This window comes from Silurus aristotelis, assembly GCF_946808225.1.
Source record: "Silurus aristotelis genome assembly, chromosome: 28".
Lineage (NCBI taxonomy): Eukaryota > Metazoa > Chordata > Actinopteri > Siluriformes > Siluridae > Silurus > Silurus aristotelis.
The window spans coordinates 11,801,180-12,089,537 of NC_139601.1; the positions used below are offsets into that span (position 1 = coordinate 11,801,180).

The 288,358-nt window shown below is 37.8% G+C and overlaps 5 protein-coding genes across 8 annotated transcripts in view; 3 read left to right on the forward strand and 2 right to left on the reverse strand.

Moving 5' to 3' along the window:
• Positions 1-1,407: 1,407 nt before the first annotated feature.
• Positions 1,408-32,864, forward strand: hrh1 (histamine receptor H1). Its single transcript, XM_083534257.1, has 2 exons — positions 1,408-1,607; positions 30,809-32,864. Exon 2 carries the CDS (start codon positions 30,900-30,902, stop codon positions 32,493-32,495), a length of 1,596 nt encoding a protein of 531 aa, XP_083390383.1. The 5' UTR covers positions 1,408-1,607; positions 30,809-30,899; the 3' UTR covers positions 32,496-32,864.
• Positions 32,865-41,784: 8,920 nt separating this feature from the next.
• Positions 41,785-168,483, forward strand: atg7 (ATG7 autophagy related 7 homolog). The gene is made up of 20 exons (XM_083534123.1): positions 41,785-42,619; positions 43,031-43,231; positions 44,282-44,336; positions 51,658-51,775; positions 58,752-58,829; positions 58,916-59,032; positions 62,406-62,552; positions 65,712-65,800; positions 66,153-66,274; positions 68,247-68,337; positions 69,005-69,149; positions 70,222-70,380; positions 85,883-86,077; positions 86,244-86,385; positions 91,562-91,638; positions 94,586-94,701; positions 104,523-104,598; positions 117,415-117,495; positions 129,788-129,910; positions 166,144-168,483. The coding sequence occupies exons 1-20, from the start codon at positions 42,613-42,615 to the stop codon at positions 166,174-166,176; spliced, it is 2,172 nt and encodes a 723-aa protein (XP_083390249.1). The 5' UTR covers positions 41,785-42,612; the 3' UTR covers positions 166,177-168,483.
• vgll4b (vestigial-like family member 4b) lies at positions 167,601-202,844 on the reverse strand. 3 transcript variants are annotated; one of them, XM_083534284.1, is made up of 6 exons: positions 202,635-202,844; positions 201,879-201,957; positions 179,344-179,527; positions 172,665-172,854; positions 172,193-172,307; positions 167,601-170,725 (listed from the first exon to the last, which is right to left on the reverse strand). In XM_083534284.1, exons 2-6 carry the CDS (start codon positions 201,940-201,942, stop codon positions 170,481-170,483), a joined length of 798 nt encoding a protein of 265 aa, XP_083390410.1. In that variant the 5' UTR covers positions 201,943-201,957; positions 202,635-202,844; the 3' UTR covers positions 167,601-170,480. The 3 variants fall into 3 exon arrangements, with proteins under 3 accessions (XP_083390410.1, XP_083390409.1, XP_083390408.1); XM_083534283.1 differs by having other exon boundaries at positions 201,879-201,960; positions 202,635-202,833; XM_083534282.1 differs by lacking the exons at positions 201,879-201,957; positions 202,635-202,844 and adding an exon at positions 185,965-186,411.
• Positions 202,845-207,406: 4,562 nt separating this feature from the next.
• tamm41 (TAM41 mitochondrial translocator assembly and maintenance homolog) lies at positions 207,407-219,459 on the reverse strand. Of its 2 annotated transcripts, XM_083534262.1 has the most exons (8): positions 218,830-219,459; positions 218,507-218,689; positions 217,515-217,607; positions 217,032-217,182; positions 214,614-214,759; positions 213,269-213,434; positions 207,724-207,786; positions 207,407-207,624 (listed from the first exon to the last, which is right to left on the reverse strand). In XM_083534262.1, the coding sequence occupies exons 1-8, from the start codon at positions 218,965-218,967 to the stop codon at positions 207,548-207,550; spliced, it is 1,017 nt and encodes a 338-aa protein (XP_083390388.1). In that variant the 5' UTR covers positions 218,968-219,459; the 3' UTR covers positions 207,407-207,547. The 2 variants fall into 2 exon arrangements, with proteins under 2 accessions (XP_083390388.1, XP_083390389.1); XM_083534263.1 differs by lacking the exon at positions 217,515-217,607 and having other exon boundaries at positions 218,830-219,449.
• Positions 219,460-250,123: 30,664 nt separating this feature from the next.
• syn2b (synapsin IIb) overlaps positions 250,124-288,358 on the forward strand; it is a 76,241-nt gene continuing 38,006 nt past the window's right edge. The window contains exon 1 of the mRNA XM_083534135.1: positions 250,124-250,779. Coding sequence (XP_083390261.1) covers positions 250,397-250,779 — 383 coding nt within the window. The 5' untranslated portion in view covers positions 250,124-250,396. The remainder of the gene's footprint in view (positions 250,780-288,358) is intronic.

The following is a 288,358-nucleotide window of genomic DNA, read 5'->3' on the forward strand; positions in this document are numbered from 1 at the left end:
CAGACTTCCCTCTCCCTAGACACTTCTTCCAGCTCTTCCGGGGGGACACCAAGGTGTTCCCAGGCCAGCCGGGAGACATAGTCTCTCCAGCGTGTCCTAGGTCTTCCCCGGGGTCTCCTCCCAGTGGGACGCGCCCGGAACACCTTCCCAGGAAGGCGTCCAGGAGGCATCTGGAACAGATGCCCGAGCCACCTCAGCTGACCCCTCTCGATGTGGAGGAGCAGCGGATCAATTATGAAAATAATTGTTTTTATTATTATTATTATTATTATTACAAAAATAATAATTATTATTACATATTTGGAAATGAGCTGTTTGGAAAGAACAGAAGAAGCCCTTCCACAAAATGCTGCTCAGGAACAAGCATCATTAGAGCTGTGTATTGTGGTACAGAGTAAAACAGACTATTTTGGAAATGCACAGCACTGGTATGTTCTGCATGAAAAAAAAAAACATTTGAGCACTCAAACTTACTGTAAAAGAACATTTATACATTTTCCAATGAAAATATATACGTATCATCCACTTTATTAAGAAAACCTGCACATTCTTGCAGTTATCCAAAAAGGCAATTACAGAAGCACAATATATAAATTCATGCAGATACACTCCAAGAGCTTTAAGTAATATTCAGAATGAGGAACAATGTGAGTTCTGTAACTAACTTTGGCATGGTTAGTGGAGTCCAATGAGCTGGTGTGAGTATTTCAGAAACTGATCTCCTGGGATTTTCACACACAACATTCTCGAGAGTTTACACAGAATGGTGTGAAGAAAGAAACATTCTGTGTGAGGATGGCCTGCAAGCTGAAACACCTTGCTGATGACAGAGACCGGCGAAGAATGACCAGATTGGTTTTAGATGCCATGAAGGATATACTAGATTAACTCATGCAATCATTCTTTTCAACCATGGTAAGCAAGAACACATCTCAGCACTCACAAAAAAAAAAGGTCAGTGGATGTTTTACAATAGCAGAACAAATCAGTTTTCTCTGGCCTCTCTTCTTAACAAGGCTTTTCCTCCACAGAACTATCTCTCACTTACTGTTTTTTATTTTCTGCACCTGTATAAATTATGGTGTGTAAAAATTCAGGGGTCTATAAATGATCTAAATCAGCGCTTTACATTTAAAGTAACAAAGATTACACTTGTTCTTGATCTGTATTGGCATGATTTTATGATGCCTTACTGCCCATTCTCATTGTGTGTGTGTGTGTGTGTGTGTGTGTGTGTGTGTGTGTGTGTGTGTGTGTGTGTGTGTGTGTGTGTGTTTGAGAATTCACAATACAAGGGGTGATTATTGTTAATTTCCTGGGTGTGTAAAACATTAGTTAAGTAAGCAGGTCCTGGTGTGTGTGTGTGTGTGTGTGTGTGTGTGTGTGTGTGTGTGTGTGTGTGTGTGTGTGTGTGTGTGTGTGTTTAAGGTTTAAGGTACCCAGTAGCAGCGGCGTTTACTTCAACACACACACAGTCAGAGAAGAGACAGAAACACACAGAGAGAGAGAGAGAGAGAGAGAGAGAGAGAGAGAGAGAGAGCGCTTAGCGCGAGACGTGCGCGAGCGCTCGTTTCCTCCCTACTCCACTGCTGTCCTTCATCTACACGGTAAGGGGGATTATTTGATTTATAAGTAAGGTTATGAATAAACTGATAGTCGTATTAATGACTGGAGGAGAGAGTCAGTTCATTGAGGAGGTGAAATACTGTCAAAAAGCTCAGGTTTGCTTGTGCACGCGCTCTACAGGTGGCGGCTGGAGTTTGGAGGTGACTCTCCGGTACGTTGCGTCTGCAGTTGTTTAATATGCAAGATAACAAATAGATACTACCGTTTTAATATCTGTATATTATTTATGAATAGCATTGCATAATCCATAATATTTGCATGCACAGGTGTTGGGTGAAGTCAGATTTTGAAGTGCATGCCTTCCCTGAATAAAAGGTACTTCATTTGTACCTTCAGTATGTCTACTGCTGTGCATTGGACATGCACAGTGTGTACATAAAAAAAAGATTTGAAACACATAAATGGACATTTAGGGGTAAGGTGCAATCTTTAAATTTACACTATATATGTAACCTAATTGAGAAAACCACCCTTGTGACATGGAAAGGGTTTTATTTATTAATTTGTTTATTGAGAATATGAGAAGTATTGAAAAACGTACAGTACAGAATTAACACACTTTCAGGGCTGAATTCTGTGTTAAGTGTGAAAACCAGCAGTGCTCAGTCGATACGTTAGAAACTTACACTCATACAGAACATCTTATTCATTTTTATCACCACATTATCTGTGTAAAGCTACTTTGAGACAATGTTCATTGTTAAAAGCGCTATACAAATAAAAATAAATTGAAAAAAAAATGAATTGAAGTAAAAATTAAAAAATTTTATTTTTATTTGTTGTGCTTTTGGAACCATGATCTGTATTTTCTACCTGGAAAGATAGATATAGTATTTTGATTATTTAGTGGTTCTTAAAGTCTGGTTATATTTTATTTGGAATGATCTGTAAATTTTTGCTGGTTATCAGGTGCAAAATAGACACAAAACATACAACAAGTGCAGCCTTGATAGCACAATTCTAGCAACGAAGACAAATACAGTTGCTTCTGACAGTGGGTTGAAATAGCTTTTACAATATTTACTTTGAGAGAGCTTTATTTTGCAGCTTGTCTAATCAGGGCCCCGGTGGTTTTGGCACCGTTGTCTATTATCTCTGTAGAGTCTATGGACTAACATGCAGAAAAATAGCGTTATAAGTTTTATTACTTTGCATTTTATATTTCAAAGCAATAAAGTATCTGAAAAGATGTGTAAACTCTGGACCTGTTTATGGGACCTTTATCGGAACTTCTGAACAGTCAAATAACTTAGACAATCATTAATCAAATAATGCTACCAGCACTTGATCATCATAAGGGCATCAACGATGTACAGTTGAGCTGCAGTACTTTAGTTCGGGGACAGTAAGACTACATACATCCAAGCTTTTGCAAATGCATCTTTTTCTCTAAGTTTTGCCCTTCTGTCCCCCTAAATGTATAATTATTAAAAAAAACAACCTTGTGTTGTAGTGGGAACTGATGCTCTATATGTAGACCCATTCAGCTCAAAACAAACAAGATGTAGGATGATGATGATACTATAGTTATTGTGCCTGCAATCCAGTTTGATAGCATTGTCAGATTGCTTTTTTTCAAAGATGATGGAGTGTTCACTTGCAATAGCATTCATTCAAAGAGATGTAAAATAACCAAACGCCTGACAGGAATGTCACAGATAGGTGTCACATGCAAGCACAGTATTGGGATTTTAAAACGTTTTAGCATGTCAATAAGCAGCTTTTGTATGAAAAAGTATGAAAAAGTCAGTGTAGACAGAAAGCATATCGAACTGAAGTTAGCATGTACAGCACAGACTTTGTGGACTTACTTTATTCCTTTTAAAGGCATAGACAATAATATGCAATACCATAGATGAGTAAATAAATACTCATCTTAATACAATGCATACTTATTAGGCATATGGGGATAGAGAATATTATTCTACCCTTAATGTTAATTCAACATTATGAACTTATTCACCTTGATAAATAATTTTAGACTCATTCGTTTCAGTACCAGAAGAAGATGAACAATTATGCTCATTATCATTTGTTCACTTGCAACTCTAATGTGAGCTAAATGTTTAGTGGTTGATGTCCAAATTAATCAAGACAGCGTTTGATCCGTGCCCAGTTCAATTAATGAATGCAGCGAGAGACAATGAAAATAGTGAACTGTATCATGGAGAAAAGGCTATCGCATTAGTCTGGCAGGTGTAGAATGTCCTTAATCATTTCATTTAACATAATTATTATAGCGCAAAAGATGTCTGAGATAAGGCTTCACCAAGATGCAGGATGTTATTTTTTTTTGCTCACATTCACCTCCTGAGGAGACTTGGTCCCATGCTTGTATTACTTTGAAGAAAAACAACACAGATATGCTCAATCTCAAGTAATTCATCACCACAACAAAACAGCAGGTGCTCTTTGGTAGTCCTTTGAAGCTAGCATCACTTGCACAAGCAACTTGCACAAGCAACAAAGAAGAAAAATGTTTGGATCCGAATTGCATTCAGAGCCCCATTGAAATGCATACAATGCATACTGGAGATTCAAAGCAAACATAGCCAAGAACTATTGAACGCTTAGGGCTAATAATTGAAAGTTTATAGAGTAATATATATGCTATACTTATACAGAAACCAATTTTCATATTTATAAAATCTGGATTTTTTCATAACTGCAAAGGTCAAGCATTTGACATATATTCACGTCGGAACATACAGTGGTCTTTGCAAATGCATCTTGGGTAGCATGTAATACATTTTTCATGGAAAAATAAAATCATATTTGTATCTTATCGTAAGATTCTGCTCTCACATCTCATGCATTGGCCCATTACATACCCACAAACATCTCTATCATGTTTCCCGAAAATCCTTATTATATGGCCACAGCTTCCTGTCTTTGTGGTTATTTTTTGGTTCCACCTTGGACCCAAATAACTTGTTTTTATAGCTTCAGTGTTGCACTGTGTAGGGGTGAGGTCTCATTTCTAAAAGATGGTCTTCTTTGGCTCACTTTTATTAAATGTGTCAAGTGCCAACAGCATATGTGCCCTGAACCCCCACTCTCACTTTATAGTGATTCAGTGCTTATAGGGTTTTAGTGCTTATAATAGGCACTTTTTGGTATCATATTGTTGAAACAGTTCAACCCACAACAGTCTCACACCCAAAATAAACTGAAACCTATACATGCATGTATTTATAAGTTGATTATTATACTTCAACATGCACATCGGCATGTGCCGTATGTATTGCTTGCGTCTGAACACCTCTGCGGTGTCTGTCAAGCGCCGACAGCATGCTGATGAACTGCATACTCTAATAAGTAATAAGTACTTTGGAGAGTTCACGGTTTCAGCTGTCAGAAGAAGTCAGTTTCTAATAAATAAGGATAGTCTGACATGTCAGGTCTGATTAGAAACTCTTATAGCAGATGTTGGTGCCTTCTGTGCACATTTAAAAAAAAATTTTTTTTAATTAGTTATTCTTTTTATTTATTACTTTGTATATTAATGTAAACAGTGCAACCGTTTCAAACGTTCCATTCGCATAGACTTATTCAAACCATTTCCTCTGAGGCCCAATTTCCACTTTTTTGAGAACTTAATAAAGCGCTATAAGCACCAGCAAAAAAATAAATAATGACTAGTGTAAGATGAGGGAGGTTGGCAGGGCTTCAAATTGGACAGTGCAAAACATCTGCACAAATGTCAAAAGACTCATGCTCACATTCTATTCAGACAAAAAAACACACTACTTATGGTGTATTCTGGAGTGCACTGGAACTTATTTTCAATATTTGTAATATTTCTTTTTAGTATTTTTTATTGTAGCTGTCACCTATGTCCCCATGCAAGTCCATCACACACCACTAGAGAGGCTTATCCCAGATATGAAATACCTCTGCATGACTACATAATCATAGATCTAATGCTCACCCTCATTACAGGGTTCAAATAGCTATTACATTAGCTTTTAACCAGTGATTATGGGTTAATTAAGACTAGTGTTGGCTGGTGGGGGGTATCAGGGCTACATTCTCCCAATGTTTCAAATAATAACTAGACAAAATAAAGCTTGTCTTTACTTTTAGGCATCTTCTTATTTGCTTGGAATAACCGAATTATTTATTTATTTATTTTTTATTTTTGTGGAACCAAGATGTACATATGTATAGCACTACTACTGGACTGACATAACATAGTATGAAGATGTCAGATTCTGGCTGATTTCTTTTTAACAGAGATTGTAGATTTAGGCATTCTTACAGTAGAGGTCATGATAAGTGATTGCACAAAGTGAATGCCCACTAGATTTGTTGTCCATTAGATCTAATTTAATTAATTTATTTATTGCTGTCACATTCATACCATGTCCAAATCTATTATTGAGAATATGCATGTACAATTTAATAGCTGTAATAACTAGAATAGCAATAAACATGAATAGTATGACTGACTTTCTTGATCACTGATTATTTTTAAATGCCTCTGAAAGAGAAACTAAAATTAACTGGGCTTTGCAAACATTGTGCCTTCAAACCACTAATTGTTTTTTAGTTACTTAAACAAAATAGCTGGCTAATGGCAAACACATCTTTGCTGTTTTTCATGCTTGGAAAACTTTTTTCACCAACTAGTTAGATTAGTACTCAGTAGATATTTTAGCCAAATTGAGCAAACTGAGCTGGTGAAAGACGCTAATTGCAAAGGCAATGATGCTAACAAAGGGACCTGAGTTGATAAAATGTACAATGCAAAGATGCTTAATTTAACGCATTCTAATAATGTGAAAGTTTACGTTCCTTCTTCATGATGTGTGAAGTGCGTGGAGATCTGAGTCATGGTGTGAAATCTCTTTATGAAGCATGGATTTGTCCAAACAGCATTAAATTAATGTCCTCATGAACACAAAGTCAACAGTTTGAGCAGAGCAGCTTAGTGGAATGATTTGGGCAACAAAGGTCAGGAAAGAATGAGTGATTTTATTTTGATTTCTGACTCATAATGTAGATGGAATAAAGCATAATGCAGCTTAGCAGGACTCAGAATTAAGGAAGCACATCTATACTGTATGCATATTCCTATGCACATTACTACTAGAGCCATTTTGATTAGTTTCTGTGTTCTACGCACTTACAATGAAAAAATGTTTATGTTAATAAAAGCTTTAAATATTTAAAATTAAAGACTGTATAATGTACATTTAAACAAACTTAACCTTTACATTTAGGGTTGCCATCTTAGCAAGCTTGTCAACATTTTAGACCCATTTAATGACTCATTTTGAATTAACTTAGCAACAAGATTTTAGAGAAAATATTAGGGACTGTTAATCTATTTTTGTAGCATTGTCCTGTTCCACACGCTACACAGCATTTCAGCTCACATCTCAGCAGCTGGTTAAAAGATTTCAGAGAGCAAGATCTGTTCACTCACCACTAGCCAATACTGCAAAAAAAATCTTAGCAAGAGATTATAAGATTAGAAATTAGAAATTATGTTATTAAGCCTATTTATAGACATTTACTCCTTTTAAACGTATTGACTAAAAGACAGGAGGTGGAGCTGGAGGTAGCAGAGCTGAAGATGAATTTTTATTGGGAGTGATTACAGTTTATAAGGGGGACTGCGCATGTAGGACGTTTTGGAGACAAAGTGAAAGAGGATAGATTGAGATGTTTTGGACATGTGCAGAGGAGAGACATGGGGTATATTGGTAGAAGAATGATGAGCCGCCAGGAAGGAGGAAAAGTGAAAGGCCAAGGAGGAGGTTTATGGATGTGGTGAGGGAAAACATGCAGGTAGCTGGTTTAAAAAAGGGCAGATGTAGAGGACAGAGTAGTATGGAGACCAGTGGTGGGTGGTCAGGGCCAGCAAATCCTTCTCTCCTGGCCTAAACATTATCAGAAGCACTGACTATTCACAACAGACTATTTGCTTTATTTCGTAGCGTTTCTCTTGGCTGCACTGCTTCCAATGTGTATGTGGATGTTTAGATTTTGTGTCCAATCAGATTTCAGCCTCTATGTGCTGCCATGTCAATCTAATTTGCCCAGGGCCTGCAAAGTTAATACTGCTGCCTCTTTGACTATAGAGAATATTAGCAACGGGTCTGTTTCTTTAGCCAATCAGATTTCATATTCGCCTCACAGAATAGCAAAAGCATTTTTCTGTCCTCTGATTGGTTTGGTCAGAGAGAAACTGTTAACCCTTCCTACAGAGGAAGAGAAATTAATTTGGTTTCGGACATACTTAAAAATAAATTTTCAAGAAAAGCTAGACATCGTGAGGAGAGATCGGCTAACCCTGAAGCTAGCTAGCTTGTCTCAGCCCGGGAAAGGGTTTGTTTGCCACTTCCAGACCAGTGAATACGGCCGGTATCACTGGATTACAGATTTTAAGGAGCGATGCAAATTATGAGTCTGCATCTCTGGTGAGAAGGTTGTATTTTATTTACATTTTTATGTTTTTGTCATGTTATTAGACAAATATTGATTCTGAACTTCTCCAGATGATGTAGATGGCGCAGGTGAGGTTGTAATGTAGAGGTTTGGAGTCTTAACTGGGTTTCGTGCTTATGGGAAATGCCTCTCTCTCTGTAATGCCACACATTGTTATATTGCGTTTTTGTATAGTATTGATGGTTTCTGTAATCGCGTCCAGATAGTGGTTGTATTAAGAGGTGGATTAAGTCGGGTAAGTCCTCACTGAAGGCCCAGGTACCAAATGCACGGCCCGCCACTGATGAAGACAGATGATCCGCTGTGGCGACCCCTAACGGGAGAAGCCTAAAGAAGAAGCAGAAGACTTCCTTCATATGTACTATTTCTCTGTTCTATTAACAGATATATTATTTTGTTCTATTCAATTCCATTGTCTTTATAGAAATAAATGCATAAAATGATCTATTTAGGCTATTTCAAGCTAGGAAATAGTAAAAATGTTTAAAATATGTTTAAATAATCTTATACTTGGTTTGTTGCAATCTTGTTATATAAATCTGACTGAATTTCAGATATTTGTACTTGCTAAGATGCCATTTTTTGCAATGATGGGCCCTCAAATGAGCAGTCACTAATCACCATTGTTTTCATCTACCAATCACCGATCGTTATTGGTTGTCCACCCACACACTTCTTTGGTCTTTGTTTTAAACTCTTTTCTTGGTGACAAGTAATACAAGTGAGCTATTCCATCTGTAATCATTCCCTTTCAGGCAATTTCCCAACTTCTCACTGACACTGCTTCATTTTGCCTGTGTTCCTTATAGCACAATTTTGTTGTAAATATTTTGAAAAAATAATGGAGTTCATTATAGAATTTAGAAGACATAAATAGGTTATGATGCCATTATTAGTGGCATGGATACTTTCTGAGGAATAAGCTTTAACACATTGTCCACACAACACACAAGTTTTTTCGTTGGTAAATCACTTAAAAGAGTTAATTCTATTCTATTCTATTCTATTCTCAAATTCATGTGCCTCAATTTGCAATGCCTATATGTTAACAATGTTGTCAAAGCAAAGAATATAGGGAAAATATGTAGCCAATATAACAACAAAGAAATCAACACATTAAAATAACCTGAACATTAACTGAAATGAACAGATGTATTACAAAAGGTTTAGCATGCATACTTATATGTGTATATTGGAAATAGCATTTCCTGTTTTAATTTTTTTTATCTATTTGGGTTAAAATTCAGTAGATGAATATGAAATGTGAGAATCAGAATTTCATATTTCATTCCTGGTAAAATTTGGTGGCCCAATTTCTTGGTGAGCAAAAGTATAGGAACAGATAGACAAAGTAAATTCAAGTGAATAACAATTATTATCTGCTTGCAAAAACTGAACCCAGCCATTGGGGTTGCACAAGCCAGTGCACTCTTAGTGCCGGGTCCCAAGCCCGGATAAATGGGGAGGGTTGCGTTAGGAAGGGTATCCAGTGTAAAACATGTGCCAAATCAAATATGTGGATCACGAATCAGAACTACATACCGATCGGTCGAGGCCCAGATTACCAACGACCGCCACAGATATCGTTAGCCAACAGGGTACCAGTGGAAATTGGGCTACTTGTGGCCGAAGTAGGAGAAGGGGAGAAGGAAAACAGGCAGGTAGGTAGTTTGAAAGAGGCAGATGTAGAGGACAGGTGTATGGAGACGGATGATCCGCTGTGGCGACCCCTAATGGAAGAAGCTGAAAGAAGAAGAAAAAGATCTGCTTGCAAAAACTGCGTGAAGCCGGTGGACGTAATCCACTGACATCACCAGATTGTTTTCGTCTGCTCTTGTGACACTTTTCCAGCTTACACTGTAATAATAAAGTGAGAAAGCCATAACTGTAGATTTGCAATAAAAAGGAAAACATCTAACATTAAATTTCCCAAAGGTTTTATGGCAAGAGTGTGAAAACATATCCGAAATGGAAACACTGCTTTTGATTACATCGATAACACTTTGCAGCTTTTCCCCTCTGAGAAATACAAGTTTCACTTATTTTCAGCTTTCAGAATTTTTAACTGTCTTATGCTTTCTCAGAACATGAAAATTTGAAAAAATGTGCTAGAGAGACCTTAGATACTCATTGATATTTACTAATTAAAAGGACAAAATAGGCTTATGATCAGTGTTGGCTCACCAATTAAGATTCTGCACTTCTGATCAGTAGGTTTAGTTCATATCCCATGATCCTATAAAAACATTGTTGGGCTATACGAGCATGAGCTGTAATGTCAACACTTTACCTAATTTATTTTTATTGTAGATTATTAAATATAAATGTCATGACATTTAAATGAACATTGAATATGTCTATAAGGTTCTGGAGTTGATTGGACTTTTATTAGGAACCGAAAGCAGCTAAATGTATTCACAAATATGAGGGGATAAAAGAACATTTCCAAACACAAATGCAACAAGCTACAGGTATCTGTACCTGGAGAAACTTTATGCTATGAGAAATCGATCAGTATTTGATTGGATTTGGTATGCTATATGATATAATTTGTTTGATAAAGCCTGAAAAAACTTCTGATTCAGTAGTTTATTGTCCTATGTACACGAAACGCTCTGTTACAATACAATATAGTTTATATTCTGAGAATCCTCCCAACTGACATAATTTAGAATTTTATTATTCCAATTATAATTATCATAACTCATTAAACTTTTTTTTACAATCCATTTATAACAGGTGTTTTACTCAATAGTTTTATTTTGCAGAGCACAGACATCTGATTTTAAGATTCGGGAGTTTGGGTATTGCCCTATGTACAGGAAACACATTGTTATAATGCAAAGTCTTATTCTGAGAAACCTTCCAGCAACATCTGACATTATTTATTCAGAACATTCAGGGGTCGCCACAGTGGATCATCCGTCTCCATACCCCCCCCCCTGTCTCGAAAACCATACAACATCGCAGGTCTCACCACAGTCCTATAAACTTTCCCTTTCACTCTTACAGATACCCTTCTATCACAAATCACTTCTGCCACTCTTCTCCACCCACTCCACCCTGCCTGTACTCTTTTCTTCCCTTCTCTAACACACTCTCCATTACTTTGCACTGTTGACCCCAGGTACCTGAACTCCTCCACCTTCTCTACCTCTTCTCCCTGCAACTGCACCACTCCACTGCCCTCCCTCTCATTTACACACATGTAATTGGTCTTACTCCTACTGACTTTCATTCCCCTTCTCTCCAGTGCATACCTCCACCTCTCCAGGCTCTTCTCAACCTGCTCACTACTCTCACCACAAATCACAATATTATCCGCAAACATCATAGTCCATGGAGGATCCTGTCTGACCTTGTTAGTAAACCTGTCCATCACCACTGCAAACAGGAAAGGGCTCAGAGCCGATCCTTGATGCAGTCCAACCTCCACCTTGAACCAGTCTGCCGTTTCTACTGCACACTTCACTGCTGTCACACTGTCCTCATACATGTCCTGCACATCCTTACATACTTCTCTGACACACCATACATACCACTGCTCCTCTCTCGGCACCCTGTCGTACGCTTTTTTAAATCCTTCTGACCTTCTCTATACTTTTCCATCAACATTCTCAAAGCAAATAATGCATGTGTGGTGCTCTTCCTCAGCATGAAACTATACTGTTGTTCACAGATGGTCACCTCTTCTCTCAGCCTGGCTTCCACTACTTTTTTCTATAACTTCATGTTTTGACTGATAAACTTAATTCCCCTGTAGTTACTGCAGGTCTGCACATCTCCCTTATTCTTAAAAATCGGTACCAGCACACTCCTTCTCCATTCCTCAGGCATCATCTAACCTTCCAGAATCTTGTTAAACAATCTGGTTAAAAACTCCACTGCCATCTCTCCTAAACATCTCCATGCTTCTACTGGTACAGTGAGGAAAATAAGTATTTGAACACCCTGCTATTTTGCAGGTTCTCCCACTTAGAAATCATGGAGGGGTCTGAAATTGTCATTGTAGGTGCATGTCCACTGTGAGAGACATAATCTAAAAAAAAAATCCAGAAATCACACTGTATGATTTTTTAACTATTTATTTGTATGATACAGCTGCAAATAAGTATTTGAACACCTGAGAAAGTCAGTATTAATGATTGGTACAGTAGCCTTTGTTTGAAATTACAGAGGTCAAACGTTTCCTGTAGTTTTTCACCAGGTTTGCACACACTGCAAGAGGGATTTTGGCCCACTCCTCCACACAGATCTTCTCTGAATCAGTCAGGTTTCTGGCCTGTCACTGAGAAACACAGAGTTTGAGCTCCCTCCAAAGATTCTCTATTGGGTTTAGGTCTGGAGACTGGCTAGGCCACGCCAGAACCTTGATATGCTTCTTACAGAGCCACTCCTTGGTTATCCTGGGTGTGTGCTTCGGGTCATTGTCATGTTGGAAGACCCAGCCTCGACCCATCTTCAATGCTCTAACTGAGGAAAGAAGGTTGTTTCCCAAAATCTCGCAATACATGGCACTGGTCATCCTCTCCTTAATACAGTGCAGTCGCCCTGTCCCATGTGCAGAAAAACACCCCCAAAGCATGATGCTACCACCCCCATGCTTCACAGTAGGGATGGTGTTCTTGGGATGGTACTCATCATTCTTCTTCCTCCAAACACGTTTAGTGGAATTATGACCCAAAAGTTCTATTTTGGTCTCATCTGACCACATGACTTTCTCCCATGACTTCTCTGGATCATCCAAATGGTCATTGGCAAACTTAAGACGTGCCTGGACATGTGCTGGTTTAAGCAGGGGAACCTTCCGTGCCATGCATGATTTCAAACCATGACGTCTTAGTGTATTACCAACAGTAACCTTGGAAACGGTGTTCCTAGCTCTTTTCAGGTCATTGACCAGCTCCTCCCGTGTAGTTCTGGGCTGATTTCTCACCTTCCATAGGATCATTGAGACCCTACGAGGTGAGATCTTGCATGGAGCCCCAGTCCGAGGGAGATTGACAGTCATGTTTAGCTTCTTCAATTTTCTAATGATTGCTCCAACAGTGGACCTTTTTTCACCAAGCTGCTTGGCAATTTCCCCGTAGCCCTTTCCAGCCTTGTGGAGGTGTACAATTATGTCTCTAGTGTCTTTGGACAGCTCTTTGGTCTTGGCCATGTTAGTAGTTGGATTCTTACTGATTGTATGGGGTGGACAGGTGTCTTTATGCAGCTAACGACCTCAAACAGGTGCATCTAATTTAGGATAATAAATGTAGTGGAGGTGGACATTTTAAAGGCAGACTAACAGGTCTTTGAGGGTCAGAATTCTAGCTGATAGACAGGTGTTCAAATACTTATTTGCAGCTGTATCATACAAATAAATAGTTAAAAAATCATATATTGTGATTTCTGGATTTTTTTTTTTTTTAGATTATGTCTCTCACAGTGGGCATGCACCTACGATGACAATTTCAGACCCCTCCATGATTTCTAAGTGGGAGAACTTGCAAAATAGCAGGGTGTTCAAATACTTATTTTCCTCACTGTATGTTATCTGATCCAACCGACTTTCCACTCTTCATCCTCTTAATCACTGCTCTCACTTCCTCCTTACTAATTCACCATCTCCATATCATTGAACCTTCTCTCTCTTTCATTTTCCTCGTTCATCAGCTGCTCAAAATACTCCCTCCATCTTCTCAACACACTCTTCTCACTAGTCAACACATTTCCATCTCCATTCTTTATTGCTCTAACTTGCAGCACATCCTTCCCAGCTCGGTCCCTCTGCCTCACCAATCGGTACAAATCCCTTTCTCCTTCCTTAGTGTCCAACTTCTCATACAGCTCCTCATACAGCTCATACAGCTCCTCATACAGCTTCTTATACAGCGCCTTTTTCAGAACATAAAGAAATATAAATGTAATTATTCACAAATGTACCTGAAAAGAAATATCAAATAAGTATCATACATATTTGTAAGGTATACATATGCAATGTACTGTATGGTATAAAAAGGCTGCCTTTAGCTTGTGCCACACTGATGGTGATATAGCTGATTTATAATGTTGCATAAGCAAACCACCACATGATTAGAAATTAGCAGAAACAATACAAAATTATTCAGAATGAACAAATAATATGTTTCAAATAAGTTGCCCTATTCCAGAAAATTCTAGAAAGTTTAGACATGTCTGGTTGAGAGTAGGTTTAATAAATGGGACAGGAATCCTGTAGGACAAAATAAAAAATGACAACAGTAAGAGATATAAAGCCTAACCCATAACCCTTTTTTGTTTTTAAAGACTAAATTTGAGGTGCACTAAATAATTAGTTGCTCACACTGGTTTATGCAAAGCATTTCACTGCATGTCGTACTCTGTATGTATGTATGTGTATGTGACAAATACAATTTTAATTTTAATTTAAATTTGATTTTGAAAGAAAACATGTATATGGATATCACAATGGGTTTTGTTGTCAAGTGTGACACAAGCATAAGGGATTTGTCTTGGTATAAATACTGTCTAGATACAACAAGAATATTAATAATAAGAAAGATTTATACACAAGGTACTGTCAGAATTTCATATGCAGGATTTGCAGGTTTTATATACAGATTTGTGCAAGTGGGTAGTGTAGTCAATGTAGTAAATAAAAGAAAATTGAAGAAATAAAACTTTTTCATTTTTCAGGTATATTGCACATGAATATGTTTACAGTGTTGCCATTCACATGAATCGATTTAAGTATTCATGAGATGGATGACCTGGGGGAAACAACTGTTCTTCTGCCTTGATGTTCTGAAGCTTGGTGCTCAGTAGTTGTGGCCAGATGGCAACAGTTCAAAGAGGTGGTGGGTCGTGTGTGTGATGTCAATGGTTATTTTAAATGCTTATTTCCCCTTTCTGGTGGTGTAGTGTTCAGAGAGAGTAGCCTGAGGAGCACCAGTAATCTTCTCAGTAGTCTGGACAGTCCTATGTGGTCTGTTAGTGTCTCATTTGGTAGCTGAAGCAAACCAGACAGTAATAGAAGTGCACAGCATAGACTCAATGAGAGCCAAATAGAACTGCATCAACTGTACCTGTGGCAGGTTGAACTTCCTTAGCTGGCGAAGGAGGAACAATCTTTTCTGATCCTTGTTTAGAATTGAGTTGATGTGTAATACGCACTTTAGGTCCTGAGAAATGGTATATTCCAAGTACCTGTATAATACAGCTACAGGACTGTTCAGGATGGTAAATGGTGGGGGTATATTAGGGTTTCCACTAAAATCCACAATCAACTCTACTGTTTTGAGCATGTTCAGCTAGGCTTGTTGTGCACCAGACAGCTAGCTGTTCAACATTCTGCCTGTATGTGGATGACCATAGTGTAGTCTGCTCATCTCTGCTTATGACGAGAGACCCATATGTGATCTTTTAAAGATTAAACAGCTTCAGATACTATAGTGGCATTGCATTATACCCCTAAGAAGAAGAAAGGCAAAAGTTCAATGTATTACATGGTATTTACTACAAGTCATTATGTGGCTTTATTGGAAGGTCTCACCTTGCACAGGTAGGATTTTAGTTACTCTAACTGTTCCTGCTGATTTGAAGGGGTCAAAAAGTTGTTTTAAACCTTTTGAAGACATTTGTGTGCAAAGATGAAGTGGTTGGTTTTTATATAAATGGACACCAAAACTGGAAGGGACACTAAAATTGGCTCATGCTTATAAATGTGGATCTTGGCTGTGTTATCGCATATGGGATTAGACCAACTGCCTTTCGCTGATACACGCTCAGATGACACTTTAGATTAGCTAATCTGGGGTCAAGCTTCAAGCTAACTAATCTAAAATAATCCATCCAATTAAGTAACTTATCTTTAGTATCCCAAAACTAATGCAGTTATTATGATTTTGGAATAGGATTAGATTAGATCAGTATTAGACATTGGTTTGTTCTTAGTTCTCTGATAGCAGTATAAAAAAAAAAAAAAAAAAAGTTTAAATAAGACCCGAATAAAAACTTATTTTACATATTTTATATGTAGACAGAGATTAGAGTGGGTAGCTGTCAGGTGGAAGAACGTGCCGGAAACTGAAGTGCAACAAACAAAGGTTTTAATGAAAAGCAAAAAGGCAAAGGGCAGAAAACGGCGAACCAAACATAAACTCCAGGTTTGACTAAACCTGGTGAATGCAAAGAGTAGAGAGTTGGTAGAATTTATAAAGTCCAGCAAACAACAGTAATCCAACACAGAACAGGATATCCGTAGCTTGGGTAGTCCGACGTAGTTCTTCAGCCTAAACTGTAGAACAGACAATGAGCTAGTGGGGGAACGGAGGTTATATAGGGTGTTGGTTGGTGAGTGCCAGGTGCAGGTGGTTAGTAGGATAGAGAAGTTCTTGGAGTGATAGGTGGGTTTGGTGAAGGTGTGGATATGTGGATCCCTGACAGTAGCATTATCTCACAGATGAGTTCAAGCCGCATTCTGTAATAATTTACTTAAGATTTGATGCACTCATTCAACCCTGCCATATTTAAAACTGGCATTCTTTGATTGTTGGGTAAGAATATACAAAAAAGTAATAAATTACTAATTGGATCATCAACCTGCATTTTAATTACTGACTAACTACTCTGAAAAATAAGTGCAGTAGTTAGTAGTCAATACAATAAAAATTTTAAAACATAAATTTTTGAGTGAAACCTTAGAATCGTTCAAACCAGTACTGTATAACTAAAGCAGTACTAGACCAACTTTAATAAAAATAAAAATATAAATTTTATATAGAACAGTTAACAATTAGAGCTACTTGTGCTTCAGAGGATATGTTTACATTTTTACCATAATGTCCTTGTCAATGGAATTATTTTCATTTAACAAAAAAGCCACACATTTCTACTCACATCCTCAAAAATTCACATCCACCAGGCACAAACTCGTATCATTAAACATAATCCAATCCTTTACTTTATTTTTTCCAAGTAATAAAAATTTCTTTGTGAGATGTGAAAGTGCCTGTACACATTTATTCCGTACAAACATAGTGTCTCATAGCATTCTTTTTGATTATTGTTATATTCCATGTGCTTATATTAGATATCTTAATAAATGACTATCATGTAATGAAATTAAATTTGTATTTAACACTAGAACTTGTAATTAACACTAAAGATGCTACAGCTACAGGGTCTGCAGTAGGTTTATTTCTTCCTGAGGTTCAATGCATGTTCTCACAATGTCCATGTAGGTTTTCTTAACACACTCTGGTTTCCTCCCTTTTCCCAAAACATGCCAGTAGATGGTTTATCTAAGCTAAATTACTTCAAACGTCTAAATTAATCAGCCTCACAAAGGACTGATGCCAAAACCTCATCCCTGTGTTTCTTAGATAGTCTCTGTATCCTTCAAAACCCTGACCATAATGAATTGGTTATTAAAGATAAACGAATGCATTACTCTGCACGTAATTCTTTGAATGGTTTGAAATTACATTCTATTATTTATATTTAAATATACTTTTGAAGATTTTAGTCAGGCAGTGAACGTAGTGGATGAATGGCATAGTGGTTTCAATATTTATTATTGAGTGATCAGAAACACACTGCAGGCTTTTATTGTACTTATTTTGAATCCCTTTACATTGATAAGGTGAAACATAATTTAGTGGAAAGAAGTATCAGCAGCAATACGCTTTTAAATGAGAAGGAGAAGAAAACCACAGCAGGCAAATGTCATTGCAATGACCTAACCTCTTCAGGAAGGGAAACTTCATCAATCACTGTCTCAGGCTCATTATGGTATAAATAACAGGACCACAGGGTATTGATGGTTAATGAAAAGAAACACAGAGGAACAGTTTGAGGATGGCACGGCACCTTCTTCGTTCATTTCCATCACGCTTAAAAAGTAGACAAAGGCTAATGGCAGCACTCTTTGAATCTCAGAGTAAAATCAATCAATCCATGTTCAGTACAAATTAGGTTGAAGAAACTAATTACACTGTTGCACAATCGATCATATTTTAAACCTTGATACAAGGTTCTGGCTTTTTTTTCATGATTTAAACATCATTAGATGTGATTGCTTGAAGCTTTTATGCTCTTTTCTCTACATGGTGTAGCACAGGGGGTCCCAAAAAAGGCTTTACAATATACATGGGGTCACTTGATTTACAAAGGGGGTATCGAGTTAAGCTACATAATATAATATTCAATGTGTAGTTTTATTATTGTAAGAAATTTTGTTTAAAAGACTTATTAAAGACTATATTTTGTGTGCTGCTGCTTTGAAATGTCACTCGGAGTCAAATTTTAATAAGCCACATTGAAATCACATTGAGGGCAGTTTTACTTATTATCATTTGGACGTGTTGCACTAATAATAAGAATTCTGAAATAAAACTGATACATTTCCCCGTACATCTACTTCACATAAACGCAATAGCATTGGATCATAAAAATCACAAATGCAAATGTATTAGTCTAGTCTGTTATTGTCATGTAATTAGGGGGTGGAGACAGATGCAAGGGCAGATGTTTATTTTAAAGGTGAAGCCATGCCAACAGCAGACACCAAATCACTGAAAACATGAACTGAAAAACCTGAGTCTGGCGTACAGTGTAATCTGAAAATCTGATGGACATGAATGTTTTGGCTATGTAGGGAATGTTGCATCCTGTAGATGTAAATAAGATCATTATTAGAATAAATCAGAACAATGCTGTTTCCTTTGCCACTGCCGTTAAAGTTACATGCCAAGCATAAACCAGGTCATTTTGCTTTGTGTTGGTCCATTTTACTTTTTTCTGGCAGAGTTTATTTTCCTTTATCCTTCTGTTCATGGTTTATTCATGATGTATTTCTTATGCTTTAAAACTTAGATGTGACAGCCGAAAGATAGTCACCTTTTCAAACACACTTCCTGGCCTTTTTTTTTAAAAAAGATGTCAAGAAATGCAAGTGCAAAGAACATCATTTGTTTTCTATTCCCATTCATATTTAACCACTTATGCTACTGTTGTAATAAAATAAACAGAGGTCCTGAAATATATCAATCTGAAATGTAAATAAACACACAGAAATTTGATAATGTCTATTTGTGGTCATTTGCAAAAAAAAAAAAAAAAAGTTAACTTTTACTACACACACACACACACACACACACACACACACACACACACACACACACACACACACACACATATATATATATATATATATATATATATATATATATATATATATATATATATATATATATTTTTTTTTTTTTTTTTTTTTTTTTTTAGTATATTATAGTGGTGTTTTTGACTAATTTACAATTATCTTGGTTATTATTTCTATTTTATTTATTATTGATGCAAATCGAGTTTATATTTGGCAACCCATGTACTCGGACCATGAAATAACCAGAAAGCAAACTCTACTATACCAGACCATCTCTATAGCTCATGTTGTGGTTCTTTTACATTTTGATTAATGGTTTTGGGTTGTGTAGCCCCAGTCAATAATGAAGTACGAAGTGTAGAGTAGCAATTTACATGCTGAGAGAGTGCTGTGGGACCTGGAATTATGCTCTTGAGTTTAAGTAGTTAGTGAATAAATAGTAATAATACAAATAATTTGAGTGTAATAAATAATACTTATATTTGCTATATACAGTGCATAATATATCCATGTATTTGTAACTACATACATACATGAAAGTGAAAGGAAGGCCTGGGATGAAGCATGAGTTGGCTTTGATTGTTGTACATTTTGTTACTGTTTTTTCCTTATGCTTTTGGTATTTCTGTATTTTAATACTGTTTACTGCACTCTATTTTCAAAGCTAAATCATAAAATGTATAAAATACCCATTTGATTGATATTATAGATAACGGTGGCATGAACAAGTGGTCTGAGAGCTCATCAACTGGTAAAATGTCAAGAGTCCACTTTAAAGTTCAATTGCGTTGTGTACACCAAAATCTCTTGGTTTCCCCTTTTACTTCCTGAGTGTTCTATGACAACCTTTTAGTCAGCTGTGTTCTGCTAAAATATTTTAGCAAAAAAAAAAATAAGTTGATGTATACAGTCTTTTCCTAACCCCAAATATGAACAAGGAGTAAATTGTTTGTTTCTTTAGTTTCTATTGGAGTCTAATAGTAATAACAAGCAAAGTATGTTTACAGCCACCATTTTAGCATTGTACAAACTGCATACTTATCACAGACAAATTGTTGAATTGCTCAGTATCTCAAAAAGTTATGTGGTTCTTGCACACTGTAGGATATTTGACAAGGCAGTTCAGAGCTGCTTAGATGATACAGAGGTAGTTGGTGTAAAAGTCCACATTATTAGGGAATAATTATCTCACATGCATAAGGAAGATTAAAACAATTCTTTTATCTGATCATTTTTTTATTTCATAGTAACACTGTCCGTTTCTGTCTATGCTTGGTCTGCATGGTCATTAGGTTCCCTCTGGGTTCTCTGGTTTTCTCTTATTTGAAACATCTCAAACATATTCTAGGTGAATTGGCTGTGTTAAATGTTCCCTATAGTTGCGCATGTGTGTGTATGTTTCCCATTCAGTGAATAACGAATGAATGAATGATAATGAAGGAACACCATCTGTGAAATCTAACATGCCAAATGTCTGTTAAATGAAAATGTGCATAAGGATTTACCTTTATTATTTTATTATTGAGGGTAGTTCCAATATAAGATGTATATTTATTTTCTTAATATTAAACTACTTTCGAACAGTACAAATGCGATAACAAGGGAATTTCTTGTGGCAGGAGTTTGATGATCAAACGTGCTAAATGTTCCATGATACTTTGCTTCTTATCTACAAGATAATAGCAAGGTAAAGAAACAAACTGAACATGGGCCATGTGTTTCTTTCAACACTAATCCATGGCTCTTCATTGGCTCATTCATTTATTAAATTATTTTTGGTAATAGGTAATAACTTGCAAAGTAAAAAAATAATTAGATTAGAATTAATATATGATTTAAAATCACATTTACTGCTTCAATTATTTTTACTAACAAAAAAAAAATATTCAATGCGTCAAACCAGGTATATGTTATATTTTTTACACAGCACTTTTACTGAACCCCCGTTCTGTTGTTGTGGACAGTACCTGCGATTTTATGGGAATGACTAACATGTTTTCCTCTGCTCAGACAGGAAGTGATATCGGTTACAAGCTCATGAGTAAGAGAAACTGTATTCTTAGCTTGTAGCCTAGATAGCAAGTATCTAGGCATGCAAATCATCATGATCACACGTTACCTGCTAGTTGAAACCTCGCCTCATCTTGATATCTATTATGCATGGTCTACAAGTATTTACCTACTACCAAGAACCAATTATAAACTAATATATTTATTCATATATTGTTGAATAAAATTTTTTTGGAATACCATGTGTATACATTTTGGTATACTATTTGTATATATAAAAAAAAAAAAGATTATACACTTACAAATGTTATCAATCATTTAATTTATTGTAATTGTTGCATTCTGTTTTGCAGAAGGTACTTTTTTCTTTGTTTTTAGGATAGGGTAGGGGTGGTATTATATGTAACTTCTTGGGGAAAAAATAAAAAATTCAGCATCTTGTTGGCTGAAATTTTTGCAAACAACCTATCAGGATGATGTTGCCAGTTTGCACGTACAACAAATCACCATTTAGCTCAGACTCAGCATTTTCTCTGTAGCAGGGCCACAGATAGGGATTAAACCGTGAGCCTCAGGCGAAAGATCTACTCCAAAATATTTACAAAAAATCCCAGACGAGTGCATTCCTGCAATATTTGGGGTGATACTTTGCAGTTGGAAGTGAGCGAACACTGATATGTTACACTAACAAAATTCAATCATTAGTTGCTCAGCTTATAACCTCTCTGTAATAAAGCAAAGTACTAAAACCCCCAGATGTTTCCCAACACCTGGGGTGCTAGACAGAACCGAAGGGTGCTAAATGTAATTTATTTTCGAGAAGTGTAAGCAAGGCATGTGTGAAACTTCATTGATCTACTTTAGGTCCGAAAATCCAAAGAAAGTTATAAGTAAAAGTAAGTTGCATGGTAAGACGGAGCGCAAAGGTCAAGATCATGTCCAACTCGGATCGGACAGGGTGCGAAACGTGTGAGGAGGCAGAAGGTAGATATTAAGGTGACTGTCAACATTTTAGTGGACAGTCAAGTACGTGTTGAGACCGTTCCTTAGCAACGAGGCAGGATCGCTTGCTGTCTCTTTTTATTTCTGCACTAGGGGCCTGTTATGGTAAAGGGTGATGGCAAGTAAACTCGATGTAATCACATTGCTTTCGAACATGACGCATTACATAGAATCTTTCATTATGACTCATGGCCAATTACGCCTGTAGTATTTCCATCTCAGCTTGTTTACACACACACATGACGGTTTTGTTAGAATTTGTGTATGAAAAAAGTACCAACTACATTTTTTCCTTTTTTTATCACTATATAGTTATCAAAAAAAAAAATTTCCCTACACAACTGATAATTACGACTAAAAATGAGCTTCTACATGAATTGCTAATATTTAAGAAATATTATATTCAGATGGCATTTACCCTATTTTTATAGCACATACTGCATTCCACTCACTGTGCACTCTGTTCTCTGGTTTTTATCACTCGTGGGTTGGTTTCACTGAGACCACTTTAAACTATTATCCCTTTTTCAACACTTTTGTATTTTTCAGGCTCAATATTTTTTATCGATTAGTGTATATGATTCCTTGTGCATGTCTTTGCACTTTGCACTTCCCAGACACAGGTTATGCCCATGTCTCCTTTTAGTTCAGTCGATAATCTTTCCTAGATACAGCCGATTGTAACTAAGAACTGCTGCTGTAAACATTAAACTATGATGCTCATATAGTATTTATTTTTTTTAGACAAGCAGTGGTGGACAGGGTATCAATGTAATTTATTACTGTACAGATTGTTACTTTTTTGCATTTCTGTACTTTACAGAAAGTATTTTTATTTGGGGAGACTTTTATTTTAACTTCACTACATTTCAGTCAGATATCTTACTTTTTACTCAACTGCATTTTGCTAAATCGGTTGTTCCTTTTTATTTATGAGCGGATAAAAACTTAACTGGTCAAGCACACAGCAAGCCACTAATCAGGGTAGAGAATGCACTCTGTTTTGAACTTGTTTTGATTGCCACTTGGTGGTAGGTGCTTAGCATGAATATTCAATTCAGCGTCAGTTCAACAGCAAGCAGAACATATTGAGAGTATATATGAGAGAATAAACGATGGAAGAAACTAATTTGCCACAACACTCGTGTCCTTATTTGTGTGATTTTTTTAAGTGGTTGAAAAAGAGGGGTTTTTTTCTGTTTGTATAAATGTGTAAATGGTACTGATAAGTGTACTGTGTAACTTTTTCAAAGAAGCATAGCATATGTCGTATATGTGTTTTTCAGCTAGAATGCTTTTCACTAAACAAGAATGTATTCAAATGAATCTCATGGCTGATTCGGGACTTTTAACAAGAAACATAGCAAGAACATCTCACACAACACACAACACTCGACACTGGGCGCCAGAGTTTACAAAAGAAATTACAAAATGTGTGTTTTCCAAAGAACTGGCAATCAAGTATGTTTTATAGAAAAAATTGATATTGTTAGAAAAGTTGGTAATTATATTTGGAGCTTTGTTTTGCCACCCTGTAGTGTTATAATCCCACTATCCGCTGTCATTCTAAAGCAATGGGTTTCTACTGAGTCTGGTTCCTCTCAAGGTTTCTTGCTCATGTCATCTCCTAGAGTTTTTCTTCACCACTGACACCTCTGGCTTACTCATTAGGGATTTAAACCTACATCCATATTTATAGAAATACTGAGTTCCGTCTTGCTTGTCATGTCCATGGGTTTCTCTAGTTTATAGTTTTCTTTTTCCTAGGCCTGGTTAAAAATGTATACTCTAGTATATTACGTAAAATAGCATGGCATGTCTTTACACATACGGATGTGGAAAATGTTTTTGGATTGCCTATAAAAGAAAAATAAATCACTGGCCTATATTGATGTTTCAACCCATATAGTTTTCTTAAACATTTGCTAAAATGCACATTGGCAAGCCACTATGCATCTGGAAAAATGTCCTTTGGACACATGAGAGAAAACTAGGGCTTTTTTGACAAGGCACATCAGCTGTATGTTCAGGGATGCAAAAATAAATCTTTCAAAATAAGAACATGTTACCTACCGTGAAACATAGAGTAGGCTGATTATGCTTTGGGGCTGCATCTGGCAGGGGGAGTTTTGAGTCTGTGAAGGGCAAAGTGAAATCTCAGGGGATTCTGGAGTGAAACAAACTGCACAGTGTCAGATAAGCTCCATCTTAGTCACAGCTCATGGATAATCCAACAAGATAATGACCTTAAACATAGAGCTAAAATCACCCCAAAATGGCTTAGACCAAAATACTTGAATATTCTGTAATAGATTTCTATAAACCCTGATTTGCTTCCTATTAAACATCTATGAAACGAGTTTAAACATGCAGTCTAGAGAAGGTAGCCTTCAAGGCTGACACAACTGGAGCGGTTTTTCATAAAGAGTGGCCCAACCTACCTGTTGGAAGGTTTAGGAGCCAACAGAAATTGCCTGTTTGCAGTGATTGCCTCTGAAGTTTGTGCAACAAAATAGTAACCATCATTTTTGTCCATGTCATGTTCATGTGTTTTATGATTAAAAAAATATTCTGTTGCATCAAAAATCAGTCAGATTCTTTTTTATTTAATATGGAATCAACATTGATGTGCAAGTTATTTCTGAGAAAATTGTTGGGATTTTTTGGTGGAGGGTACAACAAATTTGTTCACATCTTTAATATTTCTCACATAGTACACATGCAGATGTCATTTTATCTTCACATAGACTGTGAGGCTTTATGAATAGCTGTATGCAAGCAAAAAAAAAGGTGCCACTATTTCCATCTAACATACTGTGGCCACATTCTGATGGGCTGCCTGATAAGTGGAGGACTGTGAAAAATCAAAACATAATTGGTTCAGATTGCGTTTTCAGATCCATTTTGCTACAGACTCAGTCACATCACCACAACATGGAATCACACAAAGAGGAAACGCTGTTTCACTCTGTGTTGTAATTTTGTACACAGTTTTTTGTCCCATGTCTATAGTGCTGAAAAAGAAAAGCCATGTCAATATCAACAATAAAACAGCATACAATAATTCAAATCTAAACCTGAATCATTTAAGAATAAAGCACCCAGGACACAAAATAGTATGTTTACGTGCAACCATTTCTGCCAAGCAAAAAAATGCTGATTGCAGATTCCAAAACTAATGTTTATATGTACCCAAAGCAGTCCGATTCCAATATTTGCATTACACATATTGTGAATAAAACTTTTAGAGCGTCTATCAAAAAAGTAAGACCTAAGTAAACATATGCATCACTTAACTTGTTTCAAATCTTTACCAACCCATCAATCCTGAAGGATATATACAACCACAATTCCAATATAGTTGGGACACTGTGTAAAATTTAAATAAAAACAGAATGCAATGATTTGCAAATCTCATAAATTCATATTCTATTCACAATAAAACAAAAAACAAATCAAATGTATAAACTTAGCATATATACCATTTTAAGAAATAAAAAAAAGGTCATTTTGAATTTGATGGCTGCAACAGGTCTCAAAAAAGTTTCGACAGGGCCATGTTTACCACTGTGTAGCATCATGTCTTTTGTCTGTTTACATCTGGGAACTGAGGAGACCAGATGCTAAAATTTTGGGAGAGGACTGTTGTCCCATGTGTGTCATATACAGGATTCTAGCTACTCAACAGTTCTGGGTGTCCTTTGTTGTTCATTTAATGATGCATTTTCATATGGTGAAAGGTCCAGACTGCAGTCAGGATGTCTGTACCTACAATGCAATTATAATAGATGCAGTGTGCAGTTAGCACTGTCGTACTCAAATATGTAAGGTCTTCCGTAAAAAAGACGTTTGCTGGATGGAAGCATATGTTGCTCTAAAACCTGTATGTACAGTTTAGCACTGATGTAGCTTTTCCAAATGTTCCTGCTGTCCATTCCAAAGTCACTAATGCACTCCCATAACATCAGAGATTTTTAAATGGTGCGCTGATAACAAGTCAGATGGTCCCTCTCCTCTTTAGTCCCGAGGATGTTGTGTCCATGGTATCCAAAATCGATTAAAAATCCAAAATCGTTTTGGCCCAGAGAAGATGGCAGCGTTTTAAAATCATGTTAATGCATGCCTTCTTCTTTGCATGATAGAGATTTACAGTGAGGAAAATAAGTATTTGAACACCCTGCTATTTTGCAAGTTCTCCCACTTAGAAATCATGGAGGAGTCTAAAATTGTCATTGTAGGTGCATGTCCACTGTGAGAGACATAATCTAAAAAAAATAAATATCCAGAAATCACAATGTATGATTTTTTTACTATTTATTTGTATGATACAGCTGCAAATAAGTATTTGAACACCTGAGAAAGTCAATGTTAATATTTGGTACAGTAGCCTTTGATAGCAATTACAGAGGTCAAACGTTTCCTGTAGGTTTTCACCAGGTTTGCACACACTGCAGGAGGGATTTTGGCCCACTCCTCCACACAGATCTTCTTTAGATCAGTCAGGTTTCTGGCCTGTCGCTGAGAAACACGGAGTTTGAGCTCCCTTCAAAGATTCTCCATTGGGTTCAAGTCTGGAGACTGACTAGGCCATGCCAGAACCTTGATATGCTTCTTACAGAGCCACTCCTTGGTTATCCTAGCTGTGTGCTTCGGGTCATTGTCATGTTGGAAGACCCAGCCTCGACCCATCTTCAATGCTCTAACACAGGGAAGGAGGTTGTTCCCCAAAATCTCGCAATACATGGCCCCGGTCATCCTCTCCTTAATACAGTGCAGTCGCCCTGTCCCATGTGCAGAATAACACCCCCAAAGCATGATGCTACCACCCCCATGCTTCACAGTAGAAATGGTGTTCTTGGGATGGTACTCATCATTCTTCTTCCTCCAAACACGTTTAGTGGAATTATGACCCAAAAGTTCTATTTTAGTCTCATCTGACCACATGACTTTCTCCCATGACTCCTCTGGATCATCCAAATGGTCATTGGCAAACTTAAAACTTGGCTGGACATGTGCTGGTTTAAGCAGGGGAACCTTCCGTGCCATGGATGATTTCAAACCATGACGTTTTAGTGTATTACCAACAGTAACCTTGGAAACAGTGGTCCCAGCTCTTTTCAGGTCATTGACCAGCTCCTCCCGTGTAGTTCTGGGCTGATTTCTCACCTTCCTTAGGTTCATTGGGACCAAACGAGGTGAGATCTTGCATGGAGCCCCAGTCCGAGGGAGATTGACAGTCATGTTTAGCTTCTTCCTTTTTTTAATGATTGCTCCAACAGTGGACCTTTTTTCACCAAGCTGCTTGGCAATTTCCCCGTAGCCCTTTCCAGCCTTGTGGATTTGTACAATTTTGTCTCTAGTGTCTTTGGACAGCTCTTTGGTCTTGGCCATGTTAGAAGTTGGATTCTTACGGATTGTATGGTGTGGACAGGTGTCTTTATGCAGCTAACGACCTCAAACAGGTGCATCTAATTTAGGATAATAAATGTAGTGGAGGTGGACATTTTAAAGGCAGACTAACAGGTCTTTGAGGGTCAGAATTCTAGCTGATAGACAGGTGTTCAAATACTTATTTGCAGCTGTATCATACAAATAAATAGTTTAAAATCATATATTGTGATTTCTGAATTTAATTTTTTTTAGATTATGTCTCTCACAGTGGACATGCACCTACGATGACAATTTCAGGTCCCTCCATGATTTCTAAGTGGGAGAACTTGCAAAATAGCAGGGTGTTCAAATACTTATTTTTCTCACTGTAACCATAATTTATTAAATGAATGGCAAACTGTGTTCATGGACAATGATTTCTAGAGGTGTTAATGAGCCCATGCAGTAATTCCCATTACAGAATCATGACAGTTTTAAAAGTAGTGCTGCCTGAGGTCCCGAAGATCACTGATTTTCACCCTTGTCTCTTGTATACCGAGATTTATCCAGATTCTTCTTGTTTACTTTGATGATATTATGTACTGTAAATGATGAGATATTCAAGTGTTTTGGAATTTTATGTCGAGGAACATTATTCTAAAATAGTTTTCTTTCACAGATTGGAGAAACTTTGCTTTTTTCTAATTATCTTCCCAACAGTGGTTTCTTTCTCCCCAAGCTTCCCGCTGATGGTCTTGCAGCCCATTCCAGCACTGTGCATATCTACAATCCTGAAAGCTCTTTGGTTTTGCCCGTAGTAGTGGAGGTGTTTGATTGGAAAATGTTGATTCTGTGACAAATTCTCAGAAGTTGGTATGGGATGAAATATTTTAGGGCTTTTTTTTATATTGTGTCTCTTTCTGTTAAAATAAACCTGCCATAAAAATTCTAAACCGTTCCTTTCTTAGTAGGGGGTAAACTCACAAAATCAGCAGGGGATCAAATAATTATTTTTCCCACTGTATACAGATCAGGCATAAAATTATGACCTGTAAAATTTATTATCTCTTCATAATGGCACCTGTTAGTGGGTGGGATGTGATAGAAGCAGGAAAAGTGGACAAGCATAAAGATTGGAGCGAGTTTAAAAAGGGCCGAATTGTAACAGCTGGATGATGTCAGCGCATCTCAAAAACTGCAGCTCTTGTGCAGTGTTTCTGGTCTGCAGTGGTCAGTATCTATCATGGTTCAGGGTCATGGGTAGCCAAGACTGACCTGTTTTTGTCTGATCTGAACAGAGGAGTTACTATAGCTCAAACTGCTGAAGAGGTTAATGCTGGCTCTGATAGAAATGTGTCAGAAAACACCTTTGTCAGTGCATCACAGTTTGTTGTGTATGGTACTGCATAGCCACAGACCACTGAATATTAGGCAGATGGTAATAATGTCATGGCTGATCTGTGTGTATAAAATAAACAAGCCATAGCAGAGAGAGTTAAAGGTTATGCTTGTTTGCTCCAGGGCCCAACAGTGACAACTTGGCAGTTCTGAACCCATGACCTGGCCATAGAAATGTTGCAAAATCATAGCATCAGGGTCCAATGATGTGCACTTGGATTACTGTCTGTGCAGATTTTTGCATGTTCTCCCTGTGTCTTTGTGGGTTTAAACTGGGTTCTCTGATTTTCTCCCACCTCAGAAAAAATGTCAGCTAGATTGACTATGCTAAATTTCCATTACATGTCAATGAGAGTGCAATTATGTGCATGTCCATGGGTTCCTTTCATGGAGTGGCATCTCATCCACCTTAACCCTGACTAGGACTGGGCTAAATCAGCTCCGTGCTGAACCCCTTTGTTAAGTATAACTTTCTTTGTGATCATTTTAAAAGAGAATTCAGAAAACAAATCGTATTAAACAGTGTTTTCTGTCTGTGGTTTGTAAACATTGCTAATATTAAAAGTGTATTATAGTATTTTATAGGTTGGAGATCTATTTCGAAATACCTTATAACCTTTTGAATAGTGTTTTTTAGAGGTTGACTGCTATGGGTTTTTCTCTGGCCAATGCTGATGGCAATATTTAAAAGTCAGTGCAGACGACGACGGATATGAGGATTTTTTAGCCGATATGTTTGCCCGAGTTTCTTGCATTTTGCAGATTACAACATAATTCTAACTAATTAGAGGTTACTAACTAGAGGTTTTGTTTTTGTTTTTTGGCAGGCTGTTTCATCTATGCCTTTTGCTTTTGGTTCATTGTGCACTGCATCCCTAAAAAGTAAAACCAGTCACCAAAATACAACACTGTTATTACTTTTTAGCTGTGCAATAACATAACCTGTGTGCAATATTACCTGCAATACGTGCAATACCACCTGTGTGAGACACTAGCTGCAATGCGTACTTTTTTCTTCCCTTATTGTATTTATACATTGTACTGTGTATATACTGTATATTATAGTATGTGTATATTCTTTTTATATATTTATATACTTTGACTCAGTTAATGATGTCCTGTGTTTAGTCAATGAGTTATTATATTAGTGTTACATTAAACTTTTTAAAGGCAGAACTACTCTTGTTTAAATCTCGATTTATTTTTAATGATGAAATAAAATAAATGTTTTTCATTTCCAGATTTGAAAAATGTTTGGTAATGCATAAATATTTTAACCAGAAAAAAAACATACCATAAATTCCTTTAACCCGATGAAGCTAAAGTCTGTCCCAGACACACTGGGAGCAAGGTGCACATTGAATTGCACAGCAGTACCATACACCATCGCAAGATGCAATACTTTTCGATCTCTCTCACACACACACACACACACACACACACACACACACACACACACACACACACACGTCATGTCAGGTAGAAGGAAGGAAACTGGAGAATCCTCAGAAACCCCTACATACAGTAACCCAGGCAGAAGATCGAACCAGGGACTCTGGAGCATAGAGGCTGCATTGTATCACCAGCCTGATACAGTGAATCACCTCTAAAAAATATAATTAGCCAGAAAATATTGAGGGGGTCTGAATTTACTTGCATGGGTAAACAGGAAGAACCATGTGGTAGAGGATTGAGATTTTGAGCACTCATGTACATGTAATTATAAATCAATGTGTCAAATGTGGGTTTTATTATTCCCTAACATATTGTGCTTTTTTTTTTTTTTTTTTTTTTTTTTAGGTATTCACTTATGGACTTGCCAATGAATGACCAACGTGTGGATACCGTTATCCAGAACTTTGACATCAGGTGACAATACTAGAAAACTCCAATGGAGACTAAGTTGGACAATCAAGTTAATAAAATCCTGCAAGGTCATGCCAGCTTCAATTTCACAACATATTTAAATGGATCCCTTTCTCTCCACCATCATGTAAACAATGCAGTGCTGGGGATCATTCTGGGCATGTTGTGTCTCCTAACGATCATCATGAACATTCTGGTTCTTGTAGCTGTGAGAAAAGAACGTACTTTACACACCGTGGGGAACCTTTACATCGTCAGCCTCTCTTTAGCAGATCTAATAGTTGGGGCGACGGTGATGCCACTCAACCTTGTCTATCTACTGGAGGACGAATGGAAACTTGGTCGTGTGGTGTGTCAATTCTGGCTGGTAATGGATTATGTGGCTAGCACGGCCTCCATTTTTAGTTTGTTTATCCTTTGCTTGGACAGATACCAGTCTGTCAGGCACCCCTTAAGGTATCTGAAATACAGAACGCGAGGAAGAGCGACACTAATGATTTGTTTTGCTTGGCTTCTCTCCATGATGTGGATCATACCCATTTTGGGATGGAGGATGTTTGCTAATGTTGACCGGAAACCTGAACTAGAGAGCAAGTGTGACACAGACTTTCGCTTCGTCACATGGTTTAAAGTGCTGACTGCCATTCTCAACTTTTACATCCCTTCATTCTTGATGCTGTGGTTCTATTCACAGATTTTCATCGCTGTGCGTGAACATTACAGGCAATGGGAGAGCGTCACTATTGCTAAGGTTGTGGCAGATGAAGAGCTAAATGTGCAAAGCTTAAAAAATCAGAGAACTTTCTGTAAAATGGCAGAGGAAGAGAATCTAGCCTTGCAGACTTACTCTCAGAAAGACGGTATGTTGGATCAGTATACTCTGGAGCAGCCATACATCTCAAGGGACACCAACGAGGAAAATGGTGAATCTGTGGCTGACAAAAAGTCCAAAAACAGGAAAACATCATTTTTCAAAATGACAAAACCTAAGAAGAAAACTGTAAGGGAGCTCCATGAGGTTTCCTCAATAAACCAGGATGAAAATTCAGAAACACCTTCAAAGGATTCATCATTAGCTCTCGGCTTTTTGCAACATGACGACAATGCAGATCTCAAAATGTTTGTATCTGTTACCGATTGTAACGTATTAGTGCCGAATTCGGTTGCTAATATTTGTGAAATAACTCCCAAGACTGATGTTCACAAACACATTACCATACTCTGTAATGATGATGCTAATGCACAGTCGCCTGTATCGCAGGGGTCATGGATGCACGACGATGGTCCAGGTATAGACTGTAGCAACACCCTGACTTTAAAGCAAACATGGCAGAAATTCTGCGAGCAGTCCAAGCAGTGTGTCCAGAACATGCGCGTTCATAAGGAACGGAAAGCGGTGAGGCAGTTGGGCTTCATCATTGGCGCCTTTATGGTGTGCTGGATCCCATATTTTATCACCTTCATGGTCATGGCACTGTGCAACACATGCGTACATCACGACCTCCACATGTTCACTATATGGTTGGGCTACATCAACTCCACCCTCAACCCCTTTATTTATCCACTTTGCAATGAAAATTTCAAACGCGTATTTAAAAAGTTCTTTCGTATAAAGCAGTGATTTGTGTTGTTGAAGATTGTGTGTGTCCGGGGAAGCATTGTTATTTTGCCATTATGTATGTAATTGTGTATTTTTATGGGTTGTAGACTTTGTTTGGACTGTTATAGTATTTATACTTCCGTTTATTGGCTTTTTTGGTGCTAGCCAGTGTTGTTGTATGTTTGTAATCTGCATCAGATTAAGGCGTCAGTACAAATACTGACGGTAAACGTTAAATACATTCTCTGTGAGTTTCGGTGGTTTTAATGTTTGCTTGCTTTTTTTCCCTTGTGTTTTTTGCTTTTGTCACATTTTGCAGGTATATTGTGCTTGTCTGCACAGTTGACAAAATTATCTGAGGTTTTATGGAATAAAAATATATAAATAGCATGTTTGTGGAACTTTGTATGATTCTTAAAAAACAGTTACTTTTTTCCTGTTTTATAAAAAACAACTAGTCACAACCACAATTCCAGAATTAAGACTTATCTCTATTCAAGTCCTAGGTGTCCAATCCACTTTTCTCTTATTGTAGTATATCCCTTTCCAATTTGTTTCACTGTAGTTGAAAAAATAAATACTGTACAGTTAATACCAGTGTTATAAACTTGTGGCTTAGTACCAGAAATATAATAATATCATATTAAAATATGATATTAGCGTATAATATTTGCTGCTGAGTTTAAATAAACTGCAGTTGTTACACTGAACGATATACTTTACAATGACCAGTGGCATCAAATTGATGGTTTAAAGTTTAAGGTCATTCTTTTTGCAAAGTTGGTTGGCATTACCGATGTCCTCAACCCTATCCACCGTCGTCAACCCCGACCGATACTACAGCTGCACAGTATGACTTTGAGATAAAGAATTCTCATGCCCTGCCAACTAAGCTAGCCAGGTACTTTACTGTATACCAGGGATTTATCCTGGGCTCATTTGAGGTAAGTCACTATCGCTGAAAGCTAAGACTGCTGCCAAAATGTATCTTGCTGATATTGCTCTGGAGAAACCCATCTGTCAAATTAAATGTTATTTTCTATATTTATGCACTCTTAAAGCATTTTATTCTTGCATTGTACTTACACTGTATTTCCATGTATTTTCAATTCTCAAAAAGCTACAATTTATTTTTCTGGTGGTCTGAAAGATCCTGTAGAAGTAGTTATCAGGGCTTCAAGACATGCAGCTACAGTATAAAGCTCTGATCGATTCATGCTACACATTTGGCCGTTTGTTTTGCATTGTTTGTCTAACAATTTTTAGTCCAGAGGTCATCAGAGATGCTGCAGAGGCTTGATAGTTAACTAATATTGACTCTGATAGGGTAAATACCAAGATGTGTATTTTTTCTGGCACATTCAAGCAGATAAAGATTATATCCATTAATATTTAGACTTATCATTTGACAGCCTGGCAGTCTTTTAGAGTGCAGGTTTACACAGGACTGACAGAGGCAATGTAAAAATGGAGGCATGTTAATAAAAGGAGGTGTATAGAGCTGTTCTTTTATTAACCATGATGTTAATAAAATTTTTTCAAAAACATTTGTTGATCCCATGGTTGATAGCATGCTCCATTCAGAAGTAAAGGGAAAAATAATGAAAAATTAAACACAATATAGCGGAAAAAGGTTTTAAAAGATCATTTAAAGCTGATCTACTTATTGATAAAAAATTGTCCTTTGAAAAGAATAAAACAATAAATAATAATGTATTTAAAATATATATATATATATATATATATATATATATATATATATATATATATATATATATATATATATATATATATATATATATATATATATATTTTTTTTATTTTTTTTATTTTTTATTTTTTTTTTTTTATTTTTTTTTTTTCCCAGAGGTTTCAAGCTTATACTGCCCAATGTCCTCAGCAGCTTTATGAGACCCGGGACTACTTTTCCCATCAGCCACTGCACCTTTAAACTACATGTCTGTCTGCACCTGAATCACATTATCTATTAATCAGCACTTGTATTTACACTCACCTCACACCACAATCATTCTCCTACTGGATGTTGTTGGTTTTTCTTTGGCTTCCATGGTCTTTAGGCTCAGGTTGTACTGTAGGTTCTTTGTTATAAGGTCCTCTTCTTTATACTAGTACTAGAACTAGAAAACGGTCAGCATTGGCATTTTCATATTTTTAGTTAGACTTTGTGCATTGTCTTTTTATTTGTGTATTTGTGTATTTCAGATAGCATTCTCACAGACATACTCTATAGTTATGGCAAAATCTCTTGATCTCTTGTACAAATGTAGTCACTGTGAAATGATTTTACACAGCCAGCATTTTCACAGTGACTTTCATAAACTGTTTGAACGCGTCTGTTCTGAATGCTGCCAAAGAAACAAAAGAGACAAACAGTATTTTAAATAGTGTTCTTATCATCTAATTATCATTAAACTAAAGTGTTATTTTTCTTAATAGGTGGCTTCAAAGTCTCTGGCTTGATTGGTGTGTGGTTTTGCATGTTCTTTCTGCGTTTGACTGGGTTTCCTTCTGGTTTTTCATTATTTCCTCCCATTGTCCAATGTCATGCAGTTGCCTAAATTGGATATGCTTGATTGTCCAGGATACAGTTCCACTAAAGATAAATTAAGGAATATATTTCAAATGTTAATCCTTTACTTTGACTAATAAAATATTGTGCTACTCTAAAACCAATGGAGGAAATAAGTATAGTCAGACCCCCACCTACAACCACTCGAATTTCGGAAATACAAGGTCACCTTTGACGAAAAAATAATACTAAAACGATATATACGTTTATAGACGCCTCTTTTAGTCTGCGTCGGAGCACATCATAGTCACTTTTCTCAACTTACGACCTGCTGGACTTATGACCGTTTTTTTCGGTCCCTATCTACGTCGTAATTTGAGGTCTACCTTTATAGGTAAAATGTGTGTAGTTTTTCCTTTGAATCTAATTGACTGTAATGTATAAGCATAATATAAAATTTTTCAGACAATTGCAAGGTCTTCTGTCAGCATTCATTTGCTGATAAATACCCAGGGTTACTGGATATACATATAGAAAACTTTGCACTACAATGGGATTAAATGGCCTTAAAGGCTTTTATTTATATCTCATCTTAAACTTTAAAATCAGACTCTTTAACTAAATGCATATTCATTCATTGTTTAGTAGCTGTATTATCATGTTCAGTGTCATTTTGGATATGAAGCCTGTCCTGGTATGAATGGAATACAAGTGAAGCACAGGCAACAATTCTCTCTCACACACACACACACACACACACACACACACACACACACACACACACACACACACACACACACACACACACACACAGTGTATTAGGGCCACTATGGGATTAAAAACTGGAAGGGGAGGGGCAGGGAATTTCCAAGTTTAAACCTCAACATTTAAAAAAAAAAAGAAAACTCTAAACATTTTAAGAAAAAACACAAATTTACAAGAAAAAAAACTTTCTTTCGGCTTCTCCCATTAGGGGTCGCCACAGCGGACCATCCGAATGTTTGATTAGGCACGTTTTTACGCTGGATGCCCTTCCTAATGCAACCCTCCCCATTTATCCGGGCTTGGGACCGGCACTAAGGCTTGTGCAACCCTCATGGCTGGGGTTGGTTTCCTGAGAGCACCGCATCCTAACCACTAGACCACCAGGGAACAAATTTACAAGAAATAAACTTTTATAAACGTTTTGTGAGTAAAACTCAAACATTTATGGGGGGTTCTATCAAGGAAGAAAGCCGCATATACTGTACACTTTGCAAGTTTGATCACTTTTTTTTTTTTGCATTAAGCCTTGCTTAATGCAAAATGATTGTCTTGTCTTTTTTCATACCTCCCAAATGGGTTTTTAGATTGATGGTACTCTTGCTCTCTGGCCTAGTGAACCAGCAGGAGGATGTATTTTTGATAAAGACAAGACACTTCCCTAAGTGGTTTTAGATAAGCGTGTCTTTCAAATGGTGTGGATTTAATGCTTTAGAATAAATTCCTCATACACAATAACAGAAACCCAAGTTCAGTATCGGATCCTGCAGTTCTAAGGCAGCACTGCTGTCTAGTTCACTAGCACAGTGGTTTATTAAACATGCATCCAATAACTTTTAACAACTTCCCTATCTGGTGTCTCAAGGTTTCTTCTTCATGTCCTGTCTGGGAGTATTTCCTTGCCACTCACCTCTGGCTTGTGCATTGGAGATAAATCCAAACCTATATTTTGGAAGCTGCTTTTTGCCAAAGTTCACTGCTAGAAGTCCTGTTCAAATAATATTTTATTGAGTCTTATGGCTGCATGTCAGCTGTTTGCTTGAACATGTGTTGCAGAAAATGATTAAAAATAAATAAATAAATAAAAAATATTGTTGGGCATACATTTTTATTTACTCTTAAATTAATGAGAAACAAAATCTAGTTAATATTATGAAATCAAAAGAAAAGTGATGCAATAAGGTAAATGAAGGAATCTCCTACAACATGTACAGTAAGTCTACAGTTCTTGCTAAATATATCGGACGTTTACGTTCGATGTATTTTAATGTTCACACCGTTTAAATGTATAGAAACACTTATTTTAAGTTATTTGTGCATGGTCCTACAATCATATACTCGGTCCAAACATCTGCATTAATACTAAGAAGTGAAACTAGAGCTTTTGCAAAAAAGTACCATTCAAATGATTGTGTTATGAAAAAAACATAATCAATGTGGAACATTACCTTGCAAAAATAGATAATTGGCCAATTATTCATGCTACTGAATAGATGTTTCCAAAAAAAGTGCAAGCTTAAATTAAGTCTTAACAACATACTTGGAAATTCATGAAATTTCCATGCAATTATATTTATCAGCCAAGCCGCAATAGCTTTTTCTGTCTCTAAATTGTGTTGAAAAGGTCCTCGTTGTGAAAAGTAAAACATTTTTGACTATAGTAAAATATCACTATTATTTCCTATTATAAGGTTTTAGGAGAGATGGCAGTGGAGTTTTTAACCAAATTGTTTAACAGGATTCTGGAAGGTGAGAGGATGCCTGAGGAATGGAGAAGGAGTGTGCTGGTACCGATCTTTAAGTATAAGGGAGATGTGCAGACCTGCAGTAACTACAGGGGCAACTACTGTGGGCAACAGTATGGTTTCATGCCGAGGAAGAGCACCACAGATGCTTTATTTGCTTTGAGGATGTTGATGGAGAAGTATAGAGAAGGTCAGAAGGAATTGCATTGTGTGTTTGTGGATTTAGAGAAAGCGTACGACAGAGTGCCGAGAGAGGAGCTGTGGTACTGTATGAGGAATTCAGGTGTGTCAGAGAAGTATGTGAGGGTGGTGCAGGACATGTATAAAGACAGTGTGACGGCAGTGAAGTGTGCAGTAGGTACGACAGACTGGTTCGGGGTGAAGGTTGGACTGCATCAAGGATCGGCCCTGAGCCCTTTCCTGTTTGCAGTGGTGATAGACAGGTTGACGGACGAGGTCAGACAGGAGTCTCCCTGGACTATGATGTTTGTGGATGATATTGTGATTTGTGGTGAGAGTAGGGAGCAGGATGAGAAGAGCCTGGAGAGGTGGAGATATGCGCTGGAGAGAAGGGAATACAGAATACATGTGTGTGAATGAGAGGGAGGGCAGTGGAGTGATCTGGTTGCAGGGAGAAGAGGTAGAGAAGGTGGAGGAGTTCAGGTACCTGGGGTCAACAGTGCAAAGTAATGGAGAGTGTGTTAGAGAAGTAAAGAAAAGAGTGCAGGCAGGGTGGAGTGGGTGGAGAAGAGTAACAGGAGTGATTTGTGATAGTAGGGTATCTGCAAGAATGAAAGGGAAAGTTTATAGGTCTTTGGTGAGACCTGCGATGTTGTATGGATTAGAGACAGTGGCATTGAGTAAAAGGCAGGAGGCAGAGCTTGAGGTAGCAGAGCTGAAGATGTTAAGGTTTTCGTTGGGAGTGACGAGGATGGACAGGATTAGAAATGAGTTTATTAGAGGGACAGCGCATGTTGGATGTTTTGGTGACAAGGTGAGGGAGGCGAGATTGAGATGGTTTGGACATGTGCAGAGGAGGGACATGAATTATATTGGTAGAAGAATGCTGAGGATGGAGCCACCAGGTAGGATGAAAAGAGGAAGGCCAAGGAGGAGGTTCATGGATGTGGTGAGGGAAGACATGCAGGTAGTTGGTGTGAAAGAGGCAGATGTAGAGGACAGGGGGGTATGGAGACGGATGATCCGCTGTGGCGACCCCTAATGGGAGCAGCCGAAAGAAGAAGAAGAAGATTTCCTATTATAAGATTACAAAGATAAACCTAATAAGATAATTAGACCTATAAACAATTGTACTCATTTATAGGTTTTCATTATTTCGTCAGATCATTTTGCCAGTAAAAAATTGCCTAAACTGTTCAAAATTAATATTACACTATATTTTAGTGTATTAATACTAAAGGTGGTAGAGAGGTGGTTACGCCTCTTGGTTACTGATTGGAAGGTTCTGGGGGGTGTCAAACCCTGCTATTGCCAAGGTGCCACTCTTAGGGCTCTTAAGCAAGGCCTTTAAACTTTTGTGCTTCAGGGGTGCTGTAACATGTCTGACCCCAGCTTTGTTATTGGGATATGCGAAGAAAAAATGTCACTGTGCTGTAAAGTACATACTAGAAACATTGCACTATTAGAGACTATCCCCATTGTGCTGAGTGCCTGCAGCACTACAGTACACTTCTATGTTCAACTTGGTTTGATTGCCTGTCTATTAAATAAAATGTTCTTTATATTGCAATTGCATCCATCCATTATGACATTCACTATATTCTCGTTATTTCCAGTGTACAATTGTACAGTGTGCAATGTAATTTTGACTAGCGACTCATTCGTTCAAATCTTTCGCCTCACAGCAAAAAAGTATGTATTGAGTACTTTTCTGAAAGGAAAAATAAGGGAAAAAAATTCAGAAAAATCCTCATAATTAATTGCACCTAGGTAATGTAATGCCTTGCTGCCACAGGTATTGGCACTGAGGTTTGTTCAGGCAATTAACACACTTTGACAGCAGTTGTTTACATATATTTGGTAAAGATCACTCAGGTTAATTAACTCAAAATGATGGGTTCATTGAACTTTCTAATAGTTCAATGAACCCATCATTTTGAGTTAATGCTTTACTGATGAAGGTTCATATCAAGGTAAAAAAAAAAAAAAAGTAATTGAGAACTTTGCCAACCGTTCCAATATAGAAATGTAGTTCTGGACAGAAACATTAAATTATAATCATGTCTATAATAAATGGGTCTGGTTGTTAGGGAAATATCAGTATGTTTCTATCATGTATCTGGATGTCTATATAAAGAAGCACGTTCCATCCAGCCAAACAGCAGGTTATTATGAGATCTGCCTTTTTAAATCTTAATATACTCTGTATGGTTGAGGTTGGGGTCATTATACAGGCCTTTTACCACAAGTATAAAATTTGGTTATTTTAACCGATTGCTCTGCTTTGATCAAGGATGAATATAAGTGCAGTTAAAGTAAAAGCATGTTTTAACTTTATCTCTCTAAAATTCAATTAAAGGTCTGACTCCAATATTTGATTCTGTTAGATACCTGATTTTGATTATTACTTAGCTTTAAAACATTTTATTTTAGGTATGACAAGGCTAAAATCTAAGGGGTCAGTCTGAAACAGCATTATGCTAAGCCTTGACTTAGAAAGTGACATTTCTGATGTCAGAGAATTTTATATCGCTTATTTACTAAACAATTATTCGGTAAACTCTGAGGTTTCTACTGACACACAATCACTGGCTTTTCCTATTTGCTTGTTGGTGGTGGTTATTGAAAAGGGCAAGTATTAGATTTTATATTAGCTTGTCAGAGCTCGTTCCGGCTGTTCCTTGTTAAATAATTGCCTGTCCCTAAACTCGTGTTTTGTCGCCTGGTAGAAAATCCTGGCTCACCGCTAACATTTCCTTTCCAGATGCTTTCAGGCTTCTCAAGACCTTGCTGCCCTCAAACACCCACTTGAAATGAATTCAGCACATCTGCCCTTTATAACACAATTTTGCCTTCCGGGCTGTACTGACATCCAAATGGATTGACTTGCAATCACATGATTAGTGTGACTGCCAATGTGTTGGTTACCAGATACATTTTTGCATTCTGTCGTTTTTGTATGCATGTCATATACTCTCTTCTGTAAAATTGTGGTGCTTTTAGAAAATGTTGGCGCCATTATTTTCTCACAGGAACTTTGTCACAGGTCTCTTAGCTCCAGTGAAGGTAAGGGCCATCATACAGAGACAACTTTGTGCTTTGGGTGAAACAATTTGGCGAAGAGCCACCAATGTGTGATGGTCAAGTAAACGTTTGGCCATAAAGTGTGCATGCGTTAGTGGAAAAGGGATGATACTGATGATCTGATTCGCTTGACCTGAAACAGATAGGAACCGTCAATTGTATAGTGTTTCAGTTGACAGTCCAAATACCTTGATCTGATTCATGGTCCTGAACATGCATTTTATTCCACTTTAGCACATGCAAAGCATATCTTCATGGAGCTGGCTTTGTGCACTGGGGCATCATCGTGCTGAAACAGGTTTGGGTCGCCTGTTCAAGTAAAAGAAGAAATTTACCCTACACAAATTTATCCCTTCATTTATAACAGTTTGGGAAAGACCTACATTTGGCTGGGAAAGTCAGGTGTCCCAATTTTGTCCATATAGTGTATTTTCTCCAGTTTTCCAACACCTTCCAAATGCATACTAGGTAGACTGGCTACATTACACTAAACTGCTCCTAGGTGTGAATGAGTGTGTCCATGATTGTGCAAATACATTCTCCTGGAAAGAAAGTTCATTAGATGATGATGCATGGCTGAAGGGGATTTGTGCTCACTGAGCCAGAGCATTAGTGAGGTCTGGCCCAGATTCTCCCAAAGGTGTACAGTGGGGGTGATATCAGGGCTTTTTTGCAGGTCATTCTAGTTCCTTCACTCCGATCTTGGCAAATCGTGTTAATAGAGCGTGTTTATTTTTCACAGGAGCTTTGTCACAGGTCTCTTAGCTCCAATGAAGGTAAAAATCCATCATAAAGAGACAACTTTGTGCTTTGGGTGAAACAATTTGGTGAAGAGCAACGTGTGATGGTCAAGTAAACGTTCGGCCATATAGTGTGCATGCGTTAATGGAAAAGGAATGATACTGATGATCTGATTCGCTTGACATGAAACAGATAGGAACCGTCAATCGTATAGTTTTTTAGCTGACAGTTCAAATACCTTTAGAGCTAAAGGTGTCTGATGTAAACTATGCAGAGCTTCAGGAATGTGGTAAAGCAGGTGTGAAAGAAGGGTGAAGAGATCTTTCATGGATCAGCTACCAGAAGGACATTTTGCTTCTTGTAAATCCAGGAACTAAATTGTTGTTTTACATTTAAACGCTAAATCTCCTCTTTTCAACATTGTGTTCCCTGGATGGTTTTTGGCTCGGTGTTTTGCTTCTGCTGCTTCCGCTGCTACTTCATTGGAGCGAAACGTCGAAATGAAACGCTACGGCGCCTACAGGTTTCTCTCCGTGTTTTCTTGTCTCCTCGTGAGCGCGTTCTTGTTCGCGTTTTGGTTTTTCGTGTTTTACTCCATCATGAACTCGCCGTGAAAAACGCTGAACGCCAAGTTGGGCGCCTATGCAGGTTTTTTATTAGCTTTATTTCGGAGGGTCGGCCCAAATTTAGCGGTGTTTGAGCGGATATTTCTTCTAAAATGGATTTTTTTTTTTGGGGTGGGGTTGAGTGGTTCCTCCAAACAACAACAACAACAAAGAGATAATATTAATCAATATCGCGATGTCATGTTTCTTAGAGATTTCCCAGCACCTACACAGCGTCCCAGGAAACAAGCTGTTCAAGCCATACCCATGTACACCTGCAATGTGCGGCTCTATGAAAATTCAATATGCGACTGGACTCGTGGAAAAAATGTCATGCATTTAAATACTGATTATCCAAAACTCATCCACACACACAACACGCAGCTTTTCGTACAAATATTCGGATCATAAAAACCGTGAGCTAGTCCTCCTTTGCCCATCACACTGCGGCTGCGCAGGACGGCGGTCACGTGATTCAAACAAGGAAGTCCATGTCTGGTAAGTGTTTTTGCTTTCATTTTATGCGCTGAGCTCTTTTATGGGTTGTTTATTGTTGCTGTTGTTTTTTTTTAATAGCAACGCAAAAAGTACACATGTGTCATGATCTGTTTTTGTAATAGAAATGAGTTGTTAATAAACTTAAAAGCTGATGGGCTGTGTGCTGAAGGCAAAGCTGAACCTACTGAGTCACTTACATTGCAAAAACCACAGTATGTGGAACAGCAGGTTGATTTCCCATCATAACAAAATCAAACCGCACACAACAAAATAAAAAATCGATGAATGCAATTGAAAAGCACAGGGACTTGATCAAAATACGTGGTACACACGAAAAGCAGAGATTGCAAGTGATTGATTCAAGGATGACCATTTAATACAATTCTGTTTATTCTTGGCTCTTCAACACAGTATTTTCATCAGACAGAACTGTGCTTGATTCTCCAATGGCTGCTGAATCTGTGGAAAAGGCTGCATCCTGTCCCAAGTTGCAGTTTGCCCCTTTCTCTAGTGCCCTAGAGGCAGGATTCTGGCATCAGCTTACCCAGAAGAAACTCAATGACTACCGTCTGGATGAAAGTCCAAGAAGCATCAAGGGTTATTATTATAACGGTAAGGAAATGTGATCCACTTTCTCACAGATTACGGTTGAGTGGGGACAGTGGGGAGTTTTGACATCACACACCTCTGGGGTCCTTGCTTTAATTATGGGACCATGTTAATATGACCATGTGGGCATTTCTGTACATGTTCTCATTGTGCCTATGTGGGCTTTTCATTTCTGCGTAGAGCTCTAAAAAAACATGCCATCAGTGTAATGACTATGCTACTGTAAATCCACCCATAGATCCTGAATGTGTGTGCATAGTACCCTATGATCTAGTGTTCCTGATCTCGACCTTTACCCTGATCAGGATAAAGCCAGTGTTCTGACAAGTTGTCCTACCTATAAATCAGTCCTACCAACATTCCTTTTGCATGTTCACTTCACTTCTATATGATCATGAAATGAAGCTTTTTTTTAATTTGATTATAAACATATATAAAACCCTGTACTCACAGTTTACTACTGCATTCCATTGTCTGATTAGGTTGTAGTAAGAAAGTGGACACAATGGCATACAATTCTTGTATGTGGTATTGTTTCTCCCAATATCATAAAAAGCTTTGATAAGAGGACAATTTGTGAGGACACTGTTTTTGAATGAACGGATGTGCGAATGAATGACTCGAAATAGCTTTCGGTAACATTATAATAACTAATCATAACCTTGACTTGGACTAATAATTTTTTGTTTAGCGGACATTTATTGGGGATAATCCTCAATTTTTACGCTTGCATCGACATTTACTGACAAATAAGCGACTTTTATGCGATGGAATTGTGTTTCAATTACAAATCTTTGTTTATAGACACACTGATAATTGTTCAAATGATGTGCAAAACTGCATTCCTTTGTTCATGGTATCTGCTAAAAAAAGATTTGATAGATAATAAGATAATAAAACATTTTTATTATCTTGTATTTGATGGATATCATGTTTTTTCATATGTAAAAAGATAAGACGTTTTATTTATGGGTGATTCATTGTAATTGCATAGCATTGATTCATATGGAATGAACTGTCATGACTAAGTAGTGTGTTTTCTGTGGAAATAAGGAGACCCATCTGGCCTGCCGACCCGCTTGACGCTGGAGTTCAGTGCCTTCGATGCGTAAGTTATTTCTATTTGCTACATGCGTGTGATTTGCACGTGCATCATTTTACTGCCATAGCCTTATAGCTATTTACCGCTATAACCTTTTTATTTATTTGCTGTACATATACTTACATATTTATCTGCACTTGTCAATTTGCAATCTGGTAGATACAAAAAAAACAATGCCCTATAATAAGACGAGACGAAGGACGGAACAGCAGTATCAAATTCCGAAAGTATGAAGTGGTTTTCCCAGCTCCCGCAGTGTTGCTCTGGTTTCAGAAATGCTCAATTCTTTCAGACCTTGGTGTGTTTGCGTTCGTCTTACATCACCACAGACATGCTTGGAGAACACAACACATCGCTTTTTATTTTTGGTGTGAATTTAATATACCATATATACTGATATAACAATAATACAATTATAGCATAACATAAAAATCAATTATATTTTAGTATGACATACAACAGGTGCACACCGGAGTGCAAGGTTTGTTTACATTCATGGGAATTGCAGCATGTTTTCCATAGCAACCGTACTGCTAGCCTAGCAACAACCTCCTCCAAGTAATCGCAAGTTTGGCTTTTTGAGTCTGGGAAAACCTGGCCTGTGAAGGCTAAATTAGTGTTTGTGCTAACTAGAAAAAAAGGTGTAAACATACTGTGTAATTAGATTTGTTCTGATGCAGGATGGGAATCTTACACAGAAGGATGTCAGAAAAGTTGCTAATTAGAATATTAGGCCATGGCCAGATACGTCTTATGGGGAGGTGGGAGCTCAGTGGTTAAGGCATTGGACTTTGGATCAGAAGGTCACAGGTTCTTGTCTGCTGCCGCTGCTGGGCCCTTGAGCAAAGCCCTAAAACCCTTCCCTGCTCAGTTGTAAGTCGCTCTGGATAAGGGCGTCTGCCTAAATGCCGCAAATGAAATGAATTGATTGTCTTATCATTGATTTCGTTTTTTTTTTTTTTTTGTAAAACATGAGCATGATTTACCTTGTGACATTTTGTTCACTTTCTCGTTCACTTTTTTATGTGAATGTTAGATAGAACCTAGTAAAAAAAAAAAAATACATCAGTTGCAGAAGCATCAGCTGGAAGTATAACTGACTTCTGGGAATCTCTGGGAGTATGGGGCAAAAAGTGTGCACTAACAAATTTCTTTTTTTTTTTTTTTTTTTTTTTTTTTTTTATATATACACACCACAACTCAAGCAGATGGTTTTTCTGAGTAAAAGCTGAGACTATAATGTGCTGTGTTTGGGTGAAAGACCAGAAATCAAATATCAAATATCAAAAATAATTAAAAGTAATTAGTAATTATTAGCTACTTGGCTAATATTTTACTGCATTTGCATTTACAGTCTGTTGCTGTTAACTTAAAATGAAGTTAATGAACCAATGAACAATCTAAACAAAGCCACCAGAAAGGCATTTTGATGTTAGATTAATTATTTTGTATATTTTTAAAAGGAAAGAGTACACTGCTGAGCTCAGGAACACCAAAAGGTCCAGAAGATCTTGGAAAGCAGCAATGGTGGAAGACCTCAACGGGCCATATATGTGTCAAAATCAAGATGAAAGAGAATCCTACAGTAAATACCACATCATTCAACCACACCAAATCCTGTAAAAGTAAAAGCAAAAAAACTGAAAACTGTTCTTGAACAAAGTTCTCTGAAAAGATGAATCAATGTCTCTCAAAATGATTGGAAGAGAAGCATATGCAGAAAAGGAACAAACTGCTCACGTTCTGAAGCATACAGCGTCTGTGGAAAGTTTAGAAACATCTATTCTTTTATCGTTTCTGAGACATTTGTTCCTTTTGATTGAATGCAGCAAATTAGGTAAAAGCCAAACCAGTTGAACATTGAATGACTACAAAGACTCCTGTGGTCAGATGAGTTCAAATTTAACATTTATGGCACTCACATAAGAACTTATGCAAGACAGAGAACAGTAGAGAAGATGTTCGACTCCCACAAACCCACAGTCAAACATGGAGGTGAAAGTTTTATGGTTCGGAGTTGTTTTGGAGCAGGGAGAGTTGCAAACTTATTCCGGGTGAAAGGGATCCTGAACCAACATGGCTATTATTCCACACTAAAACACCATGCAATTCCGTCTGGACTGCAGCTAATTGATAGTTGGCTTCACTATACAACAAGACAATGACCCGCGTATGACCAAGCATTTTTTTTTAGCAAACAATCGAATGGAGTGTTATTTATCATGGAATGGCCTGCCCTGTCACTGCACCTCAATCTCATTGATCTGCTCTGAGATGAACTGGATCACAAGAAATATACAACAATAAAAGGACACATTTGACAAGTTTTGACAAGAGGCATGGCAAAGTATTTCAGATGAATGTTTGGAGAAACGAACTGTCCAGATGTCAAGGGTGTGTAAAGCTGTTGTTCTTGCTAAAGGAGGATTTTTTCAATAAAAATAAACAACTGTATTTTTAACATCTATATTTGTTTGGTCGAAGTAATTCTTCTTCTCGTCAAATAAACTAGTTGATTGCGAACAGAAAGAACATACATTTGTCTAAATACAATGTCTTTGATGATGTAACTGACAGAAGAATGATTTTCTAAAAGCTATTTGATCTACTTTCATTCAGCCAAATGCATCAAATGTATTGACAAAGTAGTGGAATGTTCTATAACGGTCAAGTCTATCACCTGACGTGAATGCAATATCATCAGCATTTTTCAAGCTGAAGGCAGAACTAAAAGCGCAACTTCTCAAAAACAAGCAGGAACTGAAAACAGCTGCAATAGTCCTGACAGATCCTCACCAGGGAGAGAAACCCAGATGTCTGTGAGATCTAGATTCAAGCTTGTTAATATATGATTGTTAGTTTGTGCATTTACATTTATTCCCTTAATATAAGGGTGGACCATTTATTAGATTAGATTAGATTTGACTTGATTGTCATTGTGCAAGGTACATATGCAGAGCCAATGAAATGCAGTTAGCATCTAACCAGAAGTGCATAAGTGGCCTATTTACAATAAATAGCAGAGTGATAAATAAGGGTATGGGGTCCATATGTACAGGGGTGAGGGTGAATAATGTACAGAAGGTGCAGTAGGAAATAATATATGTGTATATATAGTAATATGCAATATACTGTGCATAGATTGTGCATAGATGTCGAGAGTTAACATGCACAAATAAATTGATATAGTTATGTACAAGTACAAGAATGTTTGTATGATACAGTATATACAGAATATGGGTGGAATGTACAGTAGTGCAGTGATAAACAAGTTAAACAGTGCAAAAACAACACAGAAAGTGACAATGCAGTAGTGTATGGTGACATTGTATGGTGATCAGCTGTTCATTGCAGTAACAGCCACAGGTCTGTAGCAGTGCAGCTGCTGTACCACAATGAGATGCAGTTAGTGAGGATGCTCTCAATGGTACAGCGGTAAAAGTTCTCCAGTATCCTGTAGCACAGACATGACTTTTTAAGTCTCCTCAGGAAATACAGGCGCTGTCGTGCCTTTCTGATCAGGATAGAAGAGTTCAGAGACCAGGTGAGATCCTCAGAGATGTGAATTTCAAGAAACTAAAAGCTGGGTAATTGCCGGCTCTTGTAAAGTCCACGATGACCTCCTTTGTCTTCTTGGTGTTGAGTTCTAGGTTATTGTCCTCACACCATGCTACTAGGTGCTGGATCTCCTCCCTGTAAACAGTCTCATTATTACCTCTGATCAGGCCTACAATCATGGTGTCATCTGCAATCTTAACAATGCTGTTTGAGGCATAGACACAGTCGTAGGTGAAAAATGAGTATAGGAGAGGAGACAATACACATCCCTGAGGAACCCCAGTGCCAAAGGTGAGACTGGAGAAGGTGACAGTGTTTAGTCGGACAGACTCTGGTCTGTTCGCAAGGAAGTCTGGGGTCCAGTTGCTGAGATGTGTGCTGATGAAAAGCTGATTCAGCTTCACGATTAGCTCGGAAGGGCTAACTTGTGTTAAAAGCTGAGCTGAAATCAACAAAGAAAATCCTGGTATAAGTGTCAGGGTTGTCCAGGTGAGTCAGGGCTGAATGAAGCACTGTGGAACTGGCGTCCTCAGTTGACCTATTCGGGTGATAGGCAAATTGGTATGGTTTCAGAGTGGGTGGCAGACAGGCTTTAAAGTGGGTAAGGAAGGACCAGTCTTTCAAGGCACTTTGCAATGACAGGAGTGAGTGCGACTGGACGAAAGTCACCTAATTCTTTTGCAGTGAAGTGCTTTGGCACTGGCATAATAGTAGCAGACTTAAAGCAGGTGGAAACAGTTGCTTGGGCTAAGGACAGATTGAAGATGTCCGTGAAGTCCTTAGCCATCTGCTCCGTGCATACTCTGAGTACACGGCCAGGGATGCCGTCAGGGCCAGCTGCTTCCCTGCCCAAGGTAGCCCGCACTTCAGAGGTGGAGAGTGTGAGTGGCTGCTCACCCGGTAATAGCTCTGCCTTGAGCATGGGCTCTATGTTTCTTTATGTATTTGTACAGTGCATCCGGAAAGTATTCAAAGCACTTCATTTTTTCTACGTTTTGTTATGTTACAGCCTTATTCCAAAATGGATTAAATAAATTTTTTTCCTTAAAATTCTACAAACAATACCCCATAATGGCATCATGAAAGAAGTTTGTTTAAAATCTTGCAAATGTATTTAATAAATGCAAATTTATTACAATTAAAAAGCGAGAGAAAAAAAAAATCACATGTACGTTAAGTATTCACAGCCTTTGCTCAATACTTTGTTGAAGCACCTTTGGCACCAATTACAGCCTCAAGTCTTTTTGAGTTTGATGCTACAAGCTTGGCACACCAATTTTTTTGGCCAGTTTCTCCCATTCTTCTTTGAAGAACCTCTCAAATTTCATCGGGTTGGATGGGGGAGTACAGCCATTTTCAGATCTCTCCAGAGATGTTCAATCTGGTTTAAGTCTGGAGTCTGGCTGGGCCACTAAAGAACATTCACAGAGTCGTCCCGTAGCCACTTTGTTATCTTGGCTGTGTGCTTAGGGCTAAGGGTCGGTGTCCTGTTGGAAGATGAACCGTCTTCTCAGTCTGAGGTCCAGAGCGCTCTGGAGCAGGTTTTCATCAAGGATGTTTCTGTACATTGCTACATTCATCTTTCCCTCGATTCTGACTAGTCTTTCAGTACCTGCCACTGAAAAACATCCCCACAGCATGATGCTGCCACCACCATGCTTCACTGTAGGGATGCTATTTCCCAGATGATGAGCGGTGCCTGGTTTCCTCCAGACATGACACTTGGCATTCAGGCCAAAGAGTTCAATCTATGTTTCTAATGGTCGGAGAGTCCTTAAGGTGCCTTCTGGCAAACTCTAGGCAGGCTGTTATGTGCCTTCTGGCTGGCCACTTTACCATACAGGCCTGATTGTGGAGTGCTGCAGAGATGGTTGTTCTTCTGGAAGGTTCTCATCTCTCCACAGAGAAATGCTGGAGCTCTTTCAGTGTGACCATCGGGTTCTCGATCACCTCTCCGACTAAGGCCCTTCTCCCCCGATCGCTCAGTTTGGCAGGGCGACCCGCTCTAGTCGCACTGAGCTCATTGGGACCTTCAGTGCTGTAAAAATGTTTTTGTGTCCTTCCCCAGATCTGTGCCTCGACACAATCCTGTCTCAGAGGTCTACAGACAATTCCTTATACTTTATGGCTTGGTTTGTGCTCTGATATGCACTGTTTACTGTGGGACCTCCTATAGGCAGGTGTGTGCCTTTCCAAATTATGTCCAAACAACCGAATTTTCCACAGGAGGACTCCAATCTAGTTGTAGAAACATCAAGGATGATCAGTGGAAACAGGATGCACCTGAGCTCAATTTTGAGTGTCATGACAAAGGCTGTGAATACTTATCTACATGTGATTTTTATTTGTAATATATTTGCCAAGGTTTTAACTTCTTTTATGTTGTCATTATAGGGTATTGTTTGTAGAATTTTGAAAAAAATAATGATTTTAATCTATTTTGGATTAAGACTGTAACATAAAATGTGAAAAAAGTGAAGCACTGTGAATACTTTCCAGATGCATTGTAAGTACTATACGCTGTTACCTGATTTAAATGTAAATACCTTTCAGAATGAAGCTAAGTGATGTTTCCTATGAGCAACTGCACACTCATGTCCTGTTATGCCAGGTCATGTGATCACTCAACTCATTTACATTCACACTTCATTAGTACTTGTATACATCCTCTTTGTATCTTGTCTCTCCATGATTTTCGCCATTGTTTATCACTTTCTCAAGTTCCAGGTTATTGTGGTTATTGTTGTATGGTTATGGTTAATTTGTTTTGTTTGTTTCTGTATTTCTACATTTGCACTGCAAATAACCTGATCTGCACTTGCTTCTGTCCTTATATTACATGACAATTCCTTGAAATTAAAGATGAAAATCTGCTTTAATCTCATATTTATCATACACTTCTACTCTATACTGTGGTAGACAGCAACAGTACCTTTGACGCCAGTGTCTAAATGTTTATGGAACTGATCCAAAAAATGCCTTTTATCCCAAATCCTCAAAATTATCCTTATCCAGAGCCACAATTATTTCATTAATACAATTGAACAGGTAAGATTTAAGGCCCCAGCAATAGCAGCTTGCTGGTGCTGGGATTTGAACTCATGGCCTTTTGATCCTGGGTCAAAAACCTCCACCACTGAGCTTCCACATTCCCAACAGAAATTGCCAGACTTGTTGTAGAGTAAATCGCTTTGCGTGTCTTCGAATTCAACGTAAAAGTTTTCAGCAAATTTTTCTGTTGTGTAATAATTGCTATGAATGTTTTTACTCCTGTTGCTAAAAGTCCAGCTGTAGTTTTATGGAATTTGTACGTAAGTGTATTGTATTTGCAAATGATTTTCACTCTCGACAAAATGAATGTGTTTGTGTAAAACCATGCCAAAACACAAGAATGCAGTATTGTCTTTAATGGGACTTCATGATAATTGCCTAACCTTTATATAACAATATCACAGATTATGCTATAATCATAATATTGTATTATTTGTGTGATGTTAATTGTCATGTTCATGTTTAAATTTATCTGGTAAAAAAAAAGTATGGATTGTGCCCATCTTTAAATCAATTGCAGTTAAATTAATACTTTATTTAGATTTTTATTTGTGGGGGGGGGGAAGAGCAAATGTGATTTCATTTGATCATTTTCTTATTAATAGTGAATGACTGTAACTCTAATGACAGATTGATGAGGAATTATGATAATATTCTGTATGTATAAACAGCATCCTGTGTCAGGCTGATTATCTGAAATGAGTTTGTTCATGTGCAGGGATGGGCCCACTCCAGCTTACTGCTGTGCTGCTATGGGAACTCTGTACAACACCAACACACTGGAAGCCTTTAAATCTACCGACAAGAAAGCACTTCTAGATGAAGCAGCTAATGAGGTGGGCCATTATTTAATTTTCATCATATAAAGTGTCAGTTTGGCTAAAAAGAAAAAAAACGTGAGGTTACCTTTTATCATCGCACTCATTTCAAAGGATATTTTTGACTCAATAATTTTCGATTTCATTTTAATTACATTTTATTTGTTTGGTATTTCTTAACAGTAGACATTGTCACAAGGCTGGTTTGCAGAAATATGGATGTAGGTTCAGATGCTTTATGATCAAAAGAAGAGAATGACAAAAAGAAAAAAAAAATCCCTGAAATGAGGGATTTGAGAGGAACAAAAAGGGAATTCTCTTTTTACACTGGACAAAAGTGCTGGAATGAGAAGAGGATAATCTTTTTGATTACAGCAGCAGCGCCTTAGTTCAAATTTGCATACTTCACTGAAACAATTGTCAGAACTTGAGCTGTTTTTTGGAAGTGTAGTCGTTAAGGCTAGGCATGTGGAACCATCAATAAAACATGATACTATAGCAATGTAAAATAGCAATGTAATGAAAATCGTTTTGAAATTGTTCTACTATTAGAATGTCAAACCTCAAAGTGCCTTAATCTGCATTGCAAAAATAAAAGCAATTGAAAGTGTTATATTTTAGCAAGATTAAGATTACAATAAACCAAATGTAACATATTTGAAGCTATTTCTTTGCATTACATCTATAATAATAATTTAATATGATATAATTATAGCAATAATGTAATAATTATGCTTCATTTTAGAAATTATTATAATTAAATGCCTAAATGAGTGAGAGTGTCAATAGAACAAAAAGAATATTTCAAGCTTGAAATAACTGAAAATGGTTCAGAAAAAGGATCTTATATTTGGTTTAATGCATCGTATATTAGAACATACCACATACACCATATTCAAGACATTAACTGCAAACTCTGCTGAGGAAGAAGATTTTATCAGTTCTATTTATTACCTCTGCAAAGTGCATGAGTTTTATCTCCAGTGCAATATTGAAGAATCAATCTTCAGTGACTATACGTTTTGGCTGAATAGCTACAGTGGTGTGAAAACAGATTTGCCACCTTACAGATTTTTTTTTTTTATTTGCATATTTGTCACACTTAAGTGATTCAGATCATCAGTCAAATTTTATTATTACACAAAGATAATCTGAGTAAATAACAAATGCAATTTTAAATGATGATTTTATTTATTAAGGGAAAAAATCTGCCCAAACCAGCCTGGCCCTCTTTGAAAAAGTAATTGCCCCTAAAACTGATCGTGCCACTGTTGGCGGCAACATCTGCAATCAAGCATTTGTGATAACTGGCAACAAGTCTTTCACAAAATCAAGAAGTTTTTTGGCTACTGTGAGACATGCCTTTGTGTACTTTTTGGTTAGCAGTGGCCTTCAATTCAGTTTAATTTATTTTTATTTGTATGGACATTGTCTCAAAGCAGCTTTACAGAGATAAAGAATGAATATGATTGTTCTTTATAAGAGTAAGTTTCTCCCTAATGAGCCGGTGGTGATTGTGACAAGGAAAGACCCCCTGAGATGGCGAGAGGAAGGAACCTTGAGAGAAACCAGACTTAAGATGAAAACCATCCTCATCTGGGTGGTAACAAATGTCTGTTCATTAAAGTAAAACATTGTTGAGGTAATGATCAAATGCAAACTGTAGTCTTGACAGTCAGTGTCCGTCCTCAAAAGCTCCTGTGTTACTCTGTAATTTCATGGATCCCCAGGCTGTAGATGTGAAACCATCCCCAGCTGCACAGAGTGGCCTCCAATCAAAGAGAACACCACCCAGAGGCAGGCCGGGACCAAGTGGGCAGGTCTGAGGAGAGGAGAGGGGCAGGAACAGTAGTCGCTGTTACCCTAGGAGCATGTTTAACTTGACACAGAGAGACAGAGAGACAGAGAGAGAGGAGTTGGGGACTCCGTCAACAAACCTGAGTGACCGTGTGAGAGTGGGGGGACAACAGCATCCAAATATCCCAGTTCACCTAACACTCTACTGTATATCCATGATCTTTCCGGATCTGTTGCTTTACCTAAGAAAAACCTACAGATAAAAGGTCTGACTAAATAAATGTTTTCACCCTCGACTTGAATCCCGAACACTAATTGGAAGGCTGTTCTATAACTGTGGCACTTTGTAAGAGAAATATCTGCCCCCTGCTGTAGTCCTCATTATTTGAGGTACCAACAAATAGCCTGCACCTTGTGGGGGATCATAATGGTACAGAAGTTCACTCAGATACTGCTGCGTGCTTTATACACCAGTATACGAGATTTGATGGGGAGCCAGTGTAGACTCATTATAACAGGGGTGATTTGGTCATATTTTCTAGATCTGGTAAGGACTCTTGCTGCTGCATTCTGGACTAACTGAAGCTTATTTATGGACTTACTCAAACACCCAGACACCCCCATGGAGTGGAACTCTCCAACTAAGGAAAGTGAGACCTGCAGTTCTTCAGATGTTGTTCTTGATTCTTTTATGAGCTCCTGGATGAGTCATTGTTTCATTATTGGAGTAGATTTGGTAGGACAGCCACTCCTGGGAAGGTTTACCACTGTTTCAAGTTTTTTTCATTTGTGATTAATGGCTCTCACTGTGGTTTGCAGGAGTCCCAAATACTTAGAAATGCCTTTGTAACCTTTTCCAGACTGATACAGTATATTCTTTTTGTTTCTTATCTGTTATTAAATTTCTTTAGATTACGGCATGATGTATTTCTTTTTTAGATTTGGCACGCCTCACTTTGTCCAACAGGTTCTTTTTAAGTGATTTCTTATTTCAACAGGTCTGGCAGTAATCAGGCCTCGGTGTGGCAAGTGAAATTTAAATAGGCTTTCCAAAAAAATATGGTAAATCACAGATTTAGCGAGGGAAGATGGGCAGGCGGGTTTGGACAGCTTTTCCCCTTAATTAATGAAATTAGCATTTAAAAACTGCATTTTTTATTTACTTGGGTCATCTTTGTGGAATATTAAAATTATTCTGATATGCAAAAAAACCTACTTTTTTATACTTTTTCACAGCACTGTACATTTGGTGTAATGGTGATTTTTCAGTTTCTAAATATTAACTGGCTGATTAATAAGAAAATTAGACCTCAATGATCCTTATGACCCTATCCAAGTTTTTTTTTTTTTTTAGATGGCTTGAGCTCCAACTACACTATTTTTGTTTATTTTTTCCACTTTTTTTCTCTCACAATGGCTAAAATTTTCACAATGGCTCTATATTTTATTCTACAGTTTAAGGACAAATGTTTGTGGACACCAGACCATAAGATTTATAAATGCTTTTTAGAAAATCCCATTTCAGTTTTACTCACTAGTTACTGTTATATTGACCTCAACTCTTCTGGAAAGATGTTCCACTAAATTTTGGAGATTCGTGGAGGTTTGTGCTAATTCAGCTACAAGGACGTTAGCATTGTCAGGTACTGGTGTGAGGTGAGGAGGCATGGGGTGCAGTTAGCATTCCAATTCATCCCAATTGTGTTCAATAGGGTTGATGTCAGAGCTTTAGATTTACAGCATTTAGCAGATGCCCTTATCCAGAGTGACGTGCAAAAGTGCTTTGAGTCTCTATCAATAGCCACGTTTAAATGTACAGTGAGGAAAATAAGTATTTGAACACCCTGCTATTTTTCAAGTTCTCCCACTTAGAAATCATGGAGGGGTCTGAAATTGTCATCGTAGGTGCATGTCCACTGTGAGAGACATAATCTAAAAAAAAAATCCAGAAATCACAATGTATGATTTTGTAACTATTTATTTGTATGATACAGCTGCAAATAAGTATTTGAACACCTGTCTATCAGCTAGAATTCTGACCCTCAAAGACCTGTTATTCTGCCTTTAAAATGTCCACCTCCACTACATTTATTATCCTAAATTAGATGCACCTGTTTGAGGTCGTTAGCTGCATAAAGACACCTGTCCACCCCATACAATCAGTAAGAATCCAACTACTAACATGACTGTTAACTACTAACTAATATTTGGCCAAGACCAAAGAGCTGTCAAAAGACACTAGAGACAAAATTGTACACCTCCACAAGGCTGGAAAGGGCTACGGGGAAATTGCCAAGCAGCTTGGTAAAAAAAGATCCACTGTTGGAGCAATCATTAGAAAATGGAAGAAGCTAAACATGACTGTCAATCTCCCTCGGACTGGGGCTCCATGCAAGATCTCACCTCGTTGGGTCTTAATGATCCTAAGGAAGGTGAGAAATCAGCCCAGAACTACACAGGAGGAGCTGGTCAATGACCTGAAAAGAGCTGGCACTACCGTTTCCAAGGTTACTGTTGGTAATACACTAAGACGTCATGGTTTGAAATCATGCATGGCACGGAAGGTTCCCCTTCTTAAACCAGCACATGTCCAGGCTTTTTTGTTTGCCAATGACCATTTGGATGATCCAGAGGAGTCATGGGAGAAAGTCATGTGGTCAGATGAGACCAAAATAGAACTTTTGGGTCATAATTCCACTAAACGTGTTTGGAGGAAGAAGAATGATGAGTACTATCCCAAGAACACCATCCCTACTGTGAAGCATGGGGGTGGTAGCATCATGCTTTGGGGGTGTTTTTCTGCACATGGGACAGGGCGACTGCACTGTATTAAGGAGAGGATGACCGGGGCCATGTATTGCGAGATTTTGAGGGAACAACCTCCTTTCCTCAGTTAGAGCATTGAAGATGGGTCGAGGCTGGGTCCTCCAACATGACAGTTACCCGAAGCACACAGCCAGGATAAGCAAGGAGTGGCTATGTAAGAAGCATATCAAGGTTCTGGCGTGGCCTAGCCAGTCTCCAGACCTAAACCCAATAGAGAATCTTTGGAGGGAGCTCAAACTCTGTGTTTCTCAGCGACAGACCAGAAACCTGACTGATCTAGAGAAGATCTGTGTGGAGGAGTGGGCCAAAATCCCTCCTGCAGTGTGTGCAAACCTGGTGAAAAACTACAGGAAACGTTTGACCTCTGTAATTGCAAACAAAGGCTACTGTACCAAATATTAACATTGACTTTCTTAGGTGTTCAAATACTTATTTGCAACTGTATCATACAAATAAATAGTTAAAAAATCATATATTGTGATTTCTTGATTTTTTCTTTTTAGATTATGTCTCTCACAGTGGACATGCACCTACGATGACAATTTCAGACCCCTCCATGATTTCTAAGTGGGAGAACTTGCAGAATAGCAGGGTGTTCAAATACTTATTTTCCTCACTGTATATCATTTAGATTGAAAGATTCGGTGGACTGGTGTTTTTACATGTGCCTGTGCCTTTAGTCGGAATGACTTTGTGACATACGCACATAAGCCCATGTCTTTTTTGCTGCATTTTTATTCCAATTAGCATGGAGTTCTGTTATTTCGAATGCACATTATTTTTATGTAACGTTGCTCTTAATCAAGCAACATCGTGAATTTGTAGGCGTATCACTGCTGAAAGGTATGAGGAAAAGACGGGTGCAGGAAGCTGAGCTTTTTGGTTGCTGTTTATCTCTATGCAGCATCTTAATACTACCCTTCTATCTCTCCAAAAAGCAGAAGCATGTGGATGAAGGTCCGTAGTAAGGACTGGTGGGAGCGAGGAGTTTAGTGACCCTGAATGGAAAATAAACTTTCGCATGAGTTCCCGGTCATTCACACATTTGAGTGGACTGGTAGAGGGAGAAATCGATTTAACGCATTTACATGCCAGATTTTTTTATTTGTTTCTGTTTATAGTATGGTTTATCCCACCCCTTCTGAAACGATTACAATATGATTGGGTTTGGGCATTTTTATTATGATTAAGGTGTTTATATGAAGCATTTTTATTCGGATTGAACTTTTAAACCAAATAGAATGCTCCATTTAAACACACCTAATGAATAAATCAACACTGGTTCACTAGATTGAGGAAGAGAAGAGAGAGAACTGTTTGCTAGTTGCCCTGTTTGTTAGATGTCCTGTTTGCTAGTTGCCCTGTTATACTAGCTCAGCTGGTTTGAGGACAGGTTAGAATTTGTGCACACCTACATTCCACCACATAGGATTTCACCATTGTTTATTTCACCCTAGGTTAGAGGGCAGGTGCCACCCCTTTAAATTTTCTGATAGCGTAGCCTAGTGTAGTCAGCTAGTCTGTTGCTGTTTGTTAGTCAGGTTACGCTTCCTTACGTAATCCTTTTTGTTCATTTCTTTGGCACTGTCCATGTTTACTTGACACTTTTGAGCTTGAAATCTGCTTGTTACATCACTACACTTGACTATTAAAGCAATAACCAAACAAACCGCAACAACTAAATGGTTATTGTTCCTACACTTCCCTAAGCCTAGCCAAGGTGGGAACGTAACAAGTGGGTTACTCTCCTGAGAGAAATTATAGCACACTTTTGTAAACAAAGACACAAAACAAACAGGAAAAAAAGTGCTAATTTAAGATTTCAGGAAGAGGTAGGTCTTCACCCATCGTCTGAAGATAGGCAGAGTCTATAGGCCCTAGAGTCTATGGGAAGCTCAGTCTAGGGGAAGTCTAGGGGAAGGCTCTTGATGTATCTGATGTACCTCTTATCGTGAAAGCAGGTGGGACCAGCAGTGCCAGAAGACGCTCAATAGCTGCCCACTCGAGCACTTCAGCCCATGCAAACCATATCTTCATGGAGCTGACTTTGAGGCATTGTCATGTTGGGACAGGGTTGGGTCTCCTAGTGAAAGGAAAATTTATTTCTTCAGAATTCAGAAACATTTTATACAATTTTGTGCCTCCAATTTGGTGTTAACAGTTTGGAGAAGAACCACATATGGCTGTGAAATGTAGGTGTCCCAATAATGTAGCGCATCTTTTTATTTTATTTCATTGTTCATTCATTTTTTCATACTAATTGAATTGTAAAATAGATTAAATCTTCTTTTACCTCATTTATGTTCTATTAAATTACATACTCTATACTATTTTTATTCTTTCATTGACTTGTCATGACTTGACTTTTCAGATTTGGACAGCCATACAGTCTGGTGCTGCTGTGGAAGACCCTTCAATCCTGAGCAAGTTCATCATTTTGACATTTGCGGTATGACTTTTTATACGAAATTTTTAGGTTACATGGTAAATGCAGAGTATCCCACTAGTTTGTCATCACTTGTCTGCCTTATGTAGGATCTGAAGAAATACCACTTTTACTACTGGTTCTGTTTCCCTGCGCTCTGCTTCGTGGAAGGAATTAAGCTTGTGAAGGATCCTGTGTTACTACAGCAGAAATTCTCTCCTCAGCAGGTGAGCCGCCCAATCCGATTACTGTTCAAAAATTTTTGTTTGCTGTGGCTGAAAATATCCATTACACAAGACACCAGGCGCAATCTTGTTTTTTCTAGAGGAAGGTTTAAAGATTGCTTGTGTAAAACAGGATGAAAATTAGCGAGGGGAGGTCAGTGTAGTACACACACACACACACACACACACACACACACACACACACACACACACACACACAATATCAGTTAATTTCCAGGGACACGTCAGTAAATTTTGCTTTTCATACTCCAAATGTCTACAAATGTATTGGAGTCACATGTTTTCCAGACCATGTTTGCAATGGTGTGAAGTATCTAAGTGATCTTCTCTAAATCTGCACTTGACCCCATTTACACCTCTCCAGGATGTCTTTTACTCCCACCTGAGATAGACACCAAGTCTAGGGGATGCATGAGAGAGTGATGAATGTGTAGGTGATGTAACACGGTCAAGTACAAATATAAAGCAGATAAAAAATATACACATTCTTGTTAATGAAGCCAAGATTACTCATGATAAATTTTTTACTCCTTCAATGTGCTATAGCAACCAAATTGAAATGAAAAACAAATAGAAATGTTTTAGTGTGGAGGGGATTGTAACCATAACCCGTTAGCTAAAGTGTACACACACCTTTAGCTTATACTTTATTAAAGCACATTTTGCTAGTAACACAGCTCTTATAATGCAGTTTCTAACAAATATGATCCAAATCTCTCAAATAGATAGATAGATTTCTTTTTGTAGTGAAAGTCATTCCACAGGTTTTCGAAGGTTTCTGTTTTCAAAAATGAACATGCTCAAAGGTGAAATCAAGTGAAAATTTAATCTGGTTTTTAAACATATTGGTATTTGTTGTGAATAGAGCACCAGTCACAGTCAAACATACAGTATCTTTAAGAATTATACCCATCAAACTATAACGCATTTCACCACATGTTTTGGGGTAAGTCTGTTTGTGGTTTGATCAAATTTAGGTGGACGCAATCCCATACTGTGAACTCTTGCAGTATGCAACTGCACTTTGGATATTTAATCAACCAATCTAAGATAAAAGTAATTTATCCATGAATAATCTGACAAAAGTTTGTGGACACTTGACCATAGGATTATATGTGCTTTTTAAACATCCCATTCTACATTTAGTCCAAAGCGACCGTGTGCCTCCAACTTTGTGGTAAAAGTTTGGAAATCTGCTTTAAGCAGATTTGGTGTGAAGTGGTCAGAAGAGATAAATTGAATCACAATACCAGGTATGAATGACTATAGTGAGTCTCTGAAAGTGATCTCAAGCCTCCTGTCTCAATGACGATGCAAAAGTCTATTAGCATTTTAATTATATTTACATAATAATTAATGGAATAGCATAAGATTACAGCTACATTATTCCAGCTTCAATAAAAATCTATTAAACCTGCAGTGTCCCATACAGTCCCTGGACAGTAGACCTCCAGTTATAAATCTGGTAGAAATTGATATGCATCTCATCTCATTCCTTTTACTGTAATAAAGTTAATCTTGCACAATGACTGCAAATCAGAGACAGGTCTGTCTTGTCAGTGTCAGACAGAAGGATTTGTTTATAATTAACCATTTTATTTAAAAGGCAGGCACACAAATCTTAAATGCCTAGCAAAAACATTGTTAAAAAAAACAACAACAACAGAAAACCATGCAGAACAGGGCAGAATCCTTCACAAAACCAGGAAACAAGAACAAGATTAGAAACCAGGAAAGCATACACAATAAACAAAGGCTTTGGAATTCTGGCAAGTAAGTGTGAGCTGTAAAAACACCTAAATATTGCACTTCGGTGTGCATGATCTGCAGTCGAATGATTGTGATTATGAAAACGAGTGTGAGTAAAGGGATTTAGTAATGTAATCACAACTCAATTGACCAAATGCAGGTCAGTTATTACTAATGCAACTAAAAGAACATTTGAAAGTCCTCTACTTATAACATGAAGTATCAAATTGTAAATTTATTAGAGAATTTGTAAGTTATACACAAGTACATGCGATATTTACGGCCTACATCCAGAATTAAAGTTAATAAACTTAATAAATAAACAAGTTAATAAACAAGTTAATGCACTATACGGATAAAAAATTTATTGGGACACCTGACTTTTCCAGCCATATGTGTTTCTACTCTGTTACTTACCGTATTTTCCGGACTATAAGCTGCTACTTTTTTCCCCACGCTTTGAACCCCGCGACATAACATTAGACCAATGAAATTTCCGAACGAAAACGAAAAACCGCACTTCACCTGTGTTCTGAGCTACACGGCATCGGAAGAAAAACTTCCACCGATGGTGATTTTTAAACGCACGACGATTCCGAAAGAAAAACTCCAGAGAAAATAGCTGTGAAAGGAAGGAGGAAGACAGTGAACAATGACTTTCTTGGTAGGCTGCTGTTTAGATACAAGCCGTTGTAGCGCGTTGAGTCTGGGTCATGGGAGAGCTCGCTAACTCCAGTTACAACAGAAATCATATAAGCACAGACAGGTTTCCAAAACTCGTGCTTTTTTATTTTATTCTTGGCAACAGTGTTACGGTTTAGTCAAAGAAACTTAGAAATGAGCATCAGAAAATAATAAGGACATATTCCTCGGTCTTGCACACATGCAGTAATACCGGAAAAAAGCGGCGGCAGGCTATTCCCAAAATGCCGCTCTGCTCTTAAAGGAGCCACAACATATTTCACCCGTTACACCGTGTAACAGACACTTTCTTTCGTTAAAGCCTGTGTAAAGTTTATTAGTTTCAGTGTAGACACCTTATTTATGTTCAAAATAAAAATCTTTGTAAAATTCAGTGGGTGCGGCTTAAATATGGGTGCGCTTAATATATTTCTTTTACTTGAACTAGGAGACCAAAAATCTCTTCCTATGCACAATCCTCAAACTCCATGAGGTTATCCTTTATATTTTTTGGAGTGGAAGTTCTTGAGTGGTCTCCTGTAGTGTTCTATTCAACACCTTTGGGATGAATCGGAATGCTGACAGCACCCCAGGCCTCCTTATCCTACACGAGTCCCCAGTTTTACTCATTTCCAGCAACTCTCCATACACACACTCCAAAAGAATCTAGTGGAACATCTTTTCAGAAGAGTGGATGCTATTATAACAGCAAATAGGGACTAAATATGGAATGAAACATTCAAAAAGCACATGTGTATCTTATGGTCAGGTGTCCACAAACTTTTATCCATATAGTATATTAATCTGCACTAAAATAAAGATGATAATTTTTGTGTTTAAGATTAAAAAGGGTGTATGTTTCCAGTGCTTTTGACTGTTGTACATCTTCTATTTGAAACATTTATTCTGTTTTCTTCATTTTCAGGTGTCTGCTTTTCAAGCAGCCTATGACGGGCTATGTTCATCTAGTGGAACCACAGCTGTGCCATATTTTCTTGTGAAGTACTCTGAGGAGAACGTTGAAGTGGCTCTGCTGAAAGACTGGGACTTATTCTTCACAGATCTAAAGAAGGTACAATTGAAATCGAAGACGTGGCCTGTACAGGTGGCCGGTTAAAAAGCTCTGAATACCAACAATTACTTAAAGTGCACTCTGGGAACAGGCCGACTGAAATAGACTCACTTGAACAGTCCATGTTGAAAGCAATTTTTTTTTTTTACAAAAAAAAAGCTTGAATGAGAAAAGGTTTTAGATTAATTTAGCCTGTAATTAGACTCTCTTCTGAACACTTCGGTGCCATGAGGATGTGTACTGTGATCTTTCATATGTTAGTGTTGAATGTTATATAGAAGTACTCAATAGTCAAGTACATAGTGAGCGCAAAAGGCAAGTATTCTGTACTGCACATCTTAATGACAGCGTGTTATCGTTGTGCTTTTATTATTGATTTTTGTGATGGTTGCACTTTTAAAACCTTAAACCTTATCTCGTTCAATTAAAAACTAAAGGGCTCGATTTAGGAAATCCACATTATTTTATTAGCAAATATGATTTCAATAAGTATGAATAAGAATAAGTGATTTTTTTAAATCCCACATATAGTTGAATTTTGAATTTATTTGCTCTAGATAGATAGATAGATAGATAGATAGATAGATAGATAGATAGATAGATAGATAGATAGACAGACAGACAGACATACAGACAGACAGACAGACAGACAGACAGACAGACAGACAGACAGACAGACAGACAGACAGACAGCAAGGGATTACATGCCATGTAGACACAGTTTCTGTGGGACACATAAATCTATAATGATGGAGAATGTGGAAAATAAATACACTAGCAGGTGTAATAAACAGGATCTAGGTGGATGACTTTTCTCCATTACTGATTTTAAAAATGCTTTTGGAGGAGACACGAGATGTCTTTAGACAAAATAGTTGGGACGCTGTGTAATATATGAATAAAAGCAATGCAATGATTAGTGAATCTCATAAACTTATATTTTATTCACAGTACAACAAAATGTACACATTTCATATGTTTTCTGATGAAATATACTAAAGAAATGAGGTCATTTAGAATTTTGATGGCTGCAACATGTCTTGAAAAAGTTGGGACAGGTCAACAAAATGCTGGAAAAATAAGTGTTACTAAAAAGAAACAGATGGAGGAACATTTTTGCAACTAATTAGTGTAATCGACAACAGGTCAGTAAGATGATTGGGTATAAATAATGTATCTTAGAGAGGTAGAGACAGAGTAAGGATGGGCAGAGGTTCACCAATCTGTGAAAAATCTGTGTCTACAAATTGTGGGAGAAGTTCAGAATAATGTTCCTCAACATCAAATTGTAAAGATTTTAAGTATTTCATTATTTACAGTAAATAATTTTACAAGATTTGAAGAATCTAGATATATCTGTATGTAAGAGAGAGGGATGAAAAATAAATATTGTATCTCTGTAATCTTCAGGCCCTCAATCAGCACTTCATTAAAAGCAGGCATGATTCTGTAATGGAAATCACTGCATGGGCTCAGAAAAGCCACCATCTTCTCTGGGCCAAAGTTTAATTAAAATGGACTGATGCAAAGTGGAAAACTGTTCTGTGCTCAGAGAAATCAGATTTTGAAATTCTTTTAGGAAACCATGGATGCTGCATCTTCTAAGCAAAAGAGGAAATGGATCATCCGGATTGTTTTCAGGGCTCAATTCAAAGTCCGCCATTTCTGATGCAGTTATGGGGCCTTGGTTTCTTAAAAAAAATAGGCAGCTTGCACATCTGGAAAGGCACCATCAATTTTGAAAGCAACAGTATATAGAGGATTTACAGCAACATATTCTTTCATCTAGATGATATCTCTTTCATATTTTAGCAGTACAGTGCTACGCCATGTACTGCATCCATTACTCAGAATGGTTTTGTAGTAAAAGCAATGTCCCTGAAAGGCAGACCTTTCACCATTTTTAAAAGCATATCATGAAATGAAAAATATGACAAAGAAGACCCAGGCTTGTTAAGCAGCTATAATTCTGTGTCAGACATAGATGGAAAATATACCTCTCTTAAAACTAGTCTTCTCAGTTCTCAGAAGTAGTGGTAAACATGGATGCGTTATAGAGAGTATAAAAGATGCATTTTACACAGCATCCCAACATTGGATCAAAATTGCACAAACGAATAAAACAACAGAAAATGTAGGTTTTGTGTACTTTTCAAGAGAAAGCTGGGAAATGCTACGGTTAAGTTACCGTGCTTGTTTTTGGAAGGGTATGACTATGGACACTTTACTTAAAAAAAAAAAAAAAAAAAGTGCAGATGATGTTGCCTATTTGCCTATATTGTATTATACATACAGCCAGGTCCGTTCATAAACATTTGACAACTTTATCGCTATTATAACTGTCACCCTCATTATATTGGACTTGAATTGAAATAATATATAACTGTAAATGTAAGTTTTACTAAATTCACCAAGCACAAAGGAATGTTCTCTGCTTTTTCAGGGAAAAAAATTAGAATAATTAACCATCGAAAATTGTCATTTTTAATATTTACTCTTAGACATTTCTTTTCTCTGTATGATGTAACCTTTTTGTTTTTTAGATGTTTGGCAAACTCTGGCTCCCCTTTTTTATTTTTATTTTTTTTTTATTTATTATTATATAATTTTTTTTTGTTAAACCCTCTGTATTTGCTCTTGTGTAGAAGGTTTCTTTTCATTATTGACTTTGACCTAAATACACTCACACATTTTTGATTCACCAATGCATTCTTTCATTTAAAGAATGTTCCAAATAGTTGAATTGGAATTTTTGCAATCTCTCGGATGGGTTTGTTTAGAGTTTTCAGTCTAACGATAGCCTGCTAAATTGCCAATAATTGCGCTTGCTTTTTTTGGACCTTACATTAGAAGTAAACAGCAACACATTCCAAATATAAATGGCACCACTGAAATCTTTAATTCTCCAATTTGTAAGTGAAATAATGTCGCGTAGTAACGCAGAGCCGAGCACCCAGTTGTCCGATTACTTTTGATCTCTTAAGAACTCTTTTTTTTTTTTTTTTTATGTCAACTAATATACTCTTGTAGGCTGATAAAACTAACGATATTTTTCACTGTTAAAATATATTTTAGGTGCAACTGTCTTTCCTGCTTAAACATTGCACATAAGTTAGCAATTGTTTGTATTGTAAAATCTGCTTCTGACTTGTTTTGAAGGTAACCGTGGGTGTCTATGACCCATGCACTCTGCCTCAACATCCTGGCTGGCCTCTCCGCAATCTTCTGTTCCTCCTCGCCAGTAAATGGTGAATTCACGCCATAACACTTCACAGCATGTCATAACACATCCCACTGGTAGTATCGTTTATATCAACAAACTCGCACTACATTCCAGAACGCTGTTCGATATTTAGCTTAAGTCTTTTAGCTATTTTTGCTACGTTTCATGCATATATTTATAATGAACATTTCGATTCAGCTGTAAAACGAAGCTTTAGCGAACAGTCACTTTGCAATTGAAAATGAATTAATAAAGGATTATAAGTTGAGAACAAATAAGACAGCGAGTGACATAGATGTTTACACTAACATTGTTGTAATCCATTTCTCCTGCTCTGTTTAAGGATGCTGCTGTAAGTGTGTTTGTGTGTGTTTTAGGGGTTCACAGCTGGACGTGCTTGAAATTGTGTGCTTCAGAGACAGGACACTTCAGGGCTGTCGCTCAGTGCAGCAAAGCCTAGTTTTAGAGGTCAAACTGCCCAGTCTGTCTCAGTCTGCAGGTAATTTTCCCTCCCTGCTCTATCCAGAATACCCGCACACATGGTGCACACTTGAAATGCTAATACATGGTTCTGAACTACCTCAGCAGAAAGGTTAAGCCTTTGTTGTGTGCCATGAGCCTAGAAGGTGAGCCTCTGGAGAATTTCTCCAGTGTTGCAAAGTTTTTCAACAAACAAGTCAAAGAAGTCCTTTACCTTTAAGACTTTCCTAAAGCTAATCCTCAGTCCATTCTTTTTTATAAAGGGCTTAGGCACATCTGTGAAGAAATGTTTTCAGAATGATGAAATGCATTTTCCTGCTGTATTTTAAATGTACTTGTGATTTCTCATTTCTGATTGCTAAGAGATTGCTGATTCTTTTATTGTAACAGCACCTCTGATATTAGCGCTGTCTGTAATTCTTAACACGGGTTTATATACTAAATGTGCCTGTTCTAATGCATTGCTTGTATAATTAATTCACAATGTGGTTATTCCTCAAACTGTTACCACAACGTTAAAGGTACACGATTCTGGACGTTTTTTTGGATGTGGTAGCATTAAGTTTCCCCTTCAACTACAAGACCCAAAGGACCCCTGTTCCTGCTTCTCAATGCCTCAATGCACAAAACAAGCTCCATTAAGATATGTTTCACATAGGCTGACTGGGAAATCATGAGTGGCCTGCTATAGAGCTCTGACCTCAACCCTATTGAACACCTCTGGGATGAATTGGAACGTTGACTGCACCCCAGGCCTCCTCACCTCACCTACTGTACATCAGTAACCTGACTTATACCATTATATGACTTATACTCTTATACTAACTATTGTTGCTGAATGAGCAAAAATTCCCACGAGCACACTCCAAAGTCTAGTGGAACATCTTCCCAGAAGAGTGGACGTTCCTGTAACAGCAAATGTAGACTAAATATAGAATAGGATGTTTAAAAATCACATGCAGTTATTATGGTCAGGTGTCCACAAATGTTTGTCCATTTTGACATATGGACGGACGGAGCATGAATTTCTGTAACCATGTCCTGTGGTCTGAGGAGACTAGGAAAAGTCTCAGCATGTGTGGTGACGCCCTGGTGAGGAGAAAATTTAGTTTTGCCTACAGTCAGGCATAATGGTGGTAGTATCATGGTCTGGGGCTGCATGAGTGCTGCTGGTACTGGGGAGCTGCAATTTACTGAAGGGAAAACATGGATTCCAACATCTACTGTAACATTCTGAAGGAGAATATGATGCCCCCCCTTTAGAAACTGGTCCGAACAACAGTTTTCCAGCATAATACTGACCCCAAACACACCGTGATGATGACAATTGCAATGAAGTGGCCAAGTATGCGTCTAGACCTGAGCCCTATTAAGCACCTGTGGCTCTTCAAGTGGTAGGTGGAGAAGCACCATGCTTCTAACATCCAGAAGCACCGTGACATCATTATGGAGAAAGGGAAGAGGATCCATGCCCAGAAGGATTAAGACAGTGCTAAATAACAATGGTGCTCACACAAAATATGGACACTCTGGACACAGTTTGACATGTTCACTTAGGGTGTACTCACTTTTGTTGGCAGTTACTTAGACAATAATGACTGTATGTTGAGTTATTTTTAGAGAACTGTAAATCTGTGCTGTTATACAAGCTGCACATTGACTACTCTAAAATATATCCAAGTTTCAGTTCTTTATTATTGTCCCTTGAGAACATATAATGCACATATAACATATAATAAATATTGAAAGGTGAGGGCTGTACTAACTTTTGTGATATACTGTATATTAAAGTATATTGTGTAGATTTGGATTATCCACAGACCTGCTTTCCTTATCCGCCCTAAAACCATTTTATTTTTGTTTTGTTTGCTGTGGCTTTCTCTAAAAGTCATTTACAACTGACTTGATTTGATTTACAAACAAACTTTATTGAGTCAGTATTCAATTTCTAATATATTAAATAAAGTGTTGTTTTTTTTTCCCCCTCAAAGCTTGTCCAAAGGGTGTGGGCTGGGAGAAGAACCCCAAAGGAGCAATGGGACCTAGAAGTGTCAATCTCAGTGAATGCATGGACCCAAAAAGGTATAGAATAAATAACACATATTTGTATAGTTTATTAATATACTGTCGTTACTGGCTTTTACCTTATTTGGATTGGATTGGTTTTACATGGTGGACATGGAGTAATGTAATTAACACCAGATGTATATCTGGGGTTTTTAGTCCCTTTAAAATCTGTTATGTCAGTCATTTTTGTATAGTGTGCATGTGTATGCATCTGGAAAGAATAAGGTGTATTTTACTTTCTGTAAATAAGCAATATTAATAACCACAGGTTATATATATATATATAAAATATACTGCTGATATTTCAGGAATTCCACATCTAAAAGTATCTAGAGTTTACACAGAATGGTGTGAAAAACAAAAATAACTGAGTGAGTGACTGTCCTGTGGGTGGAAATGGAGGTCGGAGGAAAATGGCTCGATTGGTTTGAGCTGCCAGGAAGAATATATAATAACTCAGTGTCTCAGTTTTGTTTGAAATCTGGCCATTAGACTTGTCTCCCTTGTCAAAGTTGCTCAGATATTCATTCAGCATGACAGCTGTGAGAATTGACTGTTAGTCTATTGTGTATTAAAAACCTTTAGATCGGCCCTCATGATGTCATCATACTGTCAACATAATCAACATTCTGAGAGAGGTCATAATGGTTGTTCAGCAAAACATTGTGTGTGTGTACTCCAGACTTGCAGAATCATCAGTGGATCTTAATCTGAAGTTGATGCGCTGGCGGCTTGTCCCCTCTTTGGATTTGGATAAAGTTGTGTCCACTAAGTGTCTCTTGCTTGGAGCTGGTACACTAGGCTGCAATGTGGCAAGGACACTTATGGTGAGAGATGTGACATCAAATGTAGTTAATAATGTTCAATGTTGTCAATGAAATTTTTTATATATATAATGAATATATATATATATATATTACACCACATAGTCACTGTTTACACAGTTGGAAAATATTATTTTAAACTAATTAAATTACTGGCACTCCTGCATGTTGTATTTTTCACTGACAAATCTCTGCATTATCTATACACTACCTTAATTATTAAAATTAAGCAATAGAGATAGTAAGCACATGTTTTGATGCATATAAATATCTTTAAAACCTTCAACACAGAATGTTGTTCCATTTTTTTAATAATAGTATAAGTTTTTGGTTAAGCTCCAAGCACACAGGTTGTTTCGTTCAGTGCAACAGGTATACTGCAAACATTTCCTAATAACTTTACTTCGCTAAATGGGTGATTTTTGCACGTCATACAACTTACGTGGAAACTTTTACAATTTTAATAAGCATGATTTTCATAAACAGAAGAAGATAATGTTCAAATTTAGAAATATACAGTGGTAAAGAAGAAATGTTTGTGGACACTTAACCTTAAGATTCGTATGTACTTTATCAACATGCCTTTCCATATTCACTCCACAATTACTGTTATAATTAATCTCTACTCTTCTGAGAAATTGTTCCACTAGATTTTGGAGTGTACTTGTGGAAATGTGTGCTCACAATTCAGCCACAAGGGTATTAATAAAGGCAGGCACTGCGGTGAAGTGAGGAGTCCTGTGGTGCAATCAGCATTCACTATCGTCCAAAAGGTGTTTAGTAAGGTTGAGATCAGAACTCTCTGTAACAGGCCGCTCAAGATCTTTCACTCCATCCCATGTGAACGATATCTTCATGGAGCTCAGCACAGAGGCATTGTCATAATGAAACAGGTTTGGGTCTCCTAGTTCAATTAAAGGGAAAATTTTATGTGACTTTATTTGAAGACATTTAAACAATTGTGTGCCTACAACTTTGTGTAGAAAAGTCTTAATTGTGTCCCAATACTTTTTGACCTTATCTTGTATCTCTTACATGTTTCAACTATAGATTTTGTTTGTTCTCTTGTTTCTAGGGTTGGGGAGTGAGACACATTACATTTGTGGACAATGCAAAGATCTCCTACTCAAACCCAGTGCGTCAGGCTCTATATGAGTTTGAAGACTGCCTGAATGGAGGGAAAACTAAAGCCTTGGCTGCAGTGGACAGATTAAAGAAGATCTTCCCGGGTGTGGTGAGGCAATTTACATGCTGATTTTCTGTCTAGCATTTTATTTCTGCTAAAGCACATCTCAAATGTCCCCCTGATGCCTTGCTTGCCCAGGCTTTTTGCCTTTTTAACTGCCTTCAGCCTTTTTCTTATCCTCTCAGGTAATTGTATATGTCTCGATAACTCAGGCCCTTTAGAATTATTGATACACTAAAAAAAAAAATCTCTCTCTCTCTCTCTCTCTCTCTCTCTCTCTCTCTCTCTCTCTCTCTCTCTCTCTCTCTCTCTCTCTCTTTTCTTATTTTATTATTATTTGTATAAAGAAATATTATGACTTAAAAGACCTAATAAACAGTACAAGATCAACTGTGTTGATTTAAAACTAAATCTGGATGGATGGATGGATGGATGGATGGATGGATGGATAGATAGATAGAGAGACACTGAACAAAGTTATATTGGCATATCAAGATGCTGATTAGACAGCATGTTTATTGCACAGGCCACAATAAAAGGCCATTTTAAAATGTGCAGTTTTACTGTATTGGGGGGTCTGAACGTTAGTGTCTGGTGTGACCACCATTTGCCTAATGCAGTGCATCTCCTTCCCATATAGTTGATCAGGTTGTTGATTGTGGCCTGTGGAATGTTGGTCCACTCCTCTTCAATGGCTGTGCGAAGTTGCTGAATTTTGGCAGGAACTGGAACACACTGTTGTATACGCCGATGAGGACGATTAACATGCAGATGAGCTTCCCTAAAACGGTTACTGACAGTTTGAGCAGACATTCTTTGGTTATGCAAATCAATAGATGCAGCAGCTGTCTGGGTCGCTGGTCTCAGACAATCTTCGAGGTGTAGATGCTGAATGTTGATGGGATGGTTTGGTGTGGTTACACCTGGTCTGCGGTTCTGATGCTGGTTGAATGTACTGCCAAATTCTTTGAAACGCCTTTGGAGACGGCTTATGAGAGAAATGAAATTATGAGAGAAATCAACATTCAATTCACAGGCAACAGCTCTGGTGAACATTCCTACAGTCAGCATGCCAATCGCACGCTCCCTCAAAACTTGCGACATCTGTGGCTTTGTGCTGTATGATAAAACTGCACATTTTAGAGTGGCCTTTTATTGTGGCCAGCCTAAGGCCCACCTGTGCAATTATCATGCTGTCTAATCAGCATCTTGATCTGCCACACCTGTGAGGTTGATGGATTCTCTCAGCAAAGGAGAAGTGCTCACTAACACAGATTTAGACAGATTTGTGAACAATATTTAAGAGAAATAGGCCTTTTGTGAACATAGAAAAAGTCTTAGATCTTTCTTACATCTACTGTCAACCTGTTCAGGCAAACCTGTTGGTCCAGTGAGGTGGTTCAGAAACATATTCCCAAAACACTTCATAACAATAGGGGTGAGTACAACTGGGCAAAAATCATTCATACATTCTGTAGCTGAATGCTTAGGCAATGGTATGATGGTTGTAGTTCAGGCATGTAGGAACTGGGCTTGGGCCAGTGAGGGGTTAAAAATGTCAGTGAAGACCTGTGCTAGTTGTCCAGCACATGCTCTAAGAACACGTCCCAGTATGCCGTCCGGACCAGCTGCCTTACACGCATCTAAGGCCAAGGCATAGGATATTTCACCACCTCAATATATATATATATATATGTATGCACTGCTGGTTGGTGGTGATCGAAGTGTCGGTTTATAGTCTGCAATGGTCTGGATGTCTTTCGTTGCTGTAGAGAAGAAATGCCTCCCTCTGGCCATACCTTTACCATCCTCACAGCTGGTTTCACTCGTTTGATCAGTGCGAGGTGATTAGACTGAACCCAAATGGGGAAGGGAAATGGCTGTGTATGCCTGAGGTATGTTTGTGTATTCCTGATTCAGTGTGTTGTCTTCTCTGGTAGAGCAGAAGATATTATGGTGAAATTAGGATATTGTAAATATTGTAAAAAGCATTTACTACATCTATTTAACCATCAATAAATAACTCAATAATAAACATATAATATTCTATAAATTCTTCAAAAACATATTTCATTGAACAATCTCTGCAGCAGAACCAGAGCTCCAAAAATCAGCTAAAATGCCTGTCTTCCATTAGCTTTGGAAAATCAGAATCATAGGCCAGTTATCCCTTGCAGAACATTTAAAGCTTCTTTATATCCTCAGATTTGTGTATATGAATTTGCCTTGTATTTTCAGACCACAGGTTTGTAATTTATCCTAAATCCAGGGACCTAGATGATCTTTTGCCTGTATATCTTCTTGAAAGCCCTAAACCTTGGCCAAGTCTGATCACCCTGGCAGAGGCAACCAGGTTTTATGCAGAAACTCTCTTGGTGTTAAGCAGAATTAATAATGACATCAGTCAGTTACAAGAGCCCCTGAACCAAAAGCTGTAAAATCATCCCTAAAGCATCACTGATCCCACACTGATCCCACACTTTATTCTGATTTGGACACAACATTTGAGAGTTCTCTCTTGGAACACATTATTTAATATTGTTATGATGGTAGGGATTTTTCAGGCCTCATTCAGACCATAAATCTTCCAATCCTAATGCCACATTTTTACCATATTAATATAAACAAGTAATGTTGGAAAAACCTTAACCTTTTGAGTGTATTTTATTTATTTATTTTATTTTTTTCAAACCCATGCTGCAACACACTCAGTCATAACTGTGTTCTCAGTTGTACAGCATAAATTAGATCCTGTGTAATTTTGTTGCCAAGCAACAAGGCCATTTCCTGTGTGTCGGCAGCATACTTGCGTCCCTACGCATAATCGATGCGATGGCACAGAAACACTACTGGTGGGACTGCGACTTCGCACCAGGCTTTGTGTAGGAATGTTGTTTACGTTTAGAGTTTTTTTGGGGGGGGATTATTTTCTCTTCCAACAATTCATTCGAATAATTTGTCCGCCACTCCAGGTTTGACTCCATCCAACATTGACTGCATCAACCTCCTCCCGAAGTGTCAAGATTATTCATGCTCAACAGCCTTTTCAACATGTCAAACCGGAAGCCAAGAAATTTAGGAGTGAAAAAAGAAAGAAATGTGTGTGCAGAAAAAAGTGCTAAGACTAATGCTCACAAAAACGTTAAGTTGGCTTGAAAAAAAAAATCATTTCTACTGGCTATATGTGTGTTAAAAATACCTGCAAAACAGCACTTTAAAGACTCCCACTTCTGTGGTCTACTGTATTATTTGTCCTGTTAGTGTTACATGAGTTCTTTGGTGTATTGTTTTTTATGCTGGAATCTGGAATCAAGACTATAAACACATCCAAATGCGCAAATGTTTGCTCTACGAGTGCATTTTGCGCACCAGATCACAACCTCTCTAGCAGAATTAATTTCTGCCACACAACAAAAACCATCAATGCAATGTTGAGTCCAAAGATTGCTGTAAAACCAATCCAGATGAATTTTATATATAATTTCTGTTGCAGTTAGTTCCCTCTGTCTATGTTAGTCATGGGCTCCTAATTACATGAATACTTTTTTAATATATGATATCCAAATATAACCTATTCCAGCTATCCAAACTTACTAATTTACTCCAAACAGCTAATTTTGATTTATATAGCAACACTATTTTTAAACCTAATTAACCAATTAAACCAAAGGGTATGTCAAAAAAAGAAACAGAAATAAAAAACAAAACATCCTGATGAACATGTAACAAGGCGTAATATAACTATAATATAATATAATTTAATATAATATAATATATAATATATTATAAAGGTATAATATGTTTTATTTAAATCAATTAATGATTCTTACTAATAAAAATTTGGATTTCGAATAAAATTCAAGACAATGTGCATTTTTGTGTAAAACTAAAGAATATTTTGAACAGGTTTAATATTATAAATTATAATATACTATAGGTTAACCATATTTGGATAATAAATAAAGTTATCATTTCTTAAAAAAAAAAAAAAAAAAAGGAAAAGTTCTGTAGCAGTAACTGCAACAAAAGCAGAAACAGAGCTCCAATGTGGCTAAAATGCCCAACTTTTGGTGTTGTTTCAAAGCTACTGAGGAACATTTTAATCTTTGTAATGTCTAATTATATACTATATATTGCCTGTTGGTCTTTGCAATGTGAACCTATTGCTCCACCTGAATTTACAAATGCATGTGGCTCTCTATATATTGAACACTATGGATTATGCAGATTGGGACCTCTGGTGCTTAAATAGTGTTCAGTAAATGATAAACTGTTGATTTCATTTTCACAATGCACAGTATATTGCTTTTTTTTGTTTGTTTTTTTTATTAATGAAAAACTGTGTCATATGGAAGGATATTCCAGACAATATTTAAAAGGAATTGCAAATTGTATTTGCAATTGCGTTTGCCATATGTGGACGCATAAATGGTAACACAGTCCAAACGTAATTGTGAATCTTAGAATTGATATTACTATATAATATAATTTGTATTATATTAATATTATATCACTATAATTATCATCAATATAATATATTAATATTTTATTGCTATAATTATTATATTAATATTAATATTTTATAATTGAATACATCATCGTGTGTTGCAACGGACCTATGGTACTACCGTAAATGCCGGCTGACGATTTTAACTAGGATTTATTCTCGCTGTAGGGCTTATATTACGAGCACCTTGAAAAATCATGCTAGGGGTTATTTTTAGGGAAGCACGGTATTTAAATAGCAACATTAATTACCACTTTTGCTTTTCCGTTTTTTTCCGCACCGCGTGTGTAGCCTGCCAAAAAAAAAATCGCAATTCCTTTCGCATTTTAATTTCCAAAGACTTGCACGGCTTGCCTTACATTGAAAGCTGTCAATCAAGTGTCAGGGGTGGGACTATATTATTGGCCGTGTTTGTATTGGCAGGTGACATTGGCATTGTTTTGAACAATAGAGGTAGTCGGTGATATTGTGGAGGACATTATGATCCTCACACAGCAAGTTGATGACATTTCATTCTCGACATCTTCTTCTTCTCTTGACTGCTCCCATTAGGGGTCGCCACAGCGGATCATCCATCTCCATACTACTCTGTCCTCTACATCTGCCTTTTTCAACCCAACTACCTGCATGTTTTCCTTCACCACATTCATAAACCTTTTTTTCTCTCCTTCTCGGCTGCTTCATCCTCAGCATTCTTCTACCGAAATATGCCCCTTGTCCCTCCTCTGCACATGTCCAAACCATCTCAATCCCCCCCCTACCTTGTCTCCAGAACGTCCTGCATACGCTGTCCCTCTAATAAACTCCACCTCCTGTCTTTTACTCAATGCCACTGTCTCTAAACCATACAACATCGCAGGTCTCACCACAGTCCAATTAACTTTCATACTCTACATGGAATAAGGTAAATATGGGTAGCAAATATCTAGAAAAACTATATGTTTGGTGACCACGTTTGAAATACACTATATAGACACTTCCAGACATTTTTAATTCTTCCTCAAATTGTTTCCACAAAGTTGGATGTCTTCAAAGGCATTCATTTTCCCTTCACCTGAACTAGGAGACCCAAATGTGTGCCAGCATGACAATTTCTACAAAACACGTTTTTAAACATTCTTGCATTAAGGAGTTTGTGATGCTTTTTCCAACAAGGTCTAAGACATTAATAGAGAAACCTTGGTCGGCTCTTTTATGCAGAACACGTTAAGCTTCTTTATAGTTTTTTAAGTTTGTGCATGTAGACATAGCTGTTCAATTCTATTTTGTGTTTCTTAGTTGATCTGGAAGTGTTTTTGGACCTTTGAGTCTGAACCTTCTAGCAGTTGCAACCAGGATCTTTGCAAAAGCCCCCGAGCTACAAAAGAGCCCCCGAAAATCATGAGGATGTGCATTAGAATGTAAAGTAATTACTCATGGCTAATTAAACATAAGCTCTCTGCTTAAGCTTTCAGACAAAAAGGCGTGTCTGAAGCATGTTGCTTTTTATGAAAAATGGTCCACATTATTATGCAGATCACCATCCTCTTTAACAGGGTCACCTGTACACCTGCTCATTCATGCAGTTATCCAATCAGCCAATTATATATCCAAAGCACATTGCATAAAATCATGCAGATTCAGGTCAGGAGCTTTACTTAATGTTCAGAATGGGGAAAATGTATCTCTGTGCCTTAGATCATTGCAGGGATGTTGGTGCCAAATGGGATGATGGAAATATTTCAGAATCTGTTGATCTCCTGGGAATTTCACCCATACACCCTTCTCTAGAGTTTACACAGGATGGCATGAAAAATGAAAAAAACTTGAGTGGGTGACAGTTCTAGGGGTGAGAATGCCTTGTTTCTGATGGTCAGAGATAATGGTCAGATTGGTTTGAGCTGCCTGGAAGAATATAGTGATTTAAATAATCAAACTTTACAACCATAGTGACCAAGAAGGCATCTCAGTATGCAAAACAACAACCCATGACCTGGATGTCCTACAACAGCAGAAGGCTGCATTGTATTCCACTCCTGTCTGTCAAGAGCATAAGACATTTGCAAACTGAGGTCTTTGGCAAAGACAAAAAAAATCACCCAGTCTTCAAATGTCTAGTTTAAATGTGTATCCAACATTCGTGTTCTTGGCTGAAAGGAATGTAACCTGCTGTGTTCTATTGCTGCTGTTAATTTAGTTATGATAGACTGGTCATTTATTGATCTCTCATCAGCGAAGTGTTCCAGCTTGCAGACCCTGTGCACACAAGACACTAAAGCCGCATGATTTTATGTATTTTGCTGTTGCGTATACAATATCAGTTAAAAATCTGGACCCACCTTCTTCTTCAGTGGTCTTTCTTTATTTGTATTACTTTTAACATTGTACATTGATACTAAAGACACCTAAACTATGAAAGAACATGTATGGAATTATGTAGTAAACAAAAAAGTTTTAAACAACCCAGAATATGTTTTATATTTTAGATTGTCCAAAGTAGCTACATTTAGCTTTGATGCCAGTTGTGCACACTCTTGGCATTCTGTCAGTCAGCCAAGTCATGATGTAGTCCATACATTTTCTTTCATAGTTTGGATGTCTTCAGTATTAATGTACAATGCTGAAAATAATAAATCAAATAAAAACCACTGAAAGAGAAAGTGCGTCGAAACTTGCATCAACATAAAAGTTAGCAATGTGATGCATCGAATTTTAAAAAGTATGCATCAGATACAAGTTGGCATTTGTATCGTGATGCATTATTTTAACATATTTGCATTGTTAAAAAATGATTTATTTATATATAATTATTAGTAGATGCCCCGTACTTTATTATTTACAATATATTGTGACCAATATTTTATATGTAGATTGATTTCTTCTCGCTAAACTGTTTGTCAAGTGCGTTCCCTCTGCTCCACTGCTGCTACGTGAATATGATGTATCACAACACGGAGATAAGGGTTTATGCTGAGTCACCTTGAACAGTGGTCCCCAACCCCCGGGCCGTGGGCCGGCACCGGTCCGTAGGTCAATTGTTACTGGGCCGCACAGAAAGAATACATAACTTACATTATTTCCATTTTATTTATTATCCGATTCTGAACAATGTTTTATTTTGAAAAATTACCAGATTCCCACCGTCACATCTGCCTATGACTCACTCTTGATGCATGTCATGATGCCTCGGTCACATGTCTTACCTCCATCCGCTACCTTCTTAAAGGGGCTGCTCTGGCCGGTAACACACAATACATTACCGCTAAACTCAAACCCCCAAGCGTGCAAAATGAACCAAAAAAACACAGTGGACTCACCTTTATTATTATATTTAGAAAATATCAGTTTTTATGCCGGTTGTATCATTTTATTTTGTTGTATTTGTCTGCCACACCTTAAAAGCCGGTCCGTGAAAATACCATCTGACATTAAACCGGTCCGTGGCCCAAAAAAGGTTGGGGACCACTGACCTGGAATATAGATTATCATGGCAGAGGTAGAGCTGCATCTTTCTGGAGATAGAACAGGAAAATAACCTTTGGTTTTATTTAATCTGTTTTCTCTCTTTTTTTTCGCACTACAATGCAATGAAAGTGAGAAGTCAAAGAAATAAAAGTGTACTATCTACACCAGGGGTCACCAACCTTTTGAAACTGAGAGCTACTTCTTATTAATTAATCTTATACTAATTAATGTAAAGGGCTACCAGTTTGATACACACGAGTCGAAATAACAAAAACATTCTGAAATACCAAATTTGCTCAATTTACCATTAATTATATGTTGTTATTATTAATAATTAATGATATTAATCTACATCTAGTCATCTATATTTTAATATCGTCATTTTTAAATTCATACTAATGCAAGTGTGATTTAAAAAAGAATAGCAACAAAAAAAATAGATGCAGCTCACTGGTAATTGGCGCTATGGTAAGCTATTTTTAGAAAAGGCTCGCGGGCGGCTCATGTGGTCCTTGCAGGCGACCTAGTGCCATGTTGTTGACCCCTGATCTATACAATATTAAATTGCATAGCATCGGATCAGAAATCGAATCGCATGTTGCATATATATATATATATATATATATATATATATATATATATATATATATATATATATATATATATATATATATATATACAGTGAGGAAAATAAGTATTTGAACACCCTGCTAGTTTGCAAGTTCTCCCACTTAGAAATCATGGAGGGGTCTGAAATTGTTATCGTAGGTGCATGTCCACTGTGAGAGACAGTAATCTAAAAAAAAAAAAAAAACAATAATCACAATATATGATTTTTAAACTATTTATTTGTAAGATACAGCTGCAAATAAGTATTTGAACACCTGTCTATCAGCTAGAATTCTGACCCTCAAAGACCTGTTAGTCTGCCTTTAAAATGTCCACCTCCACTACATTTATTATCCTAAATTAGATGCACCTGTTTGAGGTCGTTAGCTGCATAAAGACACCTGTCCACCCCATACAATCAGTAAGAATCCAACTACTAACATGGCCAAGACCAAAGAGCTGTCCAAAGACACTAGAGACATAATTGTACACCTCCACAAGGCTGGAAAGGGCTACGGGGAAATTGCCAAGCAGCTTGGTGAAAAAAGGTCCACTGTTGGAGCAATCATTAGCAAATGGAAGAAGCTAAACATGACTGTCAATCTCCCTCGGACTGGGGCTCCATGCAAGATCTCACCTCGTGGGGTCTCAATGATCCTAAGGAAGGTGAGAAATCAGCCCAGAACTACACGGGAGGAGCTGGTCAATGACCTGAAAAGAGCTGGGACCACCATTTCCAAGGTAACTGTTGGTAATACACTAAGACGTCATGGTTTGAAATCATGCATGGCACGGAAGGTTCCCCTGCTTAAACCAGCACATGTCCAGGCACGTCTTAAGTTTGCCAATGACCATTTGGATGATCCAGAGGAGTCATGGGAGAAAGTCATGTGGTCAGATGAGACCAAAATAGAACTTTTGGGTCATAATTCCACTAAACGTGTTTGGAGGAAGAAGAATGATGAGTACCATCCCGAGAACACCATCCCTACTCTGAAGCATGGGGGTGGTAGCATCATGCTTTGGGGGTGTTTTTCTGCACATGGGACAGGGCGACTGCACTGTATTAAGGAGAGGATGACCGGGGCCATGTATTGCGAGATTTTGGGGAACAACCTCCTTCCCTCAGTTAGAGCATTGAAGATGGGTCGAGGCTGGGTCTTCCAACATGACAATGACCCGAAGCACACAGCCAGGATAAGCAAGGAGTGGCTCTGTAAGAAGCATATCAAGGTTCTGGTGTGGCCTAGCCAGTCTCCAGACCTAAACCCAATAGAGAATCTTTGGAGGGAGCTCAAACTCTGTGTTTCTCAGCGACAGGCCAGAAACCTGACTGATCTAGAGAAGATCTGTGTGGAGGAGTGGGCCAAAATCCCTCCTGCAGTGTGTGCAAACCTGGTGAAAAACTACAGGAAACGTTTGACTTCTGTAATTGCAAACAATGGCTACTGTACCAAATATTAACATTGACTTTCTCAGGTGTTCAAATACTTATTTGCAGCTGTATCATACAAATAAATAGTTTAAAAATCATACATTGTGATTTTTGGTTTTTTTTTTAGATTATGTCTCTCACAGTGGACATGCACCTACGATGACAATTTCAGACCCCTCCATGATTTCTAAGTGGGAGAACTTGCAAAATAGCAGGGTGTTCAAATACTTATTTTCCTCACTGTCTGTATATATATATATATATATATATATATATATATATATATATATATATATATATATATATATATATATATACATACAATTTGTGTGTGTTTGTGTGAGTGTAATTGTAGCCTCTTAAGTTAGTGATGGTGTGTTTAGAGGCAGGCACAAGAAGAATTTGGTCTTTTTTGTGTGCATGATACTAATGGTGCGTTATATGAATAGTGACAGACTGTCTTTTATTGCAGCTTGTTTTTTCATGCAAATTTTATAGTGTATCAGTCATCAAGAGAGAGCTATGAAAACTTCAAATGTAGACAAAAGGCTGGAAAACACAATTAGTGAAACCAGTCCTAAACTTAACCAAACACTAAGCTCATGCTAATTATCTACACTGTCTGTGCTGCAAGTCAACCTGTCTATGTAGACAGCCAAAGTAATATAATACCTCATATTCATGTTGGAGTTATTCCTTAATAAATTTACTTGCTCAATGTATTATTTTTTTGCTTAGAAAATTGGACAGGCCATTATGAGGAATTGTTATTTTTTTGTCCTTAAGTGAGCTGAATTATTAACACTAGAGAAGCCCAAACTCTGGCTTGCTGTCAGTTATTAGTTTCCGCTCTGTGACATTAATAATGAAGCCAAATCCTATTGCATTGGACAAAAAAGATAAATGTCTTGACATCTTTGCATTAAATTATCTCTGAACCGTTCATGTGAAATTTTGAGCTCAGACTGAGTCATCAGCGATGTGACTACATCTTATGTGATGCGTAGTCCCTATGCGCATGTTTGAGTGGAGATCTAAAGCTAACTGGCATTTCAGATTATTTCTGACAGTTGGCATTTGAGTCTCATTCATTCTACTTAAGCTCATTCCAGAATAATCAGGAACATCCTGTATTTTCTGTCCTAAAGATTTTAGGCCAACATGGAAAGGTGGTAAAAAAATAAGGCATTACTTTGATTGTTCTTTATAATGGTTGCCATTTTTAAGTAGATTTTTAACATCTGGTAGGATTAACAAGGTGCTCACTTTGTAATTCATGACTATTCTTGTGGTCTTCTGCTGTTGTAGCCCATCAGTCAATCAATTTTTGTGAATTCTGAAATGTTTTTCTGTTACCATTGTAACAAATGGGTGTTTCAATTATCGGAGCATTCTTGTCAGCTCAAACCCAGCTGTTTTCTGTGGGTGGAAAACCCTTGTTCATAAGAGAGAGAAAAATGGCTAGTTTGAGCTGCCGAATAGGATAACTCAAATATTCAGTCTTCATAACAATGCAAAGCATCTCCACATTTATAAAACATGAAACCTTGAGTAGAATTTGCTATAAAATTTAAATTTAGGTTCCACTTCTGTAAGCCATTAACAAGAAGCAAACTGAAATATACACAAACTGGATAGAAAAAAAAAGTAGTCGAGTATTCAAATGTCCAGTTTGAGTGAGTCTGTACCCACACAATCTGCATAATCTAGTTTTTGGCTTATAGCTCATCCTTCTTAAGGCTTGATATTTTATTGAGTTCTGCTGATTTTCTGCTCACTATTGACAGAGTGATTATTTGAGTTGCTATAGACCATGGGTCACCAAATTTCGTACTCCGATCCGAATCCGGACCGCAAGATGCCTCCAGCAAAGCCTTTTCACATCATGGAATAAATATATGCCAAACGCTATTTTCTAATTGAATCAAATGTATATCAGGCACATGAAGGTCAGCTCAGAAGAGCTGTTTGGGTCGTACAGCGTCACGGGTCGCTGCTACAGTTGCTATGCCCACTGTTGCTACGATCAGACGTGCAGTTTGCACGTGCAGTGAAGGCAGAAGAGACCGCTGTGCAAACGGATGAAACTTTCAGTGAGACAATGCGATTCGCAAAAACAAGGAAAGTTGATGCTGAAATCCGTTTTTCTGAGATGAATGGGTGGAAAGATACGCATTTATTCTTCCTGCGTCGAGATTTTTACGAGGCCTGTGTTACGAGTCTGTTGCGGTTGTCGGAAGTGGAAACATTAAACGCCATTACGAAACTAAACATAGACGCATGGGAGGAACTTTTTCTCAGCAGTCCAGATTAAGGGCACGGAAAATGAAGGAGCTCAAAGCCCAGTACGAGCGATCTACATGGCACCTCACTCGAGCATATGAGTGTTCACTGAGAATAAAGTGGATTTTAGGAAAACATAACAATCCCTTTACAGATGGGGGAAATAGTAAAGAAAAGCATGGAGGCTGCGTGTGAAACACGTTTAGATGGAAAGGAAAGATATCAACCAGGGAGACGATTAAACAAACAACTCTTTCAGCTGATGTTTCAGCTCCTCTTGTAGCTGAAACATCAGCACTCCCTGTGCTGATGTTTCAGCTACAAGAGGAGCTGAAACATCAGCACAGGGAGTGCAGTCACAACTTGATGCTGTAATTCAGACTGCACCTTGCATAGCTTTAGCAGTTGATGAATCAACTGATATTAATGACATGCTCAGCTTGTGGTGTACATCAGCTTTTACTATGCAGAGAAGAAAGATTTCATTAAGGACACCTTAGTTGTTACAACACTTACTGTACAACACACAACGATGATAGGAAAAGAAAAAGGAGCAGTGACTCCTGTGATGAAAGCGGACAATTCAGACCTCTGCTCATATCACTGTATTTTCCACCAGTCTGTTCTGTGCTCCAGAAGAGTATGCAGAAGTTATGGATACAGTGATGAAACGAACCCACTCTTTCGGGGCATCCTCATCACATCAGCATCGCCTTCTTCAAGAATTCCTAGCTTTACAGCACTATTAGATGGCTAAGCAAAGAAAGGGTGCTAGCTCACTTCTGGGCAATTAGAAATTAAACAATTTTTTTTTTAGGTATATAATTATTTGGACCTTAGCTGGAGGGTTTATTTATTAGACCTCAAGCTATTTTTAGTTGAAGACCCCTGATCTAGACATACTGTCAGCTCCAGCCAAGATGGAGCCATATTCATTTTAACTGATATTCAATATCAGAAACCAATAAGATCAGGATTTGTATAAGTATGATTTTGTGATCTTATGAATTTCACTTCTTCCTCATGATGTACAATTACATGCATAAGCAAGTATGAAAGTCTCCGTTGAATGTGAGAAAAATGGACATGTATATTTATTCCTTGTTTGTTTTGTTTGTTCTTGCATTCTTGTTATCTTGCCTTGTTTAGTTCAGAATGCAGGTGCAGAGGACATTGAAATTCCAGTGTTTCCTTTGTTCATTTTGCAACAAGATTTAAGATTATTTACTTGCTTTTAAGATGAGAACAAACGAAAAAGACCTTTAGCAAAAGAAGAAATTATGAGTGTGTGAAATGTGTTGTTGAGTACATTAAAGAGGCATGTATGGATATTTAATGATGTTTATTGTACTGTACAGTATGTGAAAATATTGTGCAGTTGCTACATTGTAAAGTAGCCTATTATATAGTCTTTGAAAGTATGCAGTTCGGGCTGCTGTAGGTAGGGTTAGAGGTTGAGGTGAGTTTACATTACAAAGAAGGAAATTCCTTCCCGTGTGTGTCTGCTTTTTTTTTTTAACCGTCCACACTCCAAAATCCTCATGACCTCCTCAGCATAATGCTTGCTTGTTCTGTGTGGTGAATTAGACTCGTGCTCTGTTTACACACTGCTCATAATTTATTGATGTTTCCTGCATTGATCAGCTCCTCCTGTTTGGCTAATGAACAGTTCGTACCTTACCTTTGCAAAACCCCTATGTGATGTAGAGCTAATTAGCTACTGCTCTGTTATCTCAGCCATAATTAATGCTCTTGCCATACTTATCTCACACACTCGCACATACGCAAAACACACATACACACTCATAGAAATCTTCTTAGCGGAATACTCATTTCAGGAGACACCAGAATGTGAGTGATGTATGATTCCCTTCAGTCTCCTCAGCATCATAGAATCGCATAGATCTTTTTTTCCCCCCACTTTACTGTTTAAATGAATAATCAAAGGAAGTCCACGGGTCACAGTGGCCCTATTATGCGCCTCTGTGAAATGTTCGGCATTAAAGCACAACAGACCCGAGCAGACATCATTAATTATACAGCGCCTGTGATTTAATAAGCTTTTCATTAACAGGGTGTATGAAAAGCCAGGCAATGATAAAGTGACCTACTTTAATGCAGTCAGTCTGCTATTAATAGCTTAAGCAGAATACAAGCTCTTGCCTTGTGTATCTTATCTTTATTCATTTTTTGTAGACTCAATGGTGTATTTTTGGCCTTTTATTTCATTCCTTTCTCTTCTTTTATCCTTTCCTGGTGAGAATCACAGTAACCAGCAACAGGTTAAATTAGTCAGCCATGATTTCTCTGTCCTTAGCCACAGATTTTAATAAAATGAGGTGTTCCCTGAGTATAATAAGGTGGAAACCAGTCACAGGATCAACATTTCTTTGTTTGTTTAATGAGCAAAAACACTTGGGGTGGTGTCTGTCATCCCAAATCTCAAACAAGTGCACTAAACAGTAGCCTTTTGCCAGTTGCCAATTGAGGTAGCATTTGATGTTGTTATGGGTGTTTCTTTAGATTCTGGGTTTCAGCTTCACAGTAGATGTGAGGCATGTGAGAGTGTGAAGGAAGACTCATGGAGACACCCAGCATGTTATCTGAGCAAGCACCGAATTTATTGTTAGTTTCAGTGATTTATGCAAAAGTTAATGCTCTTTCTCTGATTGGGGAGGTTGTAGCTCAGTGGTTAAGTCTTGGAGTTACTGATTGGAAGGCCGGAGGTTCAAGCGCTGGTATCACTCAGCTGCCACTCTTGGGGACCTTGAACAAGCCCTTAACCCTCTGTGCTCCAGGGGTGCTGTAACATAGCTGGGATATGTGAAGAAGGATTTTCACTGTGCTATAAAGTAAATATTCCTACATATATTCCTTCCTTCCTTCCTTCCTTCCTTCCTTCCGTCCGTCCGTCCGTCCGTCTGTAATAAGCTACAGTTGAAAATCATCAGTTACCCGTTGGTTCACCCACATCCTCTCCATCTACAGCTGATGCTCAACCATGCTTCCATCCACTGCTACAATTTTAATTACTTGTTTAATTTTGTGCTGGATCTGTTGCACCTTCTAGCAACAGTGAAACATATGGTTGATCATCTGGGGCACCTCTAACACTCATACATGCACTTGGAAACCTTAAAATGATCCAATCTACCTACTGTTTTGGGATTCACCAAAGCTTATGCTCAAACCCCTGCACCACATCAGTATTATATAAAAATAAATATATTTCTTGCATACTCAAAATCTTTTCTTTTCTCCGGCTGTTCCAGAATGCTAAGGGATTCAACATGAGCATCCCCATGCCCGGCCACCCCGTGAGTTTTTCTGAAGTGACAATTGCTCAGGCACAGAAAGACGTCGAACAGTTGGAGGAGCTGATCTCATCCCATGACGTTGTCTTCCTGCTTATGGACACTCGGGAGAGTCGATGGCTTCCCACCGTCATCGCAGCTAGCCAGAGAAAGGTATTAGAACTTCTACTGCTCTGAATAATACATCAGTGTATTCGTTTTTTTTTCTAGTCTGTAGTCTAGTCTGCAAATTAGTAGCAAAGTTAGAAACATGAGCTATTATGTGTTCAAAAAAAAAAAAAAAAAAAACCTCTTGCACTTAATGTATCTACTCTTCCAGCTTGTCGTGAACGCAGCTCTCGGGTTTGACACCTTTGTTGTAATGAGACACGGCCTTAAGAAACCCAAAGACTCAGACACAGGAGACTCCAGCCCTTCATCATCCTTCTCTGCATCAGATTCCTCTTCATCCTCGACTCCAGGTAGGATAGAGACTAACACTTTATTCGTTCATTTTACTTTCCTGTTGACAAAAAAAAGTGTGTGTATATATATATATAGTCCAGCCTTAATACTCACGGGGGTTACGTTTCATGACCCCTCGAGAGTAACAAAACATCGTGAGGTTATGACTCTCCCCTTTTGATGGTTCCTTTTTCAAGGGGAATTGTACTGTACTGTAAACTCAACAAAAATTGTGAATTACTTATTATAAATGTTTTATTTACTACATTAAATGAATAATACAATCATAAAATTGTTCATTATAAAATAATATAAATACTAAAATGGTTAATTTATTAGTGCAAACATTTTGAAATGTTTCTCCGAACTTTCGAGCGACTTGAAATATATATACAGTATATATATATATATATATATATATATATATATATATATATATATATATATATATATGTATATATTATGCTATTAACGTAAGTGCACAGAATGAATGGTTTGAAAATGTAAAAACCGCCCACTAGGGTAATAGATTTGCTAATACTACTTTTTTTTTTTTCCTTCAAATACGTACAGCTGAGCCACAGGCATACATTGAATTATTTAATAATTTGAACTATTATTCATCTACCGTTCAACTTTAAAGGAACAGTAAGATGTAGGAAAGATTATAATCCTGTTATCCATATGATAACCTGTGTGTAATTTTATCCCACAAGAATAAACAGTTGCAACAGTCATGAATGTGGAGGAATGCTAATGATGACTTTGCTTGACCTTTTATGGACATCGTCGTAGCGCAGTTGTTTATCTCGTATATAATCAGGGGGACATTACGCTAATGGCCATGAATAAACATTTGGAACGCTCATAAAATATTTCAGTGGGGTTTTAAATTTTAAATCCTCATTTAAATTTCTAAATGTATCACTCACTGTAAAGAACTATACAGAAGAGACAATTGGATGGAGGGCAAAAGAAAAGAAAGACGTGGTTTTTTTTTTGCGGAGACAATCCAATTCTTCTTAAAACTTTTTCATATCATCAACAAAAAATCCTTATATCATTGTTTTTGATTTTTTTTATAAGTGGTATTAGAATGCAAGTAACTGCATTGCTATAATGAGCAAAAATAAAAGGAGAAGAAGGGATTGATATTCAGGTTGTTTCACTAGATAGACTTGGTGTTTAGGTATTTCTTGAAGGGGTTTAGGGAATAAATAATATGTAGCGTACCCTGTTTTTATTAAAAAAATTATAATTAATAAAACTAATTTCATTTTAAAAGCTAGTAATGCAGCAGTTTTACTTTTTCAGACCAAGAACAAGTACAGTTTCCTTGATACTTTTTCCTTCAGTTAGAAAAACTGAAATAAGAAACTTACAAAGCATCAGGTTTTGGCAAAGATGCATCAAAATGTATTTTAAAATAAAATACCAAAACTTTTTTTACACTTTAACTTTGTGTATCAAACTGAATTACAAAATACAGCAGCCAAGCCATATATTAAAATAAACTACTGTATTTTTGTATTTTAAAAATACTAAAAAATACTTTTACAAGGGAGCATGAATTATTATTTTTTTTTAAACCTTCTATCAATTGGCCTATTTGGTCTACTGTATCCTTTCAGCATTACACTACTCATTTTATTAAGTAAACAATGTTGGATAGCAACAGCATTTCTCTGGCCGAGACACGCAATAAATCTGACATATGCAACCGGTAACAGATCAAATATTCACATACATTTCCCTGTGATCTACCAGATGAAGGTTATTTTCAAAGTAAAACAGTTTAATGTTTAACAGTTTGCGAAAACTCAATTGTATCCTAACTTGGGTGCTTGGTGTTCTGTAACAAAGGGCCTATTTTTTATCAGCAACACTAAATCAGCTACAAACAAGTCATTCATAAGAAAACAACTGACGGTACCTGTACTCATAGAAACTAGTTTCTAACTAATTACTCATTTGATTGGTAATCATCATTATAATAATATATCATGTGTCAGGCAATCAATCATGCTATAGTATGCAAAATCATGATTCTACTAAACACCTACTTAAATTAGGGTACAATACTCGGCAAACCTTCACCACCCTTTCACCATTCTTACCTTCACCACCCTTTTCCATATGGATCAATTCTCTGTTCTGATCTCAACAAATCTGGGTAAACTACTGAGTAGGCACCAATCAGAGGCTGCATTTTATGATGTCATAAAAAGTGTAAAGTATTTAACAGTATTATAAAAATGCAAAAATACAAAATACACTAAAGTATTTTGATACGAAATATGAAGCCATTTTAATCAACCCTATTATAGACAAATGACAAAATCCTATTTTTCATTCATTCATTCATTCATTCATTTTCTCCCACTTATCCGTAATTCGGGTCGCAGGGGCAGCAGTCTAAGCAGGCCCCGCCTTCGACTGCTACCCAATCCTCACAGCACCGTCCCTTACGGTCCCTCCTGCAGGTGGTGAGCCCACGGGAAGGCGGCCCCACGTCACGGACCTTGATATTTCCCTCGTAAGGGACCCCCGGAGCATAGAGGGTTAAGGGCCTTGCTCAAGGGCCCAAGAGTGGCAGCCTGGCGATACCGGGGCTTGAACCCCAGACCTTCCGATCGGCAACCCAGCGCCTTAACCGCTGGAGCCACCACTCCCCCAAAAAAATCCTATTTTATATTTGAAAAACTTATTTGAAATATATATATATATCATAGAAACTGTCCATTCCTGCATAGCATTAGCTACGTATGAACTGGATAATCAGGGACAATGGTGGCCATGGACATTCTTTATAATTGAATTAAAGTTTGTTAATATTTAATGAGGGTTATAGTTAGCTTGGATTCACTAGGGTTGATTTAGAGATGTGCAGGGTTTATTACTTTGGATTTTGTGCAGCTGCAAGCACAGGTAGTCGTCGACTTACAACCCATGCAACTTACGACCATTCGACTTTACGACCACAATCGCGAGCCGCGGCGTACGTTATTTTTTTACCAGCTTCCGGCATAATTTTACAGTACTGTACATATGGCCTACTCTACTTACGACCAAATCGTTTTACGACCCATTTAGCGGTCGCAATTGTGGTCGTAAGTAGACGACTACCTGTAAAGTACTTTTTTGTGTAGCTAATCATTATTGTCAGCCTCTAATGAGTAACTACGCTGTCTTTATTTTTTAAATACTTGCAAATGGCTGTCATTTCCTTTCATCTGTTCATTAGCGTTCCATGAGTAGGCTCAGTCCACATAGTATAACATGATGTTTATTGGTATTTGGAGTTTTTTAATGAGTGATAAGTGAGCACAGAATTAAAATATTGGGGTAGGACTGGCATCAGTACTAATGCTTCTTTAATCTAAACATCAAGTAAAGTATGAATGACAAATCTAGCATAGATTTCTGATAGAATACTAGTTTAACATGATTAGGCTGATCTAAGAGTGTTTCTAATAGCGATGGCTGTCTATTCAAACTAGCATGACCTCAACATGCCTCTACTCAAGCTGCGCTAAACAGAATGTTGAAAGCAGATGGAATAGAGATTTTATGCAACTCTACATGAAAAAACCTACATCTTTAGCTTTCACTGACTGTATTAGTACAGCTTCTACAAGCTGAATTGCTCTTAATTACGACTTGAGGAAGTGAATGAATACATTTAAGCAGTTATGCATTTTAAAAGTTGTATCGGAGAAACAAGCGTTATCAGGCGGTAAAATTTAATTCAGGTGGAGTGCAGAAAGACACTGGAATGTCACCAATTATTTAAACTCCGTGCTGCCGATCATGGCCCGACATCGATCATGTTACAAAGCAATCATAGATTTTATTTCTCTTGGGTTTTCTGTAATTTACAGCTCTAAAATAAGATATGATTTCCATTGATCTCTTTTAGGCATGTTTGAAAAATGGATATTCCATTAAAAAAAGGGAAAACTACACACCCCTTTTTTCTGCTAGTGCTTTCATGCTTGACTTGGGGGTAAAAGCAATAGCAGGAAATGAAAGGAAATTTTTTTAAATACGGTAATCACCCGTTTATCGCCGTGGTTACGTTCCAAAACCGCGGAAAACAGACCCCACCCCAAAAATGCTATTTTATGTATACAGAACTGTACTGTATTAACGTTTTACTTCATATTATAATTTATAATCATATTGTTATTAATCAATTTGATTATTTCAACATAAAACGCCATCAAAATAATTCCCTATAAGTTTTTTGGTGTATCGTGCAATCCGCAAGAGACTGGGAAAATCAGCCATACAGATTAGTTATGTGGCAAATGGGGGCACGAGATTCGAACCGGGGTAAAGTGGGGAATTACTGTATTTTTCTATTTCTACCCACACAAAAAATGGCCCAAGACCAAAAGAGTAAAATATAATTTTTCCTAATAGTCTTAACAATAAATCATTTGTCAAAAGTTGAGAAAGAATTAAAAAATTAACAAAGTAACTAATTTTTTTCTTTTGGAATTATTATTTTTTTTTTAATCTTTAAGCGTTGTTGCTAAAATTGTAGACAGATTAAGTTTTTTTTTTTTTATTAAAGGAAAAGTCAGTGTTGTTTGGCTTCACATCATTTTTCAATAGGCGTTGAATTTTTCATCAAACATTTTAAACATTATAATGATTTTATCTTGTGTTCACGAAGCCAAACATTTCCCCATTTCTGGATTTTTCCCCAAAACATTGGGGTAAAATGTCTTTTGTCCTCGCTACTTTTTTAGCTAATGACTGTACTTTTGTACTTTTTCGTATAACAAGTTGTTTTTTATTAACGTCCTTTTCCAGTCACATTTACATATAGGGAATCTGCAGATGATATGCAAGCTTATTTAATTTTAAAACATTTAAAACAAATTTCATGTTTGATATGATTAGGTAACCTAAATTTATAAATAACTGCATGATAAAAAGTTTAATTTATATGAATTAATTGTATAGCACAATAATATACAGTCTCCTAAAAGTGAATACACCCCTCACATTTTAGCAACCATTGTAGTATATCACTGTGGTATATCTAAAGGGTTTAAACTATAGAAATGAAATTTGGATATATTTTAGAGTAGTCAATGTGCATCAAAGAGTTAATAACAAGCACAAATGAGCACATTCTTAATTTATATTAATTTTTAAATGTTGTACTGTTCATATTTTCAGGAACATCTCTGTTCTCTAACATACCTGGACACCGACTCGGTTGTTACTTCTGCAATGATGTTGTTGCACCTGGTGATGTAAGTTTCCACGCTTCCTTTAACAATCATTAGTTCTCATTTGGAGATGTGTCTAGATTTATTCATTTAGCCATCAATTCATTCATTCGTTCACCCATACATTATTCTACCCATCTATCATTCATTTATAAAAATGTATCTTTCCATCCATCCACAATCTATCTTATTGCATCTGTCCATTACCAATCTCTTCGATTTTGTGCACTGATCGCGCAATTAAATTCCATCCATCCATCCATCCATCCATCGATCCATCCATCCATCCATCCATCCATCCATCTATCCATCCATCCATCCATCCATCACATATTGCATACTTATTTATGTTTGGATTTCATACTGTAGTTATAGAAATATGTCAGATACCTGTACATATATGGCACATATATTTAAAAATGGCCGTTTTTATATATGTAACATATTTTCCCAAATACACATATATATATATATATATATATATATATATATATATATATATATATATATATATATATATATATATATATATATATATATATATATAAAACACATATATGCGTATAGAGTACATGTCTTTATATGGGTAAATGATGTTTATCCTTGTATTTATAATACAAACACATTGTAATTGTGTTATACATAAAATTTACTTTTTTCCAATAACTTATTACTTACTTTATATAACTACATTTTGTTTCCTTAATTCCATTAAATAAATGGTCAAAATTTTTTTTATACATTTATTGTTGTTTTACAATTGCTTCCAGAGTAAAAAAAAAAAAAAAGAGCAAGCAGCAAGACATATTGCAGTACTTTAATTGAAGCAATTGTTTAAAACCTGGGTGCCAACAAGTAACAGGGATCAACAAGGAACTAAATTTTACATTAAACATAATGTAACAAAAATGTAACATTGTAATATTAAACATTATTTTGACATTTGTAAAGTAATACTTTGATATTATTAAATCAATGTGCATATTACCGTAATTTCCGGACTATTAAACGCACCCAAATAGAAGCCGCACCCACTGAATTGTACAAAGATTTTTATTTTGAACATAAATAAGCCGCACCTGTCTATAAGCCGCACCCGTCTACACTGAAACTAATGAACTTTACACAGGCTTTAATAAAAGACAGTGTCTGTAACACGACTTGTATATAAACAGTAGCCTACCAAGAAAGTCATTGTTCACTGTCTTCCTCCTTCCTTTCACAACAATTTCTCGCGAGAGTTTATCTTTTGGCATCGTCGTGCGTTTAAAAATCACCATCGGTGAAGCTTTTCTCCCGATGCCGTGCAGCTCAGAACACAGGTGAAGTGCGTTTTCATGCCCGGTTGTTTTCAGCGTGACGAATGATTCGCATTTCCTGTAGACAGTCCGAGTGAGCGACAGGTCAAACGTCAGAGGAACATCATCCATATTTATGATGTGGTGCGGCCCAATTCAGTGGAAGCGCATCTGATTTAATATAAAGAGTTTCATTGGTTCACCTGAACCCGTTCGGCAATTTCATTTGTCTAATGTTATGGGGCTCAGTTTATTTGCTTGAAGTTTGTGAAACCGGGAAAAACCCCGGAAAAATCCATAAATTAGCCGCTTCATTGTTTAAGCCGCGGGGTCCAAAGCGTGGGGAAAAAAGTAGCAGCTTATAGTCCGGAAAATACGGTACACATTGATTAATAAATCAATGTGCTCTTTCTCCTGATCTGGAACTTAAAAATCAAGTCAGAAATTTGGGAATTATTTCACTCCAAAAAAACTCATATACGTATCTAAAATACAGAAAACAAGAGACCACAACCCTTTCACAATGAAATTACACGAGTAAAGTTGACGAAAAAAATAAAGGAAAATAACATACCATAATTTAGTGATTGTGTAATGATGTTACACAGACGAAGTCTCTAAAATAGTAAAAGAAATATATATAGATAATACTTTTCTATAATAATAATATTAATAATAATAATTTTTTGTAATGAAAAACGCATTAAGTTTGTTTCATTTTAGGCACACAATTTGTTTTAAAATGAAAGCAAACCTTTTGTATGTCGCTCTGGATAAGGGCGTCTGCTAAATGCTGCAAATGTAAATGTAGCTAACTTTCATATGCGGTCGACTAAGTGTGTTTATCCAACGTTAACGCAAACGTTATTTGCAAATTTATACGCACATAATTTGCTTAAATATGATGCATAAAGGCAAACATATGTCTTCCAGTCTTTAAGTTACAAATATTTACTAACAGATGAGAAATCCTATAAACGTTTACATTTAGGGAACATTCATGTTTGTTCGAGAGTTAGCTTATTAGCAAAGTAAAATGTGCGTCAAGATGACAAAGCTGTTTAAAAACCAAACGTAATCTGATGAACATAGTGAATCGACAGTACATCTTATAATAATTACTCAAAAATATTTCTTTATTTTTATAGAAGGCAGGAAATAGTTAATTCGCCCATAACTGCAATCATGGCAAAACTAAGATATTTATCAAATCAAGAGCAACTAAATCTTAAAAATAGTTGATGTTTAAGTGAAAATGATTTATAAATATAAAGAAATATCTTGCCTTGTGAAATCTCCACATTTTTTCATCTAAAAATCCGTCTATATTCAGCATCAGCCTTAGATATTAAGTTCCACATGTTTGAACGCATACTTTATTATATATGTCTCAAGCAACCAATAGAACTACAAATATGTTCATATATCTTTACATATATTAAATGTCATTTTATATATATGTTCATATATACGGCCATGGATCAGATTTCTGTATAGGATTGTTTGGTTTGGTTCATTTCATTGAGGTACAAATATATTTGTTTGTTCTATTTGATAAAAATTTAATTGATAACTTAGTTATATCATTTGGATCAGTCACTTTAATTTTATATTTTATTGACTAATGAGAATGTTTAGAATTGTTGTCCAATGTATGTGCCATTTTTATCCAGTCGACCCGAGACAGGACTCTGGATCAGCAGTGTACAGTGAGCAGGCCTGGTCTGGCCATGATTGCTGGAGCTTTGGCTGTTGAGCTGATGGTTTCCATCCTACAACATCCAGAGGGGTGAGCATTACATAATATCTATACATAAACCCCTCCTAGTTTAGTCTCACACCTTGTGCTTATGTGACCATTAACCACTTTCCTGTCTTGGACACCAAATCAATCCCTTGGCCCCGTTTAGAGCACAGAAGTAAGCCAAAGCAGAGCCCAACATTATGCTCAGACCTGTGCTAAAATGCCACAGCATAACAACTGTGTTACTGTAGCATACGATTTTTACTTTATTTTCTAACTTTTAGCTCAAAGAGCAAAAGGAAAATATACCTTGAGTTAAGTTTCCCCGACTTTACAAGAGATGAGCACATACAGAAGATATTATAATGTGACATATATCGATACTCATAAAATGACTGATGAATATATGGATTTAAATTATTGTATTATATAAAGTGTAATATGAATTATTTTTACAATATGTAGAGTAGATATGTGCATCGATGATTTGGATAAAGGTGAAATTGATACTGAAAGTAAGAATGTTAACAGAATGCGAGATAGTGCAGAATACAAGATACATGTGTTTAACTGATGAATTCATCAGAATACATTCCAGGATAAAACCTAAAAGCATGATTTTTATTTTAAAGCAGTTAGTATGCTGCTCCACATACATAACTAATGCTACATAGTTTCTTAAGGAATTACAATGTTGCCCTTTTTGTATCTAATACTGGATTCTAGCTGCTCAACAGACCTGGTTCTTTTTTGTCATGTTTTTTGTTTCATGATGCGCCAAATATTTTCAATTGGCAAAAGGTCTGGACTGCAGACAGGCCAATCCAGCATCTGGACTCTTCTATTTTTCAACCATGCTGTTGTTTTAGATGCAGTATGTGGTTTAGCATTGTCTTAGTGAAATATGCAGGACCGTTCCTGTAAAAAAAATTGTCTGGGAACTAAAGCTATATATACATTTCAACATTAATAGTGCCTTTCCAGATATGCAAGCTGCCCTTTCCATAGGCACTAATGCACCCCCATACCATCACAGATTCAGAGTTTTGAATTGTGTGCCATTGGTTGGATGGTTTCTCTCTTTTTCAGTCTGGTGTTAAAGGTTTCCAAATAGAATTTCAAATTCTACTGATCACAGAACAGTTTTTCCAGTTGGCCCCAGTCCATTTTAAATGAGCTTTGGCTCATAGAAGGTGGTGGCATTTCTGAATAGTGTACACATATGACTTCAGGTTCCCTGGTGGTCTAGTGGTTAGGATGCGGCGCTCTCACCGCTGCGGCCCGGGTTCGATCCCCGGTCAGGGAACCAACCCCAGCCACTCTTAGTGCCGGTCCCAAGCCCCGATAAATGGGGAGGGTTGCGTTAGGAAGGGCATCCAGCGTAAAAACGTGCCAAATCAAAACATGCGGATGATCCGCTGTGGCGACCCCTAACGGGAGAAGCCGAAAGAAAGTATACATATGCCTTCTCCTTTGCATGATAGAGATTTAACCTGTGTTTGTAGATGACAAAAGCGTGTATACCGACTACGATCTCTTGAGGTTTTTTTGCGACCATGCCGTGATTTTCATTACAGAATCATGTCTGACTGTTTTTCATACTTGTCCCTTGCACACAGAGAGGTTCCATAGATATTCATAAGCTTTTTGATATATTTTTTTCTACTGTAAATAAAGAGATATTTAACAAGTTTGTTATTTTATGTTAAAGGAAATTGAAATTGGTCCAAAATTTGTAGATGCAGTTTTTCGCAGATTCGTGAACATCTTTTTTTAGGATTTTTATACTCAATTATGTTACTAACCGGTTGCCAATTCACCTTATTAGTTACTAAATGTTTCTTCAGCTGTTTCTTTTTAAGTAACAATTATATTTCAAGCCTTCTGTTGCCTTCTCCCAACCTTTTTGAGACCTGTTGCAGCCATCAAATTCAATATTACCGTTTTTTTTTCCTTAAAATGGTACATTGCATTCTGATTTATTTACATTTTACACTGCTTCCCACCTTTTTTTTAAATTATGGTTATAATGAAAGGTTAACTTCTTCTTCTTCTTTCAGCTGCTCCCATTAGGGGTCGCCACAGCGGATCATCCGTCTCCATACCACCCTGTCCTCTACATCTGCCTCTTTCACACCAACTACCTGCATGTCTTTCCTCACCACATCCATGAACCTCCTCCTTGGCCTTCCTCTTTTCCTCCTACCTGGTGGATCCATCTTCAGCATTTTTCTACCAATATAATTCATGTCCCTCCTCTGCACATGTCCAAACCATCTCAATCTCGCCTCCCTCACCTTGTCACCAAAACATCCTACATGTGCTGTCCCTCTAATAAACTCATTTCTAATCTTGTCCATCCTCGTCACTCCCAACGAAAACCTTAACATCTTCAGCTCTGCTACCTCCAGCTCCACCTCCTGTCTTTTACTCAATGCCACTGTCTCTAATCCATACAACATCACAGGTCTCACCACAGTCCTATAAACTTTCCCTTTCATTCCTGCAGATACCCTACTATCACAAATCACTCCTGTCACTCTTCTCCACCCACTCCACCCTGCCTGCACTCTTTTCTTTACTTCTCTAACACACTCTCCATTACTTTGCACTGTGGACCCTAGGTACCTGAACTCCTCCACCTTCTCCACCTCTTCTCCCTTCAACCGCATCACTCCACTGCCCTCCCTTTCATTCACACACATGTACTCTGTCTTACTCCTACTGACTTTCATTCCCCTTCTCTCAAGCGCATATCTCCACCTCTCCAGGCTCTTCTCAACCTGCTCTCTACTCTCACCACAAATCACAATATCATCTGCAAACATCATAGTCCAGGGAGACTCCTGTCTGACCTCGTCCGTCAACCTGTCCATTACCACTGCAAACAGGAAAGGGCTCAGGGCCGATCCTTGATGCAGTCCAACCTTCACCCTGAACCAGTCTGTCGTACCTACTGCACACTTCACTGCCGTCACACTGTCCTCATACATGTCCTGCACCACCCTCACATACTTCTCTGACACACCTGACTTCCTCATACAATACCACAACTCCTCTCTCGGCACCCTGTCGTACGCTTTCTCTAAATCCACAAATACACAATGCAGCTCCTTCTGTCCTTCTCTATACTTCTCCATCAACATCCTCAAAGCAAATAAGGCATCTGTGGTGCTCTTCCTCGGCATGAAACCATACTGTTGCTCACAGATGGTCACCTCTTCTCTCAGCCTGGCTTCCACTACTCTTTCCCATAACTTCATGGTGTGACTGATCAACTTAATTCCCCTGTAGTTACTGCAGGTCTGCACATCTCCCTTATGCTTAAAGATCGGTACCAGCACACTCCTTCTCCATTCCTCAGGCATCCTCTCCCCTTCCAGAATCCTTTTAAACAATCTGGTTAAAAACTCCACTGCCATCTCTCCTAAACATCTCCACGCTTCTACCGGTATGTCATCTGGTCCAACCGACTTTCCATTCTTCATCCTCTTAATCGCTGCTCTCACTTCCTCCTTACTAATCCTATCTACATCCTGCTTCACCAACTCCACATCCTCCAACCTTCTCTCTCTCTGATTTTCCTCATTCATCAGCTGCTCAAAATACTCCCTCCATCTTCTCAACACACTCTCCTCATTAGTCAACACATTTCCCTCTCCATCCTTTATTGCTCTAACTTGCAGTACATCCTTCCCAGCTCGGTCCCTCTGCCTGGCCAATCGGTATAAATCCTTTTCTCCTTCCTTAGTGTACCTGCTGCCGCATCTCCTTGTACTCCTGCCTACTTTTCTCATCACTCTGTCGATCCCACTTCTGTTTTGCCAACCTCTTTCCCCTAATGCTCTCCTGCACTTCCTCATTCCACCACCACGTCTCCTTGTCTTGCTTTCTATTTCCAGATGTCACAGAAAAGTACTTTTCTAGTTGCCTCCCTCATCACTCCTGCAGTAGTTGCCCAATCATCCGGCACCTCTTCACCACCACCAAGCCCCTGTCTGACCTCTTCCCTGAACCTCACACTACACTCTTCCTCCTTCAGTTTCCACCATCTTATTCTTCTTTCAATCCTTATTTTCCTCCTCTTTTTCTTCGCCTCCAAAACCATCCTACAGACCACCATCCGATGCTGTCTAGCTACACTGTCCCCCGCCAACACCTTACAGTCTCCAATCTCCTTCAGGTTGCATCTCCTACACAGAACATAATCCACCTGTGTGCACCTTCCTCCACTCTTATACGTCACCCTATGATCCTCCTTCTTCTTAAAATACGTGTTCACCACTGCCATTTCCATCCTTTTAGCAAAATCTACCACCATCTGCCCTTCCACATTCCTCTCCTTAAAACCATACCTACCCATCACCTCCTCATCACCTCTGTTCCCTTCACCTACATGCCCATTAAAGTCTGCCCCAATCACCAATCGTTTTTTCCTAGGTACACCATCTACCACTTCATCTAATTCACTCCAGAATCTTTTCATCTCCTCCATCTCACAGCCAACTTGTGGAGCATAGGCACTGATGACATTTATCATCATCCCTTCAACCTCCACCTTCACGATCATCACCCTGTCAGAAACTCTCTTCACCTCCACTACACTCTTACTGTACTCTTCCTTCAGAATCACCCCTACACCATTTCTCTTTCCATCCACACCATGATAAAACAGTTTAAACCCACCTCCAATGTTCCTGGCCTTACTCCCTTTCCACTTGGTCTCCTGAACACACAGCATATCTACCTTTCTCCTCTCCATCATATCAGCTATCTCTCTCCCTTTACCAGTCATAGTACCAACATTTAAAGTACCAACCCGAACCTCTACTCTCCTACACTGCTCCTTTTCCTGCCGCCTCTGTAGACGTCTTCCTCCTCTCCTTATCCTCCTTCGGCCAACAATAGCCCAATTTCCACCGGTACCCTGTCGGCTAACGATACCTGTGGCGGTCATTGTTAACCCGGGTTTCGACCGATCCGGTATGAAATTCTCATTTGTGATCCGCATATATGATTTGGCACATGTTTTACGCTGGATGCCCTTCCTAACGCAACCCTCCCTCATATTTGCATAAGAGTGCACTGGCTTGTGCCCCCCTAATGGCTTGGTTATAATGAAAGGTTAACATTTTTTGTAAATAATCAATATTTATAATTTGGTGGAATCTGACGCAATTTATCCCGAAATTAATGACGGCTCAAACTGACACTTGAGAAAAAGAGAAAAAAAAAACAGAATAACTATAGCAAAGTATTTTTAAACACTCAAAAACTTTGCTTTTTTTTATTATTTTTTTTATCAGATTGAGTTAGAGAAAATGCCTTTGTAGTCGTTTCTTCGCTTCAGCATATTGCGATATTTTCCAAAGTTATGATCGGGGTTGTTCATCCTCAAGGGCGAGTTTGAAGATGGATACCTACAGTGTAGATTTATCTTTATAGTGTAGCAGGAGGTCACTGCCAATGACAGCACAATTCTCAACAATCTTTTTTTAATCTACATCAAGACGTTGATTGAATGCTAAAGTTTTTTCCCTGCAAATGTGCCTCCTGAAATTGCACAAAATAAACCCATATTCCATGTACAAATATCTTATATGTCCAGGGAACAATCTAGAATCTAGCTATACACACTATATCGACAAAGGTATTGGGACACCTGACTTTTCCTGCCATATGTTTTGCACCAAAACAGTTACCACAGAAGCTGAAAGCACATTATTCTATAGGATGTCTTTGGATGGTGTCGCATTGTCCCAACTTTGAGACCCAAACCTGCATGACAAAGCAATCTTGCACAAAGCAATTTTAATGAAGATATGCTTAACATGGGTTGTGGTGGAAGATCTTGAGAGGCCTGCTTTAGAGCTCTGACCTCATCCCAATTGGACACATTTGGGATGAATTAAAACCATGACTGCACCCCAGGCCTCCTCACCTCACCTACACCTGCTTTTACTAACACTTCTGTGGCTGAACGAGCACAAATCTCCACAACCACCCTCCAAAATCTACTGGAACATCCGAGAAGACTGGAGGTCATTATAACAGGGGAGGATTAAATGTTAAATGGGATGTTGAAAGTATGCAAATACAAATCTCATAGTCAGATGTCCAAAAATCTTTTAGTCCTTATACTGTTTTTATCTATGATGCATTGTATCTCATCATCTGATATGATCTATGCACTATCTGTGATGTATACTACTTTTGGATGTTTCAAAGTAAATAGAGTCCTTATGTTTCACAGACGCATTAGGCGATTTTGGAGAAAGCATGATGGGTCTACAACAAAAGATAGAACAAAGGGAGATGGAGAATTCTTGTCCTTTTCACTTTAGATTCCTTGCTAAAATGTTTGGCTCTGGGGATTTTGAAGTGGATTAGAATATACATGTCCTGATGTGTCTTTGCACAAAGTATAAAGAAATCTGCTACTAAGATGTGTGGTAATGTGACACGTGCTCATAGCATCCTGAAGCAAGGCATCGAGTTGAGAAAAATACCTGTCCGTTTTGCAAATTCCAACATGCCCTTTTGACTGCTGTCATCTTGCTATCTTTTATCTAAACAACGACATAGCTAACAGCTTTTCAGCTGAAAAATGAGTTCTGGCAAAAAGCCTCATGATGTGAAGAACGACTACCTTCCAGGCGTTGTGGGCTTGGATAAAATCGCACTTCGGTGTCTTATATCCTGTTGACATTTATGTTCTGATTGACATGAAAGCCCGTTTATCATTGCGGAATGGTTGGGAGGCGTGAAGGTGGGGTTGGGGTGTTGAGGCAAAAATACCTACTGATAATTAAAGATGTCTTCATGCTTCATAAAGCAGAGGCACCTGCAAGCTTCAAAATGGCAAAATAATTGATTGAAATGCAACTCATTGGTCAGGAAATGAACCAGAATCAAACATTTTGATGAAGTAATTTAGTATGGGATAACTTTTCCCTTCGATTTCATTTAAATGCTTAGTGGGTACATTTGCAAACCGAGTCAATATTGTTCCATTTGTTGTTGATGGATTGAAACAGTTGATGAGTATGAGAAAATGTTGCAGTCATGCAGTCAGACATGTGCACAAAAGGATTATACAATTGAATTTCCCTGGTTTTAGCACAGGAGGCATCAGGAGTGCACATGTTTCATTCGTGTTCATTTCCTGACCAAAGATTTATTGTTAAAAACATTCAAACCTTCATATTGTGCCATTTTAGTCTTGGTCTCCTTTTAATTGTTTAGGATTATACATTATTTAACTTGCGATGGTGAGACTTTCTAACAACTAACACAATGGTTGGATCTGTGATGATCACAAATGTTGAGCTCAGTAGCTCCTACTTTTATACCAAAGACTGTAGAAAGAACATTTACTTATAATCTTATACTCCAGTGCTCATGTTAGTTCTCACTCTCCAGTGTTCTGTATTTTTGAAAGATTTATAATCGCACTCTTGATATCACCCAAATGAGGATGGGTTCCCCTTTTGAGTCTGGTTCCTCTCAAGGTTTCTTCCTCATAACATCTAAGGGAGTTTTTCCTTGTCACAGTCACCATGGCTGCTCATCAGGGACAAATACACATCATTCACCTTGACTGTTGATTTCTGTAAAGCTGCTTTGAGACGATGTCTGTTGTGAAAAGCGCTATAGAAATAAGCTTGACTTGACTTGACTTGAATTGTCTAAACGTTATTATGTGATCAGTGAGTCTACAGCAGTGGTAAATGTAAGTAAATGTATTTAAGTAAATGTAATTTGTTACTGTACTTAATAGCTTTTTCGTGTATTTGTACTTTACTGACGTATTTCAATTTGGAGAGACTTTTACTTTCACTTCACTACATTTCAAATAAGAAATCTTTTTACTTTTTGCATTTTGCGAAATCAGTCGTTCCTTTTTGTTTGAGTGGATAAAAAGCACTCAGCAAGCCACCAATCCACCAATCAGGGTAGAGTGCGAACTCTGTCACTGCATACAGTTCGGTGTCAGTTCAACAGCAAGCAGAACATTTTGAGAGCAATAAATGATGGAAGAAACTCCTGACTGCACAACTCCCGTGGCCTTATTTGCGCCATTTCTTTTTTTTTTTTAAGTAGTTGAAAAAAAAGGTTTTGGGCTCATGATCATTTTAATAGATATCAATCAGTGTTTGACTCATTAATATCATTCTATTAATAGATTGTTTTACTAAGAGTAACATCAGAGTCCTTCCACATAAACTGAGTTGATTAAACAAAGAGTCTTGTGACATAATGATCATTATAGGAATATTATAGTCATAGTAAATCATAGTACTTTGAATACTTAAGTACATTCGAAGGCAAATTATTTTGTACTTTTACTCAAGTGTAGGTTTAATGGGATTACTTTTAATGGAGTCATATTTTACCAAGTGCATCTCTTAGTTTAACTCAAGTACATGCTTCGTGTTCTTTGTCCATCACCGGTCTACAGTCAAGTCAAGTCAATTCATGTCAAGTTTATTTCTATAGCGCTTTTCACAACAGACATTGTCTTAAAGCAGCTTTACAGAAATCAACAATTAAGGTGAATGGTGTGCATTTATCCCCGATGAGCAGCCATCGTGGCAAAAAAAAACTCCCTTAGATGTTATGAGGAAGAAACCTTGAGAGGAACCAGACTCAAAAGGGGAACCCATCCTCATTTGGTTACCTACAGGTTAACAAAATTCTGTCATGTATCTGAACGATAGATGTTTCTGTCTAAAAAAAATACATTTATACATAAACTGAGCACAATTATGCCCCTGAAATCAAAGCTTTATCCAAAATCCAGATTGTAGCTAGTCTTCTGAGCTTATGTTAGCCACATATAAACACAGCCCATTTGTGAACATGTGAGGCAAACTGTATCTAAAATAATTAAATAACACCGGAATCTCAGCAGGGCTCATTAAAAATGTCTGACCCAGAGGCAATATTAGCGGTCCCTTAGTTTGTGTTTATGCAAGTTATATTATTCATTTATACCCTACCTTAAACTCACTGAGGAAATGACAAGAAAACATAGAGGGATTTATTAACACACATTTGAAAGCTCATGAATGAAAGAAAGCCGCATAACTGTATTTTAGTCATAATAAAATGGACATGGCTTGAAATATAGAGTATATACACTCACCGGCCACTTTATTAGGTACACCTTACTAGTACCGGGTTGGACCCCCCCCCCCCCCCCCCCGGTACATGCCTAAATGCATTGAGTTGCTGCCATGTGATTGGCTGATTAGCAATTTGCGTTAACGAGCAGTTGGACGTTATAAAGTGGCCGGTGAGTGTATGTGGAGAACAAAGGCATATATTTGTGCATTAACTTGCTTCCCTATTATAAAAACAAGCAGCTCCTTCAAGCAAACAAATGAAATATTCCAGGAACTGATTCATGATAAATAAATAATTGTTGGTTTGAAACATTTAAAAATGCATACATAGGTTTTGGGGGTTTTTAACAGTTTTTTTTTTTTGCCTCCTTGTTAGAATGTGTACAGCTTTAGGATGTGTGGTGATGAGAAAGAGAAAGAGAAAGAGAAAGAGAAAGAGAAGAGAGAGAGAGAGAGAGAGAGAGAGAGAGAGAGAGAGAGAGAGAGAGAGAGAGAGAGAGAGAGAGAGAGAGAGAGAGAGAGAGAGAGAGAGAGAGAGAGAGAGAGAGAGAGAGAGAGAGAGACTTAAACCAGTCGACTGAAATATAAATGGATTTCAAGGGAACTGATGCATGGAATGAGAACCTAAAAGACTGCACAATTCAGACAGGCCTTTATATTCATTGCGTATCTTCTCTTTAACACCCCCCCCCCCCTCTTTCTCTCTTTTTTTTTTCTTTCTCTTTCTCTGTTTCACAGAGGCTACGCAGTGGCGAGTGGCAGCAATGATCGCATGAACGAACCACCGACCTCACTCGGCCTCGTCCCACATCAGGTTAGTGAGTGCAGTCTTCCAGAACGTTCCTCCCATCTCTTCCTCTATTTGTATCGTTCCAGCTGCACACATGGCTTCATGACGAATGTTAGAAACAGCCTATATAATGAATTGAAATGTTTTTGAAGAGGACTAAAAATATCTATCTTAAAAAAAGTCGATTTCAACTTGTTTTATCTCTTATTGTCACCATAACCGATCCCTCGCGTTGTTACTCGTGTATTTCTCAAAAGAAAATCAGGGTTGGTCTTCAGATCAAAGAGGTGACGTCTTCTGGAACTTGAGGCGGTGTTTTGCTTGGTTGATGTGCTGTCAAAATGTACAGTATCACTATGCATTGATATTTAATTCTGGAACCGTATATAAATTACACTATATGAACGAAACTTTGAGGACATCTGACCAAATTATTTGTGCTTTCTGAACATCTCATGTGCCTATTTGCTTTTACAATAACCTCCGCTCTCCCAGAAAGATGTTCCACTGGATTTGGTTGTTAGTAAAGTTAGGGTACTGGTGTATGGTGAGGAGGTGCCGGGGTGCAGTCAGCATTCCAATTCATCCCAAAGGTATTCAGTAGGGTTGAAGTCAGGGCTCTATAGCAGGCCACTTAAGATCTTCAACTCCAACCCATGTAAACCATGGAGCTTATACTGTGCTTAGGGACAGTGTCATGCTGGAACAGGTTTGGCTCTGCTAGTTCAAGTGAAGGGAGAATAAAATTCTAGCACATCCAGCCCTGTGTCACTTTCATTCTTTTTGTCCATATAGTGTATATTATAAGGATTTTTAAGATGAGGGAAATGACAAGGGGCCTTGCTTCCTGTCTCTTTATAGCTGTTTGATATGATATTTTCTCAGAATTATGCTGCTCTGTCATTCGGAAACATGGAAATCAATTTTCCCTTTTGTAGCAGTGCTTTTTTTTGTTTCTGCAGCACAAAAAGCTGCAATTAGGACCATTTGGAAGTGTCTGTTAAACATGGATGCAAGAGCAGGGAGCTTTTGTTGAACTGACACACACACACACACACACACACACACACACACACACACACACACACACACACACACACACACACATTCACACAAATCGGGAGGGGGTGACATTATAGCTTAATGGCATTATAGTGTGCACTCGACTACAAGGATTTAATGAATTTATAAGGAGGAAACCAAGGTGAGAGTACACCATGCATACACTTACTCCGAAGTGCAGCTTCAGGTGATCCTTTCCTCTCATAACTAGCTCTCATTTATAAACCCGAGCTGAAGCCAGGAGTACAAAAGGTCCTACTGCGAAATGCACACATTTGAAGGCAAACAATCGGAAGAGGGAGTAGTGTCAAAGGTGGAAGGGTAGGCTGTGAATGCGTAAATCAGTAATGAATAGGATCCTTCGGAAAGCATCACACGCTCGACTCGTTCATCACATCACACACATTTATTTTCCCCATTTACCAGCCGAATGCTCGGCCGTGGTAACTATATAGCTATATATCTCCCTGTGTACACACATTGAATACGGAGAGATCCAAACGAAAGACTTCTGAGGTTCTTGATCATTTTTAATCAGGTTTCTCTTGAAATGGGTTGAATGGTTAGATTTATTTTATAGTCAACATAAGGACATTTTTACACAACAAATGATTGTATAAGGTAAAAAATATCTGATATTCGCTTTTTTTATTCGAGCCTCAACATTTTATAGTATGTGTAATTTTTTTTTTCGCTCTCTCTCTCAAGAAGGTGTCTTTTATCCTCTGCTGTAAAGGTGCTGGAGGTGATTTCAGGTTGTAGATGGTGTCCCAACAAAGATATCTCATGAGCGAGCAGGAATATCACATTATCGTTATAAATAGCAAATAAACTGATTAACTGTTGAAACTGAGCCAAACAGGATCAAGGTCACATCAAGGTCTAACGTCTGAAGTAGTTTTCCTCACGGCACAGTGCTGGATTATGGGATGCCGTCTCAGTCAGCTCTATAGCTCATGGGGTGTCATTAGACTAAAAACAAACCGTATATAAAACATCAAATAAAGTTACAAATCACGTAGAGGCAGATCTTAAAATGGCCGACTCCCTGACTCCACAGAACAAGAGAGGCGATTGAGACTCACCCCATAGTGTCGCAAAATCCGGAGGTCAAGCAAAGTAATAGTAGGCAGTAATAAGCCATTTCTAAAGGAATATGTAAAATATGTAAAACAGACAAGCCTGCTTGTATTGCGAGCGGTAAAAAAAACATTGAGACTGGAAAGAAATGGCACTTGAACTCATTGTGTATCAGCAAATGACTCGTTGCGATCATTCAAATATGACCTTAATGATGCACCATGCATCCTTCATCTCTCTTTATAATAAATGCTTCACACACGGCTACTGCTCGACCCCCTGCCTGCACACCAAAGCCTGGCACAGCCTCTCAATAACACTTCTCACAAACACATTCACACTTGTAGATGCACACACACACACACACACACACACACGCACATACACACACATACAGACATGCACAAGCAGGGAGCTAATGATGAAACCGAGGACACCGAAGCAGAACGAAGCTCTCGAACTCTTTCACATTGTCAGAGCAAACGACACACAAGACTCTAAGCAGCATAATGTCATCGCTTTAAAAAATCCCCAAGTGCAATATAAATAAATACACATTTTAAATTAATCCTTCATGCATTAAGCAGATTAATTTAACAGCTTTCCTGTCAGTGCCCTTGTTCAAGGAAGATGAAAATAAACATCAAGAGCTGATTATTTCTTTGACATGGCATATTCTCTGGTATTTAGCATGTTTTCCCTCTTATTTTAGGTCATTTTAGTATAATGAATAGCATAGAATTCGACATTGCTAACTCTTTTTAGACATCCCCCGTTCCGTTTTTTCTTTCTTTTATTAGGCAACACTGCCCCCTAGTGAAAATAAGGAATATCGCATGTTCTTGAAAGGAGCTTGCCAATAATATAGTCGTTTAATTTTAATATTAGAGTATTTGCGTTCCATGTGACTTTTTCTGCGTTCCCCAATTATTACCACCCCGATGAAATAAATAAATACATAATAAGCATAAACGTGTTTGATTGAAAAACCGATTATCTTATTATTTAAATCATGTATTTCAGAATTATTGGCACCCATTTAACGATTAATATTTACTAAACGCTTTCCTATACTAGTAAATGTACGAATCTCCTGTTGACATATGAAACCAGTAAAAAAAAAAATGTTTTTAATATATTTCCACTTTTGAAAAAGTAGAAAAGTACTTGCTTTTGAATAGATGTATCATATGTAAAAGTTCGATCTATAAAAAGTACATTTTAATCATTTATGCAACCTTGTCCTATGAAGCATACGGCGCATACGGAGAGTTTAGGACTTAAGGAGAGTGCAGTGAGAGAGCCAGTGCTCCATGCAAACTCTCGTGAGAACTGCTGAGTTGCGACAGGTTTTCCTTCGACACAGTTTTTGGATTCTCTTCAAAGTAGCAAAGAACGGCACTTTGTACAAAAAAAAAATGTAGTAATGTAAACAGTCAGATGTTGTGCATTAAATACAAAAAAAGAATTAAATGAAAAACAGACACTAAAACAGTAATGGGGTCAAACTACATCTTCGCTGTCTACCACTGACACTTTGTGTTGCCTTGGTTAATGAAGACACTGAACTCACTCTCTTCTAGTAATGCGTAACAAGGTTGTAGACATTTATAGAGGGATCCAATCCTATCTCCTTTGTAGAAACTACACACTAAGTTTGGCTCTCCTAAGCAGCTCCGTAGTTTTCTGAAATAGCAGAAGCACTCAATATTCCCAATCACAATCTCAAAGCCTGTCACTGATGCACCACCAGATTTGAGAGAAAGTACTTGTATTAATGCACATGACCATAACAAAAGATTCATAACACAATGTCAATTGTACTTCATATGATGCTTGCAGAATGTGGCGAGGAAAGACTTTCTCATCGCAGAGCATGTTATTACAAAAGTGTTGAAAAGTTTCTTTTTGAAAGGCAGCTGTATATACAATGTCTTCTTCTTCTTCTTTCGGCTGCTCCCATTAGGGGGCGCCACAGCGGATCATCCGTATTCATACCCCCCTGTCCTCTACATCTGCCTCTTTCACACCAACTACCTGCATGTCTTCCCTCACCACATCCATGAACCTCCTCCTTGGCCTTCCTCTTTTCCTCCTACCTGGTGGCTCCATCTTCAGCATTCTTCTACCAATATAATTCATGTCCCTCCTCTGCACATGTCCAAACCATCTCAATCGAGCCTCCCTCACCTTGTCACCAAAACATCCTACATGCGCTGTCCCTCTAATAAACTCAGCTGTATATACAATGTAAACTGTACAAAATCTAAGAAGGTGATCTTTAGTCCTGTGCTCATGGGATCTGTTTTTGGTGTGTACTCTGTCTGATTTGGTTAATTATATTGTCAGCTGTTTGTGATTCTGCATTCTTTTTGCTTGCCAAAATGTTCTTTGGCTTTTCCCAAAATAATCAAGTGCCACTATCGGGTCAAAATTTCCTAATATGGAAGTATATTTTTGGTCATAACCTTTGAAAAGTGTGGCCAAAATGTCACTGGTGTCCCCGGGTTGAAACCAATTCTGTTATTCTCTTATTAGATTTTCCGCCACCTTGGATTTTTATCCAAAATGTGTTTTTGGGAGTTTTTTTGGTCTAATCGCTACGGCACGTCGCGATTAGACCAAATAAGCATCAAACATGTTTTTAAAGAAGTTTAAAATATGCCGAATAGTTCTGTGCCAAACAGGAAGTGACGTTGCATACCAGCGACAACTTTGCAAACTGACACAAAACTTCATTGTTTTCATGGTCAAGACCTATATATATATACAGTACAGACCAAAAGTTTGGACACACCTTCTCATTCAAAGAGTTTTTTTTTATTTTCATGACTATGTAAATTGTAGAGTCACACTGAAGGCATCAAGGGCTATTTGACCAAGAAGGAGAGTGATGGGGTGCTGCGCCAGATGACCTGGCCTCCACAGTCACCGGACCTGAACCCAATCGAGATGGTTTAGGGGTGAGCTGGACCGCAGAGTGAAGGCAAAAGGGCCAACAAGTGCCGAGTATCTCTCGGGGAACTCCTTCAAGACTTTTGGAGGACCATTTCAGGTGACTACCTCTTGAAGCTCATCAAGAGAATGCCAAGAGTGTGCAAAGCAGTGATCAAAGCAAAAGGTGGCTACTTTGAAGAACCTAGAATGACATTTTTCAGTTGTTTCACACTTTTTTGTTATGTATATAATTTCATATATAATTCCACATGTGTTCATTCATAGTTTTGATGCTTTCAGTGTGAATCTACAATTTTCATAGTCAATTTTCAAAACGTTTGGTCTGTACTGTATGTATGTATACATATATATATATATATATATATATATATATATATATATATATATATATATATATATATATATATATATATATACATACTTACTCACTGGCCACTTTATTAGGTACACCTGTCCAACTGCTTATTAACGCAAATTTCTAATCAGCCAATCACATGGCAGCAACTCAATGCGTTTAGGCATGTAGACATGGTCAAGACGATCTGCTGCAGTTCAAACCAAGCGTCAGAATGGGGAAAAAATGTGATTTAAGTGACTTTGAACGTAGCATGGTTGTTGGTGCCAGACGGGCTGGTCTGAGTATTTCAGAAACTGCTGATCTACTGGGATCTTCACGCACAATCATCTCTAGGGTTTACAGAGAATGGTCCTAAATAGAGAAAATATCCAGTGAGCGGCAGTTCTGTTGGCGCAAATGCCTTGTTGATGCCAGAGGTCAGAGGAGAATGGCCAGACTGGTTCGAGCTGAAAGAAAGGCAACAGTAACTCAAATAACCACTCGTTACAACCGAGGTATGCAGAAGAGCATCTCTGAACGCACAAGACGTCGAACCTTGAGGCGGATGGGCTACAGCAGCAGAAGACCACACCGGGTGCCACTCCTGACGGCTAAGAACAGGAAACTGAGGCTACAATTCGCACAGGCTCACCAAAATTGGTCAATAGAAGATTGGAAAAACGTTGCCTGGTCTGATGAGTCTCGATTTCTGCTGCGACATTCGGATGGTAGGGTCAGAATTTGGCGTCAACAACATGAAAGCATGGATTCATCCTGCCTTGTATCAAAGGTTCAGGCTGGTGGTGGTGGTGTAATGGTGTGGGGGATATTTTCTTGGCACACTTTGGGCCCATTAGTACCAATTGAGCATCGTGTCAACGCCACAGCCTACCTGAGTATTGTTGCTGACCATGTCCGTCCCTTTATGACCACAGTATACCCATCTTCTGATGGCTACTTCCAGCAGGATAACGCGCCATGTCATAAAGTGCGAATCATCTCAGACTGGTTTTTTGAACATGACAATGAGTTCACTGTACTCGAATGGGCCTTCACAGTCACCAGATCTCAATCCAATAGAGCATCTTTGGGATATGGTGGAATGGGAGCTTTACATCATGGATGTGCAGCCGACAAATCTGCTTTCATGTCAATATGGACCAAAATCTCTGAGGAATGTTTCCGTACCTTGTTGAATCTATGCCACGAATGATTAAGGCAGTTCTGAAGGCAAAAGGGGGTCCAACCCGGTACTAGTAAGGTGTACCTAATAAAGTGGCCGGTGAGTGTATATTTTTATATTTATATATTGTATGTATGTATGTATGTATGATATCTTTCACTATTGGTAAAAATTCACTCTCACTTGACCTCTAGTAACTATCGCTACTTAATATGCTACTTATTAAATTATTATCTAAATTAAAGTAATTTTTATATAAATAAAGAGAGAACGAGTGATTTAAATGTAGTATGATAAATAAGCACAAGTTTTATGTTTATATTTAATTGCAGTTATAAATGGAATTGTGAGACTTTATGAAGCCAGCCTTTAAAAAAAATTTATTTCAAAGACATCAGACTTTGTGAAGTCTCACTTCATTACGGATGTGTAATGCATCAGCAGCTTCTATTCCTCTCAATCTTCACATTGACGCCTCGGCTCTTCATATCTCCCTCGAGTTCATTCGTTTAATTTGCTTTTCATTTAAGATCCACTGCTGGCAGGCGCCGTAGGGAGAAAAATGAAGACCCTTCGGGAATTGGCAGCAAGTAATTAAAAAGACAGTTGGCTTTCATTTTTTCTATTGTGTTTTTTCAGAGGAAGGTCTTTCAGTTCAAGTAAGAATGTTCGTACAGAAAAGCTGTTTCACTACAGTCAGGTGTTCAGCCAGAATCGCTTGATTCGCTGTCATTCAACTCATTTCTAAAGACGGTTTTTCTACCTGCAGAGGCGTAATGTATTTTTTTTTTATCTTGTTTTAAAAGACAGCATCTATTTTAATCTAGATTGAACTAAACCAACGTTTGGCAAAAAAAATCGCTTGTCCTCATTGAAGCACCTGAAATCTAAAATTGTCAGCCCTTTTTTTTTTTTTTTCCATCTCTCTGAATCAATGCAAAATTGAATTGATGTGGTGGAAATATTTAGATGAGGTGGAGGTGGAGGTGTTGCTGTGGGCAATTCAAGCCTATAAAGTTGTATAAGTAGAATAAATCACATGGCTGTGTTACAGGGCTTAGAATACCATTGTTTTAAAATAGCTCTGTTTTCTCAGCGCATGCTACAACAGCCAAATGTATTGGCAGATTTATTCGGCATAATATGGATGTAGCCCGAGCTGCCGTGGGTCGCCCTGAAAATCCTGTAGTGATCTGTGTTTGGATACACTACACATCATCTTATTTATGATCTCCACACATCTTAATAGCCAAAGTTAGGAAGCTAGTTTTCTTTTTTTTTTTTTTTCTCTCATCCTGAGAGCCACAAAGATCTGTAGAAAGTACATTGTAAGCTAAAACATGAACATAAATTCTTTCCATTTCAACCATCTTTTCTGAAACTAGCCATGTGTTTCATTCTTATGTGTAAGAATTTGCAATTGTTGAAACAAGTTGTGTTTAAAGACGAGAGATTCTATTCTTTTTTATTACTGATTAAACACAATGCCGTGCACGGTAACGTTTTTGTTCTCCTCCAGAGTTAAATCTCTGAAATAAATACTGACAGAATCGGTATTTACAGTGAGTATAAAAATCCAACACAGTGCTGTTAGAATATCTTGTTTTCGGCTTTAAAATCCAACTGGTGAAGCTGCAAACACAGGGACAGGAAAAATATTATTCATCAGAAGGCTACAAAAGAAACTTTAAATATACCATGTGAATACTGTAAATGATGAAACCAGTGTCTGACACTGATAATGGATAAATGATCAGGATTAAGATTACCGCAATTTCCGGACTATTAAGCGCACCCAAATAGAAGCCGCACCCACTGAATTTGACAAAGATTTTTATTTTGAACATAAATACGCCGCACCTGTCTATAAGCCGCAGGTGTCTACACTGAAACTAATGAACTTTACACAGGCTTTAATGAAAGACAGTGTCTGTTACACGGCTCGTGTTGTTTTCAGCGTGACGAATGATTCACATTTCCTGTAGACAGTCCGAGTGAGCGGCAGGTCAAACGTCAGAGGAACATCATCCATATTTATGATGTGGTGCGGCCCGATTCAGTGGGAGCGCATCTGATTTAATATAAAGAGTTTCATTGGTTCACCTGAACCCGTTCTGCAATTTCATTGGTCTAATGTCTAATGGGGTTCAGTTTTTTGGCTTGAAGTTTGTGAAACCGGGAAAAACCCAGGAAAAATCCATAAATTAGCCGCTTCATTGTTTAAGCCGCGGGGTTCAAAGAGTGGGAAAAAGTAGCAGCTTATAGTCCGGAAAATACGGTAGCTATTTTTTTATTTTCCCCTGACCATTTTTCCTGATGCATTTTGGACAGTCTTTAATGATACAACGATATGTTCCATGATAGCATGAGGTCCTTTACCAGCATTTTGTCAGTTGAATAATCATAGTTGTTTGCGTTCCGCAAGGTGGCTCTAATCCTATAAGATCATCTTCTCTGTTTTGGATGTGTCCTATGTGTGTGGTTCGGTGTGATAACAGTTTGTAGGAGCTAAAAAATCTTGTCTTCATGGTTTCCACCAGATGTCATCGTGCAGCTTTGCTCTATTCGCCATCCTTGACCATTTATTCCTCCTGTCTGCATTCGCTTGATGTCATGGGCTAGCGTGTGCTCACACTTTTTCATGTCACTTCATTCTTCCATTCGTTGACGTTTTCCACCAGCATTGTCACTAGTTCTTTGTTCACATCTTGAGATAAATACTTCTTGTTCGAGACGTCTTCATAGTGGCAAGCGACAATGCAACGGGCCCCATTCATTACAATGTACACAGAGCTGTGATCTCAATTTGTTGCAGGCAAGTGGAACAAAATGTGCAGATTAGATATGATACAGTAGAAAGCACCCAATCCAAGAGATTAACTGATTCCTTGGACTAATTCTTGTAGTATGTAACCCAACATTTTAGTTCTCTACTTCATTTTATACCTGTATTCATGCACATTTTACTATTTAAGTGCATATAATGTATAAACATGGTTTGATCTTCTCCATGTTGAATGAGTTTAAAAACATTACAGGGATAAAAATAAAGCTGGAGGATTGTTAATTACTGTAATCTGCTGTAAAAAGCCCCTATATTTCATGTCTTCATTCAAAAAGAAAATACTAGGCAGTTCATACCGATCAATCAATAGCAGCAGGCGAGAAACCCACAAGATAAATGTCAGTGGCTTGTTGCTTTCTGGTGTGATTGTGTGTTTGGGGTTCCCTTTAGCCTCCCAGTAAGTGTTAGTAAGTGTACCTGCATGTGCTTTATCGTGCTTCGACCTGGCCATCAGGAAGCGCTACGACTATACATTGTTGCTACATTGCTACATACACACTGTGGCATTTGGCTGCAATCATAATTAGGAAAGGGGGGGGGGGGGGCTCTTTTACAAAGATGGTTGTGTGAAGGACTAAGGACTGGAGAGTAAGTGTCATCTCCATACGGCTCATTCATTTCCTTCTTCATTTTTATTCTTCCTCCATGATATTGTTTTCTGCTCATTGCCAGTTTTCTTATCAGCTTTCTCCTTCTGTCTGCCTCAATCCAGTTGCTTTTGTTTCTCTACTCTTTTCCATTTTGTTCTCTTTCTCTAACTGTCTGTACCTCAATGTGGCTGCTTAATTGATTCTCAGGAATGGTACAGTTTTAAGATAATGTTTTCAGTTTTTTCTTTCAGTAAGCTTTTCGGTGGTGAGCGCTTCAAATCTTCAAATCTTCCAGCTTTTGGTCGATTCAGGTGGTTTTGTATTAAGATGGTGTTTTATCAGCCACAGTTTTAATTGACATTCACTTCCACTGAATTTATGACGTTTTATAAGCTAACCATTCATTTGCAATCATTTCTAGATGAAAAATACTGGTTTTGTCTGGTTTTTCTTGACACAAAGTCACTTGGCTGTTTCATAATACATCGCTTGTTGCTCTTGCACCAGTTCTTCTACCAAACATTTTACATTGTTGTTCCCTTAAAATGAATGCAACATGCACAGTGATTCTAAACTTGAAATTGACATGTCTAAACGAGGAAATTGACATGGACTTTGATAAACTGCGCACATTCTAAATCTAACGACCTCACAAATTTGACGTCCTCCAATCACTACGAATTTCTTTTTAAAATGTGATTTAATGGTTATGAATGTATAATCTATTGCTCAGATTAGTCACTATAGCTGAGATTTTCAGTGTTGTAGATGGAAATGTAATGTATTTAAGCATGCAATGCTTTTAAAGCATGTCATTTTTCCCTCGAAATGTGGAGCGAGTAGATGGGATTTGCACTGGGCAGATAAAATCGACTAATAAGCTGCTTGTCACTCCCAGCAAAGACTTGTTTTTTTGTGTGTTCCTTAAAATAGCATGTTCGAATCCCAGGAGCCCTAAAGAGCAACATTGTCGATGGTCTTATAGGAGGGAGGGATGGCAATTCTCTCTCTACCCCATCAATTATTATGGTTATCTGTGAGCCTATAAATGCGAAATTGGTAGAATTTGCATATTAGTGTGCACTAGGTCCCCTGGTGGTCTAGTGGTTAGGATGTGGCGCTGTCACCGCTGCGGCCCGAGTTCGATCCCCGGTCAGGGAACCATCCCCTGCCACTCTCAGTGCCAGTCCCAAGCCTGGATAAATTGGGGAGGGTTGCGTTAGGAAGGGCATCCAGCGTAAAACATGTGCCAAATCAAACGTGCAGAGGATTCGCTGTGGCGCCCCCTAACGGGAGAAGCCGAAAGAAAGTTTTTAGTGTGTTTTGCACTACCCTGAAGTTTACTGAGCAGCAATTTAAAAGAGTTGCCCCTAGTTGAAAGCTGTGTGATAGGGGACCTCTGCCTGGTGGGTGCAAATTGGCCTAATTATAAATTGTCAAGCAGGTCATCACCCCAATCAATAGACTTTAACTGCAATTACACTTTTGTACTATTAGGTATACTTTTAAAAAAGTATGTATTTATTATTATTTTTTTGCATACCTGCATGCATGCATGGTCTAATATAGTAAAATGCATGCACCTGCTTAATAAATAAGACACCAGGACTGGCTGTGACTCAAGATTCTCTCTTTTACTGGTTTGTAATGATTCCAACTGAAGGCTTTTTTGCATTCATTGTGCCCAAACAACAGTGCGTTACAACTCCTTCACTCACCGTAGACTCAGGCTAGTTTAAGATTTGCTTTATACAGCAGTAAAGGATCACTCAGTTTAAAGTTTGGCCTAAAACAGACACTGACTATATGGACTGAGGCTTAGACATTCAGTCAGTGTCTTGTGATGTTTGCTAAGAGAGAGACTGCAGCAGCAGATCAGGAAAAAAAAAAAAAGTTGATTGTTCGGGTGGTTAATTATATGCTCTTTCAGCTCATTCAGGGAACTCGCACTGAAACCTGCCAAGTCATGCCATCCGTTTAATTTGGCTTGTCTTCAATCCGAGGTTCAGACAAGAAGCAAGCAAGCACAGATCTTACTGTATAAGAAGATTTATGGGAGAAAAAAAAGAACCTTGGGGGAAAAAATAAATGTGTGCAAAATTCAATGAAGGAAAGTTGTAAAGACGATTGAGCCAAAACTCCTCCAAAATGATGTGATAAAGTAACACAGAACATGATTGCTTGAAGTTATTGCTCCAAAACAGGTTCTACAAACTACTGAATCATAACATATACTTAGTTTTTCCTACACACGGTCTCTCCTTTTTTTGGTCTCTCCTTTTTTTGGTCTCTCCTTTTTTTTTTGGTAAAATCATATTCTAAAACATTATAAGGACCAGATGATTATGTCCTGAGATATATATATATATATATATATATATATGTGTGTGTGTGTATGTGTTACATTACATTACATTACATTTATGGCATTTATCAGACGCCCTTGTCCAGAGTGACGTACAAAAGTGCTTTGAGTCTCTATCAATGAATAAAGCTACACTGGTATGCTAGATTACAACTTAACCTACTTATAACTAATTTAGCCTACAACTCTTTTTCATGTAAAAGACAAAGCAAACCTGGATAAATGCTAGTTTAAGTGTTCCAGGAAATGGTAGGTCTTCACCTGTCGCTTGAAGATAGCCAGTGAATATATATGTGTATATACAGTAGCACAGAGCTCCCGTGTGAACAAGCAACACAGCTGAGCTCATGTACTACCACACGATGTCACTGTGGTCAATGATTTGGTCCTGGCTCATCACATATTTTTTCCACTTTACAGATTCGGGGCTTCCTCTCCAGATTTGACAATGTTCTTCCTGCCAGCTTGGCCTTTGATAAATGCACTGCCTGCTCACAAGTGGTAAGTCCCATCACTGTGTATATTTCATTAACATTTCTTTAACATTTTTTTTCCCCAGCACTGATGTTCACAAATACCATATATGTTTTGAGGGCTTTATTCATTTCTCACACACATCTGTCACTGAGTTAAAAATAAAATGTTTTAGTTGATAGTGGCAAATACATTTCTGACGTGTCTCCATGTGACGGTTCCTGTGATTACGTGTCATTTTAATTTGAGTGTAATTTAATGTATCATGTCTGTAATTTTACCAATTACAATAGCAATTCCTGACAATACCTATTTGAATGCTGAGTTCATTGAATGCTCACTTTTCTGTTAAAAAAAGTACAAAATGACAAGTTCCATTTGAAACTAAAAAGTTTTGACATGGAAAACAGAAAAACAATATGTAAAATGTAACAAACTATTTCTATGAAAAAACATGAATGATTTAAGGATTTGTATTCCTTAGAAATAATTATATACTGAAATAATGATTATATCCTCTCCCAAAACATTGGAACTGCAAAGCTTTGCTTTATACTGCAAGCTTGGGAGATATTTTCAGCTTTTATTTTTTTTTCCAGTTGTTTTGGGGTGGCTTATTCCTACAGGCTTCTCTTCAGAAGAAGAAATGCTTCTCAGTTGGATCCACTTTTCCCCCTGATAAAGTTCTTTATTATGCTGTCAGTGTGTTTTGAGCTGTTGTCTTGCTGCATGATGTTTCTCGCAAGGAATCTGGATGCATTTCTCTGTAAATTGGCAGACAAAACGCTTTTGCAGCGTTCGGAATTCATTCCGCTTCTACCGTCTTGTAAACATTATCAGCAAACCATAGTGATTGAGTTTCTGAAAGCATCCTTAGAAATCAAAAGCATGAGACGTTCTTGACCATGCTTGACCGATAAGCTTGTTCTTTTGGGATCATGAGCAGATCCTTTCTTTCTCTACACTTTAGCACTTCCATCACTTTGGTAGAGTTTCATCTTGGTTTGAGAGCTTGTGTGGCATCTGACTATTTCTTTGTGAATTCTATTCTGGCCTTCTGGTTCTTATTGCTAATGAGTGGCTTGTATCTTGTGGTATCTATTTCTGTGCTCGATTTTTTTTAAGGGTGAGTTATGACTCTTCACTCCAGCCCTGTGGAAGTGGTTGTAGACACTGACTGTTGTTTTGAATTTTTATCTCACAGCTCTCATAGTGTTTCTCTCATCAGCTGCTGCTCTCCTTGGCCAACATGTTCAATGCCAGGATTCCTCTTTTTTTTTTTAAGAAAATTCCATATTGTTGTATTGGCTATGCCTAATGCCTGCTCTGATTGATGGCTCTAATTGATTATCCCAATTGTCTTGCTATTTCAATAGACAGCTCTCTGGTTTTTATGTTGGTTTATCCTTTTTTTTTTTAAATAAAATACAGTTTTCACAGACAAACAAAGAGTAAACATTCAGAGTTATTAATAAAAAAGAAAAATGATAATTTTCTAACAGTGCTCTTTTGGGCAACACGAAATGTCAGTCACAAATTCCAATTTTTGGATTTAAATTTTTATTTTATACATAAAAACACAGGTCACATGCGTGAATTCTACTATACAGAGACAATATGGTGTGTGTTAGTGTTCGTTGTGTGTTGATGTCAGTGGCGTATGTGAGTAATTAGGACGGGATTGAAGTGTTTTTTCCCTGGAGAGACTCGCTGTTGTTGAGTCCCATAAATCAGCTCAGACGCCCAATCTCTTCTCCATGTGAGGACCTGCTGGCCTGTTCTCTCTCTCTCTCTCTCTCTCTCTCTCTCTCTCTCTCTCTCTCTCTCTCTCTCTCTCTCTCTCTCTCTCTCTCTCTCTTTCTCCCTCTCTCGCTCTCTCTCTCTCTCTCTCTCTCTCTCTCTCTCTCTCTCTCTCTCTCTCTCTCTCTCTCTCTCTCTTTTTCTCTCTCTCTCTCTCTCTCTTTCTCCCTCTCTATCTCTCTCTCTCTCTCTCTCTCTCTCTCTCTCTCTCTCTCTCTATCTATTTATTTTGTCTTTCTTTCACTTGCTCTCTTATTTGTTTCCATGTCTGTATTTGTCTCTTCTTTCCCTTCTCACTTTAACTGTCACTTTATTTCTTTTGCTATGTCTCTCATTCTTTTCTTATCATGTCTTCCCTTTTCTCATTCTCACTGTCTTTCTCTTTATTCCCCTTTTCCTCTCACATTCTCTTGCTCTCGCTTTCTCTCTTTCCATTTATCTCTAAATTAATTTTCTCTTTTTCTATCTATCTCTATATCTCTGTATTGATCTCTCTATCGCTCTAGTACGTGTGAGTGTGAGTAGGAACTTTTTTTTAAGAATCGGTTTTAAAAGTTAAACACTTAAGAATGAATTCTAAATTTGGAATTAAAGCTGGGACTAGACACTGAGATGAAATTACTTTGCAGTGTGTTATTTTTGTGATATACTTCATTTTGATGTATCTTTAGGTGCATTAAGTAACTTTATTACTTACCATTGCAAGTAAATAATTGAAAAACTTTTGAAAACTTGACATCAGAATATGTGACGCAATCAACATTCAACTTCAACGATCAGGAATTGCAGCCTTTTTACATAGTCCTGCAAACTAGCATAGTTATACTATTTATAAATATATAGATTTTTGTTTTTATTCTTGGATGCAAATCCTTTGAAGCAATTGATTGCCTAAAAGTCTGGAATCCATGAATATCAGCAAAAGCTCTTTAGGTGCTTTGCCAGGCCTCCAGAACTTGTTTGTGGGTTTTTTCTGCCCATAGTTTGTATTTAGTAAAAAGCATATTAAGTTGGGTTCAGGTCACGTGACTTACTCTTACTATTTCTTTGCCTTAAGAAGCTCTTGGATTTGCTTTTGCAGTTGTTTTTTGGTCATTATCCAGCTGTACTGTAAAATGCTGCCTTCGCAGGAACTTTATTTTTTTAAATCTTTAACACACTAGAAACATGTCCTGCTCAGAGATGAAATCTGGGACTGGGCTCTGTTTCTGTTGTCTGGCCTCCGTCCTGCAGTTGTGTTTGAGTGCCGCTGCTCCTGCTGTTGGCTGTGCGCAACAGGAAAGCCATGGAAACAAAACAATCAAGCCTTCAGTGGACAATTGCTTGTAAATTTAGTTTTCTGTTTCCGTCTCCTTTAAGCCTCACCAAGGACGGCCTGGAAGCCAAAAGAACCTGACAAGAAAACACAAGAATAAATGTTCACCTGGAAAATTCAGCACACTCGATGTTTACCCACAACAGCTTTACTGTATTTCATTTCAGAGGAGGCTCTCAAAAATGAGAAGTGTTCTTTTGGACTTTTTTTTTGAAGGCAGCACACATGTATATCTGAACACTTACTAAGGGTTCTATACGTCCATATTGATCACAATGAAATTTAAAATAACCACAAGCCTAATAACTGGCGTTTTATTCTCGATTCTAATGAACACACTGCATAAACAGTTGGCTACAAAGCAAACACACAGAGTGTTGACGTGCAGGACGCTGAAGCGTCAGAGCCTCTCTCAGCAACTACCATGGGGAAGTTACGAGAACTGGAGGAGGGAATTAGGCCAAGCCTGGGAAGCCTCTTTCTATGTAAACCAGATGTTCTGCTCCCCCAATGCAGCCTCTCACACACACACACACACACGCAAGCTGCGTCACATGGTCGCCATGGCTTAATGGGCCGCATCAGTCAGGAGGTGCCAGATCGAGGGGGATCCACTCCTGGAAAATATAATGAAACCCTGTAAAAGTTGTTTCCTGCTACTGCGTTGCTAAGCAAGAGTTTGTTTACAAGCACTGTCATAAATGCTAAACATCCTTGCGAGAGAAATATGGGCTTTGGTTCGAAATGAACAGAAAACAATGCTCCTGTAAAATAATCTGTGTATGAACGCTAAGGTTGGACCACGCAGACAAAATGTACCACAGCACTTCATGATCATTTCTGTGATAAACACATTGTTTGCTAACAAGGACCAAGCAGAGTAGTGCGGTCGTATGAAATACAGAAGGTGTCTGGAGTGATACACAGAAAAGTGCACACTCTGTTATTGGGAGTTCCTTACAATGCCAGTGGAAACAACACTAAGCAGGACAAAGGCAGAATTGAAGAGAGGAAGACAAGAACCTTTGACTCATTCTAGAAAGTAATTATATGGGATATTTGATGGGGAAACTCTAGTTAATTATAAGTTCACTTTCTTGAATTTCCACATAATCAATTGCTTAAGTTCTGCTGAATTGTTCATTGTTGTGCCATTCTGTCTCCCATAGCAGTTAATGAAAACCTGCTTTATGTCTTAAATAAAGAGAATAAATGATGTCAGATTTATGTTCCCTTTAGGTAAAGGGATCTTATTAGGTATTTTGATCTTATTCATAAGAGAACATGAGATAGACATCCCAGGTACCACTGAAGTCCCTGTACCACTCCATTGTGGTGAAGCAGTACCCGCTTTCACCTGTGGTGGTGTTTTAAAGTTATTGACTAAAAGAATAAGGTCGTTAGTCATGGCAGCGTAAATGAGGTTCCCTTTGTACGCTTACTCTCCGTTATGGGGTGAGGAGTTGGACAATCAAGCAAAGACCTCGCCTTGAACAGTACTCATTTTCTTAAAAATGCAAGCAAGTGAAGGTGGTATGTAGATGCCCACTGTTCGACTATTGCAAATGCCTTCCTTTTGACTCTGCATCATGGGAACCCAAACGGACAGAGACTCTAGGGCAAACACTACTGGTGAGATTGTATCTGACAGGATACATCAGGGACTTTCCTTAGAGAAAAGCTGGAATAAACTTGCCGCTAGGAATAGAGAAGTCGGGGATAAACTTCTCGACCTGTTACCACCGCAGTCCCCACGAGAAAAAAAAAAAAAGGAAAAATTACATGAGAGAGAGAAAAAAAGATGTATTAATTACAAAATGTCAGTGCGATAGAGGGCTTCCCACGTAGTGCAATGGAAAAATAGATGTTCCCACTTCATGAGCTTGAATTAAGATTCAAGATTTGTTTTTGTCACAAGCATAATTATATGCAGAATACAACTTGCAGTACAAATGAAAACCCAATCGGCTGCTCAGAAATTGTGCATTAAGTAAAAGGTCTATATCTAGAAAATATAAAAGAAAACAAGAAAAAAAAAAGAGCTGATATAAGAAAATATATAAAAAAAAAAAATATTTAATGATGAATAGGAAAATATATGGGAAAATATATTATATAACGATATGGCAGTATTTAAAAATAGTGTAAATATATTTAGATGTGTAAAAAAAAGGAAGGAAATTTACAACTTGTAATTGAGGTATAACAGACCAAAAACAGTAGCATTCTGACTATACCACAGCCATCTATGGCCAGTAGTGTGGGAGTGAAATTTTCCATGCTCTCTGGGATGGGATGGTTGGTATACCTTCTTTCCCCTCTCCCCTGTGGGTTTCTCTAAGCTCATGTGGAAGAGGATATAAAGCACTTCAATCTAAGGGATGAGCTTGTGATGTTCAGCCTGTTCAACAGTTTGAATAAAAATGTGCTTCAGGTAACATGTAATGAAGTACAAATACTTTGTTAGTGTACATAAGTAGATTTTTCTGATATCAGTTCTTTACTTTCACTCTACATTTTAACACAAATATCTGTACTTTCTACTTTTTAAATTTTTAAAACAGGCTCCGTACTTTAGTTTAGTTGTCAATATTTTTTGTTCTCATTGCGCCGTTTTCAGCGCATCAACCTATTTCTTGTCATTGTGTGACTTTTTTTTTAATCTACCACTGGTGTATCATTTTCTGGCTCTCACACACCACGGATGTAGACTAATTTACGAAGCTAATAATCAGCAAGGCAGAAGGCAACAAGAAGTCTGGGGTTAACGTGGATGAGACAGAGGGAGTCAGTGATGTAAACATGACTGAGAACAGAGACATTCCTGATCACCTGATCATCATTTTTTTCTCTGCTTGTGTTCTATATGGTGGATGTTTAGCCTGGATACATTCATGAGGTAACAAAATAAAAAAAAATTGTTACGTACTACGCATTAATTAGGGTTGTCAAAATGAACGTGTTAAAGTGTTAACGTAAATTAATTTCAACAGCACTGATTTTATTAACGCAAATTAATGCAGCAGGCATTTCCGTTTGACCTTATATAAATAAGTAAATATAAAAGAGGCGAAATTTTAATCTGCAGCGCAACCTACGTTTATTCGCGACATCCTTTCTCTACTCAGATATAAAAAAAAACTCCACAGTAAATCTTTTTTTTCTTTCAGCACCAAAATCCGCCTTAATGCACACATCCAGCAATTAACCCGCTGGGGTCGACAAACGCACCAACGCGTTTTGTGGCATTATCTCCTCGTTAACACCGAAACAAACTCAAATTACTCTGCTTTTTTTTGGTACAGATGAGCGTAATACATCACTCGAATCTGTAAAGGGTCTACTTTTTTTTCTATACACTCATAATAACAACAAAACGCTGTGCTTTTGTAAATTGAAAAAAAAAATACAGGGGGCGCTCTCTGCCGTCTCTGTAATCTCTCTTCACAGACATATAAATAAAACAACCTGAATCTTAGTGAATACTTACCTCACAGACATAATTAAATATATAAATAGAAAGCTCAGAATGTCTATATTTTAATATTTAATAATTTTTAATATTTTCTGATGATTTCATCCGTATGAAAGTTAGAAGAGGTACAATTTCTCCGGGATCACCTCATTAACCGTCTGTGTTGAAACCTAGCAAAGGTTCCGTTTAGTGTCCTGATTTACGTGTCAGCTTGATTTACGTATTTTAAAACACCATAATTACTTTCATTAATTTATAAGAATATTTCGTCTTCATGCTCTATGTTGAGTTTGGTTTCACTATTAAAAAACAAACATTTGTTTAAAGCATCCATATTTCTCTATGCCTATGTTGATTTGAGTATTAAAACCTATAAAAGTATTAATTGAAGGTACGTTTAGAACAGATTATTTTTGAGTTATCTCATGACAGTGCGATTAATCGCGATTAAATATTTGAATTGATTGACAGCCCTAAAAATTATGACGTGAGGTTCAGTTACCAGCGTGACACTAAAACAATTTTTGTATTATTTTTTTTAGCCCAAATGTCTTTACTTTTACTTGAGAACAAAAAGTATAGTCAGTACTTTTACCAGAGTCTTTTAAAATATGAGTATATGTACTTCTGCTGAAGTGAAGTGTGTGTGTACTTTTGCCATCTCTGCTGGCAGGTAAGAATTATAGATATATGGTCAGTGAAAATTTAGGGCAGTGGCTCAATAATTAGGGCTTTGAATTACTGATCAGAATGTTGGGGGTTCAAGCTCTAGGACTGCCAAGTTCTTTAAACCACTCCTTCCAGGGGAATATACTGGCTGACCCTGTGCTATAACCCCAACTTCGTAATATGTAAAAAAAATAAATAAATAAATAATTCCACTAGGCATTAGTTTATATGTGAAAAAATACAGGCTTCTTTTTTTGTCTCGTTCTTGTTTTAAAATAAGGGTATTATCTGTGTTTGCAAATAAATTTGACAAGAAAAAAAACAATGTGTGTTGTGCAGTCGGTGGTGCAGTTTAGAACATGTATCTTCCACTATAGTTTCAGCATTGAGGTGCACTGCTGCAACATATTTTGCTTCAATATACAGTGGGGGACAGTAGCGAAGTAAATGTAATATACTTACGTAGATTTTTTTCCGCGTATCTGTACTTTACTGAAGTATTTCCATTTGGGGAAACTATTACCTTAACTTCACTACATTTCTTTTTACTCGGCTACATGTAGCCAAATCAGCTTTTTATTTATGAGAGGATAAAACAATTCACTGGTCAATCATGCAGCAAGCCACCAATCAGAGAAGAGCGCACGCTCTTGTTTTGAACTTGTTTTGATTTGCCGCCTTGGTGGTATCTACTTAGCACGAACATACACTTCAGCATCAGTTCAACAGCAAGCAGAACATTCTGAGAGGAATAAATGATGGACAAAACTCACAATATAACATAACAAAACCCGTGGCCTAATTTGTGTCATTTTTTTGAATGATTTGAAAAGAAGGTTTTGGGCTCATGTTAATTTTAATAGATATGAATCAGTGTTTGACTCATATCAGTCTATTAATAGATCGTTGTCTAAACAGTAACATTACAGTCTTTTCACAGAAACTAAGTTGATTAAGCAAAGAGTCTTGTGATAAAAATGATAATAGAAACATTATAGCCATAATAAATCATAGTAAATTGAATACTTACTGTAAGTACATTTGAAGGCAAACACGTTTGTATTTCTATTTAAGTGAAAGTTTAAAGAAAGAAGTTTTACTGTAGTAATATTTCACCTTCTGTATCTCTACTTTAACTCAAGTACATTGTTTGTGTACTTCATCCACCACTTGTCAAATATACATAACAAATAAAACCTAATTATTTGTTTTTCTTGTATACAAGAAGATGGTGTCCACTTACAAATGCAACTATAGATTAAAAACTGATAGCTGAGATATACTAATCTGTCCTTGTCCTTTGTCCCCATGCTAATGATTTATCCAAACTAAACTGGGGTATTATAATTTCTCTTCACATCTTTACAAACCTGAAAACATCGCCCTTAATAAAATGAGGCATTTATTACCTACTGTAAATTTAGCTCATTCACACATTCGAGTGAAATTCTGTTGAATTCCGCAAACTTTCCAGTTTCTTCTTACACGTCTGCCAATCTTTGTAGGGCAGGACCTGGAAAGCTATGTGAAGGCAAATTGCGCTAGGGAAAAAAAAACATTCCAGCTGTCCAATATGGCTGCCCACATAATGTTCAAGTTTACATATTACAGGAAGTTACATGAAATCCTAACCACAATGAATCAAATATATTTCAGTAAGATATTTCTAGATAAAAATGTATTTTAGGTAGGCAAAAGAGAATTAATTTTCGAACAGATGAGGAAAGAGTCGAAAGGAAATCATGAGGTGGCGCTGTTCAGAATTTGTCATTTCGATATTTAAACGACATTCGATTCATTTTTATTTGTATATCCCTTTTAACAATTTGCAGCTTTACAGAGATGAATAGGTTATGAAGTATAAAGAATGTTTTAGTTTTGTGCCTGTAAGTATCCCCTAATGAGTAAGCCAGTGGCAGATATAAAATACCCTTCACTTATATAAGTTCACTGTTCCTGATCTCAGAGTCGAGCTATTTGTCTAGTAGCTTTCACACAAAAATGCTCCTAATTGGTAGTTTCTTTATCTTTCTATCAGAGCCAATAAAATGGGATTAAACTAACTGAGGGACCAAACTAGTCTACAGCAGTTACAAAAAGAGGAATCCATTTATGAATGCTATTACAGGGAAATTGCTATGCACAAAAAAAAAGTGATTTTATGTAAATTGGAAAACTGTCAATAAATATTTCACTCCAAAATCCTTTGGGTGAGACTACAACTTTGTTTTGTACAACAATCTCAGTCCTGTAGTGCTGTTCCAAGAATGTAGTTAAGCTTTGATGTGTATATGTGATCTCTTCCCCCCTCCCCCCTCCAACCATTCCTTTAACCCTTCTTAATAGGGGTCCCCTGGTGGTCTAGTGGTTAAGATGCAGCGCTCTCACCGCTGCGACCCGGGTTCGATCCCCGGTCAGGGAACCATCCCCAGCCACTCTCAGTGCCGGTCCCAAGCCCGGATAAATTGGGGAGGGTTGCGTTAGGAAGGGCATCCAGCGTAAAACATGTGCCAAATCAAACGTGCGGAGGATCCGCTGTGGCGCCCCCTAACGGGAGAAGCCGAAAGAAAGAAAGAAAGAAAATAGGCATCATATAATTATACCTTATTGAATTGACTTCTAAAATAAGCAGGCTGCGCAATTTACAACATTGTGAAGCCACTTCAGTGCGTTATACGCAGCTTCACTGGCTGCCAGACCTCCAAACGTCACGTTTGTCCTAAATTGGGGACGTAGTCGCTGTTTAATTCTATGCTACTTGGTACCATAAGTGTACTCCACCCTGTCAGTCGCCCATGTCTGGCTCATTTAAAGCAGACGCCACTCTGCTTTACTCACTCACTCACACACACACACACACTCACACACACACACACACACACACACACACACAGTTGCTTATTCATCCGTGCACACAGAAACTCTATCTCTCTGTAGAGTGAGGCTGTGAAAAGACTGCTGTGATAAGGGAGAGTGTATAAGAGAAAGTGGCCATGTCTGGGCTTTGCTCCTCCATGTCTGCCTTTAGTCCTATAACTTTTCCTTTCATTTCATGCTTTGTTCTTTCTTTCTTTTTTTTTTTTTTTTTTTTTTTGCCTGGAACAATACTCTAACAGGATCTCTGACTGTCTTTTCAGCTGCTTGTCTGCTTTTGTCTATGTAACATTTGTATCTTTCTGTGTTTAGCTGTCTGTCAACCAAAATAGCCCTCTGTCTACTCATCTGTCTTTTGAATGTCTAACTATTTAGATAACTAATAATAATGTTCCCTTTCTAGCTGTCTGTCTGTCAGTCTAGTTAACTGTCCCACAGTCTACCCACCTGTTAGTCTGTCCGGGTATTTGTCTCATTAGATATGAAGCTATTAAGTTAACTATCCCTCTGTGTATTTGTCTGTTTTTCTAGTTATCTGTCTCTCTTTAAAAATGTCTCTCAACCATCAGTCTAGCCAACTGTCTAACTAATAACTATGTGTCTGTTCACTCTCCAGTCTTTCTGTTTGTATGTCTAGGTGTCTGTCTATACTGAATTTGATCTCCCTGTTTTCCTGTCTATCTGTCCAGCTATTTACTTATCTAGAAACTACCCCTCTATCTACCCCCTCTCTGTGTCTGATTATATCTAGATTTCTGTGTGTCTGCCTGTTTAAATGTTTAAAGCCCCCGTGACCCTGCTGATACAACCACAGTTCCAAAAACATTGAAACAATGTGCAAAATGTGAATAAAAACAATGCAATGGTTTACAAATCTCATAAATCCATATTGTTTTCACAATAATAATAAAAGAAAACATATCAAATGTTTAAACTGAGAATATATATATATACCAATTTAAGGAAAAAATAAGGTCATTTGGAATTTGATGCCTGCAACAGGTCTCAAAAAAAAGTTGGGACAGGGCCATGTTTACCACTGTGTAGCATCACGTCTTCTGTCTGTATACATATGGGAACTGAAAAAAACAGCTGTTGAAGTTTTGGAACAGGAAAGTTTTCCCATATGTGTTTGATACAGGATTCTAGCTGCTCAACAGTTCTGGGTGTCCATTGTTGTATTTTTTGTTTTATTATGCGCCAAATGTTTTTAAAAGGTGAAAGTTCCAGACTGCAGGCAGACCAGTTCAGCATGCGGACGATGATTTAAAAATCAGGACTGTTTTAAAAGCAGTGCTGCCTGAGGGCCCTAAGATCCGGGCATCTAATATTGATTTTTCACCCTGTCTTGTGCACAGAGATTTCTCCAGATTCTTTGAAACATTTAATGATATTATGTACTGTAAATGATGAGATATTCAACTGTTTTGCAATTTTAACATTATCCTGGAATTGTTCCATAATTTGTAGACACATTCACAGATTGCTGAAGCTCTGCCCATCTTTACTTCTGAGAGACTCTGCCTCTCTAAGATACACCTTTTATACGCAATTATCTTACTGACTTAATGTCAATCAACCTAATTAGTTGCGAAATGTTTCTCCAGCTGTTTAATTAGAATAAAACTTACATTTTCCAGACTTTCGGTGCCACATCCCAACTTTTGCAGCCATCAATTGCAAAATGACCTTATTTATTCCTTAAAATTGTCAATTTCTTCAGTTGAAACTTTGGATATGCTTTTATGTTTATTTAAGAGACTTGCAAACCGTGGCATTCTTTTTCCATTTACGCTTTACACAGTATCCCAACTTTTTTGGATTTGTGGTTGTATGTCACATGCATGTGTATGATATTTATATCAGCTAGATTATTATACATGCTGTACTCACAGTCCAGGATATATATAAAATTCTTTATTATATATTTTATTCTTACTCTTATTATTATAATTATTATTTTTATTTATTTATTTATTATATTTTATTTTATTTGATTATTTATTTATTTTATTATATTTTTTGTTTGTTTGTTTGTTTGTTTGTTTGTTTGTTTGTTTGTTTTTTGGGGGGGGGGGATCCTAAACTGTGAGTTTTAAAAACAGCATGTATAGTAATCTAGCTGATCAACCTACACCCACTGCCATATAATTAATATAATCTAAATATGAATGTATTATTTGCAGGTCCTGGACCATTATGAACGTGACAGATTCCAGTTTTTGTCTAAGGTGTTTAACTCAACTCATTCCTTCCTGGAGGATTTGACTGGTCTGACCCTGCTGCATCAGGAAACACAGGCTGCTGAGGTGAGTCTTCCACATTTCTCTAAAGACCAGTGTTCTTCACATATTCACTATGAATATACTGTATGCACGTGTCATTAATAAATCATTAGTCTTTGAAAAAAATTAAAGATGTGAAAAAGTGGAGCCAAGTCTACTGGAGGATCCTTAACTCTGAGTGTAGATGCCTAGTATTATGGATAAAGAAGAGAATAATGTATTTTACACATTTAGATTTCATCTTAATGGAATCGAGTTGAAATGAAAAAATAATTGCTGTGGTTGTTTTTTGATTTTTTGTATTCATTTCAAAAGAATAAAAACTGAAATGCTAGAAATGTGTGACTTGGCATGCCAGTGTTCATGTGGCTGACATATAATTTTTTTATTTAGACTTTTAAGGTGAGGAATAACATTTTAAAAAGAAAACTGTACTGGTGTTCAATGATCTAACAATCTGTGACCTAGATAGTTCTCCTTTTTTTTATTTTTTTTATTTCTTTATTCTGTTGAATGCTTACCTTGGACGTATTAAGTTGTAGGAGTTTGCAGTGGCACGGTTAAAGGGTGGAGGCTTGAAGGAAAAGTGTTTATGCTGAGATACGCAGTACAGTACACATTATTAAAGAAGAAAAGGGTGGTGGGAATTTCCATTTTCTATTCGTCTGACTTAGTCTGCCGTCCATTACTTGGGACAAATCGGGTCATTTGTATTGTTACATGTGCTATTCCAAGTCTAGAAATAAATAAACAAGCAAACAAATAAAGAAATAATAAACAAACAGAAATAGTTTTTATGACCTTTGTTTTAATTGGTCTTTGTTGGTTTTTTAGCATCTATTGTTAGATTGTAACATTGCTTAATACACTATACAGACAAAAGTATTGGGACACCTACATTTTCCAGACAGTTTCTTTCCCAAACTATTACCCCAAATTTGGGGGCACACAATTGTATAAGATGTCTTTGAATGTGGTAGCATTCAATTTTCCTTTCACTTGAACTAGAAGACCCAAAACTGTTTCAGCACGACACTGCCCCTGTCCACAAAGCCAGCTCCATGAAGTAAAGGTTTTCATGCATTAGAGTGGAAGATCTTGAGTGACCTGCTATAGAGCTTTGACCTCAACCCTACTGAACACCTTTGGGATGAATTTGAACATTGACTTCACCCCAGGCCTCCTCACCTGACCTACATCAGTATCTACCTTTACTAACACTAATGTAGCTGAACGAGCACAAATCTCCTCAAGCACACTCCAAAATCGAATGAAACATGTTTCGAAAGTAGATGTGCATAAAAGTGGAGGTTATTAATACAGCAAATATGAAATAAATGTGGAATGGGATGTTCAAAAAGAAGATACAAATCTTATGGTCAGGTGTCCACAAACATTTGTCCATATTGCGTAGCTTTTGTACAAACCCCTTGTGCAATAATTTACAAATCTCATAAACGTATATTTTATTCACAATAGAATATAGATAACGTGTCAAATGTTAAAAGTGAGATTTTTGAAATGTCATGCCAAATATTGGCTCATTTTGGATTTCATGAGAGCTACACATTCCAAAAAAGTTGGGACAGCTAGCAATAAGAGGCCGGAACAGTTAAATGTACATATAAGGAACATACAAATGTACATAAGAGGATCACTAATTCCCCCAATGCTGCGGCGAAAAATAGTGGAGCAACATTAGAAAGGAGTTTCTCAGAGAAAAATTGCAAAGAGTTTGAAGTTATCATCATCTACAGTGCATAATATCATCCAAAGATTCAGAGAATCTGGAACAATCTCTGTGCGTAAGGGTCAAGGCCGGAAAACCATACTGGATGCCGTGATCTTCGGGCCCTTAGACGGCACTGCATCACATACAGGAATGCTACTGTAATGGAATTCACAACATGGGCTCAGGAATACTTCCAGAAAACACAATCCACCGTGCCATTCGCCTTCACCTGGTAAAACTCTATAGGTCAAAAAAGAAGCCATATCTAAACATGATCCAGAAGCGCAGGCGTTTTCTCTGGGCCAAGGCTCATTTAAAATGGACTGTGGCAAAGTGGAAAACTGTTCTGTGGTCAGACGAATCAAAATTTGAAGTTATTTTTGGAAAACTGGGACGCCATGTCATCCGGACTAAAGAGGATAAGGACAACCCAAGTTGTTATCAGCGCTCAATTCAGAAGCTGATGGTATAGGGTTGCAGGATTGCTTTTGGCATGGGCAGCTTTCACATCTGGAAAGGCACCATCAATGCTAAAAGGTATATCCAAGTTCTAGAACAACATATGCTCCCATCCAGACGTCGTCTCTTTCAGGGAAAACCTTGCATTTTCCAACATGACAATGCCAGACCACATACTGCATCAATTACAACATCATGGCTGAGTAGAAGAAGGATCCGGGTACTGAAATGGCCAGCCTGCAGTCCAGATCTTTCACCCATAAAAAAAAAATTTGCACATCATAAAGAGGAAGATGCGACAAAGAAGACCTAAGACAGTTGGGCAACTAGAAGCCTGTATTAGACAAGAATGGGACAACATTCCTATTCCTAAACTTGAGCAACTTGTCTCCTCAGTCTCCAGACGTTTGCAGGCTGTTATTAAAAGAAGAGGGGACGCCACACAGGGGTAAACATGGCCTTGTCCCAAATCTTTTGAGATGTGTTGATGCCATGAAATTTTAAATCAAAACTTTTTTTTTACCTTGAAATTATACATTTTCTTAGTTTAAACATTTGATATTTCATTTATGTTGTATTCTGAATAAAATATTGAAATTTGAAACTTCCACATCATTGCATTCCTTTTTTATTCACAATTTGTACAGTGTCCCAACTTTTTTTGGAATCGGGTTTGTACAAAATGTGAGTTACTCCTGGGAGATACTATGCAGGAAGTTCACATCCGGAAGTGAGGAACGATATGCAGGTCACGCTGGTGAAGGACCACCCTGTATTTACTCTAGCCACTTTGAAAAGGTTGTTTTTGGAGGGAATTCATGATGGACTCAAGATACTGTGTGGTGTTTATTTACGCTGAGTGAATGAAACAGCTCACCGTACAGTAGCGCTCCACCTACAGCAAGGTGTGTAGTATGTATGTTTTTACTGCTACCTCTGGTAAAAACCTGCTTATGTACTTATATTGTCAAAATTAGAAAATTCCAAGCAGCAGCGCTTAAAAGATCATTGGAAAATTTTTTTGTAGTCCATTTGTTCCTTATTAAATTGATTTCAGTGACTGTGCAACAATAAAACACTGGTTTTGGTTACTCTTAACCTCCTCTTTAGAGAAAGTCTCTTTGGACTTGTATTCTTCAAAGGGAGCAGGATAAAGTCAAGATCACTTCATAATGAACCACAGCCAGCTTCTCTCTATGATTTTAAACAGTGACACTTCCTCGTTTGATGTCGGATTCAAAGTCGATTTAACAGTGCACATTGTCTTGTCCAACTTTCGGATGTCTTATTCCCATGCAATGACAAATGTGGGAATTTTTTTCTTTTTTTTTTCTTAAGGGACCAGAGTATTTACGCCTCAGTATGCTGCTGTTGCCCTATGAATAAGATCCTTGTTAAGTCTTAAGTGTGAGAGTTCAGCTTTTCTCAGGGTCGCCTTTACTTGACACGTTTAGTCCTAGCAGACGGCTTCCTGATTAAACCGAGCCCTTGGGATCCACACAATGGAGTACACGTCACCTGTAGTTTGGATTTCAAATGCAAAACAAATAATGCAGCTATTCATTATGCTGCTCCAGTTGTTTTAGAATACGCTCAGTGTAATTGCTAGATGTGTGTCAGATTAAATTAAGAGAAAACTGCGCTGCAGACTCGTTGGCCTTAAGAACAGCAGTCTTTCTATTGTTAGGAGTAATTTTTTTGTTCTAGCCACGGATAATCTGGGAAGAAAGACACAATCAGGACACACTGTACTCCTGACATGATGGTTTTCGAGGTGTTTGATTGGCTGTTTTGGTTCTGCATCCTTAAAATAACCAAAGTCTGCATACTGCACTCTGTACAGAGATGAATTTGACATTTAATCTTGATAATGTGAAGGACAGCGATTGAGCGACTGCTTAATAGTGGAAATGGTGTGTAGTCGTGCAGTGAATTTATAACTTATGCTTTAATATATGAAATTGTTTTGCTAGATGGCAGCTCAACATTGACTTTAACATAACTGACATTTCAGACACAATACGGAATTTCAAAGTCAGTTGTTTCTCTCTTTATTTTTTCAAATTCGGTTTTCATGTGCTATATTGCCAAAGCAAATAATTGTACATGCCAATTGCCAAACCTTTCTTTCTTCTATTCTTTCTTTCCCTTTCTTGCTCTATTTCTTTCTTTCTTTCTTTCTTTCTTTCTTTCTTTCTTTCTTTCTTTCTTTCTTTCTTTCTTTCTTTCTTTCTTTCTTTCTTTCTTTCTGTCTGTCTGTCTGTCTGTCTGTCTGTCTGTCTGTCTGTCTGTCAGTCTTTCTTTCGCTCTATTTCCATCCTTCTTTCCTCTACCTCTCTCTATCTCTCTAATAAGAAGGGCTGAGTGTCCTTTGCACAGATAGGAAAACTCAAATGCTTCCAAATTCTGTCTTAACCCAGAAATCATGCTTCAGTAATGGCTTAAAGTCTCCATATTGTTGGTAGTAATCTGTGTAATGTTAAGCTGTCATTAGTGAGGTCATGATGCTTTGTATGTATGACTGAGTTGTTACCAGAGAAACGATAACATATTGTTATGAATGGATTAAAATAAACATGTGACTTGCCTGGCAGCTGACACTATGCCACGATCATTCTGTCAAAGAACATTTATCAACACCTTCTAAACAATCTTTATTGAGAATTCAACAGTGCTGTGGCATAATTATCATATAACAGTCATGTAATATTTATAAATATATTGCTCATACGACTAATTGTGTTTATAATTAACTATTTTTTCAGTCTCTTATAACAAAGGCCTTTACTTGCAAGATCAATTTTGGGCAACCGACTCTTTTACACTCTCTCTCTCTCTCTCTCTCTCTCTCTCTCTCTCTCTCTCTCTCTCTCTCTCTCTCTCTCATATAATTAATAACACTTATCTATCTCTGTTACTCTCTTTCTCTCATAATAAACATTTTCAAATATCATGCTTGTTCTCTCTCTCTCTCTCTCTCTCTCTCTCTCTCTCTCTCTCTCTCTCTCTCTCTCTCTCGTCTCTCATTTGCTTGTTTTCTTCCCCTTTCTCCCCATCTCTCTCTCTTTCGATCTCTCTACCTCTCACACACTCTCATATTTGTCTACCCTCATGCTTTAATTCTCTCTCTCTCTCTCTCTCTCTCTCTCTCTCTCTCTCTCTCTCTCTCTCTCTCAGTAAACATTTTGTTTTTTAACATTTTTTACATGAATGACTTTTTAATCCATTTTTAATCTATTTAAATTCTTCTGCATTTACTTAAATTGAACCTCTTACCAGTCACTGTTGTATGTCCTGAACTTTGGTTAATAAAGGTCTTTTTAAAATAAAAAATCTCTCTCTCTCTCTCTCTTTCTCTCTCTCTCTCTCTCTCTCTCTCATAATTTTTTATTTTTATTTTCAAATGTTACACTTACAGTGGTGTTAAAAAGTCCTGATTTCTTATTTTTTTGCATGTTTGTCAAACTTTAATGTTTCAGATCATCAAACTAATTTAAATATTAGTAAAAGATAACACAAGTGAACACAACATGCAGTTTTTAAATGAAGGTTTTTATTATTGAGAGAAAACAAGATCCAAAACTACATGACCCTGTGTGAAAAAGTGTTTGCCCTCTAAACCTAATAACTGGTTGGGCCACTTAGCAAAAACAACTGCAATCAAGTGTTTGCAATAACTTGCACTGAGTCTGTTACAGCGCTGTGGAGGAATTTTGCTCACTCATCTATGCAGAATTGTTGTAATTCAGCCACATTGGAGGGTTTTTCGAGCATGAATCGCATTTTTAAGGTCACGCCACAGCATCTCAATAGGATTCAGGTCAGGACTTTGACTAGGACACTCCAAAGTCTTCATTTTGTTTTTCTTCAGCCATTCAGAGTCGAACTTGCTGGTGTGTTTTGGATCATTGTCCTGCTGCAGAACCCAAGTTCGCGTCAGCTTGAGGTCACGAACAGATGGCCGGACATTCTCCTTCAGGATTTTTTGGTAAACAGCAGAATTCATAGTTCCATTTATCACAGCAAATCTTCCAGGTCCTGAAGCAGCAAAACAGCCCCAGACCATCACACTACCTCCACTATATATGAAATGCTGTGTTACTTTTACGCCAGACGTAATAGGACACACACCTTCCAAAAAGTCCAACTTTTGTCTCATCAGTCCACAGAGTATTTTCTTGGGGATCATCGAGATGTTTTCTGCCAAAACTGAGATGAGCCTTTATGTTCTTTTTGCTCAGCAGCGGTTTTCGTCTTGGAACTCTGCCATGCAGACTATTTTTGCGGTCTCTTTCTTATGGTGGAGTCATGAACACTGACCTTAACTGAGGCAAGTGAGGCCTGCAGTTCTTTGGATGTTGTTGTGGGGTCTTTTGTGACCTCTTGGATGAGTCGTCGCTGTGCTTTTTGGGTAATTTTAGTTGGCTGGCCACTCCTGGAAAGGTTCTCCACTGTTCTATGTTTTTGCCTTTTGTGAATAAAGGTTTCTGATTTATAGATCTCAATTACTTTCTTTGTCATTTGTTTCTGAATTTCTTTGGATCTCAGCATGATGTTTAGCTTTTGAGTATATTTTGGTCTACTTCACTTTGTCAGGCAGGTCCTATTTAAGAGATTTCTTGATTGTGAACAGGTGTGGCAGTAAGCAGGCCTGGGTGTCGTGAGAGAAATTCAACTCAGGTGTGATAAACCACAGTTTTAACAGGGGGGCAAACACTTTTTCACACAGGGCCATGAAGTTTTTGAATTTTGCTTTTTCCTCAATAATAAAAACCTTCATTTAAAAACTGCATGTTGTGTTCACGTGTGTACACTTTTTCACACCACTGTATCTCTCTCTCTCTCTCTCTCTGTTCTCTCTCTCTCTCTCTCTCTCTCTCTCTCTCTCTCTCTCTCTCTCTCTCTGTGATTAGTTTAGAAATTTAGCAGACAGATAAGAGGTGCTAAGGTTGAGTGCTGGTCAGAAATCTGCCTGCAGTATTAGACAGGAAACGAGTGGCAGCACTGAATAAACAGGAGTCTGATGACCAACCTAGTGGGTGTCGCCTCTTCCCAAACCTCAGGAAGTGGGAAACGCACAGAGGAAATGAGTGTCAGAACAGGAAGCTCGGCCTTGTCCACACCGCAACACCCACTACCTCACTTACTGTTCAGACCTCCCCTGGCATGTTTCATTCATTTTTTTATTTGAACAGATTATTTCAGACAAAAGTTTTAGTTTCTCTGTAAACTTTGTGCAATACCTTCTAAAGGTTACTACTGTTTTATTTGAGGTACACTGCTTATATACACAGTAGTTATACATTTTGTTTATAACTTTATAAAAAGTTAAAGATTTGAAACAAACTCATTTCATGTTTTCATTGTGATATTGTTTATAGAAATTTGGTGTAAAATAATGAATTTAATAAATTTTGGAGATACATACATATATATATATATATATATATATACACACACACACACACACACACACACACACACACACACACACACACACACACACCGTATTTTCCGGACTATAAGCCGCTACTTTTTTCCCCACGCTTCGAACCCCTGCGGCTTAAACAATAAAGCGGCTAATTTATGGATTTTTCCTGGGTTTTTCCCGGTTTCACAAACTTCAAGCGAAAAAACTGAACCCCATAACATTAGACCAATGAAATTGCGAACGGGTTCAGGTGAACCAATGAAACTCTTTATATTAAATCAGATGCGCTTCCACTGAATCGGGCCGCACCACATCATAAATATGGATGATGTTCCTCTGACGTTTGACCTGCCGCTCACTCGGACTGTCTACAGGAAATGCGAATCCTTCGTCACGCTGAAAACAACCGGGCATGAAAACACACTTCACCTGTGTTCTGAGCTGCACGGCATCAGGAGAAAAGCTTCACTGATGGTGATTTTTAAATGCAAGAAGATGCCAAAAGATAAACTCTCGAGAGAAATAGTTGTGAAAGGAAGGAGGAAGACAGTGAACAATGACTTTCTTGGTAGGCTACTGTTTAGATACAAGCCGTTGTAGCGAGTCTGGGTCATGGGAGAGCGCGCTAACTCCAGTTGCAACAGAAATCATATAAGCACAGACAGGTTTCCAAAACTCGTGCTTTTATATTTTTCTTGGCAACAGCGTTACGGGTTAGTCAAAGAAACTTAGAAATGAGCACCAGAAAATAATAAGGACATATTCCTCGGTCTTGCACACATGCAGTAATACCGGAAAAATGCGGCGGCAGGCTATTCCCAAAATGCCGCTATGCTCTTAAAGGAGCCACAACATATTTCACCCGTTACACTGTGTAACAGACACTGTCTTTCGTTAAAGCCTGTGTAAAGTTCATTAGTTTCAGTGTAGACATATAGACAGGCTTATATAGTGGCTTATAGACAGGTGCGTCTTATTTATGTTCAAACTAAAAATCTTTGTAAAATTCAGTGGGTGCGGCTTATATTTCGGTGCGCTTAATAGTCCGGAAATTACGGTGTATATATATATATATATCTGCCTATACATAACCTTTGTAATAATATTTAAATATAATTTATGATATTTCTAATGTTTATATTATTATTAAAATATTTATATATAATACATTTAAATATTAAATAATATTGTCATTGGTGTATTATAACATGTTCTGATTAATATAACATCTTAGAACTCACGAAATCCAATGCCTAAACTTTAACGAGCATCATCCACAGTATAACAGCTAAACGTCATGTTTCTACCACATATACTATTAGGCTGTAAAATTTAGATTTTGTTTGTTTTTATTGAAGTCATTTATTGTAGTACTAATCAAATTTAGTATATTTTATTAAACTTTTTACTTCATAGGAGAAATTTTACTTATCAGGCAAAAAATGAAAAAGGTCTCATAGTTGATGTTTTGGAAACAGGAAAAAAACTGTAAGTGTAGGGATCTGAGTGAAACTGTGATGGCTAGACGACTGGGTTAGAGCATCTCTTCAATCTGCTGTGTTGTGGCCTCTTTTCCATTTGCAGTGCTTAGTACCCAAAAGTGGCAGGTCAGGAACATTTCACAGGGTCATGGCTCCTCAAAGCTCGTTGCACATGAAGAAGTGCAGTGTAGCCTGTCTGGTTTTGATCCCACAGAAGAGCTACTGTAGCACAATTTGCTAAAAAAAAGTTCATCACAGCTTGCGTGAATATTGCTGCAGAGCAGAAGACAAGTCAGTGGACATTGCAGCAGTGGAAGAAGGTGGCCCATTATTAATCATGTTCTTTTTTACATTATGTGGATGGTAGGGTCAGAGCTCTTGAAGCTTCAGAGTTGTTTTAAATGGACCTACATATGTACATTAGTGGGGAGGTGTTTTTCATGTTGTGGCTGATCAGTATATTGTATGCAGTATTAAAACAAACAAGAAAATCTACCTTCCATAGGTTAAAGGGTCAAATGTTAAGTGTGGCTCTTGTAAATCTAAATGAAATGGAACCCTAATTAGTTTCATCACTAACACCTGTAATCTTCCTACAATTTCATGTAAAAAATACATGATTTTGTCTGCTGTCTTTTTAAGGTTTGTGCAAGATGCACGTTACATGTTACATACACATGTTACAAGTTACATGCACACGTTGAATCATTTATTGGACTGACATTCAGTCACATCATTACCTTCAAAATGCCAAAGATCCCAGTATTTAACAGACATAAAATCATATTTTTGCATCACCAAGGCCACTCTTAAAGTGAAATCAGCAAACAATAAGGATACTCAGGATGTGGAATTTAAGCTGTTATAAAGAAATTTGAAGAATCAGAAGAGGTCAAGGACAAAATAAAGGACTGGAACGTAAAAACAAAACGTGAAGTTTCTCAGAATTTCTTCCTTCAGAGCAAGGTCTTGGCTCAGCATCTGGCAGCTTCATCGAGATGCCAAGTTGACCCCTTTATAGCCTGAAGTAGCTTGAACAGGAAATGTCTTTGTGGAACAGTAGCAGCCAAGAAACCACTTTTTCAGAAGTAGAACAGAGTGAAAAGGCTAAGATATGCTAAAGTTGCATTTCTGCCTGTGGTGTTGTCCAAATTGATGTGATCTTGAATCCTCTATCTATCTATCTATCTATCTATCTATCTATCTATCTATCTATCTATCTATCTATCTATCTATCTATCTATCTCTCTCTCTCTCTCTCTCTCTCTCTCTCTCTCTCTCTCTCTCTCTCTCTCTCTCTCTCTCTCTCTCTCTCTCTCTCTCTGTCTGTCTGTCTGTCTGTCTGTCTGTCTGTCTGTCTGTCTCTGTCTGTCTGTCTGTCTGTCTGTCTGTCTATTTATCTGTCTGTCTGTCTATTTATCTGTCTGTCTGTCTGTCTGTCTGTCTGTCTATTTATCTGTCTATCTGCACACACACACTGAATTACATTAAACCTTAAATAACACTGAGCTGAGTATAACATTTCTTTAACAGTCGAATTTTGACATTAATCCCCTCAGCTGAAGAGAAGAATGTCTTCTAGATAATGTTCAGTTGTCTCCGTTTACTACTAACAGTCATTTGTTAAAGGAACAGTGCTGTTCTTGTAATGGAGTCCTGGCTCTGATCTTCCCTCCTCACAGACGCACATTTCAGCACTGACTCGCTCTCGGGCTGAACAAGCAGACCACACAGACCCTGAAATGACAAAACCATGTGTGGGCTGAAGTGCACTTCCTATTGAGTAGGCTGAAAGATGCCTTCCTTTACTTATGGAATCGAAGTGACAGGATAGTTAACTCTACATTCCACTAACAGCTAAAACCCGGTTGTAAATGGGTCCGAAGCCGCTGTATTTACCTCCAGTGACGTGAACACTTTCTGTAAAAAAAAAAAAAAGTTGTAATTTTAGCAAAACAAGCACAGAGCTCTATACACATTTAAGCAATAAGTTTGGGAAGGTCAACATGCGGGGGTGTAGTGATTTATACAAGCTAATATTTGACTTCTTTTTTACAGTTATATACATTTATCTTGGCATGGGAATGAACTGCAGATTGGATGACTAACTTTCCACATTTGGTACTTATGGGACTTTTGAAAAATGAACATTTATTGCTAAAGATATATGGTTTAGTACTAGAGCTCTGAGGCTGAGGGTATCATACAAACCACATGCATAATTCATTATAAACAGTCTGATTAAAAATAACAAGCAATGAGCCTGTATTTTAAATGTATCTATCTTTATCACTAATGTACAATTCCACCTTTAGACTATAGACCACATTTTCTAGCTAAATCTCACCTGATGTACTGCAGAAAAACGAATTATTCAAGGTTGCCACTAATACATTTTAGTAGGTCTGACATTTCGGCCGTTCTGAGATACTTTTCTGCTCACCACAGTTGTACACAGCAGTCGTTCAAGTTACTATACTCTTTCCTGTAAGCTTATAACTTGAGTCTTGGGTGTTGTTCTCTGGCCCGCCCCATCAACAAGGCCATTTTTATGTCTTTCTATGGAACCACCATTGTTTATAAACTGAACAGGCTGCTGTGTGTGAAAAATCCCAGGAGAGCAGCAGTTTCTGAAATACTCAAACCAGTGCTACATTTTGATGTTTGAAATGAGCCTCAATTGAAGGTCTTGACCTGTATTTGCATGAGTTTATGTTGTGCGCTGCTGCTACATGATTACCGGCTGCATGATTGCCTGATTGAAAGATGGTACATGTGTTCTAAATAAAGTGGGTGGCGAATTAGCCCCGTGCAATCATATCAAGGAAGTGCTCTATACTATGGAGGGGTTTTGATGGATTCAGAGCCCATCACAGGATCTCTGAGGACGACATAAAAGACCCCTGGATGGGTTGAAAATTGCGTAGTGACCCTCTTTTAAGATGAGGAAACAGACAAATAAATGACTAGGAATCAGGAAGTTCCTTGTTTCTTAGAAGACTCATTTGTTCGACATTATCGCTACAAGCACTTTCGGTAAATTCTAATAAACCTTTTTGTCATCTTTCCTTTCTTCCTGTCAGCGTGGGCCGCTGGCCTCCTCCCGTTTGGTAAATGATGCTGTTATCTGTCGTAAAGGCTGTTAGTGTACGAACCACAAGAGTTCTCCTAACACTGTTGACAAAAGGGCTCTGTTTACAGGCGCTCATTCACATTCACTTCCCCTCATACTAACTCTCCTCCACACTGAAATAAGGATTTCTTTGTGTCTCAGGGGCAAAATGATACAGTTCTCCAGTTCACATTCTACTGGTCCACTCAAAGATTTGAAGCGCAAAACCATAATCCTCCAAAACACTGACTTATTCCAAGAAACAGTGTATGTTTGGCACATTTTTCAGTGTATCGTGTGTTGACAGGACTGGGTCATAAGACGCATAGTGTAATGCACAGTGTGATGGCCATATCTCATCTCATCATTTGTGGTTTGGATGACTTCTCTGTGCAAAGTCATAGCTTTTTACCCAATACGTTAATACAATGGAAGTCATGAAACAGCATTTTTCCATCACGTTAGTGTAAGAGATATATGAAGAAAAGTATTGGGACCCCTGATGTTTTCTGCCATATGTGGTTCTTCCCCACTCTGTTTCCACAAAGGTTCAGGCACACAATTGTATAGGTATGTACTGGTAACCGTAGATTTAAACTGTCCTTCCACGAACCTGTTCCACTATTTCTGAGTGAAAATATGGTTTACATGGGTTACAGTGGAAGACATCATTGGCCTGCTGTAGAGCTCTGACCTCAACCCTATTGAACACTTCTGGGATGAATTGGAACACTGATTGCACCTCAGGCCTCCTCATCCTACATCAGCACAAATCTATACAACCACACTCCAGTTTAGTGAAGCATCTACTCAGAAGAGTGGAGGTTATTATTACAAGAAAAGTGGAATGTGCTGTTCAAAATCAAATCTTATTGCAATTATCTATCTATCTATCTATCTATCTATCTATCTATCTATCTATCTATCTGTCTGTCTGTCTGTCTGTCTGTCTGTCTGTCTGTCTGTCAGTCAGTCAGTCAGTCAGTCAGTCAGTCAGTCAGTCAGTCAGTCAGTCAGTCAGTCAGTCAGTCAGTCAGTCAGTCAGTCAGTCAGTCAGTCAGTCTGTCTGTCTGTCTGTCTGTCTGTCTGTCTGTCTGTCTGTCTGTCTGTCTTTGAGCAAAACTGTACTATTGCATTCAAAAAAAGTTTTGTCATACTTTTATTTAATGGTTGCAAAAATACATTTTTAAGCACCATTTTTTTTTAATGTATGTCTGCAATATGATTATTAAAATTTAAATTGTATTCAAGTTTTTGTAATTTATATCACAAAATATGTTAGATTGCAACATGCTGATTTGCAACAGTTAGTCGTAGATGTGACGTTTATTTATTTTTATTAGGAATTAAAGTTCTTTCCAAGTTTTGGTTTTATTAAGAGCTGTAATATTACCAGCACAAGATTACAGGCAGTATTAATAATCATGCAGGGAAAAACAGTACATTATATACCAGGTGCCAATAATAAGCTTTGATAGCCAACAGGCTTATTTTCCTGCCATCTATTTCTGACCGCACCTCAGCATCAGCCTTGAATATCTCTATTATTTTTGTTTGGCCTCCAAGCATTTTGTAGAGTAAGACTTTGTGGATATCAGGTCACACTAAATAAGTATTTTAGTGCAAGGCGTTCTGGCCAAGCGTTAAACATTGCTTTGTGCCCCTGGCCATAATTAACCATTGTGAATCACAGCAAGGAGATAATGATCAGACCTGGACTGGAGTTTAATGTGTGTGACGAAGATGTGAACCAGTTCACAAGAGGGAAATGATGGGTGTGTGTGTGTGTGAGAGAGAACAAAAGTTGGCTGCGGAGAGAGCTGTGCTGGTGCACGTCCAGTGTTTTATCAGTTCTTGAGGCCCCAGCTGGGGCAGAGCTGACTGCATGGCTGTTCGGCTGCACTGTGATCCTCTCTGGAGCCCTTTAGGGAAAGCGCTCTTATCTTTCCCCGATTGTTCACCCGACACATGGGATAGAGAGATAGGAACGTCCTTATGTTCAGATTTTCCATCCTCCAGAGGTGTTGCATGATCTAACCTCATTAATTTTTATTTTTTTACTTTGGGAATTAGACTTGAAGTTACCTTCATTTAAAGCATGTAGCTATAATACTATATGTTTAAGCGGATATGTGTATAGTTTTCTTCTCACACTATAAGCCAAAGCACACTTGGTGTCAAACTTGTGCACCTGACTTAACTCTTGAGTCTTAAATCCTCACACACTCTCCTCAGGCTTCTTTTTAATGTTGTTTTGTATCTCGAACACATGTGATTATGTACTGTAGCCTGTGAAAAAGTAGTCTAAAAGAATGGACAACACAGAGCTACAAACAAGTTTAACAAAGGGAGAAAAAGTTAGAAGTGACTCTGCTATTATATTTATTATGTTTGACAATTTTGTTTCATTTCTAGGATTTAACCAACTTTTCTTACAGTGAAAGACCTCAAGCATGTCTGTTCTTGTATCTGTGTTCATGCATCTTATGGCTTTTTTCTAAATGTATGGTAGGCAGTTACAGTTTATCGCTTCAGGGCTTTGACTTTGTAGCTTTGCTGAGAGTCATAAAAGAAACTGAAAGATATGTTTTTACAGGGAAGAAAAGAGAACAAGGCATGGCTTGTATGAGATAGTAAAACGTCCTGCTGCTTTATGTATATATATATTTTCAACAATTTTGTAGTCACAATAGCTGTATGTATATGGGGCCGTGTAATCTTTTAATCTGCAGCTCAACTGTGATCATTTACAGATTGCATTTAAATGAAATTTTATATATATATATATATATATATATATATATATATATATATATATATATATATATATAATATAAAATATGTGTAATTAATATAAAAATAAACTAAATTTCATATAATAATGTATGTTTAAAATCATCTATATTCATTCATGCTGATCAGCATAGAAAATAGTTATATTACAAAACAAAGATTATGTTGCTGATTTTAAAATAAAAAATAAATTATAAAAATAGGCAGGGAAATCACAATTTTTTTTTTGATGCCATTGAATTTTTGTTTATTTCATTTTTTTTTTTTTTTAATTCAGCCACAGAATCTAGGGGATTATTAGCTACTTATGTTCACACACTGATTGCAAAACCAAAAACACCACAACAAACTAGCATTATAGCAAACATTATAGCAAAAAATAAACACTGCAGCAAAACTAAACACTACAGCGGAACTAAACACCACAGCAAGTATAATCATACCACAGCAAACTAAACAATACTGCAAACTACACACCACAACAAACGAAACACCACAACAAATTTACATACGCGTACAGACACGTACATTACATTTAAACATGGATTTGCTGTCGCATTTTTGTTGTCAGATTTTCTCATTTGCAACTGATTTTTTTTCCCTTTCAGTTCTTCTTGTTTTTGCAGTTGCCTTTCAGAATTAGTTGTGTTTTGCTTCTGTTGTTTTTGCTTGTGTTGAGGTGTTAGGTATATGCATAGGTACAAAGATATACAAAGATAATAGCTATATACAATGATAATAACAGGCGATCTCTATTAACAACAAAGTGTTGAAGTAGCAGCAGTAAGCAGTAGCAGCTCTGTAACAACAGACCAGCAGTACATAAGCAAAAAGATTTTGGTCTTGCGTATTCCTATACGCATGGCTGACACTTTGTTGTGGGTGCTGACTGCGGATTTTCTTGTCTGTGGTTTGCTCTTCGCCACAAGAGGAACATACATTAAACTTATCTGTTCAAAGATCATGGCCAAGTGACGGTCTTAAGAGTAAGATCAGTTCACCATCTGCGGTCAGGCCAGCTCCCAGCTGCTCAGAAGCTGGGCTTGCGTTTGATCCCCGATAAGCCGCTCTCTTGTTTCAAGTGATTTGCTCTTGTTTTTGGAAACCTTCCAGGTATCTTCATTAAAAGATTTCTGTCCCTAAACCCAAGCCTTTAAAGAGGTCTTGTGGCTGAGCTTTGATTTCAGCTCGAACCACACTGTTGGCTCGATGCTAGGCACATGTATAATTAAAAAAAAAAAAAGGACAGGTTGGTGCTAGCATGCACGCTTTGAAGGACTTCTCCTTTCTTGTGTTTGTTTAGCACCTACAGCCCAGAGGTAACTCAGCAGTTCGAGCTTAAATATCAAACATGGAAGCCTTTTCTTATACTTTATGCAAAAAAACCTAAGGCTTGACACTGTTTCAACACAGCCTGCGTGTCAGGACCTGTAACGTGTGTGTACGTGTTCAGACGTGTACTTTCTTATAAGTGACTTCACTGTAAGGCTCAGAAATACACACACTGACAAGTGGATGTTATTGATTCTTCTAAAAGCTGCAGGGTTTTTGATGAGATATTTCAAATTTATATTGAAAATGCTATATTGATAAAGGTAGATATGAAGGTTAAAACACTGACTATATGTAATGACACCCCTACACTAGAAGTTGAATAATAAAAAAAAAATCTCTTTCTTCAAACACACAGGATTTACAGGATTCATTTTATCTGTAATAAATGGACATTCGGTGCAACCCAGATGAGGATGGATTCCATCTTGAGTCTGGTTCCTCTACAGGTTTCTTCCTTATGCCATCTCAGGGAGTTTTTTCCTTGCCACAGTCCCCACCGGCTCACTCATTAAGGACAAACTTACACTTATAAAGAGCATCTTTGATCATTTTTATCACCACATTATCTGTGTGAAGCTGCTTTGAGTTCTTGTGCTAGAAAATCTGAATTTTACTGTCATCCCATCATGTGCACTTGGATGAAATATGGATGAATGCGAAATGAAATAAAGGTAGCCCCGATGAAGATGCGTTACATTGACGCCGTCGTAAGTCAAGGGGCTTTTAGTAAATGTAGTAAAACAGAGCAATTTATACTACAGAGCATACACCGCTGCGATTGGCTGCCGCAAAAAGCTTGAAATATTTTTACAAATGTGTTGTATCGAATTCGTCATCTAGAAACTGAAAAAATCCCCAAGTCGAGCCATCGTAACTTAGGGACCATCTGTATTGTGAATTCGACATAAACAGTGAATATAAAAAGTATATCCACCCTAGTTAAAATGACTTATTTACCATTTAAAAAATAAATTGAAACAAATTGAAGTAAAAAAAGAAATGGGTAGACATAAACAATACGTCATTGCACACTCCTTCACTAATACTTTATAAAAGCATCTACTGCATGTAGTACAAAGAACGAGAACTACTCACTCAGCAAATCTTGATTCAGAAATTGTATTCCATTGTTACTTGTAAAAATGCTTTAGAGTCAGAAAAGGGATGAACACTGAACACGTCAAGTCAGGTTTTTCCGAAAGGATTTAGATCTGCACTTTATGACTGGGCCGTAGGCTGATCGTTCTCTAAAGCAATTCTCGTATTAGCTTGAATTGGTGTTTTGGGTAGTTATCAAGCTGGAATGTGACATTTTTTCTTTAACTTTAGCAGTCAGGCCTGCAAAGTACTGACTTTACACCTCTTCTGATCTGGATCTTTCATCAAAGAGATGTCGTACATTTACATTTATGGCATTTGACAGAAGCTCTTATCCAGAGCGACTGTCAAAAGTGCTTTGAAGTCTCCTTTAATAAATACATGCTAATGCTGGTTCATTAGGACACAGACTAAGAATACCATCCGTCTCTGCTGGGAGAGAAAATAGTTTAAAGGAGAAGTGCTAATTTAAGAACCGCTGGACACTCTTTGTAAAAAATAAGAGTCTAATAATGACTTTAGAAACTGAGTTTTGAATGTGATTGATTTATTCTATTGGTTTGTTCAGTCTCATGCCCTGTTAGAAGAAAGTGTGCATACTATGTTTTTTACTTTTCAGTTCAATTCAGTTTTATTTGTGTAGAACTTTCGACAATGGACAGGGTTAAGGTTTGGGTCACAACACAGCTGTGCAGAAATAAAGAGAATAGCATTATGCATTTCAGAAATGTGTCCCTATACTCTTATTCCTACACGTTTATCCCTTAGGAGCAATCCAGATACTTTTCCCTTAAAGTGTATCTATTTGTTCTTTTTAAGTTTCGAAAATAATCAAAAATTATTTATTTATAAAAAAAAGTGTGTATAGATTGCAGATATATCCTCTGTCCCAAAATGCACCTCCCCATATTTGATTGCTGTTCGCTTTTTGTCATCTTACCTCTAAAACCCATGCAAACCATCTGCTTCTATGCAGCCAGAATGACGTATATTGCAGTTTCTCTAATGCTGGCTAATGTGAGCATTTAACGCAAGACACAAGTAACGTATTTTCCGGACTATAAGCCGCTACTTTTTTCCCACGTTTTGGACCCCGCGGCTTAAACAATGAAGCGGCTAATTTATGGATTTTTCCGGGGTTTTTCCCGATTTATGGATTTATGGATTTTTCCGGGGTTTTTCTTCGAACCGAAAAAACTGAACCCCATAACATTAGACCAATGAAATTGCCGAACGGTTTAAAGTGAACCAATGAAACTCTTTATATTAAATCAGATGCGCTCCCACTGAATCGGGCCGCACCACATCATAAATATGGATGATGTTCCTCTGACGTTTGACCTGCCGCTCACTCGGACTGTCTACAGGAAATGCAAATCATTCGTCACGCTGAAAACAACCGGGCATGAAAAAACACACTTCACCTGTGTTCTGAGCTGCACGGCATCGGGAGAAAAGCTTCACCGATGGTGATTTTTAAACGCACGACGTTGCCGAAAGAAAAACTCTGGAGAGAAATTGTTGTGAAAGGAAGGAGGAAGACAGTGAACAATGACATTCTTGGTAGGCTACTGTTTAGATACAAGCCGAGTAACAGACACTGTCTTTCATTACAGCCTGTGTAAAGTTCATTAGTTTCAGTGTAGACAGAAAATAATAAGGACATATTCCTCGGTCTTGCACACATGCAGTAATACCGGGAAAATGCGGCAGCAGGCTATTCCCAAAATACCACTATGCTCTTAAAGGAGCCACAACATATTTCACCCGTTACACTGTGTAACAGACACTTTCTTTCGTTAAAGCCTGTGTAAAGTTCATTAGTTTCAGTGTAGACATATAGACAGGCTTATATAGTGGCTTATAGACAGGTGCGGCTTATTTATGTTCAAACTAAAAATCTTTGTCAAATTCAGTGGGTGCGGCTTATATTTGGATGCGCTTAATAGTCCGGAAATTACGGTAATCATAAACTAGAAGCATTCAGGGTTCATAGTTGAGTAAAGAACTCTTAAAGAAGATTACATGCTGAACTTGTTCACATTAGTGTTTGGACCTCAAAGGTAGCTAGACTAGACTTAAACAAAATGAAGATCCAATGTAAGATTGATTTGTTCCAGCATTCAGGAAGGTTTCTTTTACTGATCCATGAAGCAGGAGGCAACGAAACGTGTAACAAAAAATTTGTATTAGTCTGATTTTTCCTCAGGTTTTTGGTGATGGTTTATATATTCTGCAACAGTCATAAATGATCAACAGTTCTCCTGAACAGTTTGTTTATCAGCCATATTTTTTAAAAAGGCTACCAGGCACATTATGAAACAAACATTCAATATTTAAAATGTTTTGTCTGGTATGGCGCTGATCTCATCATTTACATTGCCTATATTCTTATCCATTTAAATGCATTGAATAGGAATAGTTTTTTTGTACACCAACAGTGAAAATGATCTTAAGTGACATCATGCAACTTTATTCATCCCAGGAAATGAGCGGTTGTTCTTAAACATCACTATTCCTGGATCTTTTGGCTTTGACTGTGGTTTTTTTGCTTCTGGCTTTGATCGCCTATGATTATAGCTTCGAGTTAGAAACTATAATCAAAGTTTTGTTTTTGAATGTAAAGAATAAACAACATGATACCAGTAAGCGAAAACCAGACAGAACACAACACGTCAGGGTATGGTATCAGAGATCAGACGATTCTCGGCAGTATACGCCTGAAATGTGTTTAATTTGTTTAATATGGTTAAATTGGCGACTGGCATTTTATCTTTTTATCCTTGTAGTCTAACCAGGGTAATGACCTTCGGTAAGCTTCTGAACTACTGGAAATGTGTGTGTTTAATAGCCTGAAAAAAAGAATCATTGTTCAGGAAATGTGCGAGAATAAAACAAATAAACAGATAAAGTAACTTTGTATGCTGTAGAGTAAGTCTTCAAGTATGTGAGTAATTCTTCAGCCTGATTTTTACAGAAAGAAGACTCAGTGTTGTTCCATTCACTGTTCTTCTAATATATATATATATATATATATATATATATATATATATATATATATATATATATATATATATATATATATATATATATATAAAAACTATCCACTAAGACTTGAGCAAACTTGTTTTGTTGTGGTGGAAAGTGAAGTTCACTCCGGAAGCTGGTGGGTCCATAAGTTGCTCTGAACTGTTTTTCTTGATATGTGAAACGGGAAGTGCATCGCTAAGGGAGGGAGAACAGGCAGAATGAAGCATCCGTCCCTACCGAGAGAAAACCACAGCTGTTGCTGCTACGCGCTGAGCTTCGGCCACCACACCCAAGAGGAGAATCGCACTCCGTTTCCCTCTCTGCTAAAGTGCTTTGCATGACAGTTGGTGTGTATGTGAATTTGCCCTATGAGGGGAGTGGATGAGGATAGAAAAAATGACTTAATGCAGTGTGTATGATCAGATTGCTCTTGGTTTTCAAGTTTCACTTCTTTCTCATAGTTGTCAGAAGAGGTCTGACTTTGATGTATGCAATAATGCACTAATAAAAATGTTGTTAAGTGTTTATGTATGTTGTAGCATTTGAAAGGTCTTATGAAGTTGTAGTGGTAGTTCTGTTCAAACCTCACTGGTTCTGGGTTTTATTTCTCTTTTACGTTTGAAGCTTTGTGTGTGTGTGTGTGTGTGTGTGTGTGTGTGTGTGTGTGCTTAGTGTTTATGGTTTGGTGTTGGCTCGGAGTGTGACTCATGCTCTAGAGGGAGTGCAGAGATGTGAAATGGTTTTTGGAGATGTGGAAGGGAAGCAGCTGGAGGAGGTGCTGGAGAACAGAGCCAAGGGGGAAAACCCAACAGTTTCCCTTCTCAACGCTGGCCAGCAGATCAAACCATCTTATCTTCTAAAACCTTACAGCATGCAAAGAGACAGCTGTTTGGAGGCAGCATTTTAGTGGAAAAAAATTTCATTTATTGTGTTCATGGATTCGATGCTTAATATTTTTGTAGCAGCATTAAGGTTCATCAAAACTTCCGATGTTGTACTATGAATTGCCATTCCAAAAGTAAGTCCTCTGAAACAGTCAGCAAGTTCTGATTGGAAGCAGTTTTGCTCAGATTTACATTTACTCATAAAGCTTTTTTAAATTCAGCATGAGATGAGCAGATTAAAGGTCTTGCGCAAGGGTTTACTTCCCATCATTAAACCGTAACCACATAATCACCATCGCCTTGAGCAATGTCTTTAATGAAGGCACACCAGTTCGTTTAAAGAACGCCAATGGAGTGCAGCGTGAGCTAAAGGTGTTGTAGTTCTCTGTTTTCCCAGTAAGATTTCATGCTCCGCAAACATGTTAAAAGAGTGTAATCCCATGCAGAAAGAAATTATTTTGGGAAACCCTTCCAGTTTCGACTCTTGTTATAAGTGTAGTTCTAGATTTTCTTGCTAAAACATATATCTATATATACAGCCTCTGGAGAAATCTATGCACTTTCATGTAATGATTTAAAGACAAATAGAGTTTGTGTGTGTGATTGATTCCCTGGAATGATCTGGGAGATCCCATCCTTCCTTCCCGTGTCCCCTTGATAGACTGCAAACCTGAACCAGATCAAACCGCACTATTCAGTTAAATATTATTTGTATAGCACTTTTAACAATAGGCAATTTTATGGCCAAAGCAGATTTTCAGGAAACTCTCCTCTGAGGAAGAAACCTTGAGAGGACTCACTACACATCTAACTCTCCGTGCTGATAGATTTGTCTTGCAAACTTTATTCAGAACATATTGATGTGCATGGCCTCAGGGAGCCTATTTGCCTTTCATGCTTATCCTCCTCTTGCTCCTCAGAGAGTAACTTTCAGAAAGAATAGTGCGTTCCTAGCCAAACTCAGCGTGTCGTCTCTCGGGACAAATAAAGAACAGAGAAAATTGTCAAAGCCATGTGATCTAATTCATTCTGGGAATATGAAATTTAGGAATAAAGTTTAATGTTTTATTTCTGCTTTCACTCTGTAGTTTATAAGCGAATATGGCTGTCAGAAAAGCTCCTGGTGTAGTTCAAAGGTGACCTTTCTTGCCCGGTTTGAACCAACACTAGCTGAAAAGAGCACTTTTAACTAGTTTGTCAACAGAATTGATTTAATGTAATCCTAATGTTTAAAAAAAAAGAACAGTTGTTGAATTTATTTGAGATTAACCCAAACCTTGATTAGATAGATAGATAGATAGATAGATAGATAGATAGATAGATAGATAGATAGATAGATAGATAGATAGATAGATAGATAGATAGACAGACAGACAGACAGACAGACAGACAGACAGACAGACAGACAGACAGACAGACAGACAGATAGGTAGACAGTAAGATAGGTAGACACAGACAGACAGACAGACAGACAGACAGACAGACAGACAGACAGACAGACAGACAGACAGACAGACAGATAGATAGATAGATAGATAGATAGATAGATAGATAGATAGATAGATAGATAGATAGATAGATAGATAGATAGATAGAACTTTATTGTCATTGCATAGTACAGGAACACAGCAACAAAATGCAGTTTGGCATCTACCAGAAGTGCAAAAAGTAGCTGTACATAAACATATGTACAGTGAATAAATATAAAGTCTATAGCAGTGCAGAGATTTGTGGACAGGTAAATGGTTCTAAGGCTAGGGCATTGTATGATTGAAATGTGCAGAAGTAGAAGGTTATAAGATTATGGCAGTTAAAAAATGTGCAAGCTGAATAAACAAGTAAGTGTGTATATATATATGAATGTGAAATATTGGTATATTATAGTCCAGATGTATGTAAAGCACAATATGTGTGGAGAATGAGGAGTATATAAAAATACAGTATGTAATATTTACATTGTATGTACAACTGTACAGAAGTTATACACAGTGATTATACAGTGATCTAATAGTGTAGTGTTGAGTTGAGTAGTGTGATGTAGATGGAAAAAAAGCTGTCCCTGAAACTGCTGGTTGTGGTGTGTAGGTTCCTGTATCTCCTTCTTGATGGAAGGAGGTTAAACAGTTTGTGACTGGGAAGGGTCCTTGATGATGTTGCGAGCTCTGCACAGACATCTGCTGTGGTGAAGCTGCTCAATGGCAGGTAGTGGTGTGCCAGGGGTGTGTTGGGCGTTAAAGGTGTGGGTTAAGTTTCTATAGCATGACTCTGAGAGTATGCTATTTATAGTAACAGCTTTTATTAATGTGTGCTACACAATCTGTATCCACACAATAAGAATGTGCTTTTAACAAACAAAAAGGAAAAAAAGTATATTTAACATAAAAATTCTATAGGACGAGTTCTCCAACATTGGAAAGTCTTCAAGACAGATAAGTTTGCACTTTCTGGCGTCTGGCTAACATGACAAACTGATTTATTAAAAAACAGAGGGCAAAAGACATGCTTGGAAACGAGCCGTTAATAGCTGCTGTAACATAAGTGATCACAGAAACAAACTGACTTGTCATATACAAAATCAATCTCCTTATTATTAAACACACCTGGTTTGATTTGCTTTCATTTCTCTGATCAATGAATAAATGACTTTTTTTTATTCATGAGTGTTCAATATAAGACTTTGGGTTCGTTTTATTGTCTGCAGTAATAAAACAAAGCAAATGTCACTGATTCAGTCTTCAACCAGACTAATTGGTGTATAAGTGCCCTGGGGTCTTTCTATAAAAGCAAATGTGCTTGGATACATTATCATTTTTAAAATCAATTTATTTTACCAAGCTACTGGTTTCTACCATGGCTTGAACTCATTGTTTAACTTTGTGCATCGCTCTGATGTGGGATTTTAATAAAGTTTTCCGCTAATCAGCTTTGAAATCAAAGCAAACCAAATTAAAATGTATGTTTCCGCGTACATCACCTCTAACATTTTCCATCTCTAAAACCCTCCCATTTAATGGGCAATCTGCTTGTGGAAAGAAGATAATTGAGGCATCAGTTCGGTGATTAGACCCGGTTTAACTTGGCAGGAAACGTGATTTGTTTTGGAGCATATCGACACGTTCAGTGGAACTGAGATCAACAACTAATCAGTTCGAGTTTAAATGACTCGCTGCTTTAATTATTTTGTGACAAACATTTTTTTAAAGCTTTCGGTCTTGTACGGCATCAAAGCAGGATCTCTTTAAAAAGAATGATTGCTTGCAAACTCGGTCCTAATTGCAGCTTGTGTGGTCTCCATGTTTACAGCTTAGCGATAAAAGGCAACAGGCTCATTTTCACACTGTTTTTTTATTTTCAAGTATGTAAAGCAGATGGAAGTTAAGCCTCCCCAGTTGGCATGCATTTGGGATAATACATGAATTGTGCGTTTCTCTCAGCTTGTGTAAGCCATTGAAAATGCATCCAATTTGCCGTTTAGCTGCCTGGTGTGTAATTGTAAGTTAGAATAGAAGAGATGGTCTACATGTGGCTATAATCACATACAGGATAAGGCATCAATAATATATTGTAACATCAACATGGTGTATTCTTTATATTGATCTATTATAAAGCGGACCCTTGGAAGGTCCCGAACCATCTAGAGATGTACCAGCACCATTTGGATCCCACTTCATGTAGAGTTTGGACATTGAACCTCATTTTTGAAAGATTCTGGCATGAAGAAGCTGGTGTTGGATTTATGATGACCAGTAGCTCCTGGTTCCACAGCGTCAACTCACTGTATAAGACTCTAGAAAGAACATACTCATAATCACACGCTTATGTTAATTCTCACTCTCCGGTGTTTTGTATTGCTTTAGTTATATATTTACACTCATGATATCACACAAATGAGGATGGGTTCCCCTTTTGAATCTGGTTCCTCTCAATGTTTCTTACTCATAACATCTAAGGGAGTTTTTCCTTGCCACAGTCACCATGGCTGCTCATCAGGGATAAACACACATAATTCACTTTAATTCTTGAGTTTCGTAAAGCTGCTTTGAAACAAAGTCCATTGAAAAAAAAGTTTTATAGAAATGAACTTAAAGGTGGTGGCTTTGGTAAAAGTATAGGCAACATTTGCATGCTATCAATGTCCGTAAGCATCTGACCCATTTGGAAGGTTGTGGACAGATTCAAACCAAAGTAATAGCTATGGGAAGGAATGGGACTCATTAAATCTCCTCCCACACCACCCCATTTCTAAGCTCTCTCTCTACTGACTTCCTCTAGCAGCCCACATTAGATTTAAAACACTGATGCTTTCCTACGAAGCCAAAAACTGGCGAGTGCATCTCTACCTCATAGCACTTACCTCACCACACATTGTACAATGCTTCCTCCTATTCTCAGCCACTGCTCTCAAGGAAGGGTACAATGAGGAAATGCATTAAGACTGTTCTCTGATCTGGCATCTGGGTTGTAGAATGAATTTTCCCCTGATGTCTAAACAGCTGAGTCACTAGCAGTCTTCACACAAGGCCTGAAGAACGAGCTCTTCCAGAAATACTTAATAAAATCCTTGCTTTTCTAACTACTTACTCTCGCAACAGTTTATTTGCTTATTCTTAGTTTGTGACCTAATGACCCATTATCAGAATTGATTTATTATTAGAGGCTTCAAAAACCTGGATGAGGGTTTCTGACAAATGTCATATGATGGGTTTGGGAGTGTTTTTAGGAGTGTGATTAAAAATCAGTCCCAAACTAATTTCGGATCCCTGCTATTGTGTGGTAGTTTGAGGCAGTTCTATAGTTCATTGTCAGTATGTGGGATACTAGTCTAAATTCCGTTAGCATAATCCATCAATTTTTGAATAAATTACTTTTATAGCGAACAGAACTATTAATGTGTGTATGACTGCAGTGGATAATTGTAGGAACTTTTTAATCGTCAGCTTGTATGAAAGTTGGTGTCTTAATGATTTTTACTTTATGATCCCACTGGAGATCATTAAAGTTTTTGAATGTTCTTGACTGAATTTCACATCACAGACACTGCGTTCCTTTGGGTTCCATTGCAGTGTTCCAATTTACACTGGCATTGTACCGCATGTCCTCCATGATACAACCCTTTATTCTTTTAAGAAAAACACTTTTAAAAGTAAATTACACTGTTTTATTACTGGTTTATTGAGTCTGTGAACATCGTAGAGGCAATCAAAAATAAACTCGTTATAATAAGGTGCAGTGCAGGACAATTTAGGAATGTATCATTCCATAATTTGAAGAAGAAATGATTTTGGATATGAAATAAACACTTAAAAATTGTCACTTTTGCTTGTGTCAACAATTATCAACACATAGCTAAAAACTATGCAACTCGGCAATATGTCGATGCCAGCGTAGATATTAATGCCTGTCATTTCAGTTTAATTCAGTTTTATTTACACAGACGTTGCTACAACAATCCTATATTGATTTAGACTTATCCTGAATCAGCAAGCCAGAGGTGATGGTTACAAGGAAAACCATAATGAGAGGACATAAGGATAATACAATACAAATCTGCAGGCACTCAGTGACATAAAGATTCATTAACAAACGGACTGAACATGTGATAGTTAGGGCTGACAGCATCTAAACATCCTATTATCAAAAGGCTTTACTAAGGGCTGTTCCAAAACTGTGGCATTTTGTAAGCAAAAACTCTGCCCCATGCTGCAACTTTAAATATTCTAGGTACTAACAAAGAGCCTGCACCAAGCTGTGGCAGATCATTCAAAATTTTATTTCTGTGGCTCAAGTCCAGAATGCGCTTTATAGGTAATTATTTTATAATCTAAACTAAATGTTTACTGAGAGCTAGTGCACCATGAATGGGATCTTGTTAGAGCTCTGGCTGCTGCATTCTGGACTAACTGGATCTATTTATGCAGCTATTTTATGGAACAAGCATAGAGGTAACAAAAGCATGAACTAGTTTTTGCATATCATAGTAATATGTTAATTACAACATAAAAAAAGTGATTATAGTAACATTATCTACTGAAGTTTCAAATGAAAGACTGGAATAATCATACCAAGGTTTGTTGCTACAGCACACAATGTAACTAAAAGGACATTCAGAATGATCTAGACTCGGAAAACTTGCTTCTAGTATTTTAGTCTTGTCAGAATTAAGTAGGAGGAAGTTACTCAACATTCAGAGTCTTTGCACATTTGTCAACTTCATTAAGCCGGTGTGTCTCATCAAAAACAAAGAGCCGTTTGTCATTGGTATAGCAGTAGAGGTGGTAGAGATTCATATATAGAAAACATTCAACTTGATTTTTTATTGAGATGTTACCTGATCAATTGTGGTAATAATCATAATAATATTCTAGTTACAGCTTCAGATGATTATAGATGTGGAATTCATACAATTAATTGTACTTGAAATTGAAAAACGAAGTATATGGAGATCCCACTTAGTTTATATATATATATATATATATATAAACATGTATTACAGTAAGGTGTTTCTTTAATGTGAATATTAACTGACTCTAATGTCCTGTATTTGTAGGATTTAATTTCTTTATGCATTGTCCTGCTGTAAACCTGTAAACCTCAGGCTTTCACATGATAAGATGCATTTAAAACATTTTTGAGGCATCCGTTCGGTAATTGACTACTGCTGAATCTGCAATAATACAATGCAATATCATTTAAAATTGCAACTTAATATTAAATCATTTACAACTTCAATTCACAAATAGTTTGCATGTATTTGTTTATATGCAACAAACTAGGTAACTTAATGGTATGAAAATTTACTTTGGACAAACAAACGTGTGAAAATATACAGATGTTACATTTTGTTTTCATTGGAAAATCATCTCTCAGCATGATTAACAGCTTTACACAACAGGTGGCTATTTACAGTCGGATATTTCTTTCTGACCTTGTGATCCAGTTTATCCCTGAGTAGTTCAATAGGATTTAAGAGAGGTGACCTGGCAGGCCATTCTATGATACATAACACTCCAGCTGACTGGTTACTCTCTAAATGACCTTAATAGAGCTTGGATGCTTACTTCAGGTCCTTATCTTGGTGTGTATGGTGGTCCACAGAGCGTGAGTTTAATTTAGCAGATTTCAGCCGTCACGTCACATATTGCAAAATGGCCTGCTGTTGCTTTAACCGATCAGACTGGACATTCCCAGGGATTTAATAGCTGGTAGACTGGATTTAATAGCTGTTTTTCCATTCCACAATGGCTGACAGATGAGAATAAATTGATTGGTCAAAATTTACAAGACTTAAAAGAGTGCAGGCAGGGTGGAGTGGGTGGAGAAGAGTGATAGCAGGAGTGATTTGTGATGGAAGAGAGTCTGCAAGAGTGAAAGGGAAAGTTTATAGGACTGTGGTGAGACCTGCGATGTTGTATGGTTTAGAGACAGTGGCATTGAGTAAAAGACAGGAGGTGAAGCGGGAGGTAGCAGAGCTGAAGATGTTGAGGTTTTCGTTGGGAGTGATGAGGATGGACAGGATTAGAAATGAGTTTATTAGAGGGACAGGGCATGTAGGACGTTTTGGAGACAAGGTGAGGGAGGTGAGATTGAGATGGTTTGGACATGTGCAGAGGAGGGACATGGGGTATATCAGTAGAAGAATGCTAAAGATAGAGCCACCAGGAAGGAGGAAAAGAGGAAGGCCAATGAGGAGGTTTATGGATGTGGTGAGGGAAGACATGCAGGTAGTTGGTCTGAAAGAGGCAGATGTAGAGGACAGGGGGGTATGGAGACGGATGATCCGATGTGGCGACCCCTTATGGGAGAAGCCGAAAGAAGAAGAAGAACAAGGTCAGGACTTACAAGACTTTTCAAGAAAAGCTGGATATTGTGAGGAACAGTCAGCTAGAACACTTTAAAAAAAAACCACACAATTTGCCTTCATTTCAAATCCCCAGGAAAACCATAATGCAAGGAAAATCAGGCACAATAATGCGCAGGGTTATTTTATATTAATATCGATGCTTCTGCTAGAGATGATGTATGCAGGCGATGCAGCTGTGGCTGTAGTGAAAAGAGACTTGTTGAATTGTGCTCAATAGGATTCTTGCTTTAGTAATGCCATTTATTCCCACTGCATGAGATACCGGTCTGTGATGCAGCGCCCTGTTATACTGCGTTTCTGAATAATATTGATGGTTTCAATAGCTGTGGTTTGCTAATTATATTCAGAGGTGGTTCGGTACAGGCTGGTCACCATGTGAAATCCACAGTTATTAATATTATTTCTGAATTAGTCATGTCAAGTAGGCTTTGTCATTTCAACCATATAGAGTGAGGTATACAGTGAAATGAAACAATATTTGCCCAGGAACAAGGTGCTACAGCAGACAACATAACAAGAACTACACAGTCATTATTGTAATGAAGTATTGTAATTAATGTTTCTTATACCTCACACATTTAATATTTTAGCCATTTTGTATATAATGCTGTATCTTCAATTTACAGATTGATTATTGATGATTACTGTGGGTTTTCTTTTTATTTTTAATGATGTTATTACTTGATCTGAAAATGAGTCTTGTGATTGTTGTGGAACTAAATCTCCTGTTACTCCACTGTCTTCCATCCAGAATCTACCAAATGCCACAAAGTGTTCATTAAAGAGAGGGTTGTTAGTTAGTGTGTAGATCATTTTGTGTATTAGTCATCATTTTCTTTTCTCTGGCTATTAGACGAGTGGAAATGTGCAGCGTTTCTGAGAATGGTTTGAAATGCTTGGTCATTTGTTGACCATTTCCTATCGATTTTTCTCTTCGGAGTGCTGCTGTGTTTCATGTCATAAAGCTTTAGGTGTAAGTGCGGCGCGCACGTGTCAAAACATAATGAACACCAGCGTTGTGTACCCTTAATGTTCGCACATCACATTACCTGCTGGCTGAACAGACTGGAGAAAATTTCAGCCTTATTGTACTTTTCCTTTCAGTAATTATTTTACAACCTACGCTCCAGACTAAAGCACAGCACAGTGTGTCATTACATAAAATATATATTTATATAATAAAAACACAAAACAGATTTTTCTCCATCATGCAGATGAGCTTTGCTTCATTTCATTTCCGTGGACTATTATTTAAAATTAATGTTCCATTTAGAGACCTCCTAATGGCTTGTTCAGTTTTATTACTCTGTCTTCACCTTTTGCTTTTCACACATTAACACACACACACACACACACACACACACACACACACACACACACACACACACACACACACAAACACACAAAAAGATCCCTTCCATTATCACTCTGATTATTTGTTCTGGTAATTATGTCCAGTGGTTCTTATCAGTTTTGGTGGCTTTTTTTTCCTTATACAAATTTACAGGCTTCAGTAGCTTCTGTTTATATATAAAACACTTGTTACTTCTTTTGACTGATGCCATGGACTTAAAATATGAGAGATTATATATCTTACTGTATTACACACTATATTGCCAAAAGTATTGGGTCACCAGACCTTTCCTGCAATACGTGGTTCACAAATCTGAAGGCACACAATTGTACAGGACGTCTTTAGATGCTCCATAATAAAAATTTGCATTTACTTGAACTTGAAATCACAAACCTGCTCCAGTATGGAAATGCCCCTGTGCACAAACTGAGCTCCTTGAAGATCTGGTTTACATGCTTTGCAGAGAAAGCTCTTGAGTGGCCTGCTATAGAGCTCTGATCTCATCCCTACTGAACACCTTTGGAATGAATGTGAACGTTGGCTGCACCCCAGGTCTCCTCACCTTCATCAGTACCTGCCTTTACTAACACCCTTGTGGCTGATGAACACAAATATCCATAAGAACACTTCAAAATCTAGTGGAACATCTTCCCAGAAGAGTGGAGGGAATTATTAGAGCAAATTTGGACTACATGTGGAATGCAATGCTCAAAAATCACATACCATGATGTATAAAAATATACAGATGTTACATTTAGTTTTCATTGAAAAAAATAATCTCTTAGCATGACAGGTTTACATGATTAACAGGATTTGACCAGGTGACCAACTTTAGGCAATATAGTGTGTATATATATGTGTGTACACACACACACACACACACACACACACACACACACACACACACACCCACACACAATGAGCTTCCTTCATCTAAATCATTTACATGAATTCTACTATATAATACAGATCATCTTTTTAAAAGTGTTGAGTTGCTGAACTGTGTACATTTTTTTTCTCATTTGTTTATTGGCTCTGCTACATTTTTTGACTCTGTGTGTTCATCTTGATACGCGATCGTTTCGACATCTGACATGAATGTCATTATAATAGTGTGTTGCTAAACAGCTGAGGGCTCAAAAAACACCAGTATGTGAATTTATCTTCATGTACGCATATGTGTATTGGAAGCACTTTGAAGGGATTAACAGGGATTACTCTGAGATCTTTGTACAGTGTTCCAGCCTTTAAATGTCCAACTGCAATTCATGGTGCTAACCTCATTTGGGGGCAGCTGAGTAAAATGCTGTGTACACATTAAACCGTGATTCCTGTAATATTTGAGGTCTTTCTTCCTCAGATATTAAATAGGAGATATGAAATTTACGGCTTTTGGTAGACGCTCTTGTTAAGAGTGACTTATAATTATCTCATGTATACTGAGCAGTTAAGGGGTATTCTTGGGCTGAGGAGTGGCAGCTTGGTGGAGTTGGGCTTTAACCTCATGACCTTCTGATCAGAAGTCCAACATATTAACCACCGAGCTCTAACTTGAGTCACATTTAACTTATTTTTCTTACTAGCACTTGCTTAGTATAAAAAAAATTCTAATTATAATATCTCCAATCTCCATCAAGTCAGTCTGGGATTTTGACTTATTCCACTGGTCATTTCCCGAATGATTATTATTATGTCTAAAATGTATTTCATATAGTTACATTTAATGTTGTGGAATGTCCCCGAACCCTAGTTAGTTCCTCATATTCTGGAAGGAAAAAGAGAAAAATACAGTTTGTCATTTTACCAAGAATCTCTGATCTGACTTTCTCCAGGGTTGAAAAAACAGTAGGGTGCAAATTTCCATTCACTGAAAAGCTTACAGTTTATTTAGAGCATCATCTATTGAGTTCCTGCGTAAAACGTTTGTTACTACAGAACCATAAACATTAGAAACGAGTGTTTCTTTTTCCTTCTTTCGTTCGAATCTGTTGAAATTCCTACCGAAGCGACTGTTCCAGAAACTCAATCAGCACCTTGCGAGCAATCAGAATAAGGAAGTATTACACCTGAAGTATATCTGACTAGATACTGCTCTTCATCATGAGAGCGCGCGTAATCATAGTCGGAGTAATTACAGTGTTTCAGGAACGAAGCGAGAGCTGCGATCTCACAACCGCAACGCTGAGGAGAAGCCGAGAGGCCACACAGTGCGCACGTTTACCATAAGAGTGTGTCACATTCTCAGCAAGACTACGCCAACCTGACCGCTTTATAGCATCTTGTCATTTGTGATGATGATTTGGAGACCAAGGATAGTCATTAATCCGTACTTAAAAACAGCATACGCCTTTAAAACCGTGTCCCAGATTACAGGAACTCGAACACTCAGCTGTATAAAATCTCTTCTACTCTCTCAGTATAATGCGCTGTTACACAGAGCGCATGTTGACACCCCGTTGTTAGGTTTCATGTTATTAAATTAGGAAAATACATTTCTAAATAACAAATCTTGTATAAAAACATAATAGAAAGAGTATGTAAAGTTATAATTAAGGTTTTATTCAGTGTATTTTCCTTGGAGATGAGACGTCTTTCCAGAAGAAATTATTTAAACAGCTAATGGGCGCTGGCTGTGGAATGGGATGTTTAAAAAGCACATCCGAATCCTATGGTCCTGTGATCTAGTAGGCATTGAGACTAATTACGACTCTAGAAAGAGCTCGCTAACATTCATCAGAAATGGTCACCAGGTACTCATACATGGTTCTTCCCCAAAATCGCAACAAAGTTCGAAGCACACAATCGTCTAGAATGTTTTTTGTGTGCTGCACCGTTATGGTGTCCCTTAACTGGAACTTAGAAGCTCAAACCATGTTCCAGCATGAAGCCCAAAGCGAGGTCCATGAAGGCAGTTCTTCGCTCAGCTTGAGTGTCCTACGCAAAACCCTGATCTCAACCCTGCTGAATTTAACTTTCAGAATGAACTGGAACACTGAGAAGATACCGGGTTTTTATACCAGATGCTCTTGGTTCCTCGGGACAAGCACTGAGTTGTGTGCTTACATGTGGCTGTGTTGGTTCTCCGCCCTGGAATCAAACCTGGGTTTCATTGTCGATCCACCTCCTCCTTGCTGCTACTCCACAGGATCTGAACTTACTACTGTCTCCACACACTCCAAATCTATTGACAGACTGGAAGTTAATTATAACGACAATGAGATCTTCCTCACGGCTCCAGGGTCAGCTCATGTCTGGCTATTGGAAAATGAATAAACGGCTTCTGACCAATCAGAATTGAGAATTCAGCAATCTCATATTACGCACTACTTACAGTGGAGGGCTTTATAAATTTGACTAAAGCTAAAGTCTGGCAGACTTTACAACCAGCTGGTGTGTGTGTGTGTGTGTGTGTGTGTGTGTGTGTGTGTGTGTGTGTGTGTGTGTGTGTGTGTGTGTGTGTGTGTGTTGGTCAGCTTGCCCGGATGCCACTGCAGTCTGATCCAAACTATGCTGAGCGTTTCTGGAGTAGGAATGTGTGGCATTTTCTAGCATCAGCATGGCAACATTGTGTTTGAAGCTGTGGTCAGTTGCGAGTGTGTGTGTGGGAGGGTGTAACGTTTAGTCACAGGCCTCTATCATGTCCTGACAAAAAAACACAGCACAGAATGTCTCTCTCTCTCTCTCTCTCTCTCTCTCTCTCTCTCTCTCTCTCTCTCTCTCTCTCTCTCTCTCTCTCTCTCTCTCTCCACCTTCACATTTACACACTTATCTGTGAAGGTTTTTTTCCTCACTTTGGCTGAAACTTCAAAGTGCTCGCTCTGCACCGAACCGTGTGTGTTTTGTGTAGCAGGTTTTTTTGTTGTTTGTTGGTTTTTTTTTGCTAGGCATTTATTAGCATGTCAATGACACTCTGCAGCTTTTGACAGCCAGGTGTGCTGTAGGGGGAGAAAACAAAACAAAAAAAGATTTCCTTTTACAAAAGCAGCTACACATCAATCACACATCCAGCGTCTCCAACTCCTACTGCATACAACAGCTGCAGTCTGCGAACACAAACCCCTGATTCACAACCAGGCGCACGGAGCGCACACACAATAACACTTAAAATGTAACTCCATTCAGTTCTTTATCAGTGCTTATTCTTTCTTTCTTTCTTTCTCTTTCCTAATGCAGTGTATAATGTGTCAGCTGTGAAATGACCACTGATGATCGTTATCAAGCGTCACCCTGTAGGTTCCTCTTCACAGACAGTTAGTGATGAGTAGATCGGATCATTTTAGTGACTCAGTTCTTTGAATCTTGTTCATCAAAATGAATCTTATTTTGGTCGTTTACTTGATTTTGTTCCTTTAGTTCCCTGGTGGTCTAGTGGTTAGGATGCGGCGCTCTCACCGCTGCGGCCCGGGTTCGATCCCCGGTGAGGGAACCGACCCCAGCCACTCTTAGTGCCGGTCCCAAGCCCCGATAAATGGGGATTGATGCGTTAGGAAGGGCATCCAGCGTAAAAACATGTGCCAAATCAAAACATGCGGATGATCCGCTGTGGCGCCCCCTAGAAAGTTTTACTTGATTTTGTTCCTTTAATCAGAAATCAAATAAAATGTCAAATTTTCAATAAGCAGATCCCCAAAACGTCTTCATACACCAACTTTGACTACAGTTAATAAATTCAACTATAAATGAAAGTTTGACTAGAATTTGTATATATAACTGCATAGCGTCGATGGGAGTCACGTGACAAAAAAAACAACAACAAAAAACTAGGAGTGTAGAGAGATGAACTACTCAATTCTGTTTCCTGTACGAAGCCTTACGGAGATTTTGCGATGCTTCGCTCACGCACATTAACCGTCCAGTAGATGATGAACGAATCGCTCTTAGAGACGACTCGTTGTTCTGAATCACATTAAAGACTCGTTCTTCCAAACAAACGAATCGTTCATAAACGAGCCATCAGTTAGAAGAGTGCGCTGGTGATTCTTCGCCGGAAACGGATCAGCTTCAGTTCCTGAAACATTTTTAGTTCTGAATCTTGGTGTTTTTCCATAAATCAGGAACTGTTTGTCGTAGTGATGTCACTGATGCTTCACAGTTGCTTTCCTTTCGATTAAATAAACATGAATTTTTTTTTTATATCAAATTTGTTCACTCTGCTCATTACAGTATAGATCTTTATGTGTAGGAAAAGATTTTGTCTCCTAATTGAAATGTTGCTGAGTTTCTGTAATGTTGGACTGCAACCTCAAATCTCGGTGACATTCTGCATTTATGGATCGAGTCTCCAGTGTTTACAACAGTCTATAGGAGGTTTTCCACCCTGAGAGAATCTTTAGGATTTGATAGTTTTTTTTGTTGTTTTTTTAAAAACAAGCTGTTTTTATTATTATTATTTTTTTATTAAGGACTGTTTTAAATTTAAATTATGACCTGCTTTTTTTTCTTTTCTTTTTAACACAAAAAAAAAGTATGGCACGTTGTTTAAATAATCACATTTATATGCAATTCAGTACCTCTCCTTTACATCCAGCTGCTCGTCCCCCCGTCCCCCCTGCTGTGTGATTATTTCCTACCACGTTATGGTTTATTCTTTACATCCACTATTCCATATAACAGCATGTGTAACGTATTCTCCTGCAACGCACATCATTTACACACAATCGACTGTTTTTTTCTTTCGTGTGTTCCAGATTTGGGACATGAGTGACGATGAAAGTATTTGAAGACGGATCCACACCCCCTGACGCACCGGACCCCTCGTTACTGAAACTCTACCATCACTTACTATATTATTCACAGACATTCCTCCGGGACGAACTGATCTGGATCCAGCGCTCGCGTATTAAAGAAGACGCACAGTAATAATGTTTATGTGAGCGATTCTGATTTACTTCCCGTTTACACGAAATTGTTTACATGCAAAAAGGAGTCAACATTCTCAGAAGGTAATGTGGGATGGAGGATGTTGCTCAGGTGTAAATCAGTCATAAGTCATGTTTGGTTGAATTCGGTTTAAACGTGATCATATCTGTAATTATTTAATTTCACATTAAACGCATCCTGCTCTATTTAGAAAAAGCGAAACCTGGGAACATGCCGATGATCAGAAACGCACTGATTTTTCCTCCTGCTTTAATAACAGCACAGCGTGAGAGTGAGCGCAGGCTGCATTCAGGTCCCCTACAGGTGATCTGACCATCTGTTCCAGGGTGTGGCATCTATTGCTTACAGGTACATCTGCTGATGGACAGTTATTTTGTCTTATGGTGAAAATGCATTAGGTGTAATTCTTGTTCTTAAAGCAGGTTTGTGTGACGTCCTAATATATTATCATTTTCTATAATAACCATAAAAAATATATTGTACTGTAAATTTGCTGTACAAGAAATTTAAGTAGTAAAAATTGTTTGGCAAATCTGGAATTAAGTTGATTAAATTGATTATCAAGCTTAAGGAAATTCCCAGAGGGAAATCCGTGTGATTTTTGGAAAGCGTTTTCGGGTAACAGTGAGGAAGTTTCCTGATATGACGTAGTGTACAGTAAAAAACGTTTCTCAGTGGCAGCGTTACTGGGAGGAGACCGATTTTACATTTAGCATTTGGGAGATTCCCATTACTCAACTAACATTTCTCTTATTAGCACATAATATCGCAATAGTATTGAGCAGTGGAGGGTTGTAGTGGCAGTTTGGCGGTGCTGGGATTTGAACTCATCATCCTCTGATCAGCTCATCTGAAATCCGAGCTCCCACTTCCCACGTGGTGGGGATTTGAGACATTTGTGTCTAAAGGATATTCCACATGAATATTTTTGAACAAAGTTACAGTTGCTGTATAAAGTTATATAGAAATACGACACTTTGGGTGGATAATGTACACGGTTTCATTGCTACTCCTGTGACTGGTGAAGCACAGAGTCCAGACTTCAGAGGAGAAAAAGAAATGGATGTGTTAATAAATGAAAACACCACACATAATTTTGGAGAGAGTGGAGGGAAAGAACAATTAATATCATGGTTATATATAAATGATTGTATTGTAATAAATGATAAATGAGCTGTTACATGTTCTGATGTAATCATTCAGGCGATGATGATACAATTTGATGACATTCGATTGGAAATAAAGGCGGCTCAGAGTCACATGGTGTTGTTTAAGAGCTCTTTATTGTTCATCGAGGCTACTTTAAGTACAAAACAATGGCCTGCCAATTGGTTTATTCAAAAGAGAAACAAGGCCACAAAATGAGTATAATACAGATTTACAAACCATTCAGAAATACACTTGCAGTGAAAGATCAAAATGTTCATGTCTAGCGTGTATTCTTGAGGAAACGCGCACGGTCTTCCACACATTTGCTGTTTGTAATGGCAGTTAAACACAAACGTTAAAGTCTGAGTTGAGTCCATTTTAAAGCGCAACGAAATGCATCGTCCTCCAAGTTCAACCGAGACCTGCCGAGTCCTACATTTTTCTCCAGTGTGCCACTGGAGCTACAAGGTTTATGCACCGATCAAGTACAGGAAGCCTACAGTCTTCAGTTTAACATCATACACACTTGTGTCTAAATCTTCCCACTCGCCTCAAAAACACAACTGGCTCAGTAACACCATTTGTACAAAAACAGTTTATCAGAATTCTATAAAAACGGATTGGAACGCAAATCTCAACGTACAAATCTTCCTTCAGACTGAAAATCTGAAAGCCACCGCTCTCTGCGTCAGCCTCGTCAGCTCCAGTGCAAAACACAAGAAGTAAATGAAGGACGGCAAAAACGTTTGGGTTTAAAGCGGACGAAAGCATTCGTTTCGCTGACAGTGGACCTGCTCCTGTAATGTTTAGTGATTTTTGTTTGCTTGCCTCAGTGTTGGGCGCTGGATCGAGACTGCTCAGTAGCCTTCAGCAAATAATACACGAGTGGCTATAACGCAGTGTTTTCATTCAATAACTGTGTTCCTGCACTTTAAACCTTTAAACAGATACAAATGAAAAAGATCAACTTTTTTTCTTCCAAAAAAAAAAAAAAGAAGCATGATTACAATAAAGGACAGGGAAAACAAATTAAATAGCTACATATCATTAACAAATTAATTGATCCTCGAAAAATACCTACGATTTTTTTTCTCTGTACATTCATTACGCACAGCATAATGATGGTCTTATAGTTACCTATATATTTTTTTCCTTTTTTTTTTTTTTTATTTATTTGTGATTTACCTACAGTGTGTAAGGTAAATGTGTGTCAAGAACAGAACGAGTTTCCTACCTAGTAAAAGTGTAGTGAAATGTGTGGATCTTAACCTCGGTACGCTGTGGGTTTTTTTTCCTCTCCGCTGTCTATGCGAAGACACGTGACCGTTATCTCGCATGTGTACAAAGCGAAACGCTTTGGTGTGGCGAGTTCTTTATTGAACGTGAGGCTTTGAGATCGGTAATGACGCCAGTCTGGCAGCAAGCACTCCGAAATTTGTTCATGTCTAATGGTTTTTGATGGGATCAGAAGGAATGTAAGGACAAGCTTAAGATGAGCGACGCCTCGGTCTGAGCATCAACTTTTTACTAATTAGTAGATTGGCTAAAAAATTTGAGCTAAAAGCGAGACCTGTACTAAGGTTCCCTATGGGAGGAATGTCTTTCGCCTTGGTACTGGCCGGGTGTTTAAATAAAAAAATAAAAAGGGAAAAAACAAACAGACTAATAGCTGCAACCAAAAATTAGATCGCGATTATTTTTTTTCCGCCAGAACGTCAACTCTCAGCGGACCTGTCTACAGCTGTGAATGTTTCAGTCACAAAAAAAAAAAAAAAAAAAAAAAACGCATCCTGTACCACGGATTAATTATCATAAACATCCACTGTTAATAATATAGATGGCCTGTCCGGAGGCTGTCCTCTTTTTCTGGCTTCTACCAAAATGTATATTGAATAAAAAATAATATGGAGTACAACTGTACCAGCAGTAAGTTTATCTAGGATTGTTACTGACAAAAATAAACTACAATCTGAGGAAAAAACAAAACAAAAAAAAGGTTACTAGTATTACACATGAAATGTCTACACAATAATAGATACCAGCTATTTAAAAAATAATCATAAATCATGCACCTGTAAGCAAAAGTTCACCCTCAAAACCTTAGCTACTCTACCAAAACCACAGTGCTTGGGGTGGGGAAGGAAAAAAAAAAAAAAAAGAGAGAATATAAAATGCCCATGATTTAACTCGACACAGTCCAGTTGTCAGCATCCACCAAAGAATAGACGCCAAAGATCAATGGTTCCCCCTCGCCCCAAACACAACTCTTATTAATGACATAAAACACCACCCCACCATCGTGTCAGCAGTCGATAAACATTTTGGCCAGAAAAACGAGACTCCGACACGTAATTTATGGCCTTAATAGTGCAAAAGACTTTCTGTGAAGCATCCGCATACGAAAACAGGGCATTGTAAGAGGGGAGAACTGGTGGGAATTCGACTACACAAAACCTCTTCTCAGGATCATCAGCTCTTTCTTGAGAAAATCCTATTCTCATGTTGATTTCTCTCGGTCTTCCTAAAACAAACCCTAATGGCATCCGATTTCCCGCCTTTTGTATGCACCTCACAGATAAACCCGAAGAAGACATTTGGTTACAAAAAGCTTCCGCCAGCTAAGAATCCATTACCAAGTATAAAGTGTGGTGCAAGACAAGCGGACGGAAGCGCCGGGGGCGGAGAAATATAACTGGGCAAAGAGTTTGCATCAGAGGTTTCTTTGGTATCTGAGGCAGGGGGTTAGGATGCTAGCTGACTCTGCTCTAAAGCAAAACCCACCCTGCATATTCATTCTATTGTAGTGGGCCTTTAAGCTAAACATACTTATAAAAAATTAAATAAAAAAAAGGGATAAAACGAACCAAAAAGAAATGTGAGTTTATGTACACGGCTATATGTTAGCGCTGCTGCTGCTGGGAAGCGAAACTGAATCATGCACGGTCACTCAGAGTGAAGCGGTTTGGAGAGCGGGATGCGCAGCTGGTCCTCCGTTTCAGGAAACTAGGGATGGTGAGTGATTGATGTTGACCATGTGATTGTTAGGCGAGGAGTCGGGGCTTCCAGAGGAGCCTCCTCTAGCTTTGATTTGGAGCCAGGTCTCTCCCAGAGCCTTGGTGAAGTGATCATCCACCGATCCGGTGATAGACACCGAGTTGGTGACCGACTCTGTCTCTCTGTAGTTTTTCCCCAGACTGCGGCGAAAATGCTCCTCGATCACAGGGTCACAAGTTGCGTTTGCTAAAACGGGACAAGGAATAGAGATCAATCACACTGATGTAGAATTTAACCAGTTATTTCTGATCATATTTATGATTATGATGTTATGATTTTGGACTAAGTGAGTCTGCAGCGGTTATCATACACCATTACAGACTCTAATGCCTGTGTGTGTGTGTGTGTGTGTGTGTGTGTGTGTGTGTGTGTGTGTGTGTGTGTGTGTGTCTCATTTCTTATAAGTATTAAAATATTGATAAACCAATGATCTGTACTGAATTTTCCTTTATTCTCTCTAGGATGTTCCTCTCCTCATTAAGCACATTCTGCTGGTTCTTGTTCAGTTTATCAGAGGTGTGGTGTGTCTTGGATGCTACTGGGTGGTAAATGAGTCCATTATCTCATTATCAGGGGATAACGATTGCAAAATCATTCCCTTCCACTGTGTCTCTATACAAACATGCTGACCTGTGGCCAGGATATAAATCAATAAATAAAAAAAAATAAAAAAAAAACATTGGTGATGACCTTGGGGAATCAAATCATATTAGCCACCCAAAACACCCAGCCCACCCACTGGAAATATATGATCTATCAGACCATGGTTTAATATATGTATATTAATGTCTCAATCCAGATCATTCAAGTTTTAAACCTGACTTAAAAAAGCAATAATAATAAAAAACTGAATTAGGTTTGAGCTGCTTTTCCATTAAAAAAAAAAAAATGACCGCCGGCTGTGTTTACAGCCTTACAGTTATGGGCAATGTCCCGAACCCCTTAAAACTAGATACTAGCACTAAATAGCTGACCAAAGAAATATTACAACCAGCCACAGCTGATACAGGTGGTGTAGTTTAAATGCTGTGGTGTTTAGGAGATGACTGGAAAAATGTATAAATAATAAAAAAAAAGGTCAAAGTTGTTACAGACTTTGTAATACTTCCTGAATTTCTGCCTTTTCTAACCAAATAGGTGCTATGCTCAATTGAAAAGTACTAAGAGATGAATAGAAAAATCCCTGCTGAAAACAAGATCAAGATAGCAAAAATGGGAAAAAGAATAAATAAATAAATAAATAAATAAATAAATAAATAAATAAAAGAGAGCGAGAGGAGCGCTTTGTGGTTACATAAGCCCTTCTGGAGTAAATTACACTGTTTTCAGAGACGAACTGCAGGATCCCAATAGAGAAATAAAATCTTATTTCCCATGACCCCATGCTCGCATTCTCCTAGTCTAATAGAATCTAAAACTGCTGGCTGTAAACACAATACCAAGCACAATCACTTCTTGAGCTGTTTTTAATAACCTTTGATGCACCTGGATTTGTGATGTAGTTGTTTTACTGCAGACTTCTGCAATGTCTGAAGTGAAATTTTGATCAACTTTATTTAATGCAAAATACCTTGATGTGAATAAAACCCTGTGAATGTCTGTATGAGGTGATCGAATTGCCGTCGGTTTAGGAATATATTAAAGTGCACTCACAGTTAGAAGGTCTCCTGTAGTTTAAAGGTGAGCAGCCGTTGTGAGACACAGTGCAGTGAGAGAGGTTACAGTTGCGGTTGTTTGCAGGGGCACATGTGATCACGGAGGGCCGGTTCTGCATACACAATACATCGATTAAAGAAGTCAGGTCATAACAGATGTCAGCAGATGAGCTCTGTTGTGTGTCATATAAAGCAGAACTATTTCCATTTCACACGACTGTATGCAGTCAGGTAAAATTTAGCTTTTGCCAAATATCACCAATAACGTTAACAACCAGTTTGATATCACTTATTTCTTTTCTATCATTAATGATCATTAATGTACATCATTTTGTAAATGAGAAATGTTTACTTTTGTACTGATAATTATGGGATGATTATTAAGAAAAAATGTTGCTCACACTTTAGTTCAAAGTTCAATAAATCTGCAATTGCTAAAATGAAATAAAAATGGCCGCCATGTGACTTACCTGCTGGCGCTCGATGGGGCTGGCGCTGGGTGAGTTGGGAATCTTAGCGCTGTTTTTCGTTAGTGCAAGTGGCTGCTCCATGGCCAGGTTCGGCATGTGTGTGTAAAGGTGGGCAGCATGTAGGCGCTCGATGGGGCTGCGGCTTCTTTCACGAGGCTCCCGGCGGTAATCGCCATTTGTGGGCTTTCCTCTGAAATGAGAAAGAAGGCTCTTAATGGGCGGTGCTATTAATACTGGCACATTATTAATACTAGAAATACTGCCTTCAGAGAGGAGCTGGCAGGTTGTGTGGGTTCAGTCTAAGTTTGTATGAGACCTACTGAAATATCTTGCATACATTCACCTAAATATAACTACCTTTCCATGACTGCCCTGCTCCTTTCAGAATTAAAAACCTGCCCTTATCAGCTCTGACTCTGTTCGTCTAGTCACCCTTTTTAATAAAGCTGCTTCTGCGAGATGTTTAACTCATTTTCGACCAGAGTGGTTTGTTCAAAATAACTCCCCTGTCCGGTCCTGCTCTTGTCTTCTTTTCCTGAAAGAACTGACATGTGACGTTTTGGGTTTCAGCCCTTCCAGAAAAGGATCGTTTCATGCTGCCAACCAAGCTGAGGCCCACAGAAGGGACCGAGTGACTTGTGTACACTTCACAGGAAGAGAACTTAATACCCTTCAGTGAGCACAGAGCAGGCCTAGACAACGAGGCGGAAACAGGGGGAGGACACTTTGGCTTTATTTAGGTAGCGGTGAAGCCAGGAAGTGCTGCTTTTTAGGAGAAACATGGATCGCCTAAAATGTTATCAATAATTGAGAGTAGGTTTGTGTAATATGTAAATGTATATCAACTCCCTGATTATCTCTTTATAGTATAAAGAAATCTAAGGCAGTCATTGGTCTATTCACATTCTACAAGGGTTTCTTCAGGGAGTTTAGGGTCAGTGCATATATTATTTTAACCATGTGGACTGTGATCCTTGAAATAGTCTGTTCCTTGGCAACTAAGCTGGCAAGGAAAGCACCTGCGAGTCCACTGTTGTGTCGGCCGGAAACGTCCCACAACACAAGAAAGAGAGGTGCTTTTTATTTCAGGAATTGCAAAAAAAAAAAAAAAAAAAAAACACGCTCTCTATCCCTATTTTACTTTAGCTATTCTGAATGTTCTAAACCAAGGCTTCCAAAAACTAATTATACAGGTCACAACAGTTCAGACGTTCCTAAGGAGTCCTAAGGAAAACCAAACCTGGGTTTAAAACACAATAATAGACTAAGATACAAACACTGAGCTACTATCTTTGGTCCTTTTAGGTTCTATTAATACTTACTTGAAGGATAAAATAAATAAACTAAAGAAATATTAGTCAGGACCTGAATATGCATGTGAAAGTTTGAAGGTAGCGTCTTGAATTTGTTTTTAATAATAATTCACAGAATTGATCAAGAAAGCAAGAGAAAATTCAATTACTGTTGGAGAATAAAGCTTCGAGAGCCTGTCGCACAATGGCTTCATGACCCTTTAAAAACGTAAACACACACAAGGCCTTTCCAACACACTGCTGTTCCTTTCATGAGAATCTCCAGGGAGCAGATTGCCCACAAAAGTACATTCAGTTGTCCTTCTTTCTGAAGACTGAACTGTGATCACAGTCAGAGAATAACACAGTGTGGAGAGGATTAGAAATGCTTTTACAAACCAAAGCTAAATCTCAGAGCTTTAGTGTCCTTGTCTCTCAGCAATGGAACAAGACTGAATTGGAACAAGGAACTGAACCGATTCATGCTGAAAGTCCTTTTTAAAGCATCTTTACCAAAAAATGGAAAAACATTGAAATTTTGGATTTGCTAAATAAGCCTATACTTGAAAAACACAAATGTAAACTGTGTGCACTTCATTAGGCTGCCTCCTGTTTGTATGTTTTTTTGTAAATCACTCCAGATAAGAACATCTGCCAAATGACTAATCGTACGTGTAGCACTATTACACACAAACGGAAAAGAAAGGAGTCGTATTTACTTCACATGACCCTTTCATCTGTTTTGATTAAGTAAGGCACATAAAAGGGGTGGTGCTTGCCCACCTTTAATCTCTGCCAAAATGCATGAACACAACCCAGCATCCTCCCACAAAGTGGGGGCCCTGGAAATTGGCAAGCACTCCTTCGTAGAAGAAATAAATAACCAAGGCAAAGGGCATTATGAAAACTGTTTAGAGCCTGTACCAAATTATATCATTAATTAGTCATTAGGTGGTTGCAATGGGTGTCAAAAGTCGCAAATCTGGAAAGCGTAGGAATAAGGCTTCATCTGCAAACAAATGCACCAGGAGCTTTTGTACAGACACAGAATGGCACAGATCCATTGCGTTTTTTTTCTATTCGGTCTTTACAAGGTCTCGGGTTATATGCAGTATACAATTAGTGGGAATAAGCTGTGGTGTTTTAAACCGGTTTCTCAAAGGCGTCCATTAATTTTAGAATCGGAGCAAACCGCGCTGCATAAAATGATCAAGTAATATCTCAGCTACAGTATTTAAACTCTCCAATCTTCCATTTAACGCTTGCTTTATCGTCATGGTAAAAATCAGCCCTTAAATGGAAATCCATACGCAAGGACTCGAGTGGCCAATCAGCCCCCTGAGAGACATGACGATAATCCATAACTCTTACGAATTCAGATGTTTTTATGATTCTGATGACTGTTCATCTTAAAAGATCTGTGGGCCAGATGAGGCAAGTCGCTTATTTTAGGTTTTTATAGAGCTGCTGTCCACACTAGGAGACTCCAAAGCAGAAGTTAGCCAATAGAACTGGGGACATAATCCTACAATAGTATTTGAGTAGTGCAGTGAAAATGTTAGCAGAATCTTGACCCTAGAGATACAGGAAACATCTGGGACAAATCAAGGCGAAGAAGGCAGAACCACAGGATACAAACACAGCCTTGCACAAAGCAGTGTTTTGGAAACCAAACCTCAACTGATGTAGGCATCACATGCACAGTTTCCAATCAGCCTTTCTGTAGTCAATTCATATACAATTCATATTGTATATGCTTACATGGTACAGTAACAGTGACCACAAGATCCACTGCTAGGTTAAAATATTTATAAATATTATATGTCTATATTGTCACAGAATTGTCTTTCCTGTGAAAGTTATATGTGACTAATACGGATTTGTTCTGCGTTTTATTATACTATAAAACGTTACGTTTTATAAAGTACTTGGCCAGGCTACTGCACAAACAGACTACTCCAGGTTTTCTGCTATAGAAGATCTTTTACCTTTAAAGTTAAAACTTATTCATTTTGTCACTCCCTCAGTGCACATACACCACGCCGAAATCGGCAGCCTACAACGATTTCATCAACCTAAACCACTATGGTGCTGGCTCTTCTCCACTCCCCAATTGGCTGGCTCCAGAGCCATGAGAAATACTCGCTCTGAAATTTCCCAGCAGGCAGCTGAGGGCTTCCACGGTTTAGTCCTGGCTCGGAGTAAAAACCTTTACGACAGCACGCTTCAGTGCTACACAGAACTTTTAATGATAAGACTTAAGGTCAAAGTTAATTTTCATGTCTTCTTACATTTCTATTCTCTTAAAAAAAATGTCCAAAACATTAGATCATTATTATATTAAAGAACTACATTTCAGGTTCAGTGGATTTAATTCCATTAAAGGCCCTTTATAAGAGGCTTGTTACAAAACTAATCCTGAATCATATGCGACACACACACATAGTTTGCGGGCTGGAGGCTGTGTTCAAAGTGGACTGAGCTATGATTGAGGGACTTTTCCCCGCAGCGGAGGGACAGGCCAGAGCAAGCTTCCAGTACACAGTGGGCCCACAGGATAAGGGAGCCTTTGTTTTCAGCTCAGCAGTGAAAATGAGAAAATGGCCCCCGTCTGAATTTATTTACAGTAATTCTGCAAGGGATCTGTCCTGTATATCCCCCTAACTTTTGAATTCTGAATGACAATCAACGAAGACTGCACTCCTGAAACATCACCTCATTGTGGTTAAATATTGTGGCCTACTACTAAATTAAAATACTTGGAGAAAAGATCATCATAAGGGTAGCAACTTAAATATCTGACTGGCCAGAACATGCGAAATAATGTTGGTCTAATAAAAACCGAAACGATTTCACATTGTAGAGTGTGTTGTGTAAAGAAACGAAGGTTATTGAAGAAAAGAGAGAGTCGTTTTCCCCCCAACCCCCACCATCCATAACTCTGCCTTGCTGCAGGGCTTGTCCTTCTTCCTAGCACACAATAACAGAAACCTGATCTGGCTTCCTTGTTGCCTCAAGCCCACGGTGTCAGGTGTCAGAGACATACTACTCATAAATAAAGACACCATGAAAGAATACGGACTGGAGAGAAAGGCTTAAACGTCTCAAATTTAGACTGCCACACAGAAAATACAATGTGTTTATATTATCTACGAAAAAAAAGTTAAAAAGTTTATAAACCAAATTAACAAAGAAAGTTTGTACAGAACAGATATGCTGAAACATGTTTGAGAGTCCTACATTTGTATTTTTATTTGCTCACCAAAACAAACCACAAGAAAAAGAGACACAGAACAATGTGCCTTTCAAAACCTTTGAAACTGCGACAAATCATATTTATTCATAAGCCACCATGGTTTTGCTGAGATTTGCAGTTTTGTAAGCTGCAAACCTACAAAATTACAAACCCACTTAAGGTGCATGTCAATGCCTGGACATAGGTAAATAAGAGGGTAAAACAATTTTAACAAAGAGAACTATTTTGACTATAATGGCAAGGACCTTGCAACGCTAAATTGAGTATTTTTTTTATTTAGACAAACAGGAAATCATAAACCATAAGTGCATCATTGTTTCATTATCAGTGCTGAACTCGATTAACAACAGTAGCATACGTAAACATACACAAAGGTCTTCAAGAGGGAGACCTTTTCTGCAGGCTGTTAATCCTGAGCTACAAGGCTGGAATGGAATCTGACCTGCTCAGGATAAAACCCTCTACAACACTGTAACATCAGGACTTGATTGAACATTAAAACCACAACAAGGATATTATCCTGCAGAGTTTTTTTTTTTTTTTTTGGGTTGCAAACGTTAGAGTGGTATTAAAAAGAAATCCGGCTCCAAATTCAAAAATACTGATGTTATAGAAAATGAGCTACATGGAATATGCTTAATAAACTGAAACTGTAATAAAGAGAATACAGCAGATCTATTGAAAAGAATTGTAAAGATTAAATTTGCTAATAATATTACTGTTTTGTCAAGTACTTTATTGAACATTTTAGCAAAACATTCATTTATTGAAAGTGAATGAGAACAGAGTCAGATCGAACCTAATAAATCTATTTGTTTTAAATGGATTTTATAACCACAAGTATTATTTATCTGAAGCACCACTGAAGTGTTACTGAACTTTAGTACTTTACAGGAATGTGTATAATTATGATGCTCCAAATCTCTAAACTGCTCTTTATTCGGATGAACTCTTTTAAGACTTAGGTCATGAAATGAATAAAGGTAAATGTAAGCCAGACATGGCTGATTTAAAAACAGCTCTATGGAAAGAGCAGACAGAAATACTTTGCCATGCTGAGAATGCAGCAGCTGTGAGACCCTTGAGGTGCTGAGTGCTTCCGTTGTTCTCTCTTTCTCACACTTGTGCCCTAATTTGTGGCACACAGATTTGCCTAGCGCCGCAGTGTGTTATTCGACACTAAACCGTCAAGTCTTCTCTCTCATGAGTGGATGTTGCTGTTCCAAAGCTGAGCAGAAATGCGAGGAATGCGTGTGTGCTCCACCACAACAGAGTGGAGACGTACCACAAATGGGCCACGTGTTCCACTTTGCGTGCCTGGAATGGGAGGAATCAAAAGCATCAGCGATGATGCCATCCCTCAGTACTTTCCCAGGCTGCATTTGTTTTTTCTTTCGCTTGCATTTCTTTGCCAAGGACTTTACCAGCATTGCTGCTGTTTTACTCTCTCTAATCAATCGCCTAAAGCCAAATCATCGCTGTCCACTGGGTTTCAAAGTCACAAACTGTTTATTGATTTCACGCACAGCAACATTAAACTAATGATTCTCTTATCCTGAGTGGCTGGCGAAATCTTTCAGATTTTTCAAAGATTTTCTAAAATAAACATAGCTGCAAGCCACGTGAGTGGCACGTGATACTGTATATGTAATATTGTGGCGTTATCAAGACCTCAATCATTTGTCTACATTGATTTACTCATGTAATGCCAAACATAACATGGACAATTTTAAGTAACATATCAAATTAAATACAGTCAAATGCCGATCGAATATTAAAAGCTTCTTAAATGTTATTGTAAAATAGTCATTATGACAGATATGAATTGCCCATTTATTTATACACCATAAAGAACGGACTCTAAATGTAACACGTGTTAAAATAATACAGTTTGAAGTCTTGAGAACACGATGTTTAAACGGCAATCGGTGTGTTAATGCATAGAGGAAATAGGGAAGGGAATGTGGGAAGTAGTAGCTTCATAGTTAAGATTTCTGATTATAAGGTTGAAAGTTCAAATCCCAACACTGGGCCCTTTAAACTCAACTGCTCAGTTGTAAATCCTTCTGATTAAGGGTGTCAAATGCCATAAATGTAAAATAGGTAGATAAAACGGTCAGATTGTACGTACAGGTGTGTCGCAAACAGGCGACTCATCTTGGCCACGTGCTCATTGCTGGGGTCCATGCTGTCATCGATCAGTTCAATGCTGTGTTTCCTCTTGCTGGGGCTGATGGGAGGAGGAGCTGTCCTGTGGTTACTGACCGCAGAAGACATGGGCTGCATTCTGGACTCGCCACGCAGCGCTGCCTCACCTGCGCAAACACAAAACAGACCCGATTTCAATCCTGAACATTCGGGGGCTTTGCGTGAAGGCTCCGAAACATTAACATTTAAGTTTACACTCATGCAATATTACAGGCAGTCCTGTTTTTTTGAGAATGTGGACAGAATTTCAGTCCCCAGCATTTACTGTGAACTCTACAACATTTAATTGTTTTACTGATAATTGCTTCACTAACAGCTGGAACCATATTCCTTCCGTGTGTCAACACACTTAACCAAATAAACCTGATTCTGATTCTCATCATTATGAAAGTTGCAGTTAGAATTTGAGAAAGTACTTGGCAATAACATTTAATTTCATCAAAATATATATATATATATGTGTGTGCCAACTTTCAAAACACAAATGAAACAAAAATGCCTGCTGGCAGAATTAAGGGAACAAAATCAAGTATTTTATTCTGGAAAGACTAATAATACACTATATTTAAAAAAGAAAAAATGATCCCTGAGCAGCACATCAAAGACTGGCTTAGTTCCTTTGATCTGATCAGGACCACCAGGAAAAACACCAGCAGAACATTACACTTATTGAGGGCTACTTTTTAAGCTTCTGCAATTTTAGACCTGAATAGCAACAGATCTGAATTAATGCTGTTTCCTAGTCATTTCAGAAGAGAGCTGCTGAGAACCAAAGCTGCATATTTACAGCACAGTGTGTGGGAGGAGAGCAGGAAAATTACCACTGGCAGTGTGGAGCAACTGGGACTTTCCACTTGGGATGAGGTTAGCTCAACTCAGAATCAACTTTTTATAAGATTTACTGAGCAAAATCCAAGTTCAACAGGCCTATTCTGAGAAACCCTGAGTCTTAGATAGCAGGCTGCTTTTTCTCCTCGTTTTTCTTCTCTTTGCTGAACCCTGATATATATCAGGTAACGATGCATAATCATAAAACGCTCTCTGTATTTTTCTACTACTAAAACCGGAGTGCAGAAACATCATGTGGTGGTACACTACGAGGCCGCTCCCACAACAAGTGACTGGCATGTTTCGGCTCGTCTGTCCCTGCTCCATGGCAACAGGAATGACATCATTGTTTTTTGGCAAAAGTCGAGAGTGGGTAATAGAGAAAAGATAGCGAGCTTATATGAGGCTTACAGAGACCCTTGAAACACGATAGCTTATTTGCATTCGCCTCCAGAGAGGCCTTTCAATAGGAGGTGGGGAGCAGGGCGGTGTCACTGGCTATTGTGATCTTGGAGAGCGATCCATTAAGACCGAATTACAGTTTACAATTTGACTCATGGGTGATGGAACACAAAGGAGGACAAGTACCTGAAGGTGCCTTGGAAACAATCAGGTTTACATTGAACAGTTTTCAGACTTTATAAATGGGGAGAGAAAAAAAAAGGTCGATCACGATGGGTTCGCACATTTGGAAAAACCGACACGGATCGAAAAGCATTAAGAGCGTCAGGTCTTTAAAGGATTTTGTCTTTAGTATATTTAATAAGTTATACACCGACTTTGTGAATAAATGGGCTTTCAAGTGCTGTATTCAACTCTTCCAAGCATTATGCAGAACGTACACTGGGAGTCATAAAAGATCCCTATCGGTGTCGGAGAAGATGCGTTCAACCTCTGATCTGCTGAAAGGCGCTCATTAGGAGCACAAATGATCAAAGGCGAGCGCTTCTAAGGACTTCAAACGTCAAGCCAGGATGGGATTTTGTTACACAAGTGAGCCAAACAACCCCCACCATCACAGCTACCACACACCTACACACACAGTCTAAAAAGTAGAAAAGTAGTTAAGCCTTCTCTTGGCAGTTATAATGAAAGAGACATAGACACCTTGAGTTTTAAAAGATAATTGGGTGGGTTTGAGGAGGAGGGGGTGGATGCGAGTGCTCCTAACTCCTTGATCATTCTATAAATGTTTGTGGATAATGATATTTCCCCTTTGCCTGAAATCTGATCTGCCCCCAAAGCCAGGCCACTGCTACCCATTCATAAAGCAGACAACAATCAAAGCTCTTTATGTCTGAAATGAATGCCTGGAGTGAGTGGAAAAATGGAAGTCCTGGCAGGGGTGGACCGTGTGTTTCACCTGTTAGCTTCATCGGCCTTTGTTCACCAGAAAAAGTGACAGTCAGCATTTCAGCCTGCGCCAACTGGGCTTTGGTGAACTTAAGCTCTGCTTGCTGGCATACAAGCCTAGAATACTGTGTCTGTATAAAGGATCTAGAAGCCTCACAGTGTTGCAGCTATTAAATCATTAGGGAAAAAAATGAACTAGGTGTGCTTCATTTTCCAAGTCAGTAGACTCCTGTTCATCATGTAGACCTTTAATGAAGTATTAATGTTGAAACTAACACTTTTTAAATGAGAATCCAAATGTTAATTTCAATTAAATACACAATGGCCAATATATACTAGGGTTGCAATAATCAGCCGACAAAATTATATATAAATAAATATAAAAAATAAATAAATAAATAAATAAATTCAGACAACAGTTGTATGTGCCATTTGGTGGAAATACTCGAAACTGACCGGATATGAGAGCATGTTTCAAAAAGTATGACCTCCTCTAAATTACATGAACTTATTACGTTCCGTTAATCTGCTGGCCTCATGGTGTACCTCGAGTTTTTAATGTGAGAAATATTTCAAAATGTATTCGTTTCTTTGTGGGAATGTCAAAAACACTGGCAGGAGAAAATACCTGCTTAAATCACACTTATTTACCAATATTTCCTGTGTCATATTAAAAAAGAATATATTGTGCTAACTTTGCCCAAAGCCCAAATGTTGTAATCAATGTGTTTAAAGTAAATAACGGGTCGATTTAATAAATTATTGGGCTGAGTTTTCTCATCATCACATTAATTATCTGGGAAGTAGGTCAACTATTTTTTCTATATCTTGTCTTTTATCAAAGCAAACTGTACGTTTAATTACAGTTATATAAAGTCATTACAAATAGTATTACGGTAAAAAGAGAAATGCACAGAAAGATTTTCTAAAAATCTAAAATTGTGATAAGGTTAGGTTATTTATTAGTTTCCTGCTGCTTTTCCTGATGATGGTGAAGTTCTCAACAGGCTGAGGAGGTCAGCCCATAGCCCTAAAACTGACTTTATCCAAGCTCAGGTTTCAAGTTTGAATCCCAGCAATACAGGTTTTTTCCAAACATGCAAATCCATCCATCCCAATGATTACTATTGTGCTTCTGCAAATAGAATAGAATAATAGAATTTTATTACCACTGCACATGTGCCTATTCCCTTGTGCTTTAGACAGGCGTAGAAATTTGTTTTTACCTTGTATCCAGATCCAGCTATGCTTTAGTCTATAATAGAAATATATGCATAAACTCAAGCTCATTTATATTAAAAACTAACAACGTGACTAAGATGTCAAGACGCTGACAGGCCTGGCGGGATTAAACTTGATAAATATTATTTAATGACTCATCATTAAACAATCTGCTCCTGCACTACTGAACGCTTGAGCTACTGCCATCTAATCTACATTACCAAACTTGCTACACAATCAACTCATACAGTCATTACATACTGAATATAAATTCTATATACGGTTTCTAGACTATTCCTGGCAGATTGCCGATACTGATATCTGCAGGGCCAAGAGTTATCACGTGCCATACTGAAATAAATAAAGATATACAATATCAAGACCAGCACTAGATATCTAGTCTTTCACTGGCTAAGATTACGCCATGTGATGGACAGCAAATCAAAAATGCTACTGGCGAGAAAAGGCCTAAGCAGTGCTAATTCACGGGATGAACATTAAAGCGAAACAAGCCACCTGACATATCGACATGCACTTCCAGTTCTCAGTGCACAAATACCCAGCACGCATGCTGGCCTATTTTAAGGGATGATGCAGTGCTCTGGGTGCACTGGAAGCTTCAGTATGTAGCCATGTGCTCTAGCGATTCTTGGAGCGCAGCAAAAAATAGCTGGAAAGTCTGTCGTGCTGCAGCAAGTGAAAAGGCCCCAATTGTGTATTTGCATCCCCTGTCACTAGGTCAAATGATTCAACAACTTTACCACTCAGATACTGAACACAGAAACAAGCAATAATATAGCTGACCCCACTGAACACCATCTCGACCACATCAATGATCTAGCCGCAGGCTTCAGCTACATTCCCATCAACATACCCCTTAAGTTATCCCCGGACAAATACCTCAAAACAAGGATGAGTCAACAAGAGGATAGAAGAAGCAGTTTCTTAATCATTTAGATAATATGCATTTACGCAGTGTAGAAAAAATTCAAGCTATAATCCAACAATACCTGATGATATTTTCATGATCGCAAATATAATTTTTCTAAGATTTTGCTATGAAGAACCAACATCATTCAGATCATACATTTTACTGATAATATATGACAGGAATAATATATCGTCATACTGCGCAGAGATCATATGTCTAAGCAATAACTTGCTAAACTCAATAAAAAAAAAAAAACTATTTCTGGTGATATGGCAAAAGACTTATTTCACCCAATCAGTGTAAAGGTACAAGCATTTTGACTCGAAATCCACTGCTGCACACCGTAACAAAATATCAGTTTATTTTGGTTGGTTAGCAAAGTACAAAGTCTGTCCTACCCAGAAGGCAGCATATGGAAAGCAATCATCCAAAATGATATTTTAGTCCATATCTGAAGGCATATGTCCTTCTTGGAGAAAGCAAATCCATATTATTTATAACCTATTCACCAGGTAACACGGTTTAATAAAGTTTTGTCCTTGGAACTATTTGAAAAATTCAAATCAGCAGATCCCATTAAAAATTAAAAACCATAAGTGTCTACTGCATCATTAGGAGTGTTCTGATTCTTTTTTTTATTATCCCAGAGTCATGTGATCTGCCCAGTGTCCGCAGAAGAACTCTGTTTAATTTCAGAATTTCTAGTCTACAGTCTGGGAGCTGCAGAAGCTTCTGGGTCACGTTTCTGGTTTAGACAAATGATGGCTGACAGAAGGAGTCTGGTACTATGTGGTACGAGGGGGGGGGGGGTGTTCTTGGACCTTCCCTTCCACCCAGCAAATTCTACATATAAATATTAATTTTTAATAAAAATAAAAGTTCATTTAATTAAGCAAGTCCAACATTTTATCAACCTGGAAATCCACTGAACAATAAATCGAAATCCTAAATTATTATTTTTCCAGGCCTCTTTCAGAAAGGATGCTTTCACTCTAATGCGCATGAACTACAACAACACTTTAAAGTGATAATAAAGTGCCAATTGAATTTTACTATGACGTTTAAACCGTGTTTCATTTCATGGACCTGTTTACAAAACAGCATGAACAAAAACAAAAACTTGCTCTCTGCTAATTAGAAATGTTCTCTAAAGATCTCATGGCAAAGTCCTTGAAGCTCGAAAATCTATGAGATAAGTAAACACACATACACGTGTGTCAGTGCTGTTAAAGGGCAGTGTGTGTTGTAGATTTTATGGACATCTGGGAATGTTGCTGTTTCAAAACAGGAAGGATGTGGCAAGGAATCTGATCAACATCTGCGCCATTAGACGCCCTGTGTGTGACTCTTCTGTACGACTATTTTACTGTAAACAAGAAAAAAAGCCGTTACATTACAGTAAATAATTCACGTAGTAGGCAAAACAAATGCGAAGCTTCGCATCAGAGCCATAAAATCCCAACGACTCAGTCTGTGTATCGCTCAACATCCGACAAGCCAAACTTAAAACCTTGTCTGATCTGGGAAAAAAAAGTCACTACTATATGACACGCTGCAATCAATATGACAAGTGTTATTCTGTTTCAGATTGATTCAGACTGGTCATTTGAATGAAAAAATTTAATCTCAACCCTGACAAAAACAAAACACTATTACAGTCTAAAACAAACTATATTAAAAGTAAGTTTCTCGGTCTCAAGGTGCATGCTTCAACACGCTACAGAGGTTATCAAGAGCTTGGGTCACAAATCACACAACACAAAAAACAACTGGAAATGGAAATCATGAAAGGAATAAAACAGTATATTGAGCAGATAAACATGTTGCATTGTATTGAATTACTTTACAAAATCTGATATATTACTATAAAGGTAAGAATTAACTGTTATAACTGTTACTCACTGAGAATCAGGATCAGTCTATATTACTAGCATGTCTTATTTCAGTCTATTTACTATTACTCTCCATAACTCTACTCTAATTACACTCCATTAATGAGCTCAGTTTGATCATTTAGACCAGTGTGACCATAATACAATTATGAGGGGACAATAAAACTGTCCTTTTATTTGAAGCCTTTAAAATGTTGTTTATGGAATTAAGACATTGCCTCTGATTGTGCTGACAAAGTTGTACAAGAGGTTTAACGATACAAGTGGACACAACAACAAATAATAATACTACTATTAAAAAAGTATAAAAACAAATTACCGTCATAGCACAAAATGCCAATGTTGTTGTTCATTTTGTCCAGGTACTGGTAGTTCAACAGGTCCATCTTGGTAAAGAGCATTTATCAAATCAACAGGGGGGAAAAACGCCGAAGTCGTTCTCCAAAAAAAAAAAAGGAAAAGGCCCAGCCTTTAGAAACTCCTCTCAGAGGAAACTTCAACCCGTCTAGGGTAGAAAACTTCAACACAAGCTGTACACGACCGTCAAAAAAAAAGCAGTAAGAAGCGGGGTGGAAAAGTTTAATGATTTTAAAAGAAAGACTGATTACGAACAAAATAATAAAAACAAAAATAAAGAAGAAGAAGAAGAAGAAGAAGAAGGAGAAGCGGATCGCGTCAGTTCTCCTCACAGCCCCGCTGTAAGTCAACTGCACACTCACTGACGCAGGAGCGCGCGCACGCTCTGCTCTCAAACACCCAGAGTCGGACACTGCGCATGCGCGAAACATCACCAAACCAACCTCTCTCCCACCAACACGGACAAAAGTACGCATGCGCACTATGTTCTTCGCCTCCACAATAGTAGCAAAATAAGTGCACTTAATTGTATATTTTTCCTGCCGGTAGGGGTCGCTAACACGGATCATATCTGGGCGGCATATCAGATTTGGCACACTTTTTTACGCCGGATGCCCTTCCTTAGTAAAAAGAAATTATACTGAATATGGAAACCCTACAAAAGAAATAGAAAACAAGGACATTTTTAAACGTTTTTACACATATATTACCATCACAATTTGGCCCCTATATAAACTGTATAGTAAACTGAAAACATTATGAAAATAGAAAACACTGCGTAAATGAGGAACATTTCAATGAAATGGCCATTCGGAAATGTTTAATAGTGAACTTTTCCAAATCATTAATAAAAAATCAACATTAAAGACTTTAATCAACGTAAAACAGAAGCCTGCATGCATGCGTTTTTAAGCAATGCTCTAGTGCCCCCTTGCGGCAAACTCGCGGAGTTGAATCAGTTTGATTTGGAGCAGCATACAGTATTCCAAATCAAATCAAATCACATTTTTATTTGTCTCATACACATACATACAGAATACGACATGCAGTGAAATGCTTTTTACGACTGTCCTGCATGAGGGAATAGAATGGGGAGAAAAATAAAACAGAAAAAGAAGGCAGATAAATAAAAGAGTATAAACTATGTAAAATATAAAATATATAAATATATATGTGAGGACAAAGTGTATATACAAGGTATGCTTATGACAGTAAACACATAAGGTGGTTGATGTGATTGTCAAAATTCCAGTCTCAGAGAGAAAATATAAATAAATACATATTTAGGTTATCAGGATACTGTAGAATTATTGTTATTTATGCAATCTATGCTAATAATGTCCACCCCATACAAAATTAAGAACGGCAGCATCTAATTGTACTTATTCTCCATGCAGCACTTAATAATGTAAGTGATCTGGTCTGTTGCGTCATTTGCAATTTTTGACACTAGGATTTTCTTTTTATTAAACAAAAATGAAATGACTATAAACTGTATGAATTTATATATTATAAATGCAAAGGACTAATGATTTGACAAAAACATTCCTCTATACTTGTATCCTGGAATGACCACAGACAATAAAGAGGTTATACACAGCATTCAATACTACAGTGTAAAGAACAAACCCTTAACAGATGACATGACGGCATGGCATTTAAAAATCTGAAAACAGACGGTTGACAGTCAAACCAGCAAGACGACTAAGTCTTGCATAAGTATTATACCTGGGGTGTGCCTATGTACAATGTTTTTCCACACAAAGATAAACTGTAAGATTACATGCATCTACAGTGGTTGCGCTAGCTAGTTGTTATCAATGAGCGTGCTAGACCGGTTAGGAAAAAATAATAAATAATAATAAAAACCTGGGTGTTACACCATCTACGTGTTGGACTGCGTGGCTTCATCAGAATAACCTTAGAAAAGCTCCACTGACAAATATCAAGCAGAATTTATAATGCTAATATAATAAATAAATGAAATTATAAAAAAATTATAATAATTTATATTATATATTATATATAAAATTGTTATTATAATAAAAATATATATATAAAATTATTATTATAATTATATATATATATAAGTGAACACCACACAGATTCTACAATTATTATACATTTTAGTTTCTAGCATTATTATTTATTATATTATATATAGACATGTTTTAGTCCTACTCTTGTCTCACAGGTGATAAAAATCCACTGGCTTAGTGCCCAGGACAAGCAAATCTTACATTCAGGCTATTTGTGTTTAATTTGCAGTTACCATTTATTTACATTTTCCTGTATAATCTTGTAATCAAACGCATTGTGATTCAGAATTGGGCATTTGAATTGTAGACTTCAGCGTTTCAACAGTTATGCAAATTAGAAGTTAATATTTACATACAGTAAATCATCAGCATGACCATAATGGACACGTGAGTAATGCATTTCTGTCCCACTAAGCAAATGAAAGCACTGATGTGTTGCCTATCTTGCCTGTTGTCCTGTGTTTTTGTTGCTTGGACGTCTGACTGTAATGTGATAATCTATTGTTATATCATTGTAATAATAAGAATCATAAAAATATAGTATATTATATATTGTTTTAATTTAAAAATCATGTTGGCTCACTACATACACGTAGTGTATACATACAGCCGTGTGTGCTTGTCGAACATTTCAGAGTTAGTCCCTGGTCTTAACCACCTCTACTCAAATAAGGAGTGTTGATGAAGGATTCACCCATTGTAGAGGTCAGGCACTGATTTCACACAGTGAGGAGACCTGGGGTGCAGTTCATCCCAGAGGTGTTCAGTAAAGTGCAGGCCATGTGAGTTCTCCAACTCCACTTTGCTAAACAGTGTTTTCAGGGAGCTTGCAATGTGCACAGGAGCAGTGGAACATGCTGGAACAATGTCGCTTAGTTTCTCTGATGGAAAAATTGTAATGTAATAGACCTATACAAATTGGGCTTCCAAATTTTGTGTTTTGGAAAAGCTTTAAATATGGGTGTGAAGGACAGGTGCTATTGTGCTTGTGGTATATAGTGCATTTGATGGTGCGCCACCATGCTCCCCAATTTTGCAAGTTTCCTCCCAACTGCAATGCATGCCGCTTAATAGATTGGCCATGCAAAATTGCCCCAAGGTGTAAATGTGTGCATGATGCCCTGCATGGACATGCTGTTCCATTCAAGGTGCAATACATTCCACTAGGCAGATTGGCTATGCTAAATTGCCGCAAGGTGTAAACGTGCCTTGTACTAGACACGCTGTCCCATTCAGGGTGTTTTCTGGCATTGTGCCCTGCGGAATTTATTTAGTCTCCTACTAAATGAATGATAATTAAAAGCAGGAGCTGCGCCCTAAAGCAGCGCGAGAGAAAAGCCCGAGTCCTGACAATGCTACGGCCATCTGTGGCCATGTGTCGAAGAGAACAAAATTGCCCTTGCTCTCTGGGGGAGGGAGGACGTACTACCTCTCCCCTGTCCGTCGCAGATTCACTCTAAACACTTTTACACAGCTCTAACAGGAGCATAAACACGTCCACATGGATCAAATCTATGTTTTGAAGGTAAACCCATGTTGCTGCTCTGTTGTTGATATTGTCTGTATGACTAATATTGATGTACTAGGACAGTCATTTGTGAAACACATCATTGTGACTGATGTAACAACAATGCGGAGTACGAGCACCTACTCCAATATGAGTGTTCATTTAGAAGACAAACCAACGTATCACTCGTTTTCTGTTCGGCCTGTGGAGCAACAGTTCCGCGGGCAAAATAAATGCATGTACATATAAACGTACTGCAGATTTCCCATGGCCGCTCCAAAATTATAACATTTACAGTCTCATTCTGGTGCTGTATTTTTTTGTTATTTCTGTGAGAAGTTGTAAATGGAGCTGCGCCACAGTGAGATGTTGCTTGTACAGTTAAAATGGTGTTCAATAGGAGAGAAAAAAATGAATTCCAAGCACATAATGGGTAACGGTCAGGTTTCTTTCTTAGCTTCCAATCACACGAGAACTTGTTTCCTTGCTCCCTATTTTTCATATTAATGAGGCATCCAATCTGGAGCGCAGAAAATGCCGGACAAAATGTTCCAGAATGCAATGAAGCTATACAACACTGTTGCTGCTAGTTAAGGCAGACACTGTGATTTATTAAATATAGGTGTATTAGCATTAACATGAAAGCTAAAGCTTTGGAAGCTGATCTATTAGAGTGTTCAAATAAAGAGAGAGCTGCACCAGGATAAAGATCTGCTGCCTCACTCTCTTTAAGCATGGATGAAGCAAAGCCTACTGGCACCAATATCAGGAGTAGGCAAACTGCATTGTGGGTAATGCAGGAAACTGGTAACCAATGTAATATTGAGTTTTACAAGTTTTTTTCGAACACGCACACAGGTTTATTTCAGAACCTTCAACTTGCACTTACTGAACCAGGAAGTAGGTATATTGATTATTTTTAATCTTTGAAACCTTACACCTAGTTAAAGGTTAACTGCCTGAACTTAACCTCAGCCCCGGTGCAGACCAAAAGAACCAAAAAGATTTATTCAAAAACTGATGCCGTGCCTTTTATTTGACCTTTCTCAACGGTGGGATTACTGCGCAGCTTCTAACTTGGCTCTCAATGGCGAAGGGGATTAAAGGTCTATTCACCCTGAGGCTGTAACCCCCCCCTGCTCAGTCCTCCCTAGCTCCCTGTCAGTTTGAAGGAAAATGCTTCTCATTGGCTTCAGAGAGCCATTGTCTCAAGTTTCACAAACTCGGCACAAAGGCCACACCGGGTGTGAACAGTGGCTCCATTCAACAAGCTGCTTAATCCATTGTCGTCAATCATAGGGATTTTTCCCCTTGGATGCAGCAGCGGATCAAGGCCGAAGCTTTTTGCTTCCAAAGAAGGACTACCATACACACCCAGTCCAACTACTAAATTATGGTCAACCAACTCTAGCCCATGGCTGAAGTACAGAAAACAGAAAGAGCAATTATCCAGGCGAAACACACAACCTTTCCCAGCAAGAGGATTTGGGATGTTGCCCTATTTGAATCCACATTACTTATTCCCATCATGTTCTCTGCCCATGATCCAAAGCTTTTACAGACACTGTGCAAATAATCTGGAATAAAATCAAGGCTGTTATTTATATTCATGGGAAAACATTGCTAACCAAACCATATCACCAAGCAGATATATAAACAAAGATATTTAAATGCGAGTGGATGCAAAAGCTGAATGATGCAACTATTATACTGCAATTGATCACAAATCAGTTCCAATTGCAAAAAACAAGTGGTGTGTTAATAATTCAGATTTTTATGCCATCATCATTAATGAGGTAACGCCAAAAATATAATGGGTCATATATCCTCATAGGAATGTGGTAGCTCAGTGGTTAAAATGCCAGACTAGGGAAAGATTGAAGTTCAAATCCCAGCACCATCAAGCTGCCACTGCTTCAGCTGCTTGTTTGTACACCAAATGCCATAAATGCAAATGTAGTTATAAATATTCTAATCAAATCATATCATAGCAGATTCACTGGTACTGTCTTATGAGTTAAAATGATATCACTTGGAAGCCTGAGGTTTACACCCCCTAGCTGAATTAGATGCTTCAAAATATAACAGTTTATCACCTATAGATATCTTATAAAGTGGTGAAAAATCAATGTAATTTTATACATAGCCATGACACAAAACCACCTTCAAACTGAATTAATGTTCAGATCTCCAGAATCTTCAAAATCATGACATTTCCATCAGGAGGATCCTCTCTTGCTGGGTCAAAGCAGAACATTTTAGCAAAGCAGAAAAGCTTTCACTCAATTTGGAAGCAAATTAGCAGGTCAAGCAGAATTCAGCTGAGATTTTATTGGGATCATCTGTATACCCAGTGTAGAGGTAATAATCAAATTACAGTCTAAAAATAGCTTAAGATGGTATTTCTATAAATAAAACTGATGTGCTTGACTGATCATATAAGCAAAAAAAAAACAGACCATGCAATAAAAAATAAATTAACTAATCGATTAACTCATTAAGAAGCACATGGTAATTACTATACAAAATTTAGCTTTCTGCTTCAAACTGTATAGAGAGAAAAAGAAATAAAATATATAATATATATGTCATATATATACACCGTAATTTCCGGACTATTAAGCGCACCCATATATAAGCCACTGAAGTTTACAAATATTTTTATTTTGAACATAAATAAGACGCACCTGTCTATCAGCCGTGTCTACACTAATGAACTTTACACAGGCTTTAACGAAAGACACGTTACACACGGTGTAACGGGTGAAATATTTTGTGGCTCCTTTATGAGCAGAGCGGCATTTTGGGAATAGCCTGGCACTGCAGTTTCCCGGTATTACTGCGTGTGTGCAAGAACGAGGAATATGTCCTTATTATTTTCTGATGCTCATTTCTAAGTTTCTTTGACTAACCCGTAACGCTGTTGCCAAGAAAAATAAAAAAGCACGAGTTTTGGAAACCTGTCTGTGCTTATATGATTTCTGTTGTAACTGGAGTTAGCGAGCTCGCCCATGACCCAGACTCAACGCGCTACAACGGCTTGTATCTAATCAGTAGCCTACCAAGAAAGTCATTGTTCACTGTCTTCCTCCTTCCTTTCACTACTATTTCTCCCGGGAGTTTATCCTTAGGCATCGTCATGCGTTTAAAAAAAACTTTTTTTCTCCCGATGCCGTGCAGCTCAGAACACAGGTGAGGTGCGTTTTTTCGTTTCCGTTCGGATATTTTATTGGTCTAATGTTATGGGGTTCAGTTTTTTGGCTTGAAGTTTGTGAAACTGGGAAAAACACAGGAAAAATCCATAAATTAGACGCTTCGTTGAAAAAACGTGGGAACAAAGTAGCGGCTTATAGTCTGAAAAATACGGTTTTTATATATATATATATATATATATATATATATATATATATATATATATATATATATATATATATATATATATATATTAATTAAAATATTGCCTGGCATTAAAGCTCTTTAAAGATTTGCAGAGAAAATCTATAATTACACCGTTTTTTAATAAAATAGAATATTTATTCAAATATCATTGATCTTACTTTTCAGCTGCACTTTGGAGTGCATTGCCTTGAGAATTTTATTAATTATAAAATCATATAACCAAATAAAGCAACAAAACTACAAATTTAACAGTTAAGAGAATATATTTTGTCCTCTTTTTGTGAAAAAGATAACGGAGTTCATGTGAATTGACAGTTATGGGAGGTGCATGCACTATTGCACACTGCAACTGGTATATTTTGATGTAAACATGTCAACAAACTGAAGTCACAACCCTCATGCACATTTTAAATTCCTTCCACCCATTCTTTGACCTGACTTCATACCAGTGCGTTTTTTACTGACATGCATGCTGGTAAAACAGGAATGCAGTTAGTGAAGACATGGTAAGCCGTGTTTACTAATTTAGTGACCTTAAGTGACCGTGTGTTTTCACACAATGGCATAAATGTGATTACATCCAAACACTTGTTTTTAATTTTGATAGTTCAGAAGTTCTCAGAAAAAAGAATAATAATAATGAAATAACCTAATCTTATACTAAATAATGACAAATGTTTGTGGACACCTGACCATATGATTCAAGTGTGAGTTTTGAACATTCTATTCTGCCATTTGCTGCCAATCTCCCAAAAAGATATTCCACTAGAGATTGTAGTGTGGTGGTTGAGATTTATAAGGTCAGGTATTGACTTTAGGGTAGGGTGTTCCAGTTCACAATGCTCTATAGCAGGCCACTTAAGATCTTCCACTCCAACCTGTGTAAATGATGTCTTCATGGAGCTGGCTTTGGGGCATTGCCATAGTGGAACAGGTTTAAGTCTCTTAGGTCAAGTTAAGGTACCACATCTAAATACAATTGTATGAGGAATTCAAAAGTATACAAAAGTTTGGGAAGTACCACATATGACAAAAAAAAAAACCAGGTGTCCCAGTTCTTTTGTGCATTTAGTGTAAATGGTTTGTGCTTTACAGTTTCACATTTCTGGATGCAGAAGTAACTTGATCCAAATTCATTTCTGTTTATACAGTAACTCTAGACGGCTTTCATTTACGCCATGTGTAGTAATAAAAGGCGGTTTGGTTTTTGACTCCAGTAACACAATTGATGCTCGTGCAGATTTGACTAGAATTATTTTGCCCAAAAAATTTCCAAAACACAGCATCATTACTAAAGGAAATGCAAGTTGATCCCCATCATCCACACTGCATTGGCTTCCAGTAAAACTTTATTTTGATTATAAAATACCATCATTAGTCTCGCAACCCAAATTATGAACGGTCTTACACCTCAGAAATGTAGGAAACTTCTGGCCTTTATTAGAGGTTGATTGATTAATCAAGCCGATTGTGGACATTTTTTAATAAATCGGCATCGGCTGATTGTGCTGCAAATTAGAACATAACTCTCCCTCGCCAGTAGGTGGTAGTAGTCATAATTCGACATCTAAACAGGTAAGCTGGAAGAGCTAGAACTGTAAATATGAAAAGTAAGCAGCGTTTCCACCTGCAGCGATCATTACTAACGGATTCGTGTGGGGTTTTTTTCCCAATCATGTCTGCTAAGATGCAATGACAAAGCAAAATTGACAAATGCGGAAAAAAGGCAGTCAGCTCTGTGTGTCCCGGGCTTTAAGTTCTTATCATTCATTCTTATATCTAGCCATATATATTTCATTGGTTAAATATGATGCTGCATTTAGAGAGAGAATGAGAATAACTTTTGGAGAGAGAATGCGAGAACATTTTTGAGACTGTATTGTTAGTAAACCTTCAACCAGCAGTAGTTGAGGTCAGCGGTCACCAAACTTTTTTGCCCCACGGACCGGTTTAATGTCAGACAATATTTTCACGGACCGGCCTTTAAGGTGTGTTGGATAAATACAACAAAATAAAATGATACGAACGGCAGAAAAACTGGTATTTTCTAAATATAATAATAAATAAATAAATAATCCATTGTGTTGTTTTTTGTTCATTTTGCTAGCTTGGGGGTTTGAGGTTAGCGGTAATGTATTGTGTGTTAGCAGCCGGAGCAGCTCCTTTAAGAAGATAGCGGATAGAGGTAAGACATGTGACTGAGGAGTCATGACATGCATCAAGAGTGAGTCATAGACAGATGTGGCAGAGAGAATCCGGTAATTTCCCAAAATAAAATAAGATAATAAATAAAACGGAAATAATGTAAGTTATGTATTCTTTCTGTGTGGCTCGGTACCAATTGACCGGGGGTTGGGGACCTCTGGTTAAGGCTACAGGTAGGCATGGGTACAATCTGCCAATTGTACCGGCCCAAAAAGTTATCGACTGCCCTGGTTTCTAAATATCGACATCGGGCAGAAAAAAAACAAAACAAAAAAAAACATATCGGTCAAACTCTAGTCTTTATGACCTGCAATGGCTGCTTCGATTAAAAGGTGCAGGCTGTTTATTAGTACCTAGAATAGCAGAGGCTATAGCAGGGGCCAAAGCTTTTGCTCAAAAATAAGCAAGTGCTCAAAGGAGAAGTTTTGGAACAGTTTTTCAATTAGTGTTTAGAAGGCATAATCCTATAGCCTGCAGCCTCAAAGTCTTTGAGGAGATTTCCCATACCACTGTCCCTTCTCGCGTCCTCATTTGAGCGAAATTTTAAATTGCAATACACATTTTATATCCTGATACAGATATGGACAAATTTACACTGCTCAAGCCAAAATGACATTTGAAAGATCAGAGACATTTTCAATATCGCAGAAAAACTTTTGCAGCGAATTAACATGGTGTCTCACTCTAGATTTTAGTTTTTTGCCCACTCATCATTTCTTTCCTTAGAACACAATGTTTTGCCCATGTATCCAAAACAATGGAATATGAAAATCATTTGGATATTAAATAAATTGCTGTAGACTCTGTTTGTGTCTCCAAAAACATTGGCCAGAAAGAATATAAAAAAATTAAATAAATAAAATAATATGAGCACAATTCGTAATATGCATAAAGAAAATGTATATTGGAAATCAAAATAGAAAAAAGAAAAACTTTTTTTCCAATAGAAAAAAGCACTAACAGCTTCACCACATAAAACATTTTTTCAATGTACAAATCTATTTAATAAAACCAAGCTGCTTGTAACAAAAACATGTATTTTTCTTTTTTATATTATGCAAATCTTGTCATAAACCATAAAAAGTCAACAACTGATATTTTTCATACCAACTTTGACAAACTTTCTTGAGAAGCTTTTCCATGTTCCTCAAAAAGTTTTACTAGACTAAAAATAATCTGTTAACTCTTGACTCTGCTTGAGTGCCTGCTATTCTCTTTTAACCTTTTAACCTCTGGCTTTATTCCAAGCCCTTGAGGCCATCTATGCCCATGGTTAAAACTGAACCTATAAACGTCTTCTCACCGGCACTGCACTAGCGCAGAGATGTTCTATAATGTGACATCATAATATACATACATAAATGTTACATTTACACTTCATTTGAACAATATATGTAATGGGAAATATGAACTCGGAAGCTCTGTGGCAGTGGCTTTTTTTTTTTGGCTTAAACAATCGCTCGTTCGACTTAAGGACAAGAGGACATCTTGAGCCTCACTGATTCTGCAGACTTTTCTGGATAGGAACTTGACATTAAAAAAGGCCCGACAATAAAAAGGTGGCAGAAAATGTTAGGTAGAACTTAATGACGAGTGGAATAAACGTGTAGCAGAAATTAAAAGCATTCTGATCCTCCACATGCCATCACCTCACATCTAGCATTAGCCAAAACATTTTTAGATAGATGTGCTTCAAGGATGGCAGGTTTGTGGAACTAACAACTGCCTACATCTTCAGCTGGACTCTACAAATATTTTATTGGAAATTTCGATATTAGAAACTGAGCGAGAGCAAACTTAAATTTCTGTACACACACATACGCTAATAAAGCCCTAACCTACGATAAAGCATTTTCATAGGTGCCAGAACACAACCTTGTATAGGCGAAAAATTGACAAACGTTCATAGAGTGTGTTAAAGCAGAGTTAGGCTAATTAGCAGAACTCTAGCTAATGCAGGTTTTATCCCACTCCTGGTACACATGTAGACAACAGCAACAAAGCATTGCCCTGATAAACCACCAAAAGTCTTCATATTGTTCTATGTGTAAAGACCAAATGTCAAACTTCTTAACATATACCCACATGCAAGGTGACTCAAGCTTCTGATCAGTAAATCTCTGAGCAACCTTGTTATAGATCAGATTCATGTTAACTTGGGACAAGCCAAAACATAAGACGCTTAAACACAGCATAGGAGTGAGGCATGAGACTTGCACAAATCTCACAAAAGAAATGGTGAGCAATTATGAACATGTCTGTTTTTTAGGGAGCTGTTGGCGTGTTGGGGCATTCCACTGAGACGATGACAAAGAACATGCATCAATCTTTCAAGAAGAAACCTCCCAGAGGCCCAAAGGTCAATTTCCTGTTTGGGTCTAGGCAACAGGTGCTGGTAGAAGCAGTGTCCTGCCAAAACACACGCTGTGTAAAGGCATGGCGGTGTGGCTCATTGTTTAACCCACCTTCTGTTGGCAAAAAGCCTTCAATTCTGAAGGTGAATCCTGAACCAGCTGCTCTGCTACGTCAACATTTAGCCAAAGCAAGTTTCTTGTTTAGTTTACAACAATATATTTCATTGATTTGAGCCGGCTTCTTCATCACGGACACCAATTGTACAATGTGTTAAAAAAAAAACACTAATTTCTGTAAGTACCAATGTTACAAAAAACAGTGGAGACTTAAAAGCATAGTTAAGTCAGAAGAATGGTACAACACAAACACCACATTTTATAGCATTGCTACAGTAACCTGAACATCGTCTATGTACAATAACTCTAAAAATGATTTTTCAGGGAAATTTGAGTCAAACAGATTGTGTGTTTAGAGCTGGTTGGGTGAACATTAGTTAACTGACAGAACGAATTTGTAATTTTTGGACTGAAACAGAGTTTTGCTAAAGCTAGAATGTAGTATATTTAAGAGTATAAAACTTTCTTTCAGCTTCTCCCATTGGGGGTCACCGCAGCGGATCATCCACATGTTTGATTTGGCACATGTTTTTACGCTGGATGCCCTTCCTAACGCAACCCTCCCCATTTATCCGGGCTTGGGACCGGCACTAAGAGTGGCTGGGGTTGGTTCCCTGACAGGGGATCGAACCGGGCCACAGCGGTGAGCGGCAAGTCCAAGAAAGCTAAACAAGACTGGCAGCAATGCCTGCTCTTCCCCGTCAATCAGACAAAACAGGACTGTGATCAGCTGCATTCTGATGTCAAGTGAGGTGTCTGGCTTCATGACTCATAGAAAGCCGGTGTTAATCTTCAACCTTTACGTTTAACAAGTGACCAAAATAATGTACGAGAAAATCTTTGATAGTAATTACACAAGTCGTCTTTGTATTTTGGATCAACGATGTTGAAATGTTTCTACCATGATACAAAAGAACTCAATAGTGCAACCAATACTATCTTGCTCAAAAGCAGTTACAGCAGGTAAATAGACTCTGGCTTTGTTCCAGTCCTTTAATGGCATTAAAGCGCTTTACTCGATTGGCCTGTGCCGTTTTTAATCATGGGTGGAGTAAAACTGAGTAGCCTGGAGGATTTTTGCAGTCATTTTCAAGACACCGAATGACTTGCACCAAACAGCATAGCCAGTTAGAAACCACTCCTTCCAGCTAGTTGCACGTTTTTGCTGAATGTTATTTCCAAGCCATAGATCAGAGCCAAAAGCGCACTTGAGTGAGTCAAGGCCTCTCCCTCGAAGTGTTCCAGCAAGCGAGAGCATTCCTAAGATTTGTCTTTAAAAGAAACAAGAGGGAAGAGCTTTCAGTTGAGCTCAGTGCACTATTGTGAAAACAGGTCAACTGCATTGTGCTTGGACAAAAGGAGGACGCACTAGAACAACAAGAGTGACATCACATCAGTTCAAAACAAAAACACAGCAGGGGGACTGTTGGGGGTGCAAACGTCCTCTGTAGTAACTTAGTAGACTCACAGTCAAGGAAGCAACTAAGACGCACAGTGACGCACAATGTGTAAGCTTTGGATTACTTGAGAAGGTGGTGATGAAATATTTATATATAAATAATAAACCTTAAAATAATCAAGATTAAAATGCAGTTGGAATAATTCACATGGAATTTTTATTTTAATGTCCAAGCATACGCCATGATCCCCCCCCCCCATCTTTATCGATGTGTATCTTTATATATATCTCAACAATTATCGTTCAATTTGTCTAGGCAATATTCAGTTTTCCCAAACAAATGTGCTGCATTTAAACCAGAATTTCACTTAGAAGAAAATTCATTACAGTCATAGCACTGTGGCGAGCAACATCGTTTAAGCGGGGCTTGAAAATCTGTACTTTTTTTCATCACTAGCTCACGCACACACAGTCTCAATAATCCTAAATGCCTGCTGAGCAGGATTTGTGTCAGACTTAATCTAGGAAGGAATTTATTTGACCTGGAGAAATTGCAGGGTGATTATGGAGAGAGATTGTTGGCTGCGGAGTGACTGAATTGCAGTGCAGCCTGTCTGGAGGTCTGTGTGTTCCAGTTGAGATTGTAATCATGTTAGAACTCTAACTGGGGAAAAAAAAAAAAAGCACTTTCTGTTCCCTGCTATACAATGTTTACACTGTTAACTTAATTGCAGCATACAGCTTAGAAACTTGTGACTTACTCTAATATGTAGGCAATTCTTTTTTTTTCACCAAGAGCAAAAGATTAATGGATTTTGAACGGCCCTGGTGTGAAAAGGTGAATTTCAGCACTCCCCAGAAAGAAATGACCACAGCAGGCTGTTTTGCCTTCGAATTAATGATCTTTCTCAGTTTCATGCATTAATGATTTTAATGTTCAATCAACCTTGAAAAGAAACAAACTATTAATGTTGAATTAAAAGGTCACTTGTTTAGGGTTAGACTTTTAAACAAGCTGCACAGTACACACAACCATTCATTTGCTCATTCCTTAACCAACCATTTTTTAATAAATCTGCAATCTATTCCAGGGAAACTGAGACAGACTGGGGGCAAGAATTCAACCCTAATAGGACACCAGTCAATTTCAAGGCAACCCGTTCCCACACAATCACACATATGGGCATCTACCGTAGATCTACCACAGCTACCACGGAAATGGGTAAAAGGAACCAGGGAAGCTTGAAAAAAAATCCCACAGGAACACATGGAGAAACTCTCACTGAACCAGATTGAAGACCCTGGAGCTGTGAGGTGACAACAAACCCCACAGCAAACATATCGCTTCACATTGTGCCATTTGCCAACATGTCAAATTGTAATCTAGAGTTCGGTGATTTTGTAGTGTTCAATTCTTTACAATGCTAACATCTTCGTCACTGCATTGCTGGTCCCACTATTTCTCAGGGTACAAGAAAGGCATGCTTCAGGTCTCTTCTCTGACCCGACACCTAGGAGTTGGAATTAACTTCCAAACAGCTGAGTCTTCAAACAATGACATAGCGCTTCGTGAACTACTGGAAAGAAAGACTTCTTTTTGCTATATTACTTAGACCACAGGGTTTACAGGCTGATCGCAGTTTAAATCTGTGACCCAGTGAACCAGTATCAGGATGGAGCTATTGATAGAGCACTTTAAAGGCAAGCCGCTCTGGATAAAGGCTTCTGCCAAGCGCTGTAAATGTATTACATGTAAACTACAAACCTGATTAGCAAATGTCTGGCTTACTGGAATTTTCTGAGAGAACACGAACGCAAAGTACTAAGTAGCATTTCAAGTATTAAAAGGTGGATGTATGTGTGGAAGGAAATCTTCATCCTAATGAAGCAAATGTATTCGTTTTTGTAAAACCAGGTAGAAGAGAAATATTCATCTGGAGCTTCAGTTGACAGTAAACACACACCAGACACACACGTGGCAAGAGAGATAAAAAAAAAGATAAAGATAAAGACAATAAAAGTAAGAGCGAGACAAAGATACAGACAGAGAGAGAAACAAAAAGAGACAGAAAGACAGTCCGACAGACAGAGAAAGACAGACAGACAGGCAGAGAGAGAGAGAGAGAGAGAGAGAGAGAGAGAGAGAGAGAGAGAGAGAGAGAGAGAGAGAGAGAGAGAGAGAGACAGACAGACAGACAGACAGACAGACAGACAGACAGACAGACAGACAGACAGACCAGGAAAGGCGGAGACAAAAAGCAGAGACAGACGGACAGAGAAAGAAAGAAACAAAAGAGACAGAAAAACATTCTGACAGACAAAGAAAGACAGACAGGCAGACAGAGAGAGAGAGACAAAGTGAGAGAGACAGAGAAAGAAACAAAAAGAGACAGAAAGTGAGTCTAACAGACAGATAAAGACAAACAGAGAGAGAGACGCAGAGAGAGACAGAGACAGACAGACAGACAGACAGACAGACAGACAGACAGACAGACAGACGTAGACCAGTAAAGGCAGAGACAGACAGACAGAGAGAGAGAGAGAGAGAGAGAGAGAGACAGACAGACAGACAGACAGACGTAGACCAGTAAAGGCAGAGACAGACAGACAGAGAGAGAGAGAGAGAGAGAGAGAGAGAGAGAGAGAGAGAGACAGACAGACAGACAGACAGACAGACAGACAGACAGACAGACACCTAGTGCAGCATATCAGTAATGCAAAACAGTTTAAAAACTAAAAAAAGCCCAAATTGTCCTCCTTCCAATGTAATGCACAATCCGCATGTAAATTGTTTCCACTGTGTTTTGTTTATCTGGGATCTACAGTATTCTAAGAAACACTTAAAGCGGAACTTACGTTTTTCATCGTCCGCGTGCACTAGAGATGCTGCTCGTGACAAAACATCCAAAGGTGTTTCCATCCTCGGCGCTGATTCCTGCTGGAAAATGATAAACTCTGAAGCTCCATGTGCGCAAAGACATTTAGGAAAAATCTCAAATTTCAGTGATTCGTTTTTCTTTTCTTTCTCTTCGTCTATCCCGATCCTGTAACAGCCCAAATGCAGATTATTAAAATACAATCTCGCTCCATAATCCATTTATTCCCCAAGAAAGGACTTTAACACCGGTTTGGGGGTCCGGGAGAATTTCTGTCTCGTTTCTGTGAGACGTCGCGAGTTTTTTGAGCGCGCGCTTCTCTTCCACACACTTCCACACATTCCTGAAATACCACACAGTATTTACACGAGAAAGAGAACATGGTGGAAGAAGAAAAAAACTACATTTATAATGCTTTTTGTCTTTATATAAACTCGTTTTGCGTGTTTTACTAACAGATAACAATCAGTATTATCAATCCAATAATCACTTTTATTCACACATACATTGAAAGCTCGGGATGTGTTTTTTTTTTTTTTTTTTTTTACCATTTTAAAATAAAATTCAACATAAACCCGACATCATTCGACAAGTAAAAACGATTTTTGAATACAAATATCCTTGAAGTAATGTTTAATCCCTGAGAAGCTTTTAAAAAGTTTTCCTGCTCCATAGGAGACCCGATGCTTTCCGTGTAAACAAACTTCGTTCAATGTCTAACTGACGGACTACATACCACTTTGGAGCGCCACTTTGGATTTGTCCAAGACCACAAAATAAAGTGCTGCTGTTTATGTTTTTTTTTTATAAGAAAAAAAAGAAATGTGAAAAATAAAATCCAAGAGAAGTTCAGCCTCCCGAAATTGTAATCGCGAGTATCCACCGTTTCCGTGTGAAAGTCCAGCGAGGCGCGAGCGCTCAGGAAGAATGATAGGAATGAGGGAATTCTCTTCCTGGCAGGTGGCGCGAGCGGAGATCTCTGATTGGTTGATCGCGGCCCAATGAGATCAGCATATATTATGCAAATCCGCTGATGACATCATAGCCTAGTAACAGGTCTTCAGACAGGCGACCTGTTCACCGGTCACTGGTGTAATCAATGCTTTCACACCTGAATCTTTTTCAACGATCAAGGCCCATTTTTGCAACGTCCACAGTAATAGGTTTTCGTTTAAAAACTCTATAAAACTCTACATTTTAATTTTTTGTTTTGTCCCTCCATCCACCCTGACACAACTTTTTCAGTCAACAACATGGCTGTCCAAAATGGATTAATTTAAAAACGCCGTTTTATCGTCGCAGTGTGAACTGTGAAAACGGAGGCTTTAGAAATAAAAGTGCCTTAAAAGTTTCAAAGAGCCGGAAATTAAATGAATGCCAGGCGGAAAAGACACAGGTGTTACTCATGAGCAGTACAGGGACATAAGTGTTTCCAGACATTTCAGTGTGGATGAGCAACTTTCTTTTGGGAAATGATTGAAAAGGATCTGAATTTTTTTTTTTTTCCTTCGGAAAATCTGTTATCGAATTTATCATGATTAGTGTAGACGTAGACTTTTATTTTCCAGTCCTCTGCACCACGAAGCACATTGGGCAGCAAGGGCCTTATGGCTTACTTGCTGTTTCTGTAGCAGTTTTGTTATGGGTTCAGGTTGCTAGCCCAACACCCACCCTATTCCTTTCACAGCCAGGCTTGGGACCATCCATGGCAGAGTTCTTTATCCCCATAACTGAGCACCCATGGGGGGTTACGGATCCAAGGTCAAATGCCTTAACAACTAGGCTACTACATCTCCTGCGACATAGCCTTAGTCAATAAAAACATAGCTTTTTAAATACACGCTCCAAAGTGGATAAAGTTGAAAACACTGTTTTCGCAATGCAGTGTGGACTGTTAATACAGAGGCTTTAGAAAAAAAACGATAATGGATTTTTAGTCATGTGACAGTGACTTTCCTCGACATTGCTGCGAAGTTTCAAAGAGACGGAAATTAAATAAAGCCAGGCGGAAATCTAGGCATCTTACGGTTTACTCGTGCGCAGTCAGTGTGGATGAGCAACTTTTGGGAAATGATTGAAAAGAATAGTGTGGAAGCGGAGCATTTTTAGACGAAAACTTTGTTTTTTTTAAATGTATCCGGTTTTGTGTAAACGTAGCTTTGAATTGGACCAAAATTTTGACCCAAGTGAAACAATGATGCACTGGTTTGATGCAGTGGTGTCCTACCTGAATTGATCCACATCTTAATAACATCACCATGACACCACGGCTATAGAAAGCTTTAATATTATAAAGAAACGAAGTATAACAAAGACAGATATCTCATGTGGCAAGAAAGAATGGCATTACTAAAGCAAGAAAACATGACCTAACATGAACATAATTAAATGACTCTCCTTTCACTGCAGCCACAGCTGCACCGCCGGTATACATCTCTAGCAGAAGCATCGGCCTTTGTTGATATATAGATAGGTCAAAAAGACAATGACCAGACTAGTTTGAGCTGACAACAAGGCCTTAGTGATATTCAAATAACTCAAATAGTCACTCTTTAGCACTGTGGTGAGCACAAAAAGCAACACACTACGCAAAACGCAGCAAACCGTGAGGTGGATGAACTACGCCACTCATGTCATCTAAGAAAAGGAATTTGAGATTTCAGAGGGCATTTAAAGAGTATAAAATGATATATTTATTTATTTTTCTTTATTTATATTGTTCACAAGTCTCAATGAGTCTACACTAAAGAAAATTTTCAGCAAAAGTAGATTTTTTTTCATGTAACGCAAACTATTTTAAAATGTACATAAAAATGAAAAATGTGTCTTAATTTTGTTTAAAAGACCCCCGATTGATCAAAGAATTATAAAAAATAAGAATCTACACTGCATGACATTTCAAAACATGGGCCACAATGTAAAACACTTTTCTTTTTAACATTATACTTTGATGTACTTATTATAATATTTTCACAGTAACAGCTTTACATATTTATGGTGAAAAATCAGATATATCTATTTATTTCTTGATTTACGTATCTATTTGTTTCTAAAAGGAGTCCCAAGTGTCAGCCCTTTCTAACAGCTAAAGGGAACACTGTATATTTAAGTTTTTCTACATTAAGTTTGCACATTCTTTTTTTTTTTTTTTACAGATAAAAAAGAGGCTGGCCTATGAACAACTGTATAAAGATGCTATAATGTAAGTGATAATAGGAATCAACTAGTATCTAAAGTCATTAATTGTAACTTATACAATAAATAGATAGAAAGCATGTCTGTCTTAATAAAAAAAAAATTATATATACATATATATATAATTATATATACATATATATATATATATATATATATATATATATATATATATATATATATATAATTGCAAGCTTTAAAGACATGACAAATTATTTCCTTTTTAAATTAAAATGCAGTACCTTTTGAATTCATCTAGACATCGTCATTTTAATACACTTATGTGTTTTAAAAATGTTGTATGTTCTTTTTAGTGAAAACAGTTTAAAATGTTATTCCTAACGTTCCTAAACATTCGGTCCCACTGCAGATTCAAATTTTTAATACAATCTGCTACTTGCTGTTAGTTAGGTCCCAAATGAGAACCCGTGCCGTGAATTATCGGGGGGTTCGCTGTACTGCTGTTAAATTTCTTTGCACACACAGTATTATCCTTCCCATAAATGACTTAGAAGGTTATTTTTGCATTATGGCAATATTGTTTACCTTCAGTTTTGTGCTAATAATGATATTACGAGAGACGTTCATTATTCACAGGATGGAGGAACAAAAAACAATGTCTGATTTTGAAGTGTGCTTTGTTTGTGTGTGTATGTGATCTTTTAGACAGAACCAGTTTATGTCTTATCCACACTCAGCTACTTGTTCACACAATCGACTCAACTGACTTGCAATGAGACACACATGGTAAATAGCTGCAGGCAAATATTGTAAATACATCTGTGCAAAGAATGTGTGTGTGTGTGTGTGTGTGTGTGTGTGTGTGTGTGTGTGTGTTTCTTCCTCTCATAAGCATGACACCTGAAATACTATGGCTAATGATAAATATTGCAATAAGTTTTAAGTCAAGAATAAAACAATATACAGAAAAAAAGTGTCACAAAATCCGTGTTGTCATAAGACCTATACTTAAAATATACTTTTTCTAGGAAAATTGACTGTTTTCAGTAAATGCAATAAGAAATGTAAATTGTAAAATAAACAAAACAACCATATTCAAAATTGTTTACAATATTATGTACATTTTCCTTAAAAGATTCTTAAACAGTGCCCTGAAACGACATACAAATTATTCCTATTTGCACTATTCTGGGAATTTACTGTATTTATAGATTTTTTTATGATACTGGCTGCTGCTATATTAAATCCATTTCCTTTATAAGTATGTCAATGAAAAATCAACCACCTCGTAATGAATATTAGGGATATCCACCATGTATTGTATATTTTTTAAAAGACAAATATTGAAGTGTACAGTTGTGTCCCCTAAAAAAAAAAAGATTAAACTAGTAAAGATTTAGATAAATGCAATAATTTCGCCTACAGCTTCTAATGGACCTTTTTGCTCTTGAATTTTAGATGTTTCTTTATATATGTTTTTTTTTTATTTTTATTAGGGCTGACAATCGACTAAAATATTTAATCGCGATTAATCGCACAATTGTCACGAATGAACTCGTGGTTAATCGCAACTTAATCGCACATTTTAATCTATTCTAAATGTACCTTAAATTAATACTTTGCAAGTTTTTAATACTCTAATCAACACAAGCATGGAGAAATATGGATGGATTTTTGCAAATGTATGTTTGTTTGAGTGAAAACATACTTAACATGAAGACATGAAGGCATGAAGACAATGTGCATGTTTTAACGTAAATCATCAGGACACCCAACGGAACTTTTGCTATGTTTCTACACTGACGTTTTTTAATTGCCGGATGTGTACATCATTGCAGATTTTGGTTTGAGACTTGGCGCATCAGTAAAACAATTGTTTAGCGATTTAAAATAGTTTTTCCAGTCAAGTTTTTTTTTTTTTTTTTATCTTTATCTGAGTAAAAAAAGTACATCGTGAATAAATCTGTTGTGTTAAAGGGTTTAATTTAATCTCTTTGATATTTATTTATTTATATTTGTAATAATAATAATAGTCACCAATACGCACCAACAATCCATCGCAAGCCACAGCACACACTCACAAACACACATACAACACACGCACTCACGGCCCTAGGGAAAAAAATTAAGATCCGCCTATCTGATGTTTTTGAGAAGTGAGCAGAACCCAAATGTACCCAGAAGAACATGAGAACCACAACACACACTACCCTGAGTTCAGGATTTAACTGGGAGCCCTACAGCTGTAATAAAGCAATGCTACTGCTATGTGCATTCATTCATTTTTTTGATTTAGTGGCTTACCAAAGGCCACTAAATAGAATAGAAATAAAATCACACAAGACTGTGCAGTTTACTAATTGAAACTTTTAACAGCATTTATTACAGTAATTGACACTCAAATCATGTTAACATAAATAAACCTCTGATCACTTAAAAGTGTCCAAAAACATATGGCATCATACCCTGACCATGTGGCAAAATTGTAACAAATCACAATCTCTTCCTCTTCCAGCCTTTGAGCATATTCCGCAGCTTCTTCACACTATATGACACTGTTTTAAAGAGTCCTTTACAAAAAGAAAAAAAAAACATTACAATACTCATAACATGTAAAAGAATAAATCAGCACAAATTTGAACAATAACATCAACAATTAACATCCTCACCTGCTGTAAAAATTCCTTTCGCACTTTGTGTTATGCTGGATGTTTTCACTATGGTGGAAATACCTTTAAAAAGATACACAAGTAGTTATATACATGTCTATATTTGAGATTACAGTTTTATATTTGAAGGCTTGTTCTGATACATTATCTATAGTAACAACTCATTCATATGTATGGCAAAGGCTTCTAAAAAAAAAATCTAAAGACATGTCCACACTAATACATTTTCATTTGAAAACTCAGATTTTTATCTCCGTTTTGGCCTCCCGTCCACACAAATAGCGTATTTAGTCAACAGAAAGATAGCTTTGAAAACGCAGCGTGGACTGTGAAAACGGATGCTTTTTAACACGATGCCCCTCATTTAGTCATGCAGAAGTGTCTTCCCTAGACAATGGCGCACCGTTAAAAAAAAAGTTAATATTGTCATTTTTAAATTCATACCAATGCAAGTGTGATTTTTGTCAGGGAACCACAAGCCACGCCTCCCTCCAAGGCTCTAACTCTCACTCAGCCTCTCCCTGATCCAATCACCTACACCTGTTCCCCATTACCTTTCCTGTTTATAAGGTCCCGAGTCCACCTCACTAACTATCGGATCTACTCATTGCCATGAAAGATCTACCAGACTTCCTATCACTAGTATTCCCCTTACTTCCATGCTCCTGGTTTCACTTCGGAGGAGGCGCTCAAGGTAGGTTTGCCTTCAACGCTTCACATTGGCGATCAACCCTGAACTACCTGCATTATGGATCCTACCCGCTCTCCAGTTCGTCCTTCTCCTTAAGCCTCTGCCTTGCATATGTTTAGACTAAATAAAGACAAGATGTTTAATTATACATTTTTAGAAAAGGCCCTCTGCTGTACATATAAATACATATTTATTCACAACTTGTCAATTTGCACAGTTGCTACTATTTGCACTTCTGGTAGATGCTAAACTGCATTTCGTTGATCTAATCTATCGATCCATCTATCTATCTGAAGTCTCCAGTGTCACTTTGGGAAAAACTTTAGAAGACTTAACAGAAATCAGGGCTGAACATAGGCTAATGAGAAAACGACTATTTATAGCTGCTACAGTGCAGGTGGGACAATAAAAAAACAAAACAATAAAAGGTTTAAATAAAAAAGTACTTAAAAGAAAAACATGGAACATGGTTGGTGTTTTGTTTACAAAGTTAATAGGTTTTAGTGTTGTGAAACCTGTAAACTAGTAAACACTCCAACCATTCTCTCACCAGATGAAGAGGAAAACAGGGTGAGGTTTCTGATAAACATGGCCCTGTCTCACCAAACCGGCTTGCTTAGTCATGGATATATGGCAAAGCGGTTTATCTGGTTAAAGAAAAAGTGGGTCTTTGTTGTGAAAGAAAATAAAAAAAACTATCTGCAAAACAAGCTGCAACTGTCTTTCGGTTATATGAACATGTTGGTAGTTTGATTAGGGATTAATCCGAAATTGTCACTGGATCATCATACTAATATACTGCAAACCTCTTTTACTTCTCCATAATGACATCACGGATCTGCTGGATGTTAAGACAAATGGCGCTTCTCCACCTTCCACTTGAGGACCCACAGGTGCTCAACAGGATTCAGGTCTGGAGACATACTTAGCAACTTAGTCACCTTCAGCCTCAGCTTCCTGGGCAAGGCAATTGTCATCTTGGTGGTGTGTTTGGGTTCGTTATTATGTTGGAAAACTGCCGTCTGCCCAGTTTCTGAAGGGAGGGCATCATGTTTTGCTTCAGAAAGTCACAATCAATGTTGGAATCCATGTTTCCCTCAATGAACCGCAGCTCCCCAGTACCAGCAGCACGCATGCAGCCCCAGACCATGATGCTACCACCACCATGCTTGACTGAAGGCAAGACACAATTTTGTTGGTGCTCCTCACCAGGTCGTCACCACACATGCTGGACATTATCTGAGCCAAACAAGTTTATCTTAGTCTCATGAGACCACAGGACATGGTTTCAGTAATTCATGCTCTTGGACAGGTTGTCTTCAGCAAACTGTTTGTGGACTTTATTGTAAACCAGCTTCAGAAGAGGCTTCCTTCTAGCATGACGGCCATGCAAACGGATTTGTTGCATTGTTGCGGGGTATAGTCTGAGCACTGAGAAGCGAGTTTTCCGCTTCTGCAACCTCTAAAGCAATGCTGCAGCACTTATACATCTGTTTCCTGAAGCCAGCTTCTGCACCTGACACACAGCACTAGGATTCAACTTCTTTGATGGACCCTTATCCAACCGCTTTGGAAAACCACTGTATGACCCTGGCTACTGTACTGCAAACTCTCTCACCAACTGGGCACTTGCACAATCATGTCCATCCACACTAATTACAGACATATGTAATGCCAGCCTAGTGAAAACTTTAATGTTTGTGACCTGAGAAACTGTTTTATGCTAATCAACCATACATGTATAGCATGTATTCGCGTCACCTTAGCTATGTTAGCTAGAAGTTGCATGCTGGTTACATAACTGCAACTAATGGCTTAAAGATGCCGACCCCGCAAACATCCCGAACCATCTAGAGACGTATCAGCGCCATTTGGATCCCACCTCATGTGGAGTTTGGACATTGGACCTCTTTGAGTGGCATGGAGAAGCTGGTGTTGGATCTATGATGATCGCAAATGTTGAGCTATGTTATGAGTTGCTCAGTAGCTCCTGGTTCCATAATCTCAAATGACTGTATAAGACATATCATAAAGACTATAATCACACTCTTGATGTCACCCAAATGAGGATGGGTTCCCCATTTGAGTCTGGTTCCTCTTAAGGTTTCTTCCTCATAACATAGGGGAGTTTTTCCTTGCCACAGTCGCCATGGCTGTTCACCTTAACTCGTAAATTCTGTAAAGCTGCTTTGAGACAATGTCTGAAAAGCGCTATAAAAATAAACTTGACTTAAATGTTAGCAAGCACATAAACAGTATACTTCAGATAGCATTAACAATTCACAGACTATATTTATACAAAACAACTGCTTAATCATGGATTTGAATTGGTTTGGCAGGATAGATTAATTTAGTGACAAACTGCTGTGGTATTAAAGAGATAAGGCCTTTTGTAACCGGAACACAATAGATCATTAATGAACTAGTCCTAAATGTTCCTTAAACAGCAAAGCTACTTGTTTTATTCCTAAACTAACTAACTCTTTCTGTTGCCCATGCTTAGTGTGGCACACACAATGCAAAGACCAAGTAAACTTCTTTCCTTTTTATCTGCTTTCAGTTGTGATTTTTATATTGCCCCCACCTGTTACTTGCCCCAGGTGAGTTCAACGGAGCATCACATGCTTGGAAGAATCTTATTTATCCACAATTTTGAAAGGGTGCCAATAATTTTGTCCAGCCTATTTTTGGAGTTTTGTGTGACATTATGTCAATTTGTCATTTGTTTTTTTTACCTCCCCTTTTTTGTTTTGTTCCAATATACACAAAGGGAATAAACATGTGTATAGCAAAACATGTGTTAATGCAATACTTTAGTGTGAGAAATACTTCAGGTGTGCCAACAATTTTGGCCATGACTGTGTGTATGTATGTATGTATATATATATATATATATATATATATACAGTGAGGAAAATAAGTATTTGAACACCCTGCTATTTTGCAAGTTCTCCCACTTAGAAATCATGGAGGGGTCTGAAATTGTCACCCATGTCCACTGTAAGAAACATAATCTAAAAAAAAAATCCAGAAATCACAATGTATGATTTTTTAACTATTTATTTGTATGATACAGCTGCAAATAAGTATTTGAACACCTGAGAAAGTCAATGTTAATATTTGGTACAGTAGCCTTTGTTTGCAATTACAGAGGGCAAACATTTCCTGTAGTTTTCCACCAGGTTTGCACACACTGCAGGAGGGATTTTGGCCCACTCCTCCACACAGATCTTCTCTAGATCAGTCAGGTTTCTGGCCTGTCGCTGAGTAACATGGAGTTTGAGCTCCCTCCAAAGTTTCTCTATTGGGTTTAGGTCTGGAGACTGGCTAGGCCACGCCAGAATCTTGATATGCTTCTTACAGAGCCACTCCTTGATTATCCTGGCTGTGTGCTTCGGGTCATTGTCATGTTGGAAGACCCAGCCTCGACCCATCTTCAATGCTCTAACTGAGGGAAGGAGGTTGTTCCCCAAAATCTCGCAATACATGGCCCCGGTCATCCTCTCCTTAATACAGTGCAGTCGCCCTGTCCCATGTGCAGAAAAACACCCCCAAAGCATGATGCTACCACCCCCATGCTTCACAGTAGGGATGGTGTTCTTGGGATGGTACTCATCATTCTTCTTCCTCTAAACACGTTTAGTGGAATTATGACCCAAAAGTTCTATTTTGGTCTCATCTGACCACATGACTTTCTCCCATGACTCCTCTGGATCATCCAAATGGTCATTGGCAAACTTAAGACGTGCCTGGACATGTGCTGCATTAAGCAGGGGAACCTTCCGTGCCATGCATGATTTCAAACCATGACGTCTTAGTGTATTACCAACAGTAACCTTGGAAACGGTGGTCCCAGCTCTTTTCAGGTCATTGACCAGCTCCTCCCGTGTAGTTCTGGGCTGATTTCTCACCTTCCTTAGGATCATTGAGACCCCACGAGGTGAGATCTTGCATGGAGCCCCAGTCCGAGGGAGATTGACAGTCAGGTTTAGCTTCTTCTATTTTCTAATGATTGCTCCAACAGTGGACCTTTTTTCACCAAGCTGCTTGGCAATTTCCCTGTAGCCCTTTCCAGCCTTGTGGAGGTGTACAATTTTGTCTCTAGTGTCTTTGGACAGCTCTTTGGTCTTGGCCATGTTAGTAGTTGGATTCTTACTGATTGTATGGGGTGGACAGGTGTCTTTATGCAGCTAACGACCTCAAACAGGTGCATCTAATTTAGGATAATAAATGTAGTGGAGGTGGACATTTTAAAGGCAGACTAACAGGTCTTTGAGGGTCAGAATTCTAGCTGATAAACAGGTGTTCAAATACTTATTTGCAGCTGTATCATACAAATAAATAGTTTAAAAATCATATATTGTGATTTCTGGATTTTTTTTTTTTTTTTAGATTATGTCTCTCACAGTGGACATGCACCTATGAAAGCAATTTCAGACCCCTCCATGATTTCTAAGTGGGAGATCTTGCAAAATAGCAGGGTGTTCAAATACTTATTTTCCTCACTGTATTTATATTTATATATATATATATGACAATGTGTATGCTGTGAAACACAATAAAGAATACAATTAAACTGTGGAGAGCTAGAACAGAGCTAGGACATATTTACGCATAGATTTGCATATTTTTACAATTATTATTTCCTAATAATGTGATGCAAGAAAAAAAAAAGTTCAAAAACAAGCTTCAAAGCAGAGTCTTAAAAAGGTGAAATGTTGATTACCAATTCTTCTCTTTAGGGAAAAAATAAAATAAAATCACATTTCTGTTATGGTTCCAACCCTGTAGGCCTTGTCTTTAACAACTAGTCATTATGGCTGAGATACAAAATCCATTAGAAGTGTTAGTTACCTTGCTGTACAAGCAGGCCACAGTCTGGGTCATGAGCGAGCTGCAGCAGGATCTCCTCCACGTCACGGTTCTTCCCCGGAGGATCCACCAGCCATGTGATCTTCTGCTGTAAAGTGCGAGGCAGAGCCATCAGCTGAGTAAACTGACCCTCTGGACTCTTATCCACCTACCAGGAAAAACAAATTCACAGCTCACAAACATTTTATTTTCAGAAATGTATAAACACCATTATTATTCTAAGAATAAGTATAATTGGTAGTTGAGTGGTCTTTCAGAGCTGCAGGTCATAAAAAAAAAAAAAAAAATCAACCACATTCTATCCTATAAGGATCCATGACGTATGACATTTAATGAGCCACATATTTCCTGCATTTGAAACATAATGTGCATCTCATTCTTCTATGCACAGATGTGTTTTTGCCTGAGAGCTATTAGACAGCCTCCACGCTTTGGCATTAATCTACCAACCTTTCAGGTTTTTTTTTTACTCAGAGTGCAATTTTCTGTCTCGATAAAGGACGATCCATGCTATAAGCTCAAGGCATCATAGCTCTGGGCATGTTTAAGCAGCTCTTAATAGCAGAATATTTCGCCTTGGCACAGAGTTGACAACAGTATATACCATACCCAGTGAAAAATTAAGTCTTTAAAAGTCAGCAAGGCAAAGACATGCAATACTGATAAAACTGTCTAAACAAGTCTCTGTCTATCATATTTATAAAAAAATAAAAAATAAAAAAACCCTGAGGGAGAAAGAAGATCTAAAGTGTAATGAAATACTAGAAAGTGAGAAATTCAGTAATCGATAATAAGTTATTGTCCAAACAGCATTAAATAAGATAGTTAAGTAATACTGATTGGGAGTGAAAGGCCACATCTCTTTCACCGACACTGACATACACAGACTACATCTAAGACAAGCCAAATCTTTTTCTGAGACTGACAGGCACACAGGCCACACCTTCTTTACAAAGACTGACAAGCACACAGGCCACACCTTCTTTACAAAGACTGACAAGCAAAGAGGTCATACCTCCTTTACTGGGACTGAGAGGCATTTAGGCCACACCTTCACTGAGACTGCAATGAACACAGGTCACACCTCCTTCACAAAGACTGAGAAGCAAATAAGCCACACCCCCCCCTTTTTTTTTTTTTACTAATCCTGATGGGCACAGAGACCACACCTTAATATACTAAATCAAATCTTTCACAGTGTATACTATACTTTTAATTACTATGATGAAGTGTGTAGTACATACTGCTACCTCAAGGCTTGATCAGTAGCCCCTCCTGCTGGAGAAAAAAAATACAAAAAGGGTTTGAACCTGTATTTCAGTCTCACCTCCAGCTTCCCCTGCTGTGGCTTGTAAACCACCTGAGAACATTCTTGGAGAATATTATTATACAAGATCCGGAAGTGCTCCATGTTGTCCTTCACAATGTTGGAAACTTTGGATTTATCCTCGCCGATCACCATTCTGAAATCCCCTAAAAGGCATTACATAATTTTAGAAGGCACTTCAGGATTAAACAGAAATGATTCCACGATGCTAAAATTGCATAAAACTAAAGCAAGGCTGAATTTCAGACAATGATTTAAAAAATAAAGGCATTTGTTGTTAATGAATGTGATTTTTTTTTTTGTTTTTAAAGCTCAAACCTGGATTGAATAAACCAATTGAATAAACCGAAAAAAAAAAGCTATTCCCTCTAAATGCATCGACTGGCTCGTGGATAAACTGCTTCAAACAGCTTCAGCAGCTACTGTTGTGTACTATATTTGAAAAAAATATATTAACTCGTCATAAAAATTGTAATAATAAAGGTTGAAACTGGTCAGTGAATTTGTAGTTAGTTAGTGCAGTGTTTAATATCCTAAAAACACCAAATATATGATTATAAAATACTATAAGGTGCACCTGAGGGTTATGGGAATTTCCTAATCATAACTATTTTGTATTGCGGTTCCTAGCTAATTTTAGATAGATACATATGCAAGTTACCAGCTAAGTATAAGGTGTAAAAAATAAAGCTGAACAGAGTCTCTAATTATAATTTTCTTTGTTTTCACTTGTAGGAGTCATTTTAAAATGCTCAATTTGAGAATCCTATGTACAGTGCATCCAGAAAGTATTTACAGCGCTTCACTTTTTCCACATTGTTATGTTGCAGCTTTATTCCAAAATGGATTAAATTAATTATTTTACTCAAAATTCTACAAACAAACAATACCCCATAATGACAACATGAAAGAAGTGTGTTGGAAATATTCAATCAACTTTATTAAGAATAAAAAATATATTTTTTTAAATCACATGTACATAAGTATTCACATTGTTTGCTCAATACTTTATTGAAGCACCTTTGGCACCAATTACAGCCTCACGCCTTTTTGAGTTTGATGCTACAAGCTTGGCACACCAATTTTTTGGCAGATTATCAGGAAGTTATTCTTCTTTGCAGAACCTCTAAAGTTCTATCAGGTTGGATGGGAGTGTTGGTGCACAGCCATTTTCAGATCTCTCCAGAGATGTTCAATCGGGTTCAAGTCTGGGCTCTGTCTGGGCCACTCAAGGACATTTACAGAGTCGTCTCAGAGCCAGTCCTTTTTTATCTTGGCTGTGTGCTTAGGGTTTGTGTCCTGTAGAAGCAGGTTTTCATCAGGGATGTCTCTGTTCAATGCTGCATTCATCTTTTCCCTGGATCCTGACTAGTCTCCCAGTTTTGTCCGCTGAGAAACATCCCCACAGCATGATGCTGCCACCACCATGCTTCACTGTAGGGATGGTATTGGATTGGCTTCATCAAGACATGACACTTGGCATTCAGCTCAAAGAGAATCTTTGTGTCTCATGGTCTGAGAATCCTTCAGGTGCCTTTTGGCAAACTCCTGGCAGGCAGTCATGTGACTTTTACTGAGCCGTCTGGCCACTCTAAAATACAGGCCTGAATGGTAGAGTGCTGCAGAGATAGTCGTTCTGCTGGAAGGTTCTCCTCTCTCCAGAGAGAAACCCTGGAGCTCTTTCAGAGTGACCATTGGGTTCTCGATCACCCCCTGACTAAGGCCCTTCTCCCACAATCGTTTAGTTTGACCGGACGACCCGCTCCAGGAAGAGTCCTGGTGGTTCCAAACTTCTTACATTTAGAGATGATGGGGGGGCCACTGTGCTCAGTGGGACCTTCAATCCTGCCTCGGCGGTCTACAGACAATTCCTTAGACTTTATGGCTTGGTTTGTGCTCTGATATGCTCTGTTAACTGTGGGACCTCCTATAGGCAGGTGTGTGCCTTTCCACATTACGCCCAATCAACCGAATTTACCACAGGAGGAGTCCAATCAATCATCCAATCATCCTGGAAACAGGATGCAACTGAGCTCAGAGCTCTGAATACTTATGTACGTAATTTATTTGTAATGAATTTGCAAAGATTTCAAACAAATGTCTATGTTGTCATTATGGGGTATTGTTTGTAAAATTTTGAGTAAAATAATGATTTTATTTTTATCAATTTCCAATTTTGGAATAAGGCTGCAATTTAAAATGTGGAGAAAGTGAAACGCTGTAAATACTTTCCAGATGCACTGTACATATAGAGGTAAAAAAGTTGAAACTGCAAGAGAAAACATCGACCAACCTCACGTTATCAACTTTTTGAATTGACAACAGCATGCTCAGTGTAATAGAACTTTCAGACATGATTGTACTTTAATTAGAATGGAGACTCCATTTTAATCAAGATAAAACATTTGTTTTGGTCACCACAGTAGGAGAGTCCAGCAATGCTGAGGAAAAGATCCTCTTCTGAAAAACTCTCTGGAAGCATGAGGAAGGAGGAAAACACGGCGCTTTTCAGATTTGTCACCAGAGCAGCTCGCAGCTTCGGGTTTTCCTTCTGCACCAGAATCCGCACCTGAGAAGAAAAAAAAAAAAAACACAGAGTGGTTATGTCCATGTGTAACCAGGGGTATGGGTATATCCGGAAATACTAAATTAATGAAGTGGCATAAGATCCATGCTAAAAATTTTAACTAATTATCTAGCGGCCACCAAAACCACAATTAAGATGGTAGAGCCTGATTAAGATGGTAGAGCCTGATTAAGATGGTAGAGCCTGATTCCTCGTACCAACTTACATTGGCTTCTATCTTAAATAGTTTCTTCCGACCAAACTGACTTTTTTTTTTTCCAGCAAGGATTTCATCCTACCAAGCTGAACAATAAAATATATGAAGTAATTCTTACCGGCTTGTGCAGTCGGCCTGCTATATACATGGTTTTCCAGTGAAGCAAGTCATCTATCAGGGCATCTGTGCTCATGACACCGTACTTTATAAGCTGCAAAGAAACATTACAGCATTACAGCCTGACTTTTGGATGTGCTGTTGCTCTGCACCGCAAATATGAACAACACAAGACGAAAAAAGGACCCTGATGAACGTGCCGGTCCTCACCTCGAAAATCAGACCTCTCTGAATCTTCAGGGCTGTTACAGGTCATGGGAAGATGAATTAAGATGCATTGCTGAAATAATGAAGACAACTGATTTTTGCATATCCCATCTTGCCATGTTATGACACCCCTGGAGCAGAAAGGGGTTCAATAAGTGCTTTGCTCAAGGGCCCAAAAGTGGCAGCTTGGAGATGCTGGGGCTTAAACCACTAAACCACCACTGCCTCTAGGTTTTTACATATCCCAGCTTGGGACCCAAGTGGACAGAGGAAGCTTGGCTTGAACCCCTGACCTTATAATCAGTACCAACCAGCAAAGCCCCCAAGTTACCACATATCCCAACTTGTCAGAAAGCTGGATCAGTCTGTGCCCCTGGAGCAGATAGGGTTAAGTGCCTTGTTCAGGGGCCCAACAGTGACAGCGTAGCAGTGCCAGGGTTTATGGTCAGTAACCCAGCGCCATAACCACCGAACCACTACTGCATATCGCAGGTTGCCAGGACGCTGGGGTCAGTGCACAAGGTCAGGGACCAATAGTGGCAGCTTGGCTGTACTGGGGCTTGAACCCCTGACCTTATGATCTCTAACCACTGAACCACCAATGCCTCATTTTTTTTTTCACATATCCCAGCTTGCCAGGAAGGGAGGGGGGGGGGGGTCAGCCATGGTACGACCCCCCTGGAGGAAAACAGCCCAAAAGTGGCAGATTGGCAGTATTGGAATTTGAACCCTAAACCTTCTAATCAGTAACCCAGATCCTTAACCACTGAACCATCTTATACTAACCCTTTCCTCCACGGGGACCAGGGTGTTGTAGTACACTCCAGCTCCATACTCAGTCTGAATGTTGCTGATGTGTTTTGGCCCAAGGTATTTGAGAAAGGAGTAGTGTTTCCTGTTTTCTAGTAAGTTCATGGTGTGCCAGGTGATGGGGTCATCCACTGCAAACACAAAGTCCATCATGTTGTTCTGGAGGAGACACAAATACGCACACGCTATCAATATTTCAGCAACATGCAGCTGTTCCAGGGTTTGTTTTATCTTCAGCAACTATTTTTAAATGTGACTTAATAAATTCAGAAAGTGAATGAATTTCCATTAAACCTTACCCGCATCTGACCTTGACTAGTCCCAGCCTGTTTAAACACTCCAGAGCCATAGGCAAACGCTAGGCTAATATCTTGTGGAAACTGGGACAGAATCCTTCGGTAAAACACACTCGTGCTTTGTAACGTCGCAAGCGCCATTTTAAGGAAGAAAACTAATACTCCATAACGTTTTTATAACCTCTACATTAATTGCCCTCATCGTTTTATTCAATAACTAGTGCAACTTACAGCACAATAGCAAAAAGCTAACACATCAGTTTAATATGAAGCATAGCCTTCAAAGAGGTTCAAACCCAAATGCCTTTCTGCGTTACATGCAGTGCACTACCGAGGCTGTACAAACCATTACGTCATGCCCTACATAGTGTGCTATAAAGGGAGTTGAAAGCTATTCGGGATTCGGCCTATTTTATATCGCATGCGGTTCTCAAACTGAAGCTTAATTTATAATTGAAACAATAATGCAAGAAATATATACTTTAAATTGAAATAAAATGTAATTTAAAGCCACTCGAATCAAATAGATTTGACGCTGAAATGTATGCGGCTTTACGTTAAATTTGCCCTTTGAATTAAATGCTGCTATAAAACGGAATCCGGCTGGTCAGGAGGAAACAACACCGCCATCTTGTGTTTAGGAGGACGCCTCGTCAATCAGAATCATTTCTGAAAATAAAATAAAGTAACATTTTGGAGCAAAACTATCAGTGTTATTCTAAATATAAACGCCTACATGTTGTTATATACACCTTTATTTACGAAAAGAACTTATATTAGAGCAGAGTATCTATCTATCGATCGATCGATCGGTCTATCTGTCTGTCTGTCTGTCTGTCTGGGAAAAAAACAATAAAATAGACTTTGTAATGGTTGCTATAATAGCAATTTTATTGATTTTAATGGTAACTAGTTACTGGTCATTTAGGCCAGTTCTCAATCACATGTTGGTATTGGATACCAATATGGACCCTTGGGACATCATTACACATTTAAATCCAAGTAAGTTTTTACAATGGTTTCTTTAGTTTGATTATAATAATTTAATGATGTAAACAAACGAATTAATGCAAAGTATTTGCATTTCTGTGCTGGTTTCTCTATCTATCTATCTATCTATCTATCTATCTATCTATCTATCTATCTATCTATCTATCTATCTCTCTCTCTCTCTCTCTCTCTCTCTCTCTTTCTCTCTCTCTGTCTGTCTGTCTGTCTGTCTGTCTGTCTTTATCAGGTGGCGTTGGTGTAAAAATGTGCAGAAAGTTAGTTGTACCACATGAGGGCGCATGGGTTTTAATCCAGCAATGCAAAAACATCATACACTCAGTGAGAACTTTATTTGGATCACTTACTCATTCATGCATTTCTGTAATCAGCCGATTTTAAACCCACAGCTTAGGATAATGCTCACATCAACCATTAGAATGTGATCTTAGTGATTTTGACTCTGGCATGATTATTGAAGCTATTTAGACTGGTTTGAAAACTGCTGATTTCCTGGAACTTTCAAGTACAACAGTCTCTAGAGTTTACTTGTACATGGTACATTAATTCTGTACAGGACTGTACAGAGCTGAGGCTGCAATGGGCAAAGGCGCACCACAACTAGACTATTCAAAACTGCAAAGATGTAACCTGGTTTGATAATAATTTTTTTTCTAAAGAGGCACACAGATGGAAGGTTCAGAATTTCTCACCATCAACATAAATCCATGGGCTTTAGCTGGCTTGTGTCAACAATCCAGGCTGGTGGAGGTTGAGTAATGGTGTGGGGAATTTTTTCAAGGCACACTTTGGGTCCGTTAATGCCTATAAATAAGTGCTTATATGCCACAGCCTGTTCTGTTGAGTGTCGTTGTTGACTATGTACATCCCTTCCAATGTGTACTTTCAGCAAACTGGTTTCAAAGAGCACCTTTGTGATGTGGTAGAGTGAGAGACTCACAGCATAAAAGTGCACTTGAAAAAAATTTAAGCATTTGGGTGATGTAATCATGCCAACATGGACCAGATTCTTAAAGGAATATTTCCAAAATCTAGTACATTTCCTGAAAGAGATTTAACAGCCAATGGAGACCCTACCCAGTATTAGTATAGTGTTCCTAATAAAGTGCTCAGCGAGTGTATAATGAAGTCACTCTGTGGATAATTACCTCAGGGAATTTGTTTGTGTTGCTGTTGATTCTACAAATAAATATGCATAATTATAGAAGAATATTTTCCTTTGGCTAAGTCCAGCGTTAAAGCCAAGATGATAGAGTAATGACTACTCAACAAATCAATACTGTTCATATTTTATTAGACAAATGTTCCATTCCACTAATTTGGATGGTCATTTAATGTTCTAGGAGTGTTTATATTTCCTTTAACCACACCGGGATGCGTCACAGTTTATATCACTGTTTGTATATACTGTTACAAAAGCAGAGCTAGTAACAATATCAGTGGACATTTCAAATGATGTTTAAATTAATATTAATATTAATTATCATTCAAATAAGCTAAAATAAGGAATACACGTTTTACCTGTAGCATTTTTAAATGAATGAACACATCAATGTGAGCAAGCTAGCTAGTTCTTTCTGCTAGTTTGGTAAAAAAAATGAACATTTGTCTATATTTTATAGGAAATGTCACTCAGTTTATAATATTTTTCTTATTTATATAAATTTTATATAAAGGGTTACAAATTACACTGAATACTGATATAACTGTAATTAGTTGAGTTGTAATCAGTGAGTATTTGAGTTACTATATCATTCTTGGCAGCTTAAACCAATCGGACAATAGTGCCGTAATTGTATACATTATGCAGCTGCCACATGGTTTACTGATTATATAATTACGTGAATGTGCATATGTTTTATATATATATTTATATATATGTATGTTAGTAAGAAACAGCATAAAAACATGAACCAGAGCAGTAGAGCTCTGCAGAGTTGAAATCATTAAAGCAGCTGCATATCAGCTTTTACGTGTGTGTTTGTGTGTGTCTGTGGGTGTGGGTGGGTGTGTAATAGTTTGCCACACATTATTCTTATTATGCCATTGATCAGACCTAATAGTTATACTGTCAAGCTACTGATAGATACAAGCTTTTATCTCCCTATCTAATATCATATGAGGCAATCACTCTGTAGAATGCATGCACTTAGATGTTTCAATGAGCAAAATACTGTCTTTACACTAATAGCATTGCTGCACAAAATCTGTTACTTTCTCTCCAGAAAATTGTTTTTCTTTTAAAAAAAAAAAACCTCATGAATGCACATTAGACACCGTCACTTAATGTGGCATCCTTTTCATCCGGCCCACTACTTCATATGGTGTGCTAATTGATATTTTGGTCTTTCAGACCGAAGGTCTCCATGGTATTGTTTGCTTGTGAGTCTCAGATTGAATCCGTTCGCTACCGCACCGTCACGATGCGGAAAAGAGAGTGCCACTCCACTACCGAGGCTGTTGCCATGGTGATACACCTCCTATTTGGAGTTTAAACTATCTTCCTGTGAACAGAGCTCCTTAACTGCAACACATTTCACATCGACATTCTGCAGTCATGAAGCTGTCAGATTCGCACCGCGAAAACAGTGAGGTTAGGTATTAAATTTAAACTTGCTCAGCAGAACCCATGGATGTACATATGTGAGAGGTACAAATATGTAATTCATGCTACATTTGGATGGCAGTGTGGTTTGTTTGTGTTGCTTTTAATGAGCATTATTAAAAGGCATGGCTCTGAGAAAATGGTATAAATAAGTGTAATTTAATGGTAAATATACCTTTTCCTGATACACTATTTAATAGCTATATATAAAATGTTCTGTGTATTTATTGCCCACCGTATTAATTGTTCCACACATCATTTTGTGTGGTTTTTTTTGTCCCACACTGTTGTGTATTTGCACTTTATGTAGCCTTGTGTACTGTTCTGGGATGCACTATGGGCTGGCAGAAACAACATTATGTTTCAATGAATACAAGCTACAAAGAGGAATAATTATAACTTCCCATTTGACTTTATTTAACCTTATTAATGACACACTTTTATAATATTATAATAAATGGGGAATTTTATTTATTGGTTTAATACATAGTTTTGGAAAATATACGTAAGATTATGGTATACTGTGTGGTGTCATGCAATGAATTCAAAGCCAGATGCAGATGCAGGAATCAAGATGTGAGATCAAACCAGTTGAAACCAGCCGCACGTTATTTGTTTAGCAAACAGAGTAAACCAGGCAAATATGTGAAATAAGTCCGAATCAAATGTGTAAAAAGGGTATATGGATGTTTGGTAATGTCAGATGCACAGAGACAAAATGAGTGTATAGTTAGAATATTGTGTGTGTGTGTGTGTGTGTGTGTGTGTGTGTGTGTGTGTGTGTGTGTGTGTGTGTTTGAGTGTGATTGAACACAGGTGTGCTCCATTAGTCTGAGAGTTGCAGTCATTTTTGGCAACCAGACTCAAAAGGGAACACATCCTCATCTGGGTTGCATTGAATGTCCATTTATTGCATATAAAAGATTTGGAGTCGTGTTTCATCTGTAATCTGACTTTTGTGGCTTGGTGATGCAGTGAGTACCATCGGCGTGTTTAATCCTAATCTCGAGTTATGTGGTTGTCCACATGGATTTCCTCAATTATGAAATCTAAAATGAAATGTTATACTGCTAGAATATTAGATATTTGAGGAACACCACAGGGAAAGAAAATGGCAGAGAATGTATTAGTTATATTAAGGGAAATCCAAGGATTTTGTTTAACAGAATCAATGAAACGTAATCAATAAGTGTTACTTAAAATGGATTTTAGAATTGCAGACATTTTAGTAAGCACATTAGCTATATCAATTAACATTTTATTATTTTTGAAACTGTGTATGCTTGTATTTATTTTTCATGTTTTTACAGAGCATTAACGATTTTTGTGCTTCCCTGTATTTCTCAGTCTCTGCTCTTTTTCTGCTGTTTCTCCTGATGTTCTTTTGTCTGCTTTCTTGTGAGTCTGCACTAATGCCCCACGGAGGTGCCCAAAAAAACAAAACAAGTGACTTAAATCCTGCATTTGGTTCTAGTTTATTTGACAATGTAACCCGGTGGCATTCAGACGCATAAAGCTAATAAATCAGATTGATCTGCCTTCTCGCTCCTAAAATAATCCTGCCTAGAGTGTATCATTCTGTTAGTCTGCCTTTAAATGTTACTGCAGTGAAGAAAACAGTCTTTATTTGTTTGGTTGTCTCTTCCATCCCTCTGGTCATGCATCTGTTGTCAACAGTCCCAGCTCTGCTACTCAGTAACCCAATAAGCCCATTTTTGGGTCAAAGCTCTAAAACAAAAGTCAGCGCTTTGTTTCGGTAATTGAGGTGGAACAACAAAATGTGCTTTTATGTCAAACTTTTAAAATCTGAACAATCCTGTCCTGTTAGTTAAAAATCATTGCAAAACTTCTTGATGACCACAGAAATAATGATAATGTGTCTCTGGATGAATGATATTAGTTGTGTTTCCTCATGCGTTTTCTGGCTCTGGGTTATGATCATTTCCTGAATATGTTTTCATTTAAAATTTAGTATTAGGTTTGGCTTCACAAATCTCGATGAGTGCAACATCGACACACAAAGCAAACAGCACTCAATTATTTACAGCTGTAGAAAGAAGTATACAAATAAATAAGGGAGTAAATAAAACATATACAAATACAACTAATAAGGATTTTTATCCATCCATCCATCCATCCATCCATCTTCTCCCGCTTATCCGATGCCGGGTCGCGGGGGCAGCAGTCTAAGCAAAGATGCCCAGACTTCCCTCTCCCTAGACACTTCTTCCAGCTCTTCCGGGGGGACACCAAGGCGTTCCCAGGCCAGCCGGGAGACATAGTCTCTCCAGCGTGTCCTAGGTCTTCCCCGGGGTCTCCTCCCAGTGGGACGCGCCCGGAACACCTTCCCAGGAAGGCGTCCAGGAGGCATCCGGAACAGATGCCCGAGCCACCTCAGCTGACCCCTCTCGATGTGGAGGAGCAGCGGATCTACTCCGAGCTCCTCCCGAGTGACTAAGCTTCTCACCCTATCTCTAAGGGATCGCCCAGCCACCCTGCGGAGGAAGCACATTTCGGCCGCCTGTATCCGGGATCTTGTCCTTTCGGTCATGACCCAGAGCTCATGACCATAGGTGAGAGTAGGAACGTAGATTGACCGGTAAATCGAAAGTTTCGCCTTGCGGCTCAGCTCCTTCTTCACCACGACAGACCGGTACATCGACCGTATTACTGCAGAAGCTGCACCGATCCGTCTGTCAATCTCCCGTTCCACCCTTCCCTCACTCGTGAACAAAACCCCAAGATACTTAAACTCCTCCACTTGCGGCAGGAACTCCCCACCAACCTGAAGTGGGCAAGCCACCCTTTTCCGACTGAGGACCATGGCCTCGGATTTGGAGGTGCTGATTCTCATCCCAGCCGCTTCACACTCGGCTGCAAACCGTCCCAGTGCATGCTGAAGGTCCTGGTCTGATGAAGCCAACACGACAACATCATCTGCAAAGAGCAAAGACGAAATCGTGTCGTCACCAAACCGGACACCCTCCGACCCCTGGCTGCGCCTAGAAATTCTGTCCATAAAAATTATGAACAGAACCGGTGACAAAGGGCAGCCCTGCCGGAGTCCAACATGCACCGGGAACAAGTCTGACTTACTGCCGGCAATGCGAACCAAGCTCCTGCTTCGGTCATACAGGGACCGGACAGCCCTTAGTAAAGGGCCCCCGACCCCATACTCCCGGAGCACCCTCCACAGGCCGCCGCGAGGGACACAGTCGAATGCCTTTTCCAAATCCACAAAGCACATGTGGACTGGTTGGGCAAACTCCCATGAACCCTCCAGCACCCTGTAGAGGGTATAGAGCTGGTCCAGTGTTCCACGGCCTGGACGAAAACCACATTGTTCCTCCTGAATCCGAGGTTCTACTATCGGCCGTATTCTCCTCTCCAGTACCCTGGCATAGACTTTCCCAGGTAGGCTGAGAAGTGTGATCCCCCTATAGTTGGAACACACCCTCCGGTCCCCCTTCTTAAAAAGAGGGACCACCACCCCGGTCTGCCATTCCGGAGGCACTGTCCCCGACCGCCACGCGATGCTGCAGAGGCGTGTCAGCCAAGACAGCCCCACAACATCCAGAGACTTGAGGTACTCAGGGCGGATCTCATCCACCCCCGGTGCCCTGCCACCGAGGAGTTTCTTTACTACCTCGGTGACTTCAGCTTGGGTGATGGACGAGTCCGCCTCTGAGCCCTCAGCCTCTGCTTCCTCAATGGAAGACGTGACGGCGGGATTGAGGAGATCCTCGAAGTATTCCTTCCACCGTCCAACGACATCCCCAGTTGAGGTCAACAGCTCCCCACCTCTACTGTAAACAGCATTGGTGGGGCACTGCTTTCCCCTCCTGAGGCGCCGGACGGTTTGCCAGAATCTCTTCGAGGCCAGCCGATAGTCCTTCTCCATGGCCTCACCGAGCTCCTCCCAGGCCCGAGTTTTTGCCTCGATAACCACCCGGGCTGCAGTTCGCTTGGCCTGCCGGTACCCGTCAGCTGCCTCAGGAGTCCCACAAGCCAACCAGGCCAGGTAGGACTCCTTCTTCAGCTTGACGGCATCCCTTACTTCCGGTTTCCACCACCGGGTTCGGGGATTGCCGCCTCGACAGGCACCGGAGACCTTACTGCCACAGCTCCGAGCGGGCGCTTCGACAATGGAGGTGGAGAACATGGTCCACTCGGACTCAATATCTCCGGCCTCCCTCGGGATCTGGTCAAAGCTCTGCCGGAGGTGGGAGTTGAAGATCTCTCTGACAGGAGGCTCGGCCAAACGTTCCCAGCAGACCCTCACAGTACGCTTGGGTCTGCCGAGTCTGTCCAGCTTCCTCCCCCGCCATCGGATCCAACTCACCACCAGGTGGTGATCAGTTGACAGCTCCGCCCCTCTCTTTACCCGAGTGTCCAAGACATACGGCCGCAGGTCAGATGAAACGACCACAAAGTCGATCATTGACCTGCGGCCTAGGGTGTCCTGGTGCCACGTGTACTGATGGACACCCTTATGCTTGAACATGGTGTTCGTTATGGACAAACTGTAACTAGCACAGAAGTCCAATAACTGGACACCGCTCGGGTTCAGATCAGGGGGGCCGTTCCTCCCAATCACGCCCCTCCAGGTGTCACTGTCGCTGCCCACGTGTGCATTGAAGTCTCCTAGTAGAACGACGGAGTCCCCAGTCGGAGCACTGTCCAGCACCCCTCCCAGAGACCCCAAGGAGGCCGGGTACTCTATACTGCCGTTTGGCCCGTAGGCACACACGACAGTGAGAGACCTATCCCCGACCCGTAGGCGCAGGGAAACGACCCTCTCGTTCACCGGGGTAAACTCCAACACATGGCGGCTGAGCTGGGGGGCTATAAGCAAACCCACACCAGCCCGACGCCTTTCACCATGGGCAGCTCCAGAGTTGTAAAGAGTCCATCCTCTCTCGAGGAGTGTGGTTCCAGAGCCCAGGCCGTGCGTAGAGGTGATCCCGACTATCTCTAGTCGGAACCTCTCAACCTCACGCACAATCTCAGGCTCCTTCCCCGCCAGCGAGGTGACATTCCACGTCCCTAGAGCTTGCTTCCGTGTCCAGGGATCGGGTTGTCGAGGCCTCCACCTTCGACTGCTGCCCGATCCTCTTAGCACCGGCCCCTTACGGTCCCTCCTGCAGGTGGTGAGCCCACTGGAAGGCGGCCCCACGTCGCTCCTTCGGGCTGAGCCCGGCCGGACCCTGTGGGGGAAGGCCCGGCCACCAGGCGCTCGCATACGAGCCCCAACCCCGGGCCTGGCTCCAGGGTGGGGCCCCGGCTGCGCCATACCGGGCGACGTCACGGTCCCTGATGTAGTATCTCTCATAAGGGGTTTTGAACCGCTCTTAGTCTGACCCGTCGCTCAGGACCTGTTTGCCTTGGGAGACCCTACCAGGGGCATATAGCCCCGGACAACATAGCTCCTAGGGTCATTCGAGTACTCAAACCCCTCCACCACGTTAAGGTGGCAGTTCAAGGAGAGGCCTTATTATATATATATAATAAGGATTTTTAATAATTTTTAAATAATAATTTTTGTTTAAATTTTTTTATAATTCTATGGATGTTTGATGTGTAGGAAGAATATATGAAATATCAAATATAAAAGAATGCTGAAAATGTACATATACAGTACAGACCAAAAGTTTGGACACACCTTCTCATTCAAAGAGTTTTCTTTATTTTCATGACTATGAAAATTGTAGAGTCACACTGAAGGCATCAAAACTATGAATTAACACATGTGGAATTATATATGGAATTATATACATAACAAAAAAGTGTGAAACAACTGAAAAATGTCATATTGTAGGTTCTTCAAAGTAGCCACCTTTTGCTTTGATTACTGCTTTGCACACTCTTGGCATTCTCTTGATGAGCTTCAAGAGGTAGTCACCTGAAATGGTCTTCCAACAGTCTTGAAGGAGTTCCCTGAGAGATGCTTGGCACTTGTTGGCCCTTTTGCCTTCACTCTGCGGTCCAGTTCACCCCTAAACCATCTCGATTGGGTTCAGGTCCGGTGACTGTGGAGGCCAGGTCATCTGGCGCAGCACCCCATCACTCTCCTTCTTGGTCAAATAGCCCTTGATGCCTTCAGTGTGACTCTACAATTTACATAGTCATGAAAATAAAGAAAACTCTTTGAATGAGAAGGTGTGTCCAAACTTTTGGTCTGTACTGTACATCTGTGCAGGAATATATACAATATTATTTAATCATATAGTACAATATGTTAGGTTCCCTAGTGGTCTAGTGGTTAGGATGCGGCGCTCTCACCGCTGCGGCCCAGGTTCGAACCCTGGTCAGGGAACAAACTCCAGCCATTAGGGTTGCACAAGCCTTAGTGCCGGTCCCAAGCCCGGATAAATGGGGAGGGTTGCGTTAGGAAGGGCATCCAGCGTAAAAACATGTGGCAAATCAAACATGGTCCGCTGTGGCGCCCCCTAACTGGAGAAGCCGAAAGAAAGTTTTTATAGTACAATATGAAGAGTATTTGTATAATTCTACAAAAATAACTGGTAAGCTTTAGTACAGACGAATGATACAGTACATTAAGTACAATATACTACATAATTATATAAACAATATAATATAATTAAACATTGCACCATTTAATGAAAATGCCTGAAGATAGGTTTTTTTTTTTCATATCTCAGATTCATAATATAATGACATAAAATAAGTATGAGGGAGAAAAAAAATCTAAAATAAAATAAAATAAAATAAACAGTTGATTTTTCACCAGTCTCTTTTTCAAGATACAGCTTGTTGTCTTACAAAGAAATGGCAAAGCAGAATGTCCCAATAAAGTCCTTAAGACTTTCCTGATGTGGAAAACAAACTGGCTGTTACTAACAGATAAACCTTTCATATGTTTAATAAAATCTCCATATCAAAAACTTTAAAATATCAACAAATATATAATTTTCTGTCATAAATAAAAGCACTCAACTTTATTGGCATTGTACAAGGTACATGTACAGAGCCAATGAAATGCGGTTAGCGTCTAACCAGAAGTGCATAAGTGGCCTATTTACAATAAGTAACAGTATAATACATGGGGTTCATACCGTATATGCAGGGATGAGGGTAATTAATCCTTCATACGAAAAAGCAAAAGAGCATTTTTTTGTGAATTCCCTGTTTTAATAGAAATAACTCATTGGTAAAAGTGTGTTAAAATAGATAAGACAACTATATATAAACCCTGTTTGAATGATTGATTTATTGAACCTGATCAACATTAGAGGTGTACTGATACAAGTAAATAACATATAGCTGCCAGCTAATCAAACACAAGCATTTTCAATGGTCTGTTCTAACTTGCGCTAGCCACCAGTGCAGGTATTAAGGTTAAACATGCTTGTGTTCTCATACATATTCTATATGGACTAACATCATCTGTGGTATTCACTCTACTGATAACCAAGTCAATAACATGATGCAATATTGAATTTTCTTAAGCTTCATTTTGCAGTAAATGGCAAGTCAAAATACAGAATCATTTGAATCAATTGAATTATGAAAGAAAACACTATATTCCCAATGTTTCACTATCAACGTGTTTGTGTCTTTACCAGGTCTTGCATCTTTACATAGTCTTAAATCTTAGATCTAATAGCCAATTTAACTAGATCATTACTCTCAGTTATTAGCTAGCTTTCACACACTGCATCTATATTTCCCAGTTGCCTAGCAACAGTGTTCTCATGAATTTAACTGATTGAACTACAAGCGTACTGTGTTTGTTCACCCCCCCCTTTTTCAAATCACAAATTCATGAGTTACATTTGCACACACTATGCGTTTGCACCGCTGTCACTAAAACATATCATTCTTCCGGTGGTAGAAAATGGTTTTGCTGCTTACTCGACTCTGGAACATTAATTACTCTGCAATGATCATTTCAATTGTGTAAAGACAAGAATGCAATGAGAATAGGAATAACTTGCTGTATCATTACCAAGCAATGTTATATTGCAGAGACACCACACACTTTTCTTAACCTTCAGTGGTTTGGTGTAATGACCATTTAGAACGATGCAATAAAGACAATGAAAAGAGGCAACAATGATAAACAAAATAAAAAATGTGCTCAAACGATCAAGCTTTGATTATTGATTCAAAATGTATTCTTTTCAAATTCTTGCCATGTGTAAAAAAAATATTACTTACAACAAATATATATTATATAACAAGTATATAATGACACCAAATGCAGTACATATGCTCATTTTGCTGATGCGGGATAAGAATCGGACCCTGCAGTGTGACAGCGCTTTGATATGTATGCAACATTCTGAACCTTCCTAACCATTGAACCAGCACAACTAGCTTTTATTGATTCAATGCAGTTTTTTATTGCAAGTTAAATTGTTAACAGAGGTATTGAATCAGTACAAGTTTCTTGCTGGAGCTACAGCCACAATAGCTACTGCCATGGCTGTGTCCTTGAGCAAGACCTTTGAGCAAGATGCAGTAAATATGCTTTACAGTTGCTGACTGTACATTTTGCACTACCTCGCTGGCACAACAGGTTGTAATGTTCTGTCAAATTTAAAGCATTCTCACTTTGGGCTTCTTCAACTTTGTCACAGATTGAGAAATTAATGAGAAAAAGAAACATGGGATTTTTCTGTCATCAAAGGAGTCAAAATAGAAAGAAACACATCATCGGGATTTGAATACAATTATCATTTCTCTTTAAAAAATTATAAACATATAAAGCTGGATGTTAGTGCTCAAATAAAAAAATGATTGAATGTGAATGATAAATAAGTAGACCAGAATATTTTTAAGATATTAAATATTTAGTGCCTTGTTTATTTCTGTTTAACAAATACTAGAATAAACAAAATGTACTTCCACTGCAATTAGTAAAAGCTAGCACAATTAAAATACACTCTAATCTATGAATAAAATATACAGTACTTAATAGCATGTAAATAATAAACAGTGCCTCACTCCAAATATACATTAGTATACATGTAGTAAACTTGGCAGTACGCTGTATTTGAATGCAATTAAACATAATTCGATAACATCTGAGATCTGAGAACAGAATGTAACTTTGCTGAGCTCTGTACTAAATCTCAAGAGAAGATATACAGTACACTAAGGCATATAAAGCGATACAACATAACAACTTTTTATAATCATGAGGAGCAGAAAAGCATCTCAGAACTGAAAAAGCACATGGGCTACGATATACTAAGCCCACATTCAAAAGATTCCTGTCAAAAACAGGAATCTGAAGTTTAGGTTTTGCATCAATCGTATTAATTAATGGAGTTAAGCAGCCATCTGGTAACAGTTCACCCTGGTGTTTGTTATGTAATGGTGTTGGGAATGTTTTCTTTATATCAGTTTTTAGTATTTCAGTGTCATGTGATTGTTCTGAGGGTGGGGTGTACAAAAATACTTGCTTTTAAATATACACACGTATGTATGGAAGTATAAAAGTTAAAAACACTGATCAATTAGAACAATATTTTAATCATTTATTTAATTAAGAATCCATTCCCCTGCACATCATAGCCCTTTAAAGAGAGAGATTTCTAATGTTATAGGTGTACAGACACAATCAGTTGGATCATGTATTCGGTTGTGATCTTGTAGCGGGTTTTCATTTAATGCAATTTATTTGTTCACTTCAAAGCAGTGAAGCAATTTTCAAAAAGGTGGTAAAGTAAAAGCAAATACATTGCAAAATACAATTCATTCTTGAAAAATCTACTTAATTAAAGTTTAAAATGCATTATTTTTTAACATTGTTTATATCATAACCTAGATAAAGATATGATGACTAAACAATACTGAACACACTGATAATTTGACCTGCACAGATAATTCATTAAACACTTGCTTCTTGAGTGACAGTACATGCTATTGTTCTATGGAAACAAAAACAATTTAAACACATAAGTCCATACTTGAAAGTATGTAAGATGGTAGATTACATTGTCTACTAGATTTAATATTGCATTCACTGAACTCCTCAGAGCCCATAATGAAGTTGTGAATAAGATTTACGTTCTCAATAAATGGAACAACAACACCTTATTTTGCTCAGCATTGCATCTTCAATTTGTAGTTTTGGATGAGATCCATACGGGTTGCAATCATTTTTATACGCTTAAGTCTTAAGTTTCTTTTCATTCCTGGGTGCAGCATTTTGTCCGTGAAACTTTACACCTCAACCTCCTTGAAAACATATCTCTCATGGGCTAGTGCACCAGAAACACAGACTGCTGCCAAGTCTCCATTTAAATTTAATCTACATATCAAATACTGAGTCAGGGGTGAAGAATTGTAAGTTTGTGGCCATTAGAGGTATGTGGTACTTTGTGAAATTCAGCAGTTGAAGGTACAGGTTGTACTTTTGCAGATTAATGGAAAGTCATAAATGCTGGTAGACAATATATGGATAAATTAATACATTTCCCAAAACATTATTTTCATTACCATTAATCAGGTAGACCATTAACCAAAGTGCATTTTTTGTACAATTAAACAAAGAAATGTGCCATTTTTTTATAATTGAACCCTACTATTTTCATAAGGATATAAGTTTAACCTATAATTTTCTCATTAATTTTTTGCCCTCTACGCTTACATTTTATTAACATTGTGTTTTGTTCTCTAGTTCTGTAAAAAAAAAAAAAGGCAGTTAGCAGCATGCTTTTTTAAATGTTTTTATTTTTTTGCATTCTAATGTCTGGGATGAGGAGTTAAGGAGATTCTGTCCACCATTGTGCCCTTTTATTATTTTCCATTAGCTATAACTACCATCAACATAGCACGTAGGCTCTAGACAAAAGAACACTAATAGCTAAGCCATAATGTAAATCCATTCCTAAGATAGCTGTTGCACTGAGCCTGCATTTGCCCTGGAGCTTAGAACCATGGTCTCAAACCAGAACTTTACTGTACAGTTCTTTTGCATTAACTGAATGCCAGTGGGCATGGATGCTGGAGGATGATGGAGGACTTTCCCTCCATCAGATACCACAGCTTCCGCTCAGATATCAGCATGCTTGACAGACATATCTTCATGGATGAGTGCTCACTAACTAAAACTCAACCTTAGGAAAACAGAACTGCTGGTCATCACAGGTGATTCATCTCCAGGTCAAGATCTCCAAATAACTCTTCATGACTCTCTGCTCTCCCCTTCAGCCACTGCTTGTAACCTTGGGCTAACTATGGACAATGAACTGTCCTTCTTCCGTCGCTAATGTCGCTAATGTCGCTAATGTTGCTCGTTCTTGTCAATTTCTTCTCTACCACATCCGAAGGATTCAACCATTTCTGTCCATACAGGCTGCCCAGGTGCTTGTTCAGTCTCTTGTCATTTCAAGACTTGACTACTGCAACTCTCTGCAGGCAGGTCTTCCCCTGAACGCTATTCGTCCACTGCAAATGATCCAAAACGCAGCAGCACGACTTGTGTTCAATCAGCCCAAGTTCTCCCACACCACCCCACTGCTGCGTTCCCTTCACTGGCTTCCAGTAGCTGCACGTATCAGATTCAAAACACTGATGCTTGCCTACAAGGCCAAAAATGGACCAGCACCATCGTACCTCAGTGACCTCATCACATCTCACACTGCACCACGCTGTCTGAGATCCTCCAGCACTGCTTGACTGGTACCACCTTCTCGCAGAATGAGAGGTAAGTACACTTCTCTGTTCTGGCACCAAGGTGGTGGAATGAACTTCCCCCAGATGTCCGTACAGCAGAGTCCCTGACTATCTTCAAGCGACGACTGAAGACCTACCTCTTACTGAAACACTTAAATTAGCACTTCCAAGCTTGTAGAATTCAAGGGTTATATTTATATTAAGTTTGTAATCTTGTGTACCAGTGTAGATTTATTCATTACTAGAGACTCAAAGCACTTTTGTACGTCGCTCTGGATAAGGGCGTCCGCTAAATGCCGCAAATGTAAATGTAAATGCAGTGGGGGCTGCAGAGCCACCTTGAACCTTCGGTATCATAAAAACTAACTTTTAACTAGCAAAAGCCAAAAGCCATTAGTGGCTTGGGATCTGTTTTCATTATGTCACCATGACAGCGTAATTTTTAAGACAGCATAAACAGTGGGGTTGGTTGGGCATTGGAAAAATATAAAATGATCTTATAGATGAGTCAGGAGAAAAATACATTGATAATGCTCACACATAAGAAATAAAAAAAGAAATATCTTTTATCACATTAATCATAAATCATTGTGCGTGACGATGTACACATACACCTATATTGATTTGATTTTGGATTGTGCACTTAATGCTGAGCTATCTTAGAAATGGATTTACATTATGGCTTAGCTATTAGTGTTCATTTGGCTAGAGCCTACGTGCTATGTTGATGGTAGTTGTAGCTAATGGAACTTGCCCAGAATATGTTTTGAAAAAAAATACAGAAATGCAAATGCAGACGAATTAAGGGCTAAACACAGAACAGGTGCACACATTAAGGGAAAAAACTGTGACAGGACAGGGGCAAAACTAAAACCAAAACAAAGGGTTTAATGACAAGCACATACATCATTTGGAGTGTTAAGGCAGACAATTTCATGACACTTGAAGTACAAATTGTAACATTATAAATTAAAACATTATTGCTTCACATTAAACTTCTTCAATGGAAGTTTAAATTGGTATAATGTAGATGTATCCTTAAAAACGGCTGTTGTTCAGTCATAAAGACTCCCTAATGCTCATTCAAGACACATTCATAATCTGCTTATACATCTTTTTAATACTGTTTGTCTTCACTCTTTAGTGCAATGAATTACTCTGCAATATCCTTTGACACCCGAAAGTGAATATTTTTTCATGGATTTTTTGTAAAGCTGCACTGTGACACTGTCTAGACAAAGAAAAATTGAATTTTCTACCCCTGAAGGCATTTTGGCTTGTATCATCAATGCAGATCGGTTTCTTAAAAAACCTTTACCAGTTCTTGTAAACAGTGCCTGGTCAGTGTCTGGGATGAGACAGCCTTGAAAGGAGCATTATAGTTGTCTATATTTCAAAGCCTGAAGTTGTAAATCTAGCGAAGATAAATGGAAAACGGATGCATGCCAGATTCAGTTAATACTAGGCAGTTCGTAAATAAAAAAACATTTATAAGTCTTAATTAAGCCTAAGATACTATACAGCTTGGGGAAAAAAAATGGAACATTATTGACCCAGTTTATTTTATTATTCACTGCATTTTAATATTTTACTCTTTATTCCTTCCCCAACAAGTCTTCTATTATTTTTCCAGCATAATTACACAGTATTTCAGAAAAATCTCAGCAATGCTATGGATTTCATTTAACCTCTTGGTCTTTGCCTGTAGATATGAAACATTGATTGGTTCCATTACCATAATTTTACTTGCACATAAACTATTTCCAATTGGGGCATTTTTCCATAACAAAAAATACTAAAAAGCCAGAGCTTTTAATGTGTGCTACTTCAATGACAAATGTCTTGCTATCCCATTTCTATCCTACGAGATACAAATCAAAATAAACAAAGCTGACACACTATTTTCTCCAGTACACCAAAACCCCATGAGAAATGTTTAAGTGTGAACACACAAGATGCTGTTCTATTTTTAACCTCACCATAAAATATTCAGGACAGGATGAGCTGGGCATGTCAGCATGTCTACGGGTGTGAGAAGCATACACCCCCACCTCACCACATGACCTTACGTTTAGCATGCTCTACTTAAGTCAACATCTATCCATTGATGCTGCAGAGATTTAAATAGCAAGTCCATCAGCCATTTTGCCTTTTGTCAGGTCAACAACACCATCTGCATCACTGGTCCCTGGGTACGTAATGAGAGATGTGGGATGTCACCCACAGAAGGATATTTTATATTATTTATTTCCCAGTAAAAGCTATATAAAGTTGTGAATATTTATATTTTTTTTTTTCCAAAATAATAGACAGATGGCACAGAGAAAGAGCCCATTGATTTTCAGGAGCTGATCTGGAGCTGATCAAAGCCTGTTCTGTTTGTGTCTGTAACAGGATTAAATGGGAGAAAGGCTTTGTGATGTCAGATTGTTAGGTCTTGTTAATGCCTTTGTTTTTGAATGTCTTTAAATTTGAGGCAATAGAGCACTAAAATGCAGATAAAATTAAAAAACAAAAAGGCTAATACAAGATTTATAGCCATACAGCCAATATATTTTCAGCCCGACAGATGGGAAGTGGTTTTGTGTGCTTAACCATATTAAGCTTATTTCTTCATGTATTAAATGCTCTAAAATGCTATATACATACCGTAATTTCCGGACTATTAAGCGCACCCATATATATAAGCCGCACCCACTGAATTTGACAAAGAATTTTATTTTAAACATAAATAAGCCGCACCTGTCTATAAGCCGTGTCTACATTGAAACTAATGAACTTTACACAGGCTTTAACGAAAGACAGTGTCTGTTACACGGTGTAACGGGTGAAATATTTTGTGGCTCCTTTAAGAGCAGAGCGGTATTTTGGGAATAGCCTGCCGCCGCATTTTACCGGTATTACTGCATGTGTGCAAGACCGAGGAATATGTCCTTATTATTTTCTGATGCTCATTCCAAGTTTCTTTGACTAAACCGTAACGCTGTTGCCAAGAAAAATTAAAATGCACGAGTTTTGGAAACCTGTCTGTGCTTATATGATTTCTGTTGCAACTAGATTTAGTGAGCTCTCCCATGACCCAGACTCAACGCGCTACAACGGCTTGTATCTAAACAGTAGCCTACCAAGAAAGTCATTGTTCACTGTCTTCCTCCTTCCTGGAAAAACCCAGAAAATTTTTATAAAGAAGCCGCTTCGTTGTTTAAGCCGCGGGGTTCAAAACGTGGGAAAGAAGTAGCAGCTTATAGTCCGAAAAATACGGTAGTCACTGCTTAAAAATCCATATACATTTACAGCCAGACACTTTTAAACTTAGACAACACGCAGTGGCAGCTTTATTGACATTTTCCAATAGCTTTAAAGCTGGAAATAAAGAACAGATTGCACTGTTCACTGTGACAGAATATGAAGTCGACAGATGTTAAAACAAGGTCAAGTCCGGGAAATAGCAGATATTCATGCAGAAATGTAGCCAGACTGTGCTATAACATCTACAGTATTAAATAAGGCCTTTAACTCAAGCAATGTCTATTGAAAATGTGAAATACATAGCTCAAGAAGCATCACAATACAAAGATAAAGACCATGAAATAAATTGGAGAGTGTTTTATGACATTGGGATAGTTTAGAGGCCTTATTTATACCATGGCCACTAAACTATATACCATGTTGGGAAGAGTAGACCAGGAGATGTAGAAGTAAGATATTTTGTTCCAAATGAGATATTCAGTTTTCAAAATCAGAACACTTTTCAAGCTGTACTCATCAAGTATAACAGATTCAATGCATGTTAGCATAGCTGTTTCCAACTCACAGTTTACTACATTTACCCTTGACTCTGAAAGCAAATGTTAACTCATGAAATAGAATTATCACAGACAAAATTATGGTTGATTGTATTCTGTATATTATCTTTAATGGCCACAAACAATGTATATCACTCGTGTGCTGTTTCATGTATTGATAGGGGGAATATAAAGGATCAATTGATCTTAAAGTAAACAAAATTTTGCATCCCTACAGTAACTTACTGCCATTTAAAAAAATGGATTTAAAGATTTTATGACTTTGTATGCTTTGCTAATCCCTTTGTATGATATCAAATTCAGTCAAATTCTTATTTGATTTAGCTGATATTTTTTATGCAATTATTGATATTTCCACAATTAATTATTATATGCTTGGTTTTGGGTCAAAGACTGATATTTCACTATTTTTCAGCAGTCTAGTGGAATATCTTCCTAGAAGAGTGGAGGTTATTAACAGTAAATGGGGAGTAAATGTGGAATGGAATGTTCAAAAATCACGTGTCCACAAAAGTTTGTCTATACAGTATAGTATAATTGATTATTGAAAACATGGTTTTTACTGTTCTTATGATTATATTCCAACATGGCTGCATGGCTCAGGTGCATTTATTCCAATGTATGGTTACATTTTCGCCTTAAAATCATGTACGCAAATCAGAAATAAGTATTTTCCAAAGGTCTTGGTATAATCATTTTTAAATAGCTTCCATTTAATGAGAAATAATAACATAAGACATGCAACCTTTTTGTAGGAAAGGTATAAAAAGATTTTTCCTTTAAGACAGCTTCTAAAATATTTATCTCCTTTATAGTTTTTAATAATAATATTGCAAAATGGAATAAAACAGACTAGTCCTAATAATGAATTTCAATCAAAACTATTGAAAGAGCATAATTATTATATTATATATAAGTTCACTTTTCATAAAGTTTTGAGTAATGGTAGGAAAAGAGGCTGGCTGCCTCAGAGGAATATAAAACTGCTTTCATTGCTTGTCTGCGAGTGAAAGGGTATGATTATAAATTATGGTCCTGTACTGGCATTTGGAAGCACGATTTTTCATGTTGGCCAAAACATGTACAGTATCAGAAGCCTTTAACACATAGTAAAATTTATATTAAAGTAAAATGAATGAAATATACAACAAATGTATTGTGTTGTATTGTAGTACATTTATTGTCGTACATTTATTAATCTTTTTCTAGGATTATTCCTGCTCTTAGATTCATTGTCCATCTTGCATGAAAAGTTGAATGAAAAGGTTTTATATTTTACTACTACAGAATTATAAAAAATAAAGTTTAATAAAAAAAAGAAAGCATTATATGAGAAGAAAAAACATTTGCATCTCTTCCTTTTTCACAAGAGAATGTGAACCAATTTAACTGCCAGATTCATTATTAACAGCTCTGCTCATATGACTCATACTGAGCTGTTAATTTGTTTCAAGATTTATTGCACATAATCTGAATAGATCAGGTAGAAAAAACTGAAGTCATTCAAACACCACAGCAACTCAACAGTAATTTTATTTGCCTGGTTTGACAAATGTAAGCAAATCCAATTGGCATAGGTAAGAGGGTTACATTTTCTGATTTCACTTCAGCATATTAAAAACCCCATAATCTTTATTTATTTTCCAATTTTGCTTGTAGATCAAGATGGTTAGCAATAAAATACCAATACTACTGAGATGCCAGACAGATTGAGGATAAGCTTTTGGACATTTTGTAAATGTCAATGTTATTGTAAGCACATCTTTCCATAATGAATGTGTATATATTTGTTTTGTTTTATGATCGTATATAAATTAAAGACAAAAGATTGTACATTCAACTTTACCTCTGATGGTATAGTCAATTGCCTAATAACATCAATTGGAATCAAATAATAGTTATAGACAATGTCACAAGAGTTGAGTTGAGTTTTGAGTGAGTAAATGAAAGGTTTAATTCTGGCTTAACTGGAAGGGGGATACAGTGAGTTACAGGGTGCTTCCATCCTTAAAAATTCAAAGACAGTGGTTCATAAAACAAACTCAAGCTGCAGACATTGGGGACAACAAAGCTACAGACCAGCAGACTTTGAAAACGAGACTCCACTGACTGGGATGACCGCCATCTCATTTGAATGTTTTTTAAAAACTGCAGGATGACATCAAGTGACCTTCAAAAAGAATTGCAAATGGCAGCTGGGTTGAAGTACATTGCAAGGACTGTACAAAACAGGCTTCTATTGGCAGAACTGAAGTTGTGCAAAGTTAGAAAAAGCCGTTTATTAATGAGAAGCAAAGAAGACTCACGATGAGGTTGAAAGATGAGGACTGGAGTAAGGTCGTCTTCTCTGATGAGTCCAATTTTCAGATTTGCCCAACAGCTGGTCATCTAATGTTTAGAAGGAGACCTACAAGGAGGCCTACAAGCCACAGTGCCACAAGCCACAGCCCTTCTCTGATAATTGGGTTTTCCAGCAGGACAAGGCACAAAGCCACACATACAGGTCAATCAAGGTGTGGCTAGAGGATCACCAGATCAAGACCCTGTCATGGCCAGCCCAGTCTCCAGACCTGAGCCCCAATGAAAACCTTGAAATGTGATCAAGAGTAAGATGGCTGGGAAAAAGCCATCAAACAAAGCCGGGCTCTTGAATTTTTGTGCCAGGAGTGGCAAAAAATCACCCAGCAGCAATGTGAAAGAATGATGGAGAGCATGCCAAGATGATTGAAAGCTGTGATGAAAAATCAGGGTTATTCCACCAAATATTCATTGATCTCTTTCTAAGTTAAAACATTAGTATTGTGTTGTTACAAAATTAATTTGAACTTTTTTTCTTTGCATTATTATTGCAATTCTTTTTTTGGTATTTCTTTTAGTTGTTATTTTCTGCAAATAAATTGAACTGAACTGTACTCTCAGACTTCAAGAGTAGTATTGTGTTTGCCCACAGTAAGCAGTAGTTTGTATTATTAGTTAGAATTAATATCTTCTGCACAAAAAAAACACATGAGTCAAATGTTCAAATGGTTAAATGTCATTATTATCAAAAGCTTAGACTGACCTATATCAAATCCAGTATACGGAAATGTAACAGTGCTCATACATAAAATTCAACCAACTAATTTAATATTAAAAATGTTTATACAAACCACCTTTCCCTATCGATTAATAGAAATTCTATCATATGCTTTTGTAATCATTATTATACGGTTGAATAATTTCCCCGAACATTAAGAAAGCTTCAGAAATTGGTTGACATTTCAGTAGAAGTCACATTCATATGATTAATGAGAGTTAAAGGAGGTCACTGAACACCAAAGCCATCTCTACAAATTAGATTTCTGTGAGTGCATGTCAGTAGTAAAAGTGTAAGTGATGCGTTTGTGTACTGTGTCATCTTATGTGTTACAAGTTATGCACAGTCATTTTATATGTTCGTAAGCACCTGGTATCAAACAGGATGTGCAGCCCAGAAAATGATAGTGGAATTGTTTCATGGTCTTTATATTGTAATTTATTAAACGGTTTATAGAGGAAATCATATAAAAATGTATGTAAAAAAAATATGTTTTATTCAAGTTTAGTGCAAATGTTCCATAAATCAACCCAAAATATATTTCAATAAGCAGCTTGACAAAAACATATTAATTCTAGATATTCAATTTAAAATGATACATTTATCCCTAAGGCTTAGGGCCTAAGCCAGAGGCAAAAGTAGCAAGGAAAATCTTACTCAGATGATATAAGGAAGAATCCTTTAGAGAAAATAAACTCCAGAAAAAACAACTAACCTCATCTGGGTGACACCAGGGAGTGTGAGTCTGAATAATTGTAATTTTAAAATCTTTATACAGCTGAATACTACCGTAATTTCCGGACAATTAAACGCACCCATATATAAGCCGCACCCACTGAATTTGACAAAGATTTTTATTTTAATCATAAATACCCCGCACCTGTCTATAAGCCGCAGGTGTCTACACTGAAACTAATGAACTTTACACAGGCGTTAAAGAAAGACAGTGTCTGTTACACGGCTTGTATCTAAACAGTAGCCTACCAAGAAAGTCATTGTTCACTTTCTTCCGTCTTCCGTTTTCCTTTCACAACAATTTCTCTCGAGAGTTTTTCTTTTGGCATCGTCGTGCGTTCAAAAATCACCATCGGTGAAGCTTTTCTCCTGATGCCGTGCAGCTCAGAACACAGGTAAAGTGCGTTTTTTCACGCCCGGTTGTTTTCAGCGTGACGAATGATTCACATTTCCTGTAGACAGTCCGAGTGAGCGGCAGGTCAAACGTCAGAGGAACATCATCCATATTTATGATGTGGTGCGGCCCGATTCAGTGGGAGCGCATCTGATTTAATATAAAGAGTTTCACTGGTTCACCTGAACCCGTTCAGCAATTTCATTTGTCTAATATTATAGGGTTCAGTTTATTGGCTTGAAGTTTGTGAAACCGGTAAAAACCCAGGAAAAATCCATAAATTAGCCGCTTCGTTGTTTAAGCCGCGGGGTTCAAAACGTGGGGAAAAAGGAGCGGCTTATAGTCCGGAAAATACGGTACATAGTCAAAAAGCAGTGATGTAAAGTATTTGAGTAAATGTACTTCATTACTGTACTTAAGTAATCTTTTGGATAATTTCTAGTTTTACTGAGTGGATATAAGATATACTGTATTAGGCAACTTTTACGCTCTACTCAACTACATGTATGATTCAATATACTGTATGTACTTGTACTCCATTATATTTGATTTGACATATACTTTTACTAATAACAAATCTGCTGTGGCTTATTTATCCTGCAGGATGAGTCATTGTTGATTGCCAAAGGTTCATTTGGTAATTGAAAATACCTTTTAGATAGATTATTGTATTGTTGTCTTTTTCTCTTTTACCCCAACCCGTGTTAGTCGTGGTTGATGCAGTGCTGAGGTGTACAATTTGATTTATATTTTAGGAAATAAAACCTCACAAATGAACTATTTTTGGCTTTTCACTAACATGTGTCTTGACTATGTGCATCTTTACGCCTACGTTCAATATGAGTAAAATACTCAAGTACTGTTAAAATCTGTCAGAAAGTAAAATTGTGGAACTTATAAGCTGATGAGCCACTTATAAGTGTTAGCTTATAAATGAATATCAGAGTAATGATGCAAAACTGGCCAATTGCAATTCTAAGGCTACGTAAGGAAGAACATCCACAGCCATCTTTTCAGTTTCTATTTGATACCATCTACAGTAATCTCATTGGTCTTTCGGCTGTACATGTGAGGCCATCTCAGCAGCAGTGTGTGTTCTTTGGGTGATGAGAATAAACAGACAGTAGGGTATCATGATAAATCAGGCAGTTCCAGAGAAGAGAAGTGGTCAGGATCGAGAGAGAGAGAGAGAGAGAGAGAGAGAGAGAGAGAGAGAGAGAGAGAGAGAGAGAGAGAGAGAGAGAGAGAATGTTCATTATTAAATAATGGTTAAAGACAGTGTAGACTGTGTACTGAGTGTAAGCAGCATAAGACAGCATAACTAAAATCGACAGCCAGAAGGACCTGAATGCACCCTGGGACATAAAGCAGCCAGCCGTTCCTCTATCAGCAAACCTAGGTGTGTGAGTGTGTGTGTGTGTGTGTGTGTGTGTGTGTGTGTGTGTGTGTGTGTGTGTGTGTGTGTGTGTAGGGGGGGGTGCTTTATAGATATACTTTCAACAAAGCACTCTATATCTGTGAGCCATCCAGATCCGCTACTTAAATTTTAGCAAAAGCCTTGACTAAACAAATGTGTGTCTTCCTTGAATTGAACTTTTTCTGAGTCCAAAACATTCATTCGAAGGCTGTTCCATAGTAGTCGCTTTGTAAAAGAGAGGTCTGCCCACTTAAATGACCTTTATTATTCCCAGTACCAACAAAGAGCCTGGACCTTCTGATTAAATTAGGCGAAGCAGATCATAAAAATCATAAAATTCCCTTGAGTAATGTAGTATTTTCCTATCAATGCAAAATTTATTTAAAAGCCACTGAAGTGTGGATAAGATGGATGTGATGTGGTCGTTTCTTCTTTTTCATGAGGGACTCTGGCTGATGCAGTCCACACTAACTGGAGCTTGTTTATGCACCCACTGGAAGGTTCAGACAGCAGGGCATTACAATAAAGTAAATTAAAAGCAAAAAAATGAACAAGTTTTTAATTTTTTGTGTGTGATGTAATGACATAATTATTAGCATTATTATATTTAGTGATAAAGTGATAGTGATAGTGGTCTGTGTTTCAGGCAAAGGCCAACCATAATAAGTAGAGCTGAATTGCACGGAGAGATGTCTTATAGAAAATATGTCACTGAGAAGTAACTGAGAAGTAAAAGAAGTAAGAAAGAGAAATAAAGAAACCTGTTGAGTTTCCTGAGCCTCTCTCCTGACTGTGAGGTCCAGAACACCTCTGTCAAATGTAACAGTGATGAAATTGAAAAGCCATCATACCAGGTAACTCAAAAATAAAATGTTGTTAGGAAGAGGTAGCATATATATACAGTGAGGAAAAAAAGTATTTGAACATCCTGCTATTTTGCAAGTTCTCCCACTTAGAAATCATGGAGGGGTCTGAAATTGTCATCGTAGGTGCATGTCCACTGTGAGAGACATAATCTAAAAAAATAATCCAGAAATCACAATATATGATTTTTAAACTATTTATTTGTATGATACAGCTGCAAATAAGTATTTGAACATCTGTCTATCAGCTAGAATTCTGATTCTCAAAGACCTGTTAGTCTGCCTTTAAAATGTCCACCTCCACTACATTTATTATCCTAAATTAGATGCACCTGTTTAAGGTCGTTAGCTGCATAAAGACACCTGTCCACCCCATACAATCAGTAAGAATCCAACTAATAACATGGCCAAGACCAAAGAGCTGTCCAAAGACACTAGAGACAAAATTGTACACCTCCACAAGGCTGGAAAGGGCTACGGGGAAATTGCCAAGCAGCTTGGTGAAAAAAGGTCCACTGTTGGAGCAATCATTAGAAAATGGAAGAAGCTAAACATGACTGTCAATCTTCCTCGGACTGGGGCTCCATGCAAGATCTCACCTCGTGGGGTCTCAATGATCCTAACGAAGGTGAGAAATCAGCCCAGAACTACACGGGACGAGCTGGTCAATGACCTGAAAAGAGCTGGGACCACCGTTTCCAAGGTTACTGTTGGTAATACACTAAGACGTCATGGTTTGAAATCATGCATGGCACAGAAGGTTCCCCTGCTTAAACTAACACATGTCCAGGCACGTCTTAAGTTTGCCAATGACCATTAGGATGATCCAGAGGAGTCATGGGAGAAAGTCATGTGGTCAGATGAGACCAAAATAGAACTTTTGGGTCATAATTCCACTAAACGTGTTTGGAGGAAGAAAAATGATGAACACCATCCCTACTGTGAAGCATGGGGGTGGTAGCATCATGCTTTGGGGGGTGTTTTTCTGCACATGGGACAGGGCGACTGCACTGTATTAAGGAGAGGATGACCGGGGCCATGTATTGCGAGATTTTGGGAAACAACCTCCTTCCCTCAGTTAGAGCATTGAAGATGGGTCGAGGCTGGGTCTTCCAACATGACAATGACCCGAAGCACACAGCCAGGATAACCAAGGAGTGGCTCTGTAAGAAGCATATGAAGGTTCTGGCGTGGCCTAGCCAGTCTCCAGACCTAAACCCAATAGAGAATCTTTGGAGGGAGCTCAAACTCCGTGTTTCTTAGCGACAGGCCAGAAACCTGACTGATCTAGAGAAGATCTGTGTGGAGGAGTGGGCCAAAATCCCTCCTGCAGTGTGTGCAAACCTGGTGAAAAACTACAGGAAACATTTGACCTCTGTAATTGCAATCAAAGGCTCCTGTACCAAATATTAACATTGACTTTCTCAGGTGTTCAAATACTTATTTGCAGCTGAATCATACAAATAAATTGTTAAAAAAATCATACATTGTGATTTCTGGATTTTGTTTTTAGATTATGTCTCTCACAGTGGACATGCACCTACGATGACAATTTCAGACGCCTCCATGATTTCTAAGTGGGAGAACTTGCAAAATAGCAGGGTGTTCAAATACTTATTTTCCTCACTGTATATAGAGAGAATAAAACAGTAAACCCAAGAAGTTCACATTTAAATTTAAATAATAATAAAGATCAATCAAACAAGGCCTAAGCCAGGAGATGGAAGGCCCTTTAACTCCAACATTTTCTGTTTATCAAGGTGGTCAAGTTTTTCAACCAAGGGTTAGTTACTCTAGGTTCAAAAGATTTTTGAACCTTTTGCTTTTTTCCCAAAGCAAAAGGGAAGTGTCATGTGGATGGTAGATGCAACTGCAGATTAAAATAAAAATTATTTCATTGCAGACAGACATTATAACATTATAATTTTGAAACAAGTGGGAGTCAAACATTCATCAACCAACATAAACTGGGCAAAACAACACAATAAACAAAGCAAAAACTTATGTATTACTTTGAAGTAAACTGAGTGAATGAGAGTTGTTTTAAACTGTGGTGGTGACGAGTATGTAATTGTAAACGTGCAAGCATGTTTTGGGAGATGCATCCAATATTAACTTCAGGAAGAATTAGTTCTATTTTTAGTAAGCAATAAACTCATAGCTAAGGGATCATGTGCACATGCTGAGGTCTATTAAATAAGTCTAATTGGTTCAGTCCCTCATAGGGGAGGAAAAACTTTTAGTATATAGTTATTTTGTTATGTAAAATAAATGTATAATGTAAAGATGTAATGTAAGATGTAAAGATGTAAAATGTAAAGTATATATAGTATAATCTATTTTTGCCTCATATTTCCAATTTCATTGCTATTATACATGGATGATGTGTAGGCTGTGGTGATCTTCTTACTAGTTAATTTTTGCTACAACATTAAATAAGGATCTAAAGGTAAATGAAGTTTGTGAGCATACTCCTGACAAAGTGGACAAAAATGATGACTGAATTGCGAATGGGTGCCTCCTCAAAGCATGGATATTCAGCAATCAAAACAATTAAGTGAGTAGGTAAAGAATTGTGGATCAAATGGATTACAGAATGCAATTTCTTCTGAGTCAGGTTGCTACACATCATACCAACATTGTACAAAACTATATTCAAAAAAGACACACACTAGGTGTGTAAAAAATAAATAAATATAAATATACATTCATGGATATATATACACATTTACACACAAAATACAGGTAGTCCTCTATTTACAATAGAGATTCGACTCCATCGTAAGTAAAAGATATTGTAAGTCGAAGATGGTGCTATGACTGGGACAGCCTTTCCTGCTTCATGCTGATTTATAATTTTCATTTTCTGCTCCAAACTGATTAACGTATGGTACATCGTACGTTGCTGCCTGTGCCTGTTGCGTGAAATATTTGTACAATTTTGTCATATCACTATCATCATCGTAAGATCGAAAAATCATAAGTCGACCAATTGTAACTCGGGGAGCATCTGTACAAGGATGAAGACCTGTTACAGATAGAAATGTCACAGCTTGTTGAAAGAAGCTATTTATGAGTCTTGTGAATGTGGCTTGAATTTTACACAGTCTTTTCTTTAAGAAGAACAAGGTGAACAGTTTGTGTGATGGATGAGTGGAGCCTGATCAGTTGCTTCAGGCGTTTCTTGTGAACAGTGTGTTCTGTCTAGATGTTAATAATATTAAGGGAGCTGGTGCCTGTGCCTCTCTGAACAATCCTCACCATCCTCTAGAGAGTTTTCTATCCGACTCAGTACAGTTACCATACCAGGTTGTTATACATTCGGTCAGAACAGACTTAATAATACTCTTGTAGAAGCTGGTAAGGATCGCTAATTGCATATCTGCTTATTTGAACTCAAAGTGAGGCTCAAAATGAGGTGGTCATGAGGTGTTCAAAGTTGTTGGTAATGTACACACTTAATGTACACACTTAAGTGGAACTTGTGGAACTTAATGTACACACTTAAGTTCCACAAGCGTTCCAAAGAATTATATAGGTTGGTGTGTGCATTGTGTTGTTCTTAAATCCATCACCAACACTTTTATCTGTCTGACATTTAAGGCAAATTTAATGATGTTTTCACCAGTCCTCAAGTAGTTGTACCTCATAATTATTTGTGTTGAGTCCCAAAGTTGTGATGTCATCTGCAAATGAAATGATGTGGTTGCTCTAAGTTGCATTAGTAACACTTTTGTTTGTGAACAGCATAAATAAAAGGGGGTTTAGAACACAAGCCTGTGGGTTTTAAACGCAGAGGGTTATAGTGGCAGATTTTTTTTTGATAATACTTACTTTTTGGGGTCTGCAAATTTAGGATGCAGTCAGGGATTAAGGTATGCAAACCATTTGAGACATGTTTGTCTATTAACTTTGGGGGAATAACAAAATTAAAAGCATAACTGAAGTCTATAAACAACAGGCTTACATAAGTTTTTCTACCAATGTGTCAGAGAAAATTGAAGCACAGAGAAGATGGCATCCTTGTTGAGGCGACTGCAAAGATATGCATGCTGATGAGGATCAAGAATGGATGAAATGCAGGCTTTTATATATGGTGTGACCATTGAAAGTACTTCATGATGATGGAGGTTAGTGGTATTGGGCTAAAAGCATGTGGCTGAAGATTTTTTGCTATTGGAATAATGGTCTAATACTTGAAACAAATGGGGACAAAAGCTTGGGATAAGGTCCTGCAGCCTTTCAAGGGTTTATCTTTAGGAGAGATCTTTATCTATTGTAGTAGTATTTAAAAACTATAAACGTTGTTCTTTCATTTAATGGGTTTGATTACTCAAATAAAAGTCATGGGCATTAAAAAGTCATTTAAAGCCCCCAGGAGGTAGTTGTCTTTATGGCATACAGGAAGAAACTACTGTCTTTATTGGTTTGCTTCAGATCATTGCTTCCAAAAATGTTTTTGTTACAAGCTCTCAGGACACAGAGGTTTTGGTTGAATTCAGTAGTTACAGTCAGGCTGATTGTGATATCCTCCACACTTTTATTAATCCTGTGAGTATAGACTTCATCAGTGAATCTCCAATTATATGATTTGTTGCTGATCACTTGTGGTTTAAATTATTAATTCTTCTCATACTTAAATGTACAAAAATAAAGGATTTTTTTGAATGGTAAAAATGTGGGGGTTTTTTGGTCAGAATTTGGGGAAATCTGTTCCATTTGCTTCTATATAAAATTTCATAATTCTTTTTTTATCGGACATTCACTTTCTACAATAAAGCATATCCGTATTGATCCATACAATGGCACTTTAATTCCCACCCAAATGTGCTGCGTATTTCTCTGTTTACAGTGTTCGATATTCACAATGTTTGCAATTCACATGGATGGTTTTAATTGGCAGATGTGTGTGTCATGGCAGTTTTGGGTGCTTAGACTTTTAGACTCTCTGTGTGGAAACATAGCAAAGGTTCTGTTTGGTGTCCTGATAAGTTACGTGACTTAAAACACCATAATTACTTTAAAACATTTACAAGAATATTTGGCCTTTATGCTCTATGTTGAGTACAGTTTCACATTTGCATAAAGCATCCATATTTGTGCTTGCCCGTGTTGATCAGAGCAAAAAAAACCATTAAAACAGGTAAAAATTTGCGATAAACTTTTAATAAATTGTGAGTAAACAATCATGCGATTTATTGCAATTAAATATTTTAATAGATTTACAACCCTAATATATATATATATATATATATATATAATTTTGTGTTATTTTATCATTTAGATAAATGAAACAAGATAGATTTATTTAAATATAAAATATGAAAGATCTGATTGAACCCTAAAATTTTAGACTAGCCCACAGCCGTAGGAGATTAAGGGGTTAATTTGTGAGTGGAAAGAAGATGACACACTAGTTGTGTTTCTCAGAGCTACAGTGCCCAGGAGGTAGGCAGGAAGAGCTCCACCCAGTTAATTTTGTATTAATCCGTCTTCAAGTCCCTGGAGGTCACAATGAGAAATAAAAAAGAGAGAAAAGGGTTAGTGGATAGCAGAAGGGAATGCCATCGTTAGGGAGTAAAGGAGGGTAGCACCCCCGCTTATCTATATTCATTGGAAACCCCTATTGCAATCTGCAGTACGACACAACTACGTAGGTCATGACGCAGCAGAGTGAGAAGGGGCGGGGGAGAGTGTGTGTGTGTGTGTGTGTGTGTGTGTGTGTGTGTGTGTGTGTGTGTGTGTGTGTGTGTGTGTGTGAAACAAGAGAGGGAGGGGATGTGAGGCTGAGGCAGAGCACGAGCATCTCTCGTTCAGGCTGTCAAAGCTCAGGCGGACAGAGAGCACAAGGAAGAGAAGCAGCATTTAGTCATCATTAGGACATCCATCTAAATAAACCCTTACTAGCAGGAAGTGGTACGGTAGAGTGCAGTGCTTCAGGAGGTCCATCTCCATAAACACCTTAGCAGTTCTCTGTCAATCTCTCTACAAAGGTTTAACCTTCATCAGTCGCAGCTATGAACTTCCTGCGCCGTCGCCTCTCTGACAGCAGCTTCATTGCCAACCTGCCCAATGGTTACATGACTGATCTGCAAAGGCCTGATCCTCCTCCACCTCCTCCACCCAGCGCCTCCTCTCAGCAGGTTCCGTCTTCTTCTCCTGCTCCTGCTCCTACTCCTGCTCCTGCTACAGCCACCGCTCCTCCTTCTGCTGCTCCATCTGTCTCTCCAGCACCTGAACGCCGGACCCAGGCTGCTTCATCCAGCTCTGGCTTCTTCAGCTCCATCACCAACGTGGTGAAGCAGACGGCAGCCTCAGCAGGATTGGTTGAGCAAAGCTCTGCTCAGTCTTCCAAGAAGTTTAAAGTGCTCCTGGTGATCGACGAGCCACAGAACGAATGGTTAGTACTCTCTATTCTATGTATAGTACGTTTTTTTTACAGCCTCTTAATCTCCGCTTGCAAATGACCTTTGAGAGGGCAGAAGTGAAAAAAAAAGCTGTGCAGGATAAGCTGGCTTGAGGCTCTGATTTATTTTTTTTGCATAAAATATGGAACAGATCTGGTGGATCTCTTGGATTTGTTTGCAATAACATGATATCTGAGTTTAGTGGATTAAATACTCACTTTGATATCTTGAGATTTGTAAGAATATTATATTTAATGCTTTATTTATGCTTCAATGCTTTACTATCTATTAAAATCATATGCAGGTTCATTTTTCATTCATTTAAATTCTTTCAATTAAATTGTCCTCGATAGCGTTGAAGAAATTGAGGTGTGGGTGGTGGGGTGGGGAGTTCACAGCACCACTGAGACCAATCCTGGTCAATCAAATGCTTCTTTCTCATTGGCTGGTAGGTTGTTAGAAAAACAATCCCTACTATAATGTTGATATTGACAAAAGACACTAAATGTCCATGGTATTATAATAATTAGTAGGTCTCATAAAAAAAAAAAAAAAAAAGAAAACCGAATAGCCTCAAAGGAAGCTAATTATCTTCCATATCCTAATAAAGCAAGAGTCGACGCATTACCCACTACTTTGTATATTTATGATCTATCTATTAGTTGCATATATTATAGGAAAACCAGCCATCTTTTCACTCGATGGAACTGAAGCCACTGTGTTTTCCTTTGGCACTATTGATTTTTCCTTCATGGATGATTGTGCAGAGCTTTCCACAAGATTGACTGAGCTGGCGCTCCCACTTTCCGAAAGTAATCTCCACTAGAGTCATCAAGGCAGCCGTGTTTATCTTCCATCCTCGAAGCCAGAGCATGCATTTCGGTTTAGGTTTTAGTAACGACCTGCAACCAACACTTTCTGTGTCTTGCATTTGATACCACTGGAATGCGCTCATATTTAGAAGCAATAACGCATCGATTTTCCTTTCCTCTTTGAAAATCTCAACAGGTGCATGTCATCTGAGTAGTATTGCACGCAATGCAGAGTGTTGAGATGCCAGAATATTCCAGGAAGCCCATTTAAAATGAAAATTGTTCTCCATATTGACATCCCTTTTACATGCCTTATCATCGTTACACCTGTTCATTTAGATTTTCTATGCCCCGAACAGCAGTGTTTAATTTCTTATTTTGGGGCAGCAGTGCACAGACATACTCTGAATGACTCTTCAAATAAATTGGTCCAGATTGTTTCGTGTGTGAATAGCCCCAGCAGAATGTTTACATAACTGCAATGTCATCTCAGAGCATAAAAGTGACGTTGGTTGTTTGCTGCAATGTTCCAAGCTGGCTACCCAGAAATAAGCTGTGTGCTTTCATATTCAGGGTTTGAAGAAAGGAATGTGTTTTTTATTATTATTTCTATTAAATTTGTGCAATCCTTATGCCTATCAGGTAAAACCCAAAATCTTAATGATGTTATGATGTTGGAAAAAAAACGTTAAATCATTTTTAGCTTGTACTTTAAGAACAGAGTCTGTGTTGATGTAGAGAGACAGGGCTCTAGAGGCCTGATCATGTGATTAAGTGATAAAAAAGGATATGGTGAATCATCATGCTCAGCCTGGGGTATGCTGCATCTGTGCCGACTGTGTACTGCGTGGGAGGATAAATGCACAAGCATGTGCGTGTGTGTGCGTGTGTGTGTGCATGTATAGCTTGTGCACAAGTGCATATATTGCTGGTGGAGGATGGGTATGTATTCAGGAACTATTCTCCTATTTTGTCCATCACACATATTAGCCTTGACATGAATGTTGACACACAGTCTGCTTTTATTTGCATGTCTATTGGTGTACACAGGGAGCAGGTGCTGAGGTGGAGACTGCCTCTCTTAACGCATCCAATATAACATAATTCAATAAAGTTTTTTCTTTTTTCTTTTTTTTTTAATAATGGCAAGACTGAATCAGCAGACATACTATTTCTCAGTTTAACAGTGAATAGATTATCTCAAACAGGCTCCCCCAGTTTCTCCAGGCATTCATCAGTTCAGCAGTTAGTACTTAATTTTTATTAGTTTTGATATTAAATGTGTGTGTGTGTGTGTGTGTGTGTGTGTGTGTGTGTGTGTGTGTGTGTGTGTGTGTGTGTAAAACAAGAAAAAATCATTGCCACAATTAAAATGAAATGCATGATTGATGGACAGACATCAGCAGTATATCAAACCCTTTTGAAAGGTCAGGTTAGCGTTTTGTTTTCTAAAATGTCCAAAATACTGGATGTCTCTGGTTATGTTTTGGATTTATCTACCGCCACTCACCTTTGGGAGTGTGTTGTTTTATTATTATTATTATTATTTTTTAGATTGATTAGTTAACTGGAACTTAAAACAAAGTGAAATTATTTTAATCCTAAAATGAACTTTAAACTATAAATTGCTATGATGTGTGATAATTAGGTCAGTATGATGATTGGTATAAATACTGTATCTTAGAGAGGCAGAGTCTCTCAGAAGTAAAGAGGGGCAAGGCTTCACTGAATTGTGAAAGACTGTGTCTACAAATTGCGAAACAATTTCAAAATAATGTTCCTCAACATAAAATTGCAAAACAGTTATTATATTATTATAAATAGTATTATATATTATAAATATTTCATCAATACAGTACATATCACCAGTAGCTTCAAAGAGTCTGGAGAACTCGTCTTGACCAAACAATATTGGATATCTGTGACTTCAGGCTCTTAGACGGCACTGCATTTAAAACAGTCATGATTCTCTAATTCATCTAAAATCACTTCATGGGCTCATTGCCACCTCCAGAAGTCATTGTCTGTAAACATAGTTTGCCATGTCATCCACAAATACAGGTAAAATCACTATCATGCAAAGCAGAAGGCATGCGTGAGCATGATCCAGAAATGCCACCATCCTCTCTGGGCCAAAGCTCATTTAAAATGTGCTGAGGCAAAGTGGAAAACTACTCTGTGCTCAGACATTCGAAATTTCAATTGGAGATCATAGACACCACGTCCGCCAGACTAAAGAGGAGAGCGACCATCTGGGTTGTTATCAGCATTCAGTACAAAGATCTGCATCTCTGATGGTATAGGAGTGCATAAGTGCCAGTGGAATGGGCATCTTGTATATTTAGAAAGGCTTCATCAATGCTGAACGATATATACAGGTTTTAGCAGCAAAATATGCTTCTAAATGCATACTTGAGCAAGACAATGCTAACTGCATACTGCCTCTATTACAATAGCATGACTTCATAGTAGAAGAGCCCAGGTGCTGAACTGGCGTGCCTGCAGTCTAGACCTTAAACTATTTGAAAACATTTGACACATCATGAAATGAAAAACACAACAAAGGACACCCAGAACTGTTGAGAAGCTAGAATCCTGTATACATATGGCGACAACATTCCTTTCCCAAAACGTCAGCAACTGGTCATCTCAGTTCCAAAATGTATACGGACAGAAAACATGATGCTACGCGGTGGTAAACATGGCCCTGTTCCAACTTTTATGAAATGTGTTCCAGGCATCAAATTCAAAATCACCTTTATGGAAATGGGTGTAGAAATATAACCCCCTTAATGAATTTAATTATTTTAGCTAACTTTCTAACGTTATCAGGTCGCTGTTGCAAAGTTAAATTGGCATTTACTGGAGAGGTGTGTAAACTGTTGCATTTTGTGCTTGATATGTACCGTTCTTCTAGGATAGGACTATTTAATTAAATTGGATACTAAACTGAACACACAAATTGAAAATGTACAAACGGAATCATGATAAACAAATAACAGAAATTTCAAGTTCAAGCTACGTTCCATCATGTTTAACTGTATCCCCTTACTGTATGTAACACATATGTTTACCCGCACACCACTAAATTGGGAACACACACACATCTGTGCATTTATGTAAATTATACAATCAACCAGTCATGCACCAATACAATTCAAAAAGTAATGGGAGATCAAGCTCAAAAACTTAAGTTAATGTTCATATTAAACATCAAATTGGGGAGAAATCTAATTGACTTTGGCTGTGATCTGGTTGTTTTTGATTTGGGTATTTTAAAACTGTTTATCTGCCTGGATTTTTGTGCATTTTGCGCAAAGATTACTTGCTGATGACAGAGGTCAGAGGACAATGGCCTGACTGGTTTTACATAATCGACTCAAATAAACACTCTTTTTTAATCATGGTATGCAGACAAGCATCTCAGATCATACAACATGCTGAACCTTGAGCCAGATATGCTATGCTGCAACACTTAATGCATCAAGACTCTGGAACTAGCTTTGGCACAAAATCTCAGAAAAAGATCAGACAATGTTCTACAAATTTTCAAGTCTGCCCAATGTAGCCTCAGGCTTCTGATATAATAATGCCACATGATTGGTTGTTTGGATAACTGCAAAAATACATTGAGTGTATTTCTAGAGCTGGAATGACCTGAAAAAAAAAACAGACTCATAATTAATCTCTAACTGTAGCTTTACATTTTCTATAGTTAAAATAGCATAGCACATTTCACACATACATCTACTAGGCATAGAATTATGAGCCTATAACATTATGATGGGTGAAGTGAATAAAAGTGATCTGATCCAACAGCTCCTGTAGCTCAAATTGAAATTGTTAATGCTGTTAATACTTAATGAGTCAGGACTGTTTTGGCAGCAAAAGGGGGACCGACACAATATTAGGCAAGTGGTCATAATTTTATGTCTGGTTGGTGTACAGGTTTGCCTTATTTTTTTAATTCAGACAGAAAATGTTTTAAAATAAACAGTATTTCAAATATAGTGGCCATTTGAATGACCACTTGTGATTTACATAATCCTCTGTCAGTGGGTGTGGTTTTTTAGAGTTTATGTTTGAAGGCTTGCTGAATAGCGTCTGATACTGAAATAACTCTGTCACCACTGATGAATGGCCTACTGTAAGAAGCTTTCAAATCACCCCTGTACAGTTTACTGTTTCTGCACAGAATGGAGGGATGAAGAAGCACACTATATATCTAGTGCTTTTAACTTTTTATACGCGAAGTAACCCCCAGGGACACGCAACATATTAAATCAATTCCACCTAGCAAGAAGGCTATGTAGCTAGCTAAGCCCACATAGTAGTACTGTGTTGTCTATTGCTACTTGGTCAATGACAGGATTTATGTCTTCACTGAAGCTCGATGAATGCTGAATGATGCATTCATGCAATGATGCATGATAGAAGCTGAATGAGGCAGGGTTTTTTCTGGAAGATGATTGGACTGGAATATAGATTTTTATTTAATCTTGTTCATGCATGTTTGTAAAAGTAAAAGTGAGTTACTGCCATGATTCCTGTGTTACAGTCACCAGAGAGAATCCCTTAGTGTTAATCAGTGTCCTTTACGCTTTAAGCTGATTTAGGGAATAAGGGAATTCTTCTATTGTTTTTGTTTCTTGTAGTTATTATCATCCATGGATTCACCACATAACCTGAATGATATTCAATTTAGAAGACAACATACTGTAAGGACAGTCATCTTCTAAGCTATCATGATTTGTTCAAATTAGACCTAAATCAACTTTGTAGCCTCTATGTCTTTCTCAAGGTTTTTTGTTATGCTATGTTTGTTCAGGCTTGATCATTATTAGGAATCTAGCACTATATTAGGATTTTTATAAAGCTGTCTTGTCCTAACTTAAAAAACAATGTTCAAATGAAACATAAGGAATTGGAATTTTCCAAACTGAATTAAGTTTGTCTAACAGATATTTTATATTTTCTGGTTAGAAATATGTCCACTTAACAAAAAGAGATTATGTTTAAATATTTAAGATTATTGTATGCTAAATGAAATAGTTTTCATGGGTTTCCCAATAGCTTAGAAAAGATCATCATTTGTAATGCATATTCCAGTTAGGACTTATCAATTTAAAACTAATGCTGTTAACCTTTTCTGTACACAGCTCAGATATTCAATCATGCCATTTAGCCTCAGTGGCCTTAGTGTGAGGATGCATGTTATATTGTTGATTTATTAAAAGCTCTTATTTTCTTAGGCTTAAGATTTGTGGCAAATCTGGTCATTAGTTTTAAGCTTATCGTCATCACTATGGGGATGTGCTATTTAGTAGTATTTGTTCAGAACCATAAAGCCTTTTTTAATCACTTCGAATACTTATATACTTATACGAATTCGACTTATTATAATAAGTCCAGTCAGTGATTTGTAGGGATCCGTTTGACACTTGCAGCAACTGTTTCTATTTAGATATCCCTTTGGGGGGTGTGAAATAACACAAAGCCTCAGACAAATTGCACATCAGGCTTTATCTCAATTACAAGTACCTTATGAATAGGTAAAGCCTAGTAAAATATTTCCTAGTCTATCCATTATTTGTCTTAAGCTACGAGAAAGATTGTGCTGATGCTCAATCTTGACCTAGAAAAGTGAACTTTGTATGTTTTTTTTTTTTTGTTTTTTTTCTCTGGAATAAAAATCCTCAGTGATTTGCTTATCTGCTCTACTGAATAGATTCCCAAAACTCCTATTGTGGCTATGGACCTGAAGCTAAATCTCTCCATATTGTCTTGGCATATGCTGTTTTTATAGTGACTGCTGATTCTGTTCAGAATTATAACATTCAGAGCTGTCAAGCTTTATTTTTTTTAATGCACACTCACCACCATGATTTGCCATATGCTAAACATGTAGCCTGTCGTTTCTTACATACTGGCTTGGTAAAAAAGAAAACACGACTGAGTTGCCACACTTTCTCAAAATAGTCTAAACTTTGCAGGAAACATTAGCTAAATTTGCTAACTAGATAGCTTAACCATTAGCAAACCTTTACAAAAATCACTGGTTAATTAGCAAACTGTTACACAAGGCACTGGTTGGTTAACCAGCTTTTACAAAGGTAATTGGTTGTAATACATTTTTTTTTAACAAATTGCATCTCTCATGCAAGATAATAATGCTAAAAAATACATTTTATTGTTCTGTAATGTTAGCTTGATATTTAGTTGTCTGTTTTACAGGAATAACACTTTTGTCTTTCAATTCTGTTTAATGTTTGAAAAAAAGACACACTTGAATACAACCTGTTTCAAAAGAACATTAAATGAAATACCACAAAAAAAAAAATAATAATAATAAAAAAAAAAAAATAATAATAATAATAATAATAATAATAATAATAATAATAATAATAAATGACTGGGCATGCAGCACATTCTGTGCCCTCTGGTCTGAAGATAAACTTCGGCCTTTAAAAAAAAAAACCCATCAAGGTTTGATCTTCTGAGCCTGTTGTCATAGCCTCAGGCAGCTCTATTTCTCACCAACAGCTCACTGAGAAACACTGCCATTATTCACCATTGGCTTTGCCTTAAATACAGAAATAAAAATGTTTATATATATATTTTATGTATATATTTTTACATATATATATTCAAGGGTTTCTTTACTTATACACAAAGCAACTGTCACCATCCATGACAGGCAGGTTTCATAAAAAGATACAAAAACCAAATTTATATTTCTAACAAACAGACTTTGGTTAAGAATTGAATGATGAAAACATTTATATTATTGAATTAAATAAGCAATGTTGTGGTGACTGCACATTTTAGCATAGTTTGGGTCCAATGCTTGGGTACAAGTGTTCAAATGTTCAACACTGTGCCACTTTTGAATGTCACAGAAAGTGATTTAGTCTTCCAAGTCTGCATTGACATTGTGGACTTTGATGCATTATTTAGATGTTTTGGTTATTAATAATTATTTAGATGCTTTTTTGTAGTGACCCTTATATTATTTCTATGTTCCTACAAGGATGCCCCATGAACATATCTTGGTCGACATTCAAGCCAGGATTGACTGTACTGGACCTTTGCCCCATATTTCATTGACTCTATTTGATATGTATTGTCTGAACACCATTTTAACCTAATAATTAAATAATTACCGAAACTATTTGAATATGGCCCATTTCAAATGTGAAAAGTCAGATCCAAGCTGCAGCAAAAAAATAAATGCTGATGTCAGTTTTGGCTGACAATAGTAATGTAGCTCAAGTCTTTGGAATACTGTATTTATAGTAGTGGATTTAAATCAAGCTGACTGCACTTGCATCTCCTATGTGTTCAAGGTCATACCACACGTGCAGCTATTTTGACCAGACATTGACTGAAAGATAAAAAATAAAACTATCAGAGTTTGCATTTTTAAGAGTATAGAAAGAGCAAGCTTGCATTCTAAAGGCAAGAGAAATACATATTTCTGCTTGGCCACAAATGGAACTGCCAGATCTAGCAAAATGTTAAGGCAAGATGTTAGGTCTGCAAAGATATTCACAGTAATATTAGGCTGCTTGTTTTTACACACTGCAAAAACGAAAATGATTAAAAATATCAAACATTACAGAGGAAGTGAACGTTCCTTTCATTGGGTAAATTGATTGCTATGGTAACAGGATAGATGCATCCACAGTTTGTTTTGTAGTTGGAAACAGTTCAGAAATGTGTGCTGAAAGAGATTTGGATATTTCCATACTATTTACATAATGAATGGGAATAAAAAACATTTTGTCTAATGAAACAAAAAGCTGAATTCACTTCTGCATTTATAATACAGCTTACTTTTTTTTCTGACTGAGTTTACGCCTCATCCGCTTGGTTTGTCTTTTTGGTAAAGCGTGTTTTTGAACCCATGTCCCACTACACCAGCAAAGCAAAAAGAAACAATAATTTTGAACGAGTAGGTCGGTGAAGTCACAAATGCAAATTGCAGTGAATCAGCACTGATAATTGTAGTATATAGGGCAGATTAAGGGATATTGTGTATAAAGCTGGCATAAACTGCCTGTGTAGTGGATAAACTAGTGTAGGTGTGCTTTCATCAATCTTTCAACACCCACACGCTCAACAGCTTGTTCATGGAAAGACACATGAGGCATCTCTCAGAACTCACACATAGTCTCAAAAATATATATATCCTCATCCTATATATACAGTATATATAAATGCAAGACTCTGTGAAGTTTTCCAAGAAAAAGTGTGTCAATCTCTGTGGATTCAACCTAGTGGTTAACAGTACACTTTGGCTATTGATTAAGCTGTCACATGGCTTATAGATGGCCTTTTTCTGCCCATGCAGTTCAATAAGGCTTTGGAGAATAATCTCAAGCTACAGTGTGGCTTTCAGAGAAGTCAGCTTTATTCAACTGCAAGACAGCCATTTTATTAAACAGCAGACATGATTTACAGCACACTGATGTTCCATTCACAGACAGAGCCATAAAAACCGCCTACTGTTCACATTGATGAAGCGATTGCAAAGAGGACTACAAGATGTCTCAGGGACATTCAGTCACTCAGGCTGGGGGATGCATTTAAATTGAAAATATATTTGATACTAATATACAGTATAGTCATATTCAATTATTTATATTTAATCTTTTTTCATGTAGATATATATTTTTATTTAAAATTTCACTGAATGTTTACCTTTTTAAACATATTTATAGTATGCTATATGCCATACGCCTGCACTCGTAAATGTAAGATAATTAACATAATGAGATTCTGATTCAGTTGAAAAATAAGGTCCCAGTCCATTTATCAAGATTTGTCTCACATTCATCTTAGAAGAACAATCACTGTGTCAAGCAGGTTACATCGCCGAGATGGATAGAAGGTGCTAATTGGATTTAGTTGAATTTTGATGCCCAAATTTGTACCCTAATTCGGTAGCTTGGGATGAAAAATGGGAGGAAAGATGCTTTTTTCATAGCAATTGCTCAGTTCTTTGTCCTATGTAACTATCTAAATCTATCAAACAATTTTAAATTGGTCTTCTAAATATTATAGCTTTTTCGTTTTTATTACAGAATATTTAATGTTACTTTCTAAGATAACATTTATATATAACATTTATGAATTTTCCTATAACATTTAAATTTTCAGAAAACAGACACAATTACAGTAAGATTTTAAAACTATATTTTTCCACAATAATGAAGAACCATATATACAGTATAGTCTAACCATGTTAAAAACCTGTTAAAAAAAGAACATTAATGACAAGCTGGATAGCAAACATTACCTACTTGTTAATTAGTTACATACTTTTTTGTTACCTATACGAAGTTCTATTATAACAGTCACAGTGGAGGAGGAGGTAAGAGAGCTAATCAGACTAAAGGACTAAAGCTTTGCTGCATTGCCCTCTCCAGGGAAAGATGAAGTATTATTCCAACTAATTCCAAGTGACACTTCTGTGAACCAGTGTTTAAACAGCATTGTGGGTAATGTAGCCATTAGGCAAATAGGTGGAAATAGAACATTTTCTGAATTTCATAAAAAAAATATTCTTGGATGCTACTAACGGTGTTGCTGATACTACAGACATTCATGTTTAGTATGTTTAGTTTCGCTGGCTTTTTGATTGAAGGAATGAATCAAGAAAATTTGGCTGTTGGAATTAGTAGACTCTGAGCTTCAAGATGCGTGAGTACATCTTGTACATTAGTGAGTACATTTTGTACATTATGTCACTTGTTTCGTTGGCCTGGTGTGCTGCTGCATCATTAATGCATGCACCTAAGAGCTGGCACAAGGTCTTTGGTTGTTTTGAAAAGTGCATCTGATAAAAAAAAAATAAAAAAAAAAGTCCCTGAAAAGCCCCTCCAGTGTGCAACAAAAAAAATTAATACCATTTTGGGTCGTATCGATTTCGCAGACTTTGCTGTATAAATAATTGAGTTTGCACTGGAGGGTTTGCCCTCTTCACAATCACACCTAGTGTCACTGTGTGGAATCGCCTGCGGATTAGACATCGATCCAGGAAAGAAAAAATAAAGAGTTGAGGAGAAATTGTGAGGCACAGACGAGCCACAGTTGGCATGTGAGAAAGGAATTACTGATGAGGTATATTATGATATGGTAATATGATGATATTGCTCCCTAAGCTAATGTCCGACCAAACAAACTTTATAGGGAGAAGATGGAAGCGTAAAAGGAAAGGGAGTGCTGTGAAGTGGACTGAAGTGCAATCCTTATTTAACCCACTCCCTTTGGGAAGCTTGGTAATGTCGGTAGAATGACTTTAGATATACAGTAGACAAATTGTATGAAGGAGAAGTGACTAAACACATTTACAAATAAAACATGTCTTCTGTCAAAAGTCAATATTCACTCAGCATGATCACATATTTGCTCGATTAAAAGCTTTATTTAGAGTGGTTTTTTTTTTTTTATATTTTTGTATCTAATGCCAATTTTGATAGCAGATGCTTTGTTTTTTTGACACGACGCGGGCACTCCCTCTGCTCTTACTGGCAAATGCAGATTAGCCCAGCTAATGTTTCTTGTTGGTATAATAGAATGAGGGATGCTGCATAACTAATGAGGTGCGTGCTTTCCTCTGCAGGAATCTCTCCCAGTTTAATCTCTAAAGCTCATATATCATTGATTCCTGGGCTCTGCCATTATGGGAACTCTGTCATGGGCAGCTGCTCTTTTTTAGCAGCCATTGTGAAAAATAAGGCAGTGACCTTGAATGAGCTGAGAGAATTCAGAGCTTCAACTGTGCTGTTTTAATGATAAATATCTTTCTCCCCAAGGCTCTTAAAGATATGTTTTTGAATGCGTGCATTTTTTATTCTTCTCTTTTACATACTCTAACCTTGGGATAATTTGGTGTGAGCTTTGTCTTTTCGCTGCCATGTCTGTAATTATATAATGATTGTCCGCTAAGAATAGTACCACCGAAGGGCAGGCATAAGATTTGCAGTAAAGCCTATTTCTGATAAAAATAAATAAATAAAATAAAAAATCTACCTACGCTTAAGAGAAAGGTCTTCAGAATTGTTTTAGAATCTCAAAATAATCAGAATATTTATCAAAGGCAGAGAATTTGGTTTTCTATTTAACATTCACTGCACATTTGTAGCTTCAGTTTCTGTGGCATTTAAGGAAACCTTTATGCTTGTAAAAAAAAACGTTTCCAGGTACATATACATTATTAATAGAATGAACTCATTTTGTGCATTAACAATTTTAAAAACTAAAGATGTTAAATAGATCATAGGAAGAAAAAATTATGTAAAATCTAATATGACCTGACCATATGTCTTTTGTGTGCTTTTTAAACATACCATTCCTCATTTGCAGTAAAAATGTCCATCGACAACCAGAGGTAGTCATCTAAGAATTGTCCTGGTTACATAAAATTCCTGGCAAACAATTCAATATACCACTACTGAGACTGTCAGCAATGTTTACTTTTTAATACTTAACTATTAATTATTGTGTCTACAAATAAGTTTTCCTGCAGAGGCAAAACTGCTGTGTTCCAGCACAGTTATTGTATTCCTACAGAGAGCTCAAGAAAGCATGTTTTTTATTTCCAACTTCTTCCAAAATAAAAACAGAATTTTTTTTGTTTTGTTTTAAAAACTGTTTCTATGTCTTGACTACATATCATGATTTACATTTTTGTGGTAAAACTACTCATCGTTTGTTCAGGGTGGCAAAACTGCAAAAATGCCATCTCGGATAACATTGTAAATAATCTTGTATATTATTTTCTATTCTAAGAATACTATCTTTTAATATCAAAGATATTATGTTTCTTGTTTTTTATATCTTATTTGGGAAATAGTTTCGATGTTGGACTCTGGAACACCCCCATAAAAAATGTATGTTCTATAAATGAGATGGATGATGTGTGCCAAAATGTCATAAATTCAAATTCTGTTCTGCAGGCAGATCATTTTGCTTCATTTTAGTAGTAACTTGCTAAAATATCTACTGCCAGCTTGAAATGATTTTTAATTACTCAATAAAGCTAGATAATCATACATTAAGTTTACTGATATACATTTACATTTAGCAGACGCCCTTATCCAGAGCGACGTACAAATGTGCTTTGAGTCTCAAGTAATGAATAAATCTACACTGGTATGCAAGATTACAAACCTAATATAAATATAACTCTTGAATTCTACAAAGCAAACTTGGAAAGTGCTAATTTAAGTGTTTTAGGAAGAGGTAGGTCTTCAACCGTCGCCTGAAGATAGCCAAGGACTCCGCTGTACGGACATCTAGGAAAAGTTCATTTCGCCACCTCAGTGCCAGAACAGAGAAGAGCGTAGAAGTATATTTTTCTTTAATTCTGAGAGAAGGTGGTACCAGTCGAGCAGTGCTGGAGGATCTCAGACAGCATGGTGCAGTGTGATATGTGATGAGGTCTCTGAGGGAAGATGGTGCTGGTCCATTTTTGGCCTTGTAGGCAAGCATCTGTGTTTTGAATCTGATACGTGCAGCTACTGAAAGCCAGTGAAGGGAGTGCAGCAGTGGGGTGGTGTGGGAGAACTTGGCCAGATTGAACACAAGTCGTGCAGCTGCATTTCAGATAATTCGGATAATTCCTCTAAACGAATTGTGTTTAGAGGAAGACCTGCCAGCAGAGAGTTGCAGTAGCCGCGTCTTGAAATGACAAGAGACTGAACAAGCACCTGGGTAGCCTGTGTGGACAAAAATGGTCGAATCCTTCGGATGTTGTAGAGAAGAAATCGACAGGAACGAGCCACATTAGCAACATGTGAGAAGAAGGACAGTTCATTGTCCATAGTTACCCCAATGTAGCGGCTGAAGGGGAGAGCAGAGAGTCATGAAGAGTTATTCGGAGATCTTGACCTGGAGCTGGGGTTGCGGTTTAGTTGATATCTCATAACAGAAAAATGCTATAAATATTTAGTCTCATCGTGATGCTTAATGTAACCATTTGTAGAGAGATTGAGAGAGCATAAAAACAGTCTACTTTATAAATTCAGTTCATCAGACAAGAGAAGGTAACTAGTTTCCTTCTTCCTTACTTAATTTGTTTCTAGTGCTTTAGCTAGTCTATGGTCTGATAAGCTGCCTTCAGCTAAATGATATACTAAGTGTATAATTGGATGATTACAGATAACCTGCTACGGGCGTCTTAATGGTCCTTGTTAAGTAAAATAGCTTCTAAAATGTTTCCATAGACAATTTTTAAATGTTTATCTTCTCTAATATATATTTATTTGCAAGTATTTGGTCTGTCATGTTATTTAATCTATCATGAGTGAAGTAGCTAAGATTCTGTAACCTTCTTGTAAAGGTTTACTTAAAATATTTGTTATTTACTTTGAACCACTGTTGATCTGGTAATCATCATAAACATACCCTCTCCTATTACTGCTTTGCACATGCAATGCTTTTTTTCAAATAAATATAAAATATTAAGCAAGGTTACTAGAAAATTAAGAGAGAGGCGATTGTCCGTGCTGTAGCCGCATGGCTATGCGCACTCTCTGCTCCTAAAGATCACTCTTCGAGGAGAGTGATCTCCCTCGCGGCTCAGGACCCGCTCTCGCTGAGGCGAAGCGGGCCTGAAGGTCGTGGGGCTCGCAGGCCGACCTAGCCAGAGGCATGGAGATGGACGAGGCCACTTCTTCTGGGCCGAGCTCCCGTTCCCTGGAGAAAGCACCTGCTTTTTCCTTCTTCCGGCGCCTGTAATATGGAGCTCCGTATTTCTTCCTCCGAGGAATGCTAGCGAACCCACAGACTCCTCACAGCTTGTGCTGTTTGAGGAGCTCCTGGAGGTAGTGAGGTGAGCTGTCGCTAAGCTAGAGATAGCTTGGCCCAACGAGAAGTGGAAGCAACACGTTCATAGCAAGCTGGATGGAACAGTTTGCCACAGGATTGGCTCTATCAACACTAAAGGTTTACATGTCAGTTATCGCGGCTTATTGTACCTTGCCTGTGGGGCAGTCACTGGGCAAACACCCCCTTGTGACACGTTTCCTACACGGCACCTGGAGTCTGAGGCCCGGGATATGACCCAGAGTGCCTATGTGGAACTTGGCCGTTGTGCTGGCGGCTCTATCTAAGCCCCCCTTCAAGCCCTTGGTCGAGGTGGCCCTTAGGTATCTGTTGGTTAAGACCGCCTTTCTTCAGGCAATTTCCTCCTTTAAGGTCCTGTCGTTCTGCAGGCATTCTGCCTCCTCCTTTTCTTGCCCCTAACCAGGAAAAGCAAAATTGACTGCAAGCTCTGCAGATGGATTGTGGATGCCATTTCTTTGTGTTATGAGTCCTCTGGTCTCCCCACTCACTTCGGAGTCAAGACTCATTTCACCTGGGGTATGGCGGCCTCTACGCCCTGGTCCGTTGGAGTTTCTCTGAGGAAACGAGAGCTGCATCAGCGGGCCATACTCCCTGCATCCCTGCAGTGCTTACCTTCTCCTTTTCAGAAGCTAATGTTACTATTATCGCTCACCTATTTTGTAGCTTCCTGGTTTACACGACGTCGCCTGCCGATGAGGTCACGACTTGCCTATTGGGTCGATTTTACACATGATTCATAGCGTGAACAATGCAAGGCGTTCCCAAAGCATTTTGACGCAGCTCTCGTTTCCACAGAGAACTTGGGTTACATACGTAACCCAGTGATGCTTTTACTGGTTTTAACATCGAATCATTGGTCAGGAAAATAGCAACTTTATGAAATATTAAAACCTCCAGTTCTTAAAATGGATAATGGAGGAAATGAGGATCATTCAAAAAGGATGCAAGATGTACATGCAATTGATGTTTTTGTGTGCACAAGTAATATTGCCCATTTCATTCTAATGGGCCATAGTCTAAATGTATGAATATCGGATGCTACCCTTGATATGAGTGCTCTGATTCTTAGTGCATTATAAATATATCTATGCTATGCTCTAGGAACTGCAAAAGTTGTGCATGTGTTGATTTAGTATTCTCTCTGTGCATTAAATTATTTATACTAAAACTTTTTTCTGCAACAGCTATGAATACTGGTTTTAATATGCTTGATCGTGCCTCATGCTTGACTAGAAGCAGCAGGGAAGAAACAAATTAAAGAGGCGCAGGATCACACCACACTGTCGTCTATCTGCAGTTAATTAAATATTTACAGGAAAGAAGTAGCAAAGTAGTGTTCTGCTTGGAGACAGGTGCTTGCAAGCTACATGTCTAGAGGACCAGCTGCAAATTTTCTGTTCTGGCCAATACCACGAAAAAAAGTGTCAGTGACAGATCGTTATAAAAGAAAAAAAATATTTTTGCACTTAATAAATAGTCCACCCACTTGTACATGCCCTTATTTCCTGTTTGAAATATGAAAAGTGCAAAAATCCTGACCTTTATGCATTAACTGTTTGAAGGCAGGAAAATGTTTACCTTGCCCAGAGAATCGTTGTTGCAAATAAATCTTATCATTTCAATTTTTCACATTTATTCATTCAGAAAATGAAAGGAATTAAATGTAAAAAAAATTATTGCCTGTCAAAAAATATTTAAAATTGTCTATAATTAGTAGGAATAAGGCCATTATTGCCTTTTGTCTGTTTATACTTTGCTGATGAAGCTCTTGTTCGAAACTCTATTTGGCTCTGAGAACAGGCAGTTAATAAAACTTATATAAATTATGTATTTGGTGTAAGATTTGCTTTATTATCTTTTCCTTACCATTCCATTTGTATTTGTCTTTAGAATTAATAGTGATAAAAATAAAAAAAAACAAAAATATCTGAGTTTTCCAACCTTGGCAGTGACATTGGGGTTGTCATGTAATAAGCAGAGCAATTTTTTTTTTTTATTATTATTATTATTATTATTATAGTGCAAACATACAAAACATAGACAAAGAAGCAGAGCATGAAATAGCAAGCCAATGAAACAAGGACTGTAACCTGAACCAAAAACGATGGCAAATATGAATCACATCTGTGAGACAATGAGTGTGGTGCACAGGGACACTAAATAAAAGTTCTTATTAACCAAAACAATCATATTTATCAAATTATAGATTAAAAACACAGTTTTGTGAAATAAACCTGACAGTAGACTGGTGTAGTAGTGTGATAAAGTAGTAAGCTGTAAAATGTATTATTGTTATTATTATTGTTTTGATTCAGGGACTTTCATTATAATATGTGAGATATAGCTACCTATTGCCAGTTCAACCCTGAGCTTGTAGGTTGAAATTGTGCGGGCTCTCCTCATGTCTGTGTGGGTTTCCTTCAGGTTCCCTGATGTCCTTTATTAGTCTTAGATCTTGTTGGCTATGCTTTGATATCTTAGAGCAATTGCTCTTCGGTGTAATGAGAGTATATGCATGGAAGATGATGGGTGTGCTGGTCCCTCAAATCTGGGAGTGGTTTCAGATCATTTGTAACCATGACCAATATACAAGACATAATCTCTCATTATATATATATATATATATATATATATATATATATATATATATATATATATATATATATATATATATATATATATATATATATATATATAAAAACAATCTTTCATGATATATTTTTGGCCATAATCCAACATCGGTTTCCCAAGTTGCACACATTAAAGCTAAGCATTTTCTGTAACACCTTTAAGTCCCTCCAGGAGTACAAAACACATGAATTTTCTGTGTTGCACCTGTTATGTTGTCCTCAGCACAATATTGTTTCATTACCAAGGTTACCTTTAAATTTGTACTTTTGTAACAATTTTATTTGCTTGCTCTGTAATAGACCACCTACTACAAATTACCCAGCATTTCAGTGGCTCTAAAACAGCAAACTGCAATATAGTGTAATGTAACTGCACAAGCATAGTTCTTTAGTGGTTCTTTAATGGTTTATTGGATAATTTAAAGGTTTTTAAAACTTTTCCTGATACAAAAAAACGCTAAGCTGTAGAGTTCTACATAGAACCTTTAAGAGGTACTCCCAAGGAACCACTACTTAAAAAAAAAGTCTAATCTCTTAAAGCATCTTATGCAGATCACCTTCACATTTATTAATTTACCTTTCAGTACACTCTTACAATGTGTACCGGGAGATCATTTAATATTAACTCAATAACTCAAATCTATATGATTATTGAAATTTTCACTGATGGATAACAAAAAGCAAAAGATGTTCAGCTGGTATGAAAATAAACGTTTATCTGTCTATGCATACATTTTTAAGGCTTCATAGCTTAATCGAGAGTGTGTTAGAGAAGTGAAGAAAAGAGTGCAGGCAAGGTGGAGTGGGTAGAGAAGAGTGGCAGGAGTGATTTGTGATAGAAGAGTGTCTGCAAGAGTAAAAGGGAACGTTTATAGGACTGTGGTAAGACTGTCCTGTGGAGCTTGAGGTAGCAGAGCTGAGATGTTAAGGTTTTCGTTGGGAGTGACGAGGATGGACAGGATTAGAAATTAGTTTTTTAGAGGGACAGCGCATGTAGGACGTTTTGGAGACAAGGTGAGGGAGGCGAGATTGAGATGGTTTGGACATGTGCAGAGGAGGGACATGGGGTATATCGGTAGGAGAATGCTGAGGATGGAGACACCAGAAAGAAGGAAAAGAGGAAGGCCAAGTATGCGGTTTATGGATGTGGTGAGGGAAGACATGCAGGTAGTTGGGTTGAAAGAGACAGATGTAGAGGACGGGGGGGTATGGAGACTGATGATCCGCTGTGGCGACCTCTAATGGGAGAAGCTGGAAGAAGAAGAAGAAGAAGAAGAAGAAGAAGAAGCGTCATCAAAACACTGGCATTTGTGTCTTATTTCATTATAATTCAAATGTGTGAAAGCAAATGAAGAGCAAAAACTATAAATATTGTTATTAACTTTAAATGGTCTTTGGCTGATGAATGCAATCTAATTAATGTGGATGAAAATGTCAGCCAAGAAGTTATAAATGTCTTTCTTTTGGCAGTGACCAAAATATATGAAAGTGAACTTTTTTTAATGTAGAAAAAAAAAGTTTTTAAAGTTTTAAAACATAAAAATGGCAAAAAAAAAATAAATATAAAGAGTTTACTGAAGGTGGATGAATGAATGAATAAAAATCTATATTTTATTTGTGCAACAGTTTCTTCCCTCAAGCCATCAGGCTTCTCAACACAGAACTGAACTGAAATTCACTCAAACTGTGTGACTGATCTGTACAACCTGCACACAATCGTACACACTTCACACATCCATGCCCATAAAATATCACTTCATTACTACAAACTGTTTACATGCTGTTTTTGCACATCTTTTTTAACTGCTGCTATTGCTTTTTTTGCTTTTTTATAAAGCAGGTTTACTGGCGGTGCTATTTTGTATTTTGTGTTTTTGTGTATTTATCCTACACTGTCTTGTGTGGTCTTTGCGCTGTCTTTCTTGCACTGTTTGCACCAGGTTGCACACGATGCACTTTGTGTGGAGAAGACACTTACTAGCCTTTAGCTCTGTGTTTTTCTGTTATGTAGCTCTGTGTTGTTTTATGTAGCACCAGGGTTCTGGAGGAACGTTGTTTCAATTCACTGTGTACTGCATCAGCTATATATGGTTGAAATAACAATAAAAGCTTCTTGACTCTTGACTTGAAAATAAATGTGCTTTTTAAAAGTGCTTTTTACTTGTCACATGAGCGTTACAGCACACTGAAATTCTTTCTTCACATATCTCAGTGATGTAAAAAGCTGGGGTCAGAGCACAGGGTTAGACATGATACAGCCCTCTTTGGAGCATCGAGGGTTAAGGGCCTTGCTCAAGAGCCTAACAGTGGCAACCCCCAACCATTCAATCAATAATCCAGCACCCGAAACATTAAGCTACTACCCCCTTCTCCAAAGAGGAGAGAATATTCACTTTCAATCATGGGTGAAAAATACATTATTGTGAAATATAATGGATCTTATATATCAATGTGTAAGTAAATAGAATAAAACAATTTAATTTCTATAATAGATATGTTAAAATACATTTGACTTTGTAACACCCATTTTAATTTCATGGGCACCACATCCTCTCGGTCAAAGGAACGCAAGCTTTTTCACATGAAGGGTCAAAAATTTGATTGCGAGCTGTGGTCTGAAAGTAAGTGTTGCATAGTATTACATTTAAAGTTGCCATGGTTCCCCTCATGTATGATATCAAAATATTTATAAACCTATAGTACAGTGAAAACATGGAAACAATTCCATTTACAGCACAAAATGTCTAATGTCTAATATTCAATGTCTAATATTCAATTTATAAGCAACAGAGCCATATCAGTGACCTCTAATGAGACATGAAGGTTTTTTTTCCAAATTATGATGTCAATTTCCCTTGTATTCTCTACATTTCATTTTAAATGAAACTATATTTATTTTACATGAACAATTTTAAATTGGAAATAAAGATCTGTGTTAGTGGCATTTGTTTCTTTCTTTTTGCTCTTCTCATGTCTGGCTGTCATTTATGGTTTGGGTAGCTTTGCTCTAGGTCCTCTAAAGATGCAAAAGACATATCCTTTGAAGTATATATGCAGAAATTTGGTTAGAAATGGTAGGTTAATGTTTTTTTTTTCTGAAGCAAAGCATATCATGGAACTGGCTTTTCAACTCATTCACTAGTTGATTTACACCCTTTCTTACACACTCAGTCCCTTACTCATTTATTCACATACTGCAGGGGTGCACAAACTTTTCCAGCATGCGAGCTACTTATAAAATGACCAAAGTCAAAATGATCTAAATATAAAAAAAAAATGCAAACCATATATTTATTTATATTTTTATTTATTTATATTGCACGATATAACAGTGTAAATATTTTGTCATTACCTCACTCTGATGACTTGCACTAAATGGAATCAGCCAGGGATCCATAGTGCGGACAGTAGCTGCTGATAGTCAGCCATTGTGAAAAAAAAGTCGTCCTCCCATTCAGTATGGAAGTGGTAGGTTTTTGGCTTCTTACTTGGTCCAGCATGTCCACTAATTTTTACCCTTTCTTAAGTTTAGAAGGAATAAATTGGAGGCTAACTTGGCAACTCGGTAGCTTTTTGCCGCACTTGGCGCCCTTGTACGCTTGCAAATTTCTTAGTGAGGATGAGTGACAGCCTGAAGTCTATTTTTTTATGTCATGCAATCTACCCACACTACCTTTGAAATCGACCAGTAGATCACGATCGACGTATTGGGCACCCCTGACATACTGTATTTATCTCTTTACTTGATCAATTGCTGTTGACTTAATTAATTGGTTACTTATTAAGCCACTCATTTGTTAGCTTGTTAACTCATTTACTTATGTATTTATTGATTTTTTTACTTGCTCACTCACTAACTTATTAACTCATCCATTTACACATTCAAAGCAGTATAATGAGAAACATGTGGGAGTCAGTAACTCCTATTTTACTCCAGACACAGTAAACACAGCTGAAATATGCTTTTAAAATATAGAGCAACTACTGTATATGAAATGTCGAAAAAAATGTAACAAAAACATGATCTTAAGCAGTATTATATTCATTTTCAATATATCTTGTTGCTCATTGCTTGACTATTCATTGCTTGACTAATAACAAAAGTCTATTTTTCTGTAATTTTATTATTAGAATATTTTACAAAAAATTAATTGGGACACGTAAGGTCAGACAGCGGAACGTATTTGATTTCCCTGCTGTCATAACACATCTTTGTGCTGATCTATCATACACAATCATTTACACAATAATATTCAGAAATCATAATAGTTCAGGTCATTTAAATGTATGTTTTTTTGAGGCCAGCAAGTCATTGTGAGCTGTAGCTCTATTTTTACATAATAGAAGCAGGAAGTGGATTCAAGTGGAAATCATTTTACTTTTAGTGAAAATATACAAAATAAAAAAATATAAAAAAAACTAAGACAATATAACACTTAATACCATGAAACCCTGACAATAAATTTAACCTAAGCATAACAATGACATTTTCCATAGAAGGACTTACATGAGATAAACTCTGTGTTGCATGTCAGTGACAAGAAACATTTGGGAATGATTAGTGACTCACTCCTGAGATGTGAATGGGATGATGGGTAATGTACCGTAGTTCATAGCCATAATCCTGTCCACAGTTATTTATATGACCTTCAATATATAATAAAAAATGCCCATATAACAGGCATTCATTCTCCATTCTCCGACTGATCAAAAATGGAATAATAGTATGAAGAGCAATTACGTCTCCAGCCCTTTCCTCGTTATTCTGCTACAAAGTGTTTAAAAGGCTGATTAAAGGCACTCCCTATATTACATTAGTATTAGTTTACAAAAGCTTGGATTTAATTATGCTAATTTCATCCCCTCATATTCTACACATCCACCATGGGAGCTGCTCTTGTTTTTAAACAGGGCATGAGCTGGGTGAATGTTTACTTTGCTAATCATGGATGCTTCACACAGTAGGGAAACTTCTGGAAGACGAATCTAGGCCATGTACAACCATAAAAAAAACAAAGCATCTTTTCTAATAATAAAGCATCTTTTAAAATAGAATAATAGAATAGAATTAATAAAATAGACATTGTATTGATTTGTATTGTATTGAATTGTAGCTTTATTATTGCTCTCATCAGTTTGTTTCTCAACTAAAATGGATGAAGCAACTCAGCCAGATGGAGACACAACAAGACTGACACAACCAAGACTATTATAACAGCCCTGTTGTCTTGACCTGCTCACTAACAGAGAACAGGTGTTAAATCAGTTTAAGAGGTTTTTCTTTTAACTATGCCTGACACTGTTCTGTCTCAGGAAAGATGCTGTGATGTAAACTTGCTCTCCAAACAAAAGAAAACCACCTGATATTCACTGCACATAACCATCTCAACATTTGGAGTCTTCAGCCAAATGTTGTTGCCTAATCAGCTAGAGGCTTTGTTCCAGTCAAAGCATGTCACTTAGTCTAAATGCCAAGCATCAAGGTTATAGCTTTTTTCAGCCACTTATGTCCAAAGGGGAAAAAAAACAAAACCCTCGAAGCCAAATTGTGGGTATTAATGCCAAGAGGGGCAGATGGCGCCAGCACCACAGGTCCAATAGTGAAAATATGTTTACTGAAGAACATGTTTGAAATCTTATGAGCCTCTGGGATTTCAGCAAGCCATAAACCTATTAAAATGTGTATGTTTGATTCAGATCGATCACTGACCTTTTGAAATTTTATGTGGCACTATGTACATTTACAATACTTACACTTTTCCCATAACATTTAATTATATTTAATTTATTCTTGTTCTCAGAGGCTCTGTCAATATTCTTTATATAATCTATTCTTAATTTTCCAATTATAAAACACAATGTTCTAACAGACTCCCACTGTAGTGATGGAGGATGTCTTAACATGCTAGCTAGCTAGCTAAGTAGCTAATGGTTGCTATTATATTTCTATAACATTAAAATCTTCTTAACTTGACTTATCTATGTTTGTGTTGCTACTCCCTGCTCTCCTATATAGATGAGGGTATAGTCATGTCTGCAGCACTAGCAATGTTATTTAATAGCAAGGGAATAGCAAAATAATTCACTAGTGGTAGTGAACACAAAGGTATTTGTAAAAATGTCAGACTATTGGCTCAAAAAACAAGATTTTATCTCGGGTATTGCTTCAGAAAATTTACAGTAATCTGAAAATAAGGTAAAAAATAACGTGTTACTGGGACTGGGAATTAGAAATGCTCTCTGGGTGTAAGGAATGGTACACAGAGAGATGGGCACTGACTGCAAGGGCTAAATTCATTGATATAAGATGGCCACTCATTTGCGATAAGTGCTTTTTCCTGATCACGTTAATGGTGGATCCAGAGCTTTTCTTGGGAACTCTGGATGTGAAATGGAATACCAGTCTAACCAAAGCTCGGGTTAAAGTAGAGACCCTTAATCGGAAAGCCAGCAGTGCTTACCACTGTGCAACTCTGCATCCAAAACATGCTCTATGTGTACACACAATGGTTCACAGACAGCCTTTTCTTCCCACTATTATAGCCTTGTTGTATATTATTCTTGTACCAGACAGAAATAAATCACCCACAAACCTGCTAAGACTCTGAATATCTGTAGAATGTGATTCACTTTACATTACACTAGTATCCTGACTGAGTTTTTCAAAAACATTTGATCCTCTTCTTTTCAATGGGAGATAAATTAGTTTTCCCCCTTCTGTGGCGATGTACATCAAGAGTTTCTTTATTGCTTTTACAGTTGTCATGAACTGAGTATGAAAATAATGGTGCGTCTTTCATTAAATCACCTCTGAGATAAATGTCTGGTGTCATAATAATATATAAATCTAATAAAGTAATAAAAGTCATTGGTTGTTTTTGATAAAGGATTGCATGCTAGGTTTGATTTACATTACACATTTTTTATTTGGCAGATGCCTTTAAGCTAAACTGCTTACAAGTTACAGTAGAATCTAATTTAAAGAAATAGATGGTTGAGAAGAGATGAATGGCTGAATTTCAAAAAGATTTTTACAGGAAGACCCGCAGCCCTCTCACCAACCGAATGTGTGGTTTATAGCAAGTCACAAAGCATTCAGCAAATTTTTCTACATGCTCAATAGTTAAATCTGCACTGCCACATGAGAGAAGGGGCTCACACAGTGTCCTCTGAGACACATAGCCATGCCATAGGGCTTCTGTAAGCATGCTTAGAGAAGAGCACCAGGTTTCATTTACATCTCCACATTTGGCAAGCGCCCTTATCTTTGACTTACATTGATCTAATTCATACAACTGAGCAGTTATGGGGTTCAGGGCTTTGCTCAAAACCTTCAGATTTGAACTCAAAACATTAGGATTTGAAGCCACAACCTTCGGATAGTGTCTCCAACTGGAGGTCTATGCTAGTGTCAGTATTTGAATGCACCTGTTTAAAATTAGTGGTTATTAAAAAAAAGAGATTAGAAAACCACCAGCACAACTAAAAATTCTAATACAAATGAGCTCCACTTAAAGGTGGGTAGATTAACTGCATTAATTAATAAAAAACCTGCTAAGAAACCGTTTTTTTATGGCAAAAACCTATTTTTTTTAGCTGGATATGAACAAGAGGAGAGTAAGGTGTAAAGATTCTTTATCGCACGCTGTTGGATTTTACGTGTCATGTCAAATGGGTCAAAATGAAATCATGCCGTTTCTTAAAATTTGTTTGAGAAAATAGAATCAAAATGATTTGATTTATTTCATGCTGTTCAATGATGGATAACCTGCAGGATTTTATTCAGTAACACCAGAGAATGTACATACAAGGGGCTTTAAAAAAAAAAAGTTGACTAAACCTTTAAAAGAAAAACTTGGTTAATGTCATGAACTTTCAGGAACAAAAAAAATCAATTACACGTGTAGTATAAGTTCAAACAGCCTTATTTTTTTTGCTTAATATGGGTAATTTTTTTTTAACCTAGATTGAATTTCAGTATAATATAGTACAGGCAAAACAACTGGATTAAAATAGATGAATTATATAAATTATTATAAATGTATGCATATTATGCATTATCTAAAGATAAAAAATGAAGCAAATGAACTAATGAGGCAGGATCCATGAGTGATGTAGGTGCATTGAGAATTATATTTTCCAGGATTGGCCTGAAGCAAGTGCATGGTAATTACAGAAACTACAGAGAGTCCCCAAGAGTGTTTGTGTTATAAATACTAATCGCAGGCACTTACAGTATATTTCTGTTATAGGGGAGCAGTGAGAATTGCATGTTTGAATCATTGCTGCTGTATAGCCATAGCTGATGAATTGTACAGTTTGATTGACATAACACAATATGGGTGTCCATACTGAATAAGAAACTCAAGAATATTCAATGTCCAACAGATAAAAGTTCAGTTTGTAAATCGTAATGCATGTGCCACATAATAATGATATAATTTGTTATAATGATTATGGTGTTATATTTAATACAATGGTATGACAATAGTGCTATGTGAGCCATTCATATGAGTTTATCATGCAGTTTTGTAAGAATGCAAATCTGAAAATAGGGTGCATTATATTTTTTGTGTTGTTTTTGTACAGTACATTTACATTTATGGGATTTAGCAGATGGCCTTATGCAAAGCAACTTACAATTTATACAACTGAGTAGGTAATGGTTAACAGCCTTGCTTAAGGGCCCAGGAGCAGCAGATTAGTGAAGCTACCACTTGCCTGTGAAATCAGTGATATACTTACTAATACCTTATATACAGTATCCCAATCAGCAAATATTTTAGTATATCTTCCTAAGGGACAATTCTATGGTAATAGATTTTGGATATATTTTAGAATAGTCAGTGTGCAGCTGGTATAGCGGTATAGATTTACTGTCCTCTGAAATTAACTCAAAATACAGCTATTATTGTCAAAATAGCTGGCAACAAAGTGAGTACACCCTAAGTGATAGCAACTGTACATCGTGTAACCATGCAAAGCCACATGTCGTCTTCATCATGTTCATGTTTTTGTCTGCTTGACAGGACCATACAAATGTGTGTATCTTGTATATAAGAGCAGTTAAAATCTGGTGCTTTGAATACAATTCTCTCATACTGACGACTGGATGTTCAACATGGCACATCATGGCAAAGAACTCTCTGAGGATTTGAGAATTAGTATTGTGTTCTCCACAAAGAAGGCCTAGGCTATAAGAAGATTAGTAACACCCTGAAACTAAGTTACAGTACAGTGGCCAGGGTCATACAGAGGTTTTCCAAGACAGGTTACACTCTGAATGGTCGGTCAAAGAAGTTGAATCCTTGTGCTGTGTGTCAGGTGCAGAAGGAGGCTTAAAAAAACAGACACATGAGTGCACCGTTTTCAGCCCAGCAACCTATTTCTTGTCATTGTGATGCTTTCTCAACCCACCATTGGTGTATTGTTTCTTGGGTATCACGCACCACAGAAGTAGGCTAAACTACAAAGCTAAAACAAGAAAGGCAGAAGGCAACAAGAAGTATGGCTAGTGTGATGAGACAGAGGGAGTCAGCGAGACATTTCTGATCATCTGATAATCATCTTTGATCTGCTTGTGTTCTATATAATGGTTGTTTAGCCTGGATTCATTAGATAAAAAAATGAATTTTTTTTTTTATATTAATACTGTATATTAACATGATGTGAGTTCCAGCTACTTTTTACTTGAATACATGTCAGAGCCCAAACTTCGTTCCCTTTAACTTGAGTAAGTGTAGTTACTTTTTTCAAATTTTTTAAAACATGAATATCTGTACTTCTACTTGGGTGAAGGATGTGTGTAATTTAGCCATCTTGTGGAGAAGTTGGAAAAGCGTCATGTGTCTAACATCCAGCAGCACTGTGATGTCATTACGGTGGAGTAGAAGAGGATCCCAGCAGAACCTGTGCAGCTCTGATGAATTCCATGCACAGGAGGATTAAGGCAGTGTTAGATAAAAATGGTGATCACACAAAATATTGACACTTTGGACACAGTTTTGACATGTTCATTTAGGGTGTACTCACTTTTGTTGCCAGCTGTTTTGACAAGTCTCATTTTTATAGTATTGTCTCCTGAGAAGATATACTTAAATGGTTGCAAAAATGTGAGGGGTGTACTCACCTTTGTGAGATACTGTACTTACTAAGCCAACTGATAAGTAGAGTAGACTCGAGTAGAGTCAAGTAAAGTCAAGTAGAGTCCAGTAGAGTCCAGTAGAGTCCAGTAGAGTAGAGTAGAGTAGAGTAGAGTAGAGTAGAGTCGAGTAGAGTCGAGTAGAGTCGAGTAGAGTAGAGTCCAGTAGAGTCCAGTAGAGTAAAATAGAGTAGAGTACAGTAGAGTAGAGTACAGTAGAGTAGAGTACAGTAGAGTAGAGTACAGTAGAGTAGAGTAGAGTAGAGTAGAGTAGAGTAGAGTAAAGTAGAGTAGAGTAGAGTAAAGTAGAGTAGAGTAGAGTAGAGTAGATTAGAGTAAAGTAGAGTAAAGTAGAGTAGAGTAGAGTAGAGTAAAGTAGAGTAGATTAGAGTAAAGTAGAGTAAAGTAGAGTAGAGTAGAGTAGAGTAGAGTAAAGTAAAGTAGAGTAGAGTAGAGTAGAGTAGAGTAGATTAGAGTAAAGTAGAGTAAAGTAAAGTAGAGTAAAGTAGAGTAGAGTAGAGTTGAGTAGAGTGTACTTTATTAATCCCGAAGGAAAAGCTGGAGCAGATAAATCATCAAAATATGCTGCACTCTAACCCTCCAGAACTATGACCCCATCAAGTGAAGCATGATTTTAAAGAGAGCACTATATTTTATATAAATCTGAAAGATTAAAGGCATTTATTCTGTATTGAAACAGCATAATAAATATACAATATATAGATGCTCTGCATGCCAGCATAAAAGCATAACGCTCAACTCTACGAGCCACACTGCTGCACTTTGGATGTGCTGTTAATGCTGTTAGATTTCTTATGGTTCTTTTCCCTAGGCTATTAGATTGCAGATCTATTGTGATATGTTGCTAAGAGGCTGCAGAGCTGGTAGTAAGGGCTGATGTGTGGAGTGTGAATTCACACTGTGTGATGTGCGTTTCATTTCAGGGAAAGAATGGAAGGTGTTAGAGATAAATATAGGCGGTGCTGTTTTTGTATCCTTAGAAATCTAATTCACCATGCATACCATGTTTGTCTTTGCAGTAAATAAATAATGAAATGATGCTTTAAAAAAATTATTTTCATCTTTCCATGTCAGAGAATTGATACCAGTCCCTGGTAGACAAAGCAACCTTCACCTAGCTGCAGAAGACTTAAGCCAGGATTTAATTTGTTTTAAAAGAGTATTTAGGAATGAACTGTATTGCTTGTGTCTTTATTTTGCAGACTGCAGGATTCTACTTCCATTAAATTCAATCCAGTACAGAACAGAGCAGATGGCATTTAGATTCTATTATTACTCTGGTCACGATGTACTGTGATGTGGAGAGTGGTGATCAAACATGCACCAAGTGCTCCAGAGACAACTTACCAGCTAATTTGTACTAAGGCAGATTTTTCTACATTTTCTTCAATCTGAAGCTGTCTGACAGCAATGCTGAACAAAAACGCATCTTAGTAACGCATATTATGCAAAACATCAATGTTTAAGGAGGATGTGCTACAACAGTAGTGGACCCTGATGGCATTGATGTCTCATGCATCCTTATTTGCATTTCTGCTCAACCTTGTTGTAAAAAGTAATTGAATTACAATAGACTTCCTGTCAGTTCAGACCATCCTGGTCATTCTCCTCTGAACTTTCTCATCAATAAGGCATTTCAGCCTTCAGATGCTTTGCCCACAAATTGTCTGTTTTTAATTTTAGAGACTATTTACAGTAAAAACATCAGTAGCTCGACAATTTCTGAAACTCTTAAGCAAGCCCATTTGGCACCACAGCAAGAGCAAGTGATGTTACATTACCCCTGCAATATGCATTAAACTAGCAAGACACTAAGAACTGTTAATATTACAACTAAAAACATAAAACAGAAACTTAAACTATATCTATAATAAAAACACTGTATGTTGATGTTTCTTCATAAGCAAAACTTAGAGCACCTCTAACATTTTGTATTAAAATGGATAAAATAAGCATGATGAAAGCATAAAGGCTGTCAAAATTTGATTCCATCAAACACAGGAACTCCCTCTTTTCTGTCCTTTGAGATTTAAAGCTTGTTTGCTGTAGCTGAAAGTCATGTTTGACGTTCAGCTACACAGGAACTCCCTCTTTCCTGTCTCTTGAGATTTTAGGCTTGTTTGCTGGAGCTCAACGTCAAACATGACTTCAAAAATGTCAGCAAAAGTGTCTAACTTTTCATAATTAGTGCGTCATACAATGGTCTATTTAATCTTAAGGAAAAGAAGATTATTTATTACTCTTGGCTCTTTGGGAGTCTTTCTGGAGCCATGATAGGATAGACACATTGATTTTGTCCTTCCCTTTTTCCTAAAATTGTTTAGTACTATTTAAACTGTCCTTGCACTGTTTTGTGCAGTCACATAGCTCTAGATTGAAAGGTTGTATCAGAACAGAAATAAACACAAAAAGAATGTGGGCGTTGTTATGATATATTTAAAAAGAATATGTCAAGACTTCCCGTGGGGCTCACCACCTGCAGGAGGGACCGTAAGGGACCGGTGCTGAGAGGATTGGGCAGCAGTCGAATGCGGGGGCCTTGACAGCCCGGTCAATCTGCTTAGGCTGCTGCCCCCGCGACCCGAATTACGGATAAGCGGGAGAAGATGAAATGAAATGAAATGAATATGTCAAGACTGACCAAAAAGTAACCAAAATGCTATTTTAAAATATATTAACAAAAGACTAATAGTATTAAGACTCTTAATAGTATTAAGACAAGAGTATGTAAAGAGCCACAATTAAACTTTGACAGAAAACAGACTCATTAACACAAAGAGTAGACACACAAATGAACATAATTTGTGTGGAAAAATATTTTCAATACTTACATGTATACTATTTAATATTATATGAACAATGTCTTACACTATCACACATGTAGCTTTGTGTACTGGTCGCTACTAAACTGACATTGTGTTACTGTCTCATTGTACTCTGTTGTATTGTTTGCACACATTTCTGCTTGCACACATGCACTTTATGTATTCCTGTGTTTAGGTCTGTTTGTTCTAAGTAGTTTTGCCTTGTTTAGTGTTAGAGTAAGTTGTTTTATGTAGCACCTTGTTCCTGGAGGAATGTTGCTTTGCTTCACTGTGTACTGTTTTAACTGTATATAACTGAACAGGCTAAATATAATACACTATAAATTACTATATAACAATGTATGCATATAATATACAGTAGTATATTATATATACAGTACAGACCAAAAGTTTGGACACACCTGCTCATTCAAAGAGTTTTCTTTATTTTCATGACTATGAAAATTGTAGAGTCACACTGAAGGCATCAAAACTATGAATTAACACGTGGAATTATATATGGAATTATATACATAACAAAAAAGTGAACTGAAAATATGTCATATTGTAGGTTCTTCAAAGTAGGCATCAAGAGAATGCCGAGTGTGCAAAGCAGTAATCTAAGCAAAAGGTGGCTACTTTGAAGAACCTACAATATGACATATTTTCAGTTGTTTCACACTTTTTTGTTATGTACAGTGAGGAAAATAAGTATTTGAACACCCTGCTATTTTGCAAGATCTCCCACTTAGAAATCATGGAGGGGTCTGAAATTGTCATCGTAGGTGCATGTCCACTGTGAGAGACATAATCTAAAAAAAAAAATCCAGAAATCACAATATATGATTTTTAAACTATTTATTTGTATGATACAGCTGCAAATAAGTATTTGAACACCTGTCTATCAGCTAGAATTCTGACCCTCAAAGACCTGTTATTCTGCCTTTAAAATGTCCACCTCCACTACATTTATTATCCTAAATTAGATGCACCTGTTTGAGGTTGTTAGCTGCATAAAGACACCTGTCCACCCCATACAATCAGTAAGAATCCAACTAATAACATGGCCAAGACCAAAGAGCTGTCCAAAGACACTAGAGACAAAATTGTACACCTCCACAAGGCTGGAAAGGCCTACGGGGAAATTGCCAAGCAGCTTGGTGAAAAAAGGTCCACTGTTGGAGCAATCATTAGAAAATGGAAGAAGCTAAACATGACTGTCAATCTCCCTCGGACTGGGGCTCCATGCAAGATCTCACCTCGTGGGGTCTCAATGATCCTAAGGAAGGTGAGAAATCAGCCCAGAACTACACGGGAGGAGCTGGTCAATGACCTGAAAAGAGCTGGGACCACCGTTTCCAAGGTTACTGTTGGTAATACACTAAGACGTCATGGTTTGAAATCATGCATAGCACGGAAGGTTCCCCTGCTTAAACCAGCACATGTCCAGGCACGCCTTAAGTTTGCCAATGACCATTTGGATGATCCAGAGGAGTCATGGGAGAAAGTCATGTGGTCAGATGAGACCAAAATAGAACTTTTGGGTCATAATTCCACTAAACGTGTTTGGAGGAAGAAGAATGATGAGTACCATCCCAAGAACACCATCCCTACTGTGGAGCATGGGGGTGGTAGCATCATGCTTTGGGGGTGTTTTTCTGAACATGGGACAGGGCGACTGCACTGTATTAAGGAGAGGATGACCGGGGCCACGTATTGCGAGATTTTGGGGAACAACCTCCTTTCCTCAGTTAGAGCATTGAAGATGGGTCGAGGCTGGGTCTTCCAACATGACAATGACCCGAAGCACACAGCCAGGATAACCAAGGAGTGGCTCTGTAAGAAGCATATCAAGGTTCTGGCGTGGCCTAGCCAGTCTCCAGACCTAAACCCAATAGAGAATCTTTGGAGGGAGCTCAAACTCCGTGTTTCTCAGCGACAGGCCAGAAACCTGACTGATCTAGAGAAGATCTGTGTGGAGGAGTGGGCCAAAATCCCTCCTGCAGTGTGTGCAAACCTGGTGAAAAACTACAGGAAATGTTTGCCCTCTGTAATTGCAAACAAAGGCTACTGTACCAAATATTAACATTGACTTTCTCAGGTGTTCAAATACTTATTTGCAGCTGTATCATACAAATAAATAGTTAAAAAATCATACATTGTGATTTCTGGATTTTTTTTTTTAGATTATGTCTCTCACAGTGGACATGCACCTATGATGACAATTTCAGACCCCTCCATGATTTCTAAGTGGGAGAACTTGCAAAATAGCAGGGTGTTCAAATATTTATTTTCCTCACTGTATATAATTCCACGTGTTAATTCATAGTTTTGATGCCTTCAGTGTGACTCTACAATTTTCATAGTCATGAAAATAAAGAGAACTCTTTGAATGAGCAGGTGTGTCCAAACTTTTGGTCTGTACTGTAACTGATAATTAATAATAATTATTATGAAATCAGTCAGCCAATCAATTAAGTATTAATATATTACATATCTGCTGAAATTCAAACATGAAACCCTTTTATGTTGTGGATTTGTCAATTTCCAATTTCCATGGTCAAGTACTTTAAAAGGAACAATTCTTCTTTAAAAAAAACACAATTCTGAATAAAAATAATTATTAATATGCACCAGGTAATACAGATACAGGAAAGAGATATCACAATGTCGGAAATATGATCTAAGTAACTGCAAGATTTTTATTATTTATTTTGTCATACAGGCTTGTTGTTGAGTGTCCACATAAAATACAGCTGTCCTGGGATTTTTGGCACACAACCACTTCTGAAGTTTACACAATGTAGCATGAAAGACAGAAAAACATCAAGTGAGCTGCAATTCTGGTGGCAGCAATGCCTTCATGATAGGACATGACAGTGGAGAATGGCTCTACTGGCTTGAGCTGACAGAAAGTCTCTGATAACTCAAATAACCATATGTTACAATTGTCGTGAGCAGAACAGCATCTCAGAATTCAAAATATTTCAAATCTTTCAGTAAATGAGCCACAGCAGGCTTCATATCACGTTTTACTCCTGGCAGCCAAGAACAGAAGTCTGGAGCTACAAAGACTATCATGGATAGCTCAGAAAAAAAACATGATTTAGATGCTCTTCAATTGTCTAGAATTTAGATTTGATGAACCTTTGCCTACTGATTATCAGTCAGTGCAAAAGTCAATTTAGAAATTAATGCTTTATTGGTAGCGAGTTATTTATCTTAAAGCTTTAAAAAGGCTTCAGCTCAATTAATCAGATCTTTAATTGGGCACGTGTAGCACAAAATATTTGTCTTAAAATTGATGCCATTCTTTTCTTAATTGGTTTGGCCTCTAAGTGCACCAGCCTTTAATAAATAACTCAATTATAGTCCTAAAAGGAACTTAAAAAAAATACAACGATATAGAACTCTAGATTATTTTTAACAATGCCCAGCAGTTCGATTCTCAATTCTAATTGTGCAGAAGATTTAATTATATTTATAATACCATGGTTCTGAGAGTAATTCTGATTACAAGATTTATATTAATGCACTTATTATAATATGCAACAGTTTCTATAGTAACATTTAATCAAGGGTTTGCAGGATGGATGCTGCACATTAAATAGACATTCAATTAGATTGTTTTAAAAAAGACTTTAGTGTCAGCACTTTGTAACAATCACTTTTCTGGCTTCGGGATGGAAGGCTTTGTTGTTTCTTGAAATATGAATTAAATTAAATCTCTGGGTCCTAAATTTAACCCTATATGTTATCCCCAATATGCAGGCCACTGGCAACTGTGGCAAGGAAAAATTCCCTAAATGGTGTAGGGAAGAAACCATAAGAGGAACCAGACTCAGCCATCCTCAGCTAGGATGAGGATCTAAGATCTATAGCTAACACTATCTATGGTAAAAGTTCCATTATCAATTGTTCACTAGTGGACACTTAAATTTAAAACTGTTCATGGCAATTGTAGCCATAAACCATTGTAGAAATCTGTTTATATTAACAACAGTCCAAATAAATCTTTATGGTTCTTAAGTTTAACCCTCCACTGTAACCTCGTGTAGATTCAGGCTGTTAATATGAACCATCCTCATCTGCTGTGAGTGGTTTCCATGTAAAGAAAACTCATTCCAGATGTAGGGTGTCAAGATGAAACAGGCAGGTCTGAAAAGATGAAGGGGACAGGAACACCGGTTTCTCAGAAGCTTGTGTAGCTCAACAGAAAGCGAGAATGTGAGAGAGAGATTATTAGATATTTGGTAACTGTATTGTTGCATAATTGTTAAGGACACTGTACCATGTGATCAGAGTGCAAGTGAAGATTTCAGCAAGGCTAGCTATGACAGCATAACTAAAAGGAAGAGCCAGAAGGTGACACAGAGACAAGCTTTTTTCTCTGTAATTATCTTCAAGAGAGAAACCTTTAGGGCGTGAGGTAGGTGTGTGTGTGTGTGTGTGTGTGTGTGTGTGTGTGTGTGTGTGTGTGTGTGTGCAGACATATTCCACAATATGAAATGTAATTACAGACAAATAAAAAGTGTGAACATATAACCTAAATAATAAACATGTTATCATTGGCAACTGCAATGGTATAAAAGAAATAAAGCTTTTTGGAATGTGCTGTTATATAAAAAAAAAAAAACATTGACTTTGTTAATAATCTTCCTTTAAAAGCATGCTTCATTGAATTTCCATTGCTTCACTTCAAATAGTTTTGAGTTTCACTAGAAACCCTTTTTCTTCAAAAGTTAAGTTAACAATATGGCTGCATGTTCAGTTGTCAACGATTGTTCCTTTTTTTTTTTTTTTATCAACGATGACTTCCATGATGATATCATAAAGAAAGGATCTGCTTTGTTAACCTGGAACACTGCTCTTAATGTATAATGCAAATCTTTTATGTTTACACTGTATATATTGTGTATCAGTCAACAAAATGTTTAACATCTACAGTGTTTTGAACACATTAATATTAAGCAGTTCAATGCTGAGGTGCTTTTTAACCTCAGCAAGTCATAGCCTGCTTTTCAGTACAGAGAATGCAAAGAATGGACTTTGCATTCCAGAAGAATTTTTTTTTGCTAATACACTCCATTCATTCGACACAATCACGCCATGCCCTAAAATAACACTAAAAGCTTGTTTCCTTACCTATAACTTCTTTTTAGTCCAATGACCAGTTTTTGTTTGTGTTGTATTGACAATGCAGATCTATGCATATTTAATCAGCCTTTTCTGCATAAAAATAAGTATACAAAATGAGATAATTTTAAATACTATAATTAAACACAATTTATAACCATAGCACTCAGCAGTCAATTGTGATATCAACTGTTACTGCTTTTTTGATGACCATATTTATTTATCTATAGTGTCTTCCCTTCGTTATTTCACTTCATGTCACTTCATTAAGTCACTCTATCTGTTATCTGCTTTAATTCTGCACAAAATTTTATCTTTCAGTTTGTTTTTATTTGAATAGGTCAAGAACTCTTTTGGATATTTTACCCTTTGTTGGCAATTGGAAATTATTATCAAACACGCAAAAAATGCTTATTAAGAAGCTCCTGATAGATTTTAGAGGAAACCACAGAAAAATTGCGGTATAAGTGCTGTCTGTTGGTTTATAGAATAAAAGTTGAGAGTACCTATAAATAAGAAAACATGTTTTGGGTTTACTTTATTTCATGCAGTGCATTACATTGTCATATGAAAGCCACCAATCTGCAAGAGAGGAATCTACTTGTTTACAGAATATAATAATCACTCTAATATTGGCTATTTGTATAATAAACATATACACATATTACATATACACATTTCTGGTCTTTTTTTGTTTTGTTTTTAAGAAAATAATAGTTGTATTAACCAGCACTAATTACACCAATGTGCAAATTCATTACGGTATTTGTGTAAATCTGTTATTACACTGTTATTATCTATTAAATTTTATATTTCATTGGACCTTTTCTTTCTGTTATAGTTGTTTTTTTCAATTTTATTTTTAATGAAAAGTTTAATCTTTTATATTATTGTTGTTCTATTTTTATGTAGGTTTGGTTTAATCATTATATAAGGCAAAAGTGGAATTTTGCTGCTTTAAATGAAGAATTTTACAAAAAAAAGCCATAGACTGTAGAGACAGCTTGATGGTGCCATCTGGAAAATGACCAAATGTTAACAGAGCAGCAGCCAAAATTGTGTGATATGAACACAACCACCAAAGTGGTAAAGCACACTATGGTCCCTTGTTGTGTGAATGCTCATAATGATACAGTATTTACAATATGTACTACCATTATGCAGCCACTGATCTCATTCTTCTTCTCACGCTCATACACATCAGACCACATGAATGCAATATGTAGTTCTCTGCTTAGTAGCTTGTAACTGCGGGTGGAGTACGAGCCAACTGCTCTTTCAAAGATAGGGATAATCTCCTCTTATCTGCTACAATGAGGCATATGCTTTGTTCTACATTATGAGGGGATTTTTTTAATAGATTATTTTCTAGAATTATTTACTCTTATTATTAACTTTCTGCTTGCTATGTAGTATTTAAGTCCAGCAGATCAGTTTTTTTTTTCCTGTGTTTTGTCAAACACCTAAACATTCTAGCTAACCTTGTAGTTAATAAACAATTGCAGTTGCTGTAAAGATGGTATAATGCAACCCACAACAGCAAATGCCCACTTACTGTACATGTGATCTTCAGTCACATTTTCACTGTGCTACAAATAAAAAAAAAATTGATAACAGAGCAAGTATCAGATGCTAACAAAAATACATTTATGTTAGGTAGCAAACAAAAATGACTTTACACTAGATAATGAATACAAATCTAAATTGCCTTAGTCTTCATAAAGAATGATACTCTAAATTATGCAAAACTATAGTAAGTGGCAAATTCTAATCATGAATACTCAAAGCTACATAGCAAAAAAACCATACATTTTCCCAGACTTGATGAGAAACTTAATATGTTCTTATTTGATAGTGAATTCTTAGCGAAATTACTCAAGACTAGATAGCAAATGCTAACCTACTTTAACTTAGACTTTAATTTAATTTGAAACTAGTTAGCAAATACTTACTCAAGTAATTTCAGGTTTGATTGTGATTGCTAACCTAAATTACCTCAGGATTGAGGCTAAATGCTAAATTTAATGAACTGAGAAATGGTAGCAAAGACTAATGTAATCCCTATTATAAACATTTGGATATACGAAGATAATTCACTAGTATTACGATTTTTCATTGTGTATATATATATATATATATATATATATATATATATATATATATATATATATATA

What these genes read in the sequence shown, in the direction of transcription:
- atg7 (XM_083534123.1), top strand. An exon ending in GAGTTCAGTGCCTTCGATGC is followed by an intron (nt 44,337 to 51,657) that starts GTAAGTTATTTC and finishes GTTCATGTGCAG; the next exon opens with GGATGGGCCCACTCCAGCTT. An exon ending in AGAAATTCTCTCCTCAGCAG is followed by an intron (nt 59,033 to 62,405) that starts GTGAGCCGCCCA and finishes CTTCATTTTCAG; the next exon opens with GTGTCTGCTTTTCAAGCAGC.
- vgll4b (XM_083534282.1), bottom strand. Translation starts at nt 186,046, where the DNA reads ATGCTCTTTACCAAGATGGACCTGTTGAACTACCAGTACCTGGACAAA. An exon ending in GCCCCATCGAGCGCCAGCAG is followed by an intron (nt 172,308 to 172,664) that starts GTAAGTCACATG and finishes TTGTGTATGCAG; the next exon opens with AACCGGCCCTCCGTGATCAC. An exon ending in CTACAGGAGACCTTCTAACT is followed by an intron (nt 170,726 to 172,192) that starts GTGAGTGCACTT and finishes GTCCCGTTTTAG; the next exon opens with CAAACGCAACTTGTGACCCT.
- tamm41 (XM_083534262.1), bottom strand. Translation starts at nt 218,967, where the DNA reads ATGGCGCTTGCGACGTTACAAAGCACGAGTGTGTTTTACCGAAGGATT. An exon ending in TGCTGGACTCTCCTACTGTG is followed by an intron (nt 214,760 to 217,031) that starts GTGACCAAAACA and finishes AATGCCTTTTAG; the next exon opens with GGGATTTCAGAATGGTGATC. An exon ending in CACAGCAGGGGAAGCTGGAG is followed by an intron (nt 213,435 to 214,613) that starts GTGAGACTGAAA and finishes TTTTCCTGGTAG; the next exon opens with GTGGATAAGAGTCCAGAGGG.
- hrh1 (XM_083534257.1), top strand. Translation starts at nt 30,900, where the DNA reads ATGGAGACTAAGTTGGACAATCAAGTTAATAAAATCCTGCAAGGTCAT.